Below are 213890 nucleotides of genomic sequence, written 5' to 3' on the forward strand. Positions count from 1 at the left end.
CGTATCTACTGATACGAAGCCCATCAAGACGACTGTTGTTGTGACTTTGGGCTATACAAATAAAGTTGAATTGAATTGAATCAGTCATTGTTGGTCATGTTGTATTTGCCTTATAACCATACAATATTTTTCTTTTGTTTATTTAGCCATTTTTTTAAACAAAACCTATTTACAATTACATAATTTTTCTGCTTTTTTGTAACAGAAATTAGAGAGTTGTGATTGAAGTCATGATATAAAGCAGACACATTTACATGTTAAAAACTTTTAAACTTGTAAGTGTAGAATAAAAACACATTTCAGTGTTTTTTATTTTATTATAACATTTAGTTTAACTCATTTGGACAATGTTCTCTTAAAGGTGAGGTACAAAAATTAGGGCAATTCGTTTTAGTAAAAGTAAATGTTTCAGGCTTGAGGGATGGCAAAGGCTTTAATGTAATTCGTTTTGAAAGGAGTTTTATATTACATAATTTTGTCATGTAAAGTTCTGATTTCACAATTCTGGAAAAAAAACTCTGTTCTTAATTTCTTGGCTTATATATTGTTTTGGGAGCACATATGCACAAATTACAATACTGCTCCTGTAGTTAGGACAAAGCAGGATGTTTTAGTATACTATTTTCAAATCAGTATTCTTTTTTATTTAATAACATTTTAAATTGTCTGGGTTATTGTCCATATTTGCAGATTTGTTTGTCTTACCGGGTAAAGAATATCCTTCACTTTTGATTCTCATGTGGTGAAATGGCAAATAATTGTTTTAGTGTATTCTTAAAATCAGTCTTGTTATCTGCCTTAAAGGCTATGATCAAGTGATCTAATCTCTCATTGCAAAGGTCTGGATTTTTACTTTTTTTCTTTTTTTTTTATACAAAAAATGAGGTATTCCTTCAATTGTCAAAGGAAACAATTTGGTGTTAAGGTGAACCAAAAACAAGCCAAAGAGAATTCTGATCAATAAGGGAAAAAGCAGAGATGGTCTCTTGCAAAATGGTGATGACAGTAATATTTTATTTCAGACGTATACTTTAAGAGGAAAGATGGAACCAAAAAAATGTAAAAGAATACAAAAATATCCAAAAAGGAGTAAGAAGACGTACAAGCCTTATAAATTCTCACCCCAGCAGAACTTTTTTGTTACTACACCCAGAACACCCTATGTGGTAAATTCCTGTTCCCTCTCTAAGTACACAATCAATTTCATTTACACTACATAAATAGGTAAAGATACCTTAAAAAACATATACACAAGTGTTATGTGCCGTAGCCTTGAAGTGCAAAATCATTCAACAAATCACTCGATACAAAAACATTTCAAAGATCACAAAAAAAGAAAAAGAAAACCAAAAAAAAATTTTTGAAACCAAAACGTAAAAAACAAAAATTAAAAAACATTTCCAGAAAACAAAATGAAATGTAAAAAAAAAAAATCAGAAAACAAAGTGAAATGTTACAAAAAACGAAACACAATAAAACCGGAAAAGGGACTATGGGGCGTTGTTGATTGGATTATGATGTCCAGCATCGCTTCAAGCCAAATAATCACTTCTTCTGCTGACTTTTGTTATTTCTTTCACTTCCCAATTTAATGTTATCATTTATTTTTTTCTTTAGGCTCAAAGGATTTTTGTATTTTAAGTATCTTTTTTCCCAAAAACTAACAAATCAAATATGGAACCTTTATGTGAGTTTACATCGCTGTTGCTTCTCTCCACCCAAAGTTTCTCCACCCACAAAGTTTCCATTGGTTGTCTCTTCTGATTCAGATTTAGAAATACATCTCTTCTCAGCTCAGTGAGCTCTTTGACAGCTGACTTGCAGCTTCATTTTAAAACGTATTCAGGTAATGAAGACTTTCCTTTTGTATTTTCCCCCCAAAAAGTCAATTTCTACGCATTTTTGAAATGACGAAGTCTCTTTTATGATATGGTTGTTTTCTTTAACAGGAGTTTGTTTGGAATTTTTAAAATTTCTTGTCATTTTTGGTCACTAATGCTAAATGTTTTTGAAAGTTGCAGGTTGAAAACCAAGAGAGACAGAATGCTGTTTGGCTTTTTTCTTTTGACTACAGGCTTTTTCCTGGAGTCGAGATTGTGCTCTGCAGGTAAGACAGTCAGTCAGCTTTGAAAACTGAAGCTAACACATTACATCAGTCTATATACAAGAGGATTTTTTAGAGAATGTTAAGACATTGGTTGGTTTGCTGGGCTATATATTTTTTTAAAAGTCTTCTAAAACATTCTTTTTTGGATGCTCTGAAGTTTGACCCCAGCACTGCCGCCTTCATTCAGCATGGTGGTAGTTTGCTCTTTTCTCTGCCAACATCCCTCTGTGTTCTCCCCAGGATTTGGAAGCAATGTTTCTGATTTGACGAGACATTAATACATGCCTTGTCAGCTATGATGAATATCAAAGCCTGCCTCTGTATCCTGTCCAACTTTTTAGGATGAACAGAAAAGTTAGCAAACCAAATGACAGCCACACAAAAAAACGACAATAAATCAGCTCCACGAAGCAACAAAGCCCCTGTGTTTTGGAAAGTGGCAGGGGCTTGAACAGCTATAAACGTGTCATCCTTTGAAAGGAAAGATCCCCCCCTTTGGTGATGGATCCCCAAGGCCTTGGCCTGAATTGGGGTTTTTGATGCTCTTTGACTGCTTCTTCATCGCACTGCGCCGTACTATTGAAGCTCTGAATAAACACCGCACTTGAAATAGACAGTGAGGCGCACGCTGTTCTCGAGTCGGAGTGGAAAGTCGCCAGATCTCTGGGATACCGGAAACCCCGTTTGATCCAAAAGCCCAAATTACCATTCAGGCTTGTTTGTCTGTAAAATCTGAGAGCACAAAGGGTTCTTGGTTTTGCTGCGTGCAACATTCAGAGAGAACATGAAACACCTGGGATTTGTAGTTGTTTTTGTCCTCTAATTTCCAATACTGATTTTCAATCACTTGATTTTCATATTGAGAAAGTAAATGAGCTCGTTAGTGTTTTCTGTTTGCAGCACCAAAGAAAATAAACGTTTAATTTCTGTAATTTTTCTTTCTTGTAAATTATGTGCAAAAATGTAACCATGAGATGATAAATGTTCCTTCTATGCTGTCGAGCTTTTATTCCTGCAAGAGTCGAAGGTACAACATTTTTTAATAAAACAGAAAAATAAAGAATTATTTAAAAAGCAACTGTTGTTTTTTCTCTCCTAACTTTTGCTGGAGACACAGATTTGCTATTTTAACTTGTTGCCGTCTCGTTCATCCAGTTTAAAAACCGATTTCCGCCCTGAATCGTATTCTTTTTCAGTGAGACATTAACTGTGTCTTCATGGTCCTTATGAATATTGATTTCCTTTTTCTACCAATATTAGTACAACCAGAGCTGAGGATTACAACTATTAAGGTAAGTCTTTCTCTTTGATTTATGCAACAATTTCCAATGACGTTTAATCAAATTTGAAGATTTTTTCTTCCTTATTATTATTTTATCTCCTCTTAAAGCAAGAGCCATATACCATGTCCAAAGGCAACCAGCTGGAAGGTTTTTGCATGGACCTGCTGTCTGAAGTAGCCAAAAAAGTGGGCTTTAAGTACAAAGTGCAGCTGGTAAAAGATAAATCTTACGGCAGACAGGACGAGAACGGCAACTGGAACGGGATGATTGGAGAGGTGGTGCGAGGGGTGAGTTTGGGGGTTCCCTCTTTTAGAAAATATATTGCTGATTTGATATTGACAATATTGTTTCTGTCTACATGTTTGGAAAATGACATCATCCTCACAGGAGGCTGACCTCGCCATAGCTCCACTGACTCTCACTGCAGCTCGGGAGAGAGTCGTGGGTATGACTAAGCCCTTCATGCAGACGGGGATCAGTATTCTGCTGAGGAAGGACATCTCAGAGGGAGCAAGCTTCTTTAACTTCATGACCCCCTTTGCTCCGGAAACCTGGATTGGCATATTTATCGCCTACATTGGAACAGCTGCTTGCATCTTTATTGTTGCCAGGTAGTTTGTGAGAGTGGTCTTTTTTTTTTCCAGGAGCAGCTGATTATGATTTATTTATGGATGGAGCACACTGATCTTGTCCGAATCCTTGTTTGTAAACATTTGCACGTTACTGATTGATTCATCAGAACCGCCGTATTAATAGTTCAAGTATTTTATACAAATGCAGACTCAGTCCGAGTGAGTGGGGCCAGCCTCAGAGCGAGCAGAATGGATGCAGTTTCCTCCACGGCCTGTGGTATGCAGTTGGAGCTCTGACTCTGCAAGGTAAGTGACTTAAAACAAACCAAGTTTGATCACACTGAAGGAAAGTGACAGCAGATTTATAGTGGCATTTCATTTTGTTGTGTCATGGTTCATTGGACTTATGTTACAGTCAACTTTTCCCAGATCTAAAGAAAGAGGAGCTAGTTAGTTAGCACAAACAGGAAATATGAACATGTATGAAGATACCAGGTATTTACTATGCTTGTAAATGTCTGATGCTACAAGAGCAAATTACATCTTTATAACTGAAGTTTGGAAAGAAAATTGAAATAAAATTTACATTTAGGTTACGTAAGAAAACTTTTATTTCCAACTGTAACCGCCTTTTTAGTGCAATTTATTATCTATTATTATGAACATTATTTTTTTTATGGATCTATCTATCTATCTATCTATCTATCTATCTATCTATCTATCTATCTATCTATCTATCTATCTATCTATCTATCTATCTATCTATCTATCTATCTATCTATCTATCTATCTATCTATCTATCTATCTATCTATCTATCTATCTATCTATCTATCTATCTATCTATCTATCTATCTATCTATCTATCTATCTATCTATCTATCTATCTATCTATCTATCTATCTATCTATCTATCTATCTATCTATCTCAAGCTATGTATGATATTTTAAAAACTAGAATTCAATAAGACACTGAATGTGCACTTTAACTGCTGACTCAAAAGGGATTGCTTCCACCTCTTCTAGGTTGTCTTACAATCCTTTTGACATGCAAAAAAAACAAACACACAAGTGTAAACAGACAACATTTTTACAGTACAGTGATATAATACTATTTCTTTACTATTACATCACAGCACACTATGCCACAAACATTGGAGCTACAGTTGTAGTAAACTGTAAGTCTACATGTGAAAGGTTACCTGGCCAAGTCTCAATGCAAGTCTCTTGAATTACTATGATAGTGCAGAGCAAATAACAGTAGTTTGTGCTGAATAACTCCAAGGTTACAGTTGGCTCACCTGATCTCTCAACAAAATCTGAATAACTGAACTGACAGAGGTTCTGCTGCTCCCTTTGACCAGCCATAGCCATTGTGAGGCCATCATTTACCACATGATCCACAAGTGTTGCCCTCATTTCATCAGCAATCTCCTCCTTTCTCCACCCATCCTCACCCCTGTTCCATGAAGCTGACCTTCCATGTATCAGAGTTTTGCAGAAACCGTATCCACAGTGTGATTCGTCTGTGAGCGACTATGAAGAAGAGGCTTATCATTTGCTTTAACTAGTACCTCTTTTTACCAGTGTATGTGGTTCACCTGTGACCCTTGTGCTATCCTAGGCACTTTAACATTGGGAGTTGGGTCATCTAGACCCACTAGACAGTGAACTGAACCTTTTTTCTTCAATGATTTGTGATCGTCACTGGTGTCCATGAATTAAGATTACATGAAATCTTTCCACTTTTGTGGCCAAAAGCACCTTTGTCATGGTAGGGAGAACACGTCAATGTAAGGGTGGGGTCATCTAAGATAGCACAAGGGTTAAAAAGTTATTGATGGACATTCTCATGGAAACACAATAAACAATATTTTTAAAATGAAATGTTCAAAATGTTTGACATTTTCAAAAAGTTTGTGTGTAATGAAACAAGCAATGAAATGAAGATTATTCGTTGTACAAACCATGACTATTCAGCCAGTACAAGTATAGTTATTTTGACAGACATGATTAAAAATAAATCATACTGATCAAAACCAGGTCGATAGGGATCATTTTGGAGAGATTTATACGTAATCAATAGCTCTGTGGCCAAAAGCATATGCAACTGAATGAAAATGAACAAGAAACTGCCACTAGGTTGTGCCCAAACCACTAAATGTTGTAGAGGTCACAGTAACTGTTGTGCAAAGTTTAATTCTGTTGTGAGAAACGCATTAAGGCAACAGAGAAAAACTGTAATTATGATTATGCCATTTTTAGCCAAACTCAAAAATCCTCTGTTGTTTCAAGGACACAGTTTCTGCGGAGCAGCAGCAGTTCATTAAAAATTCACTTGTGAGTTGTGGGCAGGACTGTTGGCACAGAGTAAGCTGGCCCCCATTCCTATCAACTATCTGTATACACGCTCTCCCGCTAGCTTACAGCCCTTCCCAATTCCAACCTAACATCACAGGTGCAGCAAAAATGGCGAGCAATATTGGAGCTATCCAGCCGTAGAGTTTTGAGCAAGATCTCAGCTCATACGAGGAAACAGGGACAGGGATCTCTTTGCCTGCAAGTGAATGCATCAGAATGGAGGAAGCAGAGAGCTTTTGGCCAGTCGTAGCTTCTACGTCACAGCTACAAGCTTTTTTAAATGACACTTTTCCGTCGGCTCCTGATTCACAACAATTTGAAGAAAAAAATACTCAGAAGGACAAATTAAAGATTATTTTTCTTTATATATGTTCTTCATCATTAGAAAGTTGCCACAGGACAATGTTAAAAGCACTAAAAACATAACTTTAATCGTAGTCTTTGCTGACTTTCGTCCTCATATATCATATTTGTAATCTGTTTTTGTATCTTGCAGGTGCAGGTCCTCATCCCAAAGCCCTTTCAGGACGTGTCATCTGCAGTAGTTGGTGGTTATTTTCTATTGTTCTCTTGGCCTGTTATCTCTCCAACCTCATCTCTTCCAAAACCTCAGAGTCCAGTCACCTGACAGTGAATGGGTTTGAGGACTTGGCCAATCAAGATAATATTGAGTATGGCTGCCTGGCTGGCTCTTCCACCCTTGCTTTCTTTAAGGTGATTCAAACATCAGTGGTTGTTTTTGTGTGCTGAAATCTGTGACTTGGTAGAATCCAGCGTTGTCTTTGATTCTTCTCTATTTAGAATTCAAACAACCCGGTGTACCGCAGAATCTACGAACACATGGAGCGAACAAACAGTTTTGTGTCCTCAATGGAGGAGGGCATCCAGCGAGCAAAAGAGGGTCACTTTGCCTTCATTGGGGAGTCTGTGTCTCTGGATTTGGCCGTGGCTCGTCATTGTGAGCTTGTCAGAGTGCATGAGGTCATTGGCATGAGGGGATACAGCATCGCTGCTGCTCTTGGTGAGGGTGCATCACTTACACGCTAAAAAAAAAAAACAATGCTACAGATGACTTTTGATTAAAACTCTCTTTTTAAAACTCCTCAAGCTTCTCCCTTAATAAAGAACCTCAGCGTGGCAGTGCTTCAACTGAGTGAGGCAGGTGAGCTGTCTTACCTGCGAAGCAAGTGGTGGGCCAGCAGCTGCATTGCAGACAAGGCGAAAACTCCAGCAGTGCAGCCGCAAAGCCTCAAAGGGTTGTTCCTGATCCTCGCTGTCGGCCTCGCTTTGGGGACCCTTCTGTCTGTCCTGGAGCTGACTCTGAAGAGTCGCAGGAGTGCAGCAGAGCAGAGGGTGTGTGTGCAAGTATGCAACACTGAGTGTGTTTGGGATTTGGCATCAACTGCAGGGGGACTTTTCTTTCAGTTGAAACAAAGCATTTTAAAGAAGGGTTTTGCAAAGTTGGTTAAACTTTGTTAAAGTGCTAAAGTACGAACTGACAATCAAACTAAAGTATTTCAATGGCTCAGTAGATTTTAAATCCTAATATTTATTTTGTTTTTTCTACAGAAGCCATGCTGCTCTGTGCTGAGAGAGGAGCTGAGTCTACGCTTGAAAAGCAGCAAACCGAGCACGTCCCAAGAAAATGTGGACAAAGAAAAAGCTTAGAACTTGAGGAAACAACAAATGTTTTTGTTTAAATGGTGTGTTTAGACTTTGCTCCAATAGAAACATAGTTTAGCCCTTTTAATCTATTTACATATCTGCATTTTCAACAAAAAAAAAAATCACTTAAAGTCTCACATTTCATTAAAAGAAATCATTCATTTTACTAAGATTTCAATGAAAAAGGGATCAAATTTAAGAAAAATAGTTATGAATAGAAGAAAAACTGACTAACATCAAACGTTTGTTCTCAGTAAAATGCTATTTTGTACAATGATGCATCAAGCAGTTTTGTACAGTTGGCAGCAGCATTGAGCAATTTAAACATTTCTTTTTACATTCTATGGCAAGCACAAGCGTGTTTTGACTGTAAACATTCCAGCTGAACTAAAGTCTACTGAAAAATAAAACACAACAAAAAGGATGAAGGATTCTTGTTCTTCTTCAGATGAAGATGTTCCTCTTGTCCTGTGGGTTTTTGGAATCGTGCCTGTACTGTGATCTAATCCAGTCAAAATAGGATTGGAATCCGTGCTTAGTTGTTGCGAAATCATTTGTAATCAGGACTGACTTACTGAATATGTTGTTTAAGTGACTCATCATCTTGGAAAAGCGGTGATTTGCAGCGGATTTCTCTCATCTTCTGATCGAAGAGGGCCTTCATCTCCCTTTGCAAGGTGCCCTCTTGCTGCTCAGTCCGTGCTGGCAAAAAGGAGGCCACAAGCTCCAGGCTGTCGGTGCTGCCACCACTGCTGCTGGACGTGCTGTCTGACAGGTGGAGGCCGTTGGGAATGCGTCTCACCTGGCTGTCATAGCTGGCGCAGTTTAGGGCTTTCTGTGTCTGCCATTGAAAAGCTGTCCTGTGTTTCACTGCTGGGGTTTGGGGGGAGGTCGTCTGTTTTCGGGGGCAGCTCTGTGAGCGGACTTTTGGTCGTGCTGGCTTGGTCCGTGGAGTCGAGGTGGGAGGCTCTAAAGTCCGCCTGACTCTGGCGGGGGATGATGGAGGGATCAGTGGAGAGGACGAGGCTTTTGGCTCTGGGTTGGACTGAAAATGAAACACTGGGTCGGCAGGACTTTGAGACTCTGGTGGTTGCTCAGATTCTTTGAAAGCATCTTCTTCTGGTGCTGATTCCTCACAATGTTCAGACAGCTCGGTTTGAAATGGCCCCTCTCTGTGCTCCTCAGTACAGTTCGATGGAGGCAGCTCAGTCTGACTGATCTGATTTTGGCTGATAGCTGAGCTTTCAGGATACGGGGGCTCAGAGGAAGGGCAGAGGTCAAAGCTTTCCTCTTTCACACAGGGAGCTATCCCGCTGTGTTGTGAGTCAGCAGTTGACATCCGGCACAAGAGCCCTCTCCTCACCTCCGGGGGTTCATGAATCTTCACTCTGTGAGCTCTCCTCACTGGCTCACTCATGGCCCCTTTGTGAATGGCAGCCCTGGCTGCTGCTCCCTGAAACATCGGAGACATTTCCCCGTTTCTGCTGTCCACAGAGATGTTGTCCAAATCTCTGTGGACATAGAGCGGACGTCCATCCTCTGAAGACATGACGGAAAAGTCCAGCGATGGCTGTCTGTTATGGCCCCTCATGTGCTTCTTTGCTGCTTTTTGAATGTGTTTTCTGGCTGCTAGCACAGCATGAGCAGGTTTGATCTGCTTTTACAAACATATTAAAATGAGGGAACTAAAACAAAGAAACAAAAAACGCTGAATCTTTTTGCAAGATTTGAAAAAAATACTTTACCTTTCCTGTCATGTCAATGATAGCTACATGAACAAAGATGGAGGACTCTGCCATTCCTTCAAGGTAGACGTGTCGATAACCTAAAGATGTAAATAATGTAAAGCTTTGACACTAATGCATTGTATTTAATTTATGTGAGTCTTTCCTCCAGCAGTAAACAGCTTTCTGCATGGAAAACACATTTATATATATATATATATATATATATATATATATATATATATATATATATATATATATATATATATATATATATATATATATATGTATATAAATATACATATACATGTATTTTTATATGTATTTTTTATATATATATAAAGATATCCTTTTTGTATCAGTCAAGTCTATCTCTCCATTTTTAGAACCCACTGAACCCCTTTCAGAGTCATGGAGTTGCTGGAGCCAACCCAGTTACTGTTGGGTCAGGGCGGGGTACACCCCTAACAGGTCATCAGCCTGTTGTAGGACCACACCGCTTATATATACACCTAGAGGCAACTTAGAGACACCAATTAACCCTTGTGATATCTTAGATGACCCCACCCTTGCATTGACGTGTTCTCCCTACCATGACAAAGGTGGATAAAGGTGGAAAGATTTCATGTAATCCATGGACACCAGTGAAGATCACAAATCATTGAAGAAAAAAGGTTCAGCGCACTGTCTAGTGGGTCTAGATGACCCAACTCCCAATGTTAAAGTGTCTAGGATGGCACAAGGGTTACCCCATGAAGGCGTTTTTTTGGACTGTGAGAGTTTCTGGAGAGAAAATTCAAACTCAACACAAAAAAAAAGTCCCAGCTGTGTTTTGAAGCAGGGCCTTCTCAATGTGAGGGGAGAGTGCTAACCTCTACACCAGTGGTGTAGTGGTTAGCACTAAAAAAACAACAACAACAACAATTGACATTTCGTGCCTACCTGGCATCATGCTGGTCAAAGCCACAGTCCTTTGTCCAATGAAATCTCGACCAATGGGATCGTGGTCCCACACCTGGAACCTCACCAAGGCGATCTGCGGCATTTGAATATTAAAAACGAGGGTCTCCTCCCACAGTGGATTAAAACCTGAAGGGTAGAGTATAAAAAGCCAAAAGCAGTTTTACAGTGGCATTATTTTAATTGTAGAATGTGGTTTCCACACACACACACACACACACACACACACCCACACCCACACACACACACACACCATTGTCGTCCACTACTTTGGTCTGCTGCTTGGAGCAATCCACAGGGAGACCAATGATCTCAACTTCAACAAAAGGATCAATTATCTGTCCACAGAAAGAAAAAAAAGCAGATGAACAAGACTGGAAAGTTTTTGGGGAATTTAATGACGCATTGCAGTCTCACCTCTCCTCTGTCACCGAACATGGAATCTTTGGGTTTTGGAAGTTGCTGTCCGCTGATGATCTTAAGCACCAGCTGTGTCTTCTTTTGTCCTGGAAGACAATCCTCCAGCATGGGATTAAAGGCAGCTGAGAAGAATTGACACTCTGTGACTTTTTGTCATTTGAGCATTTGCATTAACTCTTAAATCTGTGAATATCCATACCTTTGCACATGCGCTTGGGCTTCAGAATATATCCACAGTTTCCATTACTCAAAAATTTGGCTCTGTACAGTTCGAGCATACGCCCTTCAGTTTGATAATTCATTGCAACTAAAAATAAAGCAAAACAAATTGAAGGGTGAAGATCTTGTAGTAAAGTCAGTGTACTGATGGGGCAGGGGACAGTCTCCTCACCCATATGGCATCCTGCATTCCAATATGTCTGCGGGTTAAAGTTGCTTGAGTCCACTCTGTAGTTCGACGGGTAAACTCGCAGGAGCTGGCGCTGGTTAAATCGCACCAACTCGCCAGGTTTTAGCTGTAGGATCTGATTCACCACAGTCTCATCCAGAGATGACACTTGCCAGCAGCTTCCAAATCCTGCCAAGAAGGTTTGGATAAAAGCATCTTGCATTTTCTGCATTTTCTGAAATGTGCGGACTTTTCAAATGTATTTTCACTGTTCTGGAACTCACCCTGTGTTTCTATGTCATGCACACGAACAGACTTTGTATACTTGACCAGGTCAGACAACGCTCGCGACAATCTCATAGTTTTTCTTTTTCTAAGAGAAACATACTAATGTCATTCGTGTACTAACAAATTTTGATGGCAAACCTGCAGACTTCAGGGACTGGCCTTACTTGGGATGGTAAACAATTTGCGACCTCTCCCGACTACTGCTGTAGTCTGATTCACCATCAGATGCTGCTTTGTTTTTCACCCGTATTTTCTTTTTTCTCTACAAAAATAAAAAAGAAATATTACAATTTTCCACACTGCTGTGACCAATTATATGCATCTATGTATGGCTAAGGAACTGAAGCAATATCTGACCTTTCTTTTGAAGCTTCTTATGATTGATCTGCCAAATCTTCTTTTCTTCTTGGGCTGGTTAGCTGAAGTAGGACTGTTCCCATCCTAAAACATCAAAAAGAAATAGATAAATCCAATAGATCCATCCATCCATCCATCCATCCATCCATCCATCCATCCATCCACCCACCCACCCATCCATCCATCCATCCATCCATCCATCCAGTCTAAATCAATTTGCCTGTGAGTTGCTGTCTTCATTGTCGTCCTCCTCTTGCTCATCTCCAGTGTCTTCATCAGAAACATCTCCCTCCTCTGCATCAGGATCAATGTTTGCGGGCAGCTTCTTTCCCTAAAATGTTTTGAATGAATGGTTACATCCATTATGCCTTATTAGAACATTTTTTCCCTTTATTATTGATTCTATCTTCAGCTGACTCCAGTGGTACTGACACACCTTGATCAAAATCTTTCCCTTCAGGATCTCAGGAGAAGGCAGCTTCTTGCATTCGCATACATTGATGCAAGTAAGGTCTAGTTTTTCCTGCAGAACGTCTCTCAGATACTCCGCCATTTTCTTTTGCTGTGGCACAGTGCAGTGGTTCTCTATGGACAAGATCACTGGATATCTGAGAGGAAAAGAAAGAGAGTTAGGAGGCTTTTTACCAAAACTCCTGAACAACATATTTGAGCCAGTGTCTGGACACTGAAGTACTCACTGTGATTTTGTGAAGGCATATTTATTGATTGTTTCAATGACATCCTTAAAGAGAATTTTAGATGTCAAAGTGTAGCCATGATGGATTATAGGCTCCCCATCTGGCCCATCCCAGCAGTCCACTGGAAAAGAAAGATGAAGATGAACAAAGGGGAGATAATGTAGTGAAAACACTCACAGGAAAGCTGAGGTTCTTGTTTTCTAGGCTCTTACCCTCTACACAGCGACAGCCAGCCTGCAGAACGTAGGCGTACATTTCCACTCTTGACTGAGAGAGCAGCTGGTCTCCTGTCAAATAGGTGTTGTGTGATGTGGCAATGAAGTAGTTACAGAGAGGCTGTGTCATGTCCTGGTTCACCTGATTGTGATCAGGATTGAAGATGTCGCCTGCAGGACTCCGCATGTAGTTGGTGAAACCTAAAGGATATGGGTTTGGATCAATTTTTCCACTGACATGAGAGCCTTCTTGTGTTTTTTCCTTGTCAAACAAACACTGTCCACCTACCGTCAATGCCCAGAACCATGTGCTGGAGGTTTTGAGAGCATGGTTCAAACTTGGCTACAATGTCAACTAGATGCTCTCTGGTTAGACCGCGCATCTACAGGAAGAACAGACATCTATTATTAGCTTCTGGAACACGGAGTGGTCAAACATTAATTGCTTGTAAAATATCATAGCAGTATATTTTACTAAGCATATAATAGTGAGTCTGCAATGTTTAAACACGCCTTTCATTCACATATTTTTGTTCAAAATGTTTTTATTTTAGATGTATTAAAGTTTTCTTCTGTTTGAAATGGAGCAAAAGTTTATATGGAACGTTACTTTCCAAACATGTTGACTTCTACCAAACCTTTTATATGACCTGGTTAGAAAGTACTCTAAAGAAATGCTGTTTAAAATAAATCTAACAAATATTATAAAGGATTAAGAGAAATTAAAAAAACATCTGAGTTTTTGCTTGTCAGTTAAAGCATGTATGAAAACCAATGTCCATGGTCATACTGGTCAGTCAGGTAGGTCTATAGAAAAAAATCCGCAATACAGTAAACCTCAAGTTCAGGAATGACATCAAATCTAATATAAATAAATACTAATAAAAAATGTTTTTTTGTTTATGAAGTAGAAATAGAATAATAATCTCAAGGATCAGTCTGCACTAACTGAGATTAATCAAATTCACACCTTTTGCTCATTTTCCAGAAAGCGTGCGAGGTCATGTAGATCCATTACTTCCTTCTGGTTGCTGTAGGAGATCATGATCAGGTAGAGATCTCTACGTGTGGAAATCATCTTGTAGAAGGAACAGAATTCATCAAAGGCCAGAGAACCCTGGATCTCATCTGTGTCTGCTTCCTGCAGATGGTTAAAAAACCTTTGTGTGATTTCAGATAACCATCCTGTCAAAGAGTGAGGGAACAATCTTATAAACAAAAACACTTATGGCTTCCTTCACTATGTGGTGATAATCCTGTTTGCACGAGAAATGTCATGGAAAAATGCTTGGAAATAGGCTACTGGTGCTGTTTGAGGTTTTTCTAACTAAATTAAACATTACATTGAAGTTCTGTGCATTCTTAAGAGGCTACAGAACCATTGCTTGGTGCATTTGCTTCAAAATCAATTCATCTGCAGATGGTTTAAACTCTAACTAATCATTTCACTGTTTTAACAATTGACTTTGCGCTCCTTCTTGTTTGCTGTGGTGATGGACAGTGACAGATGAGGTTAAATATAAACCTCAAAGCATCATGATGTTTGTAGATGACATTGTGATCTTCAGTGAGAACAGGGAACAGGGGGAGGAACAGCTAGAGAGATGGATGTTTGCTCTGGAAAGGAGAGTCATTGACCTTGCAAAGACAGTGTATTTGTTTGAGAAGGACTCAAGCATAAGGGTGAGGTTACAGGGAGTGGAGGTTGAAAAGATGGGGGACTTTGGAATGGGTGGAGGAAGGTGTCAGGTGTGATGTGTGACCAGAGTGTCAGCAGAAAAAGACAGGAAATGTGTACAAAACTGGTTGATTAAACATCATTATGCGCATTAAAGTCAATGAAATGTGACAGCGGTGAGTGTAGACTCTTACTTGAAACATCTCTCTCACTTTTTGTTTGGGTAAATTGACATTCAGCTTGTGGAGCAGCTGGTGAACCTCTCCAATGCTCAGGGTCCCATCTCCATTTTTGTCAGCTTCAGAGAACGTCTGCTGTAACCACATGCAGCTTCAGTTAAGGTTCCATCCGCTATTTACTGGATTGACAACACTTTCATGGTAACTGTCATGTAGAGTCTTGCGAGTGGACATGTAAAGGATATTGATCACGGGTGCGTTGCCTGCGTGCCAGACTGTCTTCATCACTGATACCAGCCATGAGGTATTTGAGCCCTGTTATCCAGGTACGGGCCTCCTCTGCATTGGTGGAAACCAGATCTAGGGACTTGACACGCTCCCCATAGTAGATACTGAAGCAGCAGTTCGGGTCGAAACGGTTGTCTGCGTAACGCCTGAAGATCTCTGACTTCTTGCCCTCACAGACCTCATGGATGGAATCGATAGATACTAAAACAGTGGAAAAACAATAAGCAACCAGTCAAATTCAAACGTATTCAGCTTGTTTTCTACAGTTCCAGTGCACACATGAGGTTGCCTAAAGCACTTCATAAGAAGCTGGAGCTTTATTAATTATGATTGTTGTAATCCATTTCAGTCCAGATACTTTCCTAAAGGCCTGATTATTTAAAATAGAAAACTAATGGACTATGCAAGTGACCAACAGATTAGATTTAGTGTATTTTGAGCAAGCAAAAGGCGACTGGAGAAGACTGGGGATGTGGGGGGTGGGGGGCTGGGGGACAGAAGAAGCAGACTTTGCGAAGTCTGCTGTGACCGACTGGAGTCTGAGAGGACAGGAAAGACTAAAGCAAAAAATACAGGAACAATTACAGGAGGTAGAGTCACAAACAGACAGAGTACTGGAGAAGAGCATTGACTGTACATGAGAACTGGACTGAGTGACCCCTCATCCTTGGCGTTCCAAACAGGAAGTACCCATTGGCTCCAAGAAGCCAAAATCCCATAGACTGCTATAAAGAAACAAATCAAATTCAATTCAATTTTATTAATATAGCACAATATTACAACAATAGTCATCTCAATGGGCTTCACACCGGTAATTCTATAATAAACCTCAAATAATAGAGAACATTAAGTCATAGAATTCAATGGTGGTTAAACTAAACTAAATAGACTCGGCTAAACTGGGCAGTCCTGCCCCTAGACCCTCCTTCTTGGTAAGGAAAAAGTCTTAAAAAAACGGATTTCATAAACAGCTCATTCATTCACTCAGTCATTCTATTTGTCAAATTAACCATTCTTGGTCAGCTATCTTTTTTTGACATGCTCTTTTTAATCTCCATTCTTTTTCATGATATTTCTGCTGTAGCGCAAGTTATTTAGATTATAAACTAACCAATCACATGCTTCAATAAAAGTGTGTACGTCAAATGTGCGAAACGTTTATTTGACAGATTCTCCTAAGCTTGCTTTCAAGTGGTAGGGGTGTGGACTTCTAACAGGCTCATTCCTGATTGGTGAGAGGAGGCGCCATAGAGACATCAACACAGACCAAATCAAACCAATCGCTGCTCACTGATGTAGTCTGTCTCCAACATCGCGATGTTCGTATTGTGAAAAAAATGGCGACTGCATGGCCGGAAGTAAAGCATTAGGGTGACGTCACACTCACTCGGTCCAGCTCTCATATACAATCAACAAAGGAGAGGAAGCAGAGGAACACACCAAATCTCTGGTACAGTTGTTCAGGAACAAAAGAGATGATTTGGTCACTGAAACTTTTAGAGTCACTGAATGTTTGTCATAGCAAAGCATTGATCACATTTAAGTAATAGAGAATGGTTCATTCTTTTGGTTGATTTGTAATTATCAAATGTGTGCATGTTTGCATTCATGCCAGAAGACCTTTGTTGAAATCTGAAGTTGTCAATATTGATGACTCTTTAGACATCCAAAAATTAAATTGAGTTAAAAATGCTAAGCATACTCATAAAATTAAAAAGCTTAAAATTGTACTCTCTGAATTTTTGCCTTACATTTTAGCAAATAACATGAAATGTTAAGATGCAACCAGTTTCTTTAATATTTATTTAAAGTTTTTAAAGGGTTGGATCTTTTTTTTCAAAAATGTTTCTGTAACCAAATTACTCGTGCCGTATGATTGGATTTTAAGTTCTTGCCAGATTTACGGTTCATTTTTTTTTGCTTTGTGTTGACAAGCCAAATAATCCACCAACCAATTGTATTGTGGGGGTCACTCACTTTTGGCTCTGTCCTGCTTTCTCGAAGGCCGCCAGCGGATGCAGGATTTGTGTTCATCCAGAAAAAAGAAGCGAACCAGTCCATTCTTCTTCCCCTTCATCTTGGTCATGGTTGTGCCCGTCTGCATGGTACACATGCACCTCTCCACTAGAGAATTTGCATCACAAGAAGTGTATAGCTTGAACAAAATCTACTTTCACAGCTTGATGTTTGTGTCCACAAACACAGTCACGTTTTTTGTATTACAAGTGAATCCTAGACAGTGTCCTGATTATGGCTGTGCGATATCAGAAAAACTGTCGATTTGCGATATTAGTATTGAATATTGCTATGATGATATAACTTGCGATATTTGAACAAATAGTAAAACAACCAATGACGTCATTTCTATTTCACTGCAACAGTTTAATTTAAATTAGTCAAGATACCTTAAATTATACTCCATATTATACTCCAATTATACTTGCTGGTGCAGCGGCAGGGCGGTCACCCCAGATCATATTGCAGGTTCAATTCCCACCTTGCACACCCATGTGTCGAAGTGTCCTTGGGCAAGACACTGAACCCCACCTTGCCTCTGGTGGGAGGCTGGTGCCAGTGTTCGGCAGCGGAGCCGCCATCAGTGTGTGAATGGGACTGTGACTGTAAAGCGCCTTGGGCTTTCGAAATGGGGTAGAAAGCTCTATATAAGTATACGCCATACGCCATAGTTTACATAGGAGGGGAGTTAAAGGGCTTCATCCGATTGGTCAAGCAATATATTGATTTTTTTTTTATTCGCTAAATACTTCAAGCTGTCATAAGATTGCTTTAGCAAATTTAAAGTAACCATTTATTGCAATTTTCGCCGTCTTTATGCATATTGCACAGCTTGATATCGCGATGGCGATACGTTTGCGATTTATTGCGCAGGCCTAGTTCTGATACTTTTTTTTTTGTTGTGTTTTGTGTCATAAAAAGACGGCTTCAATAAGAAAAAATGTGTCACGCTGTGTCACGTTAGACCTCTAGTGGCTTCCGAGTGGTTTTCCCTCATTTGGGCCACACTCACACACACATTATATATTGATAATGGCCCTTTAGGGTTGGTATGAGTGGCCAGCCTTTGTTTGTTCTCTAAAGCTCAGATGCATGTGACCCAAGCTGGGACATCATTGAGGCTAATCCTAAAGGATTGTCTGCTGTCCATATGCCCATTATCTGCTTCCCTGCTGCTCTGTCCAGGTTCACGTACACCTGTCCCAGCATGGCTAAAAACACTTAGGGAAACACACAAGTAGTTCCAAAGTAAAGATCACTCACTTGATTTTCAGCAGGTTGTAGACTTTCTGTTCAGTAAGTGTATGACAAAAAAGTAGGAATGACAAATAACTCTTACCTATCTGACCCAGTCTCCATTTAGGCTGTGCAACCACACTCCCACCAATCCAGAAAAACTCCTCTGCCAGTCTGGAGACAGAAGCTTTATGCCAGAGCTTTGGAGAGCTCATTATAGAAAGAGAAGGAGAATTCAGAGGGTTTGCACCTTGCTTTGCCATGTGAGAAGGGCGCTTGACCTGCTTTGGGGAGAACATTTCTGAGGACATGGAGCCCAAAGACTGAACGGGCGTTTTCTTTGGTGACAGAGGGCTCCACGGTGGACTCCCACTCAGCCCTGGAGACTGTGGTGGCATCACCGTCCTTCTGTTCATCCCTGAGCTGTCCATTTGGTTCCAACTCCTCTGTCCCATCCGCTCTGCATGAAGCCACAATCTTCCCCTCTCTCTGCTGGGCTCCTCAGCAAAGTTTTGTCACTGGATCAGCTCGTTCGTGTCTGATTATAATCTTTTTCCCATTTCAGTCCTGCGCCGTGAGCAGCATGTGCACACTGAATGCTCATCTCCTCTTGTCTCTTTCTCCATCTTCTGATCCATTGTCGCAGATGTAGATTCCTTTTTATTTGTTTACAGACGTGGGAAAGGCTGTTAAAAGGAAGTGGGCAACTTATGTGAGTCACTAAATCTTCCTCAACCTGTAATCCTGCAGTGAGGCGTCAGCCTTGCTTTCATGAAGGGATTTTCATCCACCCGGTAAGCCTATGAGGAAGGAGACAGCCATAGCAGCGGGGCAGCTGTTTATTTATGCGTATGCAACATGCACATCTTTGCAAACACTTACTATTTTGCAGATTTGTATTTAGTGAACAGTAAATACCATTTCTATGTCATAGTTATGTCGCACTGGCAAAAGAAAGTCTCAGCTGTGTTCTTCAGATTCCCCCTAGAGGCAGCAGACTGCATGTGCCCTCCTACTCTGGACTCAGTTTGTTATTTAGTTTTACATTTTTACCTTTCCAGATTTCATCTCAAATACAATTTAATGCATTTGTCTGTTTATTGAGTTGCAAAATAATTGATTAGAAACTCAAAAATAGGCAAGCCTTATGGTGCAGCGGTAGGGAGGTTGACCACTGCTCTGGAAGACCGCAGGTTCGGTTCCCACTTGCCTTGGGCAAGAGGCTGAACCCCACATTGCATCTGGTGGTTATATGTTGGTGCCAGTGTGTGAATGGGACTGTGAAGGAAGGTAGAAAAGAGCTATACAAGCATATGCCATTTATAACTTTGACAGAAAAATACATTTTTAATTCAGTTTTTCAACATTTTATTTAAATAACTGAAAAAAAACAACATTTACATTTTTATCTTTTTTCACTGCCTGGTTCCAAAATTTTTACGAAATTAATCAGAAATGTTCAAACACATGTCCTTTTATACATCTTTATGTAAGTCAATATTTGGATGATTATGTTTTACTTTGGGCTGCACAGTGGTGCAGGGGTCAGCGCTTTAATCTCACAAGAAGCCCCCAGTTCTAAATCCCAGCAGGGTCCCTTCAGTTTGCATGTTCTCCCTGTGCATGTGGGCACTCCGCCTTCCTCCCGCAGTCCAAAAGCCTGTTTCATAGGTTGATTGGTTACTTGAAATATGTCCCCTATAGTTGTGCCTGGGAGTGGGTGTGGTTGTGCAACAGGCTGGTGACCTGTCCAGGGTGCACCCTGCCTGTGCTCAACAGCAGCCGGGTTTCGGCTCTGGCAGCCCCGGGACCCCGAAAGAGATACAGCGGGTTCAAAAAAATGGATGGATGTTTTACTCCTACTTTGTAATTTGTCATTTTATTTTAACCCTTGTGCTATCCTCGGCACTTTAACGTTGGGAGTGGGGTCATCTAGACCCACTAGACAGTGCTCTGAACCTTTTTTCTTCAATGATTTGTGATCTTCACTGGTTTCTATGGATTACATGAAATCTTTCCACCTTTATCCACCTTTGTCATGGTAGGGAGAACACGTCAATTTAAGGGTGGGGTCATCTAAGATAGCACAAGGGTTTTAAAGTAGAGCTACACTGGCTTGACTACAAACTTTGGATCCTCTAACGGCCTTTGTCTATACCAGAATCGTTTTTGTTTTTGATAAATTCCTGCCCATTAGAAACCAGACGTCACTGGGATCCAACACAGTTAGCATGGAATCATGGCCTCCAGCTGAAACAGCAAACTCAGCCTCTGGAACCGTTGGCTGCAACTAAATTTCATAGCGAGTCTTTCAGTTGAGATTAGTTTTAAGGTTAGATTCTAAATATGAAGTTGCCTATTTAACCCTTGTGCTATCCTAGGCATTTTAACATTGGGAGTTGGGTCATCTAGACCCACTAGACAGTGCTCTGAACCTTTTTCTTCAATGATTTGTGATCTTCACTGGTGTCCATGGATTACATGAAATCTTTCCACCTTTATCCACCTTTGTCATGGTAGGGAGAACACGTCAATGTAAGGGTGGGGTCATCTAAGATAGCACAAGGGTTAAGAAATGCTTATTTTATGAAAGCAGTTTTCTGCTTACTTACTTTCTTTCTTTTTGATTGGCTAAAGAAATGACTGGCGTACCAAAAGCAAGACTCCAAGCCCCCATTTTTTTTAACTTGTGGTCTAAGTGGATAACTACATGTGGTAGAAGATGAATACATTTTTTAGCAGATATAGTCTAATTGTTTTCTCCTCTCTCCCTCTCTGGTAGGGAGAACACGTCAAAGTAAGGGTGGGGTCATCTAAGATAGCACAAGGGTTAAGAAAATAAAATGTATGATTTAAAAAGATATTTAAAGTTATTGAATTTAAACAGGAGTCAAAATTTGTGCCTAATAGTACAAGAACATTTTTTTTCATTGAATTTAACTCTGAGGCAACTTTGGCTCAAGTTCAAAACGATCACAAAACCCCCAAAATATCAGAAGTCTGTAGAATTGATGTAGATTTATTAGGTATTATACAAGTTTTCTTAAGGAAAAAGAAAACATTGAAACAAGAGGCAAACAAAAACCCATATCCAGACCAAAACTACAACAGCATCAGCTAATAAATTGGATATTTCTAATACACAGTACCCAACAAATACTGAGCGAGGGTATCATAATGGTAAGACATAAAAGTGTTTTCTTGTCTAATACATGTCAGAGAGCCAAAATGTTTGAAACAATGATTATGTGAAATGTACTACTTTATATGTGTGACAAGAAAGCTGGAAGTGCAGAGAATTGTAGTCCATTTGTCAGTTTTTGGTACAAGATGTAATATATATACTCTATGATAAATCAAATAATAAAGATAATCTCCATAACAAGAACAAAAGAAAGGGAAAGATTAAACTACTCTCTTGGCGTCTCAGGTCAATAAACAAGGCTTTAAACCAAAAAAGTCCATCAGTTTGATAGAGACCCTGTGATTGTAAATCAGGGATCAGCAACAAGGGAATTAGAGTTTTGTAAATCCAAATAAAATCTGTTTTTTGGTTTCAAGTAAGAGCAAATAAACAAAAATCAACAAATCAAACATCATTCCGACAAATATCTTATTTACAATACCATATTATTTACATTGGAGGACGCGCTGAGGGAGAGTGTTTTTCATTTTTAAGGTTTAGGATCATTTCCGGTTCGAAAAAAACAATTGTAACAGGGAGCACAATGCAGGGTTCTTTCTTCTAAAAAGTGCAATTACTTTCTTAAAGTAAAAAAATATATTCATATTTTGTATGCATGTAGAAATGTTGTTCATATAAACAGCAACGGTTGATTTAAAGAGCTCTAAAACCAGTGACTAAAAATGAATGCCTCCTGTTGACTGGGGGCAACATTTTGCAGAATAAAAATATTTATTTTTTTACAATACTCCATAGAAAATCAGAAGTACCAGATTTTGCCATGCGAAAAAAAAGGCGAAAATTTCCTCTGTTTTTTTGTTTAGAGGAGTGTTTGTTGCCTTATGCTGACTAATGTGGGCATAAATATTTGCTATTTTCCACTGATTTGGGAGCAAAAAACATCTTTAGGGAACAACAAACAAACAAAAAAAAGAACAGAAGACTTCCATAAAATATTTAAGCATTTAGGTTGCGGACCTGGAGGCAGCCCACAGAACCTCTAATACTTCAGGTTTACAAAATGCCAAACGTACATAAGCTGGTATACATGCGTATATGTTTTTTTAAGAATGTCTGCTTTTTTCTTGCTTGTAAAATAACAGTGATGCTCAAGCATATAAAAAAAAAAGAAAAGAAAGAAATGGTCAACCTCTGCACAGTTACAAAAAGCGAGCGGGTATATGAAGTACATAGTGGTAAACTTGTGTCTCTTTTTTCCAGTGGTCTGCAATGACACCTCTGAGTGTACCAGTATTTTTGTGGCACTTTCATTAACTGCTCGTTTCACCATGCGCAACACATTTCCTCCCTTCATATTCAAGTAGTGTTGTGTAGCTGTATTTGCACATCTTAGAATAGCTTATACCGAAGCCAAAATCCTTGGAGAGTGCCGGGAAGTTCCCCGACGTCGAGAAAAAGACCTTTTTTTTTCATCACAGAGAAAGTATTTGGTAGCGTGACTCTCTACAACATGCTCATGCTACTTTCCAGTTGATGTGAAACTCATACTGTCATGACAATATCGATGCGCTGTAACATATTATTATGGGACAAAAGCTTTCCTCTGGAGGCGGAGTCAGAGTTGGTTGTGCAGCTTCAGGGTCCATTTCTCGGCTGCGTGGAGTGACTTTGCTTGTTTGTTAGTGTGTTTGTGTCCTTGCAGTCTCCCGGAGGACTGCTGTGGGCCTTCAGCGCCAGCTGGGTTTGCAGGGTTTTAACAACGCACTCCAGGTTCTGGCGAGCTTCTCGCTCCAGCTGCAGCTCCTGCCTGAGCTGCTCGCGGTCAGCCTCCGCCTGCTGCAGCTGCACGTGCAGCTCCTCGATCTGGATTAGGAAAAAAAAAGTGGTCAGCATAAGACAAAAGCTTTCAAATCCCACTCTGATCATCTTTTGATGTACAGTATTGTCAAAATGCTCCCAGTGCTCTTTTCATTATGATTATGCCATTTTTACCCAAAATCCCCAAATTCAGTGGTCTTTTAGGATATAGTTTCTGCAGAGCGGCAGGGGTTCACTAGAAATAAGCCTCTAAGTTGTGTTGGTGTAGTGTAAGCCCACCCTCTTTCCCATCATCCATCTGTTTACACACTCTCCAGATAGCTTACAGCCCCCTACACCCCCAACCAGAGCAGGGAGCTTGAGGTTTGCCGTCGTAGTTTCTACGTCACACCTACAAACTTTTTCCCATTCCATTTTAGCGTCTGCTCTTAAGTCACCACAATTTGAATGAAGAAATACTCAGAAATGCAATTTTAGGTTTAATTTTCTTAATATTTGTTCTCTATCTGAGAAAAATGCCTCAGGAGCATGTTAAAAACACCAAAAACACAATTTTCATCAGAGTTGGTCTGTTATTGGTGTCAGTGCTGAATAAGGTTTTGCATGCTGGGTTTAGCGTCTTACCTGACTGGAGTATTTGATCTGGAGACTCTCGGCTTCGCAGCCTTTGTCACAAACTCGCAGCTTTGTCTCTTTCTCCAGCTCTCTTTTCAGCCGCCCACACGAATCCTCCGCCTCTCTTATCTTCCGCTCAAAATCCACGCGGAGGCGCTCGATCTCCTTACGCAGGTTGCGCTTGGCCTCAATGGCGTCACGAAGACGACCCTTTTTGGCCACTCTCACAAACTCCAGCTCCTGTAATCGTTGGATTTGTCACATGATTAAAACTTCCCCAAGAGTGTGAAGACTGACTTTGACATGCTGTCAACAGTACCTGCTGAAGGCTGCGTTTAGCTTGCAAAGCAGCTGCCAACTTCTCTTCCTGCTTCACCCTCATCCTGACTATCTCCTGCAGGACTTTTTCCCGGGCCTCGTTGGTCTCCAGTCCACCATACAGCATCTGTCTCATGGTGTCCATCTCCGGAGAAAGACTGCCAGGAAGCCAGGAAGTTCTGTCCGGGGCTCGAGCAACGTTTTGAGGAGACAGACTCTGAGACCCGCTGTTACAGGTGGAGGGAGGTGAGGAAACAGAGGAGGCTGGCACTGGACCTGAGGGGAAACGAATATACTGAATTAAAAAAACCTATAAAACACAAACTCAATTTTCAGCTGTTTAAAATTGATTTATTTCATTTGTAGTCCCACCATCTAGTCACCAGATGGCGCAATTGCACAAGAAAGCCACTCAACAGGCTACTTTTCCCATTTCCTGTAATGATCCCTGGTAGAATAACTTGGTGTTTTCCTTGAACTTACTCAGTAGTATGTAATTCACTGGTTCATTTTCTGACTGTTCTCATTTGTGGCACTTACTCTCATCACAATCATCCACATCGATCTCTCCATCTGTGTCGATATTGTCGGCTCGATCCGTGCTGACGGAATGGCTCGGTTTTGCGGGAGGTTGTGTGTCATTGTTATGGATGGATTTGGCTGCAGGCCCCCTGACAGGAGCGTGGCTGTCTTTAAGATGGAGCAGCCCCCCCACAGGAGCAGCTGGAGGCTCCTCATTCTTTGAGTAGAATCTGTAAACAGCACACAATTAGAATTACCGGTAAGAAACATTTCTTACAGATAACTTGATATTGAGAGTTGAACTATCTTTTTTTTTGTCTGGCAAACGTACTTGTCGCGGTCACTTTGAGTGGCTGGCTTCTCTTTTTCTGCTACTTTAGGGGACCAGGGGCGGAAAGCAGAGGGCCTCTGCTTCAGCTGGACCTGCTTCAGATCCTGAGGCAACAAACAACAACAAGCTCAGACACACTCATTAAACTAACATTAGACCATTGAATATACCCTGACGGAAGCATTAAAAGTCCAGTAAAACAGGAGCAAATAACAGGAGGTCATACCACAGTCATGTGAATATGAAGAAGATTGTGCTGCTGCTTTGCAGTTGAGCCGATAAATTTCACGTTTACATTTTTACTAATATCTAATTTTTGATTTTTAACATCCTTGTCAGGGTTTAAATGTACGACTTTTTGGATTTTCTCAGTCCAAACATTTTAGGTATTAGGACAAAAGTATCTAAATACCAAAAAGTAATCATTTTTTTGTTTAATTTTTTATTATTTCAGTAATTTTCTTTCAGTTTGTTTTCTGATTTTTAGGCTGCTATAGTATTTCTTAGGGGATCCTTTTTATTTTTCTTGACTCATGTTCTGAGTTCATTGACTTGTTGTGTAAAGAAGACTCAGATTTGGTCTAATTTCTCTAAATAAAAATCTTTTTATTTATTTATTTTATTTTTAGATGCAAACCCTAACAGGGCTGACATGTTCTTCTTAGGGCAAACACGTTTTCCTAAATAGGGCTGCATAGTGATGTGGTGGTTAACCATCAGCTCACAGCTAAAAGGCCCTAGCAACCCCCTAGCAAAAAGTAGTACACTCTGAGTTTATGAAGTAAAGTTGGGTATAAGTATGGCAATCACAATACTGACCATGTTTGTTTAGTGTTAGAACTATACTTTCCGGTCTAAATTGGAGCATTTTAAAACTTCAAGCATACTGCCTCACTTTTAGTACCACATAAGTATACTTGTACTACAATTAAATAGACTTCTTTTTGCCAAGGTACCCCCTGTGGCCCTGCACAGAGCTGAATGATCCACATTTACGCCATCTTGTTTATTCAAAATACACTGACCTGATACAGTCAACATAAAACCTGCTATAAGCTTTGCTTTTGGTGATATACCGGTAATCTGTAGAGCAATTGTTGAAATTGCTGCACAGACTGTCACCATGACGCTCCAACACCTGTTTTCTAATAAAGGCCCTCCTTGGCTGACAAACCAGACGAACAACTATCAGGTTGCTTCAAAGAGCAGATTTCTTGATTAGTTTACCTACTGAGTTTGATCAGCAGCACCTGGCTGGTATAAAGCGAATGGAGCCATTTAGGAGTGCACTTAGTTTTGCAGCTGGATTTTATTTACATTTTTTTGCTAAATTGCAAATGTCGTTCCATTTGTCAAGTATTGTCCTTTCTCCATAGAAAACTTTACCAGAAGGTTTCTAGCTTGGTAAATGTGAAACATGCCTCTTTTTCCCCCCACATGACTAAATTGACTCTTGGCTTTTATGTCATGTTTTATCTTTTGCTATCAAATCGCTTCCAATCTCCTACAGCAACAATGACTAAAGAGAACAAACCTTCTGTGCAGACTTGGACAGGGACTGTAACCAATGGGGTTTCCTGTCGCCGTCAGCTGATGGAGACTGTAATTTGTCAAACTTGCGTCTTTTGGTGGGGATTGGGCTGGAAGACTGCAAAGAGAAGAGAGAAAAGGTTCAGTGCCGATATCCTTGTGGAGGGAAAAAGTGCAAAAATCCAACCACAAAAGGATGGGGGAAAATTCAAGAGCCTTCAATTTAAAAAAAAAGGGTTTCTGTAGATGTCATTACTCAAAGGCAAGATGTGGATTTGTCAGAATATGAAGGGATTTATTTCTGGAGCCAAAAGGTCATGGAAAAGAAGAAAATATTTTCAAAAAAAAGTAACAAGGGGATAGAAGACGTCTGTGTAAGCATTCATTTTCTTAGTTTGGCGTTTGTGTGTATGTGTTTGAGCGGGGCTCTGAGCTGAGCAGACACTCAAGCTGGTCTGGCTGGCAGCCAATAGGGATACATTGCTCCCTGCCAGGGAGAAGAGGCGCCGTCAGGTGGAGCAGATCGACTCAACGAACCACAGAAATAGAGCAATCCACAGACAGACGCAGACAGAGAGGAAGACAAATTAATGTAATTACTCTTAGATCTGACATAGGACGGAGGCAGAGCTGTTGTGAAACTGCCTCACGTTAGTGCAGACTTGCATCCGATTTAGTAATATTTCTGAATATCTTGTCATTATTGATGCAAAACTGTGAATCCTGCGAGACATATTTTATGTCTGATTGTGCGGCAAGTTGAAGAGGCAAGTGTTTGAGACAGCGAGCCTCCTCAGCCCTCAGGTCTGCACTTGTCAGACAGAGGATATGTTTACCTAGCCAGGCACAGAAGCTAGCACAGACCTGCCTGTTGCTCCCTTAGTCACTACAATGACATCCTGCCTGGAGGAGCGGCTTACACTCCCATCCCCTCCTGCGTGATTCTAGACAAATGATTAGCCCTCTAAAAGCGCTCAATGGAAAACACTTATTCCTGCACGCATTTGTGAAATCCCAACCACTGTGGTGGTGTAATCGCCTAAATGTGGGATTTAACTGTAAACTACATTTAAGAAGAAGCCGGGCAGGTAATGAATCATGTCTCACAGATTTTCTACATAAAGCCAGACTCTACATGTGTGTTTGCTCGCGCAGCTATGACTGGGATGTGTGGGAAACTGGGTGGGTGAAGGGATCAGTGTGGATATGTGGGATGGTATGAGTATTTGTACTGTAGGAGTGTCTACGTGTGTGTTTGGGGGGAAAACGCATGCCTGAAATGCAAATCTGAAAAATAAAAAGTAGCCACAACTAACGACAAATGACAACATATCACTGTCATCGTTGTATGCGGTAATGTCTTTTATATGCACCACGTCTTTCTGTGTTCTTTGTATTAATCTTTTTTACCCTTTTACACTTCCACATTTTTTTTGACTGTTATCATCAAACACACGAGTTGAGTCATGGTGCTCCTGTTAAATGATGAGACTACAACCTTATCGCTGGCATCTGACTGTGTAATGGCAAAGTTTGACGGGCTGTACATATTTGTCTGAACACTCCCCCTCATGTCTGCACCTGTCTAACCAGTCACCACACTGCACACCTTTTTTTACACACACACACACACACAGACTTTGTGTTTGGTTTTGCTTCTTCAACTTTACTCTGTGAATCCACTGACTCGTCACCTGGCCAATTCAAGGCCAGAGGTATTCTAGGAGTTGCTTTCCCGGTGTAATCAGATTCTGTAATTGCTGACGTGGCTGTTGTTTTCCTGACAAAGGATGTCTGCCTGTCTGGTACTATTTCTACCCTGAGGTTTGCAACTTCAGGAAGGCTATGGGCGCTAGACATAATAGAGTCAGAAAACAGACACTCCCAGACACCACAAGGGACTTGCTGGCTAAATATGACACTGACCTCACAGGAGAGCAGCCGCACGGGCTTTACTCACTGCCCCATCATAGACATAGCATGGACACAGAGTCATAACACCCTGCTTGCACATCCTACTAGCTCACAGGTCTCACAGGGCCTGGATGGGACTTCCATTTCTTTTTTTCCGCTCACACTGGAGGGAGAGGGAGACTTCCTCTGAGGAGTTTGCTTTGGCTGAGTCCCCGGTGGGAACTGAGTCTTGAGTGGGAGGGGGGTGGGCCAAGAGAGGGGGACCACAGAGGAAGCACTAAGCTGCAGGAATGTATACTTGAAGGCCAAGTACACCCTCCCCTTTCAAACTCAATTCAAGCATTGCCCTTTTCAACCCGCTATTGTATGATATTTCTTTGAGACACTGTAAGGAGGGAGCAGTTCAAAGCAAACCTGTGGGCTAAACAGGGTTTGAAAGCACATGGGCATAAGCAGACACGTTCTATTAGTTGTTATTTTTTTCTTAATGCTGCTTAATGACATCAAAATTCAAACATAAAGCTGGATTTTTTCCATCAGGGCTTAGCTGATAATCACAAAACACTGCAACCAATCAATCTTTCAAGCAGCCCTTTTTTAACCTGCTGAATAATTTAGTACACTCAAGTGCTCAAGTTTTTAATCAACAACAATTTTTTAAATGAATGCCATAAAAGTAGGTCAGCAAATGAGCTTCGACTGGTCACAAAAATTGATGAAATTTCAAACAAGAGAAGGACAAATGGTATATATTCTGAGTATGTTTATCACTAGGGACCTTGAGTTGCCCGCACTCACAAAAAATAAAATAAAAAAATGCTGATTAAAAACCTAAAAGTTCCTCTAATTCAAAAATGAATGATAATGAATGTCAGAAATTACATGATGTCGTAATGGCAAATGAAGGTGAAATGACTTTATATTAGCGGCATTTATTAAAACTGTAAAGCTACGTACACACCGCCACACGCGCGTTCAGCTTCCTATAAAAAGTTTATGTAAACTCTCAGGTTTACGTATCATTACACAAGTTATTATGACTGTTTTTGGGGCTCTACGTACAAAACGCATGGCCTTTGATCAAACTTTGACCAATCGAGGACTCCGATTTGGTAGTGACGTATGGATGGTGTCCTTTTTAATTCACAGAAGTGCCAACTATTTGAAAAGTGATCATGAAGGACAAATTTATAATTGGGATTTGTGCCCAGCTGGAATTATATCACACAAAGTCTTTCATATATAATGGAATAGAGCTGGGAAGGAAAAAGCCTGGAGATTTGCACCACTTTAACATTTACCACCAAGTCTCTTGCAACTGTAGTGGCGGACATGCGTTAGTATAAAGAACGAATAGAAAAACTGGAAGAAGGCCCTCCCTGCTGGTCCAGCATGAACACCACGGGCTAAATGCGTGTTCAAGAACTCTTTAACATGCGACAAATGCTTGGTGGGTCCATAGCTTGAAAAGTAGGCAGGTATTTAAGCAGAAGAAGGTGAAGGAAATGAATGTGTGTGAGGCAGAGACGGGGATAAATAAAAATGGTGTGAAAGGTACTTGTGTTTGTTTTTTTGAGTTTTGCCTGAGGCTGCGGGGTGACATGGTGACTGCTTCCTAACAAGACGCTTTGGCTCCAGCACAGAACTTTTTGACTAAAATTAGCATCCTTTTGTGTTTGGGTTTGAGTGTTTCTCCAAACAAATATTCACTGTAGCTTCACAGATATATCTGAATATTATACAGAAATTAGTGTTAACAGTTTTCTTGGGTGTTTTTTTTTTTTTTGTGGAAAACTTAGCATCTACTATCTCCCTTAAGGTTTTTTGTTTTGTTTTGTTAGCATGCTAGGCAACATGGCTTCCGCATAGCTTTAAAATCAAACGACCTACATGATAAAACAAACAATTTATTTATCATCCTAGCAAATGGGTTTTTTGGATACTTTTCACTGCCAAATATATAAAACCAACCTTTAAGTCTACACATTGGCTGTGGTGCTAAAATAAACAACACACAATAAGAGACACAACACACGGGGCAGCGCTCCTTTGGTGAGACAAAAATAGTTCTCCCAGATGAACTTCCTTGGGCAATGGTCATACAATACTCCGGCACGATAGCCCAGCATAGAAAAAAAAATTGCACAGCAACAAGACACAACAGTCTCAGATTACGGCCTCCTTTCCCTCCTTTCCCTTCCTAAACCCCTAAATGTAATCCCCAGATCGACACGTGCTTAGTAGGCCGCTGTCTCACTCAAGGGCACACCAACTGGCATGGCTCCCTTGGGTAACAGCCTTAGTTGGAAGTGTGAGAGTACTGGTACTAGTAATGTGATCGTTGCAGGTCGATGAGGGTTGACGTGGGGATGCTTTGAGTTCCCCAATCTCACTGTAGAAATCAAATGTCGCCCCTTGATTTACATAGAACTCTGAAGTCACCTGCCACCAAAAAAAAAAAAAAAAAAAAAGCAGCTGGGGGAAAATGACAACCTAGAATATCCCTGAAACCTCATCCTTGTGCCTCACCAACAAAGCTCTCGTTTCCCCTCTCCAAATCTTAGCTTAATTTATTAATTAACTCTGTCTCCACTGTGTCCAGTTTAAGAACATTTTGTTTATGTGGTAAACTGAATCAGGCAAGTATGGTCAGGGGAAAACAGCCACAGGGCTTGGCAGAAGGTCTGCTCTACAGTAAAGCTTATTGGATTGTCCTAATTGTCTTTGGGATTGAGACTTGACGAGGTCTGAGGTGGAAGCAGGACAAGCTGATCTTCCTAAAGGTGGGGCATGTTTTCAGCTTCACACAGCTTGGCATTTATGGCTTTAAGGCTGAAGAAATCAACACGGTACTTCAAAAGTTATAAACCTTCAATGAAGAAGACATTGTAGATTGACTCAGATTAGATGCCTTCGGCAGGGCATGTAGGTCATTTCTTTGGCATTTTTTCCCCATTAAAACTTAATTTTTCATCTGTATTTATGCTGCTGCAACGTCCCCACTCTAATTGAAAGCCTGTCCTAAATTTAGCTACTTGTCAAAGTCAACAGGGAGTGAAAACAAAAAAATAAAACTTGTGCTATCTTAGATGACCCCACCCTTACATTGACGTCTTCTCCCTACCATGACAAAGGTGGATAAAGGTGGAAAGATTTCATGTAATCCATGGACACCAGTGAAGATCACAAATCATTGAAGAAAAAAGGTTCAGAGCACTGTCTAGTGGGTCTAGATGACCCAACTCCCAATGTTAAAGTGCCTAGGATACCACAAGGGTTAATGCCGTAAAAAAAAGCCTCACCCAGACCAGAGGGGAACTCTTGTATTCCCAAAAAAGATTGTTACCTAAAAAACTAAAACTGTATATAGAATAATAAATAAATAGTGTAATGATGGCATGTCTAATTTATGTTATGTTCTAAATTACACTTTCTTTATTTGAGTACACACAGACCACAAACCAAAGCACCAAGTTTTTTTGAGTGAAAAATTAAATTGGAAAAGATTTTCACAAAACATATTTTCTTTTTACAAAAAATATATTACTTTGTGTTAACAAACCATTACAACTACTATAAAGATTAAAAAAAATGTATTTCAAGGTGTGATGCATATAACTCTGACCTACCGACACCAAGGCACAATGGTGGCAGTTTTCTCACCAGTTGAATCAAGAGTGGGGCATTAAAGGGCACGGGATTTTTTTTTATTTTGTTTTGTTTTCATTCCATTTCATCCCATTATGTGTCAAATCCAAAACTGGATTACAGCTAACTCTGAGTAATCTTGTGATGACAGGCTTCATTTCTGGATCCTGCATCATGAACAAAAAAACCTGTTCCTGAATAAAGTACAGTTCTTGTGTCTACACGAGTGATCCCTTCACGAGTGAGAGAAAACAAAAAGGCAGATTATTGTAACGCTGCAAGAGAAGAAATGAATTCCTCTTCAGGCCCAAACATGGCAACCATAACAACGAGACATAGCCGGCTGCCTGTGAATGTTGACACTGATGTTCAAATAACTCCCTCCCTAACGAGGAACTTACAGTAAACCTCAGACCGAAAGACACGAAACAGATATTGAATTTGATATTGCCAATAGCGTGAAGCCTTCTCTGCTGTACGACTGGAACGAGAACGTTTTATGTAAGATACTGAGCGACCACGGAAAAAGCAGAAGCACCGACCTGCCCACTGAATGGGATACACCCGTATGCGCACAATGCCTTTATGCTCTATTAACATTTAGAACACTTACAATGTACGAGCTGCTGCAGAACCAACCAGGAGGCCAGAGGGGATGAAGGTTTAGAGGATAAAAAAAAAACAAAGAGCAGCTCCATGTTCTGCCTCTGTAGATTTTGCAGCTATAATAGATACAGTTCATTTGTACTCAAAACATCTTCCAGGAACTTCACAAGGCAAATCAAAGACAGAGTGAGAATCTAGGAAAAGAGGGAAAAAAGCTTGATATTAAAAAAAAAAAAAAAAAACGGGAAAAAAAGATCTGCTTAGCCTTTGGTTGACCTGAATACAGAAGATATGAGAGCCGTTCCTTGAGGCTTTTTCACAAATTCCCATCCTCTTCATTCTTTTTTGCATTTTTCATTGATTGCAGAAAAACTCTCTAACCCCAAGCTAATGCACTGAAGCCATTTAAATTGCCTTTGTGAACTGATTTTATACACATGCACAAAGTCTTTTAACTAATGGAACTCACGTCATTTCCACTTTCAGAAACAGTAGCTGCATTCACGTGGACTCAAGTAATCGGAAGAAAAACCTGATCAGAATAAAAGGGCGTCATGTAAACACGCCATTTGGAATAATCTGACCTAATCAGACTCATTCGGATAAAAATGTCCTCCCGGTTGAGATGGCTGTTGATCCGATCGTGGTGCATGTCAACAACTTATCCTGCATTTGTTTGACCTCCTGATTCTGAACATTTCTGTGGGATTTATAACTTAAAAATTACTTGAAAATTATGGTATATTAGTTGACTTCTTTTGGTAAAGTGTAAACTGTACAGGTTGAACGATTGCAGACATCAGTAGTGGAGTGTTGGGTATCATCATTTGGAAAGGAGGTGATTTGTAAATAAAAAAAAGATACAGCTCAGTTTGAATTACTGAGATTTAAATTCATCATTCACGCAGCAATAAAGGTAAAGTCTTTATTACAGCATAAGTTATTTCAGTTTAAGGTGATTTAAAATGATAAAATTAAGATTTAATTTTTCATTCTTGTACAGAGAAAACTGTTCATCCAAAGTTTTTTTTCTTTTAAAATTATTGCAATGTTATTACTTTTGTTGGATTAAAAAGCACTTTACTTGTAATTTACAAGAAAAAAAATACAAGTCTTGCTTTCGTAGAAATATTAAGAATAAAGGTAAATGCAAAAGAATTGCAGTAAAATTGATAGTTGTGTCTGAAAAAGGTTAGTAAAACAGTTTCTTGAAACTTAAGGATTTTTTTGTCCCATATAACATATAACAAAGCAATCAAACACACAAGGAAATTCAAAGTTCTGCCGCTTTCAAAGTTCAACAACCCTTTGTGATCAACCAACAAGTCATGTGTCTTGACTGCGTGAGTCTTAATCCTCCACAATAAAACAATTTACACAGCAAAGACGGCAGATTTGGTGATGAAAATGTGACTGGATAAGCATCCTACAACCCCAACAGCACCAACCATGCAGAAGGTCAGATCTCTCCCAGTACCTGGTACTGAACCACTCTGCACGTCCCCCCACAGAGGGGGAGGAAGCCTGGCAAACGGGTGGAGGGAGGGGAGGGACAGCGGCTGCACGAGGACTGCTACTTAACAGGTCTAGACATTTTGAGTGGATTGACATGCTGCAGATCAGGCTGACATCCATGACAGCCCCAGCAGGGACTTTAACACACTTCACAAAGTAATGAGTCCAAAGAATATGTTTTATTTGGAAAATTCTGTCAAAATGAGTCTGTTTAAATTATAACCAACAGACCCACAGATAAAAACTACACACATGTAAATTATTGAAGTCAACAACTTCTCGCCATATTTGGTCTTCATTTTATCTGAAGATCAGGAGCAGAATCCCACTGAAAGGACTTGTTTTCCCATTTCTGCTTTCTAACTTTTATAGGTCATCCCATATATATTTGACAAATGGCCCCTTCTGATTACTTCATACATTTCTGACACATTTCTCCTTATGCAAATATGTTTCAACCTGTGGTAAAAAGTTTACTCCAAAACTGTTTTCTGTCTTGTGTGAACCCTCTTAACTTTAATCACACAGGGGTTTTTCAACTGTCAAATACATTTGTTCATGTTAGATTATGGTGCTCTCTTTTTCATAGCTCATAGAAACACCACGGAAATAAAGATAAAAGAATTCAAAGTGTATTTCATCTCAAAATGTAGACAAATGACAGAGACTGAATCTACCTATCTAACATTGAGTTATGAGGTGTAAAAAAAACAGTCCCCAAACAATTTTTGTATTCTTGTGATAGAAAACAAACTATTAATTGCAGTCTAATCAATAGTGCAAAAATAATTCTAGCAAAGCTTTTAAACCCCACAAGACAAACTAATAGTTTTTGTCTACTCAGATAAACTTTGGACCATCTTATTTACATACAGCGGGGTAAAAAAAAACATTTATCATTCAAGTATTTAGCAAATTTTCTTTATACCGTAAATAGATGAGAGATGTTTGTAATGTTCATCATACGCTGTAACTGTGAGAGACACAGTTTAAAAAAATGTCCAGGAAATCCCTTTTTATGATTTTTATAGTAGCCCATTTATTTGTATGACCCTATATTCAGGCTCTAACACTGACTGTAGATAGAAGTTTATTACTTGTCACTTCTTTTGTCAGCCGGGGGACGATGCATGGTTTGCCTGCTTCATCATCATGCGACTATTTATGCTGCATAACGTTTGAACTTCTGATTTTAGGGCTTTTTTCCATTTAAAATAGTCTTTAAAAAAAGATAAAAACGCATTTATCATTTTTCATCTATTTGTCCTATTTAGGGTTCATCTAAATCTCCGTTTTTTGGGGGTTTTCTTGGTACCATGTAAACTTCAGAAGTTCACATGAGAACATTTATGCAGTGTAAGCATGCATTTTAATCCATTTAAGATTTAAATTTTAAGACAGAATTATCTATTAATTTTATGGTTAAACTGTCTGTGACCTCTGAGAGCCACAAAAATGTGCTTGGTAATTTCTTTTTCATCAGAAAAACCCTAACTAGTTCACCAGCACTCCTGGACTCAGAGGTCATTAAAGCACAAAAAATGTTCCTGCAGGCAAAGCAACAGTGCAAAAGAAACAGAAACAAGACAAAAATATTCTTAATTTGTAGCCCAGAATAAAATCTCCAACTGATGCTGTGACTTTGACCACTACACCCAAACTTGAGTCAGAAACATCCAGAGTATAAATCCTCACTTTGACTCAATGAGTCTTTATGGAAAAGCTCAGTTCGTGTTTAGAAAAGAACCTTCTGCTTATAGAGAGGTAAAAAAAAAAGGAGATTAACCCTTGTGCTATCCTAGGCACTTTAACGTTGGGAGTTGGGTCATCTAAGATAGGAAAGTTCTATAGCCACATTAATAAAAAACAGACGATTTTTTTCACATTGTCTGCATCCAGTGGATAAAAGACTCTGAACGTTACTGTGTGGAGATGCTATAAACTGCATTAATCTGTTCCAATAATAAAGCTTTCTTCTAAAGCTGTTTGTTGTTGCTTCACAGTTTAAATACATTTTTATACTTTTCCAGCACAGTTGTAATAAAAACGTATTTTTTTCATAAAAAAAATTCACAACTCCAATGACAACATTTTAAAGGAGTTTGTTTTTTTATTCAAAACATAATCTGAGCATTCAATGAAATAAACTCTTATAGGTAAAATCAGATTACTGGGGTCATAAATTCATAAAAATTGAATATTTCTGTGAGTTTTTAACCAATCGTGCTTTTTCTTCTTCTTGTGGTAAACAACTGTTTAACCTCGTGTGCAGCTCTAATAATGTCTACTTTGACAGAGCAGCTGTGGTTTCACATTGACCCCTTTTGGGTGAGAAGTTGTCTTTTACTAAATTTCCCTTCGGGGATTAATAAAGTTGTTCTTGAATCTTTATTAGTGTCATTCTTGTTCTTTACGTTCACATGTTCATTTTCACCTAAAAAACGATCCTGTGGTGAGTTTGAGCAGCTCTTCTCTGAAAAACTGCTATTAGACAGAGGAAGATGCTGGCCTGTTTTCTTAACCCGGAGGTGATTCTGGCTGTTCCCGCTGACACCGGTGGGAGCTTCAAACTCCCGCTGTCATCACTGGCTCCAAAATTCTCTGTCAGCCTCAGATGTTTCCTTTCTTTGCTGTACTTTAAAACCCCTCAACTATTTTTGTTCATATACCTAATTGTAATTGTCACATGTCATTTATGCCCAGCTGACATTTTTCAGCCAATCAGAATAAATTATGCCCCTTGGGAGTACCAACCTCTTTCTCTGTCCCTTAACTGTAGTCAAAATAAAAACCCTGAGGGCCAGAATATTTTGTGACCCCTTCCTCCAAACAGGAAGAAGAAGCCAAAATGCCATAGATTTCTATAGAGGAATAAACAGCTATTACTTAGTCATTCTATTTGTAAGAATAACCATTCTTGTTTTGCTACCTTTTTTTTTTCTTAACACGTTCTTGTTTCTTTTAATTGTTTCTTCCTATTTTTTCTGTATTGCAAGTTATTCATGTTATAAACTGACCAATCAAATGTCTTAATCAAAGTAGGTGATTGGCAAGAGTGGTTGCCATAGAAATGTTGACTCAGACCGATTCGGATCACTCACTGCTCCTTTCATGTCGTCGGGCTCCAACATGGCGGCGTCCGTGTAGCAAAATAAAATGGCAACTGAGTATATTTTGTTTGGTTGGAACCTGAAATAAGTCATTTTCTTTGGGTGACATCACACTCCCTTGGTACATTTCTCAATTGTCATCAATGGTTGTTGCACAATTGCCCTGATATACGATAATCTGCCTCATTTTTGCGTGGTGTCACAACAATACCATTCATTCGAACGCCCAAGGAACCGTTCTGTGGTGGACCTTTGCATCACAGCAACCAAAAAAAAAAACTGCAACCGTACTCTGGGACGGAGCAAATGGTGTGATGTGAAAAGACCCGTAATAATGGGCCAAAGAAAGCTACAGGGGTTGGCCGTGTCAGGGGTCAGACGTTCTCCTGATTACGAAGTTGCATGCATGTCGTGAACGGGTTTAATAATCTGAAAAAGCTAAAGTGTCAACACAGTAAGCAATTGACAAACAGCTGCGAAACAAGTACGCTACAGAAGGCCGGGCCCTTCTCAGAATGTTATAGCTGCAGTTTGTGCCTGTGCTGTAACCTGAGCCACATTGCCAGACCGACCCACCCCACCCCCACCCCCACCTGCCTTCCTCTGCCAATGGAGAGGAAGGCAGGTGGCAGGTTTATTTGGAAAGATGAAAATGGGATAAATAACAGAGGTTAAGAGGTGTGAAGGGATGGGAAGGAGGGTGGAAGGGGGCGGGCTGAAGGCAAAGACCATAAAAAACTGTTAGAGGGCGAGGTGAAGTTAGGGTCACTGCTCACTCAGGGTCCCATGTGATGTCATTCCACCAACACAGCACACGTCCTCTGCTGCTCGGGAGCTAATAGGTTCACCTAAAGCTATAAATCCTGGTGAAATTTATAGATTCTGATCATTAAGCTGAAAACCCCCCCGGTCATAGGTTAGAAAACCATTTCACTGATGATCCTTTTTTATTATTATTATTATTATCTTTTCTTTCGTTTTGTTTCAGTTAACTTTAAACTTCAGATCTGGGCTATAAAGCCCGTTACACATTTCTATTTCACCCCACTAACTTGTGTTTAATTTGTGCTAAAGCCCTGTGGCATGAAAATTGGCTGAACTAAAAGAACTGTCGGAAAAAACCATTGAGCCAAAATGTGCATTACAGTAATATTTGACAGAGACGCTGTAGAGCGCATTGTGGCGCGGATTCCGCTTGTTTCCACTTGTTTAAGGAATTGTCTGTAGGGGTAATGCAGGTGAGACACAAACAGCATCCGCTTCCATGATCACACATGCTTAAACACTGGGTTTGTTTCTGTCAGCCATTCATAAGAAAACATGTCTGCTCACAGGAGTAATTAGGTGAGAGGGCTAGAGCCTTGCCGCTTCCATAAAATGACTGTGAGGGCTCTAAAATGGAGGGCTGGTGAGGCTGGGTGGTGGACCGCAGCACCTCGTGAATTCTGTAATTTGCCGTCTGTTTTTTCGCTCCGAAAAATTTCTTGGAAATGTCCTTTTCCTGGATGATTTTATTGCACAAGAGCCTATGTTTTTCTCCATGGTAACGACATAACAGCAGAGCCCAAACTGAGCTCTGACTCAACAAACAGAACTCCGCAAAAAATACCCATTTCAGGACCAGAGTTCCCCTCTCACCAATTTGCTCGCCTTTCATGCAAACCCTGACTTAAAAAGTTGAGGTCAAATGATTGCACAGACAGCTACAATTAATCAGGGCACATATGAGGGAGCTTTGCTGGCTTGAGACGTACCTCAGGTGTTTGCTGTTAGCTCGTGGTAGCCGTGCTTGAAGTTTGCATCCATTGGACAAAGTGTTACGTAAAAAATGTGTCTTTTTTTATGGTGGGCTGAGCTGGAAGGACGCAGGCGCTTTGTGGCACTAATGTTGGCACTAAAGACACGCAGGCCAGGGATTAGTGTTGGAAGCAAGCACAGACTTGAGTGTGGGACATGATGTATGTAACTATGTAATCTCTATGGCCTTTCACCCTGCAAACCTCAAAGACACATGGGAGCACAGAATCCCAGAAGAAAACAAAAAAAAATGCAGCTTGCACAATAAATAATGTAACCGCTGGCAAGAGTTTCATGCTCCTTCGTGAAGGTGCAACCTTTTTAAAAATGCATTCCTGTTATGTAAAGCGAAGAACAAAGCATAGGAAGTCCTACCAACCTGTCCTTGAATCATATTAGGTATACCACAGGAGGATTTGGTTCACAATTTCCTCATTGGTAAGCTGTCGACCTTCTTGTCTTGTTTAGTTAAGGCCAGCTCTAAGAAAATACGAGGCGTCTGCTAAGTTGTAACTTAAGCCGGCAGTGAGCTGCAGCTTCAGCTGCTGCTGAGCAGCTGTGGGGCCGTTTGCATGTATGGCTGCTCTCAGACACACCGAATGTTTGTCTGAAAAAGTCACCCTCCAAAAAACATGAAACCATAACTGTGTTGTTGTTTTTTTTTACATTCTCCTTCATGTAAGGTGACTGAAAAAAGGGGCATGGAAAGCGACCGACTTTTCTTTTTGCCTCTTTGGTTCTCCCTGTGTCGTACTCCCTGTCTGCCTTGTAGTGAATGCAGAGGAGTATGCCATAGGGAGGGGAGGCCCTACACAGGAACTCAATAATAACTTTCAGCAGTCTAGCCAGGAGGCTGGAAGCCCAGACTGCGGCTGTTCCCTGCTGTCCTCCTTCCTCCCTCCGCATAGGCCAACACTCCTCCCTTCACCCTCCTCCTCCTGCTGGCCTGTGTCTGCTCCACAGGACTGATGCATTCTGCAGACAGGCCATTGCTCTTAAAGAGACACAGGCCACATTTTTATCCCCTGAATCACTGCAGTGGACGGAATGACTAAAGCAAGAGTCTGTTATTTCCAGCCTCTCTACCAGGGTGCAAGGGCTTTATTTTTGCCCTTCTTCTTAATGATGGAGGTGCTAACAGAATACAAATTGTGAGAAGCTTAATAAGCCAAAGTATGTGGAGAGGCGCTCCATGAATCTGAAGCGATTTTTCTCTCTCGCTGGGACTGGCTTTGAAGGTGCCTTTGATGCTTTGCCTAAAGTTTTGCAAGTGCAATCAATGCTTTTAAATAAACAAATGAATCATTATTTCAAAATGAAGGTGGTAAAAACACAAAAAACTGTCACGCATGATTGGGATGAAGTTGCCTGGACACAACCTCAACAAACAGCTTTTTTTTGTCAGTGATTTAATAAGCTCCTTATTGTGGAATTAGTTATTTAAAGATCCACTGTAATAAAAATTGTGTTTTTCTGAATTTTTTAACATGGCCTTGTGGTATTTTTCTCATGATAGAGGACATAAATAAAGAAAATGAAACTTAAAACTGCATTTCTAGTAAAAAGCTTGTAGTTGTGATGTATAAAATCCACTGGGTGGGCCACAAGCTCCCTGCTCCGTTCCATTCTGATGCATCCGACTACTACAAATAGAGCCATGTACGTCTTTGTTTTTTTCATCCGAGCTGGTATCTGGCTCTAAACTGTACGGCTGGATAGCTATAATATTGTTCATTAACACTGTTTTTGTTGCACCGGTAATGTTAGCTTAGAGGTGTGAGGGGCTGTAAGCTAGCGGGAGAGCGTATAAAATGGTGGGTGACGGGAAATGGGGGCGGGCTTACTTTGTGCAAACAGTCCGAGGTGAATTGTATTAATAAACTACTATGTCCTACAGATTTAGCTTTTATTTTAGTGGCTAAAAACAGCATCATCATAATTAAAAGACCACTGGGAACACTTTTACAATTAATTAAAGACAGTTGAAGTGGGTTTTTACAACAAATATCTTTTTCTGTTTTGGTCCGTTTGATGAGAAGAAAATAAAGATGTACATTCACCCCCCCCCCCCCACCACCACCACCACCAACCTTAAAAACAGCCATAAATACAAACTTATTGAAGCCGACAGTTAGAAACTCAAGTGTTGTCGTGCAAATGTAAAAATCCTTGTCAGTGTTAATAAATGAAAACCCCTTACACCACATTTCCCCCTGTTTTACGTTTCAAACAGAGCTCAAGCAGAGCCAGGACTGAACACCGCCATGGTAAGCACAATGCGAAGGCAGGGAAACAATTAAAATTTTAATAGAGTGGAGTGATACAGAAACCTACAAGGCTGGGGCTGCCAAACACCCTCTAATTCTCTTGCTATCAGCACTTTTCCTCTACTTTGTTTAAGACTATGTGAGGGCCCAAAAATCCTACACTGCCGAGAGAAGGAGGTCAGTATGACTAATTTATATGGATCCACTTAAATAATTCCTTTAAAAGAAAAAAAAAATCTCTGAAATGCTTGATCCGTCAAAGTACACCTTAATGCACCAGAAAACAAAATATTTGATGAGTTCAATTAGAAGATTTAATCATTATTTGGTTTTGTCAAACAAAAAAATCTCAATAAAATCAACCAGGATGTTGATAAACTATTTTTGATGGACACCCGTGTTTTCTCCTGAACAGAGTGGATGCGACACAAAGTTTGTGAATGATGAAGAAAGAAGGATGCCATATCAAAATCTATGTAAATCAATTTTGGAAACAGGCAATAAAAAGATGAAACTGGAGCTGATAATGACCCCAGAGTTACCACAAATACTACCATACCGACTCATGTTGGATGTGCAAAGAAAAAACAAGTTCCATATTAGAGGAAAAAAGCTACTTCTGACCAAAAAGGATAGCAAAACATCTCATTGTTTGTTACTCGGTGGCTTGTAGGGCATTTTGAAAGGGTGACACATACCCAAACAACAGAGCGCCGCTTAATCACCAGCGTTTATGCAGCCGCATAATTCTACACCATCTGCAGGGCTCAGGTCTGATCTTCTGCATGGAATTGCAGACATGCTTTTTGCACCACAGTCCTCTGAAACATTTTAAATATACAACAAGCTCATAAATTAAAGCAGATCTCTTGATCTGAATATATCATCGTGCACAGCGATGAGAGGTGTTTTGTGGGGATACGCTCTCAAACCTCTTCACCTCAGAAGACAGATGCGGGATGAGAAAAAAAAAGGAAAAAGGCAATGAACTTCTGACCCGTCATTCAGACGGCAGAGGAAGCTTTGCAGCTTGGGGGCAACCAGAGTCCACCACCTACTCAGTCTCTCTCACCCTCCGTGTTTCACCCCACCATCTCATAAAGCTTCAGTAAAAAACCTCCTGCTCCCCCTTTTATGGCTGCCAGATGGTGGGGAGGCCTCCTTTGCATGTGGACTTGCCTCTCTAGTCTAGTAAAACCAGCTGACCCCAGTAACATAAAAACTGCTATTTATGAACATGGCCAGAAACAAAACATACAAACATCCTGCCACTGAAACAGCCCAACAGCATCTCATTTCCCTAAGAGCCTTTTTACAAGATGAGAGTCGGATATGTATGCATGTGTACCTTCACGCTGGAGCGGTGCTGAGGGCCAGATGTAGTGGCTGCACCTAGGAGCATATATTTTCTTGCTGAAAGGGGGTTTTATTTGCATGCTTTGGGTGTGAGCGCAGAACTTTTGGCAGAGTCGAAAATTCTCCCTGAGAAACGGCGAAGCAAAAACAAACAGAGCTGTCTGCATGCAGGTCGAAGCTGAACCGCAGAATCGCAGTCTGGCCTGAGGTTCGCAACATTCTGTTCCAGCACTGACCTCACCGAAAACAAACACTCAAGACCCACTCACCTCAGCCAAAAGGAGTGCATTCTGAGAAAGGAAAGTTCAGATTTGAACTCTGTGAACAACCTTCCCCTCACATGCTGCCTCTTCCCCAACGACGGGCAAAGTCAACTCCTTTCACACAGTTGCCACTTCTGTGGGAGTTTCGCCCTTTGACGGCATGCTCGGACTGAATTCAGCGTTTGACAGAGAGCAAAGTTGGATGGGAAAGCGGGTTAAAAGGCCACGGATGGCCTCGCTATAAAAGAGCAGTCAAATCAATAGCTTCCTTTCACTGCGAATCAATTAAAGTTATTATCTGCTGTTCCAATAACAACTGTCTTCCCCCCTCTGCTTACCTCAGATAGCCCTTTTTTTTCCATCCTTCTTTATTTGTTTGACCAGTTGTAGTCTACCATTCACATGCCTGCAATTCAACCTGACCTCAGAGTAACCCCTGGCATGGCTGCCTAAGCTATTAGGTTAGCTGTGTCTGCAGGTTATTGGTGTGATAAAAGTTTACTGTCCCTGCAGCCAGTCAGTGCTGCAGCTTTTTAATGCCTTGGAAGAACAAGTCTGTGGGACCTCTCACAGCAAAGTGACCATAAGTGCATGTGGTTGCACACGGTTACCTCGAAAAGAAATGTTTTGTGCCAAAAAGACAATGCTGAAAAGCAGTCTAGTTTGGCATGAATAAAACTAGAGCGCCTCCTTTGTGTCGGCTTTACGGAAATATCTAGACAGCGTAAAAGAGCAGCGGTTATCTGTGCTTTCTCCTGTGCTGCAGAAGCTGTGGGCAGCCCGACACTAACTGCAGGCTCAGCACTTCTCCTCATAGTCTCCTGTTTCAAGCCAAGTCAGAGAACAAAGGTAACGAGTGAAGCTGCTGCAGAGGTAATGAGGACAGAGGTATGCAGCACAGGAGTGTGTGCCCTCAATAACTGCTGCAGACTGTGATGGAGTCCTGTTGGACAGAAGGAATAGAAATCCTTGCAGCTGCTCTACACAGTCACTTCAGCCCAACTGCAGCCTACCCACACAGCAGTCACTGTAGCCCACTCCTTTTTTGCATTGCAGCTCTTTCTGTTACAAAATGGAAAAACCAAGCGTCGCCGGTACCGGCTGTGCTGGCAAAACTCTTCAGAAAGGGTTCAATTCCACCAAAGGTTTTAGCAGCAGATACCACCAACTGTTATTCACATCCATAAAACTGCCAAAAAGGTAGCTAAAAAGAATACAATTCTGTGTTATGTCAGGGGGGAAAAAAAGTGTGACAAGATGACTCTGATACTAATGATGCACTGTCATAGCATCAACCAAAAACGTGTCAGAGGGCAGAGCTGACTTTTAACAGGCGACACAAGCTTATCTCTGAGGATGACAAACCCTGCGAGCTGTGCTGTGAAGTGTTTTGATGCAGCGAGTGTAGAGAGCAGAGGAAATCCACACCGAAGAATCCCATCGAAAATTTCCTTCGAATTTTTTGGGCTAGAGCCGGTAATGAGATGAGCATTTCAATAACTTTAATCAAATCTAACAACTAACTGGGTACTAACTTTAAGACTGACGCTCTGACTGGTAAACCGTACAAGCAAAGGAAGTTTTAATGGAAGAAAATGTTCAACAGGAAAAGAAAAACTTCTGGAATCTACATTTAATGTGCACTTTAACTGCACTGATCCCTGACAACGATTGCTATTTTTTTTTGTTGCAGCGTGCAGGACTGCCATAAATGACTTAAGTCCAAATCTAAAGTCTAAATCCTCTATTCCTAAGAAGAACATTCGTGGATCCTATGTCCAAAATCTTTGTCTGTGGTGGTAAATAGAAGAATTCTATCATTATTATTACCTCCAAGTGTCTTTAATTTTGAAGTTGGACACATTCCTCTGAGAGGCTGTTCTGGAAGTTCTTGGCTGTAAAGCTGTGTGAGTGCCAGCCCCACCCCATTAAGACCGAACTCTGCACATCATGTGTTTCCACTTTACCGACAGGGTGGAAATGACCTCAACGCAGTAAAAGATGACAGGGGTGCTAGTGCTGTTCACCAGATGTGAGCAGAAAAAAAAAGGAGGAGGAGGCGGAGGAAGGGGAGAGAAAACCATTCGCCTGAAGAATTTACGGCAAAAAAACCCCCAAGGAGGCCTGTGATTGAGGGTTCAAGTCGAGCTCTGGAAGTTTCTGGTGTATCTCAGCGGCACTCATGGTGCACACACCCCTCCGCGTCCAGACAGACCCAGAGCTGCGCACATGCGCATGTGGTATGCATGTTTGCATGCATCCCTAAAAAACCCCACTGTCACTCCGGTGCACCTGCCGGCAGCACAAAAGCCACACTCTCCCCCGTGTCCGGCCGAGCCCCTTTATCCCATTTAGCACACCCTGCACAGTAACAAAAGCAGAGAAACCAGGGAGATGCAATGATGATAGGGCGATTAATCTTTTTGGAGGGGCTCATTATTACTGCAGTCTGTACAGTTGAGCAGCTAAAAGGGGTGACTAAAATATGTTTGTGTAGAGATGGACATCTTTGTGACGATGAGTGCAGCAACAATGTCCTGTCTTTGCCACAGGATTACATTCCACATGGGACAGGCGCTCCAACCAAACTACCTCCCACCAGTACAAAAGCACATAACATGTAAAAGAAATTGCCTTTTTCTTTTCTAAACTTATCATTTAAGACAAGGACGTCCAAGCTTTTTCAAAAGAGGGCCAGATTTAGTGAGGTGAGAATGTTTGAGGGCCACAATTTAGCCTGACTTTCTTTGAACTATTTTAATAACATTAAATGCAAATGAGCTATTGCAATGGCATACTTTTCATGTCATCAAAACACAATTTTTAACCAAAATTGCAGTCAATTTGGTGAACGTTCACTCCCAGTCAGGTAGCTGTATTTAGTAGCGGTGGAATGGTACACATAGTTGTACAAAAACGCTTTGGTACGGCAATTTCGGTTCAGTTTACTTTTGTACCGTTTCAGTTTTCGGTTTTTTGGGGTCCCCCCCCCAAATGTATTAACTTTGCGCCGAGGCGGAACTAATGTTAACCGTGAGTTTCCGCCGAGACACTATGTTGTCTGTGCTGAAGCTGGTGCTAGCGCGTGTGCAGAAGGGGGGGGGCACGCAGTGCAAGAGTGTGTTGCTCAGTTCGCCGGAACAGTAATAAAAAAGGTTTCCTCCAAAAGAATGGAGACTGGTTCTTTTATTAACCCGCTCTGGAGGCTCTGAGGGTCCGAACGGGGACTTTTTGTACCGAAAACATACTAAAAATGTACCAAACAGAGCCCAATGAAATTCTGAACTGAACCGAATTGAGATTTTAATGTACCGTTACACCCCTAGAAGTTAGCATGGCCTCTTGATATATTGAACTTTTTGAAAACAGTCAAAGTCTCTTTGCATATTAGGCAGACACAGTTGTTTCATTTTTCACTAAAAAAATATGCCAGTTTCCACTTGTCCTGGAAGTGGTCAACTATTCTTTTTCTATGTCCAGTTGACATTTTAGAAATAAGCTAGAAAGCGTCAAAGGAGGGTCGCACAACAGTGTTGCCACAGGTTTACAACGGGTTAAAACACAATTTAGCCCATCAACATCAAGAAATTGTACACAATTGCTGAAAATGCTGGGGTCCAAATATTACTGATTTTAAGACAGGAGCCTGCCGACCAGTTGAAATTTAAATGCAGGTGTCTTTTGGCCCACGGGGCGGACTTTGGACATGCCTGGCTGAAGAGAAAATCAGTATGAACGCTTAAGGTTCATTTGTCAGTGGAGCACTGATGGTCTGTGGAAATAAATCAGTGATTTTTTCTGACTGGGAGACATCTGAACCACAACAGAACCGGAGAGAGTGCTTACGAGTTTTCCTAAGAGCCTGAGTAGCTGCTTTGGGTTTTTTTAGACGATGTGTGCGAAGCTATTTCCTTTTCTTGACGTTGGCTATGCACTTCTTAAGACACAAGGCTTTTAATAGTACTCTCATTATAGGATAAAGGGTAGGCCTGCTTTATTTCAGGTCATGGATGTGTGTGTCGTCAATGCCACAAGCACAGACGAGGCAGGCTGGTACCACCATGAGAGAGCGGGCAAATGTGCTACTACAAGACACCTGCAGAAAAGACAAAAGGGGCCAAGTTGGTGGCTTGGACTGCGAAATTAAACCTCCTCTTTACGCCTGTCTTTTTAAAGAACAACAGACAAAGAAAGAGTTTTTTACTGAGTCTTGGTTGGGGCAGATGGCCAAATCTTTAGCAGACGGTGTTTGCAGAGATGCGGTGTGTTCTGGTTATTAACATGAGGTCACATAGAGGGAAAAGGGTCTACCTGACCATATGATGCTATGGCAAAGACTGACAGATCCTGGGGTGACTCTAATACTGAATAAATAAGGTTCTCTCCCTACTCCAGAGTCTGCTAAGACAGCTGTGCTGAATTCATTTGACACGCATGTCTGCTGACAATGCTGCATTGCTACATCTCTGCAGAAAGCATGTTTTGCTGGTCTGAAGCTCGCACAAGAGCTTGCAGTAGTTCAGAACGGGGGGAAAAAAAGCAGTTAAGTTCTGAACTAAACCCACACAAAGTCATGTTTGGAGAAATATTTGGTTGTAGTTGGTTTGAAGCTTTGAGAGGCAGATGTTGAGATGCAATGCTCAGGTGGCACATCAAATACATAAGAGGATAGGCATTCTGTAATAGCAAAGAGAACCAAGAAAAAAAAAGACCCTCTTGTGCATTTACCAAGAAACTGAGGATGGTTATTAGGTCATTTTGACAAAATATGCGGCCACTATGTATCTACCTATGGATGGATGATGAGTATTCACCCTTGCAAAAGAAGACAAGCATCCCTCACATCACTGGAGAACAGTGAAACATGTTCAGATCACTGTATGTAGGCCACAGACTCGTGCAGCATGTGCTCACTACAGCGGAGGTGGAGATCTAAGTATAATACAGTGTGAGGGGGAGTGCAGTAGGAGATCTCAGCAGAGGACAGGAAGAGAGCCTGTGTCGGTACCTCTGTGCATGTGTCCTACAAGGTCAAGGAGGCATCAAACTGAGGAGGTGAGAGACAGTTGAGGAGGTGTCAGTCAGGAAGGTCCCAGGTGATGGAGAGGAGGGCTTTGCACAGAGCTGGCCTTTGGGAAATGTGAGGCAGAGTGGAGAAGGAAAAGGAGGAGGAGGAGGACGAGGAGGAGGAGGAGAAAGCAAAGCAGGAAGGAGGGTAGGAGGAAGAAGAGGAGGTGAGTGCTGTGAGTTCCAGTGCTAGGGTCACAGAGAAAGAAGGTGGCAGTGACTGGAGGAGTGGGAGGTCTCTGACCTGTAACAACTCTTTGTACCGTGAGGTCTGTGCGTCTGCACTGCATGTGTGTGTGTGTGTGTGTTCTGGCGCACTTTTGAGCCCATCAGCCACAGAGCATGAAGTTCTTATTTAGCACAGGAAGAGCAGCTCTGCTTAGCAACCACAGGCGCCCTCCAATCACAGGCGCAGAGAGCAGACTCTGACTGAGGATGATTCCTTTTGGAGTGAGTGTGGAGTCTGACGGAGGCCTAAAAATGCTGCGGTCCAGACCTGCCCACATGCAGAAAGATACTCCAAATTGATTTGGACTTGAACTCTGAGACCAAAGTGCACTCGCACCCCACTGTGTCTCCCCCGCATCTCCCAAACTCAGCAGCAAATTCAAAGTTAATCTAAACCATCCTAATCCTGAAATAAAATATGCATATCCCACACAGCAACGGCATGGTACAAATCCTTGAAGCCTTCTGTTTTTTTTTCCCCTTCAGCACTGTGCAATAACCTGGAATGGCGCTAACTTGCAAGTGAACCGACCGTACCTCAACTTGTCTGATCTGTTAGCCGTCCTATCAAAGCAGGAGGCATGACCAAGTTTGGCCCAAATATTGTCTGAACACTGAGCAGTCTGTTTGGTTTACTTGTGTGAGCTAATCCTCCTGATAGCTTTGAAGGTGTTTGGTGGGCGGATTGTAGGCGAGAGCAGCATGCCGATTTGTCATATGGCACCAGCAGGGCCTACTTCTGCTCTGGCTGGAGCTCCATTAGCACATCTCCAATGTGGTCTAACAGTTCTGCGAAGCTCAAGGCCGTTAGCGGGAGAAAATGTAAAGGGACAAATATTGCACTCTTCAGTTCAGCACCTGCAAATGGTATGTGGTACCGAACTGCTGCTGTACCGCCAATTCAAACGCTAATTGTAAAATTCCAGAGGGACTTGCTACAAACTGTAGGGCGACGTCTGATTCGTACTGGATTTCTGACGTGGCTGTCTACAGAAGATGGCAGTTCTGATGTGCGCTATGGTCTCTGCATTCCAGGAGTTATGTGGGATTATCAGACTTTAAAGCCCCCTGAGTGCAGCTTAGTAGCTCAGCGAGCAGCAGATGCAGACTCCAGGATTTCCTGTCTATGCAGCAGATGGGTCTGACTCTTAATCACAGGGCTGGAAATCAGGAGGTGATCGAGGAGGAATTGATGATGATTGTGGAATAACACAAACTCAATATGGGCATCTGTTCTGCCACCAACAGCCCAACAGACAAGCTAACTCCTCGACACTGATCATCATCCTCCCTCGCTCCTTGAGTTATACAAGGAGTCCTTCACACGTTAGAGCTATGCTGTGTCACTGAGGCTTAGAGAGCAGCAGAACGCCATCCACGTGAACGGATCAGGGACAGAATCAGGCTAGACAGAACAACCTGAAACACCTCCCATGTTTTGTCTGAAGGCTTTGCTGCCATTAATGTTTCATTTTCTGACTAGTTTGAATAAAGAAAAGCAATGGATGACAGGATCAAAAAAGCTAAAAAACGTTTTTGACACTTATTTGAGAATATCCATTTCAGAAATCAACCTGCATTGTGCTTGAACACAGGTTTTACATTCAAATTGATCAAACAATCCGACCAGATAAATAGCTGAATGAGAAAAAGCTTTCATTTTCAATCCCTGGGAAATTCCCAGGGATGACTGCTAAAAATGCTGCTTCTGATTTTAAATATGTTCATCAAAATGTCTCCAGGCAAATTTCCTATTTTACCCAAATGATGTAACAAGAACAAAACCAACAAAGGACACTGCAGCTGAGGGTCAAAACAAGGTAAATAAAGCTCAATATAGTTTTAAAGTCCCCCTCTGATGAAAATCATATTTGTTAAGATTTTGAAAAGGTACATGTAGCATTTTTCTTATCAAAGAGAACAAATGTAACAAAATTTCCTTTCATTTTTGCGTTTCTGAGTATATCTCCTTTTAAAACGCTGTTAATCAAACTGTCTCAAAGACGCTCTTTTTTTTTTTGTCTCAAAGACGCTCGGCTTGAATTAAGAGCTATTGTGATGTCACAACGCGCATGCGCATTGCACAATGTCCCTAAACTGCCCCGTCCACAGTGCTCAAACTCAGGTGCAGGAGAAGAGAAGATGGCATTGGTATTTCTAAGCGCGTCCAAGGCGGGATTTTGTTGTTGGGGTAAAAACAAGAATAAAATCAGGGGACCTTTTTTTAATTATTGCCTCAATGAAAATAAGAAAAATATCATAAAGTCCAGGAGGCCCAAGCAGGATAGCTCCTCATCCCACAGCAGGTCACTATCTGGTGCCATCGGCCTTCGGACAGACTGTCCAAAGTGTACTCGCCTTCGCCCAACAGTAGTGGGTACTGTTAGCTGATTTGGTTCAGATGGGTACCAAACGCACTACTGCCAGTGTGCTCCACCCATCGCTCAAATTGCCGCTGGACCTCAGATCGCGTCTGTACCGTTGACTTAACATAGAAACTGGCCGCCTCTGCCGCGCGAATCGCGTTCGATGTGAACGCAGTTTAACCTTAATCCTAAACTTAACCCTTCCTGTGGGTCCGTGCGGCTAAGAAAAAAGTTCAGCACTGGTCGCACGTATTCGGAACGTTTCGTGTGAATATTTATTTATTTCTGTCGTTTCATTTTATTTGCTGTGCAAATAATTTCAACAATTTTAACCGTTTCTGAGACTGTCAGTTGGTCTCAACCCCCTCCCCCCCTTGTGTCAAACTCTTCACTCATGCAAGACGCAGCTTGCATAGAGGGGGGTTGGGGGCGGAGCTACTTAGCTCAGTACTAATGACCACGCCCACATAGAGAAGATTTTGGTAACAGAGGCTTCAGATAAACATAAAATAAGGCATTTAAAGACACTTGGGTTGTGGGATTTTGGTTAAACACTTCATAATCATCATTTAAAAAACGCTGGCAACATTCTTGTTTTACAAAATTGTCATAGGTGGACTTTAAATGACTTTAATAAAAATTCAGAGTTTGATTTATTTAACATGTCACTTGGAATTTTGACCAATGTAGAAAATGTGTTTAATTTTGAGTGCTGACTCATCTGCCACCTGCACACTGAGACTCTGTTTTTCTTTTTAAAAATACATCCAAGTAAGATTTGATTTTCACTTGTGAATGTTTAAAGCTCTTTGTGATGCTAAAAGTATTGATAAAGCTAATAATTTTGATGATTTTTTATTGGCAGAATCCATTTTGTATGTTAACTTTATGTCAATAATATTTTAAAAACATAAAATGTATCAAACTTGATCCTTTTAGTTGATTTTTCTGAGATTATTTATTTCTAAAGTAGGTAATGTCAAATATTGTTTAAAAAACCTAATAAATGAAGGATTTTTCCATGCTTCTCCCTGCAGACGGCACCACTAGCTCCAATCTGTCTCTGAGCTTCTGACCAACAGACTGGCGTCGCAGCAGATTCACAAGCCTGAATTTAGCCCCCTGAGAGAGGCTGGAGGTTACAGACCTGTCCATGCAGCACCCACAAAAACAAGGCACTAACAAAGAGACTGCTGCACTTCACAGCCTCTGAAAGCCCGGCGCTCAAACAAAGGAGGCGGCAAGTCTTTAGCACACATTACCCATGAGAGAGCCCCAGCTGACAACCTTTAAACATGGGGTCATCACTGGCAGAATGAAGGCCACAACCCCTGGGATCTCCTGACACCCCCCTTGGTCGCAGCACACCGCTTCTGCTTTGGCCACAACACTCTGGCCAGCAGTCAGCAGCGGGGCTGACTGGGGTGGGGGGTTGATGGGACTTAACTCATTTCTTCAAGGCAGGAGAATCAGAAAAGGACAGTAAGTTTTGGCTTGGGAAAAAAGACAATTAAAAAAAAAAATCAAAATCTGAATTCTGCAGCAGGTGGGGTTGATGCCTTTGTGTGTGGGCTGGGTCAAGCAGACCCATCAAGGACCAAAGAGATGAGCAATGTCAGCTTGCAGGACTTAGAAGAGGTCAGCAGACAGATGGGAATGGAAATGAGCCTGCAGTGAGCTCATTTTAATCTGGCTCATACAGCTGATCCAGATTGCCTGTTTACATGCAAACACACGTGTATACTCGATATACATAAAGGCACCCACACGCACACACTCACAGAGCAAAACGCCGTATGAAAGGTCGGAGGTGGTGAGAATAAACTTTTATCCCCAAAAAAATCACTTTACAGCATCATTTAACCTTCAACTCGCTGGTTTACTTCAGGTCTGAGGCTAATTGCATGGAGTGAGGAGAACAATGGGATGGAGTGGCATAAATTGGCCTCACTTGATTGGTTTTAATATCCAACTTCATTATTACGGGTCCATGCTGTTCTCCAGAGCCTCCTTCTGCCTTTGACTGATGATTGATCGCGCTGCCCCCACTTCTTGGGGATTTTGTTTTTTACAGTTTAATGCTCAGAGGTATTTGACTTTGACCAGAGAGATTTTTTTTTCAACTCCAATCCTCTTTCTTGAAGATTTCCATGGTAATCAGAAAAGTTAATATATGAATGAATACAAGGTCAGCACACTGGAGCAAGTCATTTGAATAAGACTTAAAATTGGAATACTTTTTACAGTAGAGTGGAAAAAAAGCAATTTTTTTATTCAAACTGATCAAGAAAGGTTTTTATTGGAAAGAGAGTTAAGAACGTGTTGGGTATATTTCCCCATCCTTTATCCAGAAGCCATCTGGCCAGTGGACTGGACACAACGGCACGTGATTGGATGGTGTGAAAAGAATGGGGGTTGGCTGGGTCATTGTCTTTGGGGAAAGGTCAGAGGTCATGGCCCCTTGACAACACATGTCAAGGCTTGGCTCACACACCTTACATCTTGTGAATGGGAGAGTCTGTGGTGTCCTCTTTGCAATCTGCCCTCGTCCACACATAAAGCAAACAGCTAAATCGCCAAATGCTGAGATTTGCTCCTTCTGCATTTGGGATGCATTGCATCTTCAATGTAAAACTTGATTGTCGGGCTGTAATGATTTATTTTCACAACGATTCCATTCGTATCATAATTTTTGGTTGATGATACAATTTAGAGTCAGTATTGGTTCATTTGGAACGATCCAATTCACTGACCTAAAATTGATCCGGTGTGACTCGGAGGGAAATACCTGGTACTGAACAGGGGAAGTTTTCCAGAGAATCAAATGTAAATTAACTATATGTACAAGTATTAATGGGTAAATCCATTCACATTTTAGTTTCCCAAAGTTCAGCCCACTGTTGTTTTTCCACATCCAAATAATCCAAAGGGAACATTTTAAAACAAGTGTTTCCACACAATGGACTGGAATGATGGACTGATCAGTTTTTGCTGACATCAAATATGTGTTGTCTGCTGTTTATGCACTTTACATCATGGTAAAAATAAACCTACCGTCCCTGAATCCAAATAGCATTTTCCAATATCGATTCATTTCATTTCGAAAAGATTTTAGAATGGTATAAGTCGATTCAATTAACACAGATCAGTCTGGTTGGATCGTAGGAATATAAATCCATTCATCGATTAAGTCTATTAATCGTTACACCCCTACTTTATTGAAATTTGCTTCAAAAACCATCAGCTTTAGTGAACATGCTGCATCAACGGTGATCCTTAACTTTTGACAACGGTGTATCTGCACGCCAGGAGGGAGTCTAGACAGATGATACAAGCAGACAAGGTAACCTGTCTCTTATTAATAAAACACCCTGACATAAGAGAGAGACTGTGGCAGGCCGATAACATTGTGTCTTCATTTCACGGGTAAGCTGAGCCAGACGCAGCCTGTGAGTCCCAGTCCGGCCTTTCAGCAGCTTGGCCTGTCAGGCTGATGTATGGGAGAGTGCTGGTGTGCAGCTCCCCGAGGACCCGGCCTGTCTGCTAACTGGGACACGACTGACAGTGAACTGCAGCCAATATGCACTGCCCCCTTTGCCAATCTGCCTCCATGATGCACACTTTATCACACACACACACTCTGTCGGGGCAGAACTCCACATTGTAAGGAAACATATGACTTTCAAACCATACATCCAGAAGTCCTGACTGAGGAAGTCATCTACCCCAGGTGCAATTCTTAAAAATAAACGTGGATTTTTTTTGAGGGTCGGAAGCATTGAGTTGCATAAATGGGCAGTTTTGTAGGGAATATTGAAAAAGGAAGCGTTTCCTTTTCAGAGTTTTTCTTACTTTGTTCTTAGGGATGCAGCGTTCCCTTCATGAGACATTTTCTGGCTCGTGTGGGGAGTGGAGCAGCGCCATGGTGATGCATGCAGAGATCCACTCATTATCAGAGTCCCACATAGCAGCTGCTCTGTGACGAAGAACCAGCCACCTCCTCTTCTGGCCCTGAGCTTCTCTGACCCACGCGAGCAGCCACAACCCCCCCCCCCCCCCCCACCCCCACACATCTCACACATTTCCATTTCCATATCCCAAATGTCATTGAACCCCTTCCTGGACCTCCCTGCCCCCCCCATCACCTTTCTCACACTCATAAAATCTATCATTGAGTTGCTTCATCATGATGCGGATGCCCTCAACCCCTGAGGAGGGGTCATGTGATGGGGTGGAAGGGGACTCTTCTCATCAAGTGTGGGAGGCTTTGTGTTGGAAGAAAATGTCTCACTGCCAACATTTAGACCCAAACAAACCGTCCCAGACAAAAGTGGCAGACGTTTCAATGAATTTTAGATGGAAAAGACTTACTCTGCATGCTTTACTGGACAGTTTCCCATTCGGATCAAATTTTCCTTTTAACTCTTTGAGCAGTTGCTCCAGGTGACTTTTCTCCTCCTTGTCGGTGTAGTCCGCGTCTAAAAGCACATAAACCCGCCAGTTGGAGGAGTCAAAGCCCCAGTGGACTGTCCGGTTTTCCAGCCTCTTGTGGCTGTGGACCACAAACTTGTGCGGGGGGAACATGAGTCTGCAGTCCATGCACTGGATGCAGGCGGCGGCCGGGCTGCTGTACAGTTCCGGAACAAACAGACCTTTACACCGCCCGAAGCACTCGTGGTAGACTTTGAAGCTCCTTTCGGTGCGCTCCAGCTCCAGGGAGCCCAGGTCCTTGTTGCAGTGAGGCGGGTAGGTGCCGCCGTAGATCAGAGCGTTGCAGAGGCGCTCCGCGTCCGTTTGGGTGATCAGCCCGCAGGAGGGCGCGGAGAACGGCAGGATGCCCACCACTTTGAGGATCTCCAGCTGGTCCGCGGTGCACCGGGAGCAGTAGATGTGCAGGTCGTCGCACACGGAGTTGATCTGTTGGAGCGAGAAATCTCTCAGGACGCTGTTGAGGATCTGCGGCAGGCACAGCCGCTTCTCCCCGCCGACCACGAAGCAGGAGATGGGCTCCCGCTCCAGCACCGTCTCGCACCGCTCCGTGGAGCGGTCGGAGGGGATGAAAAGTGGCCCGGACATCACCGGCGGGGTCTGAGCCGGCAGGGACAGCATGATCTCCGCGGATTTGCCATCTTTTCCGAAGAGCGCGTCCTGGTGCCACCGAGCGGAGAACGCCGCGGGGCCGCCGAGAGAGCGCATGGAGCTGAGATGAAACTGCTTCAGAGTTTGCTGAAGTCCGGGATGGGGCTGGAAGCTGGCGCCCTCCATGTTGTATTGGCCGGAGAAGGGAGTTCAAAACTCAAAATGAAAGGAGAAATTAAATTATCGGAACGGGCGTCAGCATCCGGCGGCGGCGAGCCTTCCCATGTCTGCAGAAAAGCTTCTGCGCGTCTGCTCAGCAAAGCGAGTGTCGCGAAGCTGCTGCAATCACAGGGCGCTTCCCCCCAAAAATACGCGCAAATAAAGTCACCAAAAGTGAAGTCGTTTGGTCCGACGTCCGCTCACCGGGCTGCCAGTTCTGCTCAGTGTTCCTGCGGTTTTACGCACTCCTAATGTGCGCCCGAAATAAGCTCGGTCTGCTCTGTCTGGCGCACAAGTCTGACTCCCTACTCACTCGCTCAGTGTGCGAGTCTCTCCCTCTCTGTTTGTTTGTGTCTGGTTCAGTCATTGAATCCCGGCCAGGAATGTGACTGACTCCCCGGGCTGGCTGTTCCCTCAGCCAGCGGTTCCTCCCCCTGTTACAGGGCAGCTGCACAAAGGGGAAAAAAAAAAAGCCTTTCTGAACCGAGGCGAGGGTGGAGCTGTGGAGAAAGAAGTTGATCCTGAGGATATAAACACAAACTCTCCACCTCCAGTGTAGAAACTCCGCACATTTGCGCACTTTTTGGACGGAAAATCCATCCGGGTTCCACACTTAAAACAGCTTCAATTGTTTATTAATTGCGAACTCTTTGGATCTGAAGAGCGCATTAAGAATTTACAGCTTCCAAACACACCAAATCAATACTGACCGCAGCACTTATATTAATGTCCGGATTATGGGATGTCTAGCTCCGCACACACACTTCTCATTCATCCATGCATGGATATACAAACCTTTAGTTTCAGAGCCGTTATGCCCTTCTAGAAACCTTTCTGTGCAGCCTAAACACACAGCTTCCTGTCTGGTTTTAATTGTTTCATTGTGCAGAGCTGGTCCTGTTCAGTTGCACGTGTGTTCAAGGCAGAGCATGAGTGTGGTGGCTCCTCCACAACTCAAGTTACTTTGAGATATTCAAAGCTGTTTTGAATTTGTGCATCTGCAAAAATGCATAAAGGTACAAATCAATAGAATGTGTAAGCAATAGCACCAAGAGCTAAAATGCAGTCCCTCATCACTACAGACTCCCAATAGGTGGTAAGAAAATATAAGTAAAAACTGATAATTAGAATGTTAAAGGTTTTATTGGCCTTTACCAATACTACTTTGGAGGTTTATTAATGTACAAACTAGAAATTATGATCTAAGAATAATCAATTTCTTTATGAAATTTGGTCTTTTCACCAAAACCGATGTTTTTTTTCCTATAAGCATGTTCAACTTCATGCTTACAATTTAAATTAAGGATTGATTTCTTTTTCCAAATTTCTGTCTCCTTATCTTTTTCTCCAACTAGAACTCACAGGATCTTAACCTAGTGAGTCTAGAGCAAATATTCACTTTATTCAGGACCCTGGTGTTTATCTGAATCACTGGTTGAATTTTTGGCTAAAGTTCTTTTAGATTATTTTAGATCAGTGAATCGGATTGTTCGAAATGAATCAATCTCAACTATGAATTGGAGCTTCAGACAAAAATGATAAGAAAGGTACTGTTGCTAAAACGAATCGTTCCACCCCCAATTCCAATACTTTTGAAGTCTGTACAGAGTGGCCTTTGAGAACAGATCTACTGTAAATGCAGATCTGGTTCACACTTTTTACCAATAGAGGGCGCTAAATGTAAAGCTGATTTGATAGTTTCTTTGTTTTGTGGAAGTCTGCTGGTTTGGATCCCTGTGAGAAATAAAGGGGAAAGGCAGACCCCATTTATTGGCCTGCAGGTTAAATCTTTCATTGTGATTTGCAATACTTGTGTCAATTGGGAGGTTTTTGTAAATGTTTTCTTGATTATTTGGTAGATTTAAATTCTTCTGATTAAAGAAAGGAAAAAAAAAAGAGTCAGAGGTCCAGCACTGTGCCGGACAGAAATAACCACACGGACAGGGAGTGTTCAGGAGCCTTATTTGCATCTTTTTTAACAAATAAAAAAGAAAAAACAAAAATGATTTGAAAAACCAATGTATTATTTTTGTTTTTTTTATGACATTTTCTTTTTCTTGCAATAATTATGTAATAATGAATATTAATAATTTATAGTAATAAATAAACTTAAAATAGAATAGAAAATAGAGGTTAATCAATCACAATGGTATAAAACCAACATGGGATTAAGGCTCAATTTTGGTTAACCTGATTCAAAAATATTGTCAAAATTATTTCAAAAGTATTTATTTACCATAACAAGACAAATATTAACATGAAAATACATAAAACAAATAAGGCAAAAAAAAAGAAAAAAAGGAAAATGTTCACTTCACTACCACACACATCTAAAGCAGTCCAACACAGATGATCAAAAAGGATGCTTTGGACCCTTAGATCACTTCTATTTCCAACTAAAACATTAAAAACTCAATTTCTCCTTTGCATAAGTAATGAGCCCACTTTGAACTCAGAACTTCTGAACTGAGGGTTGAAACTTTCAATCTGAATCATAGATGTTTTGGCAGCACCTCTGCTAGATTTTATTACACAGCGTTGATGTACCTGTTTAGGGGACCTCTTTAGTTCTGAACTGTTAGATTCTGAGCAACAGGAAGCCTTTTCTGAAAAATAAAGAGGTTTAAAAAGACAAGAAAAAACACAATTGTTAAAAACGGGACAAGACAACCACAAATAATTCCTTATTTATCTCTTTGAATGCTGAAATATGATATAAAATTGTTCAACCTGTGAAAATAAAAGGTTAACTCATCAAGTATATGAATTCCAATTAGCTGTGAAAATAAAAGCAGGGACACCATCTGATATGATGAAAGTCATTAAAACACCTACAAAAATGAAAAATCATTTAAAAACCAATCATGCTACACATTAATAAGACATTTAGACACATTTAATAGACAGAACACAAGCTTCTGCACAAAACATTCAGATAGAACTTAAAGAATCCTGGTTTCAAAGTGTCTGCACAGCTTCCAACATGCAGAACAGACCTGCTCTTCTGAAAACAGTCTTTTAAGCTTTATAACACTTCTTAAACTCCTTTTTTTTAAGAGTATTAATAAAATGAGACATCTGGGTTAGAAAGGCTCCTACTGAAACTCAGGCATTTTATTCTCATACTGGGGGGGTGGAGTGATGGGCTCAATTGTCACTGGGTTCTGTGTGGGGGTGCGGATCTGGAGGCGGAAATCCTTTAGATGCAGTTTGTCCGACTTTATTCTCCTCACTCGGAGTGGCCGCAGTAGACGGCTAGCCCGGCTGGAGCTGCGGGTGGGCAAACTAGGGTTTGCCGCGAGGGTGGCGTGGTCAGCCTGATCAGAGGCGGGCTTGTCTGCGGCTGGCGTGGAATCAGTGGGAGGGGGGCCCTCCGTGGATTGGTGTGCGTGCGCTCTTTCCTCATTTTCCACAGCAGCTAAGATGTCCTCGTAGGACGGCAGCTGCGAGGTGCTCTGTCGAAGGTTGCTCTGGCGAACAGGGAAGTTGTTGCTTCCAACAACTTCATCATAACTTGGCACATTGTACGCATTTGGGTCTACAGCTCTGGAAGATGGTAAAAGAGATGGACGTTAGTGAAGAGGGATTGCAAACTACAACATTTAGGAAAACATTTGACAGTCATTTCTATCGTTTTGTGATAAACAACTTAAGGCCCTACTACATCCTCAAAACCACGCCAGTGTACACGTTTAACCTGAAACAATTCCTATAGGATGAGATTTAACAAGCTGTGCAGACCATTGACTGTATAAGAGAACTGGACTGAGTGGCCCCTCCCTGAAGTACCTGCTGGTTCCAGAAAGCCAAAATCCCACAGACTTCTATAGAGAAAAACAGCTATTACTCAGTCATCGTATTTGTTCTCGCTCTGATATCTTTCTCTTGCTAATCCTATTTTTTTTCCATCAAAGTTTTTCTTAATCTCAAGCTATAAAACTGAACAATCAGATGCCTAATTAAAAATCTCTGAGATTCTCCTGAGCTTCTTTCAGTGGAAGGGGTGTGGACTTCAAGCAAGCTTACTCCTGATTGGCGACAGTAGTTGCCATAGAGACGCCGACTCAGACCGACTTAAACCAATCATTGTCATCTAGCTCCAACATGGTGACGTCAACATCACGGAAAAATGGAGGGCTGCACGATATGAGGAAAATGACGATATAACTTGCGATACATGAACAAATAGCAAAACAACCACAAACATAATTTTCATTTCACTGCAACAGTTTAAGAATTATACTCCAAACGACCATTGCAAATTGCACAGCTTGATATCGCGATAACGATAAATTTTTGATTTTATTGTGCAGGCCTAGAAAAATGGGGAATGAATTGGCTTCATTTTGCTGAAGCAAGGCGTTTTCTATGTGTGAGATCACATTTACTCAGGCCAGGTATCTTATACAGTCGTGTGGGCCAACCTGCAGGAGGCGGGCCAAACATAACTTATGGTTCACGCTCCGACCCCTGGTTCAAAACTATTGAGAACAGCAACAATTCCCCAAAACTATGACCCACTCCAATAAAAAAAGGTGCTTTTGGCGTTTTCAACATGTTCTTGTAGTTTTTTTCCCTTATGGGGGTCATATGTAATATCATTTAAAATTAAAACTGTATTTCCGAGCATTTCTTTTTTCAAAATGTTGCAAATCAGGAGCAGAAAAAAGATTGAAGTTGTAACATAGAATCTACAGCCAACAGGCTACAAGCTTCCTGCTCTGCTCCATTCAAGAGGACCTGGCTGCTTTCTTAAGCAACACTGGAGATGCGTCTGTCAATATCTACTATGCTCTTTGACAGAACGTAACTGCGTATTCCATCAACCTGAATTAGCTGATTGGCAGAGAGAAGTAATGAAGCTCTGGTGGAAAAGGGTTAGCATTTCTTTTCAAATCTGAACACTTTTGTTGATTTCAATTTTGAAAGGAATAAAAATATCACAGTTTTCCCCATTTTAAGCTCAGCTTGCACACTAAATTGTCTAATGCAGGGTTTTTCAACCTTTTTGGAGCCACGGCACACTTTAACCTTGTCAAAAATCCCGCGGCACACCAGCATCCAGAAATTGAAAGGAGAAACTCAGTCACTCAGAGAAACTCAGTCTGTATTGATCTATAGCCCCTCTGCAATCTCACATGCATTTTTGTGATAATTGTGGCAGAAAAAGCTGAAGCTGTTTATTCTAAAAGATGTAATAAAAGTTAAGTTAAAAGATTTAAAAACCGTTTGATGCGTGTTCGTTGTGGTTTCAAGACGTTAAACAGCGAAGATTCATTGTGTGCTGAGATGCTGTCACTTTAACCCAATGCATCATGGGAGATGGAGTGCGAACTGCCGCCAAACGTAGACAGACTAGCGTCTCTGAGCTTCACGGTTTTCTTCACTTGTTCCACGGTCTGACACCGGATCCTGTGGAAAGCTACATCGCTAAAGATGAGCTTTAGCTGGTATTTTTGTTGGATCTAAGCAACTTTATGAGCAGAATTGGAACAAGGAAGTGAAGACTTTAACCACTTCTGATTGGTCAGATTCATGACATGTGATTGAGCCTCCAAGAATGTTTGGTGGAGACAGTTAAATGGCTGGACATTTCCGAAAACAGCTGACGCTACGGCTAAATCGCGGTACCGTCATTCTTATCAAAATGTCTTTAATAGAATCAAATAAACACAAAGAAAAAAGTATTTTACGATTTTTCATATTCCTAACTACTCTTTGTTTTATCAAGACCCGTTTGGATGAACACAGAGCTGATATCCTGGAGATGGTAAATGTTTTTAGATCAGTTAATGAGGGCAATTTCCTACGGCACACCAGACCATCTCCCACGGCACACTGGTTGAAAAACACTGGTCTAATGAACTCCTGTCGCTCTGCAGAAACTAAGTTGTAGAAAAACACAGATTTTTTTAAAATTTAGACTTAAAACGGCATAATCATAATTAAAAGACTACTGGGATCAATTTGACAATTAGGAGTGCAACGGATCACAGCTGATCCGTACAGATCACTAGCCACGGTTTGGCACACACGTGTGCTACAGATTGGTAAACACGTCTCCACGTCTGTGTTCATGAGATCATTCACTCTCCCAGTGCATGAATGACGGCCACTTAGAGCGCTACATCCATCTCGATTTGACCCAGTTTGAAGACTTGTTATCCTAGATGCTGCTGTGTCTGTACCGAGGGAGAGGGGGTTTTATTGCTGCAGGGGACATCGTGAAAGAACTTAAAGTTGTAAATTCTGACATCCCAGCTTCTCCTACTTTATAAATATACTTTTGGCTTTTATGAAGCTGCAATGCACCAGAATGCACTTTCTTCATATGGACATCATCAGCATTATTATACATAGGAATATGTTGACCCTTGTGCTATTCAAGGCACGTTAACGTTGGCAGTGGGGTCATCTAGACCCACTAGACAGTGCGCTGAACATTTTTTCTTCAATGATTTGTGATCTTCACTGGTGTCCATGGATTACATGAAATCTTTCCACCTTTATCCACCTTTGTCATGGTAGGGAGAACACGTCAAAGTAAGGGTGGGGTCATCTAAGACAGCACAAGGGTTAAGTTCCTAGATGTCAGTAGTGTTTCGTCTTTATACATGTAGGTCTCAATTAGCAAATTTGTGATATGATATACAGTATGTGTATCTATTTTTATATAGGCTTTAATATAAATATATGTTTAGGAGCTTCTAAAAAAAATAAATATAAGGCTTTTCTCTGACTTTTTTACCGATCCAAAAAAAAGATCCGAACCATGACTCTAAAATGACACGATCCGAACTGTGAGTTGTGATATCTGTGTCCACCAATGGAAAGTTGATCAAAAGATGATTGGAATGGGACTTTGAGTTCAGTGTTAACAGTAACTCATTACAAAGGTAAATGATTTATGGAAAAAAATATACTTTTTTCTGAAACCAAGCAGTGTAATGGATTTATGTTTATTTATTACGTGTTCAGTAACTCTCGTATTACAGACTAATTGCTCAATAATGATTTGTTATATACATTAATTGTTTACGAATGCAAAAAAAAAAAGGCATAAACAATATCCTTTTTCAGCTCGTCGTCAGTCTTTCAGCATTTTTAATTAATAGATACTAAAATACTGAATACTAAAAGTGCATTTCTGGTTAGTCCTCATAGACCCAAACACTAATGTTTAATCTTTTTTTTATTTTTTATATAACTGTTGTGTTCAGTTTATTAATTAATTATTATTTTTACAGTCATCAGTCAGTTCTGTTATTGTAGGCTAGGTGAAGTCATTTTAACCTGCTTCTTCTTTTTGGGAACATATTTGTTTTAATCTGAGCAACACAGGCCTCGGGTTCTTTATTTGGATTTTGATTGCTTTTATTTCTAAATCCAGTGCTGCCGTTAACCATTTCTAAAACCTTTTTTTTCACCCTTTTTAAAATACAAATATAAGCTATATTAGTAACCATAAAAACACTAAATCATCCCTCATCTACATTGAAAATACTTTATGCTAAATTGACCACTTTACATTATCCTACATCTATCACAAAGGAAGCAGTTTAAAAGGAATACAGAAGTCATGTAGTTTGTATTCAAACTGTGATACAGTAATATTTTAAGTCAGATACAAAATTAAATACCACTAATTCATTTTACTTATGATCAATTTTCACAATAAAAGTAGTTCGAACTATTAGAAGATAAACCTCCATACATAAAAGTTACAGTGCTCATTTAAATAAACATTGTTATTTATTTTAAATCCAGACTACATTCCCACATCCTTCTTTCCAATTTTTAGTGGATGGTAATTCAAGAAAAAAAGTTCATACCGCCACCTAGTGTATGGGAAGAGTTAAGCAGCGGTAGCCCAGCTCTGGTGTGGTTGGCTTTGGACAACAGATAAGTTTGTCCAGGAAAAAGTCAGACTATGCAAACAATTGTCTTCTAACACATTTGGCAGAGATTTCCTCCTGGAAATGGGTCTGAAGATTTCTGCAGGTCAGGTTGAATAGAATTCCAGTGAAAAATACCTGGATTATGTATCATGTTAAACTATAATGGACATTGAATGAGGTCATTATTGGCCATAAAATAGCGGACAAAATATGCACATTGTAAGCCTATAGACGTCCAGAGCTGGCTTTTGACAGACAGACACAACATTGCTGGACCTGCATCTCCATATGATGCCTAATAAAAATGTAATTCTGACGTTCAAATGTTGAACTGAAATGAATGTTGAAGTGAGTTTGTTATTAGACATGTTATTAGAATGTATGTGAGCGCAAGAATGCATGTATGTGACGGTGAGAATGTATGTATGTGTGAGTGAATGTATGCATGCGAGAGAGTATATATGTATGTGTGAGTGAGTATATAAGAGGTATGGCTACCTCAAGTGATGTCATAAAAATGGAACGCACCTTGGTTGTGCATGTAGTAAATGCAATGTGAAGTATTTGTAAGGATAATGCAAGTTGTGCGCACTTATGACCTATGGGTAATGATGTCATAGGGTCCCCTAATGTCACACTCAAGTCTTTAGTAAGGTGCAAGTACTGGACCCTTACTGGCCGCGCACAAATCTATCTGACATGCCAGCGTCACACCTACTTCATTCCTCTTGCATTTGTTGAAGTGTTCCATATGATCTTTTGCCTGCAGCATGCCCATAGAAAAAAATAAGCATGGACATAACCCTCACTGAGCCCATAGATAGGACCTTGACATTTCCTGTAGGTCACCTGCGTACCTTGTACAGGTTTGTCCATTTTCCCCATGCAGACAGCCTGTATCCACCCGTAAGAGCAGTTATATTTAGAGCTCAACTGGCAGTTGGATGACATGAAACTCACTCTGTTTGGGTTTGTCCTGGCACGTGGCTCATCAAAGGGCCGCTCGTTTCCACCGCCTGGTTACTGGCAGCCTGTGCTCTCTTCTTGCGCCTCAAACTAAGGCAAATAGACAAAAGCAACATAGCCAGCCCAACTCCGACGAGCACCAATGCCACGGACGACGACTGAGTGCGTTCTGCATCTGCAGGGTTGCTTCCAGATTCAGTGGTGTTTTTGGTGTTCATGTTGGCGGGGATCACAGTCCACACTATCATGATGACCCCCAGGGCGATGAGCCCCACTCCCAGGGCACAGAGGGCATAGTGGGCTCCTGCACCTGAGCTGTCTGAGCGACGGGATCTGTTGGAACCGTCGTTGCCGCCGCACAGAGAACGGCTGGAACACATACCTGCAACACAAGCTGGTACAAAAAGAGAAAAACGAAAAAAGATTCAGAAAACAATTACTGTATTTCAACCAAACTGTATGAAACTTAAAATCCCACTCCGATCATCTATTGATCTATAGAAAAAACATTTCCAGTGGTCTTTTAATTATGATTATGCCATTTTTAGCCCAAATCAAAAAACCTGTGTAGTTTTCTAGGACATACTGTCTGCAAAGCAGCGGAAATCCTAACCCCTTTACCCACTTCCCCCCTGGTTTACAGCCCTCCATGCCCCCAACCTAGCATTACCAGTTCAACAAAAATGGCAAGTAATATTGCAGCTATTCAGTTATACAGTGTTGAACCACATGCCAGCTCAGACGAGGAAAATTGTGCATCCACTTGTAGCCGTCTAATCACCAGAATGGAGCGGAGCAGGGAGCTTGTGCCTCCCCAGCATATTTTCTAGGTAAGAAATACAATCTTTTTCAAACAGCATTTTTTTTCCATCTGCTCCTAATTCACAACAATTTTATTAAAGAACTAATCAGAAGTACAGTTTTTCTTTCCATATGTCCTCCATCATGAGTAAAATGACACAAAATCCTGTTCAAAACACAATTTTCATCCAAGTGGATCTTAAGTGAACATCTCCACAAATGCAGAAATTGTTGTACGTGTTGATTAACTATGGCTGTAAACTGGATATCATTACTACAGATGTTAAGACACTTAAATCTAGCAGCTAGTTTCCCTGAAACACGTCTGCTGGCTTCCGTGACAGAGCATGTCAGCTTCTACACGTCAGAGTGAGCAGATGTCAAAGCAGCAGTTGTGAGAAAACAGGTAAAGAAAAAAGGGGCAGCCCCCACGTGTCTCAACACGAAGCAGAGACAAGATGAAGGAATGACAGAAAAATAAAAGACAACAACATTTTTTTGTTCCTCAGTGAAAATCCAACATCAAAACACAAGTTCAAAGTTATTTTACAGTTTTTTAAACAATTACAAGCTTCACTAAAGAGTTAAAAAAATTGATATAAAAGTATTAGACATTTCTTGCAAACTAACAAAATAAAATCCATTTTTAATAAGTAAAAAGAAAAAAAATCAACTTGTAGAAAAACATATCTGGAAATAAGCATTTTTTAAAGGATCTAAACCAAAGAAGGTTTAAAAAAAACCAACCTGACCCACAGAACAGCCTTTAAAAAATAAGCTACACTACACATCAACATGCCTCACAACTATTGGCACACATGCATATTTTGAGGGACACACAACCCCTTAATATTTCATAACACCCAACGACAAAAACATGACAAAATGTGTCCAACATGGAAGATGGGGGCGTGTTTGGGCTGTCTAAGCTGAAAGACAGCAGAGAAGTCTATCAAAACCAACAACAAACAATACATAGTAATAGATTAACTGTCAATCTGCTATCATGCACAGTGTAAAGGCAGGAAATGCTCTGAAAACAAACAAGAAAAGACTGAAAAGCTGAACTTTTTTGTCAAGAAAGTGAAATTTCACCAGTTATTTTCAAACTGGGATATTCCTAATCTAGCATAACTGCAAAGGCTTAAATATTTCACGTGATGAATGACAACCATAGATGTGTTTTATTGATACATATTCAACTGTAAATATTTTCTTATATTTTGTTTAACATCTTCCATAATATGGAGGTGTGTTATGGCTCTAAAATGTAACTAACTACAGGTAAATAAATAATTGAAGCCAGCAATATCCTCTTGTCAGCTGTAACATTTGTTTATTTTTTCCAACGCTTGATAAAGCAAAAAAAACAACAAAAAAAAAACTAAAAAAGTTAAGAAATAAAGACCAAACTTTGCCTATACAGAAATCACAATTTACAAAGATTTTTGTTTACAAAGACTGAAAATTAAAATATTTTACTTAGAATTATTTTTATTGAATTATTTCTCTCCCCCAGGAGCTTGTATCTGCACATAAAGAAGGCAACAGCTCGGCAGAGAGGTATGAAAGCATTTCTGTAGCATAATTAAAAATAACAGTCAATTCCAGAAATGCCTTTTCATTTTGAAAATGAAGCTAGATCTGTTGACTGGAAATTAAAAAAAGAAAAAGCAATCCGCCAAACGGCTTTTTCTTCTTCAACACTGCTCATTCTGTCACTGAATTAAAATGATAAAGACACTGGTGTTTGAAATTTCATTTTCAAAGAGTTCTTTAGTAAATGTGTAGTAAAATTAAATTCAAAATATCTTATTTGACAATTAAAATAGATTAACAGAAATGCCTTTTCATGTTTACAATGAAAAAGCATTATATTAAAATAAATTTAAAATTAATCCTTAGTCCGAAGCTTCGGACTAAGGCGGAAATGCTGCTAGGCAGTCCTGATGAACCGTGTAAATAGAGCTGTGATGGTGTGGGATTTTCCATCACCACGGTGATGAAGCAGCAGGAGTCGCGGTTAACCCCCCCACCGGCGAACACAAAATCACAGATGAATACAATTAATAATTACAACGCAGTATTCTTTATTAACAAATAACACTACTAACTATCCAACTAGTGAACTAACAATATAAGTGTTGTAGAATGAGTGTGTGCATGTGTGTCCACGCGTTACGTGTGTAGAAGTGTGTTGGGGCTGCGTGTTCATGTTTGGTGTTACGGAGTGAAGGAGAACAGTAATAAAAGGTTTCCCCCAGAAGAACAGCGACTGATCTAGAGTACAGCTGTGACGGTGTGGGATTTTTGATCACCGCTGTGATGAAGCAGCAAGAGTCACGTGTCGCGCACTCAAGAACGCACACAGCTTGTAATGGAAATGAATACAATGGAAATGAATGATTAGAACACAGTAAAATTGTCATATTTCCTCGCAAGACGGAAACTTCTGTTGTAGAAAGAGGATGTGTGTGTGCTGAAACCGCGCGTGCGTGTGTAAGTTGAGGAGGGAGCGCGTGCAGTGGAAGGAGTGGAAAAACGCGTGCAGCGCAAGAGGGTTGGGGGTGCGCGTTAATGTTTGATGTTACAGGGAAGAAGAACCGTAATAAAATAAGTTTTCCCCCAGAAAAACGGTGAATGATTCTTTGTTGGCCCGCACTGGAGGGTCCGAACGGGGGATCTCCCCTACGTCTTTTCGACCACGGTCAGGAAGAGAAAAGTCAGCGCAGGAGAGGTTCAATACTTCCTTGTCCAAATTCACTGGTTGTGCCTTGTCATCTGCCTCAAAGCCAAAGTATGTCCAAATAGCCGAGACAGTATTTGGTTTAGACACTAAATTCATGGCCATTTTTCTTGAGCTCCGCCATAGGTTGTATTGCCTATACCATATGAAGCTACCGGTAGGCATACTTGCAATTAAAATATAACTAACTCCAACTGTTTTAATTACACTATTGTCTTTTGTGCCCGTGTTTGTGTGTACTTAATTTAACATTATCTGTAAACATTACAAGTACTGAAACATGGCAACCAGTTGATGAGACACACAAAAAAAGTCCCCCATAATATTTATAATAGACTGTCCCTCCCTTGTGCAGGAGGATGCAGGCTTTTTCCCCCAGAAGCCCTTGAAGTTTGAAAACAGGACTCGCAGAAAAAGTAAAGATGAATGTGTTTATTATTGTTTAAATCACGCACTATATGCAGAACCAAACAAAAAGGGACGTGCGGTGATGCGGTTATCGTCACACCCCTACGTGTAAACAATCATGTCAATTTGTGTTTCCAGTGGTGTCCAGACAAAATAAAGGCTGATTTTATTCCCACATATTTACATCTAAGATGCTCAATGCAGCATTGCCTGCATGGAGTTTCATTTAGTTCATTTAAGGCTAAATGTTGTTAGCACGTATTAGCCTAATGCTAACCCTTCTTCTGGGTCCTTGCAGCCAAGAAAAAAAAGCACTGGCTGCACAGATTTAGATAAGAGAAATGAGTGAGCAGGTCCTTAATAATAATCATAGCAGTCATAAAAGCACATTAAGAAGATCGTCTTCGAATGCTTTCCGCTGATTTTGCTGTTAGAGAACAGCTGCAGCCCCATAACCAGCTCTAGCACAGAGTTCACCATGCTAAACGTTTGTCGTTTGCTGGTTGGACCAACAACACGCACTGACGTCATCGCCCCGCCTCCCCCTGGAAATGCTGAGTGGAAATGAATTATGAGACACATTGTACAAATAAAAAGAAAAAAAAAAAGAAGAAAAAAAAGAAAAGTCAATTCTAGAAATGCTTTTTCATTTTCTAAATGAAGCTGCATTTTTTGACTCAAAATTAAAATGAAAAAGCAATCCACCAAAATTCTTTTTCGTTTCATTCCTAAACACTGCTTATTCTGTCACTTAATTAAAATGATAATAGTATTTGACATTTCATTTTCAAAATGTTCTCTGGTAAATGTGTAGCAAAATTCATTTAGAAATGTCTAATTTGACAATTAAAATGGATTAATAGAAATGTTTTTTAATTTTCAAAATGAAGCTGCATTAAATGACTCAAAATTTAAATGAAAAAGCAATATTTCAAAATGCTTTTTCATTTTATACTTAAAACCGCTTATTCTGTGTCATAATTAAAACGAAAATGCAAAGAGGGGATTGCATTTGCATTTTCACACCCACCCTGCAAAATTTGTAGCAAAATTCATTAACATGGAGCATTAGCAGAGTGGAGGCGGGGCGATGACGTCACTATTTCATACTATTTTCTTTATCAATTTAATTATGTGACAGAATAAGCAGTGTTGAGGAAGGAAACGAAAAAGCATTGTGGTGGATTGCTTTTTTATTTTAATTTTGAGCCAAAAAAATGCAGCTTCATTTTGAAAAAGAAAAAGCATTTCTGGAATTGCCTTTTACTTTTATTTATGCTACAGAATCGCTTCCATAACATTGCACACGGTGGATGTGAAAACGAAAAAGGAACCCCTTCTTTGCATTATTGCTTTAATTATGTCACAGAATAAGCAGTGTTGAAGAACAAAATGACACTGCTGTGTGAACATGAAAATGCATTTCTGTTAATCAATTTTAATTGTCAAATAAGATATTTCTATTTGAATTTTGCTACACATTTACTAAAGAACTCTTTGAAAATGAAATTTCAAACACCAGTGTCTTTATCATTTTAATTCAGTGACAGAATAAGCAGTGTTGAAGAACATAATGAAAAAGCCATTTGGCGGATTGCTTTTTCTTTTTAAATTTTGAGTCAACGAATGCAGCTTCATTTTTGGAACTGACTTTAAATTTTAATTATCCTATTTAAATGCTTTCATAGAAAGAGGCTAAAACAAAGAGGAAATCAACGCTGCAAAACTATTAAAGTTCTTTAAAAAAATAATAATAATCAAAGCAACACAACAGTAGAAACCGACGTGTAGCTTAGTTATAAAGATACTTGTGATCATTCACAACTGAAACCGAAATGCATTCCCAAAAACGTAGAGATGTGAAGTTGTCAGAAACCAACCAGCCCCTAAATGAGGAAGCCGTCCATTGGTAAACACTGTAAAACGATAGACAGACAGGGGAGGGGCACAATTAAGACCCACCCAACACCTGTTCATCACCTAAGCAAGACAATCTTCCCCCTTTTTTCCTCAATAGATTTTTAAATTCACTTAAAAACGACTAAAAGCTCATTTGATTGAAAGAGAAAAGCGCGTGTCACGCAAAGCGTAGTGGGAAAATGCCCAGGTGTCTAGGTGTGTGTGGGCTGAAGGCCTGAGAGGCGCGTGCGCAGAGGCGTATCCGCCCGACACATCAGTGCTTATGCTGCACTAAACACCGGCTAAAAGACAACTCCTTCAAATGACACTTTCTGGTTAAAGCACGAGCAGGTCAACACAGGGGAAAAGTGGAAACTGCGAAACAAAGAGCTCGACTGGAGTGAAAGTTAACCAGCTCCAAACCAAACAGGAAGGAAGGGACCTAGAGGGACTACCTGTGTCATTAACAATAATGATAAAAAATACCTGTGTCATTAACCAAACCCCAAGCCAGAGTCACAACACTATTTCACGTTAGACCTCACGGAAATGCTCCAAACCCAACCAGAAAACGATGGTTAACTGTTTCAAAACGGCTTTCATTCACCTAAAATAGGGCCTTACCTTTACGCCGCCCAGTGCCCAAGGACTTCCCTCTTCATGGGTGAGTTACCTGGATCGGGCAGGTGTTTCAGGAAAACCACCAGAGGGAGGGAGCCAAAAGTAAAGACTTTCAATCTGCGCTTCTTCTATGTCCGACTGAGAATTCCCAAAGCAGCTTTATAATTCCGAAGAAAAAAAGTCCCGCGCACCAGGTAAAAAAGAGACACGGAGGAGAACTTTGAACGACTCCAGCCGGAGACAAACCTCCCTCTGTTAGTCACTGCTCGCTGCTGGGTCCTAGCGCCGCCCCACAGGTCAAGACGAACTGGTTGCTCAAAGTCAAACTAGGGGTGAAAGGGCACTAAAAATCCAATTAAAGAAAATTTAGTTGTATACATCTGTTATTAAAAATTACCAAAATGCAGATTATTAAAGCTTAGTTACTATTGCAAATATAAATCACTGGTAGAAAAAATATGTCTAAATGATAGACTTTTTAAGCAGCGTTTGTGCAGTTCTAAAGAAGGTAATAAAGTTTATATGGGGAACTGCATAAAAGAGAATGAACACCTTTCTTTTTCTATGACAACTGTGCTTCTTTTAAACTCATTCTTCTATACATTCATTCACCTTCTAAACCTGTTTTGTCCCTTTTGAGGTCGCAGGCCTGCTGGAGCCTATCCCGGCCAGTTGTGGGCGAGGGGCAGGGGACATCCTGGGCAGGTCGCCAGTCTGTCGCAGGGCCACAGTTCACACACCCATGCACACTCACATTCACACCTAGGGAAAATTTATAGTAACCAAGCCACGCATGCACGGGCAAAACATGCTAACTCCACACAGGGAGGTCCCATGTGTTCAAGTCCACACTGGGACTTGAACTGGTTTGAGGCAAGAGAGCTAACCACTGCGCCACCATGCACCCCATTCTTTTATACATTTTACAAATAAAAAATATACCAACCATTTTTTTTTAACATGTAAACAATTTTGTGCCTCATATAAATGTATTTTCCATCCATCCATCTGGTTGGATGAAGGTGGAGTACACTCTGAACAGGAGGTCAGACTCAGGGCCTCACACTCACGCCCAGGGACAATTTAAAATACTATTTACCTTATGAAGGATGTTTTTGGTCTGTGCAAGGAAACCCCAGTGCCCAGAGAAAACCTACGCATGCATGCAAAACATGCAAACTCCAAGCTGAAAGGGCCCAGCCTAGATTTGAACAGGACATTCTTGCTATAAGGCTGCTAATAACTATAAGTTCAATTTTTTTTATTTATTTAAAAACAAATCTTTCATTGAAAATGTGTCTTTTTTCCTTTTGGCTGTTCCCTGTAAAAGTTGGCGCAGCAAACCATTTGCCTCCCTTTAACCTTATCCTTTGCATCCTCCTCATTTAAGCCAATCGCCTCCATGTCCTCCTTCGTTAAATTCATAAAACTCCTCTTTGGTCTTCCTCTATGCCCCTGTTCCTGTTAGCTGCAGCCTCAGCATCCGTTTACCAACATCATCACTGTCTCTTCTCTCAACATCTCCAGATCAACTCTGCATTTCTCTTCAAAACATCTACCATGAGATGTTCCTGAGCCTATCTATCCTTCTCGACCAAAGAGGACTTCAACATTTTCAGCTCTTCTACCTCCAGCTCTGCCTCCTGTTTCTTTCTCAAAGTTTCTAAACCAACAAGCTGTCTACATGTTTTCTTTTCATTTTGATTCTCTGAACTGTTGACCTTAAATACTTAAATTCCTCCACCTTCTCCACCTCTGGACCTTGTGATCTCAATGTTCCACTTAAGTTTCTCTCATTTAGGCACAGATATTCTGTTTTTTTGCAGCTCACTTTCACGCCTCTCCTTCCAGAGCAAATGTCAACAACTCTAAATGTTCCTCCACCTGTTTCTACTCAATCTAATTGGTTTAGAGTTTGAAACATCAATATGCCCCAACATTAGATGACAATCCCATCGCTAAAATAACCCATGTCACTGAAAAGTGGTGATTGCCTTGAAAATATCTCTATTTAACTATTCTTTGCTATGAATATACTCTAGTTATTCAGAATGTCCCATGACTCAGATTACATAAACCACAAATAGACTTGGTTTTTTGATGAGAAACACTTGGATTTCCACAGAAACTTCTGATTTGTTATTTCATTATGCGTTCCGGCTACATGACATGCCTTCTAGCATGGTCTCTGATGGAGTCCCTTAATTCACGTCCCAAGTCAAGAGGCTTTCTGTACCTGCAGTGGTGCTTCAGTGTGCCTTTTCTGGTTTCAGTCTGCATTCTAATGGCCAGGGTAGAGCGTTTGAACCAAGAGCCTGCAGTGTGCTGCTCAGAACCCCTCTAACTGGGTTCAGTTCCTGCTCTAAGGAGAATATGCCCATACCGGTGTGGTCTAATCCACTTTTAGATTAAACTAGGTTATCAACCTCCACTTTTGCTCATGGATGAGGAGGGGATTGTTGTACCTTCAGTCCAGCAGCATCTTGTCTGGTGTTGCAGAACCTGAAACAAATGGCTGTGTGGCCTTGCTTACCACAGAACACAACCAACAGACAGTGGAACATCACCACATGCCAGTTCCATCCTGTGTTCTGGTCTGTTTGATTGTCCGGGAACATTTCACTCTGTGAAGACTTCCAGAAGTTGCTTCTGGAGTTCATCCTGTGTCCCACATTTTACGGTTAAAGCTGGTTTCTTCTAGTCATATTTGTCTCCCTGCTTCGTTTCCTCCTTCCTTTTCTGTTTGATGTCCCTTTCTGTACTTTGTTGATAGGGAAGGCTACAGTCCAGAAGAGCATTCTGGTTCTGTTGCCTGATCTGCCCAGTGGATGGCCAGGGGGCATCTGTTGAGGAAACAGGAAAGGGGGTGGGGGATTCTGCAATGGCTGGACAGGCGTCCGTCCCTTTGTAGCCTTCTTTCTGCCACTTATAGTAGAGGCTGCATTTCTTTCCTCTTCTGTTTTCTGTTTTTCCACGGATTTTGCCTCTCGTCCAGGAGTCTTCATTCCACCGGAGTTTCCAAAACTCCACACGCCCCCTTTCTTTTTAAAAAACAGCATCAGAACATTTCTCCTCCAGTCAGACATCCTGGATCTCTCAAAGATCTTGTTAAACAGCCCAATCACAAAACCTTTCATACTCAATGAGTTATTTTTTCAAGTGCCTTTCCACTCTCAATCCTCTTGAATATCTTTTTCATCCTTCCTGATTGTTTGTACTTCCTGCTTCATGACATCCACCTCTTCTACTCGATGCTCTCTAACATTCCCCTCATCCATCAGCTCTTCAAAGTTCTTCTTACTTCGTACCTTCACAGTGTGCAGAACCTGTCAACACATTTTCATCCCTGTCCTTGATCCTCCTAACCCGCTGCACATTTCTCCATCTCTGACTCTCTGCCTCACCTGTACAGACTCACCTCTCCCTCCTTTGCCTTCAACCTGTTATACAAGTCCTTATACATCCTTTGTTCGCCTTTTGCCATCTCCACCTTCACCCTGTGCTGCTTCTCACTGTACTGGTCTTTTCTGCCCTTCTTGTGTCCTACTTTTTCTTAGATAACCCTTTCATCTCAATACACACTTGAAATTCTTCGTTTCCACCTTGAAGTCTTCTTATCTTTCCTTATTTCAGACGATACTCCAAGTTCTTTCTTCTCAGTCACTTTGACCACTTTAGTTCTAGCTGTCCAGTCATCTGGAAGAACCTCCTGATCTCCCAAAGTCTGTTTCAACTCTTCTCTAAAAGCCACTCAGTACTCATTTTTCAACTTCCACCACTTGTGCCTCCGCTCTGCCTTTTGTCCTCCTCCTTTTCCTCACCATCAGAGTCATCCAACACACCACCATCCTACGCTTCCCACCCACCACTTTGCAATCACTGTTATCTTTCAGAGTACGATGTCGACTCAAGTTGCCTTGCTTCCTTTCCATTTGGTCTCTTGAGCACACTGTAGATCCACCTTTCCTCTTTCCATCATGTCAGCAAACTCTCGTTTTTCCTGTCAAACTTCCTACATTTAAAGTTCCCACTCTGCCCCACAGATTGCATGGTCTTTGTAACATTTAAAATATTTTTTTATATATAATCCTTTTTCTTTTTTCCAATGAGTTTTGTTGATAAAGGTTTTTATTTATCCAATGAATCTAAAAACCCTCCCTATATTTTTTAACTTATGAAATAAAACAATAAATTAAAGCTACATTTCATGTTGCCAAGTTTTCAACATTTTTTTTTTAATAAAAAGTAAACAAACCGACAGATCTAAGTGAATTGATGCATTTAAGAATTAAAACTGAAAAGTTTCTTCTAACTCAATGAACAAAGAGGTAGTTTTAAATTTTTATTTTTTTTTATCTTTCTTACACAAATTTGTGTTCATTCATAAAAAAAACAATGACAAAGCACAGATCACTTTACGACAGGAGTTCCACTTTTAATATTCACATTGAGCTTCATATGTGAAGGCCAAAATAAAGTAAATCACAGCTTTAAACAGCTCTAACGTTCCCTATTTACCCCTTTGAGAAAGAGGACTGAAGGACACGCCCAGATCTGGGAGACAAACCTGTTCCGCTTCATACAAAGGCCTTCAGCTGCACAGAATGTGTCAAAATGATGAAACTTGGTCTCTTCATGCTCAAGAACAGCAAACACTGTACACCCGTGTGCCATTCAACATGGCTGGACATGATTTATAACAGAGCATTCCCAATGAAACACTTAATACTCAACCAGTATCATAGCAGTAACATTCATTAAAAAAAAGAAAGTTATAAAAATATAAAAACATACTTGAAATGGGATTATTCCATCCCTATATTTATTTATTTATTTTATAAAAGTTGTGTTCTAGGTTTCTGTTTATAATAAATTCTTCTACAAGTCCAATCTTTTCCCTCTTTCTAATGTGAAGCTGTTGTGAACATTCACAGCTCAGTTTTTCCAGATGCAGCTCAACAACACAACATCAGTGCGGGTCAGTTCCAGCTGATCTGATTCATGTTTACACTGCAGACTTTTGAAAACCGCTTTGTTAATCCTGAATGTTAATTGTTTATCTTTAGGAAATATCCTGATCACTGTGAAATAGTCTATTCATACCAGATTTCCCCCCAAATCTGCTCTTTTTTTCCTAGCTTGTAACCGCATGTACATAAAATGAAAATAATAATGAGGGATTGTAAACAAGCAAACAATCAAATAAAGTGGTACCGTGGCCCCTTCCCACAGTTGCCAGCCACCAGGATTTTGTTTCTCTGCTTGCAACCTTTTCTCAACCTTTACTGGCAGAAAACCCTAAAAGGAAGAGGTTTCAACAGCCGTGCGCTTTTATTTTGAAGTAAATCATGACCGTTGTTGATACACTAGCTGAGTGTTGATGGTGTGATACAATGGAGCAGGAAAATCTGCAGAATCCTTCCAGCCCACACAGGAACAACAGATGTGTAAATAGTTCACTCCTGTGTGCTATTACAAACCACTGATGATGTTACAACCAAATGACTTTGACACATAGATAGTTTTTTTTTATTACTATTTTAAGAACATAAGCTGGGCAAATATTGAGGATAACAGTTTGGTGGATGACAGAAGTAAAACCCCTCTTAGACTGTCATTGTTGTCCCTTAAAAAGTTTACATTCCTCACCTGAACGTGTGACATGTTGGTCACCTTGACAAACTTTAATTCAAATTTGTTTATGATTAAAACCCCCTCTAATCAATTAGTTTCAGTCATAAACCTTTGGATAAACAACATTCTTGTTCTGTAGATTAAACGTTTCATTTAGGAAGAAAGGCCTGTAAAAACTGTTAAAAGTAAAGGACAAATATCCACACGAAAGCATGTTATGTTGCTTTTGTTTTTCTGTACCACAACAGCATTGATTTAATCAAAAATCCTAAAACAGAGACTTGAAGAGAAACATCTAAAATCAAGTAAATAAATAGTTACAGCAATTGTTTCTATTTTTCATAAGGCAATAAAGGGGCTCCGAATTTATTTGTTTTCTTTGCAATATTTCTAAACCATCCCTGTCAGTACTAAGCTGCAGAAAATACACACAAATGTTTTAGAATACTTTGCTTTCAAACTCAAAATAAAAAATGACTTGTTTTTAAATCATGAAAAATCCCCTCATGTGTATGTCGGTGCTGTTACATATACCCTTTTCCACCTTTATAATGTTTTGAGTGCTCAGCTTTCTCAACTGTAAACAGTTAAAGTACCAACACAGTGTAAACAGTGGTGAAGATGTCAGAGGGTGAGTCACACGTTGGTGATTTCAACACTCTTGTAAGTATGCATCGGGCTGCCTTTGGCACGGGAAATGGCTTGCACTCTGGCTTCTCTGGGCAGAGAGCCGCAGTTACCGTGGAGGCCCATGCTGCGCTCCACAGAGTGACTGTTTGCTCGCAACCTCAGTGAACTCTGGGAAAAGAAAACCAGCAGAAAACAGAAAGAGATGCTTCGTTATAGGAATTTCAAAGGCAACTAGCAAGTTTCTGGTTTTCTTCTCAAAGTGTACACATGCTCTTTGTTAAAACAAAAACGAGCCCCTGAGAGTTAAGAGAACTATTTAGACCTAAAAGTGTCTGCTGTAAGGTATTTCTGAGTTCATAGATTTGATTGCTCCTTTTGAGAGTCTGCAGAACTGACTTTTCCTTTCTTTTTATTTTGTTTTCTTTCGTGAAGCATCAAGAATGCAAAGACATGTACCGAATACAACATAATGTTTTGCAACTCCATGAATGGAAAGGAACAGTTTGTTTATTCAGGAAATACACTCACTGGCCACTTTATTAGATACACTTTGCTAGTATCGGGTTGGACGGGTCAGGTTGGAGAAGCCAGACTGAGATGGTTTGGACATGTTCAGAGGAGGGATAGTGGATATATTGGTAGAAGGATGTTGGAGATGGAGCTGCCTAGCAGGAGGGCAAGAGGACGGCCAAAGAGGAGATATATGGATGTCTTAACAGAGGACATGAAGTTGGCTGGTGTTAGGGTAGAAGATGTCCATGATAGAGTGAGGTGGAGGACGATGATTCGCTGTGGCGACCCCTGATGGGAAAAGCCGAAAGAGAAAGAAGAAGAAGTATCGGGTTGGACCATCTTTTGTCTTCAGAACTGCCATAATCCTTGGTGGCATCGATTCAACAAGATACCGGAAACATTCCTCAGAGAGTTTGGTTCATATGGATATGACAGCATCATCAGTTGCTGCAGATTTGTTGGCTGCACATCCATGGTTCCAATCTCCCGTTCAACCACATCCCAAAGGTGATCTATTAGGTTGAGATCTGATGACTGGGGACGCCATTTGATTTCAGTGAACCTATGTCTGTGCTCAAGAAACCAGCCTGAGATGTTTCCAGCTTTATAACACAGTGGCTTATCCTGCTGGAAGTAGCCATCAGAAAATGGGTATACTTTGGTCACAAAGAGATGGACATGGCCAACAACAATAATCAGGCTGTGGTGTTGTAACCATGCTCAGTTGGTACTAAGCGGCAGCAGAAATGGAGACTCATCAGACCAGGCAACATTTTTCCAATCTTCAATTGTTCAGTTTTGCCCATCTGCCTCAAGCTGGGACATGTTGTGCATTCAGAGATGCTCTTCTGCAGACATCGGTTGTAACCAGTGGTAATATAAGTTACTGTTTCTTTTCCGTAAGCTGGAACCAGTCTGGCCGTTATCCTATGACCTCTGACGTGAAAAAGACATTGCTGCCCACAGAACTGTTGCTCACTGGATATTTTCTCTTTTTTGGACTGCAGCCTGTTATATTTATTTAAATCACAAAAAGGATCCTAAGCGTGGTAGCATCTGCAACTCATCTCTCCCCAAGAAGTCAAATACGGAGAATAGATTTCACACACCTGAGTTTGTGACGACTAACTGGACTTTAATTAACATTATAGTGTTGTTTTTGTTTACTTTTTTTTAACTAGTAGCTTTGTTACTTTATAACTGCCTTTTTTAAAAAAAATACATGTTGGTGTTGCTGCTTTTTCTTCATTTTTGATTGTAGTAGCTTGTTTTTAAATTTTGCACCAGTTACTGTTTCCTTAATATTATTGTACTATGCTATTATTAATATACGTGATGCAGGTTAAGTTCAGATTGTTGTAATTAGTGGACAAACATTTTTATTTGCCAAAAATCTCTGTCCTGGATTTTTATTATACCCTTAATTAACAAAAAATTGTGTATTTCCGAAATTATTCAATAATCAAACATTTCAAGAAAAAAAACATCAGTATCGATATTGGTAATAATGGCCCTGTAACTACTTGGTATCGGATTGATACCCAGATTATCACCAAAGTATCGCCCACCCCTTCTAGAGATGGTTGTGGGTGAAATACCAGTAGATCATCAGTTTCTGAAATACTCAGACCAGCCCGTCTAGCACCAACAACCACGCCACGTTCAATGTCACTTCAATCTCCTTTCTTCCTCATTCTGATGCTGGTTTGAACTGCAGCAGATCGTCTTGACCATGTCTTCATGATAAATGCATGGAGTTGCTGCCATGTGATTGGCTGATTAGAAATTTGTGTTAATAAGCAGTTGGACTGTGGAATAAAGTGGCCGGTGAATGTATACCCTCCACCCCCCATTTATATTTAAATATACATAAATACGGTAGTTCTGAACACCAAAAATTAACACTAAAAGAGGAAAAAAACGTTTGTTTTAAAGTAGTGCGTGCGACTGGGTACTTGATATTAAATCATCTGTAATTTTATTATCAAAACTGAAAGCAAAAATCGTTTGTAAACTGTCTGGCATCCCTCAATTTTAATTTTAAACAGACTTAACAAGGTTTGTATTTCTATTAAGTCTTCAAATTTCAGAGGACCATACTTAATGAATAATAAATTTGTACTCTATCTATACACAATTTTACAACATTATTCTTGTTTTATCAGATAAAAAATATTTAACAACATAAAGAAACTCAACACTGAAGGTTTCAGTGACAGAACGGTAACATGAGGTGATACCTTTCCTGTTCTTCTGAGTGACACCCTCTCATCAGTAAAACGACTGACAGCCTGGGGGACGGAGGAGCAGACAGCTTTAGTGTCCTGCTCCTCATCACTGTTAAAGAAACAAAACAAATTAACCCGTTGATGGTTTTTATCAATGCATTTCTGGAAAATAGTAGCAGTTTAAGGTTAAGAAATGGATTGAATAACTGAGCAATTCAGGACATTTTGGCACACCTGGGAGGGACGGAGAGTGACTTCATCTCTTCGTAAAGGTGTCTGTGCAGCATGTGCTTGTTGTTGGGGATTCCCAGGGCTTTAGCCATGGCATCAGTGTCAAAGGAGGGATCCAGAGCGATCAAGGCTCCATGAACGCCTTTACCCTGAAGATTGTCTGCAAACTCCTGAGGAGCCCAACAGAAAAACCACAATGTAGAAGCATGCAACCAACTGTGTGTTGAAGTGCAGCAGTCAGCTAGAAAAGAAGAAAAAGTCCACAATGGACACCCTCTTTATGGATCTGCTTGAAAAAAATATGTCAGATCTCTTAAAGATGAAGCCAGCAACACTATTCATGTTTCTCTGTCATTTTTGTTTCATGTGGGTCATGATAAGTTAATAATTGCAGCAGAAATATTCTGAATATTTAAAACACACAGACACTTGTCTTTATCTTCTGCATTCTTTCAGAAACGCATTTAAATTATTTCAGAGAAAAATCCTAAAACCACATCATTTGTGGTGTCTGGCCATGGAGCTCTGGTGCAAGGGGGAGGGGGGGTCACCATTTCTGACCCACCTTGAGGTCTATATCTCTGATCCACTTCATCACTCTGTGACATGTCCAAACAACAGGGTCCTGGTTTTGGTGCTCACATTTTGTCCGCCGTGCCTGGAGGGCCTTTTGAAAACACAACAGATGAATAAGAGCCTGAGCGCTGCTCTAGCAAGGGCCAATGAAAACACAGACAACACAGATCAGGGGAGGATGAATGTTTGCTGAAATAACACAACACAATGAGTTTCTGGGTTCAGAAAGTTCTAAGAATTTTCTACATGTGAGCAATAGCAGAACAGAAATGTCTTATCGTCTTGTCTAATGTTTTTATGAAGAAGTACCTGCAGCCTAACATCTAAAGTTCCTGCAACTGTTGATCTCTTTTGTCCATTGCCACACGTAGCTCTGTAGCTGTAGTTTTTTCACAATAAAAGCTTATTTTATTGAATTACTATCTTCAGTACTTTTTGACAATCCTGCCTTGTGCTCAGATACCTCTAGAGTGCAACCGATTCATGAATATAACATTAATGAATGAGATAAACACTCGTAAAAGTCCAAATATAACTGTGTTATACAGCAAACAGGCTCATATTATGAAATTGCGACATCACAGCAGCTAGTCCTGACAAGAACTGTGGTTGTGGTATGGGGCATGACAGAAACTGAAGGCTGTGATTGTGTGAAATATTTTTTAAAGAATATTTCCAGCACCAACAAAACCTTTGCAGGATTAAGACCCTCAAGGGGTCCTGAGTTCTCAAACAAACGTGTCCTACATTCTCTGTGCAATAATTAAAAAGAAAAAGTAAAGAACAATATTTAAGACAGACTGAAGTGTAACAATGTCCACTTGATAGATCCTGGTCAGCTAACAATGTGTGCCAAGGGCATAGGCGAGGGGGGGGGGCAATGTTCCCCCTAAATGTGATGGTCTTCAAATATCCACAATGAACTAAAGAAATAAAAATGACAAAAAAAAAGAAGAACAGAAACAAAAAAGGACACAAAACAAACAACAAAAATGACAAAAGATAAGATACAAATGTAAGGATGGATTAACAGACAGAAGGACAAATAGACGGACAAAAAAAGAAAAAAGAATGCAGCCTCAACAGGCTACAAACCAGTGTCCTGCTGGAAGAAGTTAGTTTGAGCAAAAGCATTCAACATTAAACTTATAAGACATCAAACAGACCACAAAAACAAGATAGATATAGATGGATGAACTGATATGATGATAGCATAGTTTTGTGAGCATTTAAGGGGATGTTCCACCTGCACCCAGTGGGTGATGTGGACTAACCATCAGTCTAAGGCTTTTGCTCCCAACTTCTGTCAGTGAGAACAGAATTCACAGCAGAAAGAGGCCGTCCAGCATGTGACCACATGACCTCACTTCTACCTTTAAGGAAGCAGCTTTAATTACTTGTTGAGGACAACGCTCAATGCTTACAGTGGCTGCACGTCATCCGGCATCAGCGCTATCATGAAAAATATCATTGGGTAATGTCAAAAGAATAGCTCGTCATTTGATCCTGTAAATAGGGATCTTTTTTGTCACTGTAGACTCATATGGCTGTTACAAACTCTGTCTTCATTGCTGTTTTGAGTATTAACGTATCCTGGAAAGGAAATAATTTATTCAAAATCTCCTGTGAAAATTAACTGTGCTCTTTCATTTGTGGACTGCAGATGAGTGGAAACCAAACTCTATTGAGATTGTTTTGTAATCTTTTCTAGGTTGATATGGACTAATCCAAAGAGTTAAAAAAAAAAAGCTGGATTTATTTTGGTTGGCCCCTAAAGTAATGAGGACAACTGCTCATGTTGACTTCAAAAACCTTCAGTTGTGAAGCCTCTCACACTGATGAGGTTAATATTCCCCACCAGCCACCCAGAACTGAGGGGGCATTTTGGAAGAGTAGAACAAGAAGAGTAATCCAGTTGCCCGCCATTTAATCTTTTTGGACTGTCCTGACCTAGATGACTGTTTATCCACAGCAGATGGTAAATCTGGGCAGCACTTTTTCCAAGAAATGCCAGATGTTCGGATCAAAATTACAGATAAAAAAAACCTACTCGCATCAAATCCGCCTGATTGAACATATTGTTTAGAATAACTGCTAACCCTAATCGAATTATTGCATTCTCCTTGTTGAGTCATGGGAGCTATGTAAAAAAATGTACAAGTATCATCTCATAAATGAGCAGCTTTTAGCTCTTAATGGACACAAAAAGTGTCTGAGAAGATTTACAATCGAAGACCTGACCTCTTTGTCAAAGCTGAGCATCTGCAGGAGCTGGATTGCCAGAAGCAGACTGGTCTGGTGGAAATGGTCGCTGACATTGAAGAACCGCTCCAGGTCTCTGCGACTCAGAGAGTTCAGTACTCGGCCGTCCACTAAGTGGGCGTGGAAGGTTTGGGAGTATTGAGGCAACCCCACGTCACTCAGCCACGATGTTGAAACCCAGTGATGGTCCATCTCAGAGGCTTTCGATAGCCTGAGGGAGGGTCAGTCCGCCACCAGCAAATGTGGTAGAGAAAAAAACACTTGGTCAGCTGGAACTTTATGAATGGATTTTAGGTGAGGTCTTAATTTAGCAATAAATTACTAATTATCAACTTGCCATGTGTTTTACAGTCTCAAAGTTTCTCTATAAATGTTGTCAAAAACATTGTTGTCATTTTTGGGGGGGAACCACTCACCCCTGCGTCCCTTCAGCTCTCCTGTAATCTTCAATGGCCAGTCTAACTTTCCTGCGATGAATTGGGTTATTGATACCCAGACCGAGCTCCAAATCCTCGTCTGTCAGACCCAGCAGCACCTAAAAAGGGTTAAAAAAAAAAAAAAGTTTAACTAAGAGTAGTATCACACTAAACACTGTCAACTCCGCCCCCTGAGAAAGAAAAAAAATACCTTGCCACTTTTTACATTTTCCGAACAGGCTCGGATGTACATGGGCATTCCCATGACAACCTCCAGCCAGGCTTGGACAGCTCCTGCTCTCCACAGCGACATGCAGGTGGTTCTGGTTAGTTCCACCTGCTGGAGGCGGTCCAGCTGCTCCTCTCCGTCAGACAGGCTGTGCTGTGTGCTGTCAGAGTCTGGATTGGTCAGGAGAGGTTATAGTGTGGCGTACAGGAAAGGTTCAGGGTCAGAAAAATAAAGAAATAATCAAAATGTGTTGGTAAGTAAGAAGTGAAAACCTTTTTGAGTGTTTAATGGGAAGTTGCCAAAATCTGGTCTCTGTTTTGTTTTCTTGTTGTTGAAAAGGAGAAATTGCCCTCTGGCCATTCAAAAATTTTTCTTTTTAGAAAACAATTAACTTGAAAAAGAGTTTGTCTTTGTTTTATGAATGAACGTAGTTTTTGAAGTAACAGGATAAGACCAACAGATGGCGCTACAGCGTCCTTTCAAAATGTTTCAGCAGTGTCTGAACAAACTTGAAACAGCTTCGTGGCTCATTTTGAGGAATTAAAATACACAGTTTGTATTTGATTGCAGCTCCATCCAACTTTAAATCCTCTATTTGATTACAGTTAGTGTCATTTTATTATGCTAAATAAACATGTATTCTAAAAACTATCCGATGATTATGAAGGGACTTCCAACTGTTAGGGTAATGCATCAGAGACACAGGGATCATTCATAAAACCTCATGCTTCTGCCCATTTCCCGCTTACTGCAAACAAAAAAGGAACGCAGATTCATACAGAACCTGCGGTTTCCAAAATGAACGGTGTATTTCGGACGGTTCTCCCCATGCCTGCAAAAATACTGCATGCAAAATCCATTGTTGCTCGACACAGTTTTTAAAGCGCAGGAACACCAAGTGGTATTTTCCAATGGACACGAGTGATATGAATAATCCCCAGAGTGCAGAAACAGACAGCTGGTAATCACAGATGAGAAGTTACTCACTGCAGGCGAGAGCTGCCATTAGAAATGGCAGGAGGGAAGGGGGAGACACATTAGACTGGGACACAAGAACAGGATTACTCATGGAACAAAGAACTGCCACATAGTATTTAGTTTCTAGTTTTATTTTTTGTAAATAAACTTCATTTCAATTGTAATTCTTTGACAAAAAAACAAAATACATTAGGAACATTTCTGGCCACAACAGCTGCAGCAGATAAATATTTGAAGTAACCTCTTTGACTGTTTTCTTTTATTTAAATAAAATAATTCTGATTAGATCTTCTGATTTTATGCAGCATTTCCTAAACAACAAAGCATTGCATTAGAGCCACATTTGGTTATAAAAGGGAGGGACACAACCCAAAATAAAACAAAAAAAAAGGAAAAAATAACACAGGGGAGGAGAGAAAACCATGCATTTGTAATGCAAAGAGATAAGGAGGGGAGGTGTAACACAGGAGGTTTGAGGAGATCATCAAGTTCAAGGCAAATATATGGATGTCTAATCAAAGCAACACAGAGAATCATGCACGTGTTGAATGCACATTTGGTAAGAAATGACTCAGACAAAACAGAATTACAAAGTTAGTGTTTTAGCATTGTGTAGCACTTTGTGACTCTCTGTGAAAAGTGCTATATAGATAAAGTTTTACTTACTTAGTTGTGCTAACAGGGTGAGAATGTTTCATATATTTGGGTTTAGAATGACTTGGCACTTGCACATGATTGTGAGAGCAGACAAATAGTTGTCATAAGAAGCATTAGTGGTGCATTCATTTTCTTCTTTTTGGGGTGTTCCTTTTTTTTTAAAATATCTGCTCATTTAAAAATATTGAAAAAGGAAGTCCCTATCATGTACTGTGAAGGTATTTGTGCAGATAACATAAGCTTTATATTTGTAACAGCTTTTAAAACCAACAAGTCAATGCAAGCAACACAATTTGGTCAAAAAAACTCCAACAAATTCAACTCTTAATATCTTCCACAAAGAGTGAGGGGTTAAAAAAAAAGAATATAAGGGTAAAAGCAACAGTATAGTAACAAAATCAGATGTCATTTACAGTAAAATATTATATCTCTTTTACAATACCACCTATTTACATATGAACAACAGTCCTTCAAGTCTCCAGTTGTAAAAAAACTTAAAACATTTAGACATTAAGAATGGCGCAGCATAAGCCATGATTATAACTATATATATATATATATATATATATATATATATATATATATATATATATATATATATATATATATATATATATATATATATATATGCAAACATATGCATACAAGTGCAATTATAAATATATGCCATGTACAAACAATACAATTTTAGGGTATTATGCTGTACATTCTGGCTTTCTACATAAGATCTACCCTCCCACCTCCCACCCCGTCTTTCCCCTCCAGACAAATGCCTAAAACAAACAGTGTTTGCACTCAGGTGACACATTTCAAACTCAAGATGGACAAACAAACACACTCGTTCGCACACTCGGCTTCACCAGTCGGCATCCTCCTCTATGTAATAATCAGGGGTGGCTGTACCATCAAATAAGCCGGGATCCAGTGACTTGCGCTGTTTGCTCCGAGTGAACACCCGTGATAGAGATCCCAGAGTCATCTTCTCCTTCTTCTTCTTACGCTTCTGCTCCTCCAGGTCCTCCATAGACTAAGCAAGAGGAACAGACGGGGATTTATTTTTCATAGCTTTACAATGTGCTTTAATAATTTAACTTCAGCAATGCTTGGTATCCATCTCTTTAGTTAAACCATAGCTTCCTGTTATTACAGATAAAAGTAATTATATTACACAATAATTCCACAAATTACCTAAAGCTGTCCAAAAATCTCATTTTGGAGAAGTAAGTTTTGTCATTTTTTTCGCTGCAAAAAATACAAAAATTAAGATCAAACATTTTTATGTTTATAACAAAGACAAAATTAAAATGTAATAAATTGAAACCAAATCAAAGACTTGGTCAAAACTATGTGAAAAATAAACAAAAAAAACATACAAAGATTTACTAAACTACAATATTCCACATACAGTTTTTAGCCCAAGGGGTATCATAATTATGTTTCATAACTCTTGTTATGTGTGTCTTAAACAATCATTTCAAAGCTAAAAACCTTTTGAAACCTTCACTTTATATTTTGAGTAAAAACTATACTAGTGTCATTTCTACATCATTGTAAACAGCCACTGTGGATGGCAAACTCACCTGCGAGTGTAGAGACTACTAAAGGGGAAAGTGACAAACCTTTGTGAAAAATTCATACCAGTTGGGGGAAAAATGTCTTCCATCAGTTGTTTAATTTAAATTTTGCACAAGCAAATCAAACTTGGAGGATCAGTTCTTCAGTCCAGTTTGAAGGTTCATTTGAAGTTCAGTCATGCACTTGTATTCTGTACTTCTCTACAGTTTCCATCAATAATGTTTTAATGCACTTTCAACGGTGTTGCTTAACAGATAGCTTTACATGTTTTACCTTTCAGTGAGCAGATGTGCCACCTTCAGACTCCATGTGAACCAGCCTCCCACCTATGTGATGTAGCTTCATGCAGAATGTTTGAGTTTTTTTATTAAAATACTATTTCAAGTGTTAATCCAAGTCAAAATGGTACAAAAACATTTTCAAAATGCTAAAAAATAAGACTTAATGCCAAGTTGATGCTTTAAACTGTTATGGTTATGAGTAAAAACATTTTTTATTACACTTTCTATCAGAGTGCAGCCGCTCAGAGCCGCTCTTCTCTGCATTTTATTGACATTATTTTACTTACTTAAGTAAACTACTCAAGTAAAAAAGAAATGTGAAAATTTCCACAAAAATATTGATAGAAATGCAGTTTTGTTATGATCCCACATTATGAACCTTTTGAAAAACTCCATCACCACCGAGCAGCCGTGCTGATCCCATCAGAATAACAGGACAGAAGAGCAAGAACCAACAAAACGAAGCGAGCCACACAGAGAAGATTGTGGAGATGTGATTACTTGGTCGAGGTGGCCAGGCAGCTCTTACATTGCAGAGGGAGTGAGTCCGATGGCGGGGGGAGTTGATGTCACTGGGTGTGGACGATCGGTCCCCGTCAGCCGCAGAAGCGTCTGAGATCACAGAGGGCTGACGAGAGTGGCAGGGGCTGATCCTGACCACAGCTGAGGACACATTCACATGCATCCAAAATTCCCCGCAGTTAGTGTGAGCGGCTCCCAGAAAAGCCCTCGGTTAGTATGCTGAGCCTCAAAAAGCAAAACCAAAGCAGACATGGACGCTCTGGGGCGGAAAGCTTACCTTGTCGGTCGGTGGCGTGGCCGTGGTAGAGTGTCTGCTGACTCTGGCGGATTGCAGCTGTGAGAGGAAGGTCGGCCTGCATCACCCACTCCTGACTGCCATTTACTACCGGCTCTGTCGTCATGGACACAGAGTGCCGTTTGGGTACGTCTTTTGTCAAAGTGGCCAGAGACTGCTTGGCCTGGAAAACACAAGAGTGAAAGTCCCAATCATCCATCCATCCATTTGCTTAACCCACTGTATCCCTTTTCGGGTCATGGGAGCCTAACTTGGCAACTGTTGGGCGAAAGCGAGTACACCCTGGACAAGTCGCTAGCCTGTCGCAGGGCCACACACCCATACACAGTCACAATTAGAGACAATTTAGACTACTTAATCAACCTATGAAGCATGTCTGTGGGAGGAAGCTGGAGCACCCGGAGAACACTCACACATGCATGAAGAGACATACAAACTCCACACAGAAAGGTCCCGGCTGGGATTTGAACCAGGGTCTTTTCACTGTGAGTTGAAAGCGCCAACAAGACCCAATCAGTTCTTACTAACTTCAGAAGGGGGTCGACAAGCTGCAGACACCATCCCAGAATCCTTACGAACCAGTGGTGACCATGGGATCTGGATCAAGCTGTGTCTTTAGTTACCCACAATCCCCAAACAAAAGACTCACAACTGTAGACAATTTCGTGAAGATGACATTTGAACACACTACTTCTTGTTCCTCTGTCATCGTGCTTATTGGAGTCTGATGCTCCTCACTGCTGTTTACAGTGCATTCTTTCCATGTGCCTAAAAAAATAAAATCTAACAAACATTCACATCTATTTACAGTTACATAAATGTATTTTATCAAACTACCCACTATGAACAGAAATCATACAAAGCAGTTCTGAAATTGAAAAGCAAATCTGGTTTTTGATTCAGTTCTTGAGCTGTGATGAGCTCAGATGCTAGAGGCATTGATTTTGTCTCTTTTTAGCACAAAGTAAGACTTTTTCATCCAGGAATAGAGAAGCACATGAATCATATCTGAATAGGCTCAAAGTCGTGCAGGGTCCCTCACCATGGTGAGCTCGGCCTCCAGCTCTTTAATCCTGTTCTCCTTCATGTCTAACTGACAACGCAGGATGTTGGCCTGCTCCGTGGACTCTTTGGTCTGCCTCTTCAAGTCCCATTTCTCCCTCTCCAGCATGTCCTTCTCCTTTGCCAGAGCTTTAACTGCATCCTCACTCTCCTGCAAAACCCACAGAGTTCAACAGTCTAATCAACACAAACTCAAGAGGACCAACCAGCAGAGAAGAAAAAAAACCAACAGGATCTACCTCACATTTATGTCAGGAGAAAATTCTGGATGCAAAACCAAAAAACAAAATTGCAAAATGCAAAAACAAAATTTATTCATGTTAGCCATAGATGTAATTATTTATTCATAATTGTATATGCATATGGATGCAAGTTGATAAGAAAGGACAAATGCAGAATAAAATGTTACCAAAAGTAAATGTTTGACAAAGATCTTACAGCGTATGCTTTAATAAATGAGCTCAAATCTACAAAAACCCTTTTAAAAAATATACTTTTATGACTTCTTTCTAGTAAGAATCATTTTGTTTTTTGTATTTTATGGTGGTCCTAATACTTTGTCATACTAACCAGCTTAAAATGTGTTTTAAAGTTTGTTTAAAGAGAGCCGCCAAACGGCCAGAAATTGCACCTTTTGTTTTAGGGAGAAAGTACGGGAGGCATTTTCAAACTGTTTCCTCCATCTCTTTTATTCATCTGCATTTCTATCTTATACTAAACAGCTCAACTTCAACATAGATGCTAAATTCTGGGACATTACCTTTCTGTGTTGGTCGTAGTTCCGGATGAATTCCCTCAACTGCTCCTCTCTGTTCTCCAGTGTTGTGTACAGTTGCTGCATCTGACTCACTAAGTCAGCCTTCTCCGATTTTAGTCGCTTACGGTCAGCTTTCATGGCTGCAGTGCAGAGATCAACACAATAACCAAGTCAACAGCACATTTTGACCAAGAAGGTTCACTGTTATAGTCACCAAGCCAAGCAAAGAATTGTAATTGCAGCAGAGAACCACAGGGTGGCACCCTGTCGTCTGCTTGGTAGATGTTTTTTTCTTTTTTTGTAAATGTATTCAATGAAAGAAGGAAATGATCCTCAGAAAATTATGTAATCATCTCAAGAAACTTAAGTGGCACTTAGTCACTCAGTTGATGAGCTATTCTCAGTTGACACACAAAGACTGATTATTTTTTTATTTTTATAAACAGAAATACTCTCCAGCGAGCAAAAACACTCACACGTCTCTCCTGACAGCTTGTGCTCAACTAACAGAAAGGCAAGCCTGGAACCTGTACTTTACATAACTGCACACTTGTATCACCCCGGCTGCATTCCTCCAGTTTGTGAACACCGCATCATGTTTGTGCACCTGATACTCAAACCTGTTTTGCACCAGTTTTTTTTGGTGACGGTTGACGTGCTTACAGTTAAGCGCCTCTGACTTACAGAGAAGCAGAGAAAAACCATCAAACGGAATCCCAGATGCCTTTTCTGTTTTTTGTTTTTGATGCAAGAAATCACGTGTCGTGTCTGCTTTACTTTACTCTGCTAATCTCTGAGAGAACAATAAACAAGGTAAACATTAACGTTTCAGGGTTAAGCTGCAAGAATACTAATACAAAAGAGAATCGTCTTTGGTCTACTTGGCTGCTTATAAAAAACGACAACCATTTCTCAAACTGAGTAACGTCTACTTATGTATACACAAAGAGATCTAATACAGTGCAGCTAGTCATTTTTGTCTTATGACTTAGTGGTACGCTAACCTTCAGTTATGAGACATTTATTATTTAGTACAACAGAAAGAGAATGCCGCTGCAGCTTGGATCTATCGTTTGAAGAAACAAGGCAGCCAAAAGGGGAAATACAAAGAAGTCTAACTTAGATTAAAGACCCACTCCAATCATGTTTTGATTTGTTATAATAGCGTTTCTTAGTGGTTATTTTAATTATAGTTATATCGTTTTTGGCCAAAACCAAGAACTCTTGTGTTGCTTTCTAGGACATGGTTTCTGCAGAACAGCAGGAGTTTATAAGAAATTCACCTACAAGTTGTGGGCGGGACTACTGGCGCAGAGTATGCCCACCCTATTCCCATCATCCATCTGTCAGCTTAAATCCTGCTACTTTACAGGCCCCTCACGCCCCCCTACCTAACATTATAGGTACAACAAACATGGTGAGTAATATTGGAGCTATCCAACCATATAGTATTGAGTCAGATTCCAGCTCAGACGAGAAAAACAGAGAGGTACATGGATCTAGTCATCTACAAATGGATGCATCAGAAAGCAGCGGGGCAGAAAGCTTGTGGCTTGCCGTAGGAGCTTCTGCATCATACCTACAAGCTTTTTCCAATTGCATTTTTTGTCTGCTTCTGATTCACAATTTGAATAAAGAAATACTAAGAAGTATAAAGATTTGTTGTCTTTATATATGTCCTCCATCATCAGCAAAATGCCACAAGAGAATTTAAAAATCAGCAGAAGTATGATTTTCATTTTCTTTATATTTCACTTTAAAAGAACAAATGTATGAAAGGTCCTGTCGTTCTTGTAATGAAAGTTAAGTGCAAACATCTGAGTTAGGTTTTGTAACTCAAATCCAAGTAATCAAGTAAACCAAGAAGAAGTTTTGCGTCATCAATGATCATCACATTGACTTTTTGCAATTTCTTCTTATGTTTAATGTTTTGTTTAATTTAAAAATGCGTCTTTTAGCAGATTTCTTTTCTGAAAGACGTAAATATCATTTATCTGGAGCACATGTAAGCTTGATGCCACTTTTGGAAGACGATCCAAAGCCTCCACACAACGCCAGCACATGCGTATCTGCTGCCCAAGACTTATGTAGTTGTCAAAAACAAGCAGCTGTGGTGGATTGGCGGAGACCGAATGGCATCTGTGTTGGCTCCTGACCTTGTAAGACCTCCTTGGCACGTTCCAGCTCCTGCTCCTTCTCGCTCAGCTGAACACGGAGCTCTGTGGCGGAGAGGAGATTGGCAGAGCAGCCTCCTTGGGTTTCTGCCATGTCTTTACTCAACATGTCCTTCATTTGCCTCAACAGGTGGACCTCCTCTTGAAGCTGGGCCACCTCCTCCCGCAACAAGACTAGGGGGGGGGAGAGAGAGAAGAGGGAGATATTTATGAAATGCTGATGAGGAATGTGAAAGATTAGAGACGTTCACAGGAGTGACAGATACCTGGAAGAGGGATTAAACCTGAGAGAGGAATCTTAAAAGCATCAGAAAGGAGAAGCAAAAGAGGAGATAACGACTAAAAGATAAACATTTCAAAGGATGACAAAAATGTTGGCACAAAGTCATCAACATATGATCATCATCGATGCTCTTATTGAGGAGACAGCTACATATGTTTTAGAAATGACACTAAATGATCTAGAACCAGTTCAGGCAAAGCGTGCTTAAGCTCCTCCAATGTTGTGTTCAGTCTTGTGTGTTAACCCACGTGGGAAAACCAGCGAGCAGCTCGGGGCAGGAAACCAAGGAGAAAGCGCAAAGGAAAGACGAGTCATAGAAGAGCTCAAACTTGGAAAACATTTTAGCAAAAGTGAGGCAAGGAAAAAATCAAACAGCCAAATGAACCGACAAGAAGCCCGTAACAGAAAAACGTTTGAGGAAAATCAGGATGCATAAAAAAAAAAACGATGCTAAAATTAAAAAAATCCACATTAAGTAAAGTTTGAAATTAAGAATTCCAAAAAATTTTAACAGTGGAGAAATGCTAGATTAAAGACACTGAAGTCACGTAGAGCTGGATGTGGGATTAAAAGTCACACATGTAGGTAAATATTGCTTTTTTTCTCCCAGATTTCATTTTGTATTTAAATTCAAATTCCTTAAGAAACATTTTAATTGGCTCTTCAGTGGTGAACTGCCTTGCCCACCACAAAACTCTGCCAGGCTTTAAAAAAATAAAGGAAGAGATTTTTCTGATCATGCAAATCCATGTAAAACTGCAAGAACTTCAGGAGACAGTGTGACTGTGAAGAAGTCACACTGCGTCATCAATGATCAAGAATGGGCGTGTATGAAGAAGAGGTCTCTGCAGGCCTGCAGACAGATGCTCTGGGGCTGCAGCACCTCTGATAAGGGGGAAAGGACAGTCCATCGCTCTCTGTCAGCGCAGAGGCACTAAAACACCAGGCAGCTCTGTCCTGCATCAGCCTAAAGGACTATATTACCCAGAAAGAACTGTTTTTCATGTCCCCATAGCTTAAATCCACCATTATATGTTTAAAGCAAGGCTCTGTTTCTTGTCATTGCGGCGCAGCTGCTGTGTTTGATCAGTAAGGAACTGGAAATTTCAGAAATGGGTCGTTCTGGGCATTTTTGTTCCAATCTACAAAAAAGAGGTCACTTCAAATTTGTTTTAAATCAATTTGTGTATGGGAGTAGATTCCTTTTTTTTATTCAAGGGTGTAGTTTTGAAATGTAAGAGCAAACTTTAACAGTGTAACGTTCAGACGTGGTTGTGCTTAAAACTCTTCTTTTGCATTAAAAATGCTGCATTTGTGCTGTTCAGTTGACTCTGCCATCACAGTGGGCCACTCAGTTCCAACCACACGCTTTAAAAACCTTTATATTCAAATCTTTCTGAGCACGTCTGATTTCTGTATGAGAAATTTCATCAGCCAATAGGATGACAGTCCAAACGGATCGATCACGTTACAGGTTACAGTAGAAATGAGGTTTTCTGTGCCCAAAATCCGTTTCTATCCCCCGAAATAGGTCTCTTTAAAACGTGTTTAGCAGTTTGCAGTATTTGTTGTCGTCTAGTGTAGAAGTTCTCAACGTTTCAACCCACGTTTTCATCCATGTTTTCTTTATCAGACCGTAATAATTGCCCGTGGCAGCCTATGAAGGAGCGATGGAGAGTAGACGGGCAGCAGAGAGGATACGTTTTTCTTTACTTGACTTTTAATAAATACTTGTATTTCTCAACACACAACATATTAATATTAGAAACATTAGCATCCATTCATCCATCTGTCCATCCATTTTCAGAGCCCAATGAATCCCTTTTTGGGTCATGGAGCTGTTGGAGCCAACCCAGCTACTGTTGGGCAAAGGTGGGGTTCACCCTGAACAGGTCACTAGATTGTCACAGGGCTGCACAATCACACCTAAGGACAATTTAGATCAACCAAATAACCCATGACGTCTGTCTTTGGACTGTGGGAGGAAGCTGGAGAACCCAAAGAAAACCGACACATGCACGAAGAGAACATACAAACTCCAGACAGAAAGCACCCACCAGGAATTTTAACCAAGGCCTTCTCGCTCTACGACATTTTTAAATGTTTAAAACACTCTAACCCTTGTGCAATCTCAGATGACCCCACCCTTACATTGACATGTTCTCCCTACCATGACAAAGTTGGATAAAGGTGGAAAGATTTCATGTAATCCATGGACACCAGTGAAGATCACAAATCATTGAAGAAAAAAGGTTCAGCGCACTGTCTAGTGGGTCTAGATGACCCAACTCCCAATGTTAAAGTGCCTAGGATAGTACAAGGGCTAAAGATCTCAAGGAACCTTCTCACATTAAAGAGAGAATGACATTTCTTTCTTGCAAAGAAGCCGTGATGGAGCAGAAACCTCCTCTGTGTGCGGAAACTGCTGTGATCTACAGGGGATCACAGAAGCAGCAGACAGCAGGATGGATCCACTGGTATCTGCTTTAAGCTGTGAGTGATGGAGCCGTGGGCTTGGCCAAGCTGCAGAGTTGTCCCATTTAAGAAGACTCGAAGCTCAACTCCCGGCTCAGCAGTGGCCCGTTTAATGAACCTCTGGGTGAGGCCTCCTGTTAGAGCGTCTCTTAAAGCTGCATCGAAACAGGTAGCTCATCTTCCCGGCATGGCAGATGGCTCTAAAGTGAGCGCGCACATGCGTGCCTACACATCCGACAGCTCAGATGGGCTTTACACCCACGATTAGACAGGAGAGAGGGTCAGAACTGTGTTGATTGACAGTCAAAGAGCTGAACTGGTCTGCTGTAAAAAACATCTAGGCTTAAGGTGGACCTATTAACATACATGAATGATCAAAGATTTCTAGAGGGCAGTGGGCTGCAAAAGTAAGCTCCACCAGACTGTAACTTTAAGTAACTGCCCTTGTGTTTTAAGGCACTATAAGTGTTCTCAGAGCCCCTAACAGGCCCTCACTGCCTTCCATCAATGAACAATACTTTGCTAACTGATCGTTTTTCTGTAACTGATCTGAAAAATGATCAGATACTTTACTCAGAATGGAACCGGTAAAAACCGCTGCTTTGACTCTGGTGTTAAGTTCACACCAGGCTTTGCAAATGTAGTAACGGTTTTAAAGTTGATCATGGAAGGGAAATGAATAATGCCGTTTAGTGCCCAGCTGGAATTATATGACACTAAGCCTTTTGTATATCAAAATAGAGTGGTGAAGGAAAAAACCTGGACAAAAGCTTTTCAAGATCTGCACCTCTTCAACATGTCACACCAAGACTTTTCCACAGTCTCTGCGACAGTCCAGTGTGAACTCCACATGCTAAAAGGTTCAATTTTAGGCCCACTACTTTTTAATCTATATATGTTGCCACTGGGGGACGTCATCAGGAGGCATGGCGTTTGTTTCCACAGCTATGCTGATGACACTCAACTCTACATCGCTGTGTCTCCTGATGATGAAGAGTCGGTCAACACACTCTTAAAATGCATTTTAGACATTGAGTCATGGATGGCGGAGAACTTTCTACAGCTAAACCAGGACAAAACAGAGGTTTTAGTGATCGGTTCTGAAGACAAGAGAGAGATAGTTTTATCTAAACTAAAGAATTACAAAACTTCTCAGTGTGTGAAAACCTGGGTGTCATTTTTGACTCTGAGTTGAATTTTATCCCACAAATTAAAAACATCACAAAAACAGGATTTTATCATCTAAAAAATATATCCAGAGTCCGCCCATTTCTCTCTCTTGCCAGTACAGAGGTGCTAATGCATGCTTTTATTACCAGCAGATTGGATTATTGTAATGCCCTGCTCTCTGGTCTTCCCAGAACAAGAATAGCAAATCTTCAACTGCTGCAAAATTCAGCAGCACGCGTTCTGACGAGGACCAGGGGGCGGGAACACATTACACCGATTTTAAGATCGCTGCATTGGCTCCCTGTGCAATTCAGAATTGATTTTAAAGTTCTTTTATTGGTTTACAAATGTTTTTATGGTCTTGGGCCTTCACATTTATCTGACATGATTTTAAAGTATGAGCCCTCGCGGACCCTGAGGTCCTCTGATACAGGCCTTTTGGTTATCCCAAAAGTTAGAACAAAAACGTACGGCGAGGCCTCATTCAGTTTTTACGGACCTCGCCTGTGGAACAGCCTCCCAGAGAGCCTCAGGGCTGCAGAGACAGTTCATGTTTTTAAAGGAAGGCTTAAGACCTACCTTTTTAATTTAGCTTTTAGTTGAATTTTAGGATTTTTTTTTTATTTTATTTTTTATTATTATTATTATTATTTTTAATTTATTATTATTATTATTTTTAAATATTTTAATTAATTTATTTTTCTTTTAACTAGTTTTATATGTGTATGTAAATACATTTATTTATTTATTCTATTAATTTTTAAGACGCTCTTACTATTTCATATGCCTATTAAGGTTTATGTAATTATTTGTTTTTTGTCCATGTTTTATATATATTTTAATTTTATTCCTTTTACATTTTATTACACTCCAGTGTTTCCCTCTGAGGGATCCTCCACATCAGTGACTGACCCTTCTCAGTGAGCGGGGTCGCTGCAGTGGGATCTCCTGGGTCTGACTCTTTTGATCGGATCTGGGGGGTTCTGTGGTGGTGTACTCCGTGAACTTGGGTTGGGGGGTCGCTGGTGTGGACATGTCCCCAAACTATCGTTTTCCCACCTCAGGACAAAGCCAGGTCTCTACATTCTATCATTCTATCACTTTTTTATTTATTTATTTATTTAATTATTTATTGATGTGTGTGTGTGTGGGTGTGTGTGTGTGTGTGTTTTTGCGGGGGGGGGGGGGGGGGTTGTCGCACGGTTTGTCTTGTCATCTTGTTTTTAAATTTTATTGTATTTTATGCACAGCACTTTGAGTGACATCTGTTGTCGAAAAAGTGCTATATAAATAAAGGTTGATTTGATTTGATTTGATTTGAAAAGCGCGTTCAAAAACCCGCGTTAAACCTGCTGTTGAATGCCCGACATGTGCCCGATGTGTATTAAACGTTTTGGGGGAAATTTAGTGTCAAACAGCTCTCAAAATTATAAAATCAGAAATCAATGGTAGTATGTTTGCAAAGAATGTGTTACACATGTAATTTATTTAAAAACCACCTCATATTTAAAAAAAAAAGGCTTTTGGCTAACTTCGGTGCATTTTCAGAGATGGTTTTTAAAAGATGTACTCCAATGAAAGTTGTGTTTTTGTCTTTTTTTTAACATGCAGCATTTTCTCATGATGCAGGACACATGAAGAATTTAAGATTAAAACGTTTCTAAGTATTTCTGAAAAAATGCTGTTCTGAAAAGCTCTCAGGGGGGACGCAGCAACTGAAATGAGCAAAGCAAAGTCTCCCTGCTCCGCTCCATTCAGATTCATCCACTTGCAGACAAATAGATCCATCGTCTGAGCTGACATCTGGCTCGGCACTGTACAGCTGGATTGCTCCAATATTTCTCACCATTTTTGTTGCACCGCTAACATTATCTGTGGGTTGTGAAGGGCTTGATAGCTAACCCTGATTACAGAAAGTTTAAATTAAAAAAAGGAAGCTAGTAGAAGAATGTTTAAACAAACAGTTGATGGGATATCAGTAGAGGCTTACTGTCCCATCAACAGTCCCGCCCACAACTCAGAGATTAATTTCTAATGAACTCTTGCCGCTCTGCAGAAACTATGTTCCAGAAAACGACACAGATTTTTCGATATGGACTTGAAAGACATTAAAAGGCCAGTGAGAACACTTTTAAAATCCGTCAAAAGATTATTGGACTGGTTCTTTATTGTGTGCAATGTCCCTTTCCAATAAATGAATGGGTAACACTTTATATTAAGATTCCTTAACAAGCTCTGTTAACACATTAACAAGCATTATAAATGAATTTATAAAGGTGTTAGTAAGACAATTATTAGTACAACAAGTCTAATAAGGTTTATTAAATTACTTAGTTAACACATTTACAAGCATTATTATTAGGATGTTTTTAAGATGCTAATGATGCATTTACTGATATTATAGGTGCTAAACAAATGTGTCAGTGTTAATAAGCTTAATAAGATTTATTAACAACCTTTGTTAACAAATTAAGAAGTATTATTATTGTTTGGGGTTCTAGTAAGATATTTATTAGCATTATAGACGCCTGACACAAGCCTAAGTGTTCATAAGCTTAATACGTTTTATTGACTAACTTAACAAATTAATAGGCTTTATTAATGTGTCAGATGCTAGTAAGATATTTATTAGCATTATAGATGTCTTGCAAATACCTGAAAGTATAAAGTGTTACCAATGAATGAATTAAAAACAAATAAATATTTTTCTCTAGCGATAGACTGGCGACCTGTCCAGGATGTCTCCTGCCTTCATCCACAAGATGAAGATGAATGAATGAATATTTTCATACAACAAACATGCTCATGGTATCACCCAAAACAGATGCTTCCTCTAACCACACTGCAGCAAGAAAGGTAACAAAAACACTTAAACATATATATATATACTGTACATTGCAACTTCACACAATATGCTTGCTTGTCACCATAAGAAAGCAGTGTGTAGTAACCAATGAGGTTCAAAAGAGACACCATTTATAAGAATCCCCCAAACTTTGTGAGACAAAGCCCATAAAGAGTCTGCGGTGACAGCAGCCAACTGCTCCTGCTGCAAAAGCTACGATGATCCTGGATGTCAGTTTTCCACCGCAGTGGTGTGGACAAACCCTCCACCGTTTCAGACAGTGCGGCAGTTCCACCCAGCTCTGAACAGAAATAATTTCACATTCATTTACGATGAGGTATTAGCAAGAAAAAAAAAGTGTGACTTGGAAAGGAAAAATGTCGACTCTGTTTGATGTTACCGCGTGAGACGAGCATTTACTCCATTACTGCTGTGCAATATGGCTGAAATGGACACACATTCTCTTCCTTTCATAAAATGAGACCTTTAAAGCTATTCTCTACATCAAATGAAGACCTTAGACTACTTTTCTCAAGCATTCTACTCTTAAACCTTCATAATGTTCCATCTGAGATGCTGATAGAGGTTGTTCAGGTGAACTGTTTACTGTTAGAACGGCATCTACAGTAGTATTTATGCAGATGAATTTAATAATCAACCTCTAAATTAGATAGATTTTTTATTGCTATGCAAAAACAAGGTATTAAATAAAATATGCTGACACATTCTATGCAAACAGGATCTATTTAATATATTAAACAGATTACTTTTTTTTTTCTCAAAAGCTCCTCTCCTCGAAAAAGAGCACCGGCAATAACCTCTTAAAGTCTGCTTTAGATTCAGAGGTTTATAACAAATGTGGACAAATATGTAGGTTTGAGTTTTGGTTGATTGAAGGCAATTGTGTTGGCCCGAACTGTTAGCCTCACAGAGAAAAAAGCTCAGATAGTCTCTGTAGAGACCCTGGGGAGTTAAATGATGTAATACCCACCAGACCAGATGAAATCATTCTTATGTTCAGGCACAGGGTGTTACATATCTCGACTTTCACAACTATGTGTAATTTTGTGTAATCGGGGGTCAAAGGTTGTGCGTAAAAAGCTAAAATCAGAAAATAAAAATGGGAACAGAAACAATAACTACTGAAGAACATGGATGGAAAAAAATGTTTAAACTTGTTTCACTGCTTTGAGCTATTTTAAAGCAAAATCCAAAGGTTTCAGTGCAAAAAAGGAAAACTCAGCAAAATTAAACTCGCACAAGGGGTTAAAACAGACTCAAATTTTTCCTTTTTTTATTCGGTAACATTTCTGCGTTGCTGCATTCCTAAGATGAAACATGTATGACAGTCTAGAGGGGGTCCAGAAGGGATGTGGATCATGCTAAATCCTGAATAATTATGATCAGAAATGTGTACCTCGTCTTTGCTTCCAGAAACACAACATATTTGTGCCACGGTGTGTAGAGGCACACTTATCAGCTGAACTCTGGTTTCCATTAATTATAGTACAAAGATCGGTTGAGATTGCCAAGGGAGAAGACAGCAGAGTCTTGATTAAACTCCAGAGAACACTGCAGCCTAGCAGGCAGGAAGACACGCAGCACAGGAGTATTGAAGTAGGCTGTTTCATGTCAGACATGAATTTTCCAAAGAGTTCCCTCATGGAAATCTCTGTTTAAGGCTCTCAGCCCGTCTCCATATGTCCGAACTTTTATGAATGTCAATAAACGGCCATCCTCTGACTTTTCCATGGAGACTCATCAAGAACAAGAGTTCACGGGTTAGCTTGACGATCTCTTAAAAACAAAATAAAATCCCCTACCGCCACATTCAATTTCTTAATGAACACAAGTTTATGAGCATAAAAACTAGAAACCCAGCCACACACTCAGAAAATGGTTTTTTTGAATTTCAATCATTTCCTTCCTTTTCTTTAACCTTTATTTAACGCATTAAGATTTAAAACCTCTTTTTTGAGGGAGCCTATATCTAATTGAATTAATTATATATTTATACACTTGGTGTTTGATAAGCATGTTAAGAAAAAACTCTCTAAAATACTTAAAGCCAAATCCTAGCAGGTTTACACAATTTGTTTATGAAACAATAAACAAACTCACGTCATCAATTATTGATATTTATTATCAGTTTACTATTTTTCAGCATATAACATTAAACATACTTTTCTGAGCAATGACAGCTTCCAACAAACATAAACAAATGGCATTTTACTCTAAATGTATCTTTGATTGTTGTAAAATGATTGAATTAGGATTTTTAAATAGCTTTTCCTGCTTCTAACTCAAATTTCAATAGTTATACAGTAAAATGGCATCGACGATAGATAAAAGTCCTAAATGAACAGATTCACAGTAAAGATGTCACTGATGGGCGGTTGATCTCTATTTGCTACCATGCAGGTGTTGGGGGGTTCTGGCTGCCGCTGCCGCTGTGGTGGGGGTCTTGGTGTGGGGATGGCTGGGCCCTCTCCCTCCTTTTTGCATTCCGTCATCCATTTTAGAAGAACATAAACACTCACTTGAGCCCAGGTGTTAGCTCACCTAGTTTGACTGAATGAATGAAACGTTTCACACTAGTTGGCTAGTAGGCATAAGTATGTGTGCGTGAACAATATCTGTATTGTGTACATGTTGACATGTTAACATTTTTTGAGCCAACAGGTGTGCTTATAACATTTGAGTGTGTGGACAGGCCCCGCCCTTATAGACTTGTATTCTATCTGAACCTCACCGTAATGATTATAACCATCCAGAAAACTTGTTGCTTTATGCTGCTTCATGGTTTTACCCCCCTTCCTATAATCATCCTTCTACCCCCCTCTCTAACATCCCTCTCTCTTCTTCCCTCCTTTCCTTTTTCGTCCAGTCCAACAACAAAGATTTTCAAATACGATTAAACTGAATAAAGTTTGGCCTCGATTACAAAAGGGGTTTATTCAGACATACCTCTGGTTTGTCAGAAGATACATAACCCCTCTTGTTAAAGTAAAATGTGTCCAACACAAGAGGCCTTCATCTCTCATCTGTCTGCCCAGCTGTTGGACAGGACAAGTTGAAAAAAAAATAAAAAAATAAAGATGTCACTGATCTGCCTCAAACAGGAAAACAGGACTCTCATCGATTTTGATTAACAGCTTGTTTTGAAGCCTTCGGCAGGTTCATTTTTAGCATGTTTATTGTAAATTTGTACCAAAGGCCAAAAAAGAGAATGTATGTATGTAGAGCATGGGGTGATAAGCATCTGATTGAATACTTTAAAAATGATTTCAATCAAGATAGGATGCAACAACAGCAATATAACAATATCTAAATCTGTTTCGTTTGAAATGCACCTGAATGTATCCAGACAGACCAAGATTTAGTGGATTTCTGACTGAAAGCAAACAGTTCAACTCATATTAAGCAGCTTTTTTGGCCAAAAGGTCAAATATTGTATAAGAAACATGTTCATTCAAGTGAATATTATCACAAAAATACACATATTTCAATACCATCTTGTTTTTTCACAAAGACAATAGAAGCTGTAATGAACCAATTTAGAATAAATATCTATTACCGTGTTGCATCTGCAGTTTAGTGCCTCATTACATCAACACAAACATTTTTGCTTGGGTTTAATATAATTAAAATATGCTTTGATGGCGGCTCATTTGCATCATGAAAGCAGTTTCATGGTCTAAAAGAAACCCAAAACACATTCGACTGTCACACTAGCTTTGGGGTCTATGGTGTTTATGGATGCATATGTAGGTTCTGTGAGAAACGTTGTTTAATAAAGAACAAAATAATTGTTTTTCACATATAATCTGCTTTGGTTCTGTACTTGACAAATTAAAACACTATGAATACATTTGGTTCTGTCCTCCATATTTGTTCATGATAATCTTTGTTTGCAAAAAAATAAAACACAGATAAATGCCCAAGAGTATCAATGAAATCAGTGTAAAAAATGATAATCAAGTTTTATTGTGCTGATAATCGGTTGTGACTTGAAATTAGTGAACATGTGTGTTTTTTCCCCTCAGATTTCTTTCCATCACTCTTTTTTCCACTCTTGTATGTTGTAGAGCAGCTGCTCCCCACATCTAAAATTCTAATTACTTGTGCTGGAGAATAATGAAATGATTCCTAGTGTTTACGGAGGAGTTTGGCTGGAAATGAGTGCATCAAAGCCTCCTAAATATTCCTAAATTCATTATTTTTGCCTCTGTTAGTGCTGAAATCCCCCATGCTAATTTACCCAGCAGCCACCTGTGTTGAGGAAGAAACAAAAGTATAACATAAATACTTAAGCTCATGTGCAGTTCTTGTTCTGCTGAATGCTTTTCCTTGTCAATAACGGTAACAGAGGTTTTGTTTGATCATTTATACTGCTTCATAAATGCTGAGATTCAAGCATTGACATGTATGTGACACGTTCTTCATTTGTGGGGACATTTCTCTGACCAACACATGCTGTAAATCACTCTCAGATCCACTTTTCTTTTTTCGGCTAATAATGCATTTTTCTTAATGTTCCTTTGCTTCTGTTTGAAGTGCCAAATGTCTAAATCCTAACACTATTACTTTAGTCACATACCTACTTTCGCTAAAGCACAAGAACACAAACAGAAGCAGAGAGCACGAACGTCTGGAGCTTAAATATTCCTGCAAGTTAATGTCAAAGAACTTTCATTAATTAAATGCTTGTGATATTACATTACAACTAAGGTCATCGCAAGAATGCCAAGTGCAGATAGCTGTAATTAATCCTCATGTTTTTTATGTGTGGATTAGGATCACTGCCAAGGGTTGGTGGTAAGAGAAGAATCAAGAGAACATGACCGGGCAGCTGGGAAGAATTGCATTCACTCCTGCTGTCCATCACCTTTGCTTACATGAACTAAATTACCGTACAGATATAATAAATTTATCTGGGTGCTAAAGACAATTTAAGAAGGGAAAGCTGCAGCTTTGATTAATGCAGGTTAAAGCAATAACTACTGACCTTACAGAGCAGTAACCTTAACCCTTGACTTGTTTTTATGGTATAAGCAAGATGTGGTGACTCCATCAAACTTCAGCTTCATTGAGTTTTGTCCCTTTTTCAAATTGTCCTTTATTAAACAAGATTTGCAAATATTTAGATATCAGGAAGAAAAGAATGTAATTCCGATTTTTTCTCACATTTAAATTTAATCAAAGTCTGGTTTTTGCAGACTTTCTGATTTTAAAACCCTTAAACAGTCAAGTGGCACAAAAACAACCAACATTCTTTACTTAATTATTTTCTGTTTGATCGAAAGTATCATTTTAAATGCTATGCCATAAATAAAGGCAAAAAGAAGTTACCAAGAGTTTGCAAAATGACTGCCAACGTTAAAAAACAAACACAAAATACATCTGGCAAATCCAGCAGGAAATACAACTGGCCACGCCCCCCCAAGCATTCCAGGTGACACCTGTATGCGAGCACATTCAGGAAACAGCAATTTGAAACGCAGCACGTCCAGCCTGTTTCTGAGCTACAGGAGCTAAGAACTCCTGTGTTTGCCTTTTGTAAAGCTCCTGAGAGAAGTACTCAGAAACACATAAACGGTAGTAACCCATTTAGAGAGACTGAACAAGCAGCAATTTAAAAGACATAAAGTCACTTCCTGCTTTTAGTAACCTTGCTGGAAAGCCTCACAATAAAACCTGGAAGTGCCACATTATCAGTGACTTCATCATTTGTCTGCTGAGGTCCAATCAGCGGAAAATGTCATTCTTCTGATGACCTCAGGGTTCAGAGAACATCGGCTGCAGTTAAACACACCAGCATCAAACCTGCCCCTATTCGCTGTCATGATATAGTCTCCTCAGCTCCCCGTCGGTCAGTGAGTGAAGACGCATTTACATCAGTTAACATGGTTAACTGATGGTTTTCCTCCATTACACCTCAAACCTACAAGGCTTCAGCAGGGCAGCTGAGCCACTAAAGCCTAAAATACTCAGCACTATTTGACCAATAGCACTTTATTTATGGAAAAAGCTAATGGAAGATTAAAAAATCATTCATATGAATGTGTCTGGCAGCAGTTAGCATAAGAAAGTGGCCAGCATACGGAGTAAAGTTACAATGAGGAACAGTTAAAAAAACAAAAACAAACAAAGAATCTAAAAATATAATGACACAAATTTAGCCTCAGTTCAAATAAAATAGGAATAGGAATATAAAAATGCAATTTTTCTTTTTTATTTCATAGTAAAATAGAAAAGGAAAGTCAAAATAAAGCAAATTCCAAATTTTACGTGAAAAATATTTGTCTATCTTTTTTTTCTTTGGTCAGCCTATCAGACATTTGCTAATTCCATCACCCACTTTGACACTAATAGAACTGGAGCTGCTTAACATGATAACATGGATCTCTTTGGAAAATGTCTGTCTTGCAGCCCTAAAGCTAAAAGGGTCCTGATGCTCCAAAAACCAGAGTTACTAGAACAAGAAGACATTGGCTTGACTACCGGTGGTCGGAATTTGAGGTTTAATTTACACAACTTTGTTAAAAATCAATTTACCCAGAAAGCCTTAAACATCAACTCCAAAGCACCCAACACGTTCTGCCTGCAGTAAGACATACAGCAGCTTAATCAGAACAAATTAAAGTTAATTCAAGATTTTTAAAAACCTGTTAAAGATCTTTCAAAGCAGCCCCACCCTCAAAGCCTTAGAGCAAAAAAAAAAAAAGAACTGCTTCAGATGTTGTAACCTAGTTTTGACATAATCTGGCACATTTTTCTGTAATAATTCAATATGTTTTGGGCCTTGTGGCTACTTGTCTGATAATCTCTTTGGAGTCAGAATTAAACTTCTAGTTTTTCTCTCTTGTTGTGGTTTTCTGTGCTGGAAAAATACTAAAACGTTTGGCAAGCCTATTTTGCAATTTGGCTTAAGGAAAAAAGAACTAAAATGTAATTACCTAAAGGAAATGTGGGTACCATTGAAATGTGTATTTAAAAAATAGATCCAACTAAAAATCGAGATGGTAAATGACAGTGAAATGGCAGTGAAGGACATTGCCATAAAGTAGATATTGTGTTGTTACAGCTGATATTTGAAAATGCATTAATGAAACATGAAATGAAGCACAAGTTGCTGTTTAACAGGGAATGCCTGGGTATAAATGTGAATGAATCAATGAAAAATGTGCTGAATCCCTAAGTTATCATTCATTTTTGTTTAAAAGTTAAAGCTCATTGGTCTCTACCTGAATGAAAATGACTAGAAGAGTTGTAAACGTCTGAAGAAAATGAACTCTACAATGCTCTAACTGTGCTGTGCCTCTGTAATTCCAGAGCTACAGGTGGTTAAACGTGAGGACGAGTGGCGAACCCGCTCGCAGTCACCTGAAGGCTCCCTCAGAGCCTACACAAAGTCAACTCACCGCTCGTCTGCTCCTGCCTCTCGGACCTCATGTCCTTCCCATCACAGACTCTGCTGGACTCCACTGTCAACGATGGTGTGAGCTCTCATAGCAGACCAAAAGAAAGAAACAAAAAGCAGTCCGTACGCGCTCTCTCCAGAGCACACAGCAGTCAGACTTCACACACAACACTGTCACAACCGGCCGCTCCCAGAACTGTGGCCCCACCCCGCCAGGTTACCGGAGTCGTCCCTAGAGAGCCTCCCAGCTCCCTTTCTCGCGGCTTTTCTTTCTCCTTTGCTTCCCCCTCTTCTTCTCCCACTTTCTGTAGCTGCTTGATGACACACCCAAAAGCAGCCTGGACAACTCGCGCCCACGCCTTCTCCGGCTTTCATCCACCCCCCAACCCCCCCTACTGCAGGGATACAAGGTGCAACTCAGGCCTCAGGTAACACGCCAGGCCTCAGGTAACACGCCAGGTGTGGAGCTCTCACCCCACCTGACGGCCAAGAGTTAACAGAAGACAGTGTGTTCAGTCAGAGAAGAAAACCACCCTCTGTGTAAGACACTGCATTCTAGACAAACAGCTCCCTGTGTTTGTGTTTATATCAATCACTTCCTGGATGTAAATTTGTGCTTCGGCCAGAGGAGACAGGAATGCAAACTCTGGACGTGCTGTGGAGACACGCAAACGTCAGCTGGATCACAACAGTGGAGCAGAGGCAGGAAGTTCAAGCTTTCAAACCGCATTAGATCAACAAACTGAGATGTGTTTAGAATACTTTATTAAACCCCGTGTTATCTTAGACCGTCCCTCTGACTGCTTTGCTATTTGGCTCCGAAAAAGAGCAGCATGAGTCTGAGGAGGAGCTTTCATGCAAGCGGACAGAGTTCATATTTCTGCTCCAAATGACTTTTCAGGGCTCTCTATGTTTAGCCCACATACAGGCAGGTGGTTTGGAGATAACTAAGCCTGCAGGGCTCACTTTGGTGTAAACTTTTAATAGAGTTTGGGATTTATTAACGCTTAAGTGGCACTGCTAGCATACTAACCTCCTGACTTTTTTCTGTGTGAGAGAAATGGCTTTTTATGCAAAAAAGTGACAGCGGTTTGGAGAAGCGGCGCCATCTGTCACGCCTGTCAGAGGCTGATGTGAAGTGTTTTAGCCCTGCCTAAAGATCAAATGTAATCGCTCACCAAATACTTGTCACAAGAGGAAATCAATCTGCCAGTCAGGCAGTGAGACATGAAGGGCCACTGGCAAGCTCGTTGTCTGAAACTGATCCGAGGTGACAGGAAATACGGTTCTGCATTAGTATTTACGTTCTAGATTCAGAAATGTCAACGAAAAATCATCTTTAGAAATCTAATCCATTAAATCAAACTTAAGATTTAAAATATTTTGTAGGAATAAGGAAGTTAAATATTTGTGTGCAAGGCAAATATTTATTTTTGAAATCAAAGCTTTGGGGTGTTACCTGAATGGCATACTGTCTTTATGTTGTCTCTCTAATCCATTTGGAAAAGCTTTCTCTTAAACAAAGAAGCTGTTCCGCAGAATTTCCCTTTGTTTTTTTGGTGAAACACATTACTCACGCTGAAGCCTGCCTTCAAGCTACAATGAAATCGCCTTCATATTATTTCTTTTATCTTGACACCTCTTCTGTTGGAAATGTTCGTCCCTTATTCTTGGGCTTTCATCGCTGTGTCATTCATTAGCTCTGCTCATATTCGAACTTCATAGACATTTTCTTTCTCTCCTGTGCAAAGTTGACCTGTCAGTCTGCATTAGCATTGCTGCAGTGGGTTGATAGAGAGTCAGGATGGGGCGGCACCCAAATATTAATTGGCCTCCTGAAAGAGGCAGAGGTGGGGGGAAAAAAAAGCCAATAAGATGAGCTTAGTCTGTGCTTCTGACGGGCAGCCACAGAAAAAAAGTCATTTTCTGAGGTCACTCCGATACATTCGTATTGCTGACGGGAAAAGGAAGGAGCTCTGCCGTCTGTCTTTTGCATAGTAAAACGACTGAAATAACAATAGACCTTTCAGACTGCATGGATTGATATCAGCATCGAAAAAACGAATGAAACGAGCTTTTGTTTATTTCGTCTGAGAAAAAGAAAAGGACATAAGGCGTAAAGAAAATGCAACAAAGGAGATGTAATCAATAGGTGTAACGTTCAATATCTTTTGTGATATGAACACATGCTGGTCAGCTGCAAAGGAGAAAATACAGAGACTTTTTCTGAGCCAATACCCATACTAATGACAAGGGAAACGTTCTCACAAAGTGGACACAATTTATGTCACTGTAAAAAATTGTGTTTTTTTCAAGACTTTCTAAAAACTGTTCATAAAGTATAAAGCATTCACTACAAGTATGATACTTTTCTGTGAAGCACTGCAGACTTGCACTGAATGGTAATGCTAAGGCCTCATTCAGCCATAGTCATCTGTTATGGACAATCAACTACCAGTTCTCAGCTTCTTTTGACTTCCAGGATAAATCACTTCATGCTGTCACCAAGGCAACCCTATGTGACTCTCAGCAATGACGTACCTTTGCCTAGCGTGCAGTCTGCAGTGCCAAAGTCCATCAGGCTGGAGATCTCTGTTGAGTAGCACATGTCTGTCATCCTCGCCTTTTGCCTGTGATGCACCGATAGATCTACAAAAAAAACAGAAACATTCATGAAAGGACTCTCTTTATTAAGGTAAATGTACTTCTCTGATTTAGGTATGGTATCTTGTATGCTCTCCTATACTAGATAACAGCCCCTCACACCCTCAACCTGACACAGGTTGAATGGTGCAACAAAAATGGTGAGCAATATTGCAGCTATCCAGCCGCACAGGGATGAGCCAGACGCCAGCTCAGACGAGGAAAATAAAGATGTGCATGAATCCAGTCATCTACAAGTGGATGCATGGAGCAGAAACAGGGGTCTAGCGTGTTTTCTATGTCATAAGTAAGCATTTTTTCAAACAGCATTTTTTTATCTGCTCCTGATTCACAACAATTAGAATGCAGAGATACTCAAGTCTTGTGCAAGTTGTGCAAGTCTTCTATCCAAAAATGGTGCAAAAACATGTTAAAAACACAGTTTTCATCAGAGTGGGCCTTTACCAGAGACCAGTTCAGTATCTCCTTCCACCGCTTCACTGTGGCTCTCGGTTTTCTGCCTGAACCTTTGCTGCTATTGATTACTGAAGCTGCAACACATCAGCTAACCTTCTGGTGTTAACACAAGCTCATATTTAGATTCATTCAAGCCCAGTTCACAACAAAGTACAAAAATTGTTGGAGTCGAAACGAGAGCATCTAAAAACCTTTATTTTCCTTCGGGAATTGAATCCTCAGAGAAATGTGCAGTCTTTTCATTGCTCTGCGACAAATTAAAGTTTAAACGCCAGTTCTCCCTCTCGCTCACATTTTTACTAATGCAGTCATTTCCATTGAAGAATTTGTCTCCTGCCTGTTTTTATTTTATATTCAAAAGTCTTTCAGAATATTTTAAATGTCAGAGGAAAAGCCCAGAAAGGCCTGTCTTACAAGAAAATGACAACTTATTATTAAGACAACGCATGATTTTTGAAAACATTTTCTAGCTGGAGATAGAAAAGCTAAAAGCCTCATTTAACATCTATTACTATCCTTGGGGACAACATGTATGAGAAATAAGAAAATTCATTAGGAATTAGATCTTTTTAAGCTAAGAATAGGACAACTGGGTTGTGTACAGTCGCTTCTTTTCTTGGCCTCAGTCAACCTTCAATTATGCTGATCTAGCAGACAAATTCATTAATCTAGCAGTCACTCAAAAAAGGAAAACATGCTTTACTATCTGGAGTGTTTGACTTGCAGACCTGCCAAATTCAACATGGTCTCTTTTTAAAATCCACGTGAGCAGCAAATACCGGCTAATTTAATTCTAAAGTTTCAAACACCCCAACTTGTTTACATCCCAACAAATTCAAGTCAGGTCTGAAAAACTGGTTTGGAATGGTAAACAGTTGAGGGATGAAGTGCCAGAGGTTCAATAGGGGTGTCAGACTCAGGCCTCAAGGACAGACCCGCAGCTTTTTCAGAAACCTTGCCTGGATCAGATGAGCTTTGCCAAAAAGAGCTGAAATGGCAGGTTAGTCAGAAAACATGAGTGACACTGGCTCTGGAGGTCTGAAGTTGGACAGCACTGGGTTAAAACCACAGGTCAAGGCTCTTCAAAACACAAGTAGGAACAAGAAATGTGTTTGCGGCATTGTCCCTTATACATGGGGGAAGAACCATAATGGTTTTGAACGAGACAAACCCAAGATAGAAGGCTTGGAAACATGGAGCAGGACAGTATTCAACTATAATCAACCACATTAAAAGCATCTGAAACAGCATCTGAAACAAAAAAAACAAAATTTTTTTAGATTTCCATTATAGAGAAGAATGCTACGGGCCAAAGTGGCTCCTTTGATGGTCAAAAGTAGAGCTGTCAACTCCATAATGTTTTTATCTCAACACTTTTGTTATAGTCAGATGTTTTTTTTAAACCAAAAGAGTGACAACTACAAATATCCTTTATACAGTATTTCTACTGATCTTTAAAGTTCCCAAGGCTCATAAATACTTTTTTAAAATCCAAATATTAAACAGTAAACAATCAAACCATGTCTGCTTGGTTAAATAGATTTTTTTTAAAAAGACGGTTTCCCCTCAGTGAGGCAAACAGGCATGAAGTCTTCCAGACCAGGTTTCAGAGTTTGTCTCCAGTCTTTTTCTTCAAACAGTCTTGATATCTTCATTCCAGAGATGGGAACTTGGACTTGGGACTCATACTTGAGTCGAAACTTGTAACTTGAAACTCGACCTTATGGACTTAACATGTGGGACTTATGAAAAATTTTTCTCTGTATTTTTTAAGCTCCAGTAAATCACTTTTAGGTCTAAAATTAAAAAAAAAAAACTTTTCCATTGGGAATTCAGAGGCACACACTGCCTGTTTTGTGTCCCCAAGAGTTGTTGAAAATAGTTTGATACCAACTGGTAAGAATCAGAATCAAATTTTCACTTTATCTATGATTTTTTTAGACATGAGACTTGAAACTACAGCTGGAGTCTTGAGAATAGCAGAAAAAGTGTTTAGATAGAGTCATCTGGACTATGTTTTGAAGTTCAACTTAAAGAACGTAATCCATGACCCTTTTCAAACCACTTTTTCTGCTGTGGAACTATCCTGGGTGAAGGAGAATCATCACAGACATAAAGACCAGTTTTGGATTTGTCACCAGGCTTGACTTGAACCTTTAACCCTTGTGCTATCTTGGATGACCCCACCCTTACATTGACGTGTTCTCCCTACCATGACAAAGGTGGATAAAGGTGGAAAGATTTCATGTAATCCGTGGACACCAGTGAAGATCACAAATTATTGAAGAAAAAAGGTTCAGAACACTGTCTAGTGGGTCTAGATGACCCAACTCCCAATGTTAAAGTGCCTAGGATAGCACAAGGGTGACAAATGGACAGTTTGCAGACATTAAACATGTTCAGTCATGGGGGAGCAGATGAAGACATGTTTGTGTAGCATTGAGCAAATATGAACCATAAATATACATGCAGCTTTATTGTCTGTTATTCGCTTTTTCCGTCCCTCTGTTGGTTTCAGTGAGGGACATATGCACCCTGGGGGGTGACTGTGATTCATCCAGAGACTGAGCAGAAGAAGAATTTGATGGCTTTTTTTATTTTACAACAGGACAATGAAATCGGCTTAGAGACAAGCAGCAACTACGTCTGTACATTTTATTTTCAGAATACATAGTTGTATTTATCTCATTTTTAATTGAACATTTTATACAATTTAATTTGTCTCCGAAGTGACTCTGAAGACAGTTAATGTTTAAGTTTAATGAGTCCTTACAATTATAATTAAAATTGTGGTTGGAACTTTAGTCATTTTGAGAGATCTTTCACTTTGGAATTTTGACTTTCCATTTTGTTCATTTCACAGTATGTGATACTGCATTCCATTAGTCATGGTCAATGGTGAACATTTTTGGCATTCAGTACGAAAGTATTTAGATTTCTAAACTGTTAGAACATTATTTTACATTTTAATTTATAGTATTCAAAACTGTTTGTTGGTTTTTGGTTGAACTTCTAAAAATACATGACATATTAAAGTTTGTTTCCAATGAAAGAAGGAAAAAAGTGCAAAAAGTGAAGTATGTGCAACATATGAAGACCAACAATGAGGCCAAAAAGAGAAACCATGAGGTTAACACTGAGCTTGCAGATCACTTTTGACAACATTAAATTAAACATCCTATATCATACTTTTCTTAAGCCTTTCAGAGTAAACTGCCCATATGTTTGATCATATATTACCTCTGTCACACTTAAGAACACATTTTTTATTTTTGCAGCCATTTTCCTACCTGGAAATAAGGCGAGTCTATCTCTGAGGCACCGGCGTTCGATCCTTGTGGGTATAAAAACAAACCCATAAAGACAAACCCAACTTTTGCAAAGATGGATGTGCATATTGTGCATTTAAGAGGAAAGTATATCAGCCGATCACCGCTAGTTCCATGTAGAAAGTGGGTGCCTTTCTTCCTGGAAGGGGCTGTTTCTCACTTTATGACATCACAATGAGAGGACCCGCGCTTTTATGGATTGGGAGGGTCTGGTGCTCAGAGGTTTTTAGAAGAATACTCAGAGATGCTTGAATGGAGCAAATACCGCTTTAGGATTGTTTTTTGTGAGGTATGAACATTATCTTAAACTTAAAAACTCAAAAAGTTGATTTTGCCTGGAAACCCTTGTGCTATCTTATATGACCCCACCCTTACATTGACGTGTTCTCCCTACCATGACAAAGGTGGATTAAGGTGGAAAGATTTCATATAATCCATGGACACCTGTGAGGTTCACAAGTCATTGAAAAAAAAAGTTCAGAGCACTGTCTAGTCTAGTGGGTCTAGATGACCCCACTCCCAATGTTAAAGTTAGGGTTAATGTAATTTTAAAAAAGAATTGAAAGAAAAGTCTAGATTTGTGGTTTTAGGTCATCTTTTTACAGGAGCGTCTCTGTTCCTCACCTTAGCGCTTACACCTCTCTCTTGTTATTCTCACATAGAAAACATAAAGCACAGCCAAATTCCCGAGTGCAAACACTGACAAGACATGACACTGAGCCTGTAATTAGTTTGATCACGTTAACAGCATCTAACAGCAAACTTTATCCATAAAACAGACTATTAACATAAATGTCAACCACTGAAAAGATCACCTTTAAAATAAGATGAAAAAACAATTTATAGGGGGTGACAGATTTCTTATTAGGAACTGATTGAAATTGGAAATCCGTGCTGTAAATTGAAGCCTGAACTGCAAACAGCCCCGATATTTACATGCAACTAGAATGCTGCAGCAAAATGTTGCTCCTTTTAGATTTTGTACTGCCATGAGTGGAAAGCTCGTTGTTTATTAATCTGTGTTCATAACAAGTCGTGACACAGTAAATCAATACACCTGGCATAACACAGTACAGGCTTAAATATTTGCTCCGAGGCTGCTGTGATCCATAGCCTCCATAACCAGCAAAACTGGAGCCATCTTCCTTGACTATAGGAAACGTGGGCAAAAACATGAAAAGCCCCCACAGGGACACATTCATTACATCAATTCCAAGAAACGGCACGACAATGATGAGCATCCGGGTTGAGCTCAGAGGTCTGCAGGTTTGACGCTTTTCTTCATCTTTAATGATTCCTGTCTGCACAATGTGGGATTTAAAAACCAAAACAACATGATACTCAGACGTAAAAGCAAAGAAAAAGAAGGCCTGAAGCTGCAATTTACTATACGGCTGTAGGATTTTTCTTTTATGTCAAGCTGAAGCAGAAACACAGCAGCTTTCTATCCATTGACAAACACCCACATTAAAAGTCATGTCGCTCCTTGGAATTTAGAAAACACACAGCTAATGTATGAAAATAAAAATGCATCCTGGATGTCAGAGTCAGGCGGATCCTGAGACTATAGGGTGTGATGGACAGAATAACATATAAACAGACTTCGTGTTGTACTGGTGCTGTATTTTATCTCCAACACCAAACTCAGCTCACATTTCTTCATTTAATTTTGATATGAGGATAAAACTGGGTTTGGGGATGAAGAGGAGGTGAACATTAAAAGTTGCTGCTTTCTTCAAAAATGTACTGACTGCGATTTTTTCTGACTAAAATTTAATACATTTGGAACAAACATGCAAGAAGCAATGTTCCTTTCTTCAAATGTTTTATCCTAATTTGTTTTCAGTGGTGTAGACTTATAAATCAAATTATTCCATATATCATCAATCAACATCTGAGAAGAGTAAACTTCTTGTGCCACGCGCAACAAGTTTAGCAGAACTGTCAGATTTTCAAAAAGGTCACATTGTTGGTGCAATCTGAGGCTGGTCTTAGCCAAAGAAAAAAGGTAAAAAAAAAAAAAAATGTTTACAACTGTTAATAGAATTAAAGTACAATTTAAAGCAAAGAATCAACAGATTGTCATCCCCGCTGACCTAGGCCTTTGGAAAGGAAGCTTTGTTGTTTAAAGAGAATCGTGGAAAATAAAAAGACTGCTGAAAAGCTCATTAGTTCAATGTTAGAAGGGTTTCTGAATTACAAAATGGAAAGAGAATGTCTCCTAGTCCTACCAACTGATTGCATTTCCTTTGTTCACTTTGCATATTGTTAGTTTTAGCAGCACAGCAGTGCTCCACAGCCTTCTCACTACCATTTCTGTTTAATGAACATATTAGCTCATGGGGCTGAAAGTGACACTTCAAGGAACATTGTCTTTTTTAGCATCTTCTTGTGGCATTTTTCTCATGATGGGGGGACATGTATTAAGAAAAATTAAGCTTAAAATTGGATTTCTGAGTACTTCTTTATTAATTTATCTGCTTGCAGACAAATAGATCCGCGTATGTCTTCGTTTTCTACATCCAATCTGGCATCTGGCTTGAAAACCATACGACTAGATAGCTCCAATATTGCTCACCATTTTTGTTGGGATTTGTTTCGACCCCTGTCCATAACATAGAAGTAAATTTATAATGAAATATCCCTGCTCTGCAGAAACTATGCCCTCAAAAATGACACAATTTTTAAATTTTAGGAAAAAACTGGGTCATCATAATTAAAAGACCACTGGGAACGCTTTTACAACAGATCAAAATATGATCGGAGTGGGCACTGCTGCATTAGCCTGTCTATTTGGCAGAAAATGTGCAAAAAGTAATTGACTTTTTTGGGAAATAACAAAGGAAGCATGAAAGGCCACAATAAGTTATCAGTCACAGTTTTTTATTTTATTGACAATTGACAAAACATTATTACTTAATATTTCTCTGCAGGTATCTGCTATTGCTTTATGAATCAGGATGCATCATGATTAGGAAAATTCAACAATGGTTGAAGACAAAGCGGCTGACACGCCTGTATGTGTCAGGTCTGTCCCCCGTGCAGAGACACTGTCTGCTGTGTCTCAATGGCAGTCGTGAGCTACGTGATGCATGCTAAAATAATTGCAATTTAATTGCAGTCAAAGCATCTCTTTTAATTGTTTTTTTTCCTACATGGTTTGTGGTTGTTAATGCAGAAAACTGCTTTAGGAGTGTATTTTTCAGCTGTTCATTAACTATGAATATTTAAATACATTTTAGTCTTATACATCTTTTCCTTACTTTTTCACATCTTACTTCTTTACCCTGTGCCGTTTTGTGTATCAAAACATCCTAAGGGGCACATTTCAAAATAAAAGCATTAGGAAAGCATAATTAAAGGTTAAAGAGCGGACCTCCATGTCACACTTCCTACTGTAAATATTGTCTCATATGATCCTCACACAGTAGGAATTTAAGAAACAAAGGCCTTCTAGATTAGAAAAAGTAAAAAAAAAACGAGTATTTCTATTAAAAGAGCAGTACAGAAAAAGTAAATGTATTTGCACATGGATGCTGTGTTTTTTTTTCTTTTCGCTATAGCTGGTTGTTGCAGCCCATAATACTCGCTGGCATGACGCAACAACCCACAGGCTCTGCCAAACCGGTAAAGCCTGATGAGGATGGCATTAAACTGAAGATTACGCAGACAAATCTACTGGGAACAAATCCTGAGTTTAAACTGAATGATAAAAAAAGGCAAAACAAACTTGTGGTTACAGTTTTCCCGCACAGACACCTTTTGTTGACCCCCTATCACACCACAGATCTGGAAAGAATGTGCTCAAAATGTCGTTATCCTTCAAGACACAGGTTAGTGTGCCAGCAGGTCAAAACGTACTAGAAATCCAAATTTGGATGCTATTTAACGCACAATTAATCTCACATGAAATGGGTTTTATATGTATAGACTAAATTAGAAATAGTTCATGGATAGTGACAGTGTTGGTTTGAAGAGCCCAATTAAGAGACCCAAGTGTTTCTGAAGCTGAATAATGCAACACAGTGACTGAGCCTCTGGAGTCTGTGTTGGATGTAAGTCTCTCTCCCTCTCTCTCTCTCTCTCTCTCTCTCTCTCACACGCACACACACCCATGCACACACCCACACACACACACACACCCACACACACACACACACACACACACACACACACACAGGGATATCACAACTTTCCAGCTAATAGAGTAAGTTAAGTGCAGCTGAAAGAGCTGAAAAAGAGGAAAACTGGGCAAGGATGTGAATAATAGAACTGAAAGTTTGACTTAACTGGGCCCAGATAAAACAGCCTAAGATGGGTGGATGAGACTGGAACATAACTGAAGCCACACTGTCAGCTCAGATGTACTGTCCTCAAAAAGAATTTGATATAAACCTTAACAGCCCAGTACACAACAACAGAGAACTGGAGCCATGAAGCTGCATGTACGCTGGAGCAAGACTGACCCTCATATTGGATGGCATTGATTTGCACATTACAGCACCTTAAAATTGCTTTTTTGAAAAGAAAAATCTTCCAGCTACTGTATCTATTTTAGCCGCTAATTACAAGAAAAGAGTGCCAAATCTAAAAACTTTGCTGTGCGCCTGGCTTGTTATGTGATTACTTTTGTTTGATTAAAACCTGCACAAACAACCAAAGCGATATGTTAAAAAAAAAACAAAAAAACTCCCCAGCTGTGGATGATTCTGAAACTAGTGAAGGATCCCTGATTGACTGATGGGACACATGATCTGGGGAAATTGCCTGCATGTCTGCAGACTCATTTCCTTTGGTGAACTATGTAGGACACTTGAATATGGATGAGTTCTAACTTTGAAAAGCCACACACAAGTAAATCTAGTACAAAAAAACAGAATACACAATTGTCCTAAATACTTGCTTGTTTGTTAGAAATGCTAAAAAATGCTCAAAAAACAGAAATGATTTGAAAGTGACTATGGATTTAGGAAACAAAGCATTCTAGCACCCAAAAAGTTTTGAATGAAATTGTTCATGGACTCCAACAACACTAGTGTTTACTGGTAAGTCGCTTCTTTGCTGCACTTGGGAAATCTTTTTAACCAGGTTTAAAGTTCCAAAGAGAACACCGGGAATGACAAGTGCACATATTTTCTGTAGCAGAGGAAAAAGAGCAAATGGTGATGTTTTGGATTGTGTATTCATCCTGGTCTGTTGTGGCTTGATTACAGCTGTCAGTACAGGTGAAGGGGGTTTTGGGGTTTTCCAGGCTGTAGAAGGTTGTAGAGAGGAGAGGCCACATCTTAAGAAGAGTGTATTGCAGTTTCCTTGAGGATCTAGCATCCACCTCATGAAAATGGAATCTACCATTGCCGTGCATGTAGTAGGTGTATTGTGTAATGTTTGTAAGGATAACATAAGTTACATTATGCACTAATGATGTCGCACGGCGCCTCTGCTCCAGTCATTAGTATGGTGCTCGCACTGGCTCCTTCCTGACTGAACGCGTATGCTGCACAGTAGATGTGTAAGAGATGTCAATAGGATGCCCACATAAATTATGCTCTGATTGTCTAATTTCCTCATTTCTAACAGTCTGGTGTCTGGGGGTGAAAAAAAGGAAGATCTGTACGACATGCACTCGTCTGACCTACTTCCCCCTCACTTACCCTTACGAGTTGCTTGAGTGTTCAAGTGTTCACTACGACCTGTCTCCTGCAGCAAACCCATAGCGAAAAATGTGAATGAACATTTTCATTTTACAACTGTGATCTTAAAATTTTGCAAGGGCCACTTGTGTGGTCATTGCAAGTTTGCCCATTTCTCACTCACAGACAGCCCATGACCACCGTAAGGGCAGTTGTGACTATACCATGAAACAGTGATAGAGTTTCAATCTATACTGACTAAGTAAAGTTGGGTAGGATTTTTCGTGAGACTTCACCAGGTCCAGTCATTTTTCCAAGCAAAAAACGCTCCATTGTATGAAGATAGATACGGAAATGTAGTAAAAAGTTTAATTAAAGCATAAACTGTCTTGATAAAGGAAGTTAAATTACATAATTTACTACCTAAGAGAAGAAGTGCTTTAGTGGGAGAACTATAGAATTCCTCCTCCGAGGGTTGCAGTTCTTCGGTAATGGTGAAAGATTTCAATGAAAAATGACTCTTCATACTGTACTTCACACTGCAGCCTGCTTTCACTGCTGCTTTTGCCATATACACTGAATCCTTTAGGGCTATTCCTTTCTTCTTTAAACACTGTACGCTTCTATAATAACCAAAATCAGCCTTTTTGCATTGCAGAAAGCCCTGCTCAGAATGACAAATGCCTCAGTGCAGGTCATAACCAGAAAAGGAAGTTACCCACATCCTTCTTTGCCACAGAAAGGAAAGGGATGAGTCCTCACGCCGCAGAGCATTGGCACTAAAAGCAAACGGTCCCTCCCTGCCCTGCCAGTGCTGCCGTCAGCACAAAGCCATAATTAACTAGATGATAGAGGACGTGCTAATTAGGATCCAGAGCTAAGTCTAACGTAACCACAGTGCATTTTGCACATGCCATGCAGACCTGGATCTTTCCTCTTGACTCAGCTTATACTTTGCACGTTTACCAATTACTAGGGATTACACTACACACAGAGCGTCACTTGCAATGAGGAGTTTTGAATTAAGTTTTAAGCTGCGTTTACAACAAGCATGATTCAGTAGGGAGTCCAGTTTCAACGTTAAGTCAATTTACAGACTTGATCTGAGGTTCTGCGGTGTGATTTGGGCGTCGTGTCTAGAGTTAAAAAGTCTTCACTTTGGCAAGGACGGCGTGTTGCGTCAAACAATTATTTAGGCTGCAACTGTATATTTTAACAGACTAGGAAGAGTCTTTCCAGAACTAAACTCAGAGCGATAATGGTTTCACTCCTTGCCTTTTGGTCTTGAACACCTGAATTCAAGGGTCTAAGTGTAGTTGCAAATGAATCAGTTGAGTTCATCTACTGCAGGGGTGTTAAACTCATTTTCACTGAGGGCCACATCAGCATAGTGGTTGTCCTCAAAGGGCCAGATATAACTTATACATTTAACTAAATGTAATGAAAAATAAACGTAACTACTCCTTAATGTTAAATAACTCATTTATTTAATAATTCTAACTTTTTAAAGTGACAATTACAGTTGCACAGAAAACATAGGTTTGCTTGTTACTTTAGCATAAATCCTTTTACATTTGATTCTGTCAGGTTAGGTTACATGGACAGTGTTTAAGTCCTAATGTTTAGTTGCCCAATCCAATATTTTAAGTCCAATTCCCCCCTAGATATGAATAAATACACACCAATTTTTATTTTTTATTTTAAGAAATGAAAAACCTTTATGCTGTCGCGGGCCACATAAAATGACATGGCGGGCCACATTTGGCCCGCGGGCCTTGAGTTTGATACTTGTGATCTACTGTGTGAATCCAAACGGATCATCACATGGAGGGTGTTACAGGTAACTATCAACGTCACAGTTGGAGGACTGCTCGGGCGAGTAGTAGTCAACCCTGGAGCGCTAGCTCTAGTGTAGACATTCTTTCAATTACTGTACCTCTTCAACCGTTTACGCTAAGGGTGTAATGATTCATTTTAACACAGATTATAATTGATACAAAATTTGTGGTAGCCGATTCTTTTTTTTTCATTTTGAATGATCCGATTAGATCCGATTCACTGAGCTAAAATCAATCGATGACATCTTTAGCCAAAGATTCAACCAGTGTGACTCACAGATAAATAAATCTGTAACTAAATAAATACTGAACAGTGCAGGTGAAGATTTCCAGATTTCTCATATTTCTTGCAAGATGATCAAATGTAAGTTCAATATGTGTACAAACAAACATGTAAACAAGAATTAATGACAAATCATTTTGCATTTTAGTTTCCTAAAGTTCAGTCCACTGTTGTTTTTCCACATCCAAATAGTCCAAAGGGAACATTATTAGAACATTCTAGCACACTGTATGGTCACATGACTTTGGTAAATTGGGTGAAAACCTAATGCTGTTTTCAGACTATCCACTATAAAACCTTATGCCAACATGGTTTGGGCGGCAGTTTAGCTCAGGCGGTGGAGCAGGTCGACAACCGAAGGGTTGGCGGATCAATCCCCGCTCTCCCCCGCCAGCTGTCGTCCCCCCGACCTCGACTAGTCCGCAGCCCACTGCTCCCCCCAAAATATGGAGAAAAATGTCCCCGTTGTGGGATAAATAAAGTATTAATTATTATTTTATGTTATAGTAATATAAACCTACCATGTCTCAATCCGAAAGGTATTTTCAAATATGGATTTGATTATGTCGTTTTGAAATGATTTTTTAACGGTTAAGTCTGATTCGATTCTTCCTCAGAAAGATTGTTCTTGACTGTAGGAATAGTCATCGATTTATCAATACACCCCTATGTGATGAAAACAACAGAAGTGAAGTGCTCGTGCAATCAACATGAGCCAGCTCATTTTGCACCGTTATGCAACATTTTATCTTTGTAAAATGTTGCATATCGGTGCAAAGTTGACATGAAAAGGAATTTTTCTCTGCGTCAGAATCAGCTGAGTCACAATAATTGTGTAATAGCTCAAGGAGTTACCGTATGTCAAAGTGTTGTGTAGGTTTCGCTGACAAAATCTAAAGTGGTTAAACATTTTCATAAAAACAAGAGAGGAAATATTTAAAATGCTTTACATCTGTCAGCTGTCTTTTATCTCAAAGGTTTATGGAAAGTTTGTGTCATTTGCTATTCTCTCATAGAGACAGAGGCAGGACACATAAACTGTTGGTTTCCGTAGCCTCCAGCATGAACTGGTTTATTTACAGTTGTCAGTCAGTTGTTTACTAAAGGCTGAAAATCCCTGACCCTCATAATGGAGGCGAAAAACCTGCTGAAGAAAGCTAAATAACTCGTGTTTTTGATGTAATCAACCCACACCCAGTGTATTCTGACTTTTTGCTGTTCATCTTAGTTGAATGCGCTGATGCATGCAACTACATAACATATTAACTTGATTTTTTTCTGTTATTCACTGACTTGACTTCAAGACATTGTTACCTATGAATGAGAGCCTTCATTGACATACTTCCCACTTTTAGTTTTTAGTTTGATGTATTCACAATGTCAGAGAATTTATTTTCTATCTAAAAGGTAGAAAAAGTTCCAGGGATGAGAAGAAAAAAACAGACCTCAAGTCATTTATGTTTTTTTTTTTTGATAGAAATACAAAATCAGAAGAAATCTTAAGTTTTCCAAAAAGAAGCACAAAAAAACCCTCAAAAAAACAACCACACCTTGTTTATCTGCATTACATAAAATGTAGGTGTGTAAGGACTCATTGATTAATTAAAGAATAGGTTTTTTATTCCTGCGGTTCAGACGAATTTATCTGTCTGAAGTAAGTTGTTCATAAACTCCAACTATACCATCATAAAATTGTTTCAAAATAAAACAAATCAATTTTATAGATATTGGAAAATACCATTTGTTTGAAGACACGGTAGGTTTATATTACTATAACGTTAAAATGATCAAGGGCCTCATTTATAAACGTTGCGTACGCACAAAAGAAGGCGTACGCCACTTTCTACGCAATAGTTGAGATTTATAAAAAGCAAACTTGACGGGAAAATGTGCGGTCCTTCACGGAAGCTCTGACCCAGGCGTACGCACAAAAACGGGTGAAATGAGAAACGGCGACACCGTCGGCAGATGGAAGAAACACGTGAAAGTGAAAATGACAATACTGCCTCTCAGAAATAACATGAAGACTTCACAAAGAAAGTCTTACAATTAACAGCCTACACGAACACCCGTTTGATCGATCAGCAGTGAAAAAAAAATCAAACGAAAATTACAACAGAAATTCAAATGAACACTTATTTGCAAAAAGAAAAGGGAAATTTGTTCTGCAATATTGGCATGTTGTGCAATTCATCCTCATAAAATAAATATAAATAAATAAATAAAGTTAACAGAACGAAATAATGTACAAAACTGATATTCCCGTCAGTGTGTCCGTCTGGCGGAGCAGATATAGGTGCAATTAGACAGACAGATGGATAGATAGAGAGAGATGCATTAATTGTCCACTAGGGAAAGTTGTTTTCATATTAAAACATTTCTTCATAAGCTACGGAATTATGGTATTCATACATATGCCTTTAGTTTGTTTTATTTTTGATGAAACAATGTATGGCGTGTATGTCTCAACCATTCAGAAAGCAACAAGAAACAAGAAATTACATTTGCGCAGATCAATTTCCCATTTCCACGTCGATTATTACCGACATCTGTAGCTTGTCAGATGTAATTAAATGGATGGAAATAAAATGCCCCATCACAATGCGTAATGACGCACAATGGCTGATCTTGCGCTCTTAGAAGATGTGGCAAATGGAAGAATTCGGAGTGAACGCATCTTTAGACAGCAAGAAAACTTGCTGGCAAACGAGGATGAGTGGCTTATGAGCCGGTTCCGCCTTCGTCGAGCCGTCCTGTTGGACCTCTGCGGGCTTTTGGGGGTGTGTCACCCGGTGCATCTGGCGCGTCGTGTCCCCCTCCGCCTCAGTCACCACTCGACTAAGGGATTCCCCAATTCTTGCCGCTAGTCTCTCATCAAGAGGGGTCAGCTCCGGTGTCGTCGTCGTCGTCCCCCCCCCCCATCCCGTGGCAAAAACACTCTGGCGATGCAGCGCCAGAGGTTTTTTTGCCTCGACTTTGATGTCCGACCATTTCTCATTTTATTTCGGCCACGGTCCGAGGTTGTGAGGCTACAGCATTTAAGGCGTCTGCCACCGTCTGCCACTCACGTGGCTTTTAGGCATTAGTAATGCCCACACTGTGCCCCAAACAACACTTTTCTCCTCTTTTCCACCTCGCCAACGATAACTTCTACTTCACATTGAGTGAAGTTACGTTTTTTTGATTTCCTCTCGGTGTTTGCCATGATTTAGCAATCAATGAATATTCATTTGTGGGCGTTTCACGGACTATTTATGGGCAACTATGGGCGTGTCATACAGCCGCAAAAGCTGCGCTGCATTTAGAATTGGTTGTGATTTATAAAGGGAAAGATGCGTAGGATGTGCGTGCGCACGGTTTTATAAATCCGAATATTTCTGTGCGTACGCACGTCCTATGTTTTATCCGTACGCCACTTCTGACGCAAATCCTACGCAAAGTTTTATAAATGAGGCCCCAGGTGTCATCACAGCAAGTGACAACACAAGTGATGGCAGCAAAAAATGATCAAGTCATCATTTCAGTCCAATGTATGGAAACACTTTGAATGTTCCAAAGACATGTGACCACACAGTGTGGTATGATGTTCTAATAATTTTCCCCTTTGGATTATTTGGATGTGGAAAAACATTTTTTGAAGTCATACATATTGAGTTCACACACTGTAAAATGTATTAGTAAAATAATAACCCAATGAGATTAACACCATATAGGGTTACATTGTTTCTCAAATGGAGAAGCTCCAGCAAAAACGTGTTGATCGTTGAGACCTGCGTTTCAGTTTGGCTTGCCCTGTAGCTTTACACTTTATTCCAAAAGATTTGAGCAAAAAAACTGTTTGAGACCAGCGGTCCCCAACCACCGGGCCACGGACTGGTACCGGGCCGTGGGCCTTTGGTACCGGGCTATAGACAGAAAAAAAGTGCAAATGGAAACTGAGATTATTTCCATTTTGTTTATTTTCTGATACTAAAGGAAGTTTCATTTTGAAAAACTACCAGATTCTGTTCACCACAGCCATCTGTCTTTACACCTCATGTGACCTTAAGCAACCTGCTCAGATGGGTAGTCGGCTCAGACCATTAGTATCTCAACACTTAGAGGCTAACAAAAACTAAACAATAAAACATTATTGGAAAGTTTCTTCGGTGAGAAAAGAGTCAGTGAGAAAACAGTTATACATTAGCATCAAGCCAGCAGACTTTGGTTTTACTACTGTTATTGTTAAAATTACACTGCAGGTGTATCAGAGTATATTAGTAATGTTCCATGGACCATCCGATAGTTTTAAAGTTGTAAACACATTGATGGTTTCAAAGCTTGATTTCGCCAAATCTCACGAGAAAAGCGTTAGGTCACCAGAAAAGGAAAAGCATAAAAGATCAATCTCTACTTACTGTATAAGGATCAATTATTGATTTATCAAGCTTGGATAGACTCAGATCAATTAATCCATTTTATCAACTCAATCCTACTATTTAGTACCCAGGTCTGGTTGAATGTTTGGCTAAAGATCTCCTGGATTGATTTAAGGTCAGTTAATCAAAATGATCCAAAATTTAACAATGAATCGCATCATCAACCACAAATTATTATATGAATAAAATTGTTAAAATAAATCGATACAAAAGATAACAATTAAGAAAAATGTCAACGAATGGACTAGCATGTCTAAAGTAACATTGTCATGGGATCGGGGTAAACATTTCTGTGTAAAGCAGGTAGGATCTTATGAATTGTGTGAGATTTTTATATTTGATACAGAGATATTTGAACTTTAAACTTTCACCAAAACATGTATTATGCACAGCTATCAAGGTTATTGCATAATCCACAGAACAGAACAGTCTAGAGGGGGATAACCTCATAAAAGCAGCAAGATGTGAAGAGAAAAACAACAGTGAGAAACACAATGTGGAGCGCAGTAACAGGAGCAAAACCTTAGATGTGACTTTTGTGTTAAAGTCGAAAGTATTCATATCTGATGAAACTTAGCCTCAGTGGAAGACAGCCTTTTTGGCAGCTGCCAGGACAAATGTCTGATGCAATCTTTTGGTGACGAGTTTTATCCAAAAACCAGATGAATTCATTTCCTGGAGGGCACAGTCTGTGCAGATTTTAAATGTGGCACGAGGAGAACAAATGATTGTTTTCTCACTCCCCTGCTGCCATGTGGCCTTCATCTTCATTTATAATGCTTTCTTTTTTTTTCAAATCTTCTCTATTTGTTGCAGAATGTAATGATGATTACAGATAAAGGCAGATGAATCCCCACTGATCAAGGAAGCTGACCTTCAGCGTGTTGTGGTGGAGTGAAAGTAGAGATAATGGCTCACTGGCTTGGCGGTCTATTGAGTGATTGATGTCATCTCATTAGCTGTACTGTGTTGAAAGCAACACAGGACCTGTTTCTCCATATGCCAGTGTGCACACTCTTTATCTGGCCTGCCGTTCACACGTCGCCTCCTGTGCTGCAGTCATGCAGTGAATCCAACAGCCTCTCCTCCCCCTCACTCCTCCTTCTTCCTGAATTCCTCTTCATCATTCAACCTCTTCTATAAGTTTCAAAATTCCCCTAAATCCCTCAACTCATCGAGCGCCTCGTCTCATATGAGTTTTTTCCTTTTTGGCTCATCATTATAAGGGATTCTTCTCCTGTCTATGTAGTGTAACTCCAGCAGTGATAAATAGCCCCTCTCAGTCTGTCACGCTCCTGCCTCTGTCACATCCCTCCATTTGGGCTCTGCGTCACTGATCAGCAGTTGTTCGATCCACTGGGACTCGCTCCTGGGAGAGTGGCTGCAGTAATAAGAGCACTGAGGTTCTGAGGGCGATACGACGGATGCCCCACAGGGCAGATTGCCACAAGAAGCTATCAAGTCTTGGGCTCTTGAACATCTGAAAACAGATGGAGCAGACAAGAAGAAAAAAAAGAAGGGGCCTACATTGTCATTTTAAAAATCTGGTCTTTTTCAGAGTGGACAAACATTCCTTAAAATCATCTTTTGATCTTTTATAAAAGCCTTTTCAGTGTTCTTTTAATTCTGATTATGCTGTTCTTAGGCGAAATCCCCAAACCTGTGACTTTTTCTAGGACAGGGGATCAGAACCTTTTCGACCTTGGGGCCCTATATTCCAAAACAAAGTGGTGCGAGGCCCATTCAAATGTTTCTAATTGTTAGTTCAATGGAATTGTTTAATTTTCATTCCTTTTTGTTTAACTGAAGTTTTCTTGACGTTTTTATGGTGGCCCTGAAGTGCACATCTTATCAACAAATTACTTGACGCAAAAACATTTGAAAAATCACCATAATTAAAAACAAGACAAATAATAAAAAAACAGCATTGCATTTCAGAAAACAAAACAAAATTAATTTATAGAAAACAAAATGGAATGACTAAAAACGAAACAGGAAGGTAGGTACTCTGTGACATCACTGATTGGATGATGACTTTTGGTTCATCATTTTAACCAAAAGTTTGGATATCATCATCCATATCATCATATGCAGGAGTTCATTAGAAATTCGCCTCAGAGTTTAGGGCAGGACTATTGGTTGACTGATACCCATAATGGCTGATGTGGGCCTATATCATTTAAAAATGTGTGGAAGTTGGACTTTCAATCTCAAGGTAAAGTCATAAAGAATGGACTGCCAATACTGGGCCAACACATCTTCACTAAAACTTCTAGAACTGAAAGACGATAAGGAGGACTTTTGCATTGAAGTCATTGAGATCTTTTTCCAGAAGGAGAGAAGTTGGACTTAATTTACAAGTAAAGGTTAGACCAGTGTGCAAATTCTGTGTGCCTGTTTGTGTGAGAGAGCATGCATCATCCGTGGTGCTGTGTTTATGTTATAGGCTGTTGCCGGTAGCTTTCACCTTGGTTTTTATTTAGAGGCATACAGAGCCACTATACATTCTGTATTCTTTATTGGCCCAATATTTACCTTCTATGTTTATTGCTAATATGAGATATGAAATACAATCATACGCATTGCAAATATGTTTGTAAATCTGACTCTGAAAGAGTCTGTGCCTCACCAGCCTCACAGCATGTCTGCACCACATTACCCTCTTCCTGAAGGAACTTCCCTGGCTCCCTTTTCCTTTCAAAACACTGCATTCTATCTATCAAGGTCATTTACCACCTCTCGCTTCCATATTTGACTGACCTTCTCCATATCCTCATCTCCACCCGCTCTGGGGTCCTCGTCCTCCATCCGCCTCACTCCGCCCTCCGTCAGCACCGTGGGGAGCAGAGCTTTCTGTCGCTCTGCTCCTCCATTCTGGAACTCACATCTTTCAGACCTCCGTATCAAAGATTCGCTTCCTGTCCTTAAATCCCATCTCAAAACTCATTCACTTGGAACAGCGTTCTCTTTAAAGCTGTAACTCTATTGAGCAGTAGTTTCTTCATCCTCTGTATTTTCATATTTATGTTTTTATGTCTGTCTGTTTTATGTATGTTTGCATGTTCTCCCCGTGCATGCGTGGGTTCTCTCAGGGGTCTCCGGCTTCTTCCAACAGTCCAAAAACATGCTTCATGGGTTACTTGGTTACTCTAAATTGCCCCTAGTGTGAATGTGAAAGTGTGTGAGAATGTGTGATTGTGGCCCTGCGACAGACTGGTGACCTGTCCAGGGTTTCCCCTTCCTTCGCCCACAAGTGGGATAGGCTCCGGCAGCCCTGTGACCCCGAAAGGGAATAAACGGAATAGAAGATGAATGAATGAAAGAATTTGTTTATTAATACTGTTTTTATTATTGTAATTAAAGGCTCTGCTGCTGGTTCTTTAACAAGTATATGTTTTGCTGAAGTGCAAAAGTTTTCACCCAATACAGAGGAAGTCTGTTGAGAGTAAACTTTGGCTTTGAATGATGTCTCCTTCACACTCACACAGTTACCCTTTCTGTGGGATTACAAGTGGAGCGTGCGCTGCTGGGCTTCTGTTTTACTCAGGTTTTGGTCTGGCTGCTTTCTGGACTGAAATCTGTGACCCTTTGTTAATATCACTAACCAGGGAACCATCACTCCACCACCTTCCCATGTCCTTATTGTCCCATTGCCATAAATATGGGGCTGGCAAAATACAGAATCTATTTGATTTCAATTTACAATTCTGTTTAACTTCTAATTCAGTGCTAAAATAGATATTGACTAATTTCCATTCCAAAATTTGAAATGCTTAGTTGTGAAAAACAGTTTCCACAAAACTTTCACCATTATAATAATGGACTCCTACATTTGAAACAGAAAAGCAAAAATAAAAACAAGAAATTTCTTTTAAGCTAGTTTAAGCAAAACACAATTTGACAAAGCCAAAATTGTTTTCTGCAGACTTAACTTCGGAATCTTTTAAGGAAACAACATTTCAGCATCAGTGAAGGGGCTTAAATTCTGTCAATATGGTAACTGGTGCTGTCATGCAATACATTTTTTTGTCCGATTAACTATTCCTGACCTGTAATGAATTAACCTAATTCATCTATATCTGTACCTAATAATTGCTGTAAAAACCCTCATTTTGAGATATTTGCATTTAAATTTGTGACATTGTGGCACAGTAAAAGATCAAAATACAACTAGAAAAGTGCCTTTCTGAAGGTTTCACAATGAAACAGACTTCCAACCTTCACTATACCAATACAATGTGGAATTTTCTTTTCCTTTAATCCTTTAATTTTCCTTTAATCTCAGAACTCTTATCTTTTTTAATTCCTATCTTTTTTCTTTAGAATTTAGATTATAATTTCAAAATAAAAAAAAAAAAACTAAGCATCTTTAAAGAAATAAAGTCAAACAATTCTTTTTTTTATTTCTGTAGCCCCAATCTTCTTCCATAAAAAACACAGTTAGTCTGAGCAACACTTCATTTTTATTCATTATCTCCCATTTTCTGCGACAAAAACACAAAAGACTTGAAACTGGTCGTCCCAACACAAGCATATATAAATATGCACTCCCTCTTTAAACAGAAGAGAGGCTTTTGTATTGGATGTCAATAATTTGCTGACCACAAGGTTAAACAAATGCACGGCCTGCATATCCACCTAATATCACATTACGAGGCTAAACAAGCAAAACTGCATAAATCAGAGTTACCGCAGTGCCGCAGCATAAAGTCAGTCACAGAGGTCAGAGGTGGACAGCAGCTGAAGGATGCTGAGCATCACTGGATTTGTACCCCTAGATCATAACAGTTCTGCTCACCTGCTTTTGTCTCAGCTTCATACAGTTCCCACGGTACACAGCTGGGCCGCAGCATTTTCTCAGCAGAAAATTCATATAAACCTGTCTAGTCTTTTTTGTCGTCTTCTTGTTTCGTCTAGCTTCTTGTGCTGCTACTGCAGAGTACTGCTCTGAAGGACTCCAATTGAAGATGGGACAAAGATTACCATCAGGATCAGTCTAAACCCTTCCATCTTTTCAATCCTCCACCACCCTCCTCACTAAACGACAGACTCTGCACCACCCTGAACTAATTGTGAACCCCCTGCCGGTCTAACCACCCATAAATCCGGCTTCAGCGAATAATCTGAGTCAGGCAGATGGGATACTCATGCAAAGGCTTAAGACACTGATACTTTTCAAGAATACAATTTCTCCCTAGTCATTCCGTCTTTCACTGGGTTTTTGTGCGCAAACAGCTGATTTTTATGATGTGATGTATGATTGTACCACAACACAGAAAACTCTGAAATCCCCAGAAATTTGACGCATTAATAGATGAAAAGATACTTTGCAGCAGAAACATAACTTCCAACAGTTATACAGGTCCGGGTTCTGTTCTATACAGCTGTAGAAGAGCTTGACTCTGTTTTGGTCCACATCGGTCAACAGTCACAAGAAGAACCTGCCAAGATGTCCTTAACCCTTGTACTATCTTAGATGACCCCGCCCTTACACTGACGTGTTCTCCCTACCATGACAAAGGTGGATAAAGGTGGAAAGATTTTGTGTAATCCATGGACACCAGTGAAGATCACAAATCATTGAAGAAAAAAGGTTCAGAGCACTGTCTAGTGGGTCTACATGACCCAACTCCCAATGTTAAAGTGCCTAGGATAGCACAAGGGTTACAGAGTGACAACAACACCGTGGCGGGCACAGAGGTTATGATAAAGGTCACCTGCCACCCAGTCTCAGACTTTTATTCAAGCTCAAAGTAAAAGAAAAAAAACAAAGAAAAGGGGGCAGGTGGTGAAATGAACCTGCTTCGAACTGTATAAAACTGAAAACTTGCAAAGGAACCGTATAAAGATAATCTAATGGTGGTTTCAGCTAGCTTGGTAGCATTTCTGTATACACTTATGAAAGCTATAAAATATTTATTCTGTAATCTTTTTGCAAAAATGTGTCGTTATTTCACCCAATGAATATTGGGATGTGCACATTGACTGAGCTTTACTCTATTCAACTCAATAAAGTTTGCAGCTGGGTAGCTCGGTTCGTAAGGTAAGGGGCAGCCAAGCAGGAATCCAGGGTTTGATTCCTGACGCTACTGCCTCCTGAGTGTGGTTCAGGTGCAGCTCACTGCTCATATTTTTGTGGGTCAAATGCGTAGGAGAACTTCCCATTATGGGATAAATAAAGCATCAATTGTTATTATTATTAAAGTTGCAGTTTTAATGAGAAAATTAGCTCCAATAAAACCAAAAAAGCTGATTAAAAAGCGGCCATAAACTAACAAAATAATCAATAGAAAAAAATGGACACCTTTCTGTATATACATTATTGGTTTGAAACTAGAGGTCTAAACAGTGGGGTGAATAGGACATTACTCCTTTTACAAACAGCTTCCAGTGGTTTTTTGAAGAACTGCAACATATGACACTCCAGCATTTGGAAGACTGGGTCCCAGTTAAACATTAAAGGCCACCACATTGGAACCTTGCCTGAGCACAGATCAATAAAGTTCAAGATACCATTCCTTAACTGAAAAGTCCAGCACCAGGTAAAGCTTTTATAAGTTCAAGCAGATATGTGAAAAATAATTGCACAAACATATGTTTAAAAATTGGGCTCTTATTCAACTCCCTGAGACATATTTGGAGAAACCCTTATAAATCAGCTTACTCAAAAGAAACACTTGAGGCTTCATACTTGATTAACCCTTGTCCTATCCTATGACCCCACCTTTCCATTGACGTGTTCTCCCTACCATGACAAAGGTGGATAAAGGTGGAAAGATTTCATGTAATCCATGGACACCAGTGAAGATCACAAATCATTGAAGAAAAAAGGTTCAGAGCACTGTCTAGTGGGTCTAGATGACCCAACTCCCAATGTTAAAGTGCCTAAGTTAGCACAAGGTTTAAAACATCAACAGCTTTTTCTGCTCACATTACTTTAGATGCACTTTTCTGCATTTTTAAAGTTTGATGACACGCAAAGATTCTTGCAAATGTTTCTAGTTCCACCTAGAGTAACCAGACAAAAAAAGGAGTTAAATTGGAAATTAGATATATAGTTGTGGATGCCACTTTTTTGCCAGCAGATCCAGAAAAAGATCCAAATTCAGGTTTGTGGGACCTGAATCAGCAAACAGCCAATGTTTCAGGCAGCTTCCCAAGGAAAGACAGGGGCTGTCTCTGGAGGAAAGAACCAATTAGTTTTCTCTTCATGGTCTGTCACCTGACAGACAGCTCATCCACTGTGTGATGGAGAGCCTCTCCGGTCTGCTCATTCAAACCAATTAAGGTGTGGAGGTGCATTACCGCACACTCATTACTTGAACCCCACAGCCCTCTGCTGCTCCTCTTCTTATTGGTCTGCTAAAAGTCTGAGTGGTAGCCTTTATAACCATTTATCTATTTTGTAGCCTCTTGCCTGCTTGTTTGTCTGAGACCCTTATATATGTTAGTATTGTTTTTGTCACTCAACAGCAAAAAAAGAAAAATCTGACATTATTTGGTCTGCAGTGAACAGCATCTTTTGTCTGTAAATGTGACCTTACTGTTTTGTTCTACTTCAGGTAACAGTTGGTGCAAAGATGTGAAAGAACAAACAAATAAAGGTTTGTCCTCTTCAAATGAGAAAAATGGAACAGTGCTAAAGGAAAACAATATGGAGACATCAAGGCTGGCGTGATTTCTCTCACAAAAGCTAAAGCTTTGTTTCGCAACACCATCCCTTGTTTCTGGCACAAAGAACAATGAAACAACTCCGATATTTTGGTACAAAAAGCTGAACTGTTGTCAGAGGCTCGCTGTTTGCGTGGCCTTCTCAAGCTGTCCAAACAGTTTATCTGTGCGAGATGGAAGACATTTCTGTAAAGCATTCCTTCTTTCGGAAATGACACAGATTGTTTAAAAGTTGTGTGTTAAGACGCTGCTGTAAATGGATGACATGTCCCTTTGGTGAAGGAAATGAGATTTTTTCTTCTCAGCTTAAAGAAGAAAGAAAGAACAAAGAAATACTATTTCCCTTCTTAAAAAGCACATAAAGGTATACTTTTTTTTTCAAATAAGGACATGTGACCAGTGTCACATTCTACTGCAAGACTCTTAAAGTAAAACCTCCTGTTATTTACAGTGAAGGGCTTTCATTCATTTAACTTTTATTTATTTATGACGCAGTGTGAGCAGAGCCCCTTGAATTCCCACTGGACTTGCGTTAACTTGTTGAAAGGTCAGAACATGACTAATAAGGAAAATTGATTAACAGGAATTAATGGTCACTTGGGCTTAGCATTGAAAACTTGGACCTCTAATTGAGTCCAGATGGAGCAGTCAGTGAGTCCATTCAGGAACACAGGAAGTGCTTTCTGCCTGAGTGCTCAGGGTTCTAGTTTAAGTCGTGTGAATAGGAAACTATACATTGTGTTAAACATCACCCTATGGAGGCTTCTATGGCCAGTTACTGTGTTTTAAAATTGGTACAATTAGACTTTAGGAATAAACCAGATGGGATGATGGGAAGATGTTTTCCTTTTCTGAGGTCTTGGACCCCTTTTTTAAAATTCCCTTTTAATGCTTCCAGGATTTTATTTGGGCAAAAGCAGCATATTCTTTTTAGATATTTTATCTCTTTTAGTTGTTGTAGTTTGTACAAGTTGTTTAGTACAAACTACAATCGGTGGGCCACAAGCTCCCTGCTCTGCTCAATTGCGATGCATCCACTTGTCTTCGTTTTCCTCGTCTGAGTCGGCATCTGGCCCAAAACGGTGTAACTGGATAGCTTCCATATTGCTCCCCATTTTTGTTGCACCAGTAATATTAAGTTGGGGTTGTGGGGGACTGTAAGATAGCAGGATAGGGACTTAACAGATGGAAGATGGGAAATGGGGGTGATCTTTCTCTATGCCATCGGTGTCGTCCACAACTCTGACTCGAATTTCTAATGAACTCCTGCCACTCTGCAGATACTATGTCCTATGAAATGACACCGTTTTTTTTGGGGGGGGGCTAAAAATGGCACATTAAATGAAAAGACCACAAGGAACACTTTGACAACAGATAAAAAGATGATCGGAGTTGGACTTTAAAACATGGTGCAGCTAGTGTGCTTTTCAAAGAAAACTTCGATGTAGCCTACTCAGATAAAAAAATGAATTTAAATGTTTTTTTACCTTACTACATACTTACGGTGGCCCTGAAGTGCAAAGCATTCAACAAATCACTCGATACAAAAACATTTTTAAGATCACAACAACAATTAAAAAAAAAAAAAAAAATTTAAAAAGCAGCATTACATTTTAGAAAACAAAACAAAATTTCAGAAACCAAAACTTGAAAAACAAAAATGACAAAAAAAAAAAAAACATTTCAGAAAACAAAATTAATTTCCAGGAAAAAAAAGAAATAAAAAATGAAAACATTTCAGAAAAAACAAAAACCAGAAAAAAAAATGAAATATTAAAAAATGAAAAACATTTCAGAAAAAAAAAAATTCCAGAAAAAAAATGAAATATTAAAAAATGAAAAAGATTTCAGAAAAAAAAAATGAAATATTAAAAAATGAAAAACATTTCAGAAAAAAAAATGAAATATTAAAAAATGAAAAACATTTCTGAACACAGAATGAATTTCCAGAAAACAAAACGAAATCTTCAAAAATGAAAAACATTTCCAAACCGGAAGAAGCAGGTACTATGGGACAACACTGATTGGATGATGATTTTTGTCAATCATTTGAACTGAAAAGTATTTTAAATGAAGCGATGACGGATTTTATCGTCCAAACAACAATGTACTATAATAATCCACGTATTTCCCATTTATATATCAAATAAAAAATGCAGCAAACTGTTAATGAACTTTAAAATTATTTTTTTAACATTTCGCCTGACACACGGTCACCCGGAAGTAGTTTGTGAGCACTTTTACTTTGAACGCTGTGCGCTAATGTCTACGGCTGCGAGGTTCACGCTGTTAATCATCTTTAGGTAAGTATCAATTCTGTGATCTTTTCTTTTGTCAGTCACATGTCTCTAAGGATGTTAATTTTAGGATGTTAAAGTGCTGCTTTGAAAAGATAATTTCTTTTTATCTTGCGCATGCGCAAAAAGAACCCGATGGAGACGAACCGTCTTCACATGATAGCCGTTCCCGTTTTCGGTGACAACATGAGAGAAAAAGCTCCGAGCCAGCCTGATTCTGTGATTTATACAGTAATTACAGTAATTATATGGCATCAGTGTTGCTAAAAATCGACTTTAAGACTGAAATCGGTAAACAAGTTCTTATGGGAAATAATATTAAAGTGCATTGTATATTTTTGAACCATGCATATACATATACTGACACTTAAAAATGAACTTTAAAAGTTTATAAAATACTTAATTGAATTAACATGTGATATTTCTGCAGGTGAAGTTACTCAAGGCGAAGTTCCAGAAAGGTTTGAGCTGCAGAAGAACAGATGGCAGCTCTACATGGGAATACAAGAAGACTAAAGTCATTCATATCATTGTGCAGTGTAAAGGCAAGTCACCATGATTTATGTGCAATGTAATCAATAAATATTATTTAACCTTAATATCTAATTTTTTTTAAGTTGCAGGTCCTGTAAAAAAAAGTCTTTAACCTGCTGCATAAGCCTGATTAGTTGTAAATGATGCAGTGGGGAGTGAAAAACGAAGCACAATTCCTGGCTTTAGCGTCGGGCTGATGATCTGGAAATCACATCTGAGGAATCGCATCAAACACTTGTACAACTCCAAACAACTTAATGTTCCTTTAAGCAAAACTCCAGTTTAAAATGTTCCTATTAGACTTGCTTCATTTAGGAGTTTTTCCATGTTTACCATTTTAGGTTTTAAAGCTTTATTAACAAAGATGATGTTTGACTTTCAAAGCTGTTGTATAGAAATGTTTCTTTGTCAATGAAAAAAACTGAATGCTGACGTGAGGATTGTAATAATGGATATGAAAATAAACAAATTTGTTTCATAGCAAATGCAGTATATTTATTGAAAACTTAACATGAATACGTTATTCAATAACAGAAACAAAGAAACAGTTGTGGATTTTCCTTTATGGGCTTCTTCATGCAGTCAATCAAATGTTGCGCTTACAATCAGCATTTACTCAGCGTACCTGTCAGTTACATTTATTAGAGGAAAAAATGCATCTGGGAAAGTCTGTTTGTGCTTAACAACTATATCAAAAAGAGTCATGTCAGGGAAGCTTTGTCCACATTGCTGCTCAGCATCACATCCAGAGGAAGATGCACAGGTAAGGGACCCCAGTTCCTGCTCGTACATGCTTGCAGCTTCCTCTGCACTGGACTCCAGCTCCATTGAAATCCCTGACAGAAATAAATTAATAAATTAAAAATCCCTGACAGAAAAACATCAGCTGCCGTTAATCTTTCATTCAGGAAAAAGTTGAGTTCATCAAAATGAGGAGAAAATGGGTTAAACCAGAAATTCATTAGGGAGGGGTCAAAACACCAAACTCAGAATAAAATACATTATTTCAGTCTTATAAAAAATAGATTCTAAAACAATTTGGTATTCCTCCTCTGCCTGAAAGACTAAAACGTTTTTTTTAAAGATTTCTTTTACACTACAGACTTTGCCACCGTTAGTTACACACCTGGACGTGTCTGATGATGTGCACATCCAGTCATTTACTGTCATGTTTCTGTGCACTGACACACTCTAAAGTCACAGATCTTAATAGTGTGAATAAGAAGCATTCATAAATGTTATTCTGAGACACAAACTGCTGCAGTTTACCTGACAGCTTTGCTGATTTATGCCGCTGGTACACCTGTCTGAGAATCCTGCCCACGTGACCCCCCCTCTCCAGGTGATGAGGTAACCTGTCATTAACGTATGACTGAAGGATCTTGGATCTGTCTGTAAACACCCACCTAGAAATCACGTTTAACGCTACATTTATTAGATCAAACAAATGTGCCTCCATACCTTATCTGTGGATGGCGGGACTGCATTTCCTGATGTGCGCCGTCTTTAACACACGTTTCTTCGCAGCTGCTGCTTTAGACAGAATCTTCTCACGACATTTTGAAACATTTGTAAACCTGGTTGGTGTTGATATTTCTGGGTGCGTTCTGTCATCACATCCGCTAAATATTCAAAGATTAACGTTTATGTTAACGTTTTACCGTCCCTTTCATTGTTTACCTGCAGAACGGACGTCATCCACACAAACTACTTCCGGGTGACCGTTCTGCTTCAGACGAAATATTCAAAAAATAATTTAAACCTTCATTATCTGTTTGCTGCATTTTTGATTTAATATGTAAATGGGAAATACGTGGATTATTATAGTACATTGTTGTTTGGACGATAAAATCCGTCATCGCTTCATTTAAAATACTTTTCAGTTCAAATGATTGACAAACATCATCCAATCAGCGTTGTCCCATAGTACCTGCTTCTTCCGGTTTGGAAATGTTTTTCATTTTTGAAGATTTCATTTTTTTTTCTGAAATGTTTTTCATTTTTGAAGATTTCATTTTTTTCTGAAATGTTTTTTTTTTTTTTTTTTTTAATGTTTTTCATTTTTTAATATTTCATTTTTTTTCTGAAATGTTTTTCATTTTTTTTTATTTCATTTTGTTTTCTGGAATTTTTTTTTTTTTCTGAAATGTTTTCATTTTGTAATATTTCTTTTTTTTTTCTGGAAATTAATTTTTTTTTCTGAAATCTTTTTTTCTTTTTTTTCTGTTTTCTTTTTTATGTTTTGGTTTCTGAAATTTTGTTTTGTTTTCTAAAATGTAATACGCTTTTTAAATTGTTGCTGTGATCTTAAAAATGTTTTTGTATCGAGTGATTTGTTGAATGGTTTGCACTTCAGGGCCACCGTACATACTAGATTTGAACACGTATTATTTCAACGTTTTTCTCTTTAAACACTTATAAATATATGTATGTAGAAATTATAGCATTTGATTAGCCTCATTGTTTTTCAAAATTGTAAAAATCTTTTATTTTTTACTGTAGTTTATCAGTGTGAAAAGTTCTAAGAAAACTGTTTTGTCTGTTTCTTTACCTGTGATAAAATAGAATAGATTGGATTAAGGACGTCTGGGTAAAAAAGATTCTATAATCTAAATCCTGTACTTTGCTTTTCTCTCTCAGCTTATGGTATAAAACATCAGTGATGAGTCTTCAGTCTGCTTGCACTGTGAAGGCAAAAATGTCTCTTTTGCTTAAAGTTTTATCCAGATGATCAGTGTTGAACATTTTAACTACATGTAATAAAAAAAAGAACTTATTGCTCTTCGATAATAACCAGTTCTTCATCACAAGTCTTTTTAGTTCTTCTTTTTCTCCTTACAGAACAGCCATTTTTCAAACACCTTTAAATCACTGCCATAGTCCTCCCCCAGCAATAATAACTCCTAAATGATGCCACTGACTATCCAGTCCTGAGAAAAGCTTCTGTATGTACCAATCCAGAATCTTCTTAATGACGTCTTTTCTTCTAACTCCACATTTTTATGCCCTTCCTTCCCTCATTTCATGCTCTCTGTGTTTTGATTTAAGACTCATCAGCAGACAGCAATACTTTTTCTCCAGCAGTCCAGTCCCTAGACAGAGGAGTAGTTGTTCTGCGGCCCTGTGGCTCACATTAACCTCATAAGGTGTAAGTAATGGAGCCTGTCTTTGCTGCTGCATACGACTCATGAACAAAAAATCCATTTGGCTTCCTGCAACTATACAATGAATTTTGACTCAGCCAAACATAAAGGTGAGAAAAGAGGTGTATGTTCCTTTACAGACAGCGAAGGAGATGAAATAACATTTCCTGCATAAGTTTTGTGTTGTTCACACTTGCGGGAGCGCTGGAGCTTCTCCCAGGTTTCAGGAGGTGTGGAACACCTCAGACAGGCTGCAATACGCCAATACAGAGATCAATACCACACAAAAAAGAAACATTCCTGCTTGCTGCTGCTTACATACTGACTCTTGGTCAAGAGCTTGTTTTCTTTTCAATTGCACAAAGCACACTTAAAGAGTGATTATTGGACATGCCACTCTTCTTAAGCTTATGGGAGACTTGTCATCATTACAATATGGAAAATGTTCATGAGGCTTTGTTTTTCTTATTTTTATTTAAATTAACATTAAAAAAACCAAAAAACCAAAAAACGAAGAAGTTTTTTCTCATCTCTGACCTGTATGGCTCTAAATTAAGTTGATGTCGCCCTATCACTTGCCTTCCGGCTCAAAAGTGCTGGTAGGTGGACCAAACTGCAGAGGGATGGTAAGCAGTAGCATCTATAGAGGTCTTTGTGTGGGAAACTGGCAATATAAGCTTTTACGGGGAGCTGCCAGCTGACACAAAGCTATCTCGTCTGTGCATTCGTATGTGACAAATTGAGAAAATTAGTGTGTTAAAAAACCACGCAAACTCACATGTACTCCTACGGTCAATTTGGAAACAGCAATCAAACAATCATGCAACGCTACGGAGAGTGGGAGGCAGCTGCAAGTCCCAGAGAAAGCCCAGGAATGCACGGAGGAAACACAAAAACTCTACAAAATATACGTCATTGACATGTCTGTGTTGACATTGATGACCAACCAGCTACTGTGCTGCCCAGCAATGGAACAGCTAATCTTTCATGTGCTATTACCATCTCTGGTCAGAATCATTTGAAAAAAAGGAGGACTTAAGTGGGGTTGGAACATTGGAATATTTGGGGTTAGGATGAAAATACTTTGAGCTAGAGAGTAGCTCGGTATTTGCTGTGGTCCATTAAAGACTGCTGTGGTGAAATTGTCTTCTAGAAATCCCAAACCACTTCCAGTGATGGTCACTACTGTAAGTTGAAAGGAACTCGTTGTTCAGCTGCCAGTAAGGAAGATTATTCCACCCTTATGTCCAGCCATCAGAAATGCCATCCTAACCTCCCTTCAACATCTTTTGAGGAGCCAGCCTCAGAAAATTCCAAGTCATTGTGGAGTAAAATGTTCTTCCAGGTGAAACTTGGTTCCAGCTGCAGATCACAGGCCTCCCAAAAGGAAAATGATCCACAACACAAATAACAAATAAAACACTAAGAATGTCAAAAAAGCAAAATTCTGATGAAAGGAGCTGAAACATGCTGTCTGAGGAAAACACTTCACATTGCTGACAATCGCAGCACTTTGCCCATGAGGAGTGGACTAAAATACCTGTCGGTGGATGCAGAGATCTCATTCACTGATGCAGAAAGGATTCGATTTTTTAAAGAAATTCCATTAAAGATCGTGCAACAAAAGGTCAAGTTAAGGGCACTATCATGTAAATTCAGGCCTGTGTCACTACTTTGTTCTTACAAATGATTCAACTTAAAAAAAGTTGAAACTTTTTGTTTCGGATGAGCTTTTTGCAGCCTGGATCATTATTCAGGAAGTTCTGCTGATGTAATGATGAGTGCATCTTTCCAAAACCTAACCTCAGTGTCCTATGCTGTTTTCAAACCCTGTTTTAGTTTAACCCCCCCCCCAGAGATTTGATATTTACATACAGAAGTTTTTTTCACTTGTTTTTAATCAGTCAAAATAAAAGGCTCAAACCAATTTCACAATGTTCTTTTTGCAAAGATTTGCTATTTACGTCCTTAGAAAGTATTTTCTCATGGTAAAGCAAATCAGCCTTTTTTTCTTTTTTCTCTAAAAATATTGATTAATCCTAATTTCAAAGAGAGTAATGCCGTTAATCCATGGCAATAGGGGATTATCGGGTTTGCTAATCAGATCATTGTATGTGGAAATGAATATATTTATCATGTATTTATGTTTTGAAGAAAGCAATTTGCTTTTAGAATAGATTTGAGTGCTTCCAAGCCACGAGCACATTTAAGAAGCTTTGAGACAAAAGATGCCTTTTTGCATTAGCTGCTCTGAAATGGGAACGCACAAAAATGTTTCCTGCAACACAAACGGGCTTTGAGAAACAGGAGTGTCTCCTGGCACAGAGTTGAACATATGGTTTAAGGCAAAAGTTAGTGAGACACTAACAACAGGCAGCGCTTGGATTTTTTTGGAATGTATACATCCAAACCTTTCCAGCGGAGGCATGGCGTTTTGTGTGCATACGTCTGAGAACATTGGGTGCAGTAATTGGTGACCTGATAAATATTTGCGTAGGACCCCATCATCAGGAAAAAAAACGAGAGAAGCGCTTTAACGCTAATGCCTTCAGGCTGCAAGCCAAAAATAATCCAGCGATGAAGCTCACTTACAGGCAGGATGTGAACATTTCAGGAGGTCTGTGGGGGCGATGACGATAATGCATCAACAGGGACACTATGATGAAACTTTTGTACTGTGTTGGTGCTGATGTCAGGTTTTAGATAACAGGGCAAAAACACCAGCATAAACAGAATAAAATTTCAGTCAGTTTTGAGGTTTCTTTGTTTTTGTGTTTTTTGTGAGAGCTGCGTTTCCCAGACGACAAACTGAAGCACTGAATTCATTCATCTGGAATCCCAAGAAAAGTGGAGCTCTCAGGAATTCCCCTTTCAGAGTCAAAACTAAACTGGTTGCAGGATTTAAACGAGTATTTAAACAAATTCATGTGCAATTCTTTTGCATTATTGCTACATGAGAGCATTGTCTGTACATCTCATTGACATGCATGGAGGTCACAAAGGATGTTGAGAGCTTAGGTCTATTGATTTTGAAGAGCTCTACAAAAGCGATGGTAATCATGTCACCATGTCTGGGTTCATGAGATCATTCTGACCCTCTCCAAGTAAGGAGAACTTCACTATCTACTGCAGGAGCTGAGTCTTTCAGCGGTACTTCCATCTTTCTGTGACCCAGTTTGAGAATTTATCCGAGGAAGGAAAAAAACAAAAATAAGAATAAAATGGACAATCTTACTAAAAGTAAAATATTAAAAACTTCAGGAGGAGAAAAAAACAGATTCTCCGCTGTGTTGGTTCTAGACTCCACCAGCTGATCGCGTGCCAAAACGGAGTCCCTGATTGGTTGATGCAACGTGTCTTATGCCAAAGTTCATGTCTTTTCACTTCGACGCGACGCAACACCCAAATTGTGCCGCTTCCAGGCCGATGCACCGGCGCTCAGAACGCGCTGCAGGACCTCTGATCACGTCGGTACATTGATTTAACATTGAAACCGAATGCCCCTGATCTGCAAATCACATTTAGTGTGAAAGCAGCTTTACCCTTAGGTGCGACTCATACCTGGTTTAAAAAAAGAATAGCAGCAACTGCTAAAGGGCCCTGTAGGTGTGTATATGTATAAATATTCACTACTGACATCAACGCAGAAGAAGCTCTGCTCAAATTATGCCAGACTTGGCGCAGTTGCTCAAAAGCGACACAGAGGATCAAGAATTCAATGGACTCAGTGATTTGAAGTGATATAAAGACTTTCGTTGACTTATTATCGTGTTTTTCATGCAATGTTTATTTGAATGAATGTGTTCACAATCGCATTATTATACCAGATTCCTCCTATGTTTCATGAAGCTAAGCTAAACACAGCTAAACACGCCATTATTGTTATTATTATTTTAATGCATTTCTTTTAAGGTAACATGTCCATGGTCCCGTGTTTTGTTTTCCTAAAAAATTCTCCAGTGGGACTTGTATATGATTTGTTTCTTCTTTCTTGGGGATTTTTAGCAACTGCAACTTATACTGCGGAGAAACTTATAGCATGAAAAATAGGATGAATGCATTTTTAAGCAAGACTTTTTAAGCAAGACGGAATAACATTTTCGGCATCTATTTTGTGTTCATAGACAGCAGTTATATAATGTGAAGCCTGTCTGATATACAGCTTGCTCACGAGTGTTTAAAAGTGCAGAACGAAGGACCTGTGTTTGCATATCTGGAGTCCATTAACAGTCAAAGTGGCAGCATGGAGCAGGTGATTCAAGAGACAGATGGGTGTTCTGCTTCCCATCCGTTCCTCAGGAATGTCATGCATAGCATCCTCTGTGTGTACATACAGGGACTCCTGCATTCCCTCAAAAAAAAACTATGTTCCTCCATGCTTTGTCCTCTGACTCTCTTTGATGACTGGACTTAAGCTGCAACCAAGGCAACAAAAAAGGTGATTTAAAAAAGGCTCTGCTGCAGGGAAAATGATGCATTTTAATGGGATGACCGGAGGAGCTGAGATGTTGTGAAAGAAGCCACATTTCCTCTCTTCTCTCTGTTTCTCTGCTCATTATTATGCCAATGAACAAATGTGACCAGGACAGGGTTTTTAATGCAATTTAGGGTGGAAGAAGGCGACCAAAATTTTTGGAGTGCAAAACTTAAACATTAATTAAGTTTATTTTGAAGCAGAAACTAGAACAACACACTTTGCAAACCGATCTATGATCTTTTACAAAATAATTGTCTAAAAGAAAAAAAAAAACAGGAAGCGAGCCCTTCCATAAACAAAATTTTTTTTCCTTTCAAAAATGTTATTCAAGTTCCCACACTCAGATGTTCTATTTTTTTCTTTCTTTTTGACATGTTAAGCTGCACCAAGAGCTTACATCTGGTGGAAACCCATTTTAAAAATTCATTCAACACTCTGATATGGATCATCATCAGTTAAAGTCACTTCTGCAGTTTAAAAGCAACCAAAGCAGTGACCCAGAAAAATAAAACATTGGTAGACAGAAGCACAGATCTCAGCTCTGTGAGAAGAAAACTATTAAATAAGCTCCACAGCATTCAGAAATAGTTTTAGTTTATGGAGACATATCCGTCTCAATGATGGTGCTGTCAGAATAATACACTGGAAAGACATGCAAGACTTTGTGTCATAGTTGGAGTACTTTGGAGTCACTTCTCGCTCACTTTTTCTGATTCTGTAAAGCCTTACATAGCTACAGCTTTTTTTTTGACATGCAAAAATAAGTGCTTTAACTTTCCTGAAATGAAATTCGTACATTTTTCTAGTTTTGCACCGCTGCATTTTTGTTCCTATGACTTACTGCCTCTGAAATTGGGAGGCATCCGGCTGGCAGCAAACTGAAAGAATGCAATCCTCTGCTGGTTTCCACAGGAGTAGTTCTGTCTTCTCTACTACTAGATCTATACATCACATCCAGATAAGCTGTCATTTGTAGTTTTTATTTAAACAGTTAAAAACTAACAATGGGAGGTTTCATGGTGTGTTGCATTTGTAAAGAAGTATTTTAAATATGTACATTTATGCACACATGTAGGTACGTATGTATTGTGTTTTCCAAACTAAAAGGCACACTTGACTGATAACGAATGGTTTATTGTTTTACTTATTTCATATTTAAGGCGCACAGAGACAGTCAGAGATAAGTTAAACTTTATTAACTCTGTTTACCGTAATTCTAGAACTTATTTGTGACACGCTGCAGTACCTGCGTTTCCATTACACATGTGCGCAAAACTTTATTGAAATTCTAGGAATGTCAAAAAAAAATGCAAATTCGAAATTACACTGTTTCCATTAAATCATAATTATGCGAAAAAACACAAAATTACTCACACGATAAGTCATTCAAAAACACGGTGGCGGCTGTGAAAGGTTATTTACATCATGGACATTCTGATTTCTGCCACTGCACTAACGCTCATCATCATTGTCTCAGTCACTGCAGAATGTGACACCTGCTGGTGGTGCTGGGTGATAAAACAATAATTTCATATATTGTGATTTAACTTTTTTCTTGATAGAAGAACTTTTGTTTCGAAAGGTTGTTTAGTTTTAAATATATTTTTCCTATCATACCTGCTGATGATTATACATTTCTCTAATGAACCACAGAGCCTTCAAATTTGATAAATATAGGTATTTGGATTATATTGTGATATATATTGTTAACGCCTGACATGAAAAAAAAACTATATCGTGATATAAAAAGATTTATATCGCAGTGCCCTACCTGCTGGTGATTTCACCCGCAACTGGAATTTTACACCCGTGCTTCAGTCCGTCATTTAACCTGAATTATATTTCGAGCAACCAGAGTAAGCGATTACGGAGCAACTCTGTCCATAAAACTGTCTTCTTAACATTGAAGATGATGAAAACTGAATTAAAGAAGTTATGGGAAACACTTAACTTCCCACACAGAGAGAGACAGAGAGACCAGACAAGATAAAAAAATGAAGCATGACTGGAAAGATCTGATATCTCATATAGATATATCTCATATTTTGCACTAGATTAGATAATGCAATTCACCTGTTTTTTCAGCCTCTAGATTGCCTGTTACTGCTCAGTGGACAGACACACCACCTTCCTCTGCCTCAGCGCATTTTCAGAAATGAGTATGAGCAGGATGTCATTCATATTATAAATAAACCCTGCAGACGATCGCATCACTTGAAATGTATAAATGCCACTCACTCTTGCGGACAGTTGCAAGCAAATCCAAGCAACATTTGTAAGACCTTGACTGCGATTAGTGCGATGAGCGATCGCTTTGAAGTATAAACTGGGCGTAATGTGGGAGCGGCTACGGAAGAAGTGATTTTGGGAAATCGTGGTTGGTGATTTTACAGAGGAGCAGTGGATCCAACATTACCGCATAGTTGGGTGATGCTGTGGCAACTCCAGTGATGCAGTACCTACTACTACTATTCAGTGCTCCTACGACGCCAGTTCCTACCAAGATGCACATTGCCATTGCTATCTGACTCATTTATTTTGCGAATCAGTTTTGAGAAATATATTAATTTGATAGACCTCAAAAACCACCTCCTGCAAGCGCAAAGACTTTTTTTTTTGATAAATTTGAGTTTTTTCGAAACTGTTGTGTTTCCATTAGCTGAATTCATTATGGCCAATCCAATTTGTGCAATTTCATAGTCAGTGGAAACGCAGCTAATGTTAGCCACATTAGTAGCTTTTGTATAGTTACTCTATTCACCACACATGTGGCCCTAAAACAAACGTTACTTTGACTACGCTAACTCCAAATCTTATAAGTACCATGTAAAAAAACACAACCTGACACAGCTACATGTTAACTGCATTAGCATATCAACGATAACACTCGACCTTGTTTGCTCCTCAGATATAAAAAACAGACTGACATTCTGACAGAGCGCCGTGTACCTCTGCAAATCACTTGGACGTTAGTAAACACAACAGGAATTAATCCATATATAAGGCGCAGCATGTTATGAAGCGCATTTTCATTTTTGGATGCACTGTGTGCATCACAGAGTGGAAAATACTGTATTTAATTATTGGGCACACTCAGCAAATTAGTTTATTTTGGAACTTTTGACATATTTGCGGTGCACCGAATTAAAAGAAGCATAAAGCGAGACAACAGTCAGAGACAAATCTGTCAGTCATTCAGACTTTATCAACTGCGTTTACAGTAACTTTAGAACTTGTTTGTAACACGCTACACATTAGACCCATTCGAAATGTTAGCCATGTTAGCGTATTCACATTACCTGTATCTCTCAACCTTGTTTGCAACACGTAAAAAGACAGACAGATACCGCTAAAACAAATGTTACTGTGACTAGTCTAACTCTAAACCTTTGCTAGGAACACGTTTAAAAAGCAGTCCCTACATGTCGGCCATTTGACACAGCGCCGTGTACTTCTCAAAATTACCTTGACTTCAGTAAGCACAACTGGAATTAATCGATATATAAGGCCCTCCATATTATAAGGCACACTTTCGTTTTTGAAAAAATGCCTTTAATTCCGGTATGTATTTGTGTATCTATGTAGGTAAGTATGTATGTACATACTTACAAACAGTTATGCTGAATGGCATCCCTGCTGTTTGCATCTTTTTCTCTGTGCATAACTAAGACAGAATTCCCCCACCCACCAGTGTTAGAGCCCGAGCCCCTGCCAGGCAGCGATAACTTCTTATACTGGAGGAAGTCTGGAGGAAGAGGAAAAAAGTGGGAGAAGTGTAAAGGGAGTGCGGGGCTGCCTCTCTCTGGCCATTGTTTGCTCTACGCGTCTCATCCAGCGCATTAACCACAAACGGGGCGTTCCTGAGAATCCTGCAGGGGAATATAGGGAGGGGAAGTGGGGGGTAACAGGGTATTTGTGCCCTTGACAGTGAACAGAAATGTGGGTGTTCTTCAGACCTAACAGTGTCACTGGGAAAGAACTGTAGTGAATAACCGTTTGGAGGCAAGTTCCCAGTTGTGAGCACGATGAAGTAATGAGAGACCTGGGCCTCTGACAGTCTCAGGCCAGATGGGGAGAGGATTCCTTCCAACAATTACTCTGCAACTTAGAGCGTTAGAGCTGCTGTAGCTCCTCCTATATGGAGAAAAAAGAAGTGATATTTGATGACCATGAATGCTTTGCCAAAAGTTTGTGAATAGTAAGTGTTTTAAAGTTAGATATGTTCCATTCTCCATGATGGAATAAAATATTGCTGCAATCTGACCTTTTTCAGAGGCAAATGAAACTAAAATGAATGGCTGCAGCTTTCTGAGTGAGATTTTTATACTCAGTCTCTTCTTACATTTTATAAGATATGTGTCATCTTTAACATAGCTTTCGACCAGAAAGTTAAATATTTAAATGTCCATCCATACTTTGTTTAGTGAGCTGAATGTCTTCCTCATCAAAGCCAATGCTGTTACAATAACATTTACCTTATAGGCGTGTTAGAAAAGCTTATGGATTACTGTCAGCAGCATCCCATGAGTCTGTGATAAGAGGATTTCCGCCAACTGACTGTAAAGCGCTGATTTGCTAAGTATTATAAATGTAAAGCCTTGACAAGGTTGGCATGCACAGATTCAATTGGCCACAAATCTTTACTCCTTGGTGCAAAGAGGTTAGAAGCTATTTGTTTTCTTGTATTTTTGACTTAAAAATGTGTCACTTAAGAATCCTAAACAAAGTTTAACATGAATGTGATGGATTGAGTCAACAGATAAAATATGCGATCATTTCAGCAATTAATAGGCATACAAGACTTTCACAAATTCCGGGAATAGCTAACACATGCAGAAAAACCAAATTACTGAAGTGAATCCTTGTTCAAAGTAAAAAAATAAAAAGGGGTTTGGCTTTATTATGATCTGAACTGCAGAACAAAGTCTGAGGGCTGACAGGAGGAGCAGGCGTGAATGATGTGTTTATGGTCATGTTGGACGTTTGTCAGCGGTGTTATTGCATTATGAGGGAGATGAAACACAGCAGAAATACTGATGCTTTGGCACAGAAAAATGCATTTGCAAGGAGTCATCCCATGCATATTAAATAACCTCTGCTTTTGATCCTGCATGAAGCAAAGCCAAACAAAATGGACTAACAACAGCCTGGCTTGGAAAGAGATGAACACCTAAAGAACTTTAATCTCTCAAAGCTACTGGTGCGAGCTCATCACACCCCACACTGGCCAATGAAGGAGAACCCTAAAACGAATAATCTTAAAATCTTATAAGGACAGGTTTAAATTAAGCAGTTCTCTGGATTAAGTCTTCTTTGTGAGGTGAGAGCTCTGTCTGGGGGGGGGGGGGGGGGGGGGGGGGGGGGGGGGGGGGGGGGGGGCAGAGCTGCTGTTTGGTTTTGATCTGTCACCTGACTGCTGGCCTGGCCTCTGAGAGCAGGAAGTGTGACATCACTGGCCTGACATGAAGGAATGCTGGGATGTAAAGCTGACTGTTTTTGTAACTCCAACAAGACACGCAGAAAGTAAAAGTGATGGACACAGCGGATAATTCACTGCAGCAGAGTTATTTCAACTGTACAGAGTAAAGGGAGCATGAGGCCAACTGTCAGCGTGCAAAAAACAAACAAACAATAGCTCCAGCCATATACAAAAGAAAGGGCTGACTTAGCACCTAATGCCCACAAAAACGCAACCAGAACAGCAGGAACACAGCAGAGTTCTTTTACGTTTCTACTGCATTTATTTAAGAGATGCACCTTAGATTTAAATGTCTGTGCTGCAAAGTGCTGCATCTGCTGTTTTACTAAACTGGTGCTTTGTCAAAGTCATTTGTTACACAGATTAACACATCTGGATCCGTCTTGCATCCAACAACTATTGAAGTGCTGGAAAACTTACGGAGGGATCCTCCGGGTAGCAAAACATCTGCCCATCCAGATGTTACCTTACCAGCTCCACAGGTATATACGCAGAATGGCAAATGGGGGCGGTCTTACGCCATGCCATCAGTCCCCACCCACAACTCAGAGGGGAATTTCTAATGAACTTCTGCCACACTGCAGAAACTATGTCCAAGAAAACAACACATGCTTTATTTCTTCTTTTTTTTTACTATAACAACATCAACATAATTAATAGGAAGGAAGGATTTTCAAATAGATCAAAATCTGATCTAAGTGGGACTCTAAAGTGCTAAGAAGCAGAGCAAAGCCAAAATTCTTTGTTTCTTGAACATGAAACTTAAAATTTTCCTTTTAGCTGGCTCAGTTGCCAAGAAAAAGAGTTCCAGCTTCATCTATTTTCTTATCTTCTTCCTCTTTCGGCTTCTCCCATCAGGGGTCGCCACAGCGAACAAGTCGCATGGTAAATTTGGCAATGTTTTACGCCGGATGCCCTTCCTGACGCAACCTTCTCAAACCACAACCTTCTCAAGCCGGGCTTGTGACCGGCACAGAGGTGGAGAAGGGAACAGGGAGCAGCCCGGAGTCGAACCCTGGTCTCACGGACGGAAGGCGCCGCAAGCCAGCACGAGCTAAACCGGCTCCCCTTCATCTATTTTCTTATAAAAATGGAAAAACTTCACGATTGGTTCATCAACTAGAAAAAGTAAAAGAATGTACCATAACAAGACAGAGCTTCAAGCATATTTTGTAATTCTGTAACTAAACACAAGAAAGCAGATTTTCAGAACCAACACTCTCAGAGCTTTTAGCTCAGAGGAAACCAGCTGCTGCCTGGGAAACCAAAGTCTGACCATCTCTGGCCCACGCTCTCTAACCCCAACCCCTCCTGTCTAATAACAGTGTCTCTCTAATTCTCTTTCCTTTCAATCTGCTTCCTCCTATGCTGTCTTTTTCATGCAGAGTTTGAGGAAAATCCCATCAGAAGGGATGGGTGAATGAAATTAGCCACCCTGCTGCACATTCTCCACATTCTTCCCACTGCTGTTCTCTGGTCACACGTGTTGATGCTCTCACATCATCTCAGGCGTGGGGGACTGGATGAGTGCAAACAAGTCTACATGTAACGAATTTCCAAATCTGTGCTGTGACGCTCACCTCGATAGTGGAGCGTGCCATCGTGGTGGTTGAGATGGTGGTGGTTCTCCAGGGCAGGGGGGCTGCTGGCACCCAGCTCTGCCAGTCTGCGGCTGGTGGCAGAGAGCTCAGAGCGGAGGTTGATCACTTCCTGACTGGCAGACTGGATGGCCCCATCAATCCTCTGTGCCAGCTGTTTGTTGTCTTCCATCATTTTAAGGATTTTCCCCTAAGGACCAAATCCACACAGAGCAGCATGTTGTCAAGAGGAGCATTCCAGGAGGTGAAGCTGACACCCTTTCTTTCTCCACCAACGCTCCCGGCTCCCACTCTTCTCTTCCTCCACCTGCGCTTCAAGTCTCAACACTTTACTTGAACTTCCAAAGAAAGAAAGTCCGTCCTCTGTTCTCATCGAGCTGAATTCTACCTGTTACTACAGCTTTTGAGTGGCCAAGCACTACACAGAGAGAGAAGGCATGCCTTGAAGCAAGCCAGAGACGACACAGTGAGAGAGACGAAAGCAAAAAGAGCAGAGAGACAAAAAGGAGGAGGAGAAGATGCAGCCCAGCAGGCGGAGGGGTAAGTGAATGCTCCCGCCGAGGAGAATGTGCTGTGAGCAGCTGCTCCCAGAGAGGACCCTGCTCACACTGAGACAACATGCAGCCTTTTAAATGGACCGTACCAAGTGGTGGAGGCACAGGGGAGAGGGGGGTGCATATGGACTGAACTGCTCTCTAACTACATGGTATCCTGTGCATCCCACACCCTGTGGAGTCTGTAATGAGTTAGCAGTTGGCTCTGTAATGTGAAAAAGTGGAGATTATTTCTCCTCGCCTCTTCTCTTTTCTTTGTCACAACTCTCAGAGGCTCCCGGCAGCTCTGAATCCTTCGAAAAGCACTCACCAAGCCCTCCGTATCTGTTTGAATGTGCTTCCACTTTCCCTTCCTCCCGCTCACTCCTAGACCCCACTGTCTTTTTTTTTCTCTCTCCCACCCCTCCTTCTGTTTCATTCCATTATATATTCATCTCTTTGTCCTGGGAAAGATCACCCCCACATCGCGGGAAGGGAAAGGGGGCTGGCACAAGGCGTCCAAGAGGGAAACATTTCCACACACAGAGGAAACTTAGCCAGAGACAGAGGCTCGGCCCTGCAATGGGGGACTGCAGCAGAGGAAGAGGCCTCAAGCCTCCCAACCAAACTTAGCGGAGCTTAACTTTCTTTGATGAAACAACTGACAGGATACAGTTTCAGTTTATCGGTGGGTGGAGTAAACAAACAGCACCACCGATCCTCTACAGCACTGAACTTTACTTAGATTATTGCTTTTCATACTTTACAATTTCTTGTATCATTCCCAGACTTTTCTGCACCCTTCAGAACCATCGCAGTTGACGTTTTTATTTCCTAAAGACAGAAACACATCCTGTCTGGCAGGCACATGAGGGCGGTTTCACTCACAAGGCTCAGGTGATAACAGCGCACTGTTTATTAGAGTTCACACAAAAGCAAAAAGACACTCAAAAAGATGGAATAAGTGGCATCTGGAAAGGAAATCCAAACCTGTGGTGTGCTGCACCCTGTGTCTTCCACAGGGCGTACAGATGACTTCACCATGAATGTTTTTGGCTCTCATTCAGCCTTGACCACTTGAATACATCAGCTTTTTTTCTTTTTTTTGGCCAACTCTGCAGTTGTTGTTTTTTTTAACCTACAATTTCATAAACAATCAACATTGTTGAATAATGTAAAAGATTAAAAATGAACAAAACTCTATCAAATGTATTAAATACTTGCTTTGACTGAAGTAAACTAAACCACATAAGGCTCATAAAATAGGTTTCTGTCATTTTTGGCCTGTTTCAAAAATAGCAAAAAAGCAAGAAATACTAGCAAAAAAAAGGCTAAATTTTTTTTTCATATATATATATATATATATATATATATATATATATATATATATATATATATATATATATATATATGAAAAAAAAATTAAGCTTTAAAAAAAACTATATATATAAATTATATAACTATATATATAACTATATATAAAACTATATATAAAACTATATATATATATATATATATATATATATATATATATATATATATATATGTAGATGGATATAGATATATATGGATATAGATATATATAGATATATCTATATCTATATATATATAGTTTTTTCTTTTTTAATCCCAGCTATTTGTGTCTGCATTTCTGGCTCAATATGTGCCACATTTCAGATCATGACATAATAGGTCAAAAATGTTTCCATTCTATAAACAACATTTGCTCAGTACAGTAATAATGATCACATTAAGGTGATCATTTCAAATTTGAAACTAATTCATGTTTCAACTAATATGAATGCAAAATATAATAATAATTGAGCTTTCATTCATTTTATTGCGTTTGCAGTTTATGATTGTTTTTATAAAAACACTGAGATGTTTTCAGGGCAGCTCAAAGAAAAGATTTGTCAGCGAGTTTTTTTTTTTTTACTTTGATGCCAAATAGAAAGACTACTTTAGCATCTGAGCCACAGGAGCTGCATGCAAGATGACAATGACCCCCAGGCTGGCAGAAAATGTAATTAAAACAGCCACTATAGATGAAAACTTTAAAAAAAGACAACATGGATGGTAATTTTATTTTTGTTTTCTGTTATTTTATTTTTATATAGTAGATATTGTATGACGTTTGTGTTTGCTTTTTGCTCTATGTCTGCTCTCTGCAAAATCTTGCAGAGCAGTGGCACATTCAGTCACATGCTGTAGAGATCATTATCACTGTCTAGACAGTCACGAACTGCCCCGATTCATGGCTGAGCGACCAAGAACTGATATGGCACAGTAACACAGAGCCAGGATGACCGTTCGATCCAACACTGGTTTCAGTTTAAAAAGGGTTTTGGTATTGCTCAAACTCTCCTAAACATTACAACAGCTAAGCTTTTAAGACAACGAAATCTTTTCTACATATGAAGCCTAAGAACACAGTCTCCCTTCAGCTAAGTTTAGCTTCCACACGCTCAACTGTGGAATATGCGGAAATGAATGATTTCAAGGTCAGAGGTTACAATGTGCCCCAGATTCACATCAACAACCACACAGATACTTTGAGGGCAAATAACTGCATCATGTCCAGAAGACACAAAATCCTGCACTGTCTCCACAACTTGCTGAATGCATGTATGTCTCTGAAGCAAACCTAAGGCTTTGGTCGGGAGCTTGGCAGACTCCCTTGAACAGCCAGAGTTTGTGAACTAAGGTTGTTAAGTTTTTTTCATTCCAAGAAAAAAAAAGTTTAATTGGTTGGGGCTGTGCAGCTAAAAAGGCTATTGATAAACAGTCGCAGTGACCGGCTGACTTGGTTAATTGAATATTGACTAACCTGCCATGCATTGAAATACTTTCCACGTTTCAGCTGAGCTTCCTACAAATTTACAGAATAACATACATCCATGTAGAAAGAAACATGTATGCATTGAGAGCAGGAAGGTCATTTAAAACCACAAGGAAATGCTTGATGCTCGGGCTCTTTTGCGGGGCTGAGGTTAAGGAAACCTCCCACACTACAAGGGGGCATGGTGGGATAAACTTTGACATCCAGATGAATGGTTAGCTAAATAAATGTTGCTCTTAAGGACACACTCCAACAAAAATAGTGTTTTTGAATGTGTTTGAGTGGCATTTTTCTCATGATAGAGAACATATACAAAGAAAACGAATCTTAAAATTTTGTGCCTGAGTATTTCTTTATTCAAAATGTTGTGAATCAAAAACAGACAAAGAAAAATGCTGTTGGAAATGCTTGTAGCTGTGAAATGGGTGCCACAGCAGATGGGCCACAAGCTCACTGCCCGCTCCTTTCTGATGCCTCCACTTGCAGACAAAAATCCATGTAAGTTTTCCTCGTCTGAGCAGACATCTGTTGGGGCAGGTTTACTCTGCGCCAATAGTCCCCGCCCACAACTTAGAGGTGAATTTCTGATGAACCGCTGACACGCTGCAGAAACTATGTCCTATTAAACAACAGTTTTTTTTAGTTTTGGCTAAACAATCATTATGAAAAGACCACTGGGAACTTTTTTAAAAGAAATCAAAAGATTTTTGGAGTGGGACTTGAGAGTGCATGGTATACTTTTTGTTGAGACATAGGTCTATGTAATATCTCAGCTCATCACTTACCAAAGGTTTTTCGATTTCAGAAACGGCTCTGGCCTATTTATTTCACTGTACCACCTATTTAACCCTTGTTCTATCTTAGATAACCCCACCCTTACATTGATGTGTGTAGTGTTCTCCCTACCACGACAAAGGTGGATAAAGGTGGAAAGATTTCATGTAATCCATGGACACCAGTGAAGATCACAAATCATTGAAGAAAAAAGGTTCAGAGCACTGTCTAGTGGGTCTAGATGACCCAACTCCCAATGTTAAAATGCTTAGGATAGCACAAGGGTTAAGTGATTTTGATGCTGACAGAGTTTGACTTGAGACATCCCAAGAAATACAGGTGTTGATTTGTTCCCATGACTCATTTCTGCTGCGGATATGTGAGAGTTCTCCTGGGCTTGTTCAATGAAAAAAATCTAATATTGCTTTAATTAAATATTTGTTGGCAAATTGCTAACAACTCCCTCTGTTTTGTTTTTTTTTTTTTTACATTGAATTAAACACTAACGGGGATACTCATTTAGATCTGTGTTGTAACATCCGGTGTTGTTCCACGCACCGACGTAAGTTGATGACGTATGTGACGTGTGACGGAAGTAAAATAAAGGAAAAGAGTTGTCTGACGAAGAAGCCTCTTGTAGTCCCTGAATACCCTAAATAATACGGAAGTATTACATGGTGTCAGAACGGAGCGTGCCCACATCGACCTGACGATTGACGATGGAGAGCGCCGGCGTACCGATGCCGCGAATGGATTGGGATTCCACCAATTTACCTGACGCTTGGAGAAAATTCCGCCAGCACGTGGAGCTCATGTTCTCGGGCCCGCTGCGTAATAAATCTCAGGAGGAGAAATGCAGCTACCTGTTGTTGTGGATTGGGGAGAAAGGCAGAGATGTATACAGCACGTGGACTCTCACAGCTGATCAAAGAAAGGTACTGAGAACTTATTTTGATAGCTTTGAGGAATATGTCACGCCCAAAGCAAACCCAATCTTTGCACGCTATAAATTCCATGAGAAGATACAGGGAGAATGTGAAAGTTTTGATCAGTTTTTAACGGATTTAAGGCTCCTGGTTAAAGACTGTAATTACCAAAACAGCGATGAGATGATCAGAGACAGAATTGTGTTTGCAACCAACTCACCACGAGTTCGGGAAAAACTGCTGTGTCAAGGCCCCGACCTGACTTTAGAAAAAGCGATCGACATCGTCAAATCACATGAGCTGTCTCAGCAGCAACTAAAAGTAATGGCAGGTGCCACCTCCAACATTTCTTCTCAGTCTGCTCATGCAATAAGCCAAAAACCACATAAGCCAAGCTCGTTCCACCACAGGTTCAAAAGCCATAATAGCAATGTGACGGCTCCAAACACAGAATGTGGAGCATGTGGAAGACAACACAGCCGCATGGAGGACTGTCCAGCAAAGGGACGCCAGTGCAACAATTGCAAGAAATTTAACCACTTCGCCAAGATGTGCAGAACGCAAAGACAGCCTAAAAATATTAAATACAAGCCCAGAAAGGTGCATACTGTCATGGATGATGAGCAGCAACCAGAACTGTTCGTTGATTCTGTTACTTCATGTTACAAAGACACAGACAAAGAACAAGCCTATGCTGAAATTGAGCTAGGAAAACAGAGACACAGAATGAGTTTTAAAGTGGACACTGGTGCTCAGGCTAACATCATACCAGCCAAAATATTTCACCAGACGTTCGGGAGTGTCGCTTTACGCCCAGCAGACAGCAAGCTCACTGCATTTGGTGGGCATTCACTGAAAACAGAAGGAGTCTGCAGGCTGACATGCAGACACAAAGAAAAGATCATTCCTCTGGATTTCACCATAATATGCGAAAAGGCTCCCCCTGTCCTAGGCATGCGTGCTTGTCTGGACCTCGACATAGTCAGACTAATACATGTCGTTTCTGCAGAACCCAGGAGAGGCACAAACATCCTGGAGGAGTTTCCTGATGTTTTTGACGGCGTTGGTCTATTCCCTGGAGAATGTAAGTTTCAGCTAAAACCTTCAGCTGTCCCAGTGGTATGCCCCCCCCGCCGGATCCCGCATGCCCTGCGAGACCAACTTAAAGCTGAGCTCGATGCTATGGAAAATACAGACATAATACAGAAGGTGACAGAGCCAACAGAATGGGTAAATGCCCTAGTGGTAGTGGAAAAACCCAAAACCAAGAAACTTAGGGTGTGTCTAGACCCTCGCCCACTGAACAAAGCCATCCAAAGACCCCATTACCCCCTGCCTACGTTGGATGACATCACACCGAGGCTCGCGGGTGCACAGTACTTCAGCGTACTGGATGCCAGATCTGGATACTGGGCGATAAAACTCAGTGAGGATTCATCCATGTTGACCACCTTCAATACCATCTATGGAAGATACCGGTTCAAAAGACTTCCATTTGGAATAGTTTCAGCTCAAGATGAGTTCCAGCGGAGAGTTGATGAAGCATATGAAGGGCTCTCAGGCGTTTCCGCCATTGTGGATGACATCCTGGTGTACGGCCGCACGGAAGAGGAACACAACAGGAACCTGCGTGCAGTACTAGAGAGAACCAGAGAAAAGGGCATAAAACTGAATAAGGACAAAAGCATCATCTGCGTGCCTGAGGTGAGCTATTTTGGACACAAACTAACACGGGACGGGATCCAGCCCGATCCTAATAAAGTCAAAGCCATCAAAGAAATGCCACCTCCCAGCAACAAATCTGAGCTGGAGACCATATTGGGCATGGTAACTTACCTCTCAAAGTTTGCACCCAGACTTTCAGAAGCAACAGACCCACTACGTCAGCTACTAAAGGAGAACAGTGAGTTTGTGTGGGACTCTAATCATGACGTTGCTTTTCAGCGTGTAAAAGACCTGCTGACACAGGAACCAGGTCCTGTACTAGCGTACTTTGACTGTACCAAGGATGTGAAATTGCAGGTGGATGCATCCCAATGTGGCCTAGGAGCGGTTTTGCTGCAGGACGAAAGGCCAATAGCATACGCATCCAAAGCACTGAATGACACTGAGAAAAACTATGCCCAAATAGAGAAAGAACTGTTTGCAGTGCTCTTTGGGTGTAAGCGTTTCCACCAGTACCTGTATGGGAGGCAGGTAGTTGTCGAGTCAGACCACAAGCCTTTGGAATCCATAATGCGCAAACCACTTGTCGCCGCACCACCTCGACTCCAGCGCATGATATTGCAGCTTCAAAGGTATAACATTGACATCCAACACAAGCCAGGAAAACACATCCCCGTCGCCGACACGCTGTCCAGGAAACCTATTGAGTGTGACAGCCAGACATTGTGTGAAGGAATGGACTTTCAGATTCACAGTGTGATCTGTAATGCTCCTGTGAGTGACAGAAAAATGGCAGAAATAAGAGCAGCCACCGCACAGGATGAGCAGCTGTCAAGATTGAAGCAGATGATCCAATCAGGTTGGCCAGATTCGCGCAAAAGGTGCCCAACCACCGTCGCTGAATACTGGAACCACAGACATGAGATATCTGAGGTAGATGGCATCTTGCTGAAGGGCGAAAAGATAATCATCCCTCACTCGCTCAGGACAGACATGTTGTCACGCATACATACCGGACACCTTGGGATTGAAAAATCCAAGCAGAGAGCGAGAGATGTTCTGTTCTGGCCCGGGATGGGAAAACAAATAGAAACGCTGGTTGGATCTTGCAGCATCTGTCTAGAGAGGCGTCACTCACACCAGAGAGAACCAATGATATCCCATCCTATCCCAGAGAGACCTTGGCAAGTAATAGCCACAGACCTGTTCACGTGGAACAGCCGTGACTACATAGTAGCCGTTGACTACTACAGTAGATACTTTGAAGTAGAGAAAATTGTCAGTCTTACATCAGCCGCAGTGATTACAAAGCTCAAAGCTATGTTTGCCAGGTTTGGTGTGCCCCAGACTGTCATCAGTGATAACGGACCCTGTTACAGCTCACAGGAGTTCAAAAACTTTGCACATTCATGGGACTTTGAACATATCACGAGCAGCCCATTGTACCCACAGAGCAATGGACTTGCTGAAAAGACAGTGCAGACTGCCAAAGCTCTCATGGATAAAGCTCATGCTCAAAGAGTTGACCCGTACCTGAGTCTACTGGAGTACAGGAACACACCAGTGGATGGTCTGAAGTCACCAGCCCAGCTATTGATGAGTCGTCGCTTACGCTCTGTGTTACCAGCTACGGAGAAGCAGCTGCAGCCGGTCCTTTCGCCTCGCTGCACATTCCAGAGCAGACGACAATTATGTCAAAGCCGGCAGAAGCAATACTATGACAGAAGTGCCAGAGCGCTGCCTGCTCTGTCCCAAGGATCTACAATTCGATTCCAACTTCCATCTGGGACATGGAAGCCTGCAACTGTCATTGGACCAGCACCCACACAAAGATCTTACAACATTGTCACTGATGAAGGCCAGATGCTGAGGAGAAACCGACGTCACCTTCTACAGACGCAAGAACCTAATCCTGAAAAAAATGCATCTGACCCAATCAAACCTGCGAGCACCGAAACAGAGCGTTTGCAACATCCTAACGCAGACCCGTTAGAACCAGAAGAAACATCACAGCTGGTTTCTACCAGATCAGGTCGCATAGTGAGACCTAGGGTTGTTCTAGATCTGTAATCAAATCAGTCGTATTCTTTAGACTGAAACCTTGTTACCAAATGTGTTATTTTAAACCTTGTAAAAACTAAAAAGGAAAAAAAAAACATTGGTTTAATAGTTCATCCAAACGGGATTTGAATTTGCTCCATAAGTTTTATTGCTAAGTCTGATTGCTTTCTGGTTTAGTATGGTTTACACAGTCTCGTCAGTTTGACAACTATACTGAAGTTTTTTTTTTAAAAACAAGGGGGATGTAACATCCGGTGTTGTTCCACGCACCGACGTAAGTTGATGACGTATGTGACGTGTGACGGAAGTAAAATAAAGGAAAAGAGTTGTCTGACGAAGAAGCCTCTTGTAGTCCCTGAATACCCTAAATAATACGGAAGTATTACATGTGTTACTGCTAAAGACCTGTACATAGAAATATGGGATTATGTACATTTTTGAGTTTATTACAGGTTTTAATGTACCCTAAGTTTAAATGTAAAATGCTAGTGAGTGCTGTTTTAAAGTAGCATCAGTTTAAGACAAGAATTCTTGAAAACCAACAATTTTATGGCTCTTATGATCAGCAAAAGCAAGGACAGTTATCACTTTTCATCTATTGTAAAAATGTTCCCAGTGGTCTTTTAATTATGATTGTCATTTTTAGCCAAGATTAAAAAAAAGTCTGTGAAGTTTTCTAGGACATAGTTTCTGCAGAGCGGCAGGTATTCATTAGAATTTCACCTCTGAGTTGTGGGTGGGACTGTAGGCTTGGAGCAAACCCACCCCTCTTTCCCTAGTTACAGAAAGCTCTCCGTTTACACGCTCTCCCACTAGCTTACAGCTTCTCACAACCCCAATCTAACATTACCTGTGCAACTAAAACGTTTAGCAATAGTGGAGCTATTCAGTCGTACAGTTTTGATCCAGCGGCCAGCTCAGACGAGGAAAACAACGACGTACCTGGATCTCTTTGTCTGCAAATGAATGCAGCAGAATGGGGCGGAGCAGGGGGCTGAGCTTATGGTCCACACAGCATATGCTCTATGTAAAAAAATAAATAAATTCCTAAGACATTTTTTGTCTACTCCTGATTCACAACAATTTAAATAAAGAAATACTCCAAAAGGCAATATTAAGCCTAATTTTCTTTATATATATATCCTCCATCGTGAAAAAAATGCTGCAATATGTTGAAAACACCAAAAATGTGTTATTTTATTGGAGTGGTTGTTTACTGAAAAATTTAATTCAATACATATATTTTTGATATAACGATAATGTCAAAACTTAAATGTTTTTAAACTTCTGTTATAAAAAGTTTTTATTCTAAACTTTCGAGACCCTGGCTTTTGTTTGGAGTACTTTCTTTTTTGTTTTTATTTTAAAAAAGGTAAAAATGCTATGTTTTCTCACAGTGTCTCAAGAGGATAAGACCACACAGGTTAAATAGTTAAGTATTTTAACTCCTCCTTAGGTGTACTTTTCTGGGCGCTAACTGATTAAACACAGGAAAATCAACTGGTGCAAAAGTATAGGTGAATTCTGAACCAATTCCATTTATTATTCAGTCATTCAAAGAAATATTTGTTAGGAAGTCAGGACAAAACAGCCCCACAACGGCAGTTTTTTGCAGCACTAAATATTGAGACATTCTTAGGCAACACAGCTTCATTTATATGTTTAAATGCATAATATGTTTTCTGAGTACGTACAAAGAAAATACAAGCTTTGAAGTGATGCAACATAAAACAAACATCAAGCAAGTTTCATTATGTGCCGTGGAGAAGAGACAAGCAAGCTTCAGCGGCGTGCAGTCTGCTGCTTTGAATGCTCATGGATTACAGCAAAGATTTACCAGATGGAAATGTCAAAGTTGGAAGGAAATTTGTAGACATGGCAGTGGAAGTCAATGAAGAGAGGAAGCTCATTATGTTTCCTGCAGGGAAGCTTTACGGTCATTTTTGTTGAAAAACCGACAATGTGGAAATTGTCTCTGGTTTCACTCTGCAGTATGAAGAATAATCATTAACATTGCATAATTGTGGGTCTCTTTTAATTTTTTGCTCTTAGAAACCTTGCAGAGAAGTTTTTGAATCAGTGCCTCAGTTGGAGTCTGCTGTGTGGAACTAACATCTATCTTTAAGGAAGCACATTGAAGTGCTTTACGGCTTCCTTTTAAAATTGTTCGAAGTTTTAAAAAGTTGTAACAAAAAAATTTGCTTGGTTTGATTATTTTGCCTAGTTAGCCATTAAAAAACGTTTGATGAGCTGGCATCATGGTTCAAAACTGCAGTACGGCTGGATGGCTCTAATATTTTTATGGCACCAGTAATGCTAAGTTGGGGTTGTGGGGGGTCTGTGCTAGCAGGAGAGAGTGTAAACACAGGGATGATGGGATATGAAGGCAGGCTTACTCCCAGCCAACAGTCCTGCCCACAAACCCACAATCCTTCACTGTAATCCGGTTTTAGCGGTAATTCTAGCAGGAAGGAAAATGTTGTAGTACCTGATATGAACAGAGAGGCTGGTGCTTAGAGTGAGCATATTTCCATTGACTCTCATGTTAAAATCATCATTTCTCACCCCTCAAATAAACTCCTTAATTTATGGTGCTTAAACTTTTTATTTCATCAATGGCTGCATGATAAATTCATGACAACTCTGGAGGGAGGGAATTTTTCTAAGTTTGTCTTTTTTTTTTTAAAACAGCATTTATTTTTGCTTGAAGAGGAGGCACGATTTTATGATTGACAGATGATGATCGCGGTGTTTAACTTGTTTTATACATTTGATCAACTCCGTATTTTGGGTGTTGTTCCGTTGCTGTGCCGTAAACTGTTCTAACACGTTCTCTGGGAGTCTTCTCAGGTCATTACTACAAAAATTACTTTATATTTGACATTTTTAAACCATGAGTATACATCTATACAATGATCATTTCTGTGAATTCCAATTTTGTGGTTTAATCATTTTTCAATTGCTTCACTTGATCGTATCTGAGCCCGCTAAAAAGCCCCGCAATCCACGTTTTAATATGGATCTTCACAATAATAAGCTCTAGGATGTGGCATTAATGTTTTTGTACAAAATGCAACAGATGAATGAAATTTAAAACTTTTCTATAAATAAACACGTCACAATTTGGAAACACATTGCATACCGGATGCATGGCCGTGCGCAGCATGGACTAAGATTTACACAAACTGTTAGACTCCTTAGTCTGTGTTTCAAAACGGGTCGGATGGGTAGCTGACATCGCCACAAACCCCTTGCACCCGTAGTGATGAGCTAGTTGATGCCCAGGGTGGCAAAACACAGTCATAGCGCAATGGAAAAAGTTGGCCTCGGTCGACAGTTGCACCGGGAGTGGGGGTCACCGTCCCTCCCGCAGACGGGAAAGAGGGCACAGTGAGCACTTCATGCCTTGTCTTTGTTTTCTTGGTCCTTGTACATGAGAGCACAAGACACCAGAGTAAACCTCCACTGATGTGCACTCATACTTTGCCAAAAAAGCTGATTCAGACTGTAGAGGAGCTACACAGATGCTTACAGGTGTGCACCCTTTAAATGTTTAAATGTTGTGTTGTGACATTTGACTCCATTTTGAGCTGCCCAATTGAAAAAAACATTGAAACTTCAGATTTTTTTCAAAAAATTTTGAGACATAAATCGATATTTAATTACAAATTACAATACAAAATATAGTAAATCATTCTGGGCAACCATGCCAAATCTTCAGAATGGATGAAAAATAACAAGAGATTGAAGAAATGCTCATTTTCTTAAATTCTGCCACCTTTAGCATTTATGTTGTGAAAAGGGTTTTTTTCTTTGCTTTTTTTAGATTTCTTTCATTTCCCTTCTTTATGCTTTTTCTGTGATATTTGCCAGACCCTTATCGATGCTTCCAGCCTGTTCCAGCTTGCTTTACTTCCAAAGGAGTTCGGATTAACATTTAGGAATTCCTGCCTTGCAGCACTTTGGGTTGTTGGATTTCCATGAATATTTGCATCCTAATAAAATTTAAGAATAATCTTTGCTTTTAAGAATTTGCATTTGTGTAAAACAGTTTTAATACAAATTATCTGAGTCATTGTGGTCCAATCAACTTTTGATCTGCTGTAAAAGTGTTGCCTGTGGTCTTTTTTACTATGATTATGCTGTTTTTAGGCAAAATCAAAAATCCTGTGCTGTTTTCTAAGACATAGTTTTTGCAGAACAGCAGTAGTTGTTCAGAAATTCACCTCTGAGTTGTGGGCGGGACTGTTGCCGTAGAGTTAGCCTGCTCCCGTTTCCCAACCTCCCTTTGTTTACACTCTCACCCTCTAGTTTACATCCCCAACCTAACATTTCCAGTGCAGCAAAAACGGTGAGCAATATTAGAGTTATCCAACCGTGCAGTTTTCCGTCAGATGCCAGCTTGTACAAGGATAACGAAGATGAAGACATACTACTGCTTGTTTGCAAGTGTTAGGATCAGAATGGAGCGGAGCAGGGAACTTTTGGCCTGACGATTTAGGTTCTACATCACTACAACCTTTTTTAAATGACATTTTTGACATTTTTTTTCATCTGCTCTCAATTCACACAGATTTTTATTAAAGAAATACTCAAAAATGCAATTTTAAGTTGGAATTTCTGTCCTCCATTATCAGAAAAGTGTGCAAGAACATGTTCAAAACACCAAAAACACATTTTAGGCAGCATCTCTGTAAGATATATAGTTTTATAACAGGCAAGTATTGACATTCAAACTCAAAAAGACATGAACCCACCATTGCGAATGCTTAACAGTCCCATCTCAAACAGACTTTGTGGATAAGATTATCTTTTTTAGCCCACAAATGCAGCTGTTCTAAACATTTACTGCACGTTGTCCTCTGTGCTCATTCAAGGTTTTAGTTATTTTCTGTCAACAGTTTGCTGAGCAGATGAAGAAGGTAAGAGAAAGAGCAACTTCCTCTGTGGCTCAAATTTCAACAGAGGTGTAAACTTTTCAGATTCTCTACGGTGGTAGAGATAAAGTTGTGCATTGAAGTAGACATTATCTCTCGTCTACATCAGTCCATCTGTCCCTGAGTTGCACTCCACTACATAACAGCTCCCATCGCTATCATCACTGGGAGTGGAGCAGCGATAAACTCTTCAACGGCATCTCCACCTGCAGATATGTGCAGACAGGGTTGCAGATGAAAAACTCTGCCAGGGGCCTGATGAGAATCAAGATGAAACTTTATCAGAAAGAAGGGACGGATCAGGGCTCAGCTGCAATGACCACCAAGATAAAATAAAAATAAAAACGTTTTTCAATGATTCTGTATGTTTACCTCCTTTCACCTCTCTTCCCACTTCTGCTCCCTGCTGACCAATCTCCGGTACTGCTTGTTTTTAAACAATCCTCGAACTTCATCATCTTCCACATTGTCATTTTTATTTCCAAGCATCCAGATTGAATGATGTAACCATGTGGAGCTGAGTGCTTACAGTTATGAGGTTATGATGAGATCTCAGAGAAATTAGGTCTTTACTCCACAGGTTCCTCTGCAGCTGAAGCAAAGTGCTTTGAAAAAAAATCCCGCTGCATTTGGGGAGTGAAAAAAAGAGTCGCATTCATGCTTGTTTCCCATCATACCCTCTGGCATGTTCTAAGCAGCTGTACACACCTGATCCAGGTGCGTACAGCTGCTTAGAACATGTGATGATACCTGAACAACATACAGACCCCTCAAAGCCTGGAGTTTTTCATTTCTGCCGAAGTCATTTAGTTTTCTAACATTTATTAAAGTCATAAAAGCATAACCCAGATACAGTTTGTTAATTAAAATCCTAAAAAAAAAATCATGTTTTTGTTTGAAAAGATGCTTCTAATCTTACCAACTTTTTAAAAAATATGTATTATTCCAGTAATGCATAGAATAATACAGTTCATAAAGTCAGGTTATCCAACAGAGACAGGTAAATGATCAAGTAGAATCAGGTTAATAAAGCAAAGTGGTATACGCCATCCCCTAAGGTAAAATAAAAGTTCAGCCATTGCCAGCGTTTCTTACCAAACAGCAGAATTCTCTCTGACAGAGTTCTCTCTGGTGATTTATAACGTACAAGCACTTATTTATTGAAAAATTACAGCAGGGCGCTGACGGCGGGTTTCAGAACACCGCAGGGGCATTTAGGGAAAAACAAAAAGAATGCAGCTGTGTTCAAAAAAAATCGCAATTTTTCACTATCTGGGAAACTAAAAAATGTATAACATACATGAACTCCAGTCATTTTCACTGAAAACATCCATCCATTTTCTTCTAAACCCACTCAATCCCTTTTGGGGTCATGGGGTTTCCAGCAGCTAATGATGGGCGAAGGCAGGAAACCTGGAAAGGTTGGAGTCTGTTGCAGGGCACAATCACTCTCACACACACACCTAGAAACAATTTAGAAATCCCAATCAACCAATGAAGCATGTTTTTGGACTATGGGAGGAAGTCAGAAAGCTCCCCACGTATGCACAGGGAGAACATGCAAACTCCACACAGAAAGGTTCCATCTGGGATTTGAACCAAGACCTTCTTGAGAGCGCCATCATGCAGCTAGGTTATGAAAACATTTCTGTTTGAAATCATACAAAAAGAAAACCTGACACCCAGAAAAATAAGTCCAAAATGTATGATTTGACATTTTAGCAGTTAGAGAAGTTCAAACATTCAAATATTGCCTTTTATTTCAGATAAATGACTGGTGTGAATAAAGAATACATGTTATCTTGGTGAATGAAATAATTCCTATATATTCACAATGACTTGTTTGCTAAGTAGAACAAGACTCTGATGGATCTTGTCTGAAATACAACAAATAATCTTTGGAAAACTGATGTAACAGAAAATATAAAGTCACATCCAGAGATGGTGTCTATTTTTTTGGTACGATAAGTGACTGTCTCCCACAAACAAATGAGAGAAGGATCATGATCAGAGCAGAATGTGTGTGCGTTCATATCAGTGTTGGCCGGATGCGAAGACGAGGGAGAAGCAGCTCTGTTTGATCTTTGCAGGAGATTTGCCCTCTAGTGCATCTCTGCACCGTTCAACCTTCAAAGTTAATGAAAGCATGTGATGCCAAAGAGGCATAAAAAGGAAGGGCTAAGTTTGCAACTTAGTGAGGTTGGATGAGTACATTGAATTGGGTTTTCTTGCAAGTTCGATCTAACTTTATGCTCCCCTCTAAACTTTGTCAATTTCAGAGCTGGTCAGCTAATCTAAGATTAAGACAAAAAAAAGGACAAAATGGGCTGTGTTAACTAGAACTTGTTGTTTTCTTACAATCGTCTTTTAGCAAAGTCAAAGCAACATTTTTGGAAAAAATAAAATAATTTGTGTGGAACTTTCAGCAGAGCGTGAGGTTGAAATCTAAAATGTTTTGTTGTGACCCTTCTGGGCCACCGTAGTGAAGAGATGTTGAAGCTAGCATACACAAGTAACTTTGAACTGTATTTATTTGTTTAGTGCTTTTCATTCCAGTTGAAGCACAAAGCACTTTACATAAAAGCAACAAAAAAAAATTTCATATAAAATGAAAAAATGTTTAAAAACAGAAAACACACAAATTAGAACACCACCCTAACCAACTTCCTCCCTCCACCCACCCAGTTCCACCAATATAACCCATATATAAAAACTGAACAACAACATAAGAACTGCAGCTTAAAGAAACAGTCTGGCACTATTAGACCCCAGAGCTGGACCCCAGCCTCCTCAATAAGAAAGAACCCCCCCAGGCAGAGACTAATAATGGTAAGTTGGATACAGGGCTAACTGTTCATAATATTTGCATCCAAATTCTTCCTCCAAGGGGTCCTCACCACTGCCATCTCACAGGCAGAGGGAAGACACCCGTCTGAAGAGAGCAGCTTACTTTGTTTAAAAACTCCATGTTGACATTTTTATGGGTTTTTCAAATGGTGATCAGATTTTCCTTCCATAGTAAATGTTAAATTTTGAATTGTAACTTCTTTAAATTCTTTATTTCCCTCAGCAACTCCTCATTTTTAAATATGGTAGTGAATAATAAACCTTATTAGTTTATTTTTTCCTGCTATAAGCTGGCTTTTTTCATTTATATACAGAATTTCTGTATCCACCTTTTTTATGTGTATTTATACATTTTAACAATCGTCTGCAGTTTTAAACTAAACTATTTATTTTAATGCCTGTTGGGATTTTGGAGCAATAATTACAGCTCTTTATGAAGAATTTTAAATGGCTCTTTTTCTGTATCTTTACCATTTGTTAAAAGAAATACAAGGTTACCACTTGGGCTTACTCTCAGTTAAATAAATAAATAAATGAATACAATAAAAATCTGTAAATACATAGATTACATGTTTTAAATAAAAAATGCTAAGATTCAATGAGTAATAAAGCTATGGAACCACACTAGGCTAAATCCAGTGCCTTTTATGTCCCGTGTCTAAGTGAATGTCAGGAAGGAAAATGCCAGATCAAATATCTGAATCATAAATAGATATAAATAACTTGAAGATTGACACACTTATTATTGGCATTGAATATAAATGACAAACTTTTAATACTCTAAGAACTCATTCAAATTGAAAATATATATTACAAGTAAAATAAATAATAGTTAAAAGGACATTTCTTTCAAGCTACAACACAGGACAGAGCCAAAGACTCTAATGAAGTTTATTTTATTAGAAAATAAGCCGTAAACTTGACATATTGTCATATTTTTTTTTTCAAACTTAAAAACTCACTGTTTGACAAACTTTGTGTTGCAAAACAAATGAACAAGCTTTGAGTCTTGGTAAACAAATTAAGACTCTGTGGTCAAATGCAACCTCTGACCTTAATTAACAGACTGGATGACCCTTGACCCCTCAAATCAAGCAGTCCATTTTATCTCTTTAGCACCTAAGAAAACCATTAGACAAGTCACCTACGTAAAAACCAAAATTTAAGAAGAACTTATCTGAGCAGGCATTTGATTTTAGATTTTTCAAAGCCTTCTACAGTTTAGCATCACCAAGAAATTCTGTCATGAGGAGGAAAATGACATTTCTGACAAGGCGCTGGTTCCTCCTGATTCTTAAGGTCAACTATGAAACAGATTTCCTTTTCCTGTTTTCCATCACAGAGTAAATCAAGAACAAATATAACACAAGCTGATTATTTGCTTGTTTATATTGTGCCTTTTTATTAGCTTTATTTTGAGGGATTGTGCTCCAAGCCACTCAGGTGATGCTCTGTGACAGGTTGAGGTTCCAGCCCTAACCTAATTTGGTGGTTACAATGGCCCCTGTGAATATTTGCCCTTTCTCACATATATGTAGAGTCAGACAGGTCACTTTCTAAAGTCAGTTTCCTTTATTAAAATCAGCTCAGTTCAGTTAAAGAGAATTTGGTTGACTGACGGGAAGATGCCTTTAAGTCCCTGCTTCAAGAAAATATTTTACTACAAACAAAGGCCAGAGCTTAAATAAAAAGAAGGATAAAGTTCCTCTCATCTCACAGCTGTGCAGCAAGAGTAATACATTAATTTTTTATCTATTTCTATTTATTGTGCTTTTAATGATTATTTGAACCTTTGTTTTGTCCTTGGGTTTCTTGAAAGGCGCTTTTAAATAAAATGGATTATTATTATTATTATTATTATTATTATTATTATTATTATTATTATCATTATTTCTGAGCACGGTTGAACGTCCTAGTCACTATCTTCAAAACATTTTTTTTTTAAGTCACAATAGAAACCCACAACTGTCCATCAAACCCTGTTACTTTGCAGCACTGCTGTCCAGTTTGCCGCAGTGGCATCAGAACAGATTCCAGTTTGAAGCCTGCCTTCCTGAACTGGTTTTTAAATCATGATACCTCAAACAATCCCAACATGTATGTTCCACTTTTACTGCAAAAGTAAAAATATATATATTTTCTAAGAAAACTCAAGGCTATTATCCAATTCTCTCTAAAACATAATGGCTTTTAAAGACTAAATGTTCTGCAACAAGCTACCTAATACCTATTTTACAAAGACTGTTATGAATTAAACAAGCTGTGTTTTCATAGAGGAGTATTTTGGTGTTTGGAGTCCCCACCATGTTCAAAGAAAAACAACTTCACCACACATCTAATAAAAACAGGTATTTTCAAAAATATCGAGTGTTAAAAAAAAAGACACGACCATCTGTGATGAAGCACCTCTTCCACTTTCGGCTTCTCCCATCAGGGGTCGCCACAGCGAACAAGTCGCATGGTAAATTTGGCAATGTTTTACGCCGGATGCCTTTCCTGACGCAACCTTCTCAAACCGGGCTTGGAACCGGCACAGAGGTAGAGAAGGGAACAGGGAGCAGCCCGGAGTCGAACCCTGGTTTCACGGACGGAAGGCGCCGCAAACCAGCACGAGCTAAACCAGCTATCTGTGATGAAGCACCTACATTTGAATTTTTCTGAATTTGTTTTCTGTCTGTCCTGTCTTCATTGCCCTTACCAGGAAAGTTAAATGCTTCCAAAACCGACATAAGCTTCTCTCACCTTATGATTTAAAAGCAACATTTTTGGTATTCAAGGGAAAATGTTTAGATTCAAAAGGTTATTCACACACCCAAACATGACAACAATTTATCAGAGTAGTAATTTAAAAAAAGAAAAATTGAAAAAAACATGTAATAAACCTGCCAATAGAAGCAGTAAAAGCACAGTTTTGTTGGCAGTTTAACTCCAGGATGCATATTTGTTTGTCTTCCTTTTACATTTTATAATTGTCATCTTCAGTGCTGTCAGGACTCGGTCTGCAGCAAAACATCTCAAAGTATCTGACATATAAAAAAAAAAGAAGTAAAAACCATGCAGAAGTATTGTGTGATTTAGAAAGAAAAAAAAGTAAAGGAAAAGAGATTATTCCATCTGTTAAAGTTCTACTGAACATGAAAAAAGGGCATGTGTCTCTACATGTGTGGGGCCGGCAGAGAAAAAGACATGTTCCCTTCTGGAGGACAGTTTCAGTGAATAGCAAAAGAGGAGACGTGTTATGGCATGTGTCTTCATGAAGATTTGTGTCTTCTGTTTTCCTCTTTTATGCTCCAGTTTTTTGGTTTTCAGAGAAAAGATTAAAACCTTTTTTTGTGGTTTTTAATTGATGGGAAAATTGGATTTGTTACTTCTAAAATACGGCCGTAAGACATGACAAATTTATTTATTTAAGTTATGAGTTATTTAGAGTTACTATTTTTATGTGCAGAAGCTGAAACTTACAGAAATACATTTTTTCTAAAGATGAGATGTTGAGAATGAGCTGCAAGGGGATTGCAGTGCGAGGACAGAGAGAGACAAGGCTGCTGCCAGAGAGGCTGGTGTAAAGTTGCAAAGTCATTTATTACATTTCAGCATTTATCTCTGCAGCAGAGAGTAGTGGAGTTATCAGAGGGAATGAAATTGAAAAACATTCAAGCGTGCAGCAGAGTCAGGAGAAGAAGCACAGATGACCAAACCGGCACAAACTCTCAGTATTGGGAGCTTAGTGCCTGGCTCTGAATGGAACGGCGTTTATGCACACACTGCGACTCCACACACCTGTTCATGTGCAGACTCCGAGATAACTCAAACATTAAAATGCAAAAGCAATTAAGTCACAACAGAGCCTATGAAGTGGCAGCCTGTCAGCAGGACTTTGATTACTTTAATTAGAGCAGTATGGCTGACTTATCCATGAATGAGGAGAAGACAGACTTATTTTCTGTCTTCAGTTCACCGAGAGGATCCAGCAGCTTAATACTTTACGCCGCGCTTTAGCTAGAAAGGCCAAAGCTCTTACGCTAATGCGTTTAAAAAGACAAAATGCGCTTTTATGCTTTCCCATCTCCAACTTATTCCTATTGTTAATGCATGTGACTTGAATTGTTTAATACAATGACTCCATCAGGGGCTGCTAATTTCTCTAATCTGCATGTTAATTAAGTTTGAATCCAAGAGTAGTTGAGTTTAGGGAATTGAGCTCTTGTAAGGGAATAGAGCAGAACATTACAACCAAAGAAAAAAAGAAACAATTTATATTTTCCTTTTTCAAAGTCGTGCAGTCCAACTGTGGATTTGTACCAGAAAAAATGACTTATATGGATTCTGTACGCAAAACAGTTTTCAAAAGTCCCAATGTGTTTGCCGTGCTGTAAAGTCATGATTTGTTTGTGTATCCCTTGTGCTATCCTATGGGGTCCAGATGACCCGATCCTTACATTGACGTGTTCTCCCTACCATGACAAAGGTGGATAAAGGTGGAAAGATTTCATGTAATCCATGGACACCAGTGAAGATCACAAATCATTGAAGAAAAAAGGTTCAGAGCACTGTCTTGTGGGGTCTAGATGACCCCACTCCCAATGTTAAAGTGCCTAGGATAGCACAAGGGGTATACAGCTTCGTTTGAGAGCTTTGGGTTAGAGAGATGTGACAAACATTGGCACTGTTTGAACATGAAAGGATAAGTAATTTTTGTTTATATGTAATTTTGAAAAGCACTACTTTCAGAGTCTATCTTTATGCAATTAATATAAAACTTAATTCTCCCTGAAAAAGCTATTTCAATTTTCAGTTTTGATCATAAAAACAGATCCACTGACTGACAGTGAACAGATGAGATGAAGTTAGTTGTTTACTTGATGACCTTTTTTATGGAAAATAAAAGTAAACGTCCAAATTCTTTCAGATATATATATAAAAGTGGCTGACATCAAGAAGTCCTACCAATGGCTAGAAAGGGCATAAATACTGGATAAATACCAGGGACTCAGAGATGAACTGGAGAAAGCATGGAAAGTGAAGGTGACAGTGGTGCCAGTGGTAATTGGAGCACTCGGGGCAGTAACCCCCAAATGCTTTTGTAAAGTTCATTAAAAAACCATCTGCTCACCAAAGATATGCAAAGTGTTAATTCCAGAGAATAACGGTTCTGGTGGGAGTTGTAAAAACCAAAAGGTCAAGAAAAATATTCATGAATATGACGTCAGCAGCTTGAGACAGTACAGGAGGGTGAGAGGCTGGTCTCTGAAAGCACAAGTACAAGTGGAGAGCAGAAGAAGAGCTGCAACCAAACACGACTTAAATTAAAATGATTTTCTGAAAACTGAAGGACAACGTAACTAGATTTAGATTCGGATGGAACCAAATGAATGCAATAAAAACAGGGAAAGAACCAGCTAGAACATTAAACGTGGTTGAATAAGAACCTATAGGGGAAATAAGATTAATTAATGAAAAAAATACAGCTCTCCGGAGAAATTCCTGTTTGACATCACAGATCCAATTTCCTGCTTTTAAAATTTCCATTTCTTTCTCTGTTAATCTTCAATCACTATGTATGAATCCAGCATTGCTTTTGCTGCCAGAAAAGGATAATCAACAGCATGGAGGGTGTTAATCTGAAACACTGAATGAGAACCACGAGGATTAGAGCAAAGCATACAATAGCATTCATGCAGAAAAAGCAGACAGATTTAGATGACCTATATATTAACGGATGACGAAGAACCTCTGCAGATTGAGGCAGTTATTTTTGCATTTTTAGCTTGATCCTGTGGTTAAGGTTGACTGTTTATGTGAAGGGATTTATAAAGGGTCGTCTTCAGTTTACCCGCTGTCTGCTGTGGCCTGAATTTTCTCATGATTCAGCAGCGTTCAGATCCAACTTTCTCAGCAGAAAGTTTTCAGATTTATTTTCCAGAAACTACTGTGCATGACAAACCAGTTTTTTTTACACCATCTACTTTATATTTTATCAACAAAATGTTTTTTAGGAAATAAAAAAAAAACAAAAAACAGAAACATTAGCATCTCGAGGACAGGTTTTTTTTTAATCTCATCATTGGGTTGTCTTGTTGTCTGGATCTGGATCTAAAATTGTGGGGAAATTGCATTTCTTTTTTCTTAGAAATGAATGTATAAAGACATTAAACTAAAAACATGCATACTTTAATTTTATGAAGCCATATTGTTTCATAAAACTAAAACTAGTTATTAAATTACTTTTTATATTCTCATCTGCATAACAGTCTGTTTGGAGACCACAAGGAGGAGTTGTCTGCAGGGAAGCACTGTGTAATCGTTTGTAAATGGACAAATCCTGTACTCCAATCCCAGGATAACAGGTCTGTGGGTTTATGACACGCCTCCCCTCCTGTTTGGTGGGATTACATCTTGTAAATTCCTGATCAAAGAAGCAGATTAGGAGATTGTGAGTCAGCAGATCCTGAACGAAGCCCGTTTTGGATCATTAAACCGATCCAAGTGATTTGACTTTGTGCATTGTCTCTGGGTGTCTAATCTATTTTGCAACACTATCATTTTTTTAAGTGGATCTTTGGCATCTTTCATTTAACTGGACATCAATGGATGATGGCTGAAAATTTACGTGCAGGAGGTCCTTTCTTTTCAAAATTCAAGGAGGCGTCCACTAAACCTTCTCCCAAAGGAAACATGATCTAAAGCAGCTGTAATTAACAGCCACTCAAGGTGCAGCCGTCAAATTAAAAAATCCCTGAAAGTTGGAGCGATGTCGCTCTGGGCCAGATGCCCATCTGGATCAAATCCTTGGAGCTATTGCTTCTGGCGGGGAATCAGACTGAGGGGAGTGCTGCTTAGTTTTTTGCACCACCCCACAAGCTGTGGAGGCAGGGAGCTTTTAAATCTTGTGAAGGTCAAGAGGCAAACTTGGTGGCTCTGATAACAAGCATCCTATCTTTGATTCCTCTCTCTGCTGAGCTAAATAGATCTTTGCAAGTGATGGCAAGTCCTCAAAGGTGGTTAAACACAAAACGACATGGAGAACGACAAACATAAAGCATGTGGAGAAAGGTTAAGAAGAGAAAAATCACTGAGGCACTGGTGTTGGTGCATTCATTGGACGATGGTTTTGGAGGATGTGTCTGTTGAGGCGGCTCAAGCTGTGCAGAAAAGCTTAGACTGAATGATGGACAGGTAAATTAGTCTGTGCTTTATTCACTAAGTCAACAGAGAATGAACTTGAATGTGAAAATCTCTAGAAGTTCACATTTCTTGTAGTTTGCACCAAAGATTTTCAGAGTGCTGGAAGTCAGCAACAACTATGCATTTCTGGCGGACAAAAAGAACCACAAACACACCAAAAAGAAAAAGAAAGAAGAGGCTAAAAGTGTTTGTCACTCAAGGGGAGGCTGACAGAGGTGTGAACTCTTTCACATCCCCAGAGCTCTGTTTGAAATTGGGGTGAACACCTTTGATCTGGAGAAGTACACATGTGGTGATCTGGATCATCTTGGTGACAGCACCCATTGTTTCCATAGAAACCGATGCTCCACAAACATCCTGGACCATAAAAACAGACGGCTTGTGGAAAGACAGGGGCTCGCATGTTTATCCTTTCATCTGAGAGGAGCCGTTCCGCTCGACCTCAAACAAAGCCAGCAGAGGTTGAAACCTCTGAGTTATGCCTCCTTTACAAACAATAGCATCTGCTTGTTCGTTAATTATTTTGGCTGGATCTAGAAACAAAAAATGTGTCTGCTTCACTTCATCTGAAGAATTAACTGTCGTCACTCATTAACAAGCATAAATCCACACTTTGGTCCTCCCAATCATCCTGTTTAAGAGTGGCCACTGATGAAAATTGTGCTTTTGATGTTTTTAACATGTTTTTGTGGCATATTTCTGATGATGGAGGACATTTATTAAGAAAGTTAAGCCTAAAATTGCATTTCTGAGTATTTTTGAATATATTTGAAATATTGTGAATCAGGAGCAGATGAAAAAATGAGGTTCTAAAAATTGTAGAAGTGACATAAAAGCTATCACAGCAAGCCACAAGCTCCCTGCTTCGCTCCATTCTGATATACATCCACTTGTAGACCATAGACTTTGTTTTCCTCATCTGAGCTGGCATCTGGCTCAAAACTGTGGATAGCTCAGATATTTTGTTACACTGGTAATATTAGGTTGGGGGTGATGGGGCTGTAAGCAAAAGAGCGTGTAAACAGATGGATGACGGGAAATGGGGGAGGGCTTACTCCGCACCAACAGTCCTGCACCACGAGTCAGAGGTAAATTTCTGATGAACTCCTGCCGCTCTGCAGAGATCATGTCCTAGAAAGCGACACAGGTTTTCTTTATTTTGCCTAACAACAGGAAAATCATGATTAAAAGACAACCCAGCCTGCTTTTCAAAATAGATTGGTGTGGGACTTGAACCGTTTCTCAGTGAGCAACAATGTCCAAATGGGTGAAATGCAAATGATGAACTGCTAAGGGTTAAAGAACCAGCTCCAGTAAAGTCCAGTAAAGGATATACATGCAGCAACAGCACGGAAGTATTGTTTTAGAGAGAAAATGAGCAGACATGAAGGCTGAGATGAAAGCTGTTTTTTTTTCTTTGGCTGATTACAATAATTGGAGTTCTCTGGTATCCAAACGCAAGAAGACACAAACACAACTGATTTGACGAAGGAAATCTATAACCTACTTCAGGTGGTGGGACTGAAAATGTCAAGAAAGAAACAGCTTCACTCACTTTCGTCTTTCATTCTTATCTGGTTCTTCCTGGTTGCTTCTTCATAATAATAATAATAATAATGGATTGGATTTATCTGCGCTTTTCAAGACACTCAAAGCGCTTACATTGTGTCCATTATTCATTCACTCCTCATTCATACTTGGTGATGGTAAGCTATGGTTGTAGCCACAGCTGCCCTGGGGCAGACTGACAGAGGCGTGGCTGCCAGTTCGCGCCTACGGCCCCTCTGACCATCACCGGGATCATTCATACACATTCACACACCAGTGGAGCCACACTGGAGGCAAGGAGGGTGAAGTGTCTTGCCCAAGGACACAACGACATTTTGGCTGGTGGGAGCGGGGATCGAACCGCCAACCCTTCGATCATTGGACGACCCGCTCAACCACCTGAGCCACTGTCTTCAGCTCATCAGTTTACTAGACTATGTATTTTCTTAACAGCAGCTTAATCCAAATCTGACTATTAAGTTCATTTTAGGGGGTACAGCATGTGATTACACAAGAATCAAACGGAACAACACTGAATACAACTCTGACCAATAACAGTGGACCTAATGGTAGGTAAAAATAAAAATAAAAAGAATGCCCCTGCTTCAGTTAAAATCTTGACCTTTGACATCCTTTGAATGAAGGATAAAAACTTTTATTAGATTTTGAGACTTAATGAAAATAGTCAGACTAAACTGCATCTTTCAGGCTCCGTGGAACACACAGTATTTTCTACGCAAAAGTCATTTCCTTCAAACCCCCAAACACACATTTTTTTGAATAAAAAAAAGCAATGCCATATGTTTTCTTCTATTGAAACAATGAGTTTCATATGATATTCTAAGACCTTTAGTGTCCCTTTTTGTCCTAAACAAATAAACTTATGCCATAACAAAACCCATAGTAATCCAAATCACCCTAGAGATTGTCAGAGTATCTTGTTATAAGGAGTCAGTTGGGTCTAAAAAATGTCTTTATTTGGAAACAAAAATGCTGAAAATGGCTTAACAATGTAAACATAACACATTTCAAACATGCGAACAAACAGAAAGAATGTAGATGTCAACAATGTGTTCTTCAGTGTTGTAATAATGCCCCTGCATTGCACAGACCTATGTGTCCATTTTTGTCTTTTTCAATGAGAACGTTAAAAAGAACTAATTCTGGCTTGAAACAGATCAGCTCAAAGCTTCTAGCTAAGACGTTTTACACATTTATGCTTCGCTAAAAGTCTCTGCTCGTAAGCTTTACAACATTAACATGTTGTGTATATATATTATGTTGTAAAATAATATCCATTAATTTAAAAGACATGCATGTTAAAAATTGACAGCATATATAGTTAAAATGCGATTGAGCACAAACTAGAGGTAAAAACAACTCCAGAAAGGACAAAGTTGTAAATTTGTCCCCGGCTTCGTTGGATACACACTTCCGCTGGATGTGCAGCGAACTGCTCCAGTGCTGCAGAAATGCTGTGATTCCAGTTTTTATAACAGCTAATAATTTAATTATGACAACCAATTGCTCTGTTTCTCCCATGAGTAGACATCTTTTTTATCTAAAAATGTAAAGGTTATGGTGAAGAGGCACAAAAGTGGAGAGTAGTTTTTGCAGCTTTCCACCAAAATGCAACTCAGATAGAAAAGTTGGCAGCTTCCACAGCCACTGAAATCCATTTGATGAGTCAGCCCAAAAGAGCAACAGGGATATTAACAATGCAGATGAAAAGCGAGGAGTAGCATTTAAAGAGAAACCATTTAAATCCCCTCAAACTTATGTTTTTGCCTTTTTTAAAGCAGGTGAAACATTCAAATTGAATTCATCATATATTTGTTTGACATAAGAGCATAATTTGGAGTCATTGTACAGAATTTGCCCCCAACAAAACATTAAAATATTTCATTTTCCATTTGATAGATTATTTAAAGTAGTATCACGTATGGAATAAATGACATAACATAAGTTGTAAATAATCAAAATTTAAGGATGTTTAATCTTTTACTTAAAGGCATTAATGTCTTTTTCTTTATAATCTTTTCAGTGTTAGGTAATTTGGGGTGTAATGCAAAATCGACTTAATTGATGAATCAATTTAATCTTTTACTTACAGGAGGTCATATAAATCATAATCTATCTTGGAAAATACCATTTGGATTGAGAAATGGTAGGATTATATTACCATAATGTAAAAACGTTCATCACAGTGTACAACGCACACGTGATGTCAGCAAAACACTGATCAGTCCATCATTTCAGTCCAATGTGTGGAAACACTTTGAATTTAGCAAAGTCATGACCATACAGTGTGCTAGAATGTTCTAATCATGTTCAGTTTGGATTATTTTGATGTAGAAAAACAACAGTGGGCTGAACTTTAGGAAACTAAAATGTGAATGGATTTGCCATTAATTCATGTTTACATGTTTGTTTGTACACATATATAATTTACTTTGGATTATCTCGAAGAAATACAAGGAATCTGGAAAACTTCACCTGCACCCTTCAGTACCTGCAGGTATTTCTCTCTGAGTCACACTGGTTGAGCTAAAGATGCCCTGGGTCGATTATAGGTCAATGAATCGGATTGTTAAAACAAACCAACATCGACTAATAATCGCAAAGGGCACCACAACTTATAATATAAATTGAATTATTGTTAAAAGAAATCATTACACCCTTGCTCACTCCTGATAACGAAAAGATTTTGACTTTTCTTTAGAAGAGTCTCTTTAAGTGTCCATAAATTCTGATTTGATCATGTCCAACTGATCCAGAAATGAGACCAACCCTGAAAGATGTCTTCTGTCCTGTACCCGTCCGTGGGACACTTGGTACCGGGCCGAAGCAGAAAAAAAATGCACACACTATTTCCCATTTAGTTAGAAGAAGAACCTTCCACCTCAAAGAAAAATCAAGCTGCAACAGACGAATCCAGGAGTGTTCCTCCAAATACAGATTCATTGAGACAGTTGTTCCCACGGATAAGCTGCTCGCTTGCCTAATATGCAGTGACTGACTTTCAAATGTTTCACACACACAGATAAAGAAGTTGCAGACTCAGTGGATTCATGTTTCTAATTATATTTAGGAAATACCAGTTTTACGGCGGCCAGGATTTTATTTTGCTCTATTCATCCATCATTCCTTGAAAGTGGGACGCGGTTGAAGTTAGCTTCCTCCACTTTGACATTAAAGGAGAAAATCTTCATCACAAAGTCTACAGTTAAACATTTTAAAGAGAATGAAGATTCAATCAAATAAAGTTGTTTCTGATTTGTGTTAACTTGTAAAAAGGACATTAATGAATTTTCCTCCAGCAAGGGTGAAGCAGGGAGGCATCTGTTAAGAAACATGAGCACATAAAATGTTCCTCTCTGTTAAAAAAATATAAAATGAATCAGGATTTATTTAAAAACAAAATATGATCAATCTTTTTGCTTGAAAGATGATCTGAGACTTGGCTGAGTTCTCATTGTTCTATTAAAAAAACCTGTAATTCTGCTTTTATTGACATTTTTACTAATCAGCAGTTTTGTTTTACTTAATCTTCCTCATATGTAAAAAGACATAAAATTAAAAAAAAATCTACTGATGTTTACATATTATTTTTAAACAAAATTTCATGTAGTCGTATTTTTATTTGAAAAATCGTTTTTTCAGAAACCGAAAGCATAAAAAATGAAATGCCCCGTTCTGACCTGTCCGTGAAAATATTGTCCGACGTCAAACTGGTTTGTGGCCTGGAAAAAGTTGGAGACCACTGCTTTGACTGATATGGATGTTAAAATTTGTTAAAATTTTTGGTATGATATCTGTTTTGGCGCGACGCGTCAGCTCTCTCTTTTGGAAATGATTCCTGGCTTGGAGTGTACAAACAAATCTTCGTATCTACTTGTGTATTTTCTTGTAGCTCAGAGCGATAAGCTTCCATCTGTCAGAGGCCTCCATTTGACACTCCACTGAAGTAAAAAATAGGGAACATTTAAAAGTGGTGGGTGTTGGGTCTGACACAAACAAGACCAAAAGGCAGAGAAATCCGTCAACCTGACTGATGTCTGAGCACTTCACTTAACAATGAACCATGGGCACCCCCTACCCCTTCAAACACAACTTCCTGAAAAAGATAATCAGCACTCCTGCTCCTCCATCTCCTCCCAACGCGATGCCTCTGAATCCAAACTGCAGGCTAACAATCCTTCACTCCAGCTGGCATGTGACTGAGCAGAGGTGAAAGAAAAGACATTTTGCTGAATTGCCTCCGTCTTAATCAGTGACACTGAATCTGAGAAACTGCTTCCCTGCCAGCAATGTGCAGCAACAGAAGCAGCTGATCAATGACACAGTCCCAACACTGCTTCATCTATCATTCATCAAAGAGCTGAATGAATAAAACAGACAGTATCTGTGTCGACAACACAGAACGGGAAAAACATATTCCATGAGGAAAATGTTCGTATGAGTTTCTCTATACGTGTCAGCTTTTCTAATTCTTTCATTTCTGTATATGTTTTTCTGTTATATGATTTTTTTTTTGCTTCATTGAAAAACTGTAAGAGGAAACTAAAGTAATACAGAAATGCTTGCAAAAAGAGGGTAAATCAAGACACGCCTGCATGGGGCAGCAATGAGTTTGACATCTAAAATTTTTAAAGCTCCTGACAGCAGATAATTGAAGGTTTTGTGTGGACAGATGAAATAAAAGTCTCAATATGAATCGTTCATAACTAGGAGCCCCTAGAAAACCCAAAATCAATGAGTCCAGCAGGTCTCAGAAACATCTGTGACTTCTGTTCAAAATAGCAAATTATAGAAGCAACAGACAAATATTTGTCACTTTTATTTAGTTTTTTTTTTTTTTTTTGGTGCTCAAAACCATTACTGCATCAGTTTGGCTGAACTATGAAACTGTTAGGGAATGTTGGGAGTTGGTTTGTTTAAAATTCTTATTGTTATGGTTGAACTAAACTCACTGCAGCTCCAGTATGTTGAATTTCTACTGTACCGTTTCAAAGTCATTGTTTTTTTCAAACAAATGAGAAAAGTTCTCTTTTAAGCCTTAGTCACATGCACCCGTTCATGTGCCGCAGGTTTTTTGGTTATCTGGGCCTGTGGACGTTAGTAGACAGGTGCAACCACATCTTGGGAGCGTAGATGTGTTTTGCAGTTCCCTTTGATCTATTGTAAAAGTGTTCCCAGTGGCCTTTTAATTATGATTATTTTGTTTTTAGCCAAAAAAGAAAAAACGTTTTCTAGAAAATAGTTTCTGTAGAGCAGCAGCGGTTCATCAGAATTTCTCCTCTGAGATGTGGGCGGGACCGCTGGGGCAGAGTAAGCCTGCCCACACGTCCCATCATCCCTTTGTTTACACTCTCTCCTGATGACTTACAGCTCCTCACAACCCCAAGCTAAGATTACCAGTGCAACAAAATTGGTGAACAATATTGAAGCTGTCCAGCTGTACAGTTTAGATCCAGATGCCAGTTCAGACGAGGAAAACAAAGACGGACATGGATCTGTGGATGCATCAGAATGGAGTGGAGCACAGAGCAAATGACCTGTTGATTGTGGTTTGTATGTACCAACTACAAGCTTTTTCAAACAGTCTTTTTTCGTCTGCTTCTGTTTCAACCACAATTTAAATAAAGGTTGAAAGAATGAAAAATCCATGATTTGCCTGCATCTCACCTACTTCACCCTTAATTACCCTCCCCTGATGTAGAAGTGTTCATTATGACCTGTTATTGGCAGCTATTCTGAAGGAAAAAAAATGAGCATGAACATTTTTACTCTACCTGCTCACCGAGAGGTCTATTACATTGATATTTTGTGAGGGCCACCTGAGTGCCCTGTACAGGCTTGCCCGCAGACATCCCCGTATCCACCCCTACGGGGAAGTGGTGACCAGGGCTTAAAGTCTGCACCAAAGTGGCTTTAAGGTGGTGAAACTCCTTCTGCTGGAGTGTCTCTGACATTAACAATACACTGAGTGAGGCTGTACCTGAGCATCCACGAGCAGGTGTCTCATCAATGTCATCGACTTCCTCAGGGTATGCCTCTCTCCCGTCAGGAAGGCCTCCTCCTCCTCTGCCGGGCTGCACGGCCGGGTCACCATGAACTGAGCAATCTGGTCATTCAGGCTGTTCAGTGACTGGACAGCTGCAGCAGAAGGAAGTGGAGATGTTGAAACCCCGAAGCACGTTAGGACTTGACATCTTCATGATGTTTCCTGCTGCTGTGACGAGGGTCAAGGGTGTTCGGAGTGTTCTGATTTTCTACATCTGAGAGACTTTGTTCATCTGTAAAAATCCTGACAAAATGTTGTTTCTTCTAAACCAGAGAGGTGTTGTTTGGAAAAATCCGTCACTAGTGGAAAAAAAATGGTAACCATATAATTTTTTTGATGTTTTATTGGATTATTTTTCTAAAAGTACAACTGATAGTAAATTCAAATTCTGGCTTCATGCATAACAAAGATGTCACTACTTTTTGGCTGTCAAGTTTTAATTGAAATAAGAAAGCAGGGGCAGAAAATTTTCTATCATTTAAAAAAACAAGAAGGCCATGACCTCACTTTTCAGGAGTAGCTTCAGTCTGAACGTCAACACAGCTTTTTGGGATGTTTTAAGACACAAAGCAGAGGGACCACTGCATGTGTTTTCTTTTTCGGTTTTCTTCTCTACCTTGTGCTTAGGAGTGCTGGGGCTGGGAATAATCCCAGCTATCGTGGGCTAAGATCACCATCTCTCTGGTATACGAAAGAACCCTACACAGAGGCAAATCACTGGGTTGATTTAGAACCACACGTCAACACAGCAGAAACTCTTTGGATTGTCGGAGGCTACCAGAGCCCATCTCGTTTGTTCCAGATTTTCTCCAGGACAACTCATCTCCGCTTTGATCACCTTAACAATAATGAGTGTCATTTTTGTAAGAGTTTGAACCTAAGTTACAATATCAGAGCTGGCTCAGAGGCAGATACTGTAAATGAGTGAAAACACAGAGTATCAGTGACTGAGGCGGAGTGACTCACTAGTGACAGACAAGGTCGGCTTTTCAAACATACCATCAAAGATTTATTGCTGCACCTTCAGCTTTCTCTTGAACTGTTGAGTCCTGGCAAAGAGGGGCATGTTTACGAGCTCACTGCAGCCCTGCAGGCAGCTTATGGTTCTGTAGATCAAATCAGGGCGGGGTGGCCGCGTGTAAAAGAGGCAAAGCTGAATTGTTTATGACATCAACTGATGACTGGATTCTAATTTCTCTATTCGATATTTACAATCTGCCCAGAAGATGATCAAACTGCTGAAAATAACATGCTGTCAGAGCCGACACACCTCCATCTGGAGTCTCATTCAGTTTCAACCTTTATTTAAACACAGTCTGACAATTTGCTTGAAATTGCTTTCAAAAAGAACAATTTACTTACTGACTACATTACAAAGACACTGCCTCCGTTTTGACAGAAGAAAAAAATATGATGGTAAAATGATGGAAGATCAATTTTTCAGTTTGGTAATAATTCACTGCTGATATAAATATTACCGTTTTCTACATCCCGAATCAATGTTTTATGTGTTTCAGCTCAGAGTTTACATCGGTAAGTTTTCCATAGCTACGTGTTTAAAATTTATCATCGAAATTATATTGAAATCTTCAGTTACAGCAGACCTCATCCACATGCAGTGCACCATAGGTTTCTAACTACTAAAGGTTGTAGAAGCTGTTGGTACTTTTAGTTTCTTTGATATGTTTTTCTTCAACATTTTGTTTCTTTAATTCCAAAGTTTTCCTCATGGGAATTCTCCACACCAGTGAGTAAGCCTTTTCTTCATTGCAGGAGGATCTCCTGCTGGGGGTTCACTTGGGTTGGGGGGCTGGGAATCCTGTGGTGATGTCATCTGTGATCCTAAGAGGAGGTTGCTGTCCTGGACAGATCCATGTTATAGGATTTACTCATTTCAGGTCAAATTTCTATTTATAATCTTATTTAAATGATTACTTTCTGTTTCAAAAAGTGGGAGATGTTGGTTTGGGGGTTTTGTGTGTATTATTTATTATTTATATCTTCTTTGTTTTTGTTTTTAAGCTTTAAAGTTATTTTTTACTTAATAAAGCACTTTGTGCTACTCATATATGAAAAGTGCTTTTTAAATAAAGTTTTAGATTTGATTTGGATTAATACTGAAAACTGTCTGACAAGGCAGTAAATGTGAATGTTTACGTAGATCTTAGACCTCAGAGCTGGAAGCATTTTTGAGGCACGATCTTATTGGGGATGACACACACTTTCCTCTTTGGGGTTCAGGTCTTCACTTGAGTTTGTTTTTGCTGCCGGACAAGTTAAAAACTGTCTACACACGTAGATTTGCTTTTACCGCTAGCTGAACACAGAGCGCTTTTATGATGTCATATATCCATCCATCCATTTTCTTAACCTACTTTGGGGTACACTTTCATCACACAATCACTCACCCATACACACTCACCCAGTCACACCTAGGGACACTTTAGAGTAACAGATTAACCTATGAAGCATGTTTTTGGACTTAGGGAGGATGCCGGAGAGCCCACAGAAAACCCACACATGCACGAGGAGAACATGCAAACTCCACACCAGAGGGTCCCATTCGGGATCCAAACCGGGGCCTTCTTGCTGTAAGACCAAAGCGTTAACCACCACCCCCCCCCCCCCCCCCGGCGCAGCACTGATGTCATTATCTCTCTTATTTAAAGGATGCATGTATGTATCACAGCAAGAAGGCTGTGGTTCAAATCCCAATGACGTCCTTTCTGTTTTGAGTGTGCATGTTCCCCTTGTGCATGCATGTGCTCTCATAGGTGAATTAGTGACCTTAAATTGTGGTTGTGTAGCAGGGTGACAGACTGGTGACCTGTCCTGCATTTCCCAACAGTAGCTGGGTTTACTCCAGCAAACCATGATGCCAAAAGTGATTCAGTGGGTTCAGAACATAGCTGAATGGATAAAAAAGGCAAACTTTGAAATAAACTTTTGATATAATTGAACATCCTAAAATATATCGGTACATGTTTTGCTTTAGATCTAGCCAAATATAGAAAACGTTAAATGAACACTAAAGAATCTTGAAAGTGACATTTTGAGACAAAGGTCATTTGATGCTTCAGGGACACAAGAAAATGCCCAACATAAAACCGGAAATTTGATGCTCCACTAAAAAACATTTGACTTCCTTTTTATTCAACACAAATGAAACTTTAACAATGTGGGCAATATCTTCAGTGAATATCAATTCTATGAAATGTTTTGCAGGCTGTAGGAGTGTAGTTGCTGAAGAAACGGACAAAAGAAAAACAGATTCATGGTGGAACTCTTCCAGCATGGGTTCTGTGCTGAAGCATTGTAACAAAGTAAACTACTTGTTTTCTGCTTAATGTGTGAAAGAATGAAAATTGTGTTTTAAGGGCAATCATTCGTGAATTATGGATTTGATGTGTACATTTAGTCTCATTCGTGGGTGGGACGAGTGACACGCACTAAACTGTAATGACCTGCAGTTCTTAAATCACGGGGATATTGTAGTTTTTTGTGAAGGAAACTCCCACACACCAGTGGCTCTCTGCAGATGGCACACCGTGGCATCTGGGCGACTCTTTACTTTCTTTGTAACCACCCAAAGAAACAAAAAAAGCATCAACAATGGAACTCTGATGAGGCACAGTAATGGCTGGTGAGCTCATTCTGAGTGTCTGAAAGGAGACTATCCTTTATGTGTGAAATACATATAACTACAGGGCACCCCACTCAAACAACTTCATCCACATTTGGAGAAACTGCCTTTCCTTTTTCATTATGGAAGCTGTTTCTGAAATCTATTGGTCTTGATAAAGAAAATGTTACAAGGGCTTTTTTACCAGAGAAAATTACTAGTCAGCCTGCCACTGCCAGTGCAATTTGAGGGAGCTCCAACATGTCACTTTTCAGTCCAACAGGAACTATGATAAGCTGGAAGGGAGAGTATAAGTTAGGATGCATGACACACAAAAAAAAAATGCTGATTCTTTGTCTGCTGATAAATCCATGAGGCAGGAATGTGGAGGGATGAAGCAAACGCTGAACCTAAAGCTGTTTGCCCTGTGTTCTCTGCTGAAAAAACCCCCACTTGCTTTGCATAAAAAAACGGAACCCTGCTGCAACACAGCCTGTCATTTTCTTTTATGCATCATTATGCTGCATCACCAGGGTTCACATTTCTGTGCTATGCAACACCACAAGACAAAGAGAAGTTGCCCTGCGAGGGATTATCCAGAAACTACTCATACTGAGGAGAAATAACACAGAAACAAAGGGTGGAATATAAAAATTTCATGTTTTTATTTATTTATTCACCCTTAGGAATCTGAATTTTAGACTTTCAATGAATCCAGGCGTTACTACACCTTTTTTGAACACATATACAACATTGAGGATTAAAACATAATTGGCCCCTTGAGACAAAGTGATGTGCATGTTGTTGCAGTTAAACCCATGCCATTCTTTTCAAAATATTTAGAGCAGTTTTTGTAAAAAAAATAAAAAATAAATAAATAAATAAACATATTTCCATATGTCCTAATGCTTAGCACTACATTTGATTGCCTCCTAACATTGCTTTGGGTTTCAGTTAGCGATGGCTGCACCAGAATTTTTCCTTTGATCAGAAAAAAAATCCGATTGCATTCTTTGTTCCTCCCTGCTTTTATTCTGTTGTTGTTTTTTGTCCCCCTGGCTACTATTGAGGTTGGATTTGATTTAGTTTTCTAATCATTACTGCAAGCTTTCCTGGTCTTTTTTTGTCTTCATCCCTTCATCCATCATCCTCCTGCACAAGAGTCTGCATTTGGGTTGCACTTGCAAATGTCACCGAGGGATTTTTCATGTGCTCTGCCATGTTTCCGATCTTTCTATCTGCTTGTTTTTCTTTTCAGAGGCATATAAACTCGTAGCCTGCAGACCTGTAGAAACAAGAGATTTGTGTTTCCTTTTTTATTAGAAAAGACACAGACTGATGGATTTCAGCTTTCTAGCTGACGTTCAGTCTTTAGACTTTTACAAAAGGGGTAGTAGACTGTTGCAATAAGTTAGGCAGGTATGTCCTGGGGTTTTAGAAGAAAAAAACACAGCTGTTTTTGACACAAATCATGTGTGCATTTCAACATGTTGTGCATCATTTGTGAGAATATGTTTAGGGTAAAGACTGCAGGAGTTGTGTCTTTTCTTTTTTGTTTTAAACCCAATGACTCAAAGCTCTGAGTAACAGAGAATATGTTCAAAACAATCAGGCATTTGACAGGAACCGAGGCAGTCTGCCAGACATCTATATTGTGTTCACTGAATGGACCCTTCATTCTCATTTGCACAGTTCCCACAGTCATGCTTTGGGCTTTTTTGTTTTTTTTTTACCACTCCTAAAAACTCCTTCTAATGAGATTGGATCTGTATCCAGAAACAGTAAACAAACATTTCCTGACAGAAATTTAAAAACTTGGAGTTTTCCTTTCCTGTCTAAACAATGCAAAAAAAAAAAAAAAAAAAAAAACAGAAGCAGAAAAGCCTTAAAGAAAACACTTATCAATTGGGCTGCACTAGTGTTTTCTAGCTTAATTTAACGAATTATTGTTAAACTTTACTTTTAGTCATTTTCTAGCACTGTGACAACACTGCCACCACGTGGTCTCCATGGAAAATGCAATAAAGAATAAACTAAAAACCTGCTTTTAAAGGTTTGGGAGGGTTAGTGTTACTGAAGTGATGTCAACTTTATGTTTGAGTGAAAGATCTTCTACAGACTACCTGTTGGTTCTGAAAAGCTCAAAACCAAAAGGAAATTTAAAATTTAAAAGAATAAACCAAAAAGACTCACTCATATTGGAAGAGTAACAGATGCATTCAATCCATTCAATGTATTGGACCAATTCCAAAAAGAAAAATGAACATATTACTAATTACATAAATGAAATTTTAATTTTACTGAAATATACTTCCATTAAAAGAATACCTAAAGATAGGGAAAAGATAAAGAAAAAGATGCTGCTGAAAACAGTGGAGGTTTCTTTTGAATGCAGTGCAAAGGCTAAAGAAACTTTTTCAGATTTTTGCATAGCTTTAATCAATCTCTTGAGAGGAACAAGAGCTCAGCACTGACAAATCTCTTTAGGTTCTTTGCTTTTTGAGACTTTAAACTCAAGAACCAAAGGAAAACATGAAAAGGCTCAACAGCTTTGATATTCCGCCTCAGGCCACGCCATCATCTCCCAATAAACCACACAGATTTTCAACTTCGGTTCCTTTATCTAACCGCCAATAAAAAATAATAATAAAAAAAGACCACTTAATAATTGATTTAAAGTGAAAATCAAAGTTAGGTGCAATAGTGAGTGTGGCAAACATCCTCATGCAGGATGTGAGTGAGCAGCTGAGGTCTGTTTCATTATTTTAAATTTTAAAGGTTAAAAATAGAAGAATCTATTTTGAATCTTACATCTATTCTATTGCTGAACAAAAGAGATGATTTTGTGAGAATATAACTGCAGCCCAACAATAGGTCCACAAACGCACAGGTTGGTTCTCAACCTTTATAAATTTTGTAACCAAGGCAAATACCGGCCCCATGTGTGAAATGCAGCCCTCGTTGAAATTTCCCCCGTCCGCAGGCTTCATAAAATAAATTGCATGCAGCCTCCGGCATTTCCGAAAAACTAGCTGCATGATTTCGTGACGTTGGTTGGCTAAATTACATCATAAGCCGTTGTAAACCTGTGGCAACATTGCCATGTGACCCTTCTGTGACGCTTTCATGCTTATTTCTAAATTGTCAACTGTAAATAAAAAAGAAAAGTTGACAGTGAGGGCCACTGCTTTCAGGAAGAACTGAATTTGTCATATTTTTTCAGTGAAATATGAAACAACCAGGTTTGCCTAATATGCCAAGGGACAGACTGTCCTCAAGGAGTTTAATAGCAAAAGGCAGACGAGACATGTTAAGCTAACTGGGAGGGGAACTGTGTGAAAAATCAACAGTATTTGTGATAAAAACAAATGTAGATGTGTTTGTTTTCTATGTGAAAGAATAATAAACATGCCATGGTAATAAAATGTTCATTATAAATTTCATTTGCTGTTAAAACTAAAAATAGTTCAAAGAATGTCAGGTCAAATTGTGGCCCTGAAACAATTTCACCTCACCAAATATGCCCTCTTTGCAAAAGTTTGGGCACCACTAATGTAACCTTTCAAGCCAAGTAAACAGAAAATCCCAAAACATCCATAAGCAACTTTGATTCACAAGTAGCTTATCTTGAAATGTTTCAAAAATAAATAAAAAGATATGACTAAAATGATCAAATACAAACTTCCAAAAGTGTAATCCAGTTTAAAGGTCCCAAAAACAAGACTTGCTTTAATGATCACAACTGCAACTAATCTACAAAAGTTGGAAGATTCTATCTATACTTTCCTTTATGTACTAAATCATCCATCCGTCCAGAACGGCGGGAGTTAACCCAGCTGGAAGAAAGTGGGGTACACCATGAACAGGTCGCCAGTCGGTCGCAGCACCATACAGGCACACACACACACACACACCTGGACAAACCAATTCACCAGTGAAGCATGGTTCTGGACTCTGACATTTACTTTCCAACAGATGTTATACATTTTAGTTTATTTCTAAAGCAGCTGCTGAGAAATTTCTAATCAAGTTAATATTTCAGTGGACGGATCTTTGGCTACAAAAGAGAGCAGTCATTTGTCTCAATGTCATTCAAACACAAAGTTAGAACATTTGTGTTACTGTTTTTAGCCACTGTACAGCAATCTGCCATATCTACACGAGACCACTTTGCCAAAATAACCGTTTTTTCTGAGTATTATAGTTTGAGAAATGCTAAAGGCCATGGCAGCAAAGCCAAAAATCAGCATTTGTCGTGTCCTTGGTAAAGATGGTGAATCATAACCTTCATGGTTAAGCAAATGAGTTCTTCTGCCGAACAGCATTTCCTGTTCATCGGATTACAGTCCTGAACATATTCAAACTTCAAGTCAACAAAGGATTACATCTGTTAAGGAAACAAACTTCCCAGAATCCACTTTTATATGAACGGAGCGGAGCCAACAGATCTTTGCAGCAGAGGTTTTAGGGCATAAACACAAACTAAAGAGAAAACTAGGATGAGACAGACTGAAAAAGATATAAGGGAAAACTGCATCTGCTCAGATGAAGAGGGCAAACAAGGACCCCCCAAGTCTTTTCTCAGACAGTTGAAACTGCTTGTTAGAAAAGAACAGTATGAGCTCATGACATTTCAAAATCCACTTCCTGCTGGAGCACATTTTGAAAGCCGGGGCTACATGCAGCACCAGTGACAAGCTATCTACCAATTAGGACTGTTTGTTGGAGGATGCCTGAGCCTGGATTTCAGAACCGATGAAAGTGGGTCAGAGCAGCAGCACATAAAGACTGCACAACTAACAAGTAAGACAGAGGCAGCATTAAGTTGCTGAACTTCAAATTTTACTCTGGTAAGGGTGAGCCTGTCATTAACAGTCACTTTGATGCTGAAACTTGCATTTCAGAGCAGGTGCCTCATAACAGATGAGTTCAGACCGCTGGTATTACTGTTAAAGTTCATTAACAAGTTTCCCTTCAGGCAAACAGGTTCAAAGCCACATCAGCTCGACACTTTTAGACATTCCTGTTAAGAAGTGAGCAGCAGCTAGCATGCTCTGCAGGATTTTCACTTTCTTTTCCCATATCACACACTCCAAACTTGGCTCTCTGTTCTTACGTGGCTGCAGCTTGTGAGGCTGCAGAGCAGAGCAGAGCGGTGCTTAATGATGCCGACCTGATCTCTGCAGGAACACGTCTGTGGAGGGCAGCGCTGACCGACAGGACATCAGGGTTATGATGCAGGAAGCCCTTCACCAAATTGCTGGTTTGCAGCGGCTTCGAGTCAGGCTGCAGCCAACGCCTCCGAGCAATGAGAAATGTTCAACAAACCAGTGCTCTGCTCAGTCCAAACTGAACATCAACAGCTAGATTAGTTCTCATTAAATATAGAATTGCATTGGACCATTTTCACATGTGCAGACGGAAAGATGAGAATGCCAGTACTGGTGAAGGAGAGATTAAATCCAGAGCTTCACCGCAGCAGTTTGGGGTGAATTAAGGTCTGAGGTACAACAACATGAAACAGTTGAGGCAGCATGTTCTTGCTCCCATGACTTTTGTTCAGCTAAAACAAGAGCAGAAAGCAGATAGATCTTGAAAAATAACCCTTATGATTTTTTATTAATTCACAAGTTTTATTATACAAAGCAATAAATCACCATTTATTACTTTGATTTTTTGAGGGGAAAAAAGTTCATAAATGAATAAATAAATAACTTGATGCATGCATGGAATCAATATTTGATTTCCTCAGGAAAGACCCGTATCATTCAATTAATTGATTTTTTTACAACCCAGATCTGACTGCACATGTGCAGAAAAAGCTGAGCACAGTCTTTCCCATTACACTGCAAAAACTGAATCTATAGGAAGTAAAAAGACCTTTCATTCAAGAAAAAATGTCTCATTTTCAGTTTTGCAAAAAATATAATCTCATCAAGAAAGTTTTTAATGGCAAAATAATTTTTGTTTGAGAAAACTAAAAACATGTCTCTGTGACTGGAAATTTTTTTCTTTAAAAAAAAACAACACATTATTCTTACACAATTGGCTTTTTGTTTTGCTATTTCAAAGAATTCAGCTCAGAAAGTGGCTGTTTTTGCAGTGCAGACTTTATGTAAAAGATGTCTTATGCTATTTTTTTTCCATTAGTTATTGTGACTCAGTGACCAGCCATTAAAAAACATTTTCTTGCAACATTTAAGATTCACCCTTCCAGCTAAGGGCTATGAACTGGCAGCGAACATACAGAGGATCTGAACTCACACTCATTTGGGATGCATGGGCTCAAATATAACTCGTTTATTAGCCTGAACTCCATTCAAACAGCTTCTGCTCTATAGCAGAATGCATAAAACTAGCTGTTGCTTACAGAAGAAAAAATAAGAGATAAAACTGAAGTCAGATAAAAAGCTTCCATTCAAAGGGTCAATCTCATCCATAAAAAAAAACAGTGCACACTGTCACTCCCATCACTGAACTGTACGAGCTGCATGTTAATGAGAAGAACCCCAGGAGAATCAGCTATTTTTCCTCACCAGAGGAGCTCCTGCACCAACCGCTGATGCATATTTATACCAACTGCGCACAGAAGACTGTCAGGGAAGGGGAGCTCACATTCTGATTGAATAGTATAAAAGTTCAGATCATCCTGAGATGAAGGGATCAGCATTGTTCTAGCACTTCAACTTGGTTCCAGCGAAACAGAACATTTTAAGAAATGGCCAGACACCGCGTGAAATATTCATCAAAAGAGAATGCAAGGCTTTGTAAAATCCTCCATGGCTAAAATTGAAAATAGTTGTTCTTTCTTTAACAAATAGTTAAGCTTATGTTGTCCTTGAAGGAACAGGGCAACCAAAAATAACAGTAATATCTCTTTAGCTGCAGAATTTTATATTTTCAGTACCTAAATGCCAATCTACTTCAAAGAATCCAGAGAAATCTACACAAGGGATGAAGCTGATGGATTATTATTGCCTGTCTGTCATCTTTTCCCCTTCAGGCAGCAATCCTTTAAAAATCGACCTAGTTCTGTTTTAGAAATCACACAGTGTTCTCAGGATCTCGTCTGAAAGCCCCAGTCATTGAGTGCAGTTAATAGTTGTATCCACAAATGTAGTTAAATCTCCAGCATACAGAGTAAAAATTCAAAAAAAAATCTTGGAGAAACTGTTGCTTTCTTTGAGCTGAAGTAGAAAACTCTCAGTGCGGCAAGAAAACCTTTTAACTCTTTTAAAGTCTGTGGATTTGAGGCCCTTTCTACATCTTTCATCCCAAAAGCAAAACAAGACATCATCGTGCAACTTTTTTCTCATAACTTTAAAAGTCAGAAAATGTGATGTTTCTGGAGTTCAGTGTGCATCAGTCAAATTATTATTGTTAATTATTATTGTTGAAGATAATCAGAGTTCCGTTCACTAAACTCTATGTCTTTACAGAATTTTTTATTTTTTTATTTCAACTGTGTAAAGCACATTTCAAAATAAAAGGCCTCTGCAGCAACATCTGGACGCAAAAGTGACCTGTATTAAGCCCAAAGCTGTCATCTGCAGAAAAACAGATGAATTAGAGTTGATCTGGAAAAGCAGTTTGACAGTGCAGACTTCAGGTATGCTGTGGTTGATTGAGTGAATGAGAGTCAGGTGTGCCGCATCCAGGAAGTGTGGTTAGAACTGGAGATGGCTCCCGCTGGTGACGGAGACGGAGTTCTGACTTCTGACAAGTGTTCCCAGTAGTCTTATAACACTTGTGCTATCTTAGATGACCCCACCCATTGACATGTTCTTCCTACCATGACAAAGGTGGATAAAGGTGGAAAGATTTCATGTAATCCATGGACACCAGTGAAGATCACAAATATTGAAGAAAAAGGTTCAGAGCAATGTCTAGTGGGTCTAGATGACCCAACTCCCAACGTTAAAGTGCCCAGGATAGCACAAGGGTTAATCATGATTATAAAAAAAAAACTGTCATTTTTCTAGGACATAGAATATGCAGAGTAATTCATTGGAAATTCACCTCTGAGTTGTGGGCGGGACTGTAAGCATGGAGTAATCCAGCCCCTACTTCCCGTCTGCACTCTGCTGCTAGTTTACAGCTCCTCACACACCCAAAGTAACATTCCTGTGCAACAAAAAAGGTGAGCAATAAAAGCTTAACATTAATGTTGTCCAGCCGTACAATTTTTAACCCAGATACTAGCTCAGACGAGAAAAACAAATAGTCCTGTACATGGATCTGGTCGTCTACAACTGAATGCATCAGAAAGGAGTGCAGCAGGGAGCTTGTAGCCTTCTGATTGTCGCATCTTTGTCACAGCTACAAACTTTCAAACGCCATTTTTGATCTACTCCTGATTCACAGCAATATGAATACTAAAAATGTAGAATTTTCTTTATAGCCAAAGAGCATGCCACCAGAAAATGTTACAAACACCAAAAACATTAATTTAAAAGGAATGGATCCTGAAACTCCTTAATTAAACAATATTATCACCGCTGACTGCTCCTATAACTTTTCTTTTTAATCCTAATATTAGCTTTTTGTACTAATTTGAACAAAAGCACATTATTGGGCTAAGGTTGAAGTGTTTGATTCAGGTAATCTGAATTCTGCGCGCTCAGTAAAAGCCTTTTATTAGCATCTCAAATTCCCTGGTTTAAAGCAGACACATTTGTCAGAGCTGCTCTGTGCACTCGGAGCTGCTGAGAGAGGGACTCTAGTATGAACAACAGCAGGTTTCAGAGGCGTTTCCAGCTCATTTTGGTGAGTGTTTGGCTGCAGTGGGCGCGTTTCTCAGGTGTCTATTTGTGTACACATATTTTTGTTTTCTATAGTGCAAGTCAGAGTGGAAAAAACAAACCTCCAAAGGATCTTTCAAAAAGTTTTGATTGTGGTTTTCAAAGATGCGCAGACAAAAAATCTAAACTTGTGCACCTAAGGAGCAACTTTCACTGCTGTTTTTGCTTCTGCGTGGTTTCTGCATCACAAAGGCATGTGTTTGCTGACTACTGAAATGCACCAAGGTACTCACTACTTTAGGCTTCGGTTCCTGTTGTCGCAGCTTCATTTTTGCAAATGCTGTTTTTGTTGTAGTTTATTCCTCATTTCTGTCACCATCCACCAGAAGCCAATGCCAAAGAAACAGACAGAAAAAGGCAAGGCATGCAGATCCAAAACAGTTAGCAGCCACACACAGTCCATATTTCCTAGATTCCTCCGGGGAAATATGTATGTCAAGCTGGCAATTTATTCTCTAGAAAGTTATGCTGAATTTCAAAGAATGTGACAGACAATTGCATGGTCTTTAAATGGAAGCAACAATAAAATTTAATGATGTAACGTGCAGACAAATGTGGACTACAGTATTGCAATTCAATCCGTCTGGTTCAGATATTGGATTCAGAAAATGATGAAGATATAATCCAAAAAGCATGAGATGAGTTTTGAGGACAAAAACTTAAATGATTATTTCATAAACTTAAACATGAAAAAACTGTAAACCAAGTGTGAAACAAAAAGTGTAACAGATGACTTTGAAGTGTAATATTATGTTCCTTCCTCACTCTAAACAACCCCAAAGCGGTGTTTTTGTTCCATTCACACATTTCTGAGTATTCCTCCAAAAATCCTAAGAAATCTGTCGTTTTTTTCTGATTCTACTATTTGAAGATCATCATTAAATAAAAGGGATCTTTGATCTCATTATCACTGCTTTTTACATTCTCTAGATGTGTCTAGTGTGAAATAAAAAAAAAAACTACTCAAAAGTTTTTTTTTCCATTTAATAATTTGACTTATAACTCTGAAGACTCACTATTTACTTTTACACTGCAGCAATTTGCCTTCTGAGATTAATAAATCTCTTTTATTAATATCAACCTATAGTTGCAGTTTCGGTATCGCTCTTGGTGCTGCCCAACATTTGAAGTGCCCTTGGGCAAGGCACTGTACCCTTCATTGCTCACAGTGGCAGGGTTGCATAACAGCGAAGTTCTGAATGAATGTGTGTGTGAGTGGATAAAAAAAAAGGGGAAATTTTTAATCAGGATTTTTAAAAGGGTGAACACGATAAGCTCACTCTTTAAACTATGAAAATTTTAAATGCATTTTTTAAAACACTCTAATCAGTCAAGGATAGTACAGCTTTTCTAATCTCTAATACACACACACACACACACATATATGTATATATATATATATATATATATATATATATATATATATATATATATATATATATACACACACACATATATATGTGTGTGTGTGTGTGTGTGTGTGTGTGTGTGTGTGTGTGTGTGGAGCTACTGAAATACTGGAAAAGTTTGTCGACTGATAGTTTTCCCCCTGGGTGTCCTCCTCCTGGGCGGGGACTGCTGGCCCCTGCCTTGCTCTCTCCTGGAACAATCGTTGGCCGGTGGGTGGCTGCCTGGAGCGCGGGGCGGGTCTCCCTTGGGGGTCCTGACTCGTACCTGGGGTTGGGGGGATGCCTGGAACTCCTGGGTGGTGATGAGGTGCTCGTATGGGGCTGTGGGCGCTCTTCTGGGGCGGGGTCCCGCGTTGGGCCCTCCTAGCGTGGCAGGGGGGGGTGCTCCCCTGGTTGGGCTGGAGCTTGCACTCTCTGCCCCCCCCATGCCTCCCTTCTCTCTGGCTTTAGGGGCCCCCGTGGCGGTCTTGCTGACCCTGGACTGGGTGGAGGATGTGATCGCCCGGGGGGCAGTTGTTCTCTATCTGCTACCGTGCAGGTGTTGGGGGGTTCTGGCTGCCGCTGCTGCTGCGGCGGGGTCTTGGTGTGGGGATGGCTGGGCACTCTCCCTCCTTCTTTTCACATCCATTCCATTTTTAATTTTAGAAGAACATAAACACTCAGTTGAGCACAGGTGTTAGCTCACCTTTACACAAATAGTTCGCGTGATTGAATGAAATGTTTCACACTAGTTGGTTTGAATGCATAAGTATCACCCCCAGATTTCTCTAGCTTGAAGAAATATTGTTAGACACAGACTCCAATTTCTGAGCCACACCAATTCGGGCCTCAACTGAACCAAAAATAATTACATCAGTTTTGCCCATATTCAACTGCAGAAAATTTTGGGCCAGGCGTATGAGCTCTTCAAGCCTTCAAGCCTCCAGGTTTTAATATCAGCAATGCAGCTATTGAGATTCTTTAAAAGACCATGGTTACCAGGTTTAAAGGATAGGTAAAGTTGAGTATCATCAGCATAAAATATTATATGTTGGCATTTTTGGAACCCAGGTATGTTTGTAGCATTTGGGTGTGTGTGTGTGTGTGTGTGTGTGTGTGTGTGTGTGTGGACAGGCCCCGCCCGCCCCTTTTGGATTTATATTACTCATTGACCTGACTGTAATGAATGTAAACATCTAGCAACTTGTTGCCTTATGCCGCTTCATGGTTCTACTCCCCTCCTCTTGAATCACCCTCCTAACCCCCTCTCCTTCCCTTCTTTTCTTTTCCGTCTGGTCCAACAAAAGACTGTTACAGATATGAGGAAGATGAATAAAGTTTAGCCTAAATTACAAAAGGGGTTTATTTAAATATACACCTAGTGTGTCAAACATTTCATAGCTCCTATTGTAACAGTAAAATATGTCCAATAGGCTTTCAGCTCTTATCTGTCTGCTCAGGACAAGTTGAAGAAAAAAAACAACCAAGTGTGGTAGTTGTACTTTTGGCACATACTGTATATAGTGATTTTAGTAATGCAGGAAAGATGGTAATCACAACACAACTAAATAATGACGTTTTGAGCCCAGTGCAAACCAAAAAAGCAACTGACCTCATCCAACAGCCAGTCAGTCACTAGACACAGATCAATCATCTCAACACAACGATCCTTGTTTACTTCAAGATGCTAACATTTGTAATACTAAAGTCAATGAACCACTGCCAATCCAAACTTTTGCATGTAAATCCAGGAGGATCATATCAAGATGCAGCTTTAAAGGTGGATGAACTGACCTTTGGAATTCAGCCTTAGATCAGTTCACAGGCATCAACTCCTAATACGTGGAGCAGGCAAAACTGGTGGTCATGGTAACAGAAAATCTCCAGCAGGCCTCAGCACTGATGCTACTTTTCTAATGTTGCGTTTGCTATGCTGCACACAGATGCCTTGTGCATTCAACCTCTGATCGGCCGGAGTTTAGCTTCTCTGCCTTCTTTAAACTGTTTGATCAGATCACAGGGGGCAAAAACTGAGCTCACCGCCTGAACCACTGGGGTTTTAGGACTGAAACACCTGTTTACAGACTGTTAGCAGACCTTCCCTCAAAGTGTGCTGATGAATATGAGGAAAAACACACAAGAGCCGCCATAAGCTGTTGCCCAGTCATATCCACTAAGGTGCCCAGATCTCTGGAGGAGTTTAGCTGGTGGGGAGCATTGTAAATTTTCTATAGGCACAGTAATCACACGTTTTCTTTTGATATTTTTAATCTTAAATGTAAAGACATGAAAAGGAGAATTCACCAAACATCACCGAGAAATCAAATTGTGAAGAACTGTCTGGATGAGGAACAGTCTGTAGCATCACTTTTTACTGAATAATCTGACCAGGGACTGTTTTGGTATCATGAACTTTTTTCAATTTTCCCTCTTTTTAATTTTTATTTCAAACACAAAATGAAAATAAAAACAGAGTTGAAAATAGCCAGATAAAACAAGATAGTGTGCTTGAAAAGGAATGGATAGAAGAGAAGTCTTGTATGATCCCACCCCTTTTTACAACACCTTACGTTGAGCATATTTCTATTTACAGTTAATTTATTTCTATTTACAGTTAATTTAACTTGACAAACCGTGTTACTGTCCAGAGAAATATTGCGCTGGATAATTTTCTAGATGTGCTTGCTTGGGTTTATCAACTTGAAGGTAATCTGGATCCGACAAGTAAATCCAAGTGGTTTGCTTGTTGCTGCCGTGCAGCATTGGACATTAAAAACAACAAAATAGAGAGCCGATACGAGCTGGTTTGCTTGTTGCTGCGGTGCTTGCCTGCATGATGCTGAACTAGATTCATCACTGTTTGTGCATTCTGTGCTCACTTGCTTTTAGCCAAATTCTATTGTCCATTTTTTTAAGCAATTTTATTGCACAAAAATACCAAGTGCAACACTGCCTTCCTGGGATGCTCTGGGCCCAGTCTGCCCTATGAGGTGCCAGGCCTGAAGGCCCTAAAAGTTTTAAAATAATCTCTTTTGGTCTATTTTAAACATGTTAAAACTAAGAACAAGCTTCATGATCAGCTGTTTTTTTTTCCACCATGAGCAGACAAGTGTAACCACAACTTGTGTTTTTGTCGCCTGTTTTTCTTAGTTTGAAGCTCTCTCAGAACTTCCTCATCAGTCCGCTCAGCACAACTGCATAACAAAGTGAAGGTGGAAAAAGGAGAATAAAAGACAGATATCAGAGAGAATACTAACCCGCCATCTGTCCGTACTAGTCTCACCACATTGTTAGCAGCCTGTCAGAATCTAATGAAGCAGAAAACCCTGTGATGGACCATCTACCGTGCGTCGGGGAACCTCCTGCCAGTCAAACGGAGCGTGTTGATTTCTTGTCGATGACTTGGACAGCTGATTCTTAGAGCCAACAGCTCCATAAGTAAAGCCGTGTGTGTGTATCGATCAACGGCTAAACGAAGATGCAAGCGGTTTCTGCAAACTAAAATCTACCAATTTACAAACCAATTTACAAAACATTCTGATAAAACTAACTGGACTTTGCTGAATGATTAAATATCTTTAACAAAAAATAAAATAAATAAATAACCATCCAGCGGATTTATCCAGTTGTGTAGATGCTGCTAACAGGATTATATTGACCTATGGACAGTCTCAAAGAGCTGAAATTGTTAGATCCAATACAAGTGGAACAGATTAGGTTTGCATTGACCCTTGAAGAAACGATCTTCAGTATCGAAGAAAATCCCTGTCGAGTCATTTGGATCATTAGCATTAAGAGAACTAAGGATTTATAAAACAGTGTGAAGGATAGAAAATTAGGGAAACTGCGCTGTAGGCAGAACTTCCTCAAAAAAGCGAAAAAGGAAGATTCTTTCAGTCTTGGAAAAAAACGACTATTCCTTCTGACATGAGTTTCAGCAGTGACAGTTATTCAGTCAAAGATATACTTCTGAGACCTTCTCTTCCTAAATTATATTACTGCTAAAGTCAATAGCCGACAACCCTGAAGTCTACTAAGAAATAAAAATGCCGCTCATAAACCAGAACCTTGACCCTCCCTGACTGAGCAGCGCAGCACAGAAGAGAGAACAACAGTATTAGGATTTACAGGCCTCCGGAGAGCCACTCTGTGACCCACGCCGCCGACAGCATCAGGGCACACAGCCCCAACATCACCATGGTCCAGTGGAGCAGCACAGTGACTGCTGGACCCAAAGGGAACCGCCACCGAGGCTTAGCTTGCAGCATTTTGTGCAAACACAGTGATAAGACAACTCTTGTTTTATATACACAGCACTTTGGCCAATACAACTTAGTGTTGAGTAAGCCAAAAATTGTCGTTAAATTAAAAGGCATCATAAAATATTTAAAATCTACACTGTATTTTTTTAAGGAGGACTTGCTGTGGATACGTGGCCTCAGTCCTGAGCACACCACATTTATATTAGCCTGTGGAGAGGAAGGACATTTATTTCTGGCTGGAAATGGACCAACTTGTTAAAAAATATGCCGTCAGATTTTAACAGTAACTCCTTCTCTTCAGCATTAATACAGGGTTTCAGATGAAGCCACTTCTCAATTTTCTGTGTAGAAGTCTTTGAATGCCGCTGAAAGCAAAACATCCCACTTGAACTTCCATTTGCATATCTGTTAGATTTGTCTCTCCTGGTGCACTGTGGCCCATTAAAATGGGATCCCACTGAGTTGTCATGAAGCATTTTTATAAGAAAACACAGTTCCTGTGATTTTCCACATGTCTGTGTAGCTTATTCTCAGTTTCCACTCAGTGATTTTTATAAAGTGGACAAATAAAGTCTAAAAAAAATGCCATCAAAGCACAGTCTGTTAGCTTTATCTTTGTTATGACATGAAGTTCAGAGGGCACACGCTGTGCTCTAGCAGAACAAGAGGTCGCATAATTTTATGAGGTACTAATTATAGACAAGAATGGACTCTTCCCCCTCAACTTTGCATCTCTGCTTTTCCTAATCCACTTCCAAGGTGGAGCAAAGGGAACATTTTGGGATGCTGGGTTGAAAGTGAGACGTGAGAGCGGAGAATTTTCCTCTTATCTAGGTCTGCTTCAAAATCCTGAGGGCTCATTATATTTGATATTTTCAGATCTGCTGCAGATCCAGACAAAGTGACAGGGTCTTGTTATATAAGATTCTTTAAGTGGAGAGTGACTCTAGACACTCCTACTCACAGGAAAAGCATTTTGAATGTCTCATGTAAATGCAGACGATCAGCAGAACCAAGTTTTTGTTTTTTTAAATGTTGCACACTAGTGAATAATGATCATTCAGGCGTACATGAGTTCATTAAAATGTCTTTAATTCTTTTTTATTTCAGCCTCTGCTCGGACTTCACAACTTTTGCCATGATGTTTTTTTTTTTTTGTACTTTGCTCCATCTGACCTCCCCTAGCGTCCACACCCAACGCATGTCATTTTAGGACCCCCTTAGCTGTCCATATTGCCTGAGCGTCAATATCCCTGTGCCTCCCTTACTGTCTTAAATGGCATTAGGTCACATAAGTCACATTTGATCCCCCACAACTGACTCCAAGTGTATCACTAAGAGTAAAATAAATCATCACACTAGTGCACCACTATTTAAGAAAGTTATTTTTTTCCATACATTTTTCCATGTACCCAACATGCAAGAGAAACCTTATTTCTCCAGCAAAAGCTGCACTTCTTCTATTTCTTTTAGCCTTTTAACAGCAAATCATCCGACTCCATCCAACCCTCTCCTCTGCATCCTCCTCCCTAACATTAACAACCCTCCTCCACTGCATCAATGAACCTCCTCTTTGCTCTTCTTCTACGCCTATTTCCTGCTCCACAGGCTTATTTACAAGTTTTAATACTGTACATGCATCCACACCGGAACTATCCTCAACCTCCCATGTTCTTACATGGTGGTTTTTACTTCCACGTTTTCTCAAAAGACTTGTGTTTTATTCTCATGGATTCTTATTCACTTATTGTGTCTAAAAAATATTTTTTGAACATAAAATGCTGTTAAAATCTTCTTCTCTGTCACTTTTGAGTGCGGCTAATGTCTTTGCATAAGTGTTATACTGTTATAAGAAAACATTTATTTTAAAAATTAATCTGCACTTTAAAACTTTGCTTCAAGGGAATAAAATATTAACCAAATAAGTGGTGATAAACTAAACCTTGTGGTTTTATAAAGGCATTGTAAAGATTCATAATATACTTACAATGTTTTTATGCTGTTTTTACAGGAATTATCTAAAAAGGTTGAAAGCTGTTTCTAAATTTCAATCATATTGTTTTTAGTCAGTTATTTAAAACATTTAGCAATGAAATTGAGAAAAAAAAACTTATTTAGAAATATTTTCTTTTAGGTGTGTGGAGGGACTTTATTTGGGATATAAAATAAAATTCTTAATTGTAATTTATTACTTTCAGCTTCATTTACAGCAAAGATGCAGATCTGTTATGATAAAACTCTCCTGGTAAACTAAGTCATTTACTTACACACATCCACCCACACTAGTCGGTTTATTTGTGTGAATGCATATGAGCTCTTCAAGCCTACTTTCTACATTTTAGGAACATTCTGACCATGCTCTTTGCTCTCAGCTCCGTGCTGCTCCGTCTCTACTTCCTATCCGAACATGAAACCGGAGAGGCACAGAGCAGGTTGGCAGCACTCATTTACTGAAAATCCTCTCAGCATTCTGTCTGTCGGAAGCAGAATATTAATCAGGACCCTGCAGCCTCATAACTATGATGCACTCCAACCAACAGAGCTAAACTCGCTGATACATTCAAAGTGCATTGTTCCTAAAAGGGTCCTCCTGTGCAAACAAGAGGTGAAGAATCTCTGCACAGACAGCAATCCGCTGCACGCGAATCTGCTCAATTAACTCCAGGATGATAAATCCGAACATAAAATGTGCTGCAGCCAATGCCGCATCATTGATAAAAGAGAACTGAGCAGCAAATGTTTCCTGGACAAAAAGAAAGGGGGAAAAAGGGCTGGATTGTCTTCACCGGGGTATTTTGTCTCAGGCTGGTGTAAGTGATTCAAAAACACAGAATATTAAAGTTAACGTGACAAAGTGAAATGTCTGGATGCAAAACTGAAGCCAACTCTGTATTCCTTAATCTCTACTAATCATCTTTCATAACAGTGAGTGAAGAAAATCTTTGCATTAAAGGTATTGACCAAGTTCCTGCAGCATATCTCCAGAGAAGAAAAATCAGGCCGGAGGAATTTTAGACAAAACAATGATTTTGACTATATGTAACTTACAAGGCTGTGTGTATGCAGCAAGAATGACTGCCGGAAGGAGCCAAAAATACCTGCTAAGCCTCTACCAAACTATAAATCAAGAATTACACTTCAAACCGAGCCATGGAGGACTTTGTTGGACCTTTTCTGGCAACAAGCAACAATTTTACCAAGTCTAAAACCCTGATAGCAGCAGGGTTACTCAAAATGTAACACTTACAATACAACACACTTATAAATATTCATCATTTTATCATAAAACATTCAGGGATTTAAAAAAAGCTAATAACTAAGTGCTGTAATCCTAACATTTCAATTTTTTTTCTGGGAAGCAACATAACCTATGCCTATAAGACCCTGTTTGGGTTCTATTTTTACAGATTAATGCTTGTTGCATCACCTGAGTGAAAACATCGGCACATATGGGATCAAGGAGACATGCTGAAGGTAGAGATGAGTGACACTGACATGCAGAACGTGCATCCGCTTCGTGATAAATCAAGAGGACGAAGCGGGAGTAACTCACTAGCTTGCATGAGCTGTCCCTGCCGTCCAAACACCTGAGAGAAGGTGGCATGACTGGAGGTGAGAGTGTCCTCCATGGCTGTCCCGCAGGCTGAAAAGAAAGAAAGAGAGAAGGAGTGTGTGTGTATGTGTGTGTGTGATGAGAGGAGATCAGGAACACTGCACCACAGTGAAGAAAATAAGAGAGGAACAAAGGGAGAACAGGGATGCTTGCCTTCGGTCAGCTGGGATGTGATGTGAGATGACCGCTCTCCTCTGGTCCTGCTGCTGTGACTACAGCGGCGCTCTGCTCTCACTGATATAACTGCTCTCTGCACAGATCATAAGAGGGGGAGGGGGGGGCTGTCAGGATCTAAACGTGTGCGGGAGAGGGAGACACTTCTCTGAATGTGAGGCAGCGTTTCGGTGTGAAGCTGGGATGGGGAGTTATGCAGAGCAAGTAGCATGGGATCTTGAGGCGCATTTGCTATGCTGGCACTCTGATCTTGTGCCTCCCCTTCAGACTGACAGCCCTTTGCAGCTCCAGGCAGGACGGGTGGAGGGGGAGTCAGCGGAGGTAAAGGGTCGTCCTCAGCCGGTAAAAGTTGGATGCAGTCCTCACCCTAAAGTGGATGGCAGCAACTGTTGTGTGTCGCAGAGCAAGACTGCTGTTTTGGCGTTTGAGTATGCCCTCTCCCCACACACACACACACACACACACACACACATCCACACGCACTCCCTCCTCCCCTCCCCATAGTCCTCATTTGCAGGGCCTCAGCAGTAACATTTCTTTTTCTTGTGCTGCTGCACCCCCTCCCACCCAATGCAAATTGCCTCGATCCATCTTAAAGCTGAAGTTGCTGCCGGGAACAGAGTCTAGCAAACTCTAGTGCTTCATCTTTCCCAGTGCTGCTGGGGAGAGGATGAGGAAGAGGGGTGCTTGTATAAAAAGTAAAAATAAATAAATAAATAAATAAAAAGTAGGACTGGTTCAGTTTCCAGAGGCTGCACACACAAAAAAGAATTATAGAAAAATTCTGCGAAAGTTCTGGAGATGCAGTGAGGGAGACTGAAAACAAGCAGCTATGACGTTAACAATATGGAGAAACGGGATCACACGAGGACACAATGAGGTCTGGAAATACCGCCTCAGACCTTGAAAGCACAGCTGAATTGCAACTTAAGTGCAGTGGTTGGTATGAAGACGTCACATGAAGACAAAACTGACACACTTGACTCTATTTTATCACAATTGGAGTATATTTGTGTCGTCTGAAGGTTGAAGGTTGATACTAAAGAGTTTGCCATGGCTTTTCATGGACACATCTCTCACACCACAGCTTTGCAGGCCGAGCTCACCTGGGACCTGACCACAGCACTCTCCGCCTACATCACACCCCCCTCTTTCAAATGGAAATGGCAGCAGACTTGGAAGGAGCAGACTTGGAGGGAAGAGCCAGGAAAAGCTCAGAGGGTCAGTCTGAGCAGGTGCTCCTGTGCTTTAACCCTTGTGCTATCCTATGGGGTGAAGATGACCATTGACGTGTTCTCCCTACCATGACAAAGGTGGATAAAGGTGGAGAGGATTTCATGTAATCCATGGACACCAGTGAAGATCACAAATATTGAAGAAAACAGTTCATAGCACTGTGTAGTGGGGTTTTGATGACCTCACTCCCAATGTCAAAGTGCCTAGGATAGCACAAGGGTAAAAAAAAAAAAAAAAAAAGAATAAACAGTCTCATGCATTCACAACCAAAAGAATAACAAAATGTATTTCTGAAGGAACCTAAATTCAGGGTTTGCAAAATGCTAAAAGTGCTATTTGGTCCAGTTACTCAATGACCAAAACCTACCAAGAGCTGCGATGTCACTTTTTGAAAAAATAAATATATATATATATATATATATATATATATATATATATATATATATATATATATATATATATATATATATATATATATATATATATATATATATATATATATATATATATATATATGTGTGTTTTTGTGAACGGTAAGCCTTTCATTCAATAATTTACTTTTAATTATTTCCAGTAATTGAAGTATTAAGATTTGTTGTATACAAAATTTCAACTTCTCTTATTTTTGACAGCAGCACGTATACTGTTTGTTCCCTTCAAAATAAAATACACCCATTTCAAAAAGGATCCTCCTGTCACAGCAGATTTACTTGAAATTAGAATTCAACAAACCCTTTTCCATTATTGTGACTTCAGTGTGCCGTCATCCTGTCTCCTTTTTTTAACAATAAAATATAAACATAACAACATTGGTGTATAAACCTTTTTTTTAAATAAATCTGTATGTGTTTGAAGCTTATTCTATAATGATAAACCACTCTTAATGTTTTTTCTGAGTTATCTGACATGTTTAAATATAAATTACAAAACTTAATTAACTATTAGAAATGACCTACAATCCCTGTTTAAAAGCTGTAGTCTTTTTCTTCACAGCTAAAGAGTCACAATGGAGGAATGTGGCTCCAGAGCCTCAGGTAGCAGCCCTCTAAATAAATTGAGAGTGGGTCCTTGAAAATGCTAAATCCTAACCAGGAATGGGACTATACAAAAACTGCTAATTTCCCATCTTTACACCTAGGAAAGGAACACCCAACAGAACAGATCTTCCCTCCATCTTCATCAGCTTTAATGCTATTCTCTTTGAATGAGAAATAAGGGCACAATAGGGATTTTATCAGGAGACTGCTCTGTCATGTATAAGCAATTACCACCGAGGCCTCTGTCACTCCTGTCATCTGTCTGTGGTTCTATTTTTAAACACTCACAATTAAGCCTGTTGCTGATTGTTCAGAATATAATGATGATGTTGTAAAAACAGGATGAAATACTTTATGCATAAAGTTTACTTAGGTCAATTGTTACCTATGTGAACTTAACACAATGCAATGATAGTTGTTAGCAAATCTATTTTATTTATGTCAAATCCAATTTGACATATTCTAGAATTACCTTATGTTTCATCATCTTTAACTAACTGCATTTCATGTCAATTCTGGTCCAGTCCTCCTCAAAATAACTGCGGGTGTTCTTGCTTAAAGACCCACTCCAATGAAAATTGTGCTTTTGGTGTTTTCAATGTGTTGTTGTGGCATTTTTCTTATAATGACATATATATTAAAAAAATTCATCTTAGAATGTCCTTTTGGAATAATAAATACTATTTGAAAAAGTTTGTAGATGTGACATAGAACAAGCCAAAAGCTCCCTGCTCCACTCCATTCTGATGCCTTCATGTATGTCTACGTTTTCCTTGTCTGAGCTGGAATTAGATTAGATTAAGTTAGATTAGATTAGATAACTTTATTTATCCTACGATGGGGAAATTGACTTGTCTGCGGCAGCAAAAAAGACATCAAAAAAATGACATTCAATTAAATAAATACAGCTGCAAAAGTGACATGTGATCCACTGCAAACATGTGATATATATATATATATATATATATATATATATATATATATATATATATATATATATATATATATATATATATATATATATATATATATATATATATATATGTATGTATATGTATATATATATGTATAACTTATATCTATTTTACTTATATATATAAAATAATATATATAAGTAAAATAGTACACACCAAACAAACAAAAAGATTGTTCAAAGGAACAACAACAACTGAAAACAACAACAACTGCAACAAAAGTAAATGAATAATGGAGTGACAGAAAAACACCAGTGGGACCGTAGTGTGTCACTTTAACACATGTTGTTCAGCCTGATGGCTGTGGGGAGGAGTGACCTGCGGTAGCGCTCTTTATTGCACTGTGGGTGCAACAGCCTTGTGCTGAAGGAGCTGGTCAGCGCCTCTACAGTCTGGTGCAGGGGGTGGGAGGGGTTATCCCCTCAATCTGGCTCAAAACAGCTGGATGGCTCCAATATGGCACCATTTTTGTGGCACCAATAATGTTAGATTGAGGTGTGAGGGGCTGTAAACCAGTGGGAGATGGTGTTTACAAAAGGATGATGGGAAGTAAAAACGGGCTTACTTCGCATCAGTGGTCCCGCCCACAATGAACTACTGCTGCTCTGCAGAAACTGTCCAAGAAAATGACTCAGGTTTTTCCATTTTGTCTAAAAACAGCATAATCATAATTAATAGACCACTGGGAATGCTTTTACAGAAGACCAAAAGATGATTGGGGTGGGTCCTTTGTGCACTTTTCTCTCTGTAGATTAAAAATAAAAAAAGGTTGTTAAAAAATAACCCACAGATTTGTGATGAACTCTCTGCCTTTAACCTCTTCACTACCAGCAAAATTCAGCTGAATTTTTAGTATCTCCAGAGGAAATTTGGGGCTTTTCATTAATACCAAAGCAAAGGGGGAGGTTCTGGGAATTGTAGTTTTTAGTGGATTTATAAACATTTGACCTGACATGTTTTCCTCTGGTAGTCAGGAGGTTATAGCAGAAATCATTCTCCATCAGTGTGCTGCACTGTTCGTAAACAGAAGTTTTAATGATAATTTGTGGTTGGGTCTATTTCCATAAAAAAATCCCCTGCCGGACAACTGTGTGAACGTACTTTGTTCCTCCATCCAAACAACTTTAAATCTGTTTGCACACTTTTCCATGTTTGAGCCCACAGACTGCACTGGTGTGCACACATCCAGTGCATCATTAGGTTGGCTCTGGCTCAAAACACAACTGCCAAAGAAATCAAGAAAGCAGCTCTCCACCTGTCCAGCAGCTCCACCTCCTGATGAACAACCCCAAAACAGTAGTGAACACCTCCTTTTGGTCTGGTGTGTCAACAAGATTTTGACCCAGGAGAAAGTATTGCAAGTGTGTCATCATGTTTTAGTATTTCAGCATCCGCTGGCAGCTGCCTCAAATGCTTTCAACTTCTAAGAAGTGACAGACTTCACATTGTTTAGAAATGTGCCTGCAGCCCCGGCCTGCACCATATCTCGTGGCAAAGTTACTGATTGTTGCAAGCGGCCTTCAATGAAGCAGCTTCTGATCTTTCCCGAGCGGGTTCTCATCTTTATGACAGTTGTAGTTATGCGAGTGGATCTGGGGATAGCAGTGTCAGCATGTTGCTGAGTACACCTACCACTTCCATCTGCTCTGAAATATCTGTGCCGACAGCTGTGCCTCTCTCTGAAGTAATCTGAGTTTTCTCTTCGGCTTTTAAACTCTCTCTGTGCGTTCCTGCAAACTAATGGCAACCTCATCACTCAGCGTGGAATCACACTGAACAGAGACTTTTAAAATGTTTTTTTTTTTAACTCCCTTTCAATCCAGAAGACATTCTGTGTTTTTCTGAATGTCTACAAGGCATAAAAGGAAAACAAAATGCCCAGAAATCTGTAGAATTTAATATTTATAAATGATGTGGATAGGGCTGCACGATTTGAGGAAAACTCGCGATAAGCGATATTAGTGATCAATCTTGCGATGAACGATATAACTTGCGGTATATGAACAAATAGCAAAACAACCAAAAACATAATTTCCGTTTCACTGAAACTCTTTAAAAATTCTACTCCAAACGGCCTTTGTCTACATGGGAGGCGAACATCTAACACAAAAGGGCTCCATCTGATTGTTCAAATGCATAATTGGATTTTTTTCATTTGTTAAAGACTTCAAGCTGCCATAAGATTGTTTTAGCACATGTAACCCTTGTGCTATCCTAGGCACTTTAACATTGGGAGTTGGGTCATCTAGACCCACTGCTCTAAACCTTTTTTCTTCAATGATTTGTGATCTTCACTGGTGTCCATGGATTACATGAAATCTTTCCACCTTTATCCACCTTCGTCATGGTAGGGAGAACACGTCAATGTAAGGGTGGGGTCATCTAAGATAGCACAAGGGTTAAGGAAACCATTTATTGCAATTTTAACCGTCTTTTGCGATATGCGTATTGCACAGCTTGATCTCGCGATAACAATAAAATTGCAATATATTGTGCAGGTCTAGATGTGTTAAAAAATAACAACTCAAATGAGATAAATGTATTCATACATTAACAGAGAAGTCAAAGGTTCCTGAGAAAGTGAAGATACCCACAGCAGCTAATTGTCCAATTACTGCATGCAAATTCAATAGACTGCTCACTTGTGCTCCAACTATCAACCGTTTGATCAAATCTGGCATTTCGGCAACCGACAGCCTTCAGGGAGTCTTTCCTTACATAAAAATGAAGTTTGCTCAAATGTCAGGAAAACTTGCCCTTTCCTTGAGTGTTTATAAATTATGCGACAGACTTCTGCAAACTCAACAATTTCTTTCTTTTTTTCTTTGCAACTTAATTTGAGCCTTAATCTATCTACTAATTTCAACAAGTGCAAAGGTTCAATTTAGTGACTGTTTTGATTGATTTTCTTCTATTTTCTAACACACAATAAATAGTTAAAGATACATGATAATTAAAGAATGATTAAAAGCTTGCAAGGAGTGGTTAGAAGAAAAATCCTTTTGCTTCCTACCCCCAATCTTGCAACATTTTATAAAGACATTTTTACATCAAAAGTATATGATAAATATTCACATAGATACAAAAGAATGAAAGAAAAAAGCATCAAGGTACCAAAACAGCATCACAGCGTCACAACTGACTGTACATTGTCCCAATAAGCTTCTCATATTCTAATTTATACATTTCCAGTTTTTTTTATTTTTTAATTATGTAACATTTTAATCCTTTTTTTAGGTTGTTTAATATACATATATTTTTAGTTAATATTATTCTCAACCAGTTTATAAAAGTTGTGTGGAAGTGGTTTTTAAAAAAATATTTTTGCTTTATAAATTAATGGTATTGTAGGTCGATTATGTTTCATTACATCTGTGACTGCTAATGCAGACAAAAAAAATGTGATTCTTCTCCATTTTATAATTTAATTTTTGCCAAACCCTATTAAAAGAACCTGATCTAAAATTATATTTTTAATTTTTAAAGTAAAAAAGTAGTAACTTAGTCCTAGACGTGTATGAAATTCGAACGTTACCTATTTTCAAACTAAAACAAAATTGGACCACAGAGACTTTTGTTTCTGTTTTTATTTAATTTAGTTTCCCCCACAGAAGTTGATCAAATTATTCACGTCTCTTTAATAGCACAGCAATAACATTCCCACGAAAGGTCATTCCTAATTATCAGTACAATGTTTAATGGAGTTATTTGGTCAGGTTTATTTTTCTTTTATGCTGCCCTTTGTCATAAATTAGCTAAAAGGCAGGGATGGGCAAATGTTTTCAATCTTCTTTTTTAGCATATTGTTTTTGTGTGGAGTCAGGCGCTCACAGACAGGCGTGGAACTGCATTTTTTATGATCCAGGCTGAAGCAACCAGCTCTGCAATCAAGAGAGTGCTGCGATATTTTACCCTGACAGCATCAGCGCATAGTGCAGCGATCTCCCAGCGGTTTATCCTTCCTCACGAGCGCACGCACGTGCACAGCTAAACACCCATAAACTGTACAAAGCTATACATTACACCATCATGGCAGGGGAGCAAATGAGCACATCCCCCTTCTGAATACAGAAAAAGATGGTTTGTGGGAGGGGGGAAATTTGCATCTCTTCCTAACTTCAGCTGTCACCATGACAACCACTTCAGTGGGTTTGAATAAGAAAAAGTATTGAAAAAAGAAAAAGTAATGGCTTTTCTGTTAAATTTGTTGAGTATTTTCAAACAGCTCAAAAATTTGAAGGCATTAAAAGGTTTTACCCGGAGCAGGGTGAGATCAGAACAAGAAACTGAAACAGTTTGAATGTTGAAATAGGCAGCACGTACTATAGAGATGCTCTTGATTTTATTTCTGTATAACAAAGCCTGAGGACAACCTCCAAGAAAAAAAAACTGAAAGCTTTACAGATCCGCTCCAATGAAAATAATTTCTTCAGTGTTTTTAACATGTTCTTGTTGCATTTTTCTGATAATAAAGGACGTTTATAAAGAATTTAGGAATAAAACTGTATTTCTGAGTTATAAATCAAATTGTAATGGATCAGGAGTTGATAAACAGCAGTGGTTCCAAAAAGGTCATAATTGTGATGCAGCAACTGAAATAACTCCGCTTCATTCTGATGCATTTACTTGCAGACAAATAGATCCATTACCGCCTTCTTTTTCCTTGTCTGAGACGACATCTGGATCAAAACTGTGTGGCTGGACAGCTCCAATATTGCTCGCCATTTTGTTGCTCCGCCAATGTAAGCTTGGGGTCGTGAGAGGGCTGTAAGCTAGCGGGAGAGAGCGGACACAATGGAATGATGCAGCAGAAGGTTATTTATGCACCAACAGTCCACAACTCAGAAGCGAATTTCTAATGAACTCCTGCAGAAAATACTGTGTGTCATGTACTACACAGGTTTTTGGGGGGGGCTAAAAACTGCATAATCATTAAAAGATCACTGGGAATTATTTTACAATTGATAAAAAATAAAGTTGGACTTTAATGTATTTTTAGTATTTGTATATTTCTGTGGCAGATATCTGAAGCATGTTTTTTAGAAAGCTTTTTTTTTTAATGTTCCTAATGTGTAATGTACAAATTAGTGTAAAATACTATGTATTCAATAAGTAAGTCTGTGTTTCATTTTCCGATTTATCTAATAAATGTTACTTCGTGTTTTAAATTAAGAGTTTTATTCTCCATCGAGTATTCTAGGCAGGTGAATGCATTATTTAGACAGAACATTGTTTCTGGCAGCTTTGAAGATAAATGCTCGACTTTATCATGTCTGGCAGAAAATGAGGATTTTTCTAGTAGACATAAAAAAATGTTTTCATTAAAACTGCATGTAGTCCTTCATTATTTACCATAATGTAGGTGCAATACGTCTAACTTTTATTATGCAAACATTTTGACTTCATCATAGTCAGCAACAAATTAATATAAGATTTTTATCCAGAAAGAAAAGAATATGCATCAATAGTCTGTGTATTTGACACTTCAGGAAACATTTGACTGCTTGGACATTATTTGGATTATATTGAAAAGATTTAATTCAATTCAATTTTATTTTATTTGTATAGCCCAAATTCACAACAACAGTCGTCTCAATGGACTTTCGTACAGGTAATTGAATTTAAGAGTATTTAGGAGGCAAATAGGCAAAAACACATCAGGACACCAAATGAAAACGATGTCGTCAAAAAACCATTATAACTTCTTTAGTTTAATTTCATGAATATTCATCTCGTCAAACTTTATTTATATCAAATCTGACTTACAGGCCTTATCTGGCTTCCAAATCTGTTATTTCCTGTATTTATTTTTGTCTCACCTGGGTTTAGAATAAAGCTATAACTGCAGTTAACCTTCAGAGAGATAAAAGACAGCAGAGCAGGAGATTGATCAGGAAACTGTGGCAAACACTGAAATATGAAACGCCCCTGTAAAAAGCACAGAGTCAATTTGATTGCTGTAGTCATTCAAGGTAGTGATACTCGGATCTCTTTTGTGTTTTGAAATTTGAATGAGATATCGGTAGAATATAAATATATCCTCATTTAGGGAAAGTTGGGGTCCTGTTGGATAGCCATACATGTTAACTTCTTCCCTTTCAACCAATTGAAATTACTGAAAATAAACCAACCAAAAAAAAAGTAGTTCCCATAATTAGTGCCCTCACATACAGACCCTCCTGCACCATGGAACAAATCCAAGTGGGCAGGGTAGAAGATCTTCCGTGGCGCTGGCACTAATAAAAACCACCGGCTCTGTTAGTTTCGGTCACCAGACCTGCAACGCCTACAGAAGTAACAAGTTCTGCAAGAACTTTGGTGCTCACTCTTTATTTGCATGAGGAAAGTGTGATGTGCCACTACATGTGTGCTTTGAGAAATGTTTGAGTAGAATATGCATGAAAGACACTGAATGTATAGGGCTGTAACATGTAAAACATATGGAAGGGTTGTTAGTAGTTCAATAAAACCCGTTTTGTTGGAAGTTTTGAGTGCAACTAAATGAAAATAAAAGAGCAGCTTTATTTAGTTTTTAACAGGACAAACCTGAGGCTTCACTTTTTATTATTATTTTATTACAATATTAATAATTCTCTAGTATGTTACAACTGACCTAGCGATAAGCTTTGTGCCTACCTGCTTGCCAGCGGGCACAAAGTCATAAAAACTATATTTTCTTTAAAACAAAGAACATAATTAAAACTACATACATAACATGATTTTCAGAGGGCCTCAAATCATCAAAGGATATGTTATACAACTCTGGACATAAATCTGGGCACAGATCTTTTAACCCTTGTGCTATCCTAGGCCCTTTAACATTGGGAGTTGGGTCATGTAGACCCACTAGACAGTGCTCTGAACCTTTTTTCTTCAATGAT

General features: G+C 39.6%; 5 protein-coding genes across 17 annotated transcripts; 1 reads left to right on the forward strand and 4 right to left on the reverse strand.

Annotated features, from left to right (window-relative positions):
• The first annotated feature begins 1730 nt into the window (after window positions 1-1730).
• LOC101156644 (probable glutamate receptor) lies at window positions 1731-8411 on the forward strand. Of its 2 annotated transcripts, none has more exons than XM_023954855.1 (10): window positions 1731-1846; window positions 2022-2107; window positions 3368-3399; window positions 3498-3677; window positions 3778-4001; window positions 4171-4268; window positions 6819-7036; window positions 7124-7343; window positions 7431-7675; window positions 7892-8411. In XM_023954855.1, exons 2-10 carry the CDS (start codon window positions 2044-2046, stop codon window positions 7988-7990), a joined length of 1380 nt encoding a protein of 459 aa, XP_023810623.1. In that variant the 5' UTR covers window positions 1731-1846; window positions 2022-2043; the 3' UTR covers window positions 7991-8411. The 2 variants fall into 2 exon arrangements, with proteins under 2 accessions (XP_023810623.1, XP_023810624.1); XM_023954856.1 differs by having other exon boundaries at window positions 1775-1846; window positions 2016-2107.
• LOC101156884 (1-phosphatidylinositol 4,5-bisphosphate phosphodiesterase eta-2-like) lies at window positions 8306-19164 on the reverse strand. 3 transcript variants are annotated; one of them, XM_023954853.1, is made up of 20 exons: window positions 18538-19164; window positions 17160-17306; window positions 15140-15383; window positions 14928-15039; window positions 14008-14178; window positions 13327-13420; window positions 13035-13238; window positions 12823-12943; window positions 12561-12732; window positions 12345-12455; window positions 12125-12208; window positions 11932-12029; window positions 11764-11852; window positions 11483-11668; window positions 11291-11398; window positions 11089-11213; window positions 10925-11009; window positions 10654-10800; window positions 9733-9812; window positions 8306-9641 (listed from the first exon to the last, which is right to left on the reverse strand). In XM_023954853.1, exons 1-20 carry the CDS (start codon window positions 18887-18889, stop codon window positions 8559-8561), a joined length of 3813 nt encoding a protein of 1270 aa, XP_023810621.1. In that variant the 5' UTR covers window positions 18890-19164; the 3' UTR covers window positions 8306-8558. The 3 variants fall into 3 exon arrangements, with proteins under 3 accessions (XP_023810621.1, XP_023810622.1, XP_023810620.1); XM_023954854.1 differs by having other exon boundaries at window positions 11089-11177; window positions 14910-15039; XM_023954852.1 differs by having other exon boundaries at window positions 14910-15039.
• Window positions 19165-21433: 2269 nt separating this feature from the next.
• LOC101171238 (ski oncogene) lies at window positions 21434-57174 on the reverse strand. The gene is made up of 7 exons (XM_023954857.1): window positions 55222-57174; window positions 26718-26831; window positions 25184-25287; window positions 24871-25082; window positions 24332-24606; window positions 24022-24252; window positions 21434-23442 (listed from the first exon to the last, which is right to left on the reverse strand). Exons 1-7 carry the CDS (start codon window positions 56113-56115, stop codon window positions 23215-23217), a joined length of 2058 nt encoding a protein of 685 aa, XP_023810625.1. The 5' UTR covers window positions 56116-57174; the 3' UTR covers window positions 21434-23214.
• A 977-nt stretch (window positions 57175-58151) lies between these two features.
• Window positions 58152-71768, reverse strand: LOC101157123 (transmembrane protein 51). Its single transcript, XM_004068744.4, has 3 exons — window positions 71491-71768; window positions 65007-65406; window positions 58152-59694 (listed from the first exon to the last, which is right to left on the reverse strand). The coding sequence occupies exons 2-3, from the start codon at window positions 65390-65392 to the stop codon at window positions 59244-59246; spliced, it is 837 nt and encodes a 278-aa protein (XP_004068792.1). The 5' UTR covers window positions 65393-65406; window positions 71491-71768; the 3' UTR covers window positions 58152-59243.
• Window positions 71769-75816: 4048 nt separating this feature from the next.
• On the reverse strand, window positions 75817-204166 carry LOC101157361 (kazrin). Of its 10 annotated transcripts, XM_020703125.2 has the most exons (18): window positions 203742-204166; window positions 203529-203618; window positions 181837-181994; window positions 150503-150710; window positions 109245-109352; window positions 92490-92681; window positions 90337-90473; window positions 89557-89727; window positions 88497-88677; window positions 88227-88360; window positions 86745-86868; window positions 84189-84376; window positions 83978-84096; window positions 83541-83772; window positions 81289-81390; window positions 80727-80893; window positions 80505-80601; window positions 75817-77919 (listed from the first exon to the last, which is right to left on the reverse strand). In XM_020703125.2, the coding sequence occupies exons 2-18, from the start codon at window positions 203602-203604 to the stop codon at window positions 77758-77760; spliced, it is 2556 nt and encodes an 851-aa protein (XP_020558784.1). In that variant the 5' UTR covers window positions 203605-203618; window positions 203742-204166; the 3' UTR covers window positions 75817-77757. The 10 variants fall into 10 exon arrangements, 9 of the variants coding, with proteins under 9 accessions (XP_020558784.1, XP_011473103.1, XP_020558788.1 ...); XM_011474801.3 differs by lacking the exons at window positions 109245-109352; window positions 150503-150710; window positions 181837-181994; window positions 203529-203618; window positions 203742-204166 and adding an exon at window positions 106705-107029; XR_002290188.1 differs by lacking the exons at window positions 75817-77919; window positions 80505-80601; window positions 80727-80893; ... (1 more) ...; window positions 83541-83772; window positions 83978-84096 and having other exon boundaries at window positions 84264-84376; window positions 88199-88360; window positions 203742-204154.
• Window positions 204167-213890: the final 9724 nt, after the last annotated feature.

The sequence above is a fragment of the Oryzias latipes genome, chromosome 5, assembly GCF_002234675.1.
Source record: "Oryzias latipes chromosome 5, ASM223467v1".
NCBI lineage: Eukaryota > Metazoa > Chordata > Actinopteri > Beloniformes > Adrianichthyidae > Oryzias > Oryzias latipes.

What these genes read in the sequence shown, in the direction of transcription:
- LOC101156644 (XM_023954855.1), top strand. Translation starts at nt 2,044, where the DNA reads ATGCTGTTTGGCTTTTTTCTTTTGACTACAGGCTTTTTCCTGGAGTCG. An exon ending in GTCGAGATTGTGCTCTGCAG is followed by an intron (nt 2,108 to 3,367) that starts GTAAGACAGTCA and finishes TACCAATATTAG; the next exon opens with TACAACCAGAGCTGAGGATT. An exon ending in TTGGAGAGGTGGTGCGAGGG is followed by an intron (nt 3,678 to 3,777) that starts GTGAGTTTGGGG and finishes TCATCCTCACAG; the next exon opens with GAGGCTGACCTCGCCATAGC.
- LOC101156884 (XM_023954852.1), bottom strand. Translation starts at nt 18,889, where the DNA reads ATGGGACAGAGGAGTTGGAACCAAATGGACAGCTCAGGGATGAACAGA. An exon ending in TGGCTGTCGCTGTGTAGAGG is followed by an intron (nt 12,944 to 13,034) that starts GTAAGAGCCTAG and finishes TTTCTTTTCCAG; the next exon opens with TGGACTGCTGGGATGGGCCA. An exon ending in CAAATTGTTTACCATCCCAA is followed by an intron (nt 11,853 to 11,931) that starts GTAAGGCCAGTC and finishes TGTTTCTCTTAG; the next exon opens with AAAAAGAAAAACTATGAGAT.
- LOC101171238 (XM_023954857.1), bottom strand. Translation starts at nt 56,115, where the DNA reads ATGGAGGGCGCCAGCTTCCAGCCCCATCCCGGACTTCAGCAAACTCTG. An exon ending in TGTCCAAGTCTGCACAGAAG is followed by an intron (nt 25,288 to 26,717) that starts GTTTGTTCTCTT and finishes TTGTTGCCTCAG; the next exon opens with GATCTGAAGCAGGTCCAGCT. An exon ending in CTAAACGCAGCCTTCAGCAG is followed by an intron (nt 24,253 to 24,331) that starts GTACTGTTGACA and finishes CAACGATTACAG; the next exon opens with GAGCTGGAGTTTGTGAGAGT.
- LOC101157123 (XM_004068744.4), bottom strand. Translation starts at nt 65,392, where the DNA reads ATGTGTTCCAGCCGTTCTCTGTGCGGCGGCAACGACGGTTCCAACAGA. An exon ending in CCAGGACAAACCCAAACAGA is followed by an intron (nt 59,695 to 65,006) that starts GTGAGTTTCATG and finishes ACCATCTTCCAG; the next exon opens with AGCTGTAGACCCAAATGCGT.
- LOC101157361 (XM_020703125.2), bottom strand. Translation starts at nt 203,604, where the DNA reads ATGGAGGACACTCTCACCTCCAGTCATGCCACCTTCTCTCAGGTGTTT. An exon ending in GGGACAGCTCATGCAAGCTA is followed by an intron (nt 181,995 to 203,528) that starts GTGAGTTACTCC and finishes CTTCTGCTGCAG; the next exon opens with CTGTCCAGTCACTGAACAGC. An exon ending in ACCTGCTCGTGGATGCTCAG is followed by an intron (nt 150,711 to 181,836) that starts GTACAGCCTCAC and finishes TTTGGTCCTTAG; the next exon opens with GGGAAAATCCTTAAAATGAT.